This window comes from Artibeus jamaicensis, unplaced genomic scaffold, assembly GCF_021234435.1.
Source record: "Artibeus jamaicensis isolate MK-2021 breed Jamaican fruit bat unplaced genomic scaffold, CSHL_Jam_final contig_399, whole genome shotgun sequence".
Classification (NCBI taxonomy): Eukaryota; Metazoa; Chordata; class Mammalia; order Chiroptera; family Phyllostomidae; genus Artibeus; species Artibeus jamaicensis.
In genome coordinates, this window is record NW_026521816.1 from 823,760 (window position 1) to 1,112,117 (window position 288,358).

The window sequence follows — 288,358 nt, forward strand, 5'->3', positions numbered from 1 at the left end:
TCCCACAAGCAAATTGGGCCCTTCTGGTGCTTGTTCCCAGGTGGGTGAACTTGTGTACATTCTAGGACTCTGTGGGTCTCTCCAGCGAACTCTCCTGTGAGGCTGGGAGCCTCTTCCAGCACCTTGACCCCCAAAAGTTTTTCCAACCGGTGCTTTTAGGCATTATTTCCCTTCACTGGGGCCCTGGGTTGCGTGGTCTGTCTCACTGCTCGTTTTTTTTTTGCCTGGTTTATCTGCGCGTGAATGCGTGACCATGGTCAGCCAGCTGCCTTGTGCCCTCACTGGATCTGGCCGTTGCCACCCCATGCCTGGGATCTGCCAACAGTCACTTGCATGCCTGGGTTGGTCCCGCAGCCACAGCTTTTTCCTGCCAACCCCTCTCCTCCAGCTGCTGACTTTGCCCCTCTTACCGGTCTGGATGAATGGTTTGTTGTTGTTGAACTTTGGTACAGTTCAATTTTCTGTCTGTTTTGGTTGTTTTTGCTTCTAAATCTTTGTTGTCCTTAAATTTGGTTGTGCAAGGAGGTACAGTATTTCCACCTATGCCTCCATCTTGGCCGGCTGGATTATTCTTGATTTTAAGAACCTTTTAATACTGCTTGAGTTCCCTCTAAATCTTCCTTTTAAGGGGGTATTGTTTCTCCTGTGGGATCCACACCCCTTTTGTAGGTTAATTTTACAGGTTGGATGTTAACCACTCTACCTGGTGTTCCAACTTGATAAACCTGCTCATAGATCCTGGGTGGGAAAGGTCCACCTCCCAGTCATTCTAGGCAGGCTAGAAGTGCCTGGAGCTGGAGAGCATGTTCCATCATGACTTCTATATATAACTGCTGCTTCTAAGTAGAATAGGTTCTTTTTACATGTAACTTACAAAATAAATCTCAGCCTACCAATGGAATGGGGTAGTCTGTAGGGTAGAGAAAACTATGCATAATGACCCCCAAACTGGCATTCTAGAGGTTGAAGGAAGGCCTACTTTTGTAATTGCCTTGTAACTCCAGTAACCATTACTGCAGCTGAACTTTTCTTGTTTGGTTTTGAATTTAGCACTGAGTATGTAGCTCCCATATCTACGAAGAAATCAATTAGCTTGTTTGCCACTGTCAACTGTACCTGTGGCTCCTGTGGGAAAATAACAATAGGTGAGAGATGTCTAGGGCATCCCCTGGGCCTTCTTATTCATCATCAGACTTCATCTTTCCTTTATAGAATTACTCAGCAAGGGTTTTTATCATTTTTCTTTCTTTATCTTTTTTTTATGAGTTCTCAGCAGTCCTTTCTCCAATGGCCTTCCTGTTTGTAATAGGCATATTGATTGGCACTTAGTGGGTCTTTTCCTTTTCCTCTAGGGTCATGACTCTCCTTCTGATTTCCCTGCATTTTTCTAAGAATTACCCTTCTGCTTTCTGTCTCTATAAATTTGGTTACCCTAAATACCTCATATATTAGAATCATACAATATTTGTCATTTTTCAGTTATTTTACTTAGTAAAACATCTCTAAGCTTCATCCACGTTGTTGCATGTGTCAGAATTTACTTCATTTTTAAGGCTGAATAATGTTATATTGAATACTCTATACCACAATTCTACAGTTGATTATATATATATATTGTGAATTACCTAAGTTATATGTAAATGTTTTTCTGATTCTGGGTTCATTACTTTTGCCCATTATCAATTTGTCTATTGCCCATTATCAATTTGTCCATCCTTGCACCCATATGATATCCATGCAGTCTTTATTATGGTTTTGTATAATTATTTACATTTGATAAAGCAAATCCCTTCTCCTTGATGTTCTCCTTTAGAAGTGTCCTGTCTGTTGTTTCCTCTTCCATATAAATTTTGCAATTTTATTTGCAAAATAAAACCTTTTTTTTTTTGGTTGAAATGGCTGTGAATCTATAGTAATTTGGGAATCTATAAATTAATTCGATATTGAGGGTTTTTGCTCAGAAATATGGTATATTTCTTTACTTAAGCATTAACAAATATATTAAAGTTTTGTGACATTCTAAGTATGTTGCATATTTTTATTTATGTCTAATTACATGGAATTCTCTAGTTTAAAATATTTTCTTTTTAAATTTTCCAGTTGTTTGCTAACAGTATCAAAAAAACACAACTGAATTTTAAATGTTAATCTTATAACCAATAAGCTTGTCAAACCATCCTACTTTTATAATTTATCTGTAGATATTTTTGTTTTCGGCAAAGATCAAATCAGTTGAGAATAATAGGTACCACTTATTTTTTCTAGCCCTTATGTTTTTAATTTCTTTCTCTTAGTTTTTGCATTATCTGAGACTTTCAATGCTACATTAAACAGATGTACAGCAAGCACTATGGTATTATTCGTTATTTTAAAATGAATGATTATAACAGTACCCAGTTAAAATGGTGTTTGCTCTTAATTTTTTTAAAGATTTTATTTATTTATCTTTAGAGGGGAAGGGAAGGAGGAGGGAGAGAAATATCAATGTATGGTTGCCTCTCGTGTGTCCCCTGCTGGGAACTGGCCTGCAACCCAGGCATGTGCCCTGACTGGGAATTGAACCGCAATACTCTGGTTTGCAGGCCTGTGCTCAATCCACTGAGCTACACCAGCCAGGGCCTTGCTCTTCATTTTTAATATATACACTTTCCCCATATACATTTTTTTCTCCTGGCTCTGGCCAGGTAGCTCAGTTGGTTAGAGCATTGTCCAAATATACCAGGGTTGGAGGAAGAATCAACCAATGAATGTGTAACTAGGTGGAACAAAAAATTGATGTTTTTTTTCTGTCTCTCTATCCCTCCTTTCTAAGATAAATAAATATATTTTTCTCCCATTTTTAATTTACTGAGTTTATACTAATGTATGCTAAATTTTACCAAAAGCCTTTTTCTATTTGTTAATGTAATACATTTTTTATGGATACTCTAATATTAAACCGTCCTTGCATGCGTAGGACAGAACTGACTCAGGATGTATTATCTTCTTTTATATACATTTGGATTTGATTTGTTAATCAAACTTTATTTAAAATTTTTGCAGCTAAAAATATGATGAAATGGTTTGCAATGTTCCTATTACATTAAATCTTATCAGATGGTGGTATTAGAGGCCAGTTTTCTGCTGGCCTTACAGAATAAGTTGAAGAATATATTTTCTTTTTTTTTAAGATATTTATTGTTTTATAGATTTTATTTAAATAATACAATTAACTTCCTTAATATAAACTTTTTTTAATTTGAAAAACTGTGGAAATTAGTATCTAAATTTTAGAATGCTGAATGTTATCATTAAAGTTCTAGAAAGGAGAGTTTAACATGGAAGAATACATGGAGAATACTGAAGCTAATAAAGAGAACTACAATAAGTACTTTAAAGTATAGTGCTCTCCACACAGAAGGCACTCGATAGTTACAAAATCTCAAATGAACATTAGAAACCTTAAATTTTTCCTAACCACTTTTTACACATTAATTAGGCTTAAAGTATTCTGTTTGGCGTATTAGTCAACTTAGTTTAAGCAAATTATTTGTACAAGCAAATATTTTATCTTTTCTTAATTAAAGGTGAGCTCCCTGAGGGTATCCTTATCTTGTTCATCTCTGTATTCCTCAATTGACATAAAACAATGTTGTAGGTCAAACACTGTTCTCAAATATTTGTGCAAATCATCAAACTGCATGGATGGACCTGAAGGTAACTCAAGGGTCTTATAGTTTACTTTTTTCTTTCATTTATTTGTTCTGCCCTTCCCCATGATTAGTCCAAGCTAGTTGATGTTATATTGTATTTCCAAGAGCATACTGAATACTGCTTTATTATCATTTACCAGTTTAGTCATAGTAAAGAGAAGCTAAAGAATAAAACAAACAAGCAAACAGAATAAAAACAAAGACGCTGAAATAGAGAACAAGTGGGCAGCGACCAGAGGGGAGAGGGAAGGGAACTTAAGGGGAAAAAGGGGGAGGGATTTTGAGGAACAAGTATGAATGACACAGAGACGAGGACTGGGGGGGGGGGGGGAATGGGAGGGAGGGGGGAGACTGGGGGGGGGGGGGGGGGGGAGAGAAAAAAAAATGTACTTGAAAAGTAACAAAATAAAATTTAAAAAATAAATAAATAAACTATAAAAAAAAGATAAAGTTACAAATGTTTGCCATGCATAATTGGTCATCTGTGGTGATCAAGCCATTGCCCCTCTTCCTTGGGGCTGTGCATGCTGCTGAGCTCACTGCACACTGGGCAGCACCATTTGTGCTGTGCAGTGTGGAAGCTTGCTTATTTCCTTGTGCAACTCAAGACAGAGAAAACCTAATCCAAAAATTCTTTATTCTGTTACAGGCAGAGATTTACAGATCAGCATTATTTTTAAAATATTACAAAGACAGGCCATTCTACTTTGATAGAAAGGAATAAAGACATCTATTTTTTTGTTTATTTCTCCATTTTTTTGTTATGTTCCCTGTGCTTAGACTCATACTTTTCACTGAATCAAAATTCTGAAATGTTTATATATAAGGTTATAGTCATCTTTGAAATCAATCTGTTCATGAAGCAATAGTTTTTCCTATACACATTCACTTAATTACAATAGTACTATAAATAAGATATTCACAATTTCTCCAGTTTTAATCTGAATATCTCATTTGTAGTAACAAGATGTGGGTTCTAGTACATATTTTCTGATTCCATGTAAGGCCCTAGACAAGCCATTTTAGATCTCTGCCTTCACCCACATCTAACATGGATGATACCTTTTCAAACCTACTTTACAGGCAAGTAAGCATAGGATTTATGTGAAAATATTTTGCTAAAGTTGCTAAGCAAACATAAGGTAAAATAGGTAACATTTTATCACACAAACTATTTTCTGATTATTTGATTTCCTTTTTATAATTCAACCAAAATAAAGACTGCATACTTTTGAACTAGAAATTTTAGTAGTTATACAAGGTGAATTAAAGTAGTAAAGCTGGTCAAAATAGTAAACCCATTCATCCATGCTCTTATTTAATTACATTAAGTAATAATTATAAAAATAGGTAACATTTTGTAAAACATTCCTATTTGTTCTATCCTAGGAGTTCTTGCCCATGTCCATGGACTGTCGGGCATTGGCCATGGCATCAGGCACTTGAACAGTCATTTTGTCCAATGACTTTGTCAAACAAACTTGGCAGCCCAACTGGGACCTGTTAGCTCACATGTCAGATCAAGCATGTCATTCTTTTTTTTTTTTTTAATTTTATTTAGTTATTTTTCAAGTACAGTTTTTTGTCTATTTTTCCCATCCCAGCCTCCCCCGCCCCTTGCTCCCCACCTCCCTCCCATTTCTACCCCCCTTAGTTCTCGTCCCTGTGTCCTTCCTATTTGTTCCTCCAAATCCCTCCCCCATTTTCCCCTTAACTTCCCTTCCTTCTCCCCTCTGGTCACTATCCCCTTGTTCTCTATTTCAGTGTCTTTGTTTTTTGTTTGTTTTTTTTTCTGCTTGTTTGTTTATTTTGTTGTTTAGCTTCCTGTTAAAGGTGAGATCATATGGTATTTGTCTTTCAACCCCTGGCTTATTTCACTCAGCATAATGCTTTCCAGTTCCATCCATGTTGTTGCAAAGGGTAGTAGCTCCTTCTTTCTCTCTGCAGCATAGAATTCCATTGTGTATATGTACCACAATTTTTGGATCCATTCATTTACTGATGGGCACCTAGGTTGCTTCCAACTCTTGGCTATTGTAAATTGTGCTGCTATGAACATTGTGGTGCATAGGTTCTTTGATACTGATGTTTTAGGATTCTTAGGATATAATCCCAGCAGTGGAATTGCTGGGTCAAAAGGCAGGTCGATTTTTATTTTTTGAGAAAATTCCATACTGTTTTCCATAATGGTTGTACCAGTCTGCACTCCCACCAACAGTGAACTAAGGACCCCTTTTTCCCACAACCCCTCCAACATTTGTTGTTTGTTGCTTTGTTTATGATAGCCATCCTGACTGGTGTAAAGTGGTATCTCATTGTGGTTTTAATTTGCATCTCTCTGATAGCTAATGATATTGAGCATCTCTTCATGTGTCTCTGGATCTGCTGTATGTCCTCCTTGGAGAAGTGTCCGTTCAAGTCCTTTTCCCATTTTCTAATTGGGTTGGGTGTCTTCTTAGAGTGGAGTCGTGTAAGTTCTTTGTATATTTTAGAGATTAAACCTTTGTCTGAGGTATCATTGGCAAATATGTTTTCCCATACAGTTGGTTGTCTTGCTAATTTAATACTGTTTTCTTTAGCCATGCAGAAGCTTTTTATTTTGATGAGATCCAATTTGTTTTTCTTTCCTTTACATTCCCTACTCTAGGGGACATATCAGTAAAGAAGTTGCTGTGTGAAATATCTGAGATTTTCTTGCCAATGTTCTCCTCTAGGACTTTAATGGTGTTATGACTTACATTTAAGTCTTTTATCCACGTTGAATTTATTTTGGTGTATGGTGTAAGTCTGTGCTCAAGTTTCATTTTTTTGCATGTAGCTGTCCAGTTCTCCCAACACCATTTGTTGAAGAGGCTATCTTTACTCCATTTTATGTTACTGCCCCCTTTGTCGAATATTAATTGACTGTAGAGAGTTGGGTTGATTTCTGGGCTCTCTGTTCTGTTCCATTGGTCTATGTGCCTGTTTTTATGCCAGTACCAGGCTGTTTTGATTACAGTGGCCTTGTAATACAGTTTGATATCAGGTATTGTGATCCCCCTACTTTGTTCTTCTTTCTCAAAAGAGCAGCTGCTATTCGGGCTCGTTTATGGTTCCATATAAATTTTTGAAGTGTTTGTTCTATGTCTGTAGATTATGCCATTGGTACTTTAATAGGTATTGCATTGAATCTGTATATTGCTTTGGGTAGTATGGACATTTTGATGATGTTAATTCTTTCAATCCATGAACAAGGTATATGTTTCCATTTGTTTGTGTCTTCCTTGATTTCTTTCTTCAGGGCTGTGTAGTTTTCTGCATACAGGTTTTTTACCTCCTTAGTTAGGTTTATTCCCAGATATTTTATTTTTCTTTTTGCTTTATCAAATGGGATTTTTCTCTTTATTTCTGCTTCTGCTGATTCACTGTTGGTATACAAAAATGCCTTTGATTTCTGGATATTGACTTTGTAACCAGCTGTTTTGCCAAACTCATTAATTAGTTTGAGCAGTTTTGGGGTAGAGTTTATAGGATTTTCCATGTACACTATCATGTCATCTGCAAACAGTGACAGTTTTGCTTCCTCCTTTCCTATTTGGATGTCTTTTATTTCCTTTTCTTGCCTGATCGCTGTGGCTAAAACTTCCAATACTATATTGAATAGAAGTGGTGAAAGTGGACAACCTTGTCTTGTTCCTGATCTTAGTGGAAAAGCTTTTAGTTTTTTTCCCATTGAGTATGATATTGGCTGTAGGTCTCTCATATATGGCCTTTATTATTTTGAGAAATGCTCCCTGTATTCCCACTTTGCTGAGTGTTTTTATCATAAATGGGTGTTGTACCTTATCGAAAGCTTTTTCCGCATCTATTGATATGATCATGTGATTTTTGTCTTTGCTTTTGTTTATGTGCTGTATTACATTTACTGATTTGCGAATATTGAACCATCCTAGCATCCCTGGGATGAATCCTACTTGATCATGGTGTATGATCTTTTTGATATATTGTTGGATGCGATTTGCCAATATTTTGTTGAGGATTTTAGCATCTATGTTCATCAGCGATATTGGCCTGAAGTTTTCTTTCTTTGTTGTGTCTCTATCTGGTTTTGGAATTAAGATGATGCTGGCTTCATAAAAAGAATTTGGGAGTTTTCCATCCTTCTGGATTTTTTGCAATAGTCTGTGGAGAATAGGGGTTAGCTCTTCCTTAAATGCTTTATAGAATTCTCCTGTGAAACCATCTGGTCCGGGGCTTTTGTGTGATTACTGCTTCTTTTTCCGGGAGTTTTTTTATTACTGCTTCAATTTCTTTTGCTGTTATTGGTGTATTTAGATTTTCTGCTTCTTTTTCACTGAGTTTTGGAAGATTGTATTTTTCTAGAAATGTGTCCATTTCCCCTAGGTTTTCAAATTTCTTGGCATACAGTTCTTCATAGTAATTTCTTACAATCCCTTCTATTTCTGTGGTATCAGTTGTAATCTCTCCTTTTTCATTTCTGATTGTGTTTATTTGTGTCCTCTCTCTTCTTTTCTTGATGAGCCTACTTAAAGGCTTGTCTATTTTGTTTATCTTCTCAAAGAACCAACTCCTGGATTCATTGATCCTTAAAATTGTGCTTTTAGTTTCTATGTCATTTAATTCTGCTCTAATCTTGGTTATTTCCTTCCTTCTGCTTGCTCTGGGCTGTCTTTGTTGTTGTTCCTCGAGTTCTTGCAGGCGTAGGGTTAGGTTGTTTGTTTGAAATGTTTCTATTTTCTTTAGGTAGGCCTGTATTGCTATAAACTTCCCTCTCAGGACTGCCTTCGCTGTGTCCCATAAGTTTTGGGTTGTTGTGAGTTTATTTTCATTTGTTTCCAAAAACTTTTTGATTTCTTCCCTAACTTCATTCTTGACCCATTCGTTGTTTAATAGCATACCATTCAGTCTCCATGTTTTTGGGTGCTTTGGGTTTTTTTCTTTGGGGTCGGTTTCTAATTTCAGTCCCTTGTGGTCAGAGAAGATGCTTGGTATGATTTCAATTTTCTTGAATTTTTTGAGGCTCGTTTTGTGTCCTATCATGTGGTCTATCTTTGAAAATGTTCCATGTGCATTTGAAAAGAATGTGTATTTAGCTTCTTTGGGATGAAGGGCTCTCTATATATCAGTTAAGTCCATTTCATCTAGGGTGTTGTTTAATGTCACAATATCTTTGTTGATAATTTGTTTGGAAGATCTGTCCATTTTTGATAGTGGGGAGTTCAAATCCCCTACTATGATTGTGTTGCTGTCAATATCTTTCTTGAAGTCCTCTAAGATTTTCTTGATATATTTGGGTGCCCCTATGTTTGGTGCATATATGTTTACAATGTTAATGTCTTCTTGGTGGATTCTTCCCTTGAGTATAATGAAATGACCTTCTGGGTCTCTCTTTATAGCCTTTTTTTTTAAGCTATTTTGTCTGATATGAGAATTGCTACCCCAGCTTTTTTTTCTTGTCCATTTGCTTGGAAAACTTGTTTCCAGCCTTTCACTTTTAGTCTGTGATGGTCTTTTGTCCTGAGGTGAGTCTCTTGTAGGCAGCATATGTGTGGGTCATGCTTTCTTATCCATGACGCTATTCTGTGTCTTTTGATTGGAGCATTTAATCCATTTACATTTAAGGTTATTATTGATAGGTACTTATTCATTGCCATTTTTATACCTGTGTTCCTCTCTGTCTCCCTCTATCCTTCCTTCCCTTAAAGCAGTCCTTTTAGTATTTCTTGTAGAGCTGGTTTGGTGGAGGCATATTCTTTTAGACTTCTTTTGTCTTGGAAGCTCTTTATTTGGCCATCTATCTTGATTGAGAGCCTTGCTGGGTAAAGTAGCCTTGGTTGTAGGCCTCTGGTTCTCATTACTTGAAATATTTCTTGCCATTCTCTTCTTGCTTGAAGTGTTTCCATTGAGAAGTCGGTAGTTAACCTTATTGGGGCTCCCTTGTATGTTATTTCTTTTTTCTCCCTTGCTGCCTTTAAGATTCTCTCTTTGTCTTGGAATTTTGCCATTTTGATGATGATGTGTCTTGAAGTGGGCCTCCTTGGGTTCCTCTTGGTTGGGACTCTCTGTGATTCCTGGATTTGTGAGACTTTTTCTCCTATCAAATTAGGAAAATTTTCTCTCATTACTCGTTCAAATACGTTTTCTATCCCTTGTTCTTCTTCTTCTCCTTCTGGTATTCCCATTATTCGGATATTATTACGTTTCATATTGTCTTGCATTTCTCTTAATCCCTCTTCATTCTTTCTGAGCCTCTTTTCATTTTCTTGCTCTTTCTGTGAGATGCTTTCTACCTTGTCCTCCAACTCACTAATCCTATCCTCCGCTTCATCTATCCTACTTTGGAAACTTTCTACTGTGTACTTCAATTCGGAAATTGTATTCTTCATTTCCTCTTGTCTCTTGCTGATAGTTTCCATTTCCTTTTTGATGTTGCTGTAGTTTGCAGAGAGATGATTATAGTTCCCCTGTAGTTTCTGGTAGTTCACTGTGAGCTCTTTGAACTTCGTAATAACCAGTGCTTTGAATTCACTGTCTGATAGTTGATCAGCGTCTATTTCATCTAACATTCTTTCTGAAGTTTCTGCTTTTTCTTTCATTTGGGGATTGTTTCTTTGTCTTCCCATTGTTTGAGACTCTTCTTGTTAGTCTCTGCTTCCAAAATTGATCTGTTCTGAAACACTGGTTTTATGGTGTAAACTTCTGTGGTATGATCCTTGTGAAGTTCAGTGGTGCAGACTCCTTGAAGTTTCTTGATGTTCTTAGTCTCCACCTACACTCACGCTGGTCCTCGCGCTGGTCCCTGCGTTGGTCCCCTACCACTGCTGAATGTCCCGGCTCTAGTAGCCGCCTCCTCAAGCACCCAGGCCCGTTACTACGGCAGTGGCACAGAGGCTGGGAATGTCCCGGCTCCCGTATCTGGCTCTCTCTGCCGCCCAGGGCCGTCACAGGGGCTTGGAGTGTCCCGGTTTCCGTACCTGACTCCCCGGTGTCTAGTCCTGTCTCTATGGCAGTGGCACAGAGGCTCAGAAAGTCCCAACTCCCATACCTGATTCCCCAGTGTCCAGTCCCGTCGCTATGGCAGCAGAACAGGGGCTGAGACAGTCCCAGTTCCCGTAAAGGGATCCTCTGCCACCCAGGGCTGTTTCAGGGGTTTGGAGTGTCCCGGCTTCCGTACCTGACTCCCCGGCGTCCAGTCCCGTCGCTATGGCAGCGGCACAGGATTTGAGAGCTTCCGGGCTCCTGTAGCTGGCTCCTCTGCTGCGTCACAGGGGTTTGGAGAGTCCCGGCTTCCGTACCCGATTCCCCGGTGTCCAGTCCTGTGGCTATGGCAGCGGCACAGGATCTGAGAACTTCCTGGCTCCCGTAGCTGGCTCCTCAGGGTCCAGGCTTGTCTCTATGGCAGTGTCACAGGGGCCTTTGGTGTCCCAGCTCCTGCAACTGACCCTTCCGTTGCCCAGGTTGCCCAGGCCGGTAGCTATGGCATCGGCACAAGGGTGTCCCCGCTCCGGTTCCTGACTCCTCTGTCTCCCAGGACCGTCACAGGGGCTTGGAGTGTCCGGCTTCCGTACCTGACTCCCCGGCTCCCAGGCCTGTTGCTCTGGCGGCAGCACAGGGGCCGCGTGAGACCCAGCTCCAGTAGCTGACTCTGCCGCCGTCTGGTGTTTCAGCGTCGGTCACAATCTCTGGTCTTTTAATTTCATAAATGCTGGGTAACCGATGGTTTATTGTGCTGTTTCTCTATATATCTGCCAGGATTTTCACCCATGAGTACAGGAGCTAGTATCAGCTCCATCTTACTCCGTCGCCATCTTCCCAGCATCCTCCTAAGCATGTCATTCTCATCAGCAATTGCATCTAATTTCAAAGATGAGATGACAGGTAGTGTTGCAGGAAAATGAAGCGACCAGACACCAAGGGTTTCTGGAGTACGAGGTTTATTTAACGTGCATGGGCCCAGAGGAGTCAGTGTCCAAATTCTGAGCCCCAAACAAAGGATTCTTGGGGGTTTTATAGTTTACAGGGTCTTCTTGTCTACATAGCAAAGTGGGACACAGAAGCGGTTAGTTCTAGCTATGGGGCAGAAGCAGAGGACAAAGGCTAAATTTGAAGGTCAGTTTTTAACAGCAGGGGTGTTAATCTCAGTCCTAGCTAATGCACTGTTGTCTACTTATCCTAGACAGCCCCATCATTCTCCCTAGGGCACCTGGGGCCTGGGCAAATAAAGATTAAACAGAGGTTTTTCAAACTTTCCCATATCATTCCCCCCTTTTATGCTAAACGGCACTAGTTGCTTGTTTAAGCATAATATATTTTTGTAGGAATAAACAAGTCCCCCCTTTTCCTGGATTTAGAGCATTAATGAGGTTTCTTTCCTCATTATTTTTCTCCTCCTGTGATCTACTATCAGGGAGGGGTTCTGAGGCCTTTTTCTTCTTTTGGACTATTATATGCTTCTTTGTAGAACTACTTACATAGTTCTAACAAAGCAATCAAAGATTTAGAACAAAAAGAATACAGATGGTGTAAAGACCAGGTATTTCTCTCGCTATTATCTATAGTTCTAGTTCTATTATTGCAAAAGAGCAGTCAGAAACTAAGTTTTTTTTAACCTAAAATATTTTCATGTCTTTGCTCTCTACTTGCACTGTCCTAACTCTGAGTACTGTAAATTAGGAAAGAGTACCCATCCATGCTTCAGGTTGCTGGCACCATCAGCTGTATCAGGCAGGATCTCTAGCCAATCCAAAGCTATGCAGCATTCCCTCACGGTCCACTGGCAAGAGTTCTTTTGCACCAAGTTCCAGTCAAAGTCTTTCCCGCTTTCTGCTTTCTAGGCCACGCGGCCAAAGGGGGAATCTCAAAGCTGTGTGGGCCTCTTCTACCAAAGCTGCAGGGGTCCTCACTCTGCCCTAAACTGAGTGGCTCCCTCTTTTACCTGGGTACTTATCTCCTCATGTCTTGGAGCTGATTTTCTCTAAACTTTTATACAGGCCTCTCCCTTCAGGGGCTCTGCTCCTAGTTATATCCCGGGTAAGTGACTTTATTCTCTTAGTTTTAAGCCTGGCCATATTATTCAACACATTTATAAAACTAGCCAAAGGCCACAGATATGTCAAATTACTCCAGAGGTCAGCCGCAAAACTGTTGCTATTGAAAACAGCTCTCAATGGCCTCGCTCTACTCGTCCTTTCCCCCTAGGGGGTGAGGACATCTTAATATTTCTTGGACACCCTGAACTTCGGAATTTATCCCAAATCCTTTCTGGGCCCCCCACTTTGGATGCACCCTGTATTAATATTCCTCTTTTCAGATTTATACTCAAAGGAAAATGGACGAAGGTCTCATCTTGTTTTAACTGCTTCCGGCTGGAAATGGACGCTGTCCTACCTACCCCTGGGTCAGGGGTGCCCTGAAAGGGCGGGGGGGGGGTGCAGCACAGAGGGAGTCCCTTCCTGTAAGGGGAAAGACCTTACAGGGTCCTGGTCAGTTGGCTGTCACCAGGAAGTTGCAAGCTTGGCGTCCAAAGGCTGGCATTACTGGACTGTTGGCATACTGGTCAGGTTGTATTCTGGAGGTGACAGATTAAGCAAGAAATTGGAAGTTCAATTAAATTATAATTATTAATTGACAAAGGCAGGGACTTCAGTAAAGAATGGCTTATCTAGTGGAAGGTGCACAAGGGACGTTATATCTATCCAAGACTCTTGTGGCTTACTATACTTCACTCAGGCTGAGGGGAATACATTAAGATTTATTTCCTTTCAGATTTCTGAGCCCTTTCTGTCCAAGCTATCGAGACAGAAAAGGGAAAATCAGTTCTAAAGTAAAGCCCACAAACTGCCCCAACCTTTTATTAACTTAAGTACTTAGTTCAACCAAACCGTTGATTCTCAGGAGGGCGATGACAAAGATGGGCTCCTTAAGTGAGGCTTATATTGCTACTAATTACTCATAGGCATAGGCAGGTCATAGGCATATGCCCTATGAAAACAGAGGAACATAACACAACAGTCTCCAAACCAGTCTCTGCACCTCTGAGACTGTCTTGTGGGAAGACATTCTATTGCAAAGTCCTTTGCATCTGTAGTACATCTTCAGTAACATTACAAACCTGGTTTTAACTTTTAAATGAAAGCAAACTTTGAAGACAGTTAGCTGCGCCATTCTGATGGCCAATACTGAGCATTGTGATTTTCCTTGAACTACAATTTTTCTCCTCAAGATCACCCTCACTGTTATTACAGGGACTACTTTGGGTCCCGCTTTTGATTTTGACTGTTTGTTTGCATAAACACACCAAGAGCAGCCTGCATCACTTATGATCCTTAAGTCTGCTTTGCTGGAACTCACTCAGGGAACCCTTAGATTGACTTCTCAGTCCGCCCCTCAGGGCACAGAAGCAGAACCACACACCTGCCATCAGGCTTCGCCTGTACCAATTGTTTCACTCAAATCCTTGAGCCTCTATTGTGCCTTCAGGTTCTTTTTTTAACCATCTTTCAGGAAAGAAACCTCTGTTCCTTCCCTGGAAAGCCTGGCATGAACTGCACAACCAACCAAAGTACCAGGCTTTTCTTGTGGGCTTTTGCTAGCTTTAGAGGTCAATCCAAGTTCCTCTGAGCTTTCTGGTAATGACCAGAACCTATATATGCCTCCTTCAGGCGTGACGTTCCAGTCAAAGTCCTAGTTAACAAGTCACTATTAATGACTGGTCTTATCAGATTTATGCAAAGAAACCTTATATCATCACTCACTCTTTCAGAGTGCTAAATTCTGGAGGGTTCAGGTAGGGAGAAAAACACAAAGCTTGAAGGAAAATCCCTTTCCTTCTGATACCCACTAAGATTGCATCTCCATGCCTTATACCTTCTCTTACTAACCCTACATATTTTCTTTCCAAAACTTTCAAATCTCTATTTATTTTTATAATTTCTCACAGACTTTCTGCAATATTCACAAACTTTCTATAGCCTTTTTATTTATCTACATAATTTACTTTTACTCTCTGTTCTTTTTCTATACTGGAAAGGACTCTACTTAAACTCAGTACCTGGCAGCTAAAAGTCCCTAGATTTGCAGGGACATTTTTCACCTTTCTGAAGCTTAGACCTTGCAAACACTCTATAAATCAGATGGTCAGCCTTGGACCTCAGTTTATGACTTTCAAAACTAGAGCTATTCCTATCAGAACCAGTTACATAGAGAACCTGACTGCTGCAGTGTCCACACAGCAGCAGCATACAGCTCATAATCGGAAAAAAAGCCTTAGCCAGTTCTACGATGGTGTCGCCCATGAATGCTCTGTCCTCCAGGTGGTTCACTCACATGGCTCATCTACTTTACCTAAAATAGCAGTATCCTGACTCTGGTTCTGCCTACCTGCAAAGGTCCTAGGACTCTGGTTTAAGGAACCCCGGAAGCCCCCAAGGCCCCTTCTACCTGTGGGTATAGAGGCACCACAAAGCCACCCTCCACCCATTGGGGTGGTTTACTGAGGCTGCAATCACCAGTGGAGGTGGGGCAGAGGTCCCACCCACCTCTGAAGGTGGGGGCCCTGCAGCTCCGTTTTTGGGAGTCAAGGAAGACTGGGTTAGTCTCCCTCCCTGTGAACGACTCCAGATCTCTGGCCAGTACCCCCCACCCTCTGAGGGGAGTGGGAGAGTCTCTGAAGCCCTGTGGCAGTCTGGTCTGGGTCCAAGCCATCTAGGCTGAGGGCTGTAGGCGCCTGTAACCCTGGCTTTTGTCACCTGCCAGTGGGCTCCTTCTTTTTCCTTTCAGAGTAGACATACAGCAAAATCCGAAACACAGTTTCAAAACAACACATAGGTAGAGGCACTCTCTTGTACCAATGGGTTCACTGGTACACAGCACACCTAATTAATCCTTCCTGGGCAGCAAAGATTAAACAGTAGATAACATTTCAAAGAGGTCTGTGGGAGTGTCTGTCAGGAAGAGAGTTGCAGAAACCCTGGGAGACACACCCATCCTCCCCTTGGACCTTTATCATATCAATGAAAGCACTCCTAGCAGAGCAGATTTCACAGGTTTATCGGTAAGTCTTTGTGACGCCAGATTTTCCCTAACTCTTGCAAGGCAAGGGAGCTGCACTTCTCCCCAGCAGGCATTCAGGCCTAAGGTGATCGAAGTCAGAAAGTGCTTCTCCCAGAATACATAGGGACTCAGGGCTTTGTCAAAGCTGGCGGGGGGGGGGGCGGCGAGAGTCCATTGCTCTTTGTTGTAGCCCTCCCGAGTCCTTCCATGAAGGCCTTCCAGGTGATCAAGCCTGGCCCAGGCTGCCCCCCCTCCCCCACGGTGAGGGGGTCCCACCCACCACTGACTTCGGACCAAGCTCTGGGGGCAGGGAGAGGAACCTGAGGCAGCGCCTGCGACCAGGGACAAGCCCCGTCTCCTGCTGTCAGCATTCCAGAGGTGGTCTCTCGCCCTTAGCCCCAAGGGGTAGAGGTACAATTCCTAAAATCAGGCAGAGTGGTCAGCAACATTTCCTTATTCTTGTTTATAAAATTAAATTGAAATATGCCTGTGAAATCTGCTATTCGCTATTCTCGAATGCAATTACAAGAAACAACTTCTATATACATCATAAAGTACAAACAAGAATTAAAATAAGGCATTTTCTGGTTGTTATAACTCAAACTCCTAAATTCCGTCAGTTGAAAAATGATATAAACACATGGGATAGACAAAAGTAACAGGTCTGGTTACATTTCAATTTTGAGAAGAATTAGCACAGACTTACAAAGTTACTTTAAAGATATGCAGCAAGGGCTAGTATCTGAACTCAGGGTGAGACAGTTCAGCATGAAGAATCTGAAAACAAAAAACAAAACTCCTGCTTGGTTAAGTGTTAAATGTCCTGCAGCATTAATTTAGTCCCTTTAAGTTGGTAGGAAAAGTCTCTCTTAGGTGACCACTCCAGGGGTGTTGGTTGTAATTCCACACAGCTTGGAGAAATCTGGATCAGGAGTGTCTATGTGTGGAGATCTGTCACCCGTTGGGGAAGCCTTTTCTGTGATATGGCTTCACTCTCATTGCCTGCAGTTCTAAAGGTCATTCTGAAAAGCAAACAGCATACCCTCTTCTCCAAGTTAAGAGTTAAAGTGGCCAATAAAATTAAACTTGGGGGAAAGGCTCAAGACACTTTTAAAAGTATGTTGAGCCTGTTTTACAATTGCCAGACCAGTTGGATTGTAAGGTCTTTATTGGCAAATATCTTAGAACTCAAAATTCCTCACACCATAAGACGGGGCACTAGAAAACTGACTTCAATGCTACCAGCCCCACCCACTAGCTGAAATCTTACCTGTTGCTAGGAAACAGCTAGTGCAGCACTGCTGCTCTGGTCAGCGTTCTAACTCTCTTTGGTGGTAGCATAGCGGTGAAGTCTGCCCAGGTGTCCTGACACCGCTTCTTTACTCTCATCTCTGTGACTCTACTCCTCTTCTCCCCTCCGGGCCTATTGGAACCCGGAACCCTGGAACCCCTCGCGGCAGCGGGTCACCACCGGGGACACGCATTTGCCGGGGCCCGCCTGGGCACGACGCGGCACAGGGGGGTCCACAGTGCAGCGCGCGAAGTGGAGGGCACTCCCGAAGAAGACGGAGGCCTCGCGCCAGCCGGGAAACCTCCTCCCTTTCTAGGCCCGACAGCGCGACCAGCCGGTGCACCCTGAGGACAGTCAGCCCTGCCCCCAGCGGCACAGGGCCCCTGGCTCCGGCCCACCGACCCTGTCTCCGGGAAGGGGGAGCAGTTGCGCAAGGAGGGGTGGCCCGGCCCTTTGGCAATACCGATTGTCCAGGCTCTTGACCTGAGAAGATAGCTCCCCTCCCGGCCCGCTCCCCACCTGGGTGCCGATTGGGGGAAAGGGAAGGAGGTCGCGCAGCCCGCAGCCCCTGTTGGTGGGCGCGCTTTTCTAATCAAAGGAATTCTTTTCTGAGTTTTGGGTTTACTTATACAGCTGAGTGGGCTCCGAGCTCTGGTATGCGCTTACCCGCGGAGCCCCAAGATAGGGTGCAGACACACAAAGGACAGGGGCACATTCACTCACACTTTCACTCTCAGGCACTCTGAATTTAAACAATCCCTCTCACCTAATTCCCTGTGGCTGGGCTAGAAGCAGCCAAATTCTCCGGCTGTTTGGACTCAAACCAATCAGCCCCCAGTGGTCGGATTCAGTATGAATCTGACCCAGAGCCCTACCCGAGTGAGGGCCAGGCGGTTGGTCTCAGCATGAACCCAACCCAGATTTCTCATTCGAGGTGATTGTTACATCCCGTCCTTGCGAGCAAGAAGGTTGGAGACTGCTGGGTAGTCAGAGGTGTTTTATTGGCCAAAGTTTCAAAGTTTTACCTGCGCAGGGGTGAACTCTCGGGGTGCCTCCGGAGACACACGAGTGCCAAAATGGCTGCAAATGAGAGTCGCACCTGGTGCTTACAGCCTGGGGTTTTTATTGGGGTGAGCAAGCAAGCAAGCAAGCAAATACAGAAGCAGAGGTAGCTGTTAGCAATTGGCTATTTTGAGAGGACACACACACATCTCTGCTTATTACAATGGATACTTTTCTTCAAAGACAAGGCCATGTCTTGAGATAAAAATTTTCCCCTAACGGGTGTCCGTGAGATTACTTCAAGGCCTTGGCTAAACTCCCTGGAACATCTGCCCACGGCCAGGTGTGGTTTTCTACCTAAGTCTAAAAATAAACATCTAGTTTAAGCAAACATCTCGGCTCTTCTCCTCACCCCCTGTGATCAGCCTCTGTCCTGTCTCAGGTCAGGTCCCCGGGGCTCTTACCGATTTGGCGCCCCTGGTCTCAGGTCAGGTCGTAGTCCAAAACCTTCATTTCCTGTCTAGAGTGCAGGCTGGCAGTCATGGGTTCCAATGGGCCGGGGGCCTGAGAAATCTCAGGGCACGTGCAACCCCCGTTTCTCCGGTTGGAACTCCGGCCACTGCTCGCTTATCCAGTCAGAGGCAAGTTGCCCGAATTTGTGAAAGGTCGATTCCTGGCCAACGCACCAAATGTTGCAGGAAAATGAAGCAACCAGACACCAAGGGTTTCTGGAGTACGAGGTTTATTTAATGTGCACGGGCCCAGAGGAGTCAGTGTCCAAATTCTGAGCCCCAAACAAAGGATTCTTGGGGTTTTTATAGTTTACAGGGTCTTCTTGTCTACGTAGCAAAGTGGGATACAGAAGTGGAATGCGAAAGTTAGTTCTAGCTATGGGGCAGAAGCAGAGTACAAAGGCTAAATTCGAAGGTCAGTTTTTAATATCAGGGGTGTTAATCTCAGTCCTAGCTAATGCACTGTTGTTTACTTATCCTAGACAGCCCCATCATTCTCCCTAGGGCGCCTGGGGCCTGGGCAAATAAAGGTTAAACGGAGGTTTTTCAAAGTTTCCCATATCAGTAGAACAAGCCGACATTTTGCAGAAGTCACTGACTTTTCCTTTGGTTAATATTTGACCATCACGGTTTAGAAAGTGGACTGTTACTTTACCTTCCGAGCTACAATGCGCCTGTGCTGACATGCTCAGTTGGCCGGGTTGCCGGTATGCAGCTGCCCCACCAGGCTTGGTGCTCCCGCCCGGCCCCCAGGTTCCCGAAAGGTCGCTGGCTCCCATGCAGGTTCCAAGGAGGAACAGACACAAACAGACTGCACTGCCCAGGGCCACGGAGGAAGTGTGCAGAAGCAGAGCACCCACTACAGCGGCCATACCCCTAGGTCCTGTAATTGCTGGATGAGACGCAGGCCCGCCACACTTGAGTGCTATTTTTTCTTGTTTGAATAAATTTAAAAAAATATTTATTTATTTTCAGAGAGAGGGGAAGGGAAGGAGAGAGGGAGAGAAACATCAGTGTGTGGTTGCCTCTCATGTGTCCCCCACTGGGATCTGGCCTGCAACACCCCCACTGGGATGTACCCTGACTGGGAATCGAACCACGATCCTTTGCTTCACAGGCCCGCACTCAATCCACTGAGCTACACCAGCCAGGGCTGAATAAATTTGTATAATATTGGCATGATTGTTACTTGAAAGTTTGGTGGGACACAACTCTAAATCCATCTGGACTTTGTATTTTCTAGTTGGGAAGATTTTAACAACTGTTTTAACATTTTGTAGTTATAGACCTATTCAAGCTTTTAAATTCTACGAGATCATTGTTGATACATGATATCTACAGATTTAAATTTTAAATATAAAATTTAGTTTATTTCATCTCCAAAGCTCAAACTTAGTAGCATATATTTGTATTATTTTCATATCTTTTCAATAAGAAATGATTGGCATACACCACTGTAAAAGTTTGAGGCATACAGCATGATAGTTTGATTAACAATATATTGTGAAATGATGACCACAATAGGTTCAGCTTTGAAAGGCTGGAGGCGGGGAGCAATAGTAATAATGCAGAAGAGAAACAAATTGTACCAAGAAAGAAAATAGAAATTAAAACAAAAATATGAAGGGGGAGGAAGGAGGTAGTATGGAATAAGAGAAGGGAAGAGCAATATGAGGTTTGAAAAAACTATATTATAAAACCCGGTGCCATATTATGACCAAACTTGAAGGATATGAAATGAATGTTAAACAGTTTTCCAGGAGAGATGATACCATCTTATTGCACCTGTCTCTATTTGCTCTGCTCTGCTGGGCTTAGTAAATTGGGCAGAGGAGCTGTGTAGCATGTAATGTCTGGTGAAGAGCCCTATCAGCTTTTTTTCTTCTTTGTTCTGAGGAAATCTATGCAGCACAAAACTGCTGGGCCTGGTCTGGCCTTAAACCTGTAACCCCACAGCAGGGCACTTGGGTTTGCCTGTCTGGGAAAGGCAAATCTCAGGCATTCAGCTCCTGCTTTCCAGACATGAGGAGCCTGTTGCTGTCTCACAGGAGTTTCAACCTGAAATCTCCCCTGTGCTGCCCTCTCCTTGCAGGTCTGCCAGGTTGGGTCCCTTCAATGTATTTTCCGCTTCTGAGTTTTTGGTTAGCAAAACTGCTGTTCTATTTCCATTTTAGAAGTACGGTCCTTAAAGAAATGCAGATTCCCAGTTGCAGTCCATCTCCAGGCACCTCACAAGTCTGTGTGTACCTGCCTGAGTCTTTCTTGTGCTGCCAGTTTCTCTCTTCCAGAGGTGTTTTTCTCTGGCCATCCATTCACCAGCATCTGTGTCCTTGGCCAGGCAGAACCTTCTGCAATCCCTTCCCGTCTTGTGCACAGCACTGTCAGTTCTGCTGCCACCTTTTGTGCAAGAGGGGCCCCAGGGGGAACATTCCCAGATGGCACCGCCTCCTGAGGACCTGCTGGTCTCAGGAACTCAGGCTCTGTGTCTGACCAGGCTAGCTGAGAAGGGGAAAAAGCCTTTTGTCTCTTGACACCCTGCATTTTAAAGACTTGACCCAGCAATCCCTGTGCGAGGGAGTCAGGCTTTGTTCAAGGTGCATCAGTGTCTGCTATTCAGTTCTCCACTGTCTTTGACCCTTCTCCCTCCAACATTTTGAAAGGGGGTGAAGTTTCCAGGTCTGTACCAGCATAGTGTCTATTTACTTGGGAAGGGGTGTCCAGCCCCCAGAGCTCACACAGGCTGCTATATGAGTAGCTCAGCTGCCCGCACCTTTGCTCACTCCCAGGGCCTTTGTTTAGTTTGGCTCCAGGGTGTAAGAAGGCTGTCAAGCGGGTCCTGATTTCAACTCAGGGGGCCTCTGGCACTTGCAACCAGTGTTCTTCCAATTCCCTTCTTAGGGGTGAGAGGCTGGCTCTGTCAGATTGGGGTAGCCCTGGACTGAGGTCTTTCCAGCCTCCCAGTGATTTCTGGCCAGACCCTATTACAGTTGGGCCTACCTGTACTTGTATTGTGGTAGGGCAAAAGATCCTAGAGAGAGGCAGGGGTAGAGAGGATTGAAGCAATTATATTTCCTCACCACATTCAGTGTTCTAGTCACACAAAACTAATTTTAAGTAGTAATTTGAAGGTTACAACTTGATATATTTCCCATGAAGTCTACGTTTTGAATGCAGGTAGAAAAAATGTTCTTTACACATAAATAACCAAATGATTAACACTCGTGGGTGAAAATCTGCTCAAAGATACCTGCTCAAAGTATCAGGTTGGTTTCCTTGTTGTGTATTTATTTTAAAGCAATAGCAGATATTCAGATACCAAATCAATATAGAATAGCTTCCTTATACAGTATGAGTACCTTTTTGTGTGCTGTGCCAGTCACCCAATACCAAAATTGTGTCTTTATGGAAAACATCACACTACTCAATATTACTATATATTTCCAGCTATGTAATCGACTAATGATTGTGTTTAAAAGGACACAAGGCACTGTGGGCCTTTAGCAAGCCTTAGCTTTGCTAGTATGTAATTTGGTTACACTTCTGACAAAGCTTCTTTAAAAGAATGTAATTTTCAAAGTTACGCTGTTATCTTATACTTACACTGTTTGGAATGTAAAGCTCATTGTATACCAGAGATGCCTTGCATCACAGACAGGCTGAAACCTGAGGTGCCCAAAGAAAAGCTAAGCAATGCTTGCAGTAGAAGTTGTGGAAGCCACTTGTCAGATATGGCAGGCACCATGATCCTAAAGGTCCATCTCTGTTCTCTCAAACACCTGATACTCTAGGTCCCAAATGTCTAAAGATGTTAGTAAAGGACTTTATACTTCCAATTAATGAACTAATTTAAAACTTCAAAGACACAGTGTCTAAAAGAAAGAGTAAGCATAAAAATATAATATAAACATATTTAATGGAAGTATTAAAATAATTACATTTCCTTTCATTGCTGAAACCATGAAAGAATATTTCTTTTGTAATCAAAGTCATACAGAAAGGTATTTTTGTCACTACATTAATAAGTAGAAACTATTTCAAAACAAGTTTATAGACTTCGAAAAGGCCTAGATTTAAAGAGAAAGTAAAATTGATTTAAATGCTATTACAGTTTCATTGTATGTTCTGGCATACTTATATCAACAATTTAAACAGTAAAAAATTATACTTTTAAAGTCAGCTTTGAAACAGATATATTTTCTTTAATACATTCACTAGTTAGGTCTGTTCTAAAAGAGGGGGAAGGACAGATATATATTTTTTAAAGAATAAACTCAACCCATCAGCAGCAAATGTTAAATTAAATTGGAAGCTGATGTTCTGGGTAACCAAAGTATAGTTAATTCACCAGCTGAGACTGAAAATTAGAATATAAATGGGAAAGCCTAAGAGAGACCTTCATAGAACATATTATGTGGTACTTTAACAAATAAATATTAAAAATATAACTCTATGATTTAAGACACAATTTTGTTGTAGTCAATCATATATATTCAGAGACATTGAAGGCAAGTCATACCACTATCTAGAGTTATTCACAAGAACTGTTGAAATGTAGCATTGATCTCTAAGATGTCTCTAAAATCCCTTCTAGTGAAAAATTTACAGAATGACATTATCTGCTGAAACATGGGAACCACAATGTCACAGTTAGTAACAGGACTCTAACAATACAATGAGTTTTGAGATAACTTACTTTTAGAGAGGAAAAATCAGTTCATTTTAAAGTAACTACATAAATTGTATTTTAACTTGTTCTCATAATTAGTTGTATCTTATATTTTTCCTTATAGTCGCTTAATAAACATACCAACTTTACCAATAAAATTTTCCTTCATGTTCTAATTAACAATTTTTAAATAATTTACAACTAAGAACAATCTGCAAGTCTGACTTTGCTATAAATATTGTTACAACATTATTTTAAAAGCCTAAATTCCAGTTGATAACGGCACAAAAATTTAGTCTAATGTCAAAATTCACAGTACTGCCCAGAAACAAGCAGGTCCTGAGGTTCCGGAGAAGGAAGTGCTCATTCTTGGTTTATCACCTGGCAGCATGTGTGGGGATCAGTCAAGGTCTGTGGACTGGAATCAATAGTGCAGCTGTTGTATTTCTGCTTCAAGCTGAGACTTTTTAAATATAGGGGTGGACAAAAATAGGCTTACAGTTTTGAGTATGCAAAACACAGAATTTACTCTTATTTATTTGTATGACACAACTATAAATCTACTTATGTACAAATACATGTAGATGTGGGTTATTACACACTTTTTAATGAAAGAATAACAGCAATATATGTGAATCCTTTTTGCCAAATGGGTTCTATTTGATTAATAAATGATGTTCTTTCCATCAATTTACCGAAGTCCAGACCAACTATGTAGATAGGATGCCCATCCAGAAGAACGGGAACCATTTTCATCCTCACCTTTAGGGAGTAAAAAAAAAAGTATTAATCTTCTCATACCAAACTTTGATGCTATGAATCTTTCTGTTCTTTGATTTTCAGTATTTATTGTCTTTATTACATAATTCCAAAATAAAGTCTCCAGCACAATTAAGTCTTATCGAAAATAAAAGGAACTTTTTATATTCTTTTAGAACAGAAGCCTTTATATAACTTAGAATCTAAAGCCAAAAGGTTTATGGTAAGTCTCAAAACTAAACCAAAACAATCCAAAACAACTATGTTTTAACCATTTAAAAATCAGGTTTATTGAAGTAAATTTACTTGAAGTTCAACCTTTTCAGTTGTACCACCACCACCCCATGTCAAAGTTCTCTCATGACCTTTTTTAGCTAGCATCCTCACTGCTACTTCACAACCACTGATGTGTTTTCTAACCTTATAGTGTTTTCCCCAGAAATTCACATAAATAGCATTACATTGCATATAGTCTTTCTGAGTCTTATAGCCTTCTTTCACTTGCAAAATGCCTTCAAAAACCATCCTTGTAACTTCCGCCAAGATGGAGGCGTAGGTGGAAGCAATGCACCTTCTCGCACAACTCGGTTTAAAAACAACAAAATTTTAGCAACAAAAATGCAGCCAAACCACAGAAAAACTGAACTATACGGAAGCCTGACAACAACGAACCCTTCAGCCAAACCGGTAAGAGGGGCAGAGCTAGCAGCAGAACGGGGTCAGGTGGGAAAGATCCAATGGAACAACCTGGGCGTGTGACCCAGGCGTGCCAGAAGCTGTGGGCGGATCCCAGATGTGGAGAAGCAGGCGGACCCACTGAGGGCTGATAGAGGTCACACATTCCCACACAGATAAACCAGTGAAGGAGCTAGCAGTGCAACGGAACACGCAGGCCCCAGTGGCAGGAAGCAGCAGAGGGAACGGCCATTGTCCCTCTCTGACCACACCCCCACATTCAGCATCACAAACCAGTGACCTATGTGGCCCGCCCTGGTGAACAGCTAAGGCTCCGCTCCTCATACCTAACAGGCATGAACAGATCAAAACATGGCTCAAGAACAACTCAGAGCCCCAGAGCCGATAAATCTAAGCAATGAAGAAATAGCCAAACTTCCAGATGCACAGTTCAAAACACTGGTGATCAGAATGCTCACAGAACTGGTTGATTTTAGTCACAAATGAGAGGAACATATGAAGGCTAAACTAATTGAAATGAAGGGAAATACACAGGAAACCAATAATAAAGGAAAGGAAACTGGGACTCAAATCAAAGGAGTGGACCAGAAGGAGTAAAAAAATGACCAAACAGAAAAGATGAAGAAACAAGAATTCAAAAAAATGAGGAGAGGCTTAGGAACCTCCAGGACATCTTTAAACGTTCCAACATCTGAATTATAGGGGTACCAGAAGGGGAAGAGGACAGCCACAAGTGGAAACCTTATTTGAACAAAAAATAAAGGAGAAGAACTTCCCCAATCTGGCAAAGGAAATAGACTTCCAGGAAATCCAGGAAGCTCAGAGAGTCCCAAAGAAGTTGAACCCAAGAAGGAACACACCAAAGCACATCATCATTACATTAGCCAAGATTAAAATGAAGGAGAGAATCCTAGAAGCAGCAAGAGATAAAGGGACAGTCACCTTCAAAGGAGTTCCCATCAGACTGTCAGCAGATTTCTTAAAAGAAACCTTACAGGCAAGAAGGGGCTGGAAAGAAGTATTCCAAGTCATGAAATCCAAAGACCTACATCCAAGATTGATCTATCCAGCAAAGCTTTCATTTAGAATGGAAGGGCAGATAAAGTGCTTCTCAGATAAGATCAAATTCAAGAAGTTCATCATCATCAAGCCCTTATATGAAATGTTAAAGCAACTTACCTAAGAAAAAGAAGATAAAAAAGATGAACAGTGAAAGGACAGCAAACTAACATTTATTAAGAACCACACCTAAAACAAAAGCAAACTAAGAGGACAGCTAGATCAGGAGCAGAACCATAGAAATGAAGATCACATGGAGGGTTAGGACCAGGGGAGTGGGAGGAGGAGAAGGGGGGAGAAGGTACAGAAAATAAGATGGTAGGTAGAAAACAGATAGGGGGGAGGGCAAGAATAGTATGGGAAACATAGAATCTAAAGAACTTGAGACACTTGGTCATAAACTAAAGGGGGGATTGGTGGGGGGAGTGTTATGCACGGTGGAGGGGAATGAAGGGGGGGAATAGAACAACTGTAATGGCATAATTAATAAAATATATTAAAAAATAAGAACCATCCTTGTTGCATATATTTGTAGTTCACTCTTTTTTATGGCTGAGTAGTATTTAATTGTATGCCTATACCAGTTGTTTTGTCATTTACCATTTATGAGCTGATTCTAGTTTTTAGCCATTTAAAATAAAGCTTCTATAAATATCTGTGCACGTTTTAAAAAAATTTGAGAATTCACATACCATAAAATTCACCCCTATAAATATCTAATTCAGGTTTTTAGTATGTTCATGAGGTTTGTGTAAATGGTTTTTTTGTGTGTGTAGACATAGGTTTTCATTTCTTTTGGATAAAATACCTTAGAACAGGACTGTTGTACAGTAAATATATGTTTAACTTTATTCAAAAAAGATGACAGTTTTCCAACATGGTTGTATCATTTTTTTATTGAATGTTCCATTTTCTCTTGTAATCTTTCTTATGATCAACACAAATCCTATGTTAAAGTTTAGAAAAATTCTGAGCCTCCAAGAAAATTTCAGAAAAGGTCACCTTTATTGTTTTCTTCTTAATATGATTTGTATATTAATATGTAAAATTTGAAAGTTTCACAACCTTACAAAAAAGTGGGCATACTTTTCATTAAATTTCCCCACTAGTCCCCTCCCCTCCAAAAGCAACCATTATTATATTTAGTATGTAGCCCTCCATAAACCTGTGTTTTTAGACATATATGTACAGTTGGGTCTCATTTAGAGAAGCATTTTTAAAATTTTAAATGAAACTCTACAATTTACAAACCAATTTCCTTCTTTTTTTCTGTTCATTAACTGGTTTTATCCATGCATTAGTTATAAACTGCTATATGATAAATTGCTACAACCTTATCAGCTTAAAACAGCTTAAACACATTTATGATCTTAGTTTCTGTGAGGCATAAGACCAAGAATGGCTTAGGTGGGTCCTCTGTCTCAGGGTGTGTCAAAAATCTATAATCAGGATTGAGAAGAGGTTGGCGAGGTAGGTGGGAGCAGAGCCCAGTTCTTCCTGTGCTCAGCTAGAATACCTAGCTAATCATCTGAGGAACAGAGTGAATCCCAGCTTATATGAAATCTGGGGGCCAAAATTGCAGAGGACATTGAAAAACAGATGGTAAGGAGACTGTGCTGTAATGGTACGGTCCCTGGATTCTGCACGGGGACCAGGGCCACAGCAGCCCAGCCCAGCACCTACCGCAGGATACAGGGAGGAGGGTTAGATCACCAACTCCCTTCCCTACCAGAGCAGGAAGGGCAGCCTGGCACCAGAAGGGACCTAGATGCTGGAAGTTGCTATGGGGAGAATAGAGATGAAGTGGGAAACATACAAAGGTGGTACGTATCCGCTGGGACTGTGGATGCTGGCACCAGAAAAATTGAGGTGCTGGGTGACACCTGAAGAATGGGGGAGTTCAGCAGTGTTGGACAGTGACTTGAATAGTCTCTGGACTGGTTGGGAGGTTGGGCTGTGTGAAAAGCTGTGTGCTTGTTAAGCAGCTGCTTTATAAGGAACTCTCCAGCAGTGGCTGGCTCACCATCCCCAGGGTGATTTCAGTTGCCCATGCACAGAAACTGTGAGTGGCCTAGTATAGAACCTCACCGCCTGGCTTCTCTCATGCTGTGTGCAACTAAGTGGCTGATTCAAGCCTGGCAGCTCACAGAGGAACTGGGTTGGAGGCCAGGAAACTGTGAATATCGCAGACTACACTTGGTCCCCATCCTCTCAAAACCACAGGAAGGGAGAAAAGCGAAGCCCAGCTCCCCTCTTCCTGTGGCATCTAGGAAGACCAGCAGAACTCAATGAATAGGTTTAAAGTCAGCAGGAAGCTTATCATTATTTTTTTTCTTTTTGGTTCCTCTCTCTTTTTCTTCCCCCAAGTGAGACAGTAAGATATGGAGTTATGAAGGGTCCACAGACAGATTGAAAGGGGGAGCACAAGGGTAACCCCAACAACTGAGAAACTGAGACAAATGCTACCCTAAAGAGCTGGCATTTTGTTATATGTATTATTATTAGTTTCTCATTATTTTTACCACTTTTAGTTATTAGTATTTTTAAAATTTCTCTTCCTTATGTTTAGTTTTCTTCATTTCTCTGTTTAATGGCATTGCTTGACTAGTTTTCCTCATCCTCTCTTTATTGTATTTTAATTTTCCTTCATTCGTTTCACCTATTTTCCAGTAACACACAACTCTTGATCAGGTACTTTCCATTCCAGTGATCCAAATCATATATTTCATGTCATATTATTGTTGTTCTAGTACAACTGTAAATAATTGCTATTCCATACAATTGTACATACTACACAGCAACCCTCTATGATTTTAGCCCACTTCACTTTAATCCTGAGCATTATTATTGTTGTGGTTAACTCTATTCTCTCTCACACTACTCCTACTTTCTATCCTTTAATCTCACTATATCTCATCATCTAACCTTGCACAAGTGCTCTGTTTTCTGGATTCAGCTCACAATCATCCTGCCCTCTAACACGAGTCTTATCTCTTTCACCTTTCATAAAAAGTGGCTAATTGGATGAAATATCACAGTTAACACTACACTTACCCAGAGAATCTCCTATTTCTTCTCTACTTGTTAGTACTTTAAATCCCATAAAATACTCTGTCTTAATCCATTTTTCCTACCCCTTGCCACTGATGACATGCAAGAAGTGGGAGCTGGGAACATCAGTATACCTGCTGGAGGAGAAAAGCCTCCAACAAAGGAACCACCAAAAGGTAAAAACCCAAGTACAACAAGAAAGCCCACACGAACAAAAGAAGGGCAAATCTAGAGGATCTAGACAAGGAGATAAAAAAGATCACAGCACTGAACCCCACAGAATTCCTATCATAGAAGTTCATGCTATAAAGACAGATAGAAAAGTGAAACATCAGGAAGTGCAGAAACAAAAAAAAAAGTCACCTAAAATGGGGAGACAAAGAAAAAACATGGATTCAAAAAGAAGGGAAGACTCCCAACTAAAACAGAGAAATGAAATGGAGGTAACCAAACTATCAGATATAGAATTCAAAATAATGGTTATAAAGATGCTCAAGGAACTCTCAGACAACTAAAAGGAATTGAGTGAGAACTACATCAGCATGAAAAGACATAAAAACTATAAACAGAAACCAGGAAAAAATGAACAATAAAATCTTGGAAATAAAAAACACATAAGAAATTACAAGCAGGCTTAATGAAATTACAGTATCGAATTGGTGAGTTGGATGAGGTAGAAAAAAATACGCATATAGAACTAGAAAAGAAAAAGAAACTCAGAAAGAACAAATAGGTGGTAAGGGAGCTGCAAGACAACATGAAATGTAACAATATCCATATAATAAGGATATGAGAAGGAGAAGAAGAGCAAGAATTAGAAAATCTGTTTGTAAAAGGAATGATGGAAAACTTCCCTAATTTGATGAAAGAAAAAGTCACACAACTCCAGAAAACACAGAGAGTCCCAATCAACACAAACCCCAAGAGGCTCACTTCAAGACACATCATAATTAAAATGGCAAAATTCCAAGAAAAAGAGAATCTTGAAGGCAGCAAGGGAGAAATACCAAGTAACAGAGCCCCAATAAGGCTGGCAGCAGACTTCTCAATGGAAATGGTCCAAAACAGAAGAGAATACCAAGAAATATTCCAAGTAATGAAAACCAGAGGACTGCAACCGAGATTATTCTACTCAGCAAGGATCTCAATTAAAATGGAAGGCCAAATAAGGAGCTTCCCAGACAAATCTAAAGAATACACCATCACCAAACCAGGTCTGTAAGAGATGCTAAAGCAGCTGCTTTAAGAAAAGAAATTAAAAAAGTGAAAGAGAAAGGAACATGGGTAAGAAAAAATGGCAATGAATAACTACCTACCAATAATAAGCTTAAAGGTAAATGATTAAATGCTCCAACAGAAAGACACAGAATAGCTGACTGGATAAGAAAGCATGACTTGCACATATGCCGCCTATTAGAGACCCACCTCAAAACAAAAGACCTATACAGACTGTATGTGAAGAGCTAGAAACAAATTTTCCAGGCAAACGAACAGAAAAAAAAAAAAAATGTCGGGGTAGCAATACTCCTATCAGACAAAATAGGCTTCAAAAAAAGGGCCATATAATGAGACTCAGATGGTCACTTCATTATACCCAAGGGAAGAATCCATCAAGAAGACATAAACATTGTAAATATATATGCACCCAATACAGGAGCAACCACAAACATATGGAAAATCTTGGAGGACTTCAAGAAAGACATTGACAGCAACACAATTATACTAGGGGATTTTAATACCCCACTGTCAAAAATGGACATATCTTCCAAACAAAATATCAGCAAATATATTTGCAGCATTTGACGATCTCCTAGATCAAATAAACTTAACTGATAATACAGAGCCTTTCATCCCAAAGAAGCAAAACACACATTCTTTTCAAATGCACATGGAACATTTTCAAAGATAGACCACATGATAGGATGCAAAACAAGCCTCAACAAATTCAAGAAAACTGAAATCACATCAAGCATTCTCTCCAACCACAAGGGACTGAAACTAGAAACCAACTTCAAGGAAAAAAACCCAAAACACTCAAAATCATGGAGATTGAATAGTATGCTATTAAACAATGAATGGGTCAAGAATAAAATCAAGGAAGAAATCAAAGAGCTTCTGGAAACAAACAAAAATGAACTCACAATACACCAAAAGTTATGGGGCACAGCTACGGCAGTCCTGAGAAGGAAGTTTGTAGCAATACAGGCCTACCTAAAAATGATAGAAACATTTCAAACAACCTAACCCTAGGCTTACAAGAACTTGAGGAACAACAACAAAGATAGCCCACAGCAAGTAAAGGAAGAAAATAAACAAGATCAGAGTAGAATTAAATGACATAGAGACTTAAAGAACAATTCTAAGGATCAATGAATCCAGAAGCTGGTTCTTTAAAAGATAAACAAAATAGACAAGCCTTTAAGTAGGCTCATCAAGAAAATAAGAGAGAGGACCCAAATAAACACAATCAGAAATGAAAATGGAGAGATTATAATTGACGCCACAGAAATAGAAAAGATTGTAAGAAATTACTATGAAGAACTGTATGCAAAGAAATTTGAAAAGCTAGGTGAAATGGACAAATTTCTAAAAAAATATAATCTTCCAAAACTCAATGAAGAAGAAACAGAAAGCCTGAATATACCAATAACAGCAGATGAAACTGAAGCAGTAATCAAAAAACTCCTGACACACAAAAGCCCTGGACCAGATGGTTTTACAGGAGAATTCTACAAGGCATTTAAGGAAGAGCTATCCCTATCCTTCACAGACTATTCCAAAATATCCCAAAAGACTCCCAAACTCTTTTTATGAATCCAGCATCATCCTAATCCCAAAACCAGATAAAGACCTAACAAGGCCAATATTGCTGATGAACACAGATGCTAAAATACTGAACAAAATATCGGCAAACCACATCCAACAATACATTATGAAGATCATACACTATGACTAAGTGGGATTCATCCCAGGGATGCAAGGATGGTACAATAGTCCCAAATCAGTAAATGTAATACATCACATAAACAAAAACAAAGACAAAAATCACATGATCATATCAATGAAATGAAATGATATGATCAAAAGCTGAAGAAAAAGCTTTTGATAAGGAAAAAGCTTTTGATAAGGTACAACACCCATTTATGATAAAAACACTCAGCAAAGTAGGAATAGAAGGAGCATTTCTCAACATAATTAAGGCCATATATGAAAAACATACATCCAACATCATATTTAATGGGCAAAAACATCTTTTCCACTAAGATCAGGAATAAGACAATGCTGTCCACTTTCACCACTTCTATTCAACATAGTATTGGAAGTTTCAGCCACAGTGATCAGACAAAAAAAGGAAATAAAAGGCATTCAAATTGGAAAGGAGGAAACAAAATTGTCATTATTTCCAGATGACATGATAGTGTACACAGAAAATCCTACAGTCTCCACCCAAAAACTGCTCGACCTAACAAATGAATTTGGCAAAACGGCAGGATACAAAGTGAATGTCCAGAAATCAAATGCATTTTTGTATACCAACAATAAAATATCAGAAACAAATCAATTAAAAATCCCATTTGATACAGCAACAAGAAAAATAAAATACCTAGGAATAAATCTAACAAATTAGGTAAAACACCTGTACTTAGAAAACTACACAACACTGAAGAAATTAGGGAAGACACAAACAAATGGAAACATATACTTTACTCATGAATTGGAGGAACTAACATCATCAAAATGCCCATACTACCCAAAGCAATTTATAGATGCAATGCAATACCTATTAAGGTACCAATGGCATATTTCACAGATATAGAACAAACACTTCAAAAATTTATATGGAACCATAAACCACCCCAAATAGCTGCAGGAATATTGAGAAAGAAGAGCAAAGTAGGAGGGATCACAATACCTGATATCAAACTGTATTACAAGGCAATTGTAATCAAAACAACCTGGTACTGGCACAAGAACAAACACATGGACCAACGGAACGGAATAGAGAGCCCAGAAATTAGCCCAAGTCTCTATGTTCAATTAATATTGAATAAAGGGGGCAGCAGTATAAAAGGGAGCAAAAATAGCCTCTTCAACAAATGGTGTTGGAACAGCAGGACAGGTACATGCAAAAAAATGAAACTGGAGCACCAACTTACACCATAAACAAGAATAAATTCAAGGTGGAGAAAAGACTTAAATGTAAGCCGTGACACCATAAAAGTTCTAGTGGAGAACACAGACAGGAATATCTCAGATATTCCACACAGCAAAATTTTCACTGACATGTCCCCTACAGCAAGGGACATAAAGGAAAGAATAAACAAATGGGATCTCATCAAAACAAAAAGCTTCTGCACAGCTAAAGAAAACAGCATTAAAATGAAAAAGAACCAAGAGCATGGGAAAACATATTTGCCAATGATACCTCAAACAAGGAATTGATCTCCAAAATATATAAAAGACTCACAAGACTCCACCCTAAAACAAGTGACCCAATTAAAAATTGGGCAAAGGACTTGAATAGACACTTCTCCAAGGAGGACATACAGAGGGGCCAGCATATGAAAACATGCTCAGTATCACTATTCATCACAGAGATGCCAATTAAAACCACAATGAGATACCACTTCACACGGGTCAGCATGGACATGGTAAGCTAACAAGTTTTGGAGAGGATGTGGAAAAAAGGGAACCCTAATGCACTGTTGGTGGGAATGTAGAATGGTGCAGCCGCTGTGGAAAACAGTATGGAATTTTCTAAAAAAATTAAAAATGAAAATGCCTTTTTGACCTGGCAATTCCACCACTAGGATTATATCCTAAGAACCCTGAAACACCAATTGAAAAGAACCTATGCACCCCAACATTCATAGCAGCAAAATTTGTAAGAGCCAAGTGCTGGAAGTAACCAAGTGCTCATCAGTAAATGAATGGGTCAAAAAACTGTGGTACACTTACACAATGAAATTCTATGCAGCAGAAAAAAAGAAGGCGCTCCCACTCTTTGCAGCAACATGGATGGGACTGGAGAGCATTATGTTAAATGAAATAAGCCAGACAGTGAAAGACAAATATTGCATGATGTCACCTTTAACTGGAACCTTATCAACAAAATGAACAAGCAAAATATAACCAAAGATATTGAAATTGAGCAGTCTGACAGTGACCAGAGGGGAGAGGGGAGGGGATAATGGGGGAAAATGGTGAAGGGTTTACAGGAACAATTATAAACGACACGGGGTCAAAAACAAGGAAGTGGTAGAAACGGGAAGGAGGTGGGGACGGGTGAGATGGTGGGGAGGGGTGGGGGAAAAAGTCGGAAAACTGTACTTGAACAACAAAAAAAGCGTAGCCCACTACTTTCCATTTAACATTGTAGAAAAAAAAGTCTATAATCAACCTATCTGGCAAGGATAGGATCTCATCTGAAGGAACAATGGATAAGGATCTGCTTCAAATTCATGATGGATGGCAGAATTCAGTTCCTCAGTAGATGTTGGACTGATGTCTTGTTTTGTTGCTACATGGGCCTCTTCCATATGGCAGCTTGTGTCAATGAAGTATGTAAGTGGAGGAGGCAGAGGGTCTGCTACCAAGACAGAAGTCAAAATTTTTTTGCAACTTAATAATGGAAGTGACATCCTATCACCTTTGATGTAGTCTACTTTTAAGACTCAAGTCACAAGGTCAACCTACTTGCTATTCGAGAGGAGAGGATTACATAAAGGCATGGCACAGACATGTGCAAGAGGGAGTAAATGGGGCAGGAGGCCTTTTAGAAGTCTGCCTTCCAAAATCTGCAAGAAGAGCTTCTAGAAAGTTGAAGGGAGGGATATTCTTTATTTAGGAATAGACAACTGGGCACTAACTCTGCTTTCTTCCATAAGAGAAGGAGATGTCTCCCAGGAACAATGACAGCTAGGTGACTGTAAACACTCCCCTAACAAAATGCAGAGATTGTTGTATGTTCATCTGGAATGAATGGTATACTCTTGTGTATAAATCTTGTGAGACAGTAAAAATTCAGCTGTCTTCCAGATTCGGCAGGACCCTGCTGTGTGCAGTTAGTATTCCTGGCAGCTATTCACCTCCTTAGGTAAATGAGAACCAGGGAAAACCTGTGCTGAGAAACGATGCATTTGCTCTTGCCCTGAGTAATTGTTCTCTTCTAGTAAGATGCGACACCCTTTGCTAATCAAATCAGGCACCTATAGTGAGTATGTCAGTGTTCATTCTTTTCCTGCTGTTAGATAGGATAGATGGTGAACTAAGGCAGGGAGGAGGGGGGAGACATGTCTTACTCATTGATTCAACAGTCCTGAACCTGATTCAATAAGATTGCTGGGTGGTCCAAACACCACAAGCAGGGATAGAGCAGGAGGAGGAGAGACCTTGAGACTCTGCTGGGAAAGGGAGTCTCCGAAGCAATTTCACTGAGACAAAGAGCTTTTACTAACTGAGGAAGAAAGCCTTTGTAGCTGTACATTATTCCCAAGGATTTGAAGGGGAAGGAGGGGGAATCCAGGAGCTAATTAAATGATATAATCCTTGAACCCCAAGAGTCAACACACTCAGATCAGCTGGGTGCCAACATGTAGCCTCAGCTCAAATGTATAGAACACACATACTAACAAACTTACTAACAACTTTATTTCCTCTATATGTAGGACATTCAGACTAGCCAGGTGTCTGCTTGCTTGCAGCTTCATGCTCATACGTATTTCATAAATGAACTTGCTATCTCATATCGGCTATATACATTTGTCCCTTGCTTGAATAATTCTGTTGTGAATGAGGCAAGAACTGAGGAGCAACCTGGGGGTGCAGGGCCTGACTCAGCTTTCTCCCTGATCAAAAGAAGAGTGACTAGGAGTTGAAAAATGTTAAAGACGGATGACAGCTACAAGGGGCATTATTACAGTATTCTCGCAGTATGCTTGAAAATGTCAATAATTCAAATGTTTTAAAACTATAACACATTCCCTGGTACCACAGAGTTTCAGGAAGGTTTGGGTGTATTCAAGATTTGGCTCCACTCATAACCCATCACCATGGCTGAGAAAGGCACTGCTTCTAGAGGTGTAATAGATGTTACTACTGTTTTACAGAGGTGCTGAAGACTACTCATCCATGATGGCCTAGCATGCAGAATTCAGATAGCTGACAATGCCTTACAAGTACACGTATCAATCTCAATACTGTGGGTAAAACTGCAGCCTAGGGAAGAAACTGTGAAGTTCACGGTGTTCGCACAAAAGTTCTGAACAGCATTGTTCTAAGGAATCCTAGGAAAACATGCCAAGCTCATATTTGTGCACTTGCATCAAAGTGTGGTGAGCCTAGGTATGGCAAGTTGGTGGAGGCCCTTTGTGCTGAACACCAAATCAACCTAACTAAGAAGACAAGAAGAAACTAGAAGACTGGTTAGGCCTCCACAATCGACACAGAGCTGAAAACGCTGTAAAGCAGTTGGCTCCAGTTGTGTGGTGATTAAGGACTATTGCAGAGAATCAGGCCAATGATGTTATTGAGGAGTACTTCAAACACAAGAAATGAACAAATAAATTTGGCTTTTGTTTCTCAAAGAAAAAACAAACTAAAACAAAAATGAAACTATGATCCTTAAGATACAGGTTCAATTTAGGTAACTATAGCAGCTGTATGAGAATCATTTTAAAGGAGTTTATGAAATCACAGTGTTAAATCTATTTGACATGAAAGTGTTAAAATACAGGATAGCTTTAAAGTTATATAAACCTGGAAATGGATTGTTGCATATGACACAGACAAAGTGTTAAGCCATAAGACTGTTGTCTCTAGATTATTTTTGTGTCGAATAAGAGGAAGTAGGAGAGAACAAGCCAACACATGTTAAAAAATTACGATGTGAAATAAAACCACATTCTTTGAAGAGATTCTGGATTTCCGAAGATCCAGAAGCTCAAACAAACTATGAACTCTGACAAAGAAGACATCTACTAAGAAGAGCTGCTGGTGGCTAACTGACCTCAAGTTATAACATAACAAAACAAAACAAAAATCAAATCAAAACCCTAGGCCGTTTCTACATAGGCTCCTCTCACACAAACTGCACTTTAGGAAGAGGGCTACACTGAATTGCCCACCTTCTGCCTGCACTGTGTTTCTGCTATTTGAGCCAGTTCTTACAAAGAAGTTCCTGGAATCCTATTTCAACTAATAGCACTGAGGCTTTCCAATTGGAGCTGTGTGGCTCCAGCCAACCAAAGTGCCTCTACTCTGACCAGTCAGAATAGTGCCTTTTTCCTGGCTGGTGTGGCTCAGTGGATTGAGTGCTATCCTGCAAACCAAAGGGTTGCTGGTTTGATTTCCAGTCAGGGCATGTGCCTGGGTTGCAGGCGAGGTCCCCAGCAGGAGGCGCACAAGAGGCAATCACATGTTGATGTTTCTCTCCCTCTCCATTTCCCTCTCTAAAAAAAAATTAATAAAATCTTTAAAAAAACAAACAGTGCCTTGTAACCAATCAGACTGCAAGGATTTTGAGTCCTCATTTGCATGAAGACAGACCAATCAGAAACCAGGAGTGGGAACTTCTGTCAATATAAGCCAGCTCCCCTGTGGCTCTAAGAGTCCACTTTCCCTTTCCGCTGAAGAATAATAAAGACTGTTTCCTTGGCTGAGGAAACAGGAGCCTCCCAGGAGCACAGCAAAGCAGATCAGCAAGGAGCAGAGCCAAACTGTCTAACAGGAGAGGGGCCTGGCCCAGGGCTGCCTTACAGCTTTGCTGCATCACAATTGAACTGTTTCTCACTCAATAAAGTTTCCTTCATCATGTGCTAAAATGAGGATTTGTATTGGCACTGAATTGATTTAAACAAGCATAGGTTGACAAAACTAAACACTGTATTGTATTTTGCTGCAGGTTAAAAATTATATAAATGTCCTATAGTTGCTGAACATTGTTAAAAAGATAGCTTTTTTTCTAATCTAGTTGTGGGTTTACTAGATATGACAGAACACCCAAATAAACAAAATTAAGTTATAATTTTAAGTCACAGTGTTATAATAAAGACTGTAAGTACACACACAAAATTTCAACCACAAGACAATATTTAGTGTAAATTATAAGGCAGATGTTTTAAGACTTTGCTACACCTACCTTGAGCAATTGCAGCAAGTTTTCCCTTTTCTTCAGGACTGAGCTGCAACATTGTATCTATGACAGGAAGAAGCCTTTCTCGTTCACTACCTGGTTTTAGAAAAATGAACTGCAGCAACACATTCTTCAAGTACTCCAGGTTAGCTAAGGACTTCTCTCGCTGTTGATTTCTTTCCAATCTTCTAATTTCACTTTTGAGAAGCTGGTATTAGAGAAATGACTTTGAAAAGTAGGTTTTTAGGAGATTCTGGTTAAACATGGCAGAATGAACAAGTGCATTTTTTCTCTTCCCCCTAAAATACCCACAAAATGACAATAAAGGAAACCCTAGGAGAAAAATATAGATGAGAAATATCAAGAAATTCTAAGATGGGAGAGCTATAATGTAAGTGACTCAGTTTAGCTGCTGACCAAGCACCACAGACAAGAGGAGAGAAAGGATACCACAGAAAATCACCTGCCTCAGAAGTATAATGGAAACTGGGGATAAAATCTGAGGACTATGTAAAGTCTACATAGTGGTGCCATGATGTTTCCTTCCCCTTCTACTCTGTAGAAACTTACGTTTGTGGGCTCAGGGCTCTGGTTTACTGAGCATTGTAAGGAGTGCAAGCTAGAGTCTAAAGGCAGGGGCTGAGGTGAACATGTATCTCCACCACTAAACTCTTTCCCTGCCCTGCTCCCAGAACCCCAGGCAGTTAAGGTATACACAATGAAATAATATTTACATGATGAACAGCAATTAACCAAAAACAAAGTCAAATGTAGGAATGAGTGAAAATTCTGGAATGTAAGACAATCTAAATTACTATCAGAAAAAATGGAGCAAAGGATATGAAAAACATGGTAGGATGTTAGTCTTTGAAGAAGATTTCTGGATTGAAACCAAAAAATATACAGTGTTTTGTTTTGTCACTCTAGGTTAGTCCTGGAGAGTTACCCAGCTCTGTCCTAAAACCTAGGGTAATTTTTAAAACGTGACAATGAGGTCTAAGAAATCATGTGAGAATGTATATTTGTGGCAATAAAATATTAAAGTAATCATTGGTTCACTGGGCTAATAAATGATTTTAGACATGATAATGTTTTGACTATGTGGAAAAGTTATTTTATAGATATATATATATATACTAAAGTATTTAATGACAGGATATCATAATATATATAATGTACTGTTAATACCTGAATAGCTTAGAATTAAAAATTATTTTGACAAAAACAGCTGGTGGCCCTGTGTGGTATAGGGCAGAAAAATGTGCTTTCCAGAAAGACAGGAGTTTGAATTTCATTCCACTGTTTATCAGCTTCAGTTTTTCTTTCATCCATTGATTTTGTTAGAACTAGAGTCTCAAGGTCTGGGCCATTCTTATTAAATGATATTCTTGCTAAATGTTAAAATGTAACATAGTATTTTACAGACCAGACATAAACAGAATAAACTTGACCGAACCTAACTTGATAAGTGTAAAGAAGAAATCAACATGTAATTGACCAAATAGTGAATATAAGCAATTGAGGCAGGAGATGGTCAGGAGTGATGGTCAGGATGGTCACTTTACTTTCTGGTAAAGTGTCATGGTGAATCATGACAGCACCTGTGCAGAAGATGCTACATGACGCCTCCTCTTTCATTATAATAAATTAGCATTGTGGGACTCCCCTCCCCTGGTGGGTAATCAAAGAAAATCGTAGAAGACCGCATAGCTTAAAAGTAATATAACTACTTGTACATGCACAATAAAAGTCTGCCAAAACTAGCCAGGAAATATCTGCTCTCTAATAACAGAATCCCTCTGGCCACTGAGGGTGAATTTCTGCTTGGAGTTGACCTGCTTCCATGTTCTGTGGCGTGTACTATCACTTAAATATGCTCTCTTTCTTTCTGCTATAAACTTTCTGTGTGTTGGTTCAATTCATTGTTTGCAATCACCAAGAACCTGGTTACCTGTGCCCACCTGCGACACAATGGTTAAGCTTCCCTTGGGAAGACAACTTTGGATGCAAATCTCATCTCTTCACTCGCTGCAAGTAAATAAAACTACCTTGCAACAACCACTTCTCCTTTTTTGAATGGAGCACTCCAAGGTAAACCCCCTGAACCTGGTTAACAATTATGAGGATTAAATAATTGTAAAACCCAGGTCCTGGCTCCTGAGAACTACTCAGCAAGTAGTATGATTATATTTGGAGTGCTGATATATCATTGAGTCAGACTGAAAATATCTCATTTGTGTAATCCTCAACTGCTCCACAATCTACCTACATGTTTCTGGCATCTCTAAGAAGGAAAACTTCTTATGCCATTTTGCCACTTGTGCAAGTAGTTTAGTGCCATAAACATCAGCAGAATGATCTGAATAAGACATACTCCATGGTTTATCTTAAAAATTTAAGGACCTGATAAGGGAAATAGAGATGAAATCCTTTTTAGTGCTAGCTGCGTTTTCCTCCCCATTATAACATTAGATAATCACTAACAGAATCTATACCCAATTAATCAAGAGTATATTCAACCCTATATTCTGACTGAGATCTCATTACAGTAACAGTCAACCACATAAGAACAAAGAGACATTTAACCCGACCTCAACCCTGGAGTGTCTAGCCACTAGGAATGTGAAGGCTGACCATTATGTTCCAGAAACCAGTAATGAAAATATTTATCAAAGATATCCTTTGATACTTCTCCTTGAAGGTAACAGAGAGCTGGCACTGGCAAAAGCCATAAGCCACAGGTGTCAGGGGAAGAGATAAATGCTAATCTAAATGGAGAGATAACAGCTGAACAATGGGAGCTTGGGAAGAAGCCTCCCGACTCCCCTTTCAGCTTTTTCTCCCCTTAGTCCCAAGGGAAAGAGCACCTCCCTGCTCCCCCTAGGAATCTCCTCCTCGTACATTCCCACATTTCCCTTATATAAGCTTACTTCTGAAAACTCAAGGGGGAGGTGGATGTTAGGGTTTTTACCTGCTACCCTCTCAGATCAGTGGCCTCTGATATTAATAAAAATGCAATTATAATCTAATCCCTGTCTCTGGTTTTTGGCTAAGTGGTGACAGGTAGCATGAGCTCCGGACTCAGATGCCCTCTAGTTTCAGACCTATACCCATTTTTTAAAAAAAATCCTCACTCAAGTATATAAAAATATACTTGAGTATATATAAGTATATAAAAATATAAATATATTTAAGTATAATATACTTATACTTGAGTATACTTGAGTATACTTGAGTACATATAAGTATAATAAAAATACATAAGTATATATTTATATATATAAGCATATACATATTTATAGAAAAATACATTTTACTGATTTTAGAGAGAGAGAGAAAGGGAGAGAAACATCGATAGGCTGCCTTCTATATGCATCCTGACCAGGGACTGAGCCCACAACCTTTTGGTGTAAGGGATGACCTTTCAACCAACTGAACCACCCAGCCAGGGACCTATTTAAGTTCTATTTAAGCATATGTAGAATACTGACTTCTAAATCTATTACAGTTTCTTAGAAAAAGTAGGAATTAAAATAGTATTTATATAATAGATATAAAGACAATATTTCTTGATTTCAGGAATGTAATACCATTAAGAGTCAAGATGTTATGGATACATTTGATATGTGAGTTTTTAAACTTAGGTAAGTATGTGTGGAGGGTCAAAAAACTGGTATATTTTCTTATTAGCAGTTTCTGGACCTTACCTTAATTTGCTCCATAAGGACTGCATTGGTTGCTTCCGTTTCCCTGAGCAGTCCATTTAAGTGATCAGCACTTTTTGTGGTGGAACTGAGCTTTTGCATCAATTCTTCTTTGGTAAAGTCAGCACGCCACAAAGAAGTCTCTACAAAATGTTTCAATAATTAATTTTCAAAACCAGACTACTGATGAAAATTCTAAATAAGAAAATATCTTAGTAGGTCCACTCTCTTTGCCATCCCCTCTGGTCAACATAACACAATGAAAAAGTTACATGTTGAATGTAACACAAACAGGACAATTTCTTTTTCTTTTCCAAAGATTTTATTATTTATTTATCTTTAGAAGGGAAAAGAAGGACAGAACCATCAATGTGTGGTTGCCTCTCGTGAGTCCCCTGCAGGGAACTGGCCTGCAACCCAGGCATGTGCCCTGACTGGGAATTGAACCGCGATTGTGTGGTTCACAGGCCTGTGCTCAATCCACTGAGCTATGCCAGCCAGGGCCAAATAGGGCAATTTCTATTGTAAAGTATACAATCTAACTGAATATAACTATGAGCCCCAATTCTGCAATTTGTTAGGCTTTTGCTTATAAATTGTTTTATTCATTTAAGCACTCATCCTCCTCTATTAATGTTTCAAGAGCTTGTGTCATTTTACTTATAAATGAAGTATTAACATTTACTGATCACTTACATCATGGACTCATACGAATTTTATATGAGATGGAACAGGCATCATTATTCAAATTTTACAGAGTTAAAAACAAGCTCAGAGTCAACAATTAATTTTGGCAAAATCACAAAGCCAAGTCTAATTCTTGGTTCTATTGCCACTCTACAGTGATGACTCCATCTCACCAGTTTTAATGTCATTTGCAGGAATCATAATTGCAGTTTCCATCCACATCATAATCAATGACTGTGGATACAAAGAGTCTTTACTGCCCCAGATCCTGAAACTTCTACCTGAATTATGAACATTAGTATTCATTGTAAGTAAGAATAAAATATACCAAAATTTCATTATTATTTAGGAATGCAAATTTAGTACTACTACTTCATTGAGAGAAATAAAACTGCTTCTTAGCATGGTGAGAGAATATTTATCATACTTTCTAATACCACTGTAGAATTTCCAATCATCTGTTTCTGGTTCAAGCTTACAGCTGACCTAATTGTAATTGAAAAAAACTTCAGGGGTAGGGGATGCTCAGTTGGTTGGTTATCATCCTGCAAACTGAAAGGTTGAAAGTTTTTGATTCCTGGTCAAAACACATGCCTGGGTTGCAGGTTTGGTCCCCAGCTGGAGTGCATGCCAATCAGTATTTCTCCCTTACACTGATATTTCTCTCCTTCTCCCTCCTCCTCCTTTCCCTCTGTCTCTAACATCAAAAATAAAAATGAACTAAAACAAATATAATTTTTTAATTCTTTCATCCTGAAGTAAACTTTTCCATTTGAAAAGGGGTGGAATACTGAAAGAAATTTTACTGGAATAGATCAAAATGGTATTTATAACAGTAATATTAATAAGACAGAACAGAATTAAACAAGAAAAACATACTTAAACAGGGAAACATACCAAGTTTAGTTTCAGAAGAATTAAGAAGCTGCTCTAAAGATTGTATGTGAGTGCCAGCAGAAGATACAGACTCTGTATCAGTTGTCTCCATTCCTTCTCCCTCCTCCCGGGTTACACAATGCATGTTCAGAAGGGGTAGATCTGTGTTTCTCTTTTCTCGAAGGTTCTTCACAGGTTGGTGGGAAGAAGCTGGGCCTATTAGTTTTTTTCAAAAGGGGAAGTGAGTGCTCAAAATTGATAAATTTTGCATTAACAGAGATACACAATAAAATTAAAATGATCCTAATGAGGTCAAATGATATGATAAGGAATTTGAATAGAAAAAAAAAAGTAAATAGTGTACAAAAAAGAATTTCTAAAATGGTCCCAAAAATTTGGTGACTGAATTTTTAACCACTGAAATCATTTCAGCAGAAGCTACAAATTAATTGTCTAGCTGGATAAGCTAAACTATTAGATAACACAAAGTTCACAATATAAAGAGTTCATATTGGTAGAAATTCTAAAACTAGATTTTAGCTATTTTTGAGGATTAGGTATTTCAGATAGCTCTACTTTCTGATACAACACACTTGCTAAAGTCTGTTCCACAGATGTCTTTGTTGATCACTGCCTTCAAACATTCACCTTTACTGGTTCCTACCATTGTCTGCTCACATCTTCAGTGTTCAAGCAAGAAGAACCTAGAATCCAGGGCAGGGAATTAATCAGTCATAATTCATGGGCAAGGCTTTCCTGTTTGGTAATGAACACTTGCATAGAAATATATGGTTGGTAAGACACACTTTTAGACATTACTTTATTAACCCCAAGAAACCTGACATTGAGAGAAATTAAATGACCTTGTCCAGGGCCTCACATCTAGTTTAGAGACCAGAGTCCTAACCCAGGTCTTTAACTTCCATGAAGCTGCCTCCCATTTCCTTTCAAACATTAGCCCTCTGGCTACATTTGTTGAGGTATTTTTCTGGATTTTTGATCATTGCTAACTGTATATTCTACTGCTGATTCCTAGATTACAGTCTCTTTTGCAACCAGTGTTTCTCTGGCTGATTACTACCTATGTTGATTCATGGCAAATGTTAAATTTTCTTGAAGCTGATTTCTGACATTGACAAGTGATTTAAGACTGCCAGTGTCCTGGTGACATTTTCCCATGGGGAACAGTATTAAGTATATAGCTAATACTTAGGGATTTATTCTGGGGATGCAAGGTTGGTACAATATCTGCAAATCAATAAACATGATATACCACATAAACAACATGACGGTTAAAACCACAAGATCATATCAACAGGTCCAGAAAAATTTTTATCAGAAAAAATCTGATAAAATCTGACACCCATTTATGATAAAAACTCTTAGAAAAGTGGGAACAGAGGGAACATATCTCAACGTAATAAAGGTCATATATGTCAAACTCAGAGTCCACATCATACCCAATGGTCAAAAACTACAAGTCTTTCTCTTAAAATCAGGAACAAGACAGGGATATCTGCTTTCACCTATCTTATTCAACATAGTATTGGAAATCCTAACCATAGCAATCAGATAAGTAGAAGAAATAGAAGGCATCCCAATAGAAAAAGAAGAAGTAAAACTGTCATTATTTGCAGATAACGTGATACTGTGTGTATGTCAAAGAACCCTAAAAATCCCACCAAAAAACTACCAGACTGATAAATATTCAGTAGAGTAGACTTCTGCCAAGATGGAGGCATAGATGGAGACGGCATGCTTCCTCACACAACCAAGTTTAGAGACAACTAAATAATAGCAACAGAAAACACAGTCAGAACACAGAAAATTGAACTTTTTGGAAGTCTGATAACAACAAATTCTTCAGCCTGACCGGTAAGAGGGGCGAAACCAGCAGCTGGCAGAGCGGGGTAGCACAGGAAAACTCGGTCAGACAGACTCAGGCACGCAGAATCCAGGCGCAGGGTTGGACCTGGTGGGCAACTCAGCAAGCAATCGCAGGGAAACAGCGAGGGAGCAGGGCTGCGGGTTGACTGTGGTCGCGCATTCATGTGTGGATAGACAAGCGAGGGAGTGGGCGATTGGACGGGACCCAGCAGGCCCCAGTGGCAAGCGGAGGCGGAGGGCGCCGCCATTTACCCGCTTTAACCCCGCTTCCACATACAGCGTCATAATCCAGCGACCTAAGTGGCCCTGCCCCGGTGAACAACCTAAGGCTCTGCTCTTCACCCAGGTGCCAGAAACAGCAGAGGGGGTCGCCATTTCCACGCTCTGACCACGCCCTCACATACAGCGCCACAACCCAGCAACCTGGGAGTCCAAGGCTCTGCTCCTCATACTTAACAGGGGCAAACAGACCAAAAATGGCTCAAGAAGATCTCAAAGCCCCAGAGCCTATAAATCTAAGCGATGAAGAAATAGCAAAACTCTCAGACGCACAGTTTAAAACACTGGTGATCAGGATCCTCACAGAACTGGTTGATTATAGCCACAAATTAGACAAACATATGAAGGCGAAACTAATTCAAATGAATGGAATTGCACAGGATGATGAATAGCGATGAAAAGGAAACTGGGACTCAAATCAATGGAGTGGACCAGAAGAAAGCAAATAATGGCCAAACAGAAAAGAGTGAAGAAGCAAGAATTCAAAAAAAATGAGGAGAGTCTTAGGAACCTCCAGGACATCTTTAAACGCTCCAACATCTGAATTATAGGGGTACCAGAAGGGGGAGAGGAACAGCCACCAGTGGAAAACTTACTTGAACAAATAATAAAGGAGAATTTCCCCAATCTGGCAAAGGAAAAGACTTCCAGGAAATCCAGGAAGCTCAGAGAGTCCCAAAGAGGTTGGACCCAAGAAGAAACACACCAAGGCACATCATCATTACATTAGCCAAGATTCAAATGAAGGAGAGAATCCTAGAAGCAGCAAGAGCTAAGGGGATAGTCACCTACAAAGGAGTCCCCATCAGACTGTCAGCTGATTTCTCAAAAGAGACCTTACAGGCAAGAAGGGGCTGGAAAGAGGTATTCCAAGTCATGAAATCCAAAGACCTACATCCAAGATTGCTCTATCCAGCAAAACTTTCATTTAGAATGGAAGGACAGATAAAGTGCTTCTCAGATAAGATCAAATTCAAGGAGTTCATCATCACCAAGCCCTTATTATATGAAATGTTAAAGGGACTTATCTAAGAAAAAGAAGTAAAAGAAACATGAACAGTGAAAGGACAGCAAACTCACAGTTATTAACAACCATACCTAAAACAAAAGCAAACTAAAACAAAAGGACAGCTAGATCAGGAGTGGAAACACAGAAATGAAGATCTCAAGGAGGGTTAGCAACAGGGGAGTGGGAGGAGGAGAAGGGGGGAGAAGGTACAGAAAATAAGTAGCATAGACAGTAGATAGAAAATAGATGGGGGGGCAAAAACAGCATGGGAAATATAGAATCTAAAGAATTTGAGACACATGGTCATAAACTAAAGGGGGGGTAATGGTGGGGATGGGGAGGTAGGGTGGAGGGGAATGAAGGGGGGGAATAGAACAACTGTAACAGCATAATCAATAAAAAAATAAATTAAAAAAAGAAAAGAAAAAAAATATTCAGTAGAGTAGCAGGATACAAAATTAATATACAGAAATTAGTGTGTTTTTATATACCAATAATGAAATATCAGAAAGGGAAATTAAGAAAACAAACCCATTCACAAATGTTTCAAAAATAATTAAATAAGCAGAAATAAATTTAACCAAGGATGTAAAGACTCGTACTCAGAAAATTATAAGACGCTGAAGGAGATACAAGTAAGTGGAAGTATATACCCTATTTATGGATAGGAAGAATTAATGCCAGTAAAACATCCATACTATCTGAGGCAATCTATAGATTCAAAGCAATTACTATTTAGATACCAATGGCCTATTTCACAGAACTAGAATATTTCAAAAATTTATATGGAACCACAAAAGACCCTAAATAGCCACAGCAATCTTGAGAAAGAAGAACAATGTTGGAGGAATCATGCTACCTGATATTAAACTATACTACAAGCCACAGAAATTAAACAGAATGGCACTGGCATAAAAACAGCCATATAATCAATGGAGTAGAATAGAAAGCCCAGAAATAAACCCACAACTTTATAGTCAATTAACATTTGACAAAGGAGACAAAAACATACAATGGAGTAAAGACAGTCTATTCAATAAATAGTATTGAGAAAACTGGACAGACATGTGCAAAAAACTTAAGAATACACAAGAATAAACCTTCTTACAGCATACACAAGAATAAGCTCAAAATGCATAAAAGACTTAAATGTAAGACTCAAAACCACAAAAATCCTACAAGAAAACAAAGGCAGTAAAATCTCAAACATTTCTCACAGCAATATTTCTTTTTATCTCCTCAGGCAAAAGAAACAAAAGAAAAAAAATAAACAAATGGACTACATCAAATAAAATGTTTTTGCACAGCTAAAGAAACCATCAGCGCAATGAAAACAACCCACTGAATGGGGGAAAAATTTGCCAATGATACATGTGATAAGGGGTTAACATCCAAAATTTATAATGAACTTATACAATTCAACAGCAATAAAATAGTCCAATTAAAAATGGGCAAATGATATAGACAATTCTCCAAAGAAGACAGATGGTCACAGACTTATGAAAAGATGCTTAAAGTCACTAATCATCAGAGAAATACAAATTAAAACTACAGTCAGATATCACCTCACACCTGCTGGAATGGCTATCAACAATAAATCAACAAACAGTAATTGTTGGCAAGAATGTGGAGAAAAATAAACCCTCACTGCACTTTTGGTGGGAAAGCAGTATGGTGCAAACCACTGTGGAAAACAGTATGGTGTTGCCTCAAAAAATTAAAAACAGAACTGCCTTATGACCCAGCAATTCCACTACTGGGAACGTATCCGAAGAAACCTGAAACATGAATTCAAAAGATTATATACCCCTATGTCCACTGGAGTGTTTTTTACAATAGCGAAGATTTGGAAGTAGCCCAAGTGTCCATCAGTTGATGAGTGGATAAAACAGCTATGGAAAATTTATTTACACAATGGAATACTACTTGGCCATAAGAAAGAATGAAATCTTACCTTTTGCAACAACCTGCCTGGATCTGGAGAGTATTATGCTGACATAATACTCAAAGTGACATAAGCCAGTCAAAGAAAGACAAGTATCACTCATACGTGGAACCTAATGAACAAAATGAACTAACAAGCAAAACAGAAACCAACTCATATAAGAACAGGCTGGTAGATGTTTGGGGGAGGAGGTTGGAGACTGGGTTGAGGGGATATAGGGATTGAGAAAAATAAAATAAAAAAGAACAAACTCATGGACACAGACAACAGCATCGTGAGTGCCAGGGGGAGAGGGACAGTGAGTTTTAGGAAGGTGAAGAAAGGTATAGGGGAGGTAAGTGGTGATAGACAGAGACTTTACTTGCAGTAGTGAACAAACCATACAGTGTACAGTTCATATGTTGTAGAACTATACACCTAAAACCTGTGTAATTTTGTTAACCAGTGTCACCCCAATAAATTTAAAAAGGAAAAAAATAAACCTGATACTTAATAATAAAATGTAGCCTCATCTTGGCTGACATATTCCCATCTCTTCCAGAAAGCAGAATGGATGATCTGGGTGTGGTTGAACTAAAACTACAACTAATCAGAAATTTGAAAGGGAAGAAGCTGCACTGGACAAGCAATCCTACAAGTTCGGTGCTGCTTGAGTGTTTTCAGGCCTTTTGCTCTCTGATATTTCTAACTTAAAAATAGATACATTTTGATGAATAACAATGAAGAATCCCATACGGATCCAGTGAATACTGGATTTGGACACAAGTCATAAGACTGACGCATTACGTTTGAGTCAGAGAAAGGAAATACTCTAGTACATAGAGGATGACAAATATGCGAAATTCAGTTTTATCTGGTTACATAAGCTAGTGTAAGTACAATCTAGAAGGGTGCCAATGGTTCACATATCTTCTCAGTGAGCAAATCCAAAATGTATTAATCACAGAATTAACATTGGCTGTCACCTAGTAAATTTTCTATTTTCTTAGGAATTTTTGAAGAATATATTTGAGTGACATAAATACATGATAACATGAACAACTCTTGTTTCCATGTGTACATACGTACTTTTTGTGGTTGGTTCACTCTTAAGCTGTAAAAGCTGAGCCTCCACCTTGGAGAGCTGCTGCTGCAGCGTTTCCACTGTTTTTCTGTGCTCTTCCTGCAAATGTCTCATTTGATCTTGGAAGCTGTTGCGAAGCACCTCATTCTGGGATGTCAGGTGACCCACAGTCTGTACATGTTCAGACTTCATCATCATGTTCTCTGATTGCAATGAGCATAACCTGAAAGGTGAGAGGAACTTAATTCATATGAGATCTTTCAACTAAGATGGTGACTCAGCCTTTTCATCTGGGTCCTGCAAGAGAATTAGCCTTGAGATATCCATTGAACATATGAATTAACTTCTCTCCTATGCATCTATATGGGACTAGTTGTGTAACAACCTGGGGAGAAAGGATGTTGGCTGTCATCTAGTTCAAGTCCTATTCTGTATTCCATAGTTCAGGTGAGAAAACTTGGTTGAGAAACTATCTTGTATGGTTCAGATGAGAAACTTCATTCATAGGTTATCAGAAAATGGCATAGAAAACTATTTTTAATTAGTGCACATTTGGTTACTTACGTAATAGCTTATATAAATACAGGATTAATATATCTTTTCTCTATTACTCTGAAAACACACAAAAAAGGACACTAGCTTTTGATTCATAAAGGCAAGTATTTCCTTTTGAGCCAATTAACATGTCACCCTGAAACAAAAAGACTTACCTTTCTATACTTGTTTCTTAATTTCACTGTACTTCAGAACCATTGGGGACCCTATTAAAAATACAGACATCTAGTTCTCATCCTTGAGCCACTGAATCAGGATCTCCAAAGGTGGTGTTAGAAATTGCCTACTTCTAGCAGTTTTCCATGTGATTTTTATGTAGTCAGCTTGAAAACTACTATTTTTAATGGCTCAGTTGTACTGTTGATGTTCTATGTTTGGCTTTGGTAAAATAAAACAAAAAATTTTTTAAAACAAAGGATCCATAGGTACACTATCATAAAAAAATCAAACAATACAAAAGTAATTATAGAAAACCAATGAAACCCTCTTTTATCCATTCCTCCCTACCCTTCCAGTGTAAAACCCCAACTTCAGGTGTAAACATCATTAATGGTTTAATTAGCATATAGCTTTCCAAGATCTCTTTTGTATGGGCTACAGATATGCATACCACATAAGGTTTTAAAACAACATCTAGTGACTAAAGGGAGTTTTATGCAATAAAAATATCATGCTTTCAGAAAAGGTAATTGCCAAATTCATATCAATTAATGAGTTTAGTGAATGCAAGTATATATGCTGCCCCTCAAACCTGCATTTTTTTCCTTAAGCATTTTGTTCAATATCTACCAAGGAAGTAAAGGAAGAACCATTAGTTTTCACAACAATTTTCTAAGGAAGATAAAAGCTACATTTTAGAGCTAAGATAATGCTTCTAGCTTTCAGATGGTATCAACAACATTTCTGAATCTACCAATTTGAGAGAGCCAGAAGCTTAAACCCCACCTGGAACTAGAACAACTATGATGAAGAAAGTTCACTGTTCTGTCTCAGCTGTTACTGGGGTGTTTATATTAGCTGGGCCCTCTAGGCAATGAAGGTATTAGATAGTCACCTTATTTATTCCTCCGCAGCAATTAAAAACATCTCATACAGGGGAAGTATGATTATTAAAAAGTTTTAAAAAGAGAGTAATAGTTCCAGCCAAGATGGAGGTGTTGATAAACACACTGTGCCTCTTTGCACAACCAAAATGACAACAACAAATTTTAAAACAAAAAACATCCAGAACTGACAGAAAATCGAACTCTGTGGAAGTCTGACAACCAAGGAGTTAAAGAAGAAACATTCATCCAGACCAGGAGCAGGGGCAGAGATGGGCAGCCAGGCAGAGAAGACACACGGCAGGGTGGTGGATGGTGGATCTGGTGAGGGGGCATTTTGTGGACTGGGCAATCCCACATTTGCAGGCAGATAAACTGGGAACAACTGGGGGGAGAGACAGGGTTCCAGCACAGGGAAACAAAGCCTCAATGCTCTGATTGAAAACACCTGTGGGGGTTGAGGTGGTAGTGGCAGAAACTCCCAGCTTCACAGGAGAGTTCGTTGGGGAGACCCTCAGGGTCCTAGGTTGTACACATGCCCATCCACCTGGGAGTCAGCACCAGAAGGGCCCAATTTGATTACGGGTAGCAGGGGAAGTGTCTGAAAACCAGCAGAGAGTGGAACAAGCAGCACGGTCCCCTTTCAAACCCCTCCCCCACAAACAGTGTCACAATGCAGTCATAATGCAGCAATGTGGGTTGCCCCACCCTAGTGAACACCTAAGTCTCTGCCCCTTAATACGAAACAGATGTGCTCAGACAAAAAAAAAAAGTCCCAAATGAAAGAGCACATCAAAGCTCCAGAAGAAATACAACTAAGCTACAAAGAGAGCCAAACTATGAGATGCACAGCTCAAAACACTGGTAATCAGGATGCTCACAGAATTGGTTGAGTATGGTCCCAAATTAGATGAAAAAATGAAGGCTATGCCAAGTGAAATAAGAGAAATGTACAGGAAACCAACAGTGATGGGAAGGAAACCAGGACTCAAATCAATGGCTTGGACCAGAAGAAAGAAAGAAACATTCAACCAGAACAGAATGAAGAAACGAGAATTCCAAAAAATGAGGAGAGGCTGAGGAACTGTCAGGACATCTTTAAGTGTTCCAACATCTGAGTCATAGTGGTGCCAGAAGGAGAAGAGGAAGAACATATATCAATTTGCTTTATATTCAGAATTAATTAGATAAATGGTCAAATATTAAAACATACTTTTCATGGCACCATAAAAAATATATATATATAAAAAAAAAGAAGTTGAAAACTTATTTGAACAAATAATGAAGGAGACCTTCCTCAATCTGGCAAAGGAAACAGGCTTCCAGGACATCCAGGAAGCTCAGAGAGTCCTAAAGAAGTTGGACCCAAGGAGGAACACACCAAAGCACATCATAATTACACTGCCCAAGATTAAAGATAAGGAGATAATCTTAAAAGCAGCAAGAGAAAAGGAGATAGTTACCTACAAAGGAGTTCCCATAAGACTGTCATCTGATTTCTCAAAAGAAACCTTGCAGGCAAGAAGGGGCTGGAAAGTATTTGAAGTCATGAAAGGCAAGGACCTACATCCAACATTACTCTATCCAACAAAGCTATCATTTAGAGTAGAAGGGCAGATAAAGTGCTTCCCAGATAAGGTCAAGTTAAAGGAGCTCATCATCACCAAGCCTTTATTATATGAAATATTATAGGGACATAACTAAGAAAAAGAAGATAAATAATATGAACAGTAAAATGACAGCAAACTCAGAGCTATTAACAACTGAACCTAAACAAAACAAAAACATAAACATAAACAAACTAAATAAACAACTAGAACACAAGCAGAATCACAGAAATGGAGATCACATGGAGGGTTATCAGCGGGGGAGGGGGAAGGACAAAGAGGGGGAAAAGGTACAGAGAATAAGTAGCATAAATGGTATGTAGAAAATAGGGGGAGGTTAAGAATAGTATAAAATGTGGAAGGGAAAGAACTTATATGTACAATCCATGCACATGAACTAAAGCAGGGGGAATGTGGATGGAAGGGGGTGTGCAGGGCAGAGGGGAATAAAGAGGGGAAATTGGGACAACTGTAATAGTATAATCAATAAAATATATTTTAAAATTTTGAAAGCTAAAAAAAAGTAATAGGGCACAGAGGGCAACAATATCATTAGCGTTCAATATTTAGGGGGAAGACCCATATAAATATCTCAAAATGCTATGAACACTGACCAGCACTTAGAAGAGTGACTGGCAAAGAGTAGGTACTTAATAAATATTTACAGAATGACTAAACTACTTCAGAAGCATCACTTGCACTTTATTTGTATTAGCAGTATAGTTAGTAATAAATTTTCTAGAGTAAAGAATAAGTGTTGGAAATTTCTGATATAAACATCAAGTTTGTATCCTTAAATATATGCTTATCTCATGGTAAACCCTGGTGAAAGCTAGAAAATTGGTAGACCTTCACTGAAACTTTTGATTTATGAAATTAACATATATAAATCACACTGTTGAAAGATTTAAAAGGCAAAAAAAAATGAAGTGCTTTCACTTTTAAGATTAGCACAAGATTGGGCATGTATTATAAACACACCAGAGATATGTAAAGTATGCTAACATCCTCAATGAAAGATGTTCAATAAAGAATTCTTTTTCTTAATCTAAGATAGAACTAATATCATCACACAATTTATGACAGAAATTCAAAGTTCCTTGTTCACAATAATCTATTTATTGTGCCAATACCCCTAATGCCTATTTATAAGGTACTAATGAACCAAAGTGTAACAAGTTGAAGACAGAGCTTCAAAGGTAAGTTGTGTATTCTTTTCATTGTTTGCATCCTTTCCTTTAGAGAGAATGAAAAAATGCTTAAAATTTGACACCTTGTTAAGAAAGTAGTTTGTTTTTAAAGAAACACTTTGGCCATGAAGGCCATAGGAAAGACAAGAGTATTGGATGAGTACTCTGTCTAAAAAAAACTACGTGCCAAAATAATGGAAGGGGAGTTTTAAGGTAGAAAACACAGTTACCAAGCCTTCAGAAGTATCTATTTCTTATTTTCAATTTGTATTTATCCCAAGAAGCAACATTTTAGGAGTTCCAAACACTGGCACAAACACTGTTATAGCTATTAGCCACCGTACTTTTCCCGGAGTTCTGCCTCTTTGGACACGGTTTCTTGTAGCATCTTGTTGTGTCTTTCTAGCAGAGTATGATGTTCAGACTGTAATGTTTGAAGTTCAGACACACTGATCTGTAAATTATTTTGGGTATCTTGTAATTTGATTTTTAGTTGGTCAGCCAGTATTTCCAGGTGTTCTCTGAAAACAGAAATAAACAAAAAAAATTTCTGGAAGAGGTGAACATGATTTCATGTTTTCAAATAAATTTTATTTTTAATCTTTTGATGTCATACTCCTATTATTATGTACAATTCTAAAGGGAATATAATAATCAGAAGAATTAGAGACTAGGATTAAATACCAAAGTATAGATTTTTTAAAAAAACTAAGATAATACAGATTTACAAGAAGTCTTTTAACTTATAAATTTCATATTCAAATGGAGTAGACCATAAAAAGGCATCAAAATAACCTATTTTATATTGTAAGAGTATGCCATTAATTTAAAAAGAAAAATACACTTGTAAGCTAACCATTATGAGAATGGTAGGTTAGACTAAGTTATAGTAAAACAAGTCCCTGGAGAAAAACATACAAAAATAGACTTTTGGAGGCAGAAAGTTCCTGGAGATCGTGGACTTTGTAGGTAGGTTTTGAATTCCAACCAGTAATTCTGCAACAACTAGTACAATATACTAATAGCTTTATTTATTTTCAACAGATTTTATTTTTATTTACTTTTTTAGAGAGAAAAAGGGAGAGAAACATTGATGTCAGAGAGAAGCATCGAACAGCTGCTTCTTGTCTGCGCCTCAGCTGGGGACAGGACCCACAACCCAGGCATGGGCCCTGACCAGAAATTTAATTGGCAATACTTTGGTTCAGGGATGACGCCCAAGCAGCTGAGCCACGCTGGTCAGGGCATAATAAACTATAAGGTTTTTTTCTTTTTAGTAATGTATAAGAAAGTAGGAGGAACATAAAACATTTACATTAAAATAATTTGAACCCAAATTCTGGCATAATTAAAAAGTCTAAGTCTTCCAAATGGTGTTATTTTTATATTTTGTCAATATTCAGTTTCAGCTTTCGGATGAGCTATTGATGGAGAAAATATCTCATCAGTTTTGTCTTACAGTTCCTTATTTAATAGACAGCCAAACAAAAATTAATATAAGCATAAATATACAAATACTGACATTTAGTCTTACTTAGGACAGTAAGAGCCAGATTAACACTGAACTTTTACTTTTAAAAAACAAAATACACATGCTGTAGAATGCCTTACCTATCTTTTATTCTTAGTACATTTTAAAATTACAAGTGTAATTTGTATGATAGTTTTAAGAAACTTCAAACAACACCCTGTTAAAATAGTAATTGAGATGTTCATAAACTTTAACAAAATTAATTCCAGACCCAAATTTAGTACTTATTAAAAACTCTTATATATAAGAAAAATGTTAAGAAAATTCTATTCAGCATAATTAATGGTGATTAAGTACATCATGGAACCATTTTTATTCTTCTGCCTCTAAATTTAAAAAATTAGAAAACCTAGAGAGGCAAGATGGTGGAGGAGTGAATGGAAACAGTATCAACCTCCTCCCAGGACAAATCTGGAATTACAACTAAATTGTGGAGAAATCACTCAGAACAAACAACTGAACAATAGTGAGAGAAAAGCCTTACAACCTCAGAAAGGCAGAAGAATCAGCTTCAGCACAGCCTGTTTGATAAGGAGTGAGGTAGAGACTCGAGAGGGCTGGCTAGATGCCCACAGGCAGCAGCACCAGACGGATGATTAAGCGGCCAGTTGGATCCCCCTAAGAATAAGGTCTAGACCCTAAGCTGGGATCCCCAGTCTAGAACACCAGAGCCCAAAAAGTACACAGATAACAACTAGCAGTGAAAAGTGGCAGGGTTGTTCTCTGCCAGATATGGATGGCTGGAGATGCAAAGAGACACTTAAAGGGCTAACACACAAATTTTCATTTCGTAGCCACATACCTGAAGCTCCAACAAAGGTAGGGGCAGAGTAGGCTAGAGATGCCTGAGGAGACACTGGAGACAGAAGCTCTGGGGAGAGAGCTGAGAGAGTAGCCACAGGGAACCTGGTGCTGAATCATTCTCCAAAGGGCTGCAGCCCTTGTGCTGAGGCACAGCACTCCTTTTAGAGCAGCAGCAGCCTGAGGAGAAACAATAAACCTAACCCCCCACTGAAGAGACTCTGACCCAGCTCTGTGCTACTTAAGCCTGGCTGCTGAGTGCAGAGTGATTAGAGTAACAACTGAAGGAGACAGACACAGTCGGTAAATCCCTGGGGCAAAGGTGGGGCAATGCGGACTAGAGACGCTTGATGACAGACTGGGGATGGAGGCTTTGGGGAGAGAACTGAGAGAGTGGCCACCAGGATACTGGTGCTGAGTCACTACCACTATAGCAGCAGCCATCCAGTTCAGGCAGATCACTCCCCTTAGAGCAGCTGCAGCCTGAGGGGAAACAATAGCCCCAACCCCAGGAGGGATGCTGCCCTATCCTATGGGGCTTAAGCCTCACTTTTGAGTGTAAGTTATTAGATTAACAAACCAAATAAACAGCCACAGACAGTAGATCATCAGCAGTATTGGAGTAGGCTGCCTAAGGTCAGACAGGCTAAAATATGACATCACCAGAGGTGGATCCAGAAAGAAAAAAACAGTGGTAAATACTACAGGCTACCTAGATAAAATCCACTGTGGTCTTCTCCATGATCAGCAATATTTTCTATCCTGCATAGGATAGAAATATTTCTAATATTTATTTCTTATCCAGCAAGTTTGTGAACATTAAAATCACTAGAATTTATACTATACATTATTTCCCTCTTTCCATTAATAGTCTTAATCTCTTTACACCCTTATTAATACTGATTCATTTGCATTGATAATGCGATTGCAGGAGGGTGGGAAATATTTCTGAGGATGTAGGTTTGTTCCCTGGGCTTTGTGGTTTTGTTCTCGCAACACTTGCACAAAAGCATATAAGACATGGTAGGCAGAGCGACCCATCAGTCAACTAGCTGGAGTGAAGGACCTACCATCCAACAACCAAACAACAATCAAAATCCAATTACATCCAGAGAGCCAACATAAACAACATAAAGGGTATCCCAAGAGCATCAAGTTCAACAGGTCAAGGTGACTGCACCACTGAATCTCACAGGCCTCCTACCATAGAAGTGCACACCACAAACTCAAGAGTCAAAACAGAACAATATAAGAAGCAGAGGCAAACCAGAAGAGTCTCACAAACAATGGGAAGACAAAGAAACAAACTCCCAAAAATGGAAAGGAGGAAGCCTCAGAAAGAAGGCTGTCTGTGTCATTATGGATGAAATGAGTCATTCACATTGACTACCAAGTCCAGTGGAGGAAAAGGGACGGCATGGCTTTTTCTCTCAAGGGGAGCAAAACCACAGCCCTTGCCATGACCGGCCTTTATTGGGTTTCTCAGCACATTACAAGATGGTCCTCATTTACTATGCACAAGTTGCTCTAGGTGGTTACCTTTTACAGAAAACAAAGAAGCCAATGCCAAAACCACATCATAGAAGAGGGATATTTGCAAATGAAAAGGGAAAAGTGGCTGGACCAGTTACAATGGTCCTAGGAAGGTTTACCATGGAGTTTAGGAAGTTATTTTGCAGTAAACGTTTGCAACAAATCTGGGTGAAGGAGTTTTTTTACAAAAAGCAAGACTCAAAGAGGCCTAGGTATATTGTAGGCCTGATTCCCCATAGGAGAAACTATCCATGGGCATGGATCCTTTGCATCTCCGAGTGGAGGCTGGGCCCACACCACACAGAACAGTCTCCTACAGAAGGCTAAATAAAATAAAGGCAAGTCAACTATCAGATATTAAATTCAAAACAATGGGTATAAGGAACGTCAATGAGCACTCTGAGAATTACCAAAAACTACAGAGAAATATGAAGAAATGACTGCAAATAGTATTAACGAGAAAAAGGAAATAGAAACTATCAACAAGGGCCAAGAGGATATGAAGATTCATTCCTCCATGTCTGAATTGAAGAACACAGTAGAAGGAATCGAAAGCAGGCTAGAGAAAACAGAGGATTGAATCAGAAAGCTGGTGGACAGGGTAGAGAAAAACTCCCAGAAAGAGCAACAAAAGGAAAAAGGACCAAAAAAGAAAGAAGAGATGTTAAGGGAACTTCGGAATAACATTTAACATAATAATATCTGTATAATAGGGATACCAGAAAGAGAAGAAGAAAAGCAAAGGATAGAAAACCTATTTGAAAAAGTAATGATGGAAAACTTCCCTAATTTGATGAGAAAAAGTCACACAAATGCAGGAAGTAGAGGGTCACAATAAAGAGGAACCCAAAGAGGCCCATTCTAAGACTCATCATAATTAAAATGGCAAATATCCAAGACAAAGACATAGTCTTAAAGGCAGCAAGAGAGAAACAGGAAGTAACATACAAGGGAGCCCTGATATGGCTAGCAGCTGACTTCACCATGGAAACACTGCAAGACATAAGAGACTGGAAAGAAATATTCCCAGTAACAAAAAGCAACGGCATGCAACCAAAACTACTCTACCCAGCAAGGCTGTCATTAAAATGGAAAGTAAAATAAGGAGTTTCCCAGAAAAAAAAAGCCTCAAAGAATACATTTCCATCAAACCAGCACTGCAAGATATGCTAAAGGAACCGCTTTAAAAAAGAAAGAAAAAGAATGAGATAGAGAGGAACACAGGTATAAAGGGAGTAAAATAATAAGTACCTATCAATAATAACCTTAAATGTAAATGTATTAAATAGCCAATCAAAAGACAGAGTAGCTGAATAAGAAAACATGACCCACACATACCCTGCCTAAAAGAGGTACACCTCAGAACAAAAGACCTACAGAGACTGAAAGGAAAGGGTTAGAAGAAAAATTCTAAGCAAATGGACAGAAAAGAAACTCTGACGTAGCAGTAATTATATCAGACAAAATAGATTCTAAACAAAAGCCATAGAAAGAAAAAGAGAAGGACATTTGCTAATACTAAAGGAAAGAATCCATCAAGAAAACTTAAACATTGTAAACATATATGCACCCAACATAGAAGCACCCAAATATATAAGGAAAATCTTGGAGGACTTCAGAAAAGATATTGACAGTCCTTGCCTCCAGGAAGACAACTGTGTGAGGCTACTGGTATCTCAGAGCTCCAACCTATGGGATCAAAATTTTATGGGGGATGCAGGGAAGATGGCAACGGAGTAGGACAGAACGGATTCCAGCTCCCGTACTTGTGGGTGAAAATCCTGGCAGATCTATAGAGAAGCAGCACAAAAAACCATAGGTTACCCAGCATTTATGAAATTAAAAGACCAGAGACTGTGACCAACGCTGAAACACCAGACAGCAGCAGAGTCAGCTACGGGAGCTGGGACACTTAGCAGTGGTAGGCGACCAGCTCGGAGACCAGCGTGGGGACCAGCGTGGGAGTAGGTGGAGACAGAGAACATCAAGATACCTGAAGGAGTCTGTACCACTGAAATTCACAGGTATTATACCACAGAAGTTCACATCGTAAACCCAGGGAGTAAGAACTGATCAAATTTAGAAGCTGAGGCAAACAAGAAGAGTCTCAAAGAATGGGAAGACAAAGAAAAAATCCCCAAATGAAAGAAAAAGCAGAAACTTCACAAATGATGTTAGATGAAATAGAGGCTATTCAACTCAAAGCACTGGTTATTAAGAAGTTCAAAGAGCTCACAATGAGCTACCAGAAACTACAGGGGAGCTACAATGATCTCTCTGCAAACTACATTAACATGAAAAAGGAAATAGAAAATATCAGCAGGGACAAGAGGAAATGAAGAATAAAATTTCTGAATTGAAGAACACAGTAGAAAGTTTCAAAAGATGAATAGAAGAGGCGGGGGATCGGATTAGAGAGTTGGAGGACAAAGTAGAAAGCATCTCACAGAAAGAGCAAGAAAATGAAAAGAGGCTCAGAAAGAATGAAGAGGGATTAAGAGAATTTCAAGACAATATGAAATGTAATAATATCCGAATAACAGGAATACCAGAAGGAGAAAAACAAAAGATAGAAAACGTATTTGAAAAAGTAATAATGGAAAACTTCCCTAATTTCATGAAAGAAAAAGTCACACAAATCCAGGAATCACAGAGAGTCCCAATCAAGAGGAACCCAAAGAAGCCCACTTCTAGACACATCATCATTAAAATGGTAAAATTCCAAGACACAGAGAGAATCTTAAAGGCAGCAAGGGAGAAAAAAGAAGTAGCATACAAGGGAACCCCAATAAGGTTAGCTACTGACTTCTCAATGGAAACACTTCAAGCAAGAAGAGAATGGCAAGAAATATTCCAAGTAATGAGAGCCAGAGGCCTGCAACCAAGGCTACTTTACCCAGCAAGGCTATCAAGATAGAAGGCCAAATAAAGAGCTTCCAAGACAAAAGAAGTCTAAAAGAATATGCCTCCACCAAACCAGCTCTACAAGAAATACTAAAAGGACTGCTTTAAAAAAAAGAAAAAGAAAAAGAAGGGGACAGAGAGGAACACAGGTGCAAAAATGGCAATGAATAAGTATCTATCAATAATAACCTTAAATGTAAATGGATTAAATGCTCCAATCAAAAGACACAGAATAGCTAAATGGATAAGAAAGCAAGACCCACACATATGCTGCCTACAAGAGACCTACCTCAGGACAAAAGACCATCACAGAGTAAAAGTAAAAGCCTGGAAACAAATTTTCAAGGCAAATGGACAAGAAAAAAAAGCTGTAGTAGCAAATCTCATATCGGACAAAATAGACTTCAAGAAAAGGGACATAAAGAGAGACCAAGAAGGTCACTTCATAATACTCAAGAAAAGAATCCACCAAGAAGACATTAACATCATAAATATATATATGCACCAAACATAGGGACAACCAAATATATCAAGAAAATCTTAGAGGACTTCAAGAAAGATATTGACAGCAACACAATTATAGTAGGGGATTTTAACACCCCACTATCAAAAATGGACAGATCTTCCAAACAAAATAACAAAGACATTGCGGCATTAAACAACACCCTAGAAGAAATGGACTTAACTGATATATATAGAGAGCCCTTCATCCCAAAGAAGCTAAATACACATTCTTTTCAAATGCACATGGAACATTCTCAAAGATAGACCACATGATAGGGCATAAAACAAGCCTCAACAAATTCAAGAAAATTGAAACCATACCAAACATTTTCTTTGACCACAAGGGACTGAAAGTGAAAACAAACCCCAAAGGAAAAAACCCAAAGCACCCAAAATCATGGAGACTGAATGGTATGCTATTAAACAATGAATGGGTCAAGAATGAAATTAGGGAAGAAATCAAAACGTTTCTAGAAACAAATGAAAACGATCTCACAACAACCCAAAACTTATGGGACACAGCGAAGGCAGTCCTGAGAGGGAAGTTTATAGCAATATGGGCCTACCTAAAGAAGATAGAAATATTTCAAAAAAAAAAACAACCTAACGCCACGCCTGCAAGAACTCGAGAAACAACAACAAAGACAGCCCAGAGCAAGCAGAAGGAAGGAAATATCCAAGATCAGAGCAGAATTAAATGACATAGAGACTAAAAGCACAATTCTAAAAATCAATAAACCTAGGAGTTGGTTCTTTGAAAAGATAAACAACATAGACAAGCCTTTAAGTAGGCTCATCAAGAAAAGAAGAGAGAGGACACAAATAAACACAATCACAAATGAAAGAGGAGAGATTACAACTGATATCACAGAAATAGAAGGGATTATAAGAAATTACTATGAAGAACTGTATGCAAAGAAATTTGAAAACCTAGGGGAAATGGACAAATTTCTAGAAAAACACAATCTTCCAAAACTCAGTGAAAAATAAGCAGAAAACCTGAATAGACCAGTAACAGCAGAAGAAATTGAAGCAGTAATCGAAAAACTCCCATCACACAAAAGCCCTGGACCAGATGGTTTCACAGGAGAATTCTACAAAGCATTTAAGGAAGAGCTAACCCCTAGCCATCACAGGCTATTCCAAAAAATCCAAAATGATGGAAGACTCCCAAACTCTTTTTATGAAGCCAGCATCATACTAATCCCCAAACCAGATAAAGACATAAGGAAGAAAGAAAACTTCAGGCCAATATCACTGATGAACATAGACACTAAAATCCTAAACAAAATATTGGCAAATCGCATTAACAATATATCAAAAACATCACACACCATGACCAAGTGGGATTCATCCCAGGGACGCAAGCACAGTTCAATATTTGCAAATCACTAAGTGTAATACATCACATAAACAAAAGCAAAGACAAAGACCACATGATCATATCAATAGATGTGGAAAAAGCTTTTGATAAGGTACAACACCCATTTATGATAAAAACACTCAGCAAAGTGGGAATACAGGGAGCGTTCCTCAATATAACAAAGGCCATATATGAGAGACCTACAGCCAACATCATACTCAATGGGCAAAATCTAAAATCTTTTCCGATAAGATCAGTAACAAGACAAGAACGTCCACTTTCACCACTCCTATTCAATATAGTATTGGAAGTTTTAGCCACAGTGTTCAGGCAAGGGAAGGAAATAAAAGGCATCCAAGTAGGAAAGGAGGAAACAAAACTGTCATTGTTTGCAGATGACATGATAGTGTACATGGAAAATCCTATAGACTCTACCCCAAAACTGCTTGAACGAATTAATGAATTTGGCAAAACAGCAGGTTACAAAGTCAATATCTGAAAATCAAAGGCATTTTTGTATACCAACAATGAATCAGCAGAAGCAGAAATCAAGGAAAAAAATTCCATTCGATATAGCAAAAACAAAAATAAAATATCTGGGAATAAACCTAACTAAGGAGGTGAAAGACCTATAAGCAGAAAACTACACAGCCCTGAAGAAAAAAAATCAAAGAAGACACAAAGAAATGGAAACATATACCTTGTTCATGGATTGAAAGAATTAACATCATCAAAATGTCCATACTATCCAAAGCAACTTACAGATTCAATGCAATACCTATTAAATTACCAATGGCATATTTCACAGATATAGAGCAAACACTTCAAAAATTTATATGAAACCATAAACGACCCTGAGTAGCAGCTGCAATTTTGAGAAAGATTAACAAAGTAGGAGGGATCACAATACCTGATATCAAACTGTATTACAAGGCTACTGTAATCAAAACAGCCTGGTACTGGCATAAAAACAGGCACATAGACCAATGGATCAGAATGGAGAGCCCAGAAATAAACCCAAATCTCAACAGACAATTAATATTCGACAAAGGGGGCAATAACATAAAATGGAGTAAAGATAGCCTCTTCCACAAATGGTGTTGGGAGAACTGGACAGCTACGTGCAAAAAAATGAAACTTGAGCACCAACTTACACCATACACCAAAATAAATTCAAGGTGGATAAAAGACTTAAATATAAGTTGTGAAACCATTAAAGTCCTAGAGGAGAACATTGACAGGAAAATCTCAGATATTTCATGCAGCAACATTTTTACTGATGTGTCCCCTAGAGCAAGGAATATAAAGGAAAGAATAAACAAATGGTATATCATCAAAATAAAACGTTTCTGCGTGGCTAAAGAAAACAGTATTAAGTGAAAAAGACAACCAACTGTATGAGAAAACATATTTGCCAATGATACCTCAGACAAAGGTTTAATCTCGAAGATAAACAAAGAACTTACACAACTCCACTCTAAGAAGACAACCAACCCAATTAAAAAATGGGAAAAGGACTTGAACAGACACTTCCCCAAGGAGGACACACAGAAGATCCAGAGACACATGAAGAAATGCTCAATATCACTAGCTATCAGAGAGATGCAAATTAAAACCACATGAGATGCCACTTTACACCAGTCAGAATGGCTATCATAAACAAAGCAACCAACAACAAATGTTGGAGAGGGTGTGGGGAAAAGGGGTCCTTAGATCACTGTTGGTGGGATTGCAGACTGGTACAACCATTATGGAAAACAGTATGGAATTTTCTCAGAAAAATAAAAATCGACCTGCCTTTTGACCCAGCAATTCCACTGCTAGGATTATACCCCAAGAATCCTAAAACATCAATTTCAAAGAACCTGTGTAGCACAATGTTCATAGCAGCACAATTTACAATAGCCAAAAGTTGGAAGCAACCTAGGTGCCAATCAGTAAATGAATGGATCAAAAAATTGTGGTACATATACATAATGGAACTCTATGCAGCAGAGAGAAAGAAGGAGCTCCTACCCTTTGCAACAACATAGATGGAACTGGAAAGCATTATGCTGAGTGAAATAAGCCAGGTGTTGAAAGACGAATACCATATGATCTCACCTTTAACAGGAAGCTAAACAACAAAACAGACAAGCAAGCAAAATAAAGACAAATACACTGAAATAGAGAACAGGGGGACAGTGACCAGAGGGGAGAGGGGAGGGAATTTAAGGGGAAAAAATGGGAGGGATTTAGAAGAACAAGTAGAAAGGACACAGGGATAATAACTAAGGGGGGTGGAAATGGGAGGGAGGTGGGGTGCATGGGGGAGGGGTATGCTGGGATGGGAGAAATAAACAGAAAACTGTACTTGAAAAATAACTAAATAAAAATTTTTTAAAAAGATATTGACAGCAACACACTCACACTAGAGGATGTTAACACCCCAGTGTCAACAATGGCTAGATCTTCCAAACAAAACAATAAGAATATTGCCCCATTGAACAATGCCCTAGATCTAATGGACTTAATTGATATATATAGAGCATATGATCCCAAAGAAGCAAAATGTACATTCTTTTCAAATGAATAGGGAACATTTTCGAAGACAGGCCGCACGACAAGACACAAAACAAGCCTCAACAAAGTCAAAAAAACTGAAATCATATAAAGTATCTTCTTAGGCCATAAGAACTTGAAATCAGAAAACAACCTCAAGGAAAAAAGTCAAAAACACTCAAATTTGTAGATATTGAATAGCATGCTATTAAAGAATGAATGGATTAAGTGTGAAATCAAGGAAGAAATCAGAAAGTTTCTGGAAAGAAATTAAAATGAACTCATAACAACCTCAAACTTACGGGACACAGCGTAGGCAGTCCCGAGAGTATTAATAGCAATACAGGCCTACCTAAAAAATACAGAAACATTTCAAGTAAACAACCTAATCCAACATCTACAAAAACTGGAGGAACAACAACAAAGACAGCCCAGAGCAAGTATAAGGAAGGAAATGAACAAGATTAGAGCAGAATTAAAGGATACAAAGACTAAAGAACAATTCTGAGGATTATTGAATCTAGGAGTTCGTTCTTTGAAAAGATAAACAAAATTGACAAGCCTTTAAGGAGATTTAGCAAAAAAAAAAATAGGACAGAAGTAAACAAAATCAGAAATAAAAGAGAGTAGTTACAACAGATACCATAAAAATACAAAGAATTGTAAGAAATTACTACAAAGAAATATATGCCAAGAAATCTGACAACCTAGGTGAAATGGATAAATTTCTAGAAAAATATAATCTTACAAAATTGAATGAAGACACAGAGAGCCTGAACCGACCAATAATAGTTGATGAAATTGAAGCAGTAATCAAAAAACTTCCAGCACACAAAAGCTGTAGACTGGATTGTTTCATAGGAGAATTTCACAAAACATTTAAGGACAAGCTAACCCCTATCCTTCATAGATTATTCCAAAAAATTCAAGAAGAGGGAAGACTCCCAAACTCTTTTTATGATGCCACTGTCATCCTAATCCTAAAAGCAGATAAAGACACAGTAAAGAAAGAATACTACAGGACACTATTGCTGATGAACATAAGATGCTAAAATCTTCAACAAAATATGGACAAACTGCATCCAGCAATACAATAAAAAATTATACACCGTGATCAAGTGGGATTCATCCCAGGGATATAAGGATGATATAAAAACCACATGATCATATCAATAAATGTAGGAAAAGCATTTCATAAGGTACAGCAGCCATTTATGATAAAAACACTCAGGTGAGAACAGAAAGAGCATTCCTCAACATAATGAAGGCCACATACAAGAAATGTACAGCCAACATCATACTCAAAGGGCAAAAACTAAAAGCTTTCCCACTAACATCAGCAAGAAGACAAGGATGTCTGTACTTACTACTCCTATTCAACATAGTATTGAAAGTCCTAGCCACAGCAAGCAGACAAGGAAAAGAAATAAAACCCAACCAAATCAAAAAAGAGGAAGAAAAACTGTCATTGTTTGCAGATGACATGATAGTGTACATAGAAAATAATACAGATTCCACCAAAACACTACTAGACCTGGTAAGTGAATTTGGCAAAACAGCGGAATACAAAATCAATATTCGGAAATCAAAGGCATTCTTGTACAACAACAATAAAATACCAAAAACAGAAATCAGGGGGAAAATCCCATTTTGCTATAGCAACAACAAAAATAAAGTACTTAGGAAGAAAGTGTACAAAAAGGTAAAAAACCCATATTCAGAAAAGTATACAACACTGAAGAAAGAAATTAAGGAAGACACAAATAAATGGAAGAATATACCATATTCATGGACTGGAAGAATTAGCATCATCAAAATTTCCATACTACCAAAAGCAATTTATAGATTCAACGCAATCCCTATTAAAGTACCAATGACATAGTTTACAGATATATAATGACAATTTCAAAAATTTATATGGAACTATAAATGACCCCAAATAGCCTCAGCAATTTTAAGAAAGAAGAACAAAGTAGAAGGGAATCACAATACCTGATATCAAAATGTATCACAAGGCCGGACTTCCGCCAAGATGAAGGCATTGGTGGAAATACTTTGCTTCCTCGCACAACCAAATCTAAAAACAACAAAGTTTTAACAACAATAAACGCAACCAAACCACAGAAAACCGAACAATACAGAGTCTGAAAATAACGAACTGCTAAGCTAAACCGGTGAGAGCAGGGAAGCCAGCAGCACAGCAGGTTGGGCAAAAACGATCCCCCAACCAGGCAGTGCGCAAGCAGCCGAAGGCGCGGATCCTAGGTGCAGGGTAGCTACGGGCAGACCCAGGGAAGGTGCGATGTAGCTGATGCAGCTGGCTGTCTGGGATCGCACATGCAGATAAACCAGTGAAGAGACATGCATTGAGACAGATGGCGCAGGCCCCGGCACAGGGCGGCAGGCTCACACATTTGTGCTCAGATAAACAGGCGGAGGCGAGTAGTGAGGCGCGGGTGAGCGGAGAGGACCGCCATTGCTCCCTCCCTGACCCCGCCCCCACATAAAGCATCAGAAACCAGCAACCTGGGTGGCCCCACCCTGGTGAACACTTAAGGCACTTCTCTTCATACGTAACAGGCATGAACACACCAAAACATGGCTCAAGAACAACTCAGAGCCCCAGAGCCGATAAATCTAAGCGATGAAGAAATAGCCAAACTTTCAGATGCACAGTTCAAAACACTGGTGATCAGGATGCTCACAGAACTGGTTGATTTTAGTCACAAATTAGAGGAACATATGAAGGCTAAACTAATTGAAATGAAGGGAAATGCACAGGAAAACAATAGTGATGGAAAGGAAACTGGGACTCAAATCAAGGGAGTGGACCAGAAGGAAGGAAAAAATGACCAAACAGAAAAGGATGAAGAAACAACAATTCAAAAAAATGAGGAGAGGCTTAGGAACCTCCAGGACATCTTTAAATGCTCCCACATCTGAATTATAGGGGTACCAGAAGGGGAAGAGGAACAGCCACCAGTGGAAAACTTATTTGAACAAATAATAAAAGAGAACTTCCCCACCCTGGCAAAGGAAATAGACTTCCAGGAAATCCAGGAAGCTCAGAGAGTCCCAAAGAAGTTGGACCCAAGAAGAAACACACCAAGGCACATCATAAGTACATTAGCCAAGATTAAAATGAAGGAGAGAATCCTAGAAGCAGCAAGAGATAAGGGGACAGTCACCTACAAAGGAGTTCCTATCAGGCTGTCAGCTGATTTCTCAAAAGAGACCTTACAACCAAGAAGGGGCTGGAAAGAAGTATTCCAAATCATGAAATCCAAAGACCTACATCCAAGATTGCTCTACCCAGCAAAGCTTTCATTTAGAATGGAAGGACAGATAACGTGCTTCTCAGATAAGATCAAATTCAAGGAGTTCATCATCACCAAGCCCTTATTATATGAAATGTTAAAGGGACTTACCTAAGAAAATAAGATAAAAAATATGAACAGTGAAAGGACAGCAAACTCACAGTTACCAACAACCACACCTAAAACAAAAGCAAATTAAGAGGACAGCTGGATCAGGAGTGAACCATAGAAATGAAGATTGCACGGAGGGTTAGCAAAAGGGGAGTGGGAGGAGAAAAAGGGGGGAAGGGTACAGAGAATAAGTAGCATAGATGGTAGGTAGAAGATAGATAGGGGGAGGGTAAGAATAGTAGAAGAAATATAGAATCTAAAGAACTTAAGACACGCGTTCATGAACTAAAGGGGGGAATGGTGGGGGAGGGGTGTGCACGGTAGAGGGAAATGAAGGGAGGAAATAGAACAAATGTAATGGCATAATCAATAAAATAAAAAAATATTTTAAAAAATGTATTACAAGGCCTCTGTAATCAAAACAGTCTGGTACTGGCCAGGAACAGACACATAGATCAATGGAACAGAATAGAGAGGCCAGAAATAAACTCAAGTCTCTATGGTCAGTTAATTATTTGACAAAGGGGGCAGCAGGATAAAATGGAGTAAAAATAGCATCTTCAACAAATAGTGTTGAGAGATCTGGACAGCTACATGCAAAAAAATGAAATTCGACCATATACTTACAACATACAGAAAAATAAATGCAAGATGGATAAAAGACTTAAAGACATAACACCATGAAAGTCCTAGAGGAGAACAAGGACAGGAAAATCTCAGGTATTTCATGCAGCAATATTTTCACTGACTTGTCTCCTAGAGCAAGGGACATAAAGGAAACATTAAACAAATGGGACCTCATCAAAATGAAAAGCTTCTGCACAGCTAAAGAAAAACATCAGCAAAATTAAAAGGGAACCAACTGTATGGGAAAATAGTTTCCAATAATAGCTTGGACAAGGGTTTGATCTCTAAAATACAGAAAGAACTCACAAGACTCCACTCAAGGAAGACAAACAAATAACCCAATTAATAAATGGGCAAAGAACCTGAACAGACACTTTGCCGTGGAGAACATACAGTGGGCCCAGAGACATATAACAGGATGGTCAGCATCACTAGCCATTACAGAGATGCAAATTAAAACCACAATGAGATACCACTTCACAAAGGTCAGAATGGCCATCATAAACAAAGCAACAAACAACTAGTGTTGGAGAGGTTGTGGAGAAAAGGGAACCTTTTTCTGCTGGTGGGATTGCAGACTGGTGCAGCCACTGTAACAAACAGTGGAATGTCCTCAGAAAACTAAAAATTAAACTGCAATTCCATTGCTGGGATTATTCCCTTAGAATTCTGAAACACCAATTTCAAAGAACCTATGAACTCCAATGTTCATAACAGCACAATTTTTAATAGTCAAGTACTGGAAGCAACCTAAGTGCCCATCAGCAAACGAGTGGATCGGAAAACTGTGGGACATTTACACGATGGAATAACACACAGCAGAAAGAAAAAAGAAGCTCCTACTCTTTATGACAACTTGGATGGATCTGGAGAGCATCATGGTAAGTGAAATAAGCCAGGCATTAAAGACAAATACCATATGCTCTCACCTGTAAGTGGAACCTAATCAACAAAACAAACTAGCAAAATATATATAACTAGAGAGACTGAGATTAAGAACAAATTGACAGTGACCAGAGGGAAAGTGGGAGGGGATAATGGGTAGAAAAAGGGGAAGGGTTGTCAATTAACATGTGTAAAGGACACATGGACAAAACCAAAGGAGAATAGTAGGATCCAGAGTGAGACGTTGGGATGGCTGGGGTCAGGGGTAGTGATGAAGGGAAAATGGAGACAACTTACTTGGAAAATTAAAAAGAAAGAAAAACTAGAAAACCTAATTATAATATACCTTTGTATTTCCACTATGACCAGATCTTAGTACAAGATGCAAGTATTATGCTTACATCTCAAAATCTATATCCTGGTTGCAGTGTTTATTTTACACATATTTTTGAGTTTGTAACAATGCCCTTCATAGTTATGTTTCCTTGGTATTGTCTGAATTCACAGTGAAGCCAAAGTCTCTGTTCTTGTTGGTCATTACATGTAAAATTCCACAGTCCAAAAAAAAAAAAACCAAATTAGGATTTTCAACCTATGTTGAAGAACTTGGACTGGGGAGAAAAACTCTGCATGTTTCTTATAATTCAGACTTTACCTTTCTTGTTTAGCTTCCTCGATTTCAGTGTGAGACACAGATTTATTTTTCTTTTGTTTTAGAACATTATGAACCCGGACTTTGTAGCTCTCAAATTCAGAGGTTATAGCAGCGTGTTCCACCTATAACATTTAAAAGAGAAAAAACTTTCTATTGCAGTTTTCTATTGTAACATTATCCTCTATTGTCTTTCAGAGATTAATGAATTAAAATAAAAATCTGTTTTGGAAAATGAGGAAAATGACTGACGCTTTAGCTCCCTGATTAACTTTAGCTAAAAACTTTGCTTGGTCTTTCACTTTTTAAAAGCTCTGGAATGATATAATTTTGTCTTACAGGATATATGCTTCTACCATGTTTTATTCCCTGGGTGGGCCCTGACAAAGAAGATATCTACTAAAAAAGGCTTTTGGTGGCTAACTGGGCTCACATTTAAGGGATCATTTAAAAAACAAAACCTAGCAGCCATTTCTATATTGCTCACACAAACACAGGTTCAGGGAGAGGCCTGCACTGAACTGCCTGCCAGCAATGTGTTTCTGCCAGCTGAGCCAGCCTTTAGAAGGGAGTTCCTGGAATCCTATTTCAACCAGTAGGACTGAGGCTTTCCCCATCCAACTGGAGCTGCACAGCTTTATTCCCATCAGCTTCTTCACAGACCACTCAGTGGGGCTTAATCTGATCAATTGGAACGCTGCCTTTTGGGCTAATCAAACTGCAAAGTTTTGGAGTCCTCATTTGCATGAGAACGAACCAATCAGAGGCCAGAGGCTGAGACTCTTTCTATCTAAGTGAGCTCCCCCCTGGCCCCGTGAGCACACTTTTTTTCCTTTCCGCTGAAGACTGCATTTCCCTGTCTGAGCTGAAACACTGAGAATGCCTCATTGAAACAGAGCAGAGCAGAGCAGACCAGTACAGGCCAAAGCAGACCTGTGAGGAGCAGAGCAGAGATGTCTAGCAATGCAGTGGCATGGGCCAGTGTTGCTTGGCCCCAGGGCTGCCTCACAGTTATGCTGTTTTCACAGCTGTGCTGAATCACAATTGAGCTGTTTGGCACTGCATAAAGTTTCTTTCTTCACCTGCACCCCAAAGTGGGAATTCCTTTGGTGTTGAATTGCCACCAGGGACCATGGGTTGACACTCAGTAGATTACTTTACTACCCATAGCTTTTATTTACACACACACACTACCCACAGCCCACGGCATTTATTTGTTTGTTTGTTTGTTTATTTTAGAGAGAGGGAAGGGAAGGAGAAAGAAACTTGGATGTGCAAGAGACACATCAGTTCGCTGCCTTCTCACAGGCCCCCAACTGGGAGCCTGGCCCACTACCCAGGCATGTGCCCTGACAACGAATCAAACCAGCAACCTTTTGGTTTGTGGGACAACACTGACCCATCAAGCCAAACCATTCAGGGAAGTACCCTTAAATTTTATAATGGCACTATTTGTCTTTGGACGTTTAAGAAGCCTTTCATATATGATATGCCCTTTTTTTAAAAAAGTAAATACAAGAAAATATGATTCAAAGAAATTAAGCTACTTGAAGTTTTCAAAAGAGAGTGGGAAAATTAAACTCCAGTCCTCTCACTTTGCTGATGTGATCTGTAAACTCCCATGACTCTTTGCAAAGATTGCTTAGATAAGAGCTACACTTGTAACAAAGCTAATGTAATTTTTCTGTTTTGTAGGTAGGTAAGTAGGTTGCAATAGCCATTCTATTAGAATAGAATTTTATAATCATTTGGCTCTCACAAAGAACTATAACACTTCTCTAATAAAAACTTTAAAACAGTAATTTCCTTACACACTGAAATCATAAAGCAAGGTCGTAATAAAAACATGTTCTCGTGTCCTTCCTTTTAGAAAAAAAAGTTATCCAAGTGGCAGGATTGCGATCAAGTTGGTGTCCAGGTCAGATGAGCTGAACCTGGTATTCACCTAACAAGTATGCTTAAGTAACAGCAAACACTAAAATGCAAGACCATAGCCCTCAAGTAAGCTGCTATCTAGTGGATAATAACATCTGTGACACGCTGCTTCTGTGTGAAGAACAAACCTTGGCAGCATGGCACTCTTCCTGAAGGGCTGTCACTTTCTGCTGGTATGCACTCAATGTACGCTGGTGCTGGTCTGCAGAGGTCTTCAGGTGCTCATGAATATTGTGTTTCTCAGATGTTATCTCAGCCAGCCGAATCTAGAGGCAAAATCTTTCAATGAAGTTCTAGTAAATATGATCATCATTAGTGAAACAAATTTTCCGTAAACATAAACTTGACATTGGAGACCTGAGTCTTAAATAATTAAAGGATATAATTAAGTATCAAAATTATGTTACTACTGAAAGAGACAATAAAGAACATTTTTCTTTATAAATGAAGGTTTTTTTTAAAGATTTTATTTATTTTATTTTTTAGAGAGGGGAAGGGAAAGAGAAAGAGAGGGAGAGAAACATTAATGTGTGGTTGCCTCTAGTGTTCCCTACTGAGAACCTGGCCAGCAACACAGGCATGTGCCCTTGAGTGGGAATCGATCCAGTGACTGTTTGATTTGTAGGACGGCACTCAGCCATTGAGCCACACCAGCCAGGGCTATAAATTAGTTTCACTTATATCAATATCAATAAAAAAATCTATCATGAATAAGTTCCAAACTACATGTTATATACAGTTCAAAGTTTCATTAAACACCTGAAGAGGAAGAATATTTAGGGAAAAAACATACACTTGACCTTCAGTGTCTGTGGTGGAATGATTCCAAGAATGCTGTGGATACAATAATCTAAGGATGCTCAAGATCCTTATATAAAATGGTGTAGAACAATGCATATAGTTGCCTCTCTGCATACTTTTGATCCCAACTATGGATCAAAAATACTGTTTCGATCTGTGCTTGGTTGAATCCGAGGATGTGAAACCCAAATCTGCAAAGGGCTGACTGTGTGCATGATTGATACATATGTGTACATCTATACATATACTATATTTCATGTTACTTACATACAGTTACATGTATATATATATTTGTGTGTATACACATAGGTATGTACATACACACACACATATATATGAGGGCTGTCCAGAAAAAGTTCAACCATTGTTAATATACTGAGAATGGTTTGTGTGACACTGATGTAACCTGGCAACCACGGAGAGTGGACTGGAACAATGATGACTTCACTGTGCTAGTAAGTTGGGGTAGTAAATGCTGTTGAGTGAGGGTGTGTACTGTGTGGCTGTGGTATTCAAAATGACTGAGCAAGTAGAGCAACGAATCTGCATCAAAATTGGCATTAAGCTTAAACATTCCTCCATGGAAACTATTTGGATGATTCAAAAGGCCACAGCTATGGGCAATTGGTGATTGCAGCTTCATCACGACAATATACCCACTCATGCAGAGTTTTATGGCAAAACATCCAATCACTCAGATGACTCAGCCCCACTATAGCCCAGATTTGGCACCTTGTGACTTCTGGCTTTTCCCAAAACTAAAATCACCTTTGAAAGAGAAAAGAGTTCAGACAATCAATGAGATTCAGGAAAATATGACGGAGCAGCTGATGGCGATTGGGAGAACTGTGTGAGGTCCCAAAGTACCTACTTTGAAGGGGACTGAGGTGTCATTGTCCTATGTACAATGTTTCCTGTGTCTTGTAGCTTCTTCAATGAATGTCTCTACTTTTCATATTACATGGCTGGTACCTTGTGGACAGACCTCGTATATGATATAATATTTAGAAAAATCCCTAAATAGTACCTTACTTCTATATGGGAAAATTTCTCTAAGTGTTTAAAAGCAGAAAGAATCTTACTTTATAGAATTCTACTTGCTGTTGGCATGCCTCCAGCTCGCCCTTTAAAGATGCTTGAACCATTAATTGATTGGTTTCCTACAGAATAAGAATCTTGGTTAAGTCAAAAGAAATTATTCATAAATATACTATAAATAAGTATTAAATGTGAAACTGAAGAATTAACATACTGCTTGTTTTGAATCTGCCAGTTCTTTCTTGGTTTTCATAAGTAATTGCTTGATTTTGGTGTTTTTTTCCTCATATTGTTGTAGTGAAGTCTGTAGTGAAGCTAGTGTAAAAAATTATTTCAGATAAGATGAAACAGTATTTACGAATGAATTTAAACAAATGAGTCTGTTCTTTGTATTAACCTATCTTTTACAGAAACTTCTCTTAGCTTTTCATTATGGAATATTTCAAACATAAATGACATTAGTGACGATACTACAATAAATCTACTGTGCCCATCACCTGGCTTTAACAATTACCAACAAATGCCCAATCTTATTCCACCCAGACCAGGAGTCAGACCCACAGGTCAAATCTGGCTGCCTCCTGTTTTTGTGAATAGTTTTATTAATACACAGTCATTTATTTACATATTGCTTAAGACTGCTTTAGTGCAATAACAGTAGACTTGACTAATGGTGATAGAGACTATATGGCCTGCAAAGTGTAAAATATTTACCGCCTGGCCCTTTATAAAACAAGTTTGCTAACAACTCCTGACCCATATCCTTACCTACTTCTTGTGTCCCTCTGCCCCCCACCCTTTTTTTACAAGATATCTATTCATTTGTGAATTTTTAAAATCCTCACCTGAGAACATTTTCATTTCCTTTTTTAGAGAGAAAGGAAGGGATATTAAAGAGATAGACAGAAACATGGATGCAAAAGAACCATCAACTGTTAAGACCGGGGATCCACACTGGGACCAGGGATCATATGCATCCAGGGTTGACTGGACCCCAGGTCACATGCATGCACACTAACAGGGATGAACCTGCAACTTAGGTACGTGGTCTGACCAGGAATCAAACCTGCAACCTTTCAGTTACTGGGAATTCTCCAACTACTGAGCAACACCAGCCAGGGCATTTGTAAATATTTTAATATATACAGGATAGGGCAGAAGTAGGTTTACAGTTCTTCTTCTGGAAAATGATACAATGATTAATAAATAATACAAGAATAAACTGTGTTTAGCATACTTAAAACCATAAACTTACTTTTGTTTCATCCTGTATCTCTAAAATAAAAGTATATACTTATGGTATATCTAAAAGATAAAGACTTTAAGAAATACCTCAAAATAGGTGCTGTATATTTGCAATTGTATGATATCAGAGGCATATATGTGGTTGTCTATTTTTGTGATACTAATTGTTTTGAAAGTACTGGCAGTGAAAAATAGTTCACTAAGGAAAAAACTGAAATGTGAGAAAAACAAAAACTTTTATGCTAGCACAGGTAAAGAAGAAACAAATATCAAAGAATAATAAGTGGACTTATTGTCTAGATCACAGGTATGCATTTACAACCAGTAGGCTGTATCTGGCCACAGCCTATTGTAAAACAAGCAAAGAATATATGATAGATACCATTTGGAAGCCACAAAGATTTACTATCTGATCTTTTACAGAAAAAGTATGCTTGACCCCTGCTCTAAACCAGTTACAAAGATCCCTGGTCTAGACAAGTTATATGGCTACTGTGTAGCCATGCTGTTAAAAGCCCTTATAAGCAATGATTAAGTTTATGAAGTTAAATCCATACATATACATTGTATTACTTGGTAAATATGAACAGTTATACTACAAGAGTATATCTTAACTATAACTTTTTAAAATAATAAATCTATTCAATTATTTCCTGGTAACTATGTACCCAGTTCTAAAAACCAGTTTATAAAGCACAAAATATAGACAAAGCCCTTGTTAAGTACTCCAGGAATTATAAGCAAGATATAGTAAGTCCCTGAAAGCAAAGAATATATAGAATGAAATTAGGGGACATTTTACATGAAAATATAAAGCAAAATATAAATGTTAAGAAAGAAATACAATAGGCTATGGGGACCCATATGGACTAAAGGTTATATACAGTTTGCATGAAACAAGGAAGATTTCATAGCACAGGAAACATTTAAGATTAGGAAGGATTTTAAAAGGTGAGCATAAGGGTGGAAAGGCAAGGACATGAAAGAAAGAATAGTAGCAGATGAAATATACAGATAAATCATGTCTCAGGAAAAATTCATAGTCCTCTTTTCCTGTCATAGAGTAATGAGAATTTAGTTGGAAAGTTAGGCTGGGGTCAAATGTCTTAGAAGTTTGAGATTAAGATTGGTATTCTGATTCTTTGGGCAAAATGAGCCAATCTATTGTTTTTTATTTGCATGGAACATTGTATTCATGCTTCCTTATCTTTCCGCCCTACCAAAATTCTCTAGTGTAGATTCCCTCCCAAGGTCTTTGCTGCCTTGAGCTGGTCGCTTTTTCAAGATTCTACCCCATTCTAATTAATTTGATATACTACACAGGTAAATCTTCCCCACTGTATTTAGAAAGGGCCCAAATATTCAGGTACTTCATGAGATGGATGAAAAATATCTTCCTAATTATACTTCACTTCTCCCTAAAAGGTCAAGCCTTCATTCCAACTAGTTAAGTCTTCCTAAATTATTGTTTTAAATTTTTACTCATCCCATAGCTGCAGAAAGCAATATCCTTCTCAATTGGCTTTTCTGTCCAAACCTTAACTTCAAAGGCTCAACTGGAGCCCCAAACATAAGTGTCTTAGTTCGCAAAATCTTTCTCCTCTCCAAACTCTTAGCACTCACTGCCTGTACTACTCATTTCTTACTTATCAGTGAGAGGTGGGTGGCCTTGAATAAGCACTTTTTTCCTTCCCCAAGGTATCAGCCTCTCTTTCAGTTAACTGACTGTCAAAAGTATACAAATTCACAAAACCAAATGTTTGCATTGTGGAAATATAACCTAGAGTGCTGCTATATGCACCAAGAATGTAGCTGGAAGATATGGTATATATATGCATTGTTAATGGTATATGCATATAAATTATCTGGAAACTAAGTATTCAGACAACCTGTGCAATTATATGAATAGTCTAAATTTTATCCTTGGATATAGGTAGGTCATTAGAACTCTGTGCACTTGGACTTTATTATTTTATTTATTCATGGAATTACTTTTATTGAGTTGGGATTTGGCCACAGGCTGAATGAAGCATGCATTACAAAACAGTCACAGAAGGTTTGCTATTTCATTTATTGTGGGGATCCCACTGAAAGTATGAGTCAAAATTATCTGTGGTTCCTATTAAAATTATATAGAAAACAGAGACGAGACTTGAAAATTCCTTGATCAGATAAAACCATTTAAGCCACACAAGTTAAACATAAAATTTAGCTTATTCTGTGAATCAAATGAACTTATTAACTTGGGTGCTTCTTGTAATTGCCTCTGATAATCATTAAAAAAACTTAACTCATCTTCCTAAAATGATATATGATAATCATTATTAACTAATCCCTTATGAGCTGGAAACTCCCACTGTAATAACCAAACACTGTAAAGGTTAAACAACTTCCTCATTTTTGCTTTATAAGCCATCCTGTGATGTCATGCCCTGAGCTATCAGTCTTTGAATCTGAAAGCTCCCAGTTGTGAACTGCTCTTACATATACAATAAACTCTTGTATTTATTGAATTGGTAGTTTTAATTTTCCTATTTCTGGATGTTGGACACTCCTAACCTAGCATTAACTTTAAAATCACTTATGAGGCTTTAAAAAAAAGAGATTTCAGGGCACCAACCTTTAAAACTCTGTGCCTGGGTTTTCTAAAAAGCTCTCTGGATACTTACTATATAATATTTAAGTCAATTCTGGGACTGTTGGTCCCATATGACATAGTGTTCCTTTTATAAAAATATCTAAAAAATGTTCTCTCACACATCTTAATACCAGGTAAAGCTGTGTTTCTTGGAAGCATCACATTTGTTCTACTACTGGGCATGCTCTAAACCTTATAACTGGTAATATTTTAGTCTTTATTCTGGCTTCTGAGAATAACAAAGATACAAAGAACACACACTTTATGTCCTAATCCTATGTCTGACTTTACTGTATAGTCCTACACCTGACTATATCCTTTTATCCAATTTCCTCATTGTTCATACATTTAAAATCTTGTTGAACTATAGTATCTTTGAACCTACCTCAAATTATTTTTCTGGAACTTCTCCTTCTAGACATGAGTAACAGAATCTAGACTTACGTTCTTGTAAAAATCAGAATACTGAGAAGGTCAAAGATGGTGGTGACACAGGAAGATGCTGAACTCACCCCCTCCCATGGAAATACTCAAATATACATATACAGAGAGAGCATTACTCCTGCCAGACATTTTCTGAACAACATATAAGAAAACAGACCACAGAGAGAACAGAAAAGAAAACAGACCACAAAAAAAGAAAAGAAAACAGACCACAGGCTGGGAAACCACAGGAACTATCCCAGGCTAGAGGAACCAGTGAATACCATTGTTTATGGCTCTGGCCACCTCAATAAGGTAGGCTAGAGCTCTCTCTATTCCACCACTGGATGTTACAGCTACAATGTCTGGAGCCTTTTGCCTCTGCTTGTAGGGAGCAAGCAGGAACAACAAGGCATATTATCACATGCAAATTGCCTTCCTGCCTCACCTGTCCTCCACATCCTTGAAGCCACTCCAGCCCACCAAGGCAGTGCCACAGGCACTATAAATGCCTACCCAGATCCAGTCCAGCTTCCTCAAACAACCTAGCACATAAAGTCTACATAGACTCCAATGCTTTCTGCACAAGATAACTTTCTGTACAACTAACAACACAAAGACTGTATAGAGAAGGCTGGGGAACCACAGGAACTCTCTAAAGACTGAGGGAATTCTCCAGGGTTGAAGGTGCTAGTGAATGCCATTGTTTTCCCACAGGGTAGGTGGGGACTCTATCTAGGTACTCAGGTCTCCCTGCAAGATCCACTCTGCATGTTTCCAGAACAACTGCCAGAAACCATTTTGGCCCAAAACAAAGGGAGACACTCAGACCCACTCAGCTTTGTAGGCCAGTGCCCTTAGGTACCTGCTTGCCTCCTATCTGCCTCCCAAAGCCATCCAACACACACAGCCTCACAGTGTCTTCTACACATAAGGCCATATTTTCATGAGAGAGAGGTATTTTCACCTAGTTCATATAAACTAACACAAAAAGTCAAACAATTAACTCTCAAAAGGAACAAGGGGGTTCCAAGATGGCAACGGAGTAGGACGGAGCGGATTCCATTTCCTTGCACACATGGGAGAAAATCCGATCTACAGAGGAACAGCACAAAGAGCCAACAGTTCCCCAGAATATATGAAAATAAGGGACCAGAAATCGTGACGGTCACGGAAGACCCAGATGGTAGGGAGACAGCTGCAGTACTGTAGAGTCTCAGGGACCAGAGCAAAGACAGGAGCAGCAGGGGCTTCAGCCGGTGCACAGCCTGGAGCCCAATGCCTGGCGCGCAGCACCCGGTGTACCTTGGTTGGCGCCCAGCACTCAGGACTGGCTCCTGGTGTGTCTCCTGCGGACTCTTTGGGAGCCCCAGGCCTGCCAAAGGGTCCTTGGGAGAGAGCTGGGTTATCAGCTTCCTCCCTCCCTGGCCGAGCAAGGTTGGGCACCAGGAGAGACTTGTTTGCTAGAGTTTGCAGAGAGGGTACTAAGGACAAAGGGCCGAGATCAACTGGATTCTGTGGTCGCCAGCCTGGGAGAACTGAGAGGTGCAGTGTGGGGCTCTGACTCTGATAGTCACAGGTCTGGCTGGGAGAATAAGCTGTTCTGAGAGGCAGGTTTTCTAAAGGAGAGTTTTTTTAATGTAAACTGAAGGTTTCCTCTACTACGGCCGCCCAGTCTGCTCCCCACCCAGCCTGGCAGCAAACCCCACAGTTGGGCAGAAGGCCTGGAGTTTCCCCCACAGAACTGGGAGAAGTCTGAGCCTAAACCCAGGACAACCAGGCTAGCGGTGTGCACATGTGCGCCCCGCAACTCAGCTCACAGTGATAACACCCTGGGGAAAAGAGCGCTATGAGGAAGTCCTAGATCCCCTTCATGGGGTACTGGGGAGAGGCATCGGTTTGGGTCTTGGGAGAGCTCTGGCAGAAAGGCCATCCCAATCGCCCCTCAACCTGCTGCGGCCAGAAAAACTAGTTTGGCTACTTTGAAACCAACAAGACATTTTTTTTTAAGTAATCTTTTATCTTTTTAATTTTATTTTTGTTTTATCTTTCAATACTTTTTTCCTCTCTTTTCTTCTCTTCTGTTTTATTCTTCCTTCATTCCTTTCCAAACTTACTGTTTTTTCCTCCCTTCTCCTGCCTTTTTTCTTTTTACCCACAAGCGACACAAACAATTTGGAACTGGAAAAAGACCAGAGTTGGACCCAAAGAAGAGGCTTCCCCACAGTAGGGACAGACAGACAAATTTCACTTTGCTATAGCAGAGAAGCCACAAGTTGCTGCATATTTGTATTATTATTATTTTTCATTATTCTCACTTCTTTTATATTTTAATAGTATCTTTGTACTCCTCCTCTTTCTGTATAGGCTTCTTTGCCTCAGATGGTTATATTGTATCATTCAACAAGTTTCCCCTGTTCTCTCCTCTACAGTGTATTACCAATTTTCTAAAATTCATGCCACTTGTTTTCGTTTAGCACACTACCCAAAGTTCTATATCCCCTATTCATGTTATCCAGATCACGTAGAGTCTGTCATATGATTATTGCTCTAATATTATTGTAAATAATAGCTGTTCTATACGACTGTAAATACTTCACAACACATCTCCTGGACCTTAGTCCACTTCACAGTTTCCTGAATTCAATTACTGGAGTAAATAACTCTGTTTGCTCACACGCTAAACCTATTTACTATCTTTTACTCTCACCTTATCCCAGAATCTGACCAACCACAACCTCACTGCTTTCTAGATCCAACTTACTAGCCTTCCCTCCCCAACAAGAGACTTATCTTATGTCCATCCTCTCTTAAAAGTAGCAAGTTGGATTGAAGATTATGATGAACACTATATAAAGCTTAAAGATCTTCCTATCTCTTCTCTACCGGCTGTGACTGTAAATATAATAAAATACTCTCCTGCTGTCATAAACCATTTTGCCTTCACCTCCAACTGCTGACAACAAAACAACAACAAAAAAGAGTAGGTGGAAGCGGAGAACACCAGGATAACTGAAGGAGACTGCACCACTGAATTTCACAGGCATTCCCCCACAGAAGTTCACACCATAAACCCAGGGAGTCAGAACAGATTAATCTAAGAAGCTGAGGCTAACAAGAAGAGTCTCAAAAACAATGGGAACACAAAGAAACAATTCCCAAATGAAAGAAAAGGAGGAAGCCTCAGAAAGAATGTTAGATGAAATAGAGGCAAGTCAACTACCAGATACTGAATTCAAAGCACTGGTTATCAGGAAGTTCAAAAAGCTCACAATGAGATACCAGAAACTACAGGGGAGCTATAATGATCTCACTGTAAACTATATCAACATGAAAAAGGAAATAGAAACTATCAGCAAGGAACAAGAGAGAATGAGGAATACAATTTCTGAATTGAAGAACACAGTGGAAGGAATCAAAAGTAGAATCGATGAAGTCGAAGATTGGATCAGTGAGTTGGAGGATGAATTAAAAAACAACGCACAGGAAGACCAAGAAAAGAAAATAAGGCTCAGAAAGAATGAAGAGGGATTAAGAGAACTGCAAGACAATATGAAAAATAATAATATCTAAATAACAGAAATACCAGAAGGAGAAGAACAAAAGACAGAAAACGTATTTGAAAAAGTAATAATGGAAAACTTCCCTAATTTCATGAAAGAAAAAGTCACACAAATCCAGGAATCACAGAGAGTCCCAATCAAGAGGAACCCAAAGAGGCCCACTTCAAGACATATCACCATTAAAATGGCAAAATTCCAAGACAAAGAGAGAATCTTAAAGGCAGCAAGGGAGAAAAAGGAAGTAACATACAAGAGAGCCTCAATAAGGTTAACTACTGACTTCTCACTGGAAACACTCCACGCAAGAGAATGGCAAGAAATATTCCAAGTAATGAGAACCAGAGGCCTACAACCAAGGCTACTTTACCCAGCAAGGCTCTCAATCAAGATAGAAGACCAAATAAAGAGCTTCCAAGACAAAAGAAGTCTAAAAGAATACACCTCCACCACACCAGCTCTGCAAGAGATGCTAAAAGGTCTGCTTTAAGGAAAGGAAGGTAAAGAGAGAGACAGAGAGGAACACAGGTATAAAAATGTCAATGAATAAGGAACTATCAATAATAACCTTAAACGTAAACACATTAAATGCTCCAATCAAAAGACACAGAATAGCTGAATGGATAAGAAAGCATGACCCACACATATGCTGCCTACAGGAGACCCACCTCAAGACAAAAGACCTACACAGACTAAAAGTGAAGGGCTGAAAACAAATTTTCCAAGCAAATGGACAAGAAAAAGAAGCCACAGTAGTAATACTCATATCAGACAAAACAGACTTCAAAACAAGGGCTATAAAGAGAGACCCAGAAGGTCACTTCATAATACTCAAGGGAAGAATCCACCAAGAAGACATTAACATCATAAATATATATGCACCCAACATAGGAGCACCAAAATATACAAAGAAAATCTTAGAGGATTTCAAGAAAGATATTGACAGCAAAACAATTATACTAAGGGATTTTAATACCCCAATGTCAAAAATGGACAGATCTTCCAAACAAAATACAAAGATATTGTGGCATTGAACAATGCCTTAGATGAAATGGATTTAACTGATATATATAAAGAACCCTTCATGCCAAAGAAGCTAAATGCACATTCTTTTCAAATGCACATGGAACATTTTCAAAGATAGACCACATGAAAGGACACAAAACAAGCCTCAACAAATTCAAGAAAATTGAAATCATACCGAGCATTTTCTCTGATCACAAGGGCTGAAACTGAAAACCAACCAGAAAGGAAAAAATCTAAACCACTCAAAATCATGGAGATTAAACGACATACTATTAAACAACGAATGGGTCAAGAATGAAATTAAGGAAGAAATCAAAATGTTTCTGGAAACAAATGAAAATGAACTCACAACAACCCAAAACTTATAAGATACAGCCAAGGCAGACCTGAGAGGGAAGTTCATAGCAATATACGCTTACATAAATAAGATCGAAAAATCTCGTACAAACAAACTAACCCTACACCTGCAAGAACTCGAACAAAATCAAAGACAGCCCAGAGGAGGTAGAAGGAAGGAAATAACCAAGATCAGAGCAGAATTAAATGACATAGAGACCAAAAGCACAATTCTAAGAATCAACGAATCCAGGAGCTGGTTTTTTTTAAAAGATAAACAAAATAGTCAAGCCTTTAAGTAGGCTTATCAAGAAAAGGAGAGAGAGAACACAAATAAACACAATCAGTAATGAAAAAGGAGAGACTACACCTGATACCACAGAAATAGAAGGGATTCTGGGAAATTACTGTGAAAAAATGTATACCAGAAAATTTGAAAACCTAGGTGAAATGGACAAATTTCTGGACAAATACAATGTTCCAAAACTCAGTGAAGAAGCAGAAAACCTGAACAGACCAGTAACAGCAGATGAAATTGGAGCAGTAATCAAAAGCTCCCATCACACAAAAGCCCTGGACCAGATGGTTTCACAGGAGAATTCTACAAAACATTTAAAAAAGAGCTAACCCCTATTCTTCACAGACTATTCCAAAAAATCCAAAATGATGGAAGAATCCCAAACTTTTTTTATGAAGCCAGCACCATCCAAATTCCAAAACCAGATAGAGACACAACAAAGAAAGAAAAGTTCAGAACATAGACGCTAAAATCCTCAACAAAATATTGGCAAACTGCATCCAACGATACATTAAACAGATCACACACCACAACCAAGTGGGATTCATCCCAGGCATGCAAGAATGGTTCAATATTTGCAAATCAGTAAATGTAATATATTACATAAACAAAAGCAAGGACAGATATTGAGTTCCGCCAAGATGGAGGCATAGGTGGATATCTGTGCCTTCTCACACAACCAAGTTTAGAGACAACTAAATATTAGCAACAGAAAACACAGCCAGAACACAGAAAATTGAACTTTTCGGAAGTCTGTTAACAACAAATTCTTCAGTCTGACCGGTAAGGGGCAAAACCAGCAGCTGGTGGAGCAGGGTTGCACAGGAAAACTCGGTCAGACGGACTCAGGCGCGCAGAATCCAGGCACAGGGTTGGAGTTAGCGACCAAGCGAGCGACGGCGGGGAAACAGCAAGGGAACAGGGCTGCAGGTTGACTGTGGTGGCGCATTTGTGAGCGGATAGACAAGCGAGGGAGTGGGCGACTGGACCAGGACCCAGTGGGTCCCTGCAGCAGGCAGCAGGGAGTGTGCCGCCATTTCCCTGCTCTGACCCCACCTCCACATACAGCGTCATAACCCAGCGACTCTGAGTGGCCCAGCCCTGGCGAACCACCTAAGGTTCTGCTCCTCAACCAGTGGCACGAAACAGCAGAGGGTGCCGCCATTTTCCCGCTCTGACCACACCCCCACATACAGCCTCACAACCCAGCCACCTGGGAGTCCAAGGCTCCGTTCCTCACACTTAAAGGACACGAACAGACCAAAAATGGCTCAAGAAGATCTCAAAGCCCCAGAGCCTATAAATCTAAGCGATGAAGAAATAGCAAAACTCTCAGATGCACAGTTGAAAACACTGGTGAGCAGAATCCTCACAGAACTGGTTGATTATAGCCACAAATTAGACAAACATATGAAGGCAAAACTAATTGAAATGCATGGAATTGCACAGGAAACCAATAGCAATGAAAAGGAAACTGGGACTCAAATCAATGGAGTGGACCAGAAGAAAGCAAATAATGGCCAAACAGAAAAGAGTCAAGAAGCAAGAATTCAAAGAAATGAGGAGAGTCTTAGGAACCTCCAGGACATCTTTAAACGCTCCAACGTCGAATTATACGGGTACCAGAAGGGGGAAAGGAACAGCCACCAGTGGAAAACTTATTTGAACAAATAATAAAGGAGAATTTTCCCAATCTGGCAAAGGAAATAGACTTCCAGGAAATCCAGGAAACTCAGAGAGCCCCAAGGAGGTTGGACCCAAGAAGGAACACACCAAGGCACATCATCATTACATTAGCCAAGATTCAAATGAAGGAGAGAATCCTAGAAGCAGCAAGAGATAAGGGGACAGTCACCTACAAAGGAGTCCCCATCAGACTGTCAGCTGATTTCTCAAAAGAGACCTTACAGGCAAGAAGGGGCTGGAAAGAGGTATTCCAAGTCATGAAATCCAAAGACCTACAACCAAGATTGCTCTATCCAGCAAAACTTTCAATTAGAATGGAAGGACAGATAAAGTGCTTCTCAGATAAGATCAAATTCAAGGAGGTCATCATCGCCAAGCCCTTATTATATGAAATGTTAAAGGGACTTATCTAAGAAAAAGAAGATAAAAAAGATGAACAGTGAAAGGACAGCAAAGTCACAGTTATTAACAACCACACCTAAAACAAAAGCAAACTAAAACAAAAGGACAGCTAGATCAGGAGTGGAAACATAGAAATGAAGATCTCAAGGAGGGTTAGCAACAGGGGAGTGGGAGGATGAGAAGGGGGGAGAAGGTACAGAAAATAAGTAGCATAGACAGTAGATAGAAAATAGATGGGGGGGGCAAAAACAGCATGGGAAATATAGAATCTAAAGAATTTGAGACACATGGTCATAAACTAAAGGGGGGGTAATGGTGGGGACGGGGAGGTAGGGTGGAGGGGAATGAAGGGGGGAATAGAACAACTGTAACAGCATAATCAATAAAAAAATTTTAAAAATATAAAAAAAAGAAATATTCAAAGTCATGAAAAGCAGGGACCTACAGCCAAGATTGCTCTACCTAGCAAAGCTGTCATTTAGAATGGAAGAACAGATAAAGAGCTTCCCAGACAAGAAAAAATAAAGGAGTTCATCATCACCAAGCCATTATTATATGAAATGTTAAAGGGAATTATTCAAGAAAAAGATCAAAACTGTGAGCAATAAAATGGCGATAAATACAGATCAACAATTGAATTTAAAAAACACACTAAGCAAACAAGAAGAACAGAGATAGAATTATGGATATGGAGAGTGTTTTGATGGTTGCCAGATGGGAGTGGTTGAGGGGGAATGGGTGAAGAGGTAAGGGGATCAAGAAATATAAATCGGAATTTACAGAATAGCCATGGGGTTGCACAGTACAGTATAGGAAATGGGGTATGACCCATGGACATGAACAATGGGGTGGGGGCTGCCTGAGGGAGTGGGGAGCGCTGGGTGGAGGGGGGCAAAGAGGGAAAACTTTGGATAACTATAGTAACATAATCAATAAAATATAATTTAATACAAACAAAAAAACAAAAGCAAGGACAAAAATCACATGATATCAATAGAGGAGGAAAAAGCTTTTGATAAGGTACAACACCCATTTATGATAAAAATACTTAGCAAAGTGGGAATAGAGGGAGCATTCCTCAATATAATAAAGGCTATTTATGAGAGTCCTATATCCATCATCATACTCAATTGGCAAAACCTATCAGCTTTCCCACTAAGATCAGAAAGAAAACAAGATGTCCACTTTCACCACTTCTATTCAATATAGTATTAAACTTTTAGCCACAGCCATCAGATTAGAAAAGAAAATAAGAGGCATCCAAACAGGAAAAGAGGAAACAAAAATGTCACTATTTGCAGAGGACAGGATAGTGTACATGGAAAATCCTACAGACTCTACCCAAAAACTGCTCGACCTAATAAATGAATTTGGCAAAACAGTGGGATACAAAGTCAATATCCAGAAATCAAAGGCATTTTTGTATACTAACAATGAATCAGCAAAAGTAGAAATAAAAAAAATCCCATTCGATACAGCAAAAACAAACAAAAAAAATATCTGGGACTAAACCTAACCAAGGAGGGAAAAGACCTGTATACAGAAAACTACACAACACTGAAGAAAGAAATCAAGGAAGACAAAAACAAATGGAACCATATACCATGTTCATGGATTGGAAGAATTAACATCATCAAAATATCCATACTACGTAAAGCACTCTACACATTCAATGCAATACCTATTAAAAAACCAATGACATATCTCACAGACATAAAAGAAACACTTCAAAAATTTGTATGAAACCATAAACGACCCTGAAAACCAGCTACAATTCTGAGAAAGAAAAACAAAGTAGGAGGGAGCACAATACCTGATATCAAACTGTATTACAAGGTACTGTAATCAACACAAACAGCCTTGTACTGGCATAAAAACAGGCACATAGACCAATCGAATAAAACAGAGAGACCAGAAATAAACCCAAGTCTTTATGGCCAATTAATATTTGACAAAGGGGGCAGCAACATAAAATGAACTAATAATAGCCGCCTAAATAAATGGTGTTGTGATAACTGGACAGCTATGTGCAAAAAAATGAAACTCGACCACTGACTTACACCATACACCAAAATAAATTCAAGGTAGATAAAAGACTTAAATATACACCCTGGCTAGTGGAGCTCAGTGGACTGCGTGCGGGCCTGCAAACCACATGATCATGGTTAGATTCCCAGTCAGGGCACATGCCTGGGTTGCAGGCCAGTTCCTGGTAGGGGAGTTACTACAGGCAACCATACACTGATATTTCTCTCCTCTCCTTCCCTTCTTCTCTAAAGATAAATAAATAAAATCTTAAAAAAATAAAAACACAAATATAAAGACAAATTAAAACCTTTTGCATGGCTGAAGAAAACAGTATTAAAATATAAAGGGAATCAATTGTTTATGAAAACGTATTTGCCAATGATACCTCAGACAAGGGTTTAATCTCAAAAATATACAAATAACTTCCATGACTCCACTCTAAGAAGAAAAGCAACCCAATTAAAAAGTGAGCAAAGGTCTTGAACAGACATTACTCCAAGCTGGACATACAGAGGATCCAGGGAAACATGAAAAGATGATCAATATCGTTAGCTATCAGAGATGCAAATTAAAACCACAATGAGATACCACATTACACCACTCAGAATGGCCATCATAAACAAAGCAACAAACAACAAATGTTGGAGAGGTTGTGGGGAAAAGGGGACCTAGTTCACTGTTGGTGGGATTGCAGACTGGTACAACCATTATGGAAAACAGTATAGAATTTTCTCAGAAAACTAAAAATAGATATGCCTTTTGACCCAGCAATTCCACTGCTGGGATTATATCCTAAGAACCCTGAAACACCAATCCAAAAGAACCTATGCACCCCAATGTTCATAGCAGCACAATTTACAATACCCAAGAGCTGGAGGCAATCTAGGTGACTGTCAGTAAATGAATGGATCAAACAACTATGGTACATATAAATGATGGAATTCTGTGCAGAAGAAAGAAAGAAGGAACTCCTATCCTTTGCAACAGCAATGGATGGAACTGGAAAGAATTATGCTGAGTGAAACAAGCAAGGTGTTGAGAGATAAATACCATATGATTTCACCTTTAACAGGAAGCTAAACAACAAAACAAACAAGCAAGCAAAATAAAAATAAAGATACTGAAACAGAGAACAGGGGGACAATGACCAGAAGGAAGAGGAGAGGAAATTTCACGGGAAAAAGGGGAAGGATTTACAGGAACTAGTATAAAGGACACATGGATAACTAAAGGGGGTGGAAATGGTAGGAAGGTGGGGAGCACGGGGGGGGGTGGGCTGAGTGGGAGTAAAAGACATAAAACTGTACTTGAAGAATAATTAAATTAAAAAAAAAAACAGCACAGCTTTCGAATCAGGAAAAAAAGGAAGGAAGAAGAAAAATCCCCACAACAAAACTTAAAGAAACAAAGATAAATAATATACTTGATAATGAGTTCGAAGAAAGTTATAAGGATGCTCACTGAACTTGAGAGTGGAAGAAAGGACCTTAGTGAGAACTTCAACAAAGAAGTATATGAAGAAACAGGCATACCTGAATAATGCCATAGAAATGAAAAGTACATTAAGAAGAATCAACAGCCAACTTGTCAATACAGAAGAATAAGTTAGAAACCTGGAAGACAGAATACGGGGAATCAACTGATCAGAACAGAAAAAAAAAAAGAACTGAATTAAAAACAACAAGGATAAGGGACCTTTGGGATAACACCAAATGTTCAAACATTCACATTATAGGATCCCAGAAGGAAGAGAAACGGCACAAAAACCAGAGACTCATTTAAAGAAATAATGGCTGAAATGCTCCAAATCCGGGAAAGGAAACAGGCATCCAGGTCTAAGAAGCACAGAGTTCCAAATGAGATGAATGCAAAGAGACTTATATCAAGATATATCATAATTAAAATGATAAAAGTTAAAGAGACAATCTTGAAAGTAGCAATGAAAAAAAATGATTTACATAAAAGGAAATCCTATAAGAGGATCAGCTCATTTCTCAGGAGCAACTTTACAAGCCAGAAGAGAATAAGTGCTTATCTTTAAAGTGCTGAAGGAAAGGAACCTACAAGCTAGAATAATTTACCCAAAAGTTTATCTAGCATTCAGAATTAAAGGAGAAATAAAGTGTTTCCCAGGAGACTTCCAGCCGAGATGAAGGTATAGGTGGAAACACTGTGCCGCCTCGCAGAACCAAGTTTAAAGACAATAAAGTTTTAGTAAAAAAAAACAACAAAAAAACCCCCGCAACCAACACACAGAAAATTGAACTATACGGAAGTCCAACAACAAAGCACCATTCAGCCAAACCAGTAAGAGGGGCAGAGCCAGCAACTGGCAGAGCTCAGTTGCGCAGGAAAACTCCGTCAGACAGAACCAGGTGCTTGGCAGCAGTTGGTGGATCCCAGGTATGGGGTTGCAACAGGCAGACCTAGAGAGGGCGCAAGGCAGCAGGCTGACTGTGGTCACAAATTCGTGCACAGATAAACCACTGAAGGAGCGAGCATTGAGACAAAACGCCAGACCCCAGCAGTGGGAAGCAGCAGAGGGGAACGCCATTGCCTCTCTCTGACCCGCCCCTACAAACAGCATCACAAACCAGTAACCTGGGTGGCCCCACCCTTGTGAACATCTGAGGCTCCGCTCCTCCTATGTAACATGTACGAAAAGATCAAAACACGGCTCAAGAAGAACTCAAAACCCTAGAGCCCGTAACTCTAAGTGACCAAGAAATAGCCAAACTTTCAGATGCGCAGTTCGAAACACTGGTGATCAGGATGCTCACAGAACTGGCTGATTTCAGTCACAAATTAGAGGAACAAATGAAGACTAAACTAATTGAAATGAAGAGATATTCACAGGAAAACAATACTGATGGAAAGGAAACTGGGACTCAATCAAGGGAGTGGACCAGAAGTAGGAAAAAAATGACCAAACAGAAAAGGATGAAGAAACAATTCAAAAAAGTGAGGAGAGGCTTAGGAACCTCCAGGACATCTTTAAATGCTCCCACATCTGAATTATAGGGGTAACAGAAGGGGAAGAGGAAGAACAACAAATGAAAAACTTATTTGAACAAATAATAAAGGAGAACTTCCCCAATCTGGCAAAGGAAATAGACTTCTAGGAAATCCAGGAAGCTCAGAGAGTCCCAAAGAAGTTTGATCCAAGAAGGAACACACCAAGGCACATCATCATTACATTAGCCAAGATTCAAATGAAGGAGAGAATCCTAGAAGCAGCAAGAGATAAGGGGGCAGCCACCTACAAAGGACTGCCCATCAGATTGTCAGCTGATTTCTCAAAAGAGACCTTACAGGCAAGAAGGGGCTGGAAAGAGTATTCCAAGTCATGAAATCCAAAGACCTACATCCAAGATTGCTCTATCCAGCAAAGCTTTCATTTAATGGAAGGGCAGATAAAGTGCTTCTCAGATAAGATCAAATTCAAGGAGTTCATCATCACCAAGCCCTTATTATGTGAAATGTTAAAGGGACTTACCTAAGAGAAAGAAGATGAAAAAGATGAACAGTGAAAGGACAGCAAACTCACAGTTATTAACAACCACAGCTAAAACAAAAGCAAACTAAGAGGACAGCTAGATCAGGAGCAGAACCATAGAAATGAAGATCACATGGAGGCTTAGCAACAGGGGAGTGGGAGGAGAAAAAGGGGGGAAAAGGTACAGAGAATAAGTAGCATAGATGGTAGGTAGAAAATAGACGAGAGGGCAAGAATAGTATGAGAATTATAGCATCTAAAGAACTTGTGACACATGTACATAAACTAAAGGGGGGAATGGTGGGAGCAGGGTGTGCAGGGTAGAGGGGAATGAAGGGGGGAAATAGGACAACTGTAATGGCATAATCAATAAAATATATATTTAAAAAAAAAAGAGTTTCCCAACGAAATAAAAGCTAAAGAACTTCATCATCATTAAGGGGAAAAAGAGGGAGGGATTTTGAGGAACAAGTATGAAAGACACAGAGATGAGGACTGGGGGGGGAATGGGGGGGAGGGGGGAGACAGGGCGGGGGGGGTGGGATGGGAGAAATAGATGAAAAAAATGTACTTGAAAAGTAACTAAATAAAATTTAATATTAAAAAATAAATAAATAAACCTGTTTTAATGATGATGAACTCCTTTGGCTTTTATTTCGCAAAGAAATGGCAAAGGGTCTTCTTCTTTAAGCAGAAAAGGAAGGCTATAACCAGAAATAAGTAAATATGGAGAAGAGAAAATAGCTCACAAATAACACCAAATATTTAATAAATAGAGAAAATCAGACATTAAAAAAGCTACTAAGATGATCAGAAGAAAAAAATATCAAACTCAACTCAAAATACAGTAAGTAGTTAGGAGATACACAAAACAAAAGATCTTAAAAAATGACACCATAACATAAAGCATTGGAGATAGGAAGAAAAATGTAGTCCTTATAGAATACATTTGAACTTAAATGCCTATGAGCTTTAAATGGACTGACATAGATGTAGAGTAATATATATATATATATATAAACCCCATGGTAAACGCAAACTAAAAACCTACAAAAGATATAAAAAGAACATAGAAAAAGAAACCCAAATAGAACACTAAAGAAAACCAACAAAACACATGGGAAGAGATCGAGAAGAAGAAGGAAATAGAGGAGATATAAAAACAACCAGAAAATCCCTCAATTAATGAAATGGCAGTAAGTGCACACTTATCAAGAATTATTTTATGTAAATAGATGAAATGTTCCAATAAAAAGACACAGGGTGGCTTGAAAATAAATAAAATATGACCCATCTATATGCTGCTTAAAAGAGATTCACTTCAAATTGAAAGACATACAGACTGAAAGACTAAGAAGGGCATTACATTATTATAAAAGGGTCAATCCAAAAAGTTGATATAATAATAATAAATACTATGTACACAACAGAGGAGCACTTAAATATACAAAGCAATTATAAGTGGACTTAAAGGGAGAAATGCACAGTATTACTATAATAGTAGGGGATTTTAATTAATACCCTAGACACTTCAATGAATACATCATCAAGATAGAAACTTAATGGCATTAAATGTAAAACCAAAGGCATTAAATGTAAAATCAGCCAGAGTGACTGAAGAGATATTTACAGAAAATTTCAGCAAAATCTGCAGAAGACACACTTTTTTTTCCAACTGCACATGGTCCATTCTCCAGGATAGACTGGATCTATTCAGAATAGATTAGCCATAAAACAAGTCTAAATAAATTGAAGAAGATTAAAACTATATCAAGCATCTTTTCTGACAATGGCATGAAAGTACAAGTCAACAACAAAAAGAAAATTAGAAAAAAACCCCACAAACATGGAGACTCCACAACACAATATTAAACAGCCAATAGATCAAAATGGAAATCAAAGAAGAAATCAAAAGCTATCTTGACCCACTTCTGCCAAGATGGAGGCATAAGTGGAAGCACTGCACCTTCTCACACAACCAAGTTTAAAAACAACAAATTTTAGCAACAAAAACGCAGCCAAACCACAGAAAATTGAACTATACGGAAGTCTGACAAAAACGAACCCTTCAGCCAAATGGGTAAGAGGAGCAGAGCCAGCAGCAGAGCAGAGTCAGGCAGGAAAGATCCACCTGATCCACCCGGGCGTGCAACCCAGGCATGCTGGCAGCTGTAGGAGGATCCCAGGTGTGCAGTAGCAGCAGGCAGACCCACTGAGGGCACAAGGCAGTGGACTCACTGAGGGCTGACCAGGGTCACACATTCGCGCGCAGATAAACCTGTGAAGGAGCAAGCGGTGAGACAGACCATGCAGGCCCCAGTGTCAGAAAGTGGCAGACGGGACCGCCATTGTCCCTCTTTGACCCCGCCCCCACATACAGTGTCACAAACCAGCAAGCTGGGTGGCCTCTCTCTGACCTGCCCCCACATACAGTGTCACAAACCAGCGACCTGGGTGGCCCTGCCCTGGTGAACACCTCCTCGTACGTAACAAGCACAAACAGATCAAAACATGGCTCAAGAACAACTCAGAGCCCCAGAGCCAATAAATCTAAGCAATGAAGAAATAGGCAAACTTTCAGATGCACAGCTCAAAACACTGGTGATCAGGATGCTTACAGAACTGGTTGATTATAGTCACAAATTAGAGGAACATATAAAGGTAAACTAATTGAAATGAATGGAAATGCACAGGAAACCAAGAGTAATGGAAAGGAAACTGGGACTCAAATCAAAGGAGTGGACCAGAAGGAGGAAAAAAATGTCCAAACAGAAAAGGATGAAGAAACAACAATTCAAAAAAGTGAGGAGAGGCTTAGGAACCTCCAGGACATTTTTAAATGTTCCAACATCCGAATTATAGGGGTACCAGAAGGGGAAGAGGAACAGCCACCAGTGGAAAACTTATCTGAACAAATAATAAAGGAGAATTTCCCCAATCTGGCAAAAAAAAATGTACTTACAGTAAATCCAGGAAGCTCAGAGAGTCACAAAGAAGTTGGACCCAAGAAGGAACACACTGAGGCACATCATCATTACATTAGCCAAGATTCAAATGAAGGAGAGAATCCTAGAAGCAGCAAGAGATAAGGGGACAGTCACCTACAAAGGAGTCCCCATCAGACTGTCAGCTGATTTCTCAAAAGAGACCTTACAGGCAAGAAGGGGCTGGAAAGAAGTATTCCAAGTCATGAAATCCAAAGACCTACATCCAAGATTGCTCAATCCAGCAAAGCTTTCATTCAGAATGGAAGGACAGATAAAGTGCTTCTCAGATAAGATCAAATTCAAGGAGTTCATCATCAGCAAGCCCTTATTATATGCAATGTTAAAGGGACTTATCTAAGAAAAAGAAGATAAAAAAGATGAACAGTGAAAGGGCAGCAAAGTCACAGTTATTAACAACCACACCTAAAACAAAAGCAAACTAAAACAAAAGGACAGCTAGATCAGGAGTGGAAACATAGAAATGAAGATCTCAAGGAGGGTTAGCAACAGGGGAGTGGGAGGATGAGAAGGGGGGAGAAGGTACAGAAAATAAGTACTATAGACAGTAGGTAGAAAATAGATGTGGGGGAGGGCAAGAATAGTAGGGGAAATATAGAATCTAAAGAACTTGAGACATGTGGTCATAAACTAAAGGAGGGAATGGTGGGAGAGGGGTGTGCAGGGTGGAGGGGAATGAAGGGGGGAATAGAACTGTAATGGCATAATCAATAAAATATATTAAAAAATAAAATAAAGCTGTTTTGAAGTAAATTTAATAGAAAACATAACTTCAAAATTTATGGGATGCAGCAAAAACAATTCTGAGTAGAGTTCACAGCTATATAGATCTCCCTCCACAAACAAGAAAAATCCCAATAAACAATCTCATTAGGTGCACAGGTGGGAAACACAAGGTCTGTGGGCTGAATCCAGCCCCCAACTTAGTTTATGTGGCCTGGCAACTTGTTTCTACCTGGTGGTAGCACCAAGCTCTCACTTAACTGTTAAGGAATAGTTATAGTTATATAGCCCTAAAATTACATTCGTCCAGGTGTGGCCTGTGGTAAAAATGAGGTTGACACCCCTTACCTAAAGGAACTAGAAAAAGGGTAATAAGAGATTACTATGGGGCTTCTGGGCAAGATGGAGGAGTAGGGAGATACACTTCATTTCTTCGCATAACTGTAAGAAGGACAACAACAAATTGAAAAACAAAAACAACCAGAACTGCCAGAAAATCAAAACTACATGGAAGTCTGACAAGCAAGGAGTTAAAGAAGAAACATTCATCCTGACTGGTAGGAGGGGCAGAGATGAACAGCCAGGGTGGAAAGGAGAGCAGGAAGGATGGTGGTTGGGAGATCAGGTGGTCCCACATCTGTATGTGTATAAACCAGGAGGAACAACTGGGGAGTTAGATACTGCAAAAGCCAGGGCTCCAGCAGTGGCAAATAAAGCTTCAAAACTTCTGGCTGTAAAATCCCGTGGAGATTGTGGTGGTGAGAGAAATCCCAAGTATCACTGAAGAGCCTGTTGGAGGGGCAAAAATGTCCTAGAGAGTACACAAGACCACTCACCTGGAAATCAGCACAAGAGGGTACAATTCACTTGTGGGTAGCAAGGGAAGTGACTGAAAGCTGGGTGAGAGCCAAGAAAGCAGCACTGTTTCCTCTCTGACACCTCTCCCACATACAGCGATATAACAAAGTGAAGAGGGTTGGCCTACCCTTGCAAATACTTAAGGTTCTGCCCCTTACAGTGTAATAGGTATGCTGAAACAAAGAAATATGGCCAAGTGAAAGAACAGATCAAAACTCCAGAAAAGGAACTAAGCAATGGGGAGATAGCCAACTTATCAGATGCAGAGTTCAAATCACTGGCAATAAGGATGCTTACAGAAATAACTGAGTACAGATGCAAAATAATGGAAGAAGTGAAGGCTATACAAAGTGAAATAAAGGAAAATTTACAGGGAAAAAACAGTGAAGGGAAGGAAACCAGGACTCAAATCAACATTTTGAAACAGAAGGAAGAAATAAACATTGAAAGGGAACAGAAAGAAGAAATATGAATTCAAGAAAATGAAGAGAAGCTTATGAATCTCCAGGAGAATTTTAAACATTATAACATCTGAATCATCTGAAACACCTCTCCAAAAGAATCTATGCACCCCAGTGTTCATACCAGCACAATTCACAACAGCCAAGTGCTGGAAGCAACCTAGGTGCCCATCAGTAAATGAATAGATAAAAAAACTACAGTACATTTACATGATGGAATACTATGCAGCAGAAAGACAGAAGGAGCTCCTACCCTTTGAGACAGCATGGATGAAACTGGAGAGCATTGTTCTAAGTGAAATAAGCCAAGCAGGTGAAAGTCAAATACCATATGATCTCAGCTTTAACTGAAACCTAATCAACAAAACAAACAAGCAAGCAAAATATAACTAGAGACATTAAAATTAGGAACAATCTGACATTAACCAGAGGGGAGGTTGGAGGGAATAATGACAGGAAAGGGGGAAGGCTTTTCAGGAATAACTATAAAGTACACATGGAGCCATTTATGAGAGACCTACAGCCAATATCATACTCAATGGACAAAAACTAAAATCTTTTCCACTAAGATCAGGAACAAGACAAGGATGTCCACTTTCACCACTACTATTCAATATAGTATTAGAAGTTTTGGCCACAGCGATCAGGCAGGAAAAGGAAATAAAAGGCATCCAAATAGGAAAGGAGGAAACAAAATTGTCACTGTTTGCAGATGACATGATAGTGTACATGGAAAATCCTATAGACTCTACCCAAAAACTGCTCAAACTAATTAATGAATTTGGCAAAACAGCAGGATACAAAGTCAATATCCAGAAATCAAAGGCATTTTTGTATACAAACAATGAATCAGCAGAAGCAGAAATCAAGGAAAAAATCCCATTCAATATAGCAAAAAGAAAAATAAAATATCTGGGAATAAACCTAACCAAAGAGGTAAAAGACCTGTATGCAGAAAACTACACAGCACTGAAGAAAGAAATCAGGGAAGACACAAACAAATGGAAACATATACCGTGTTCATGGATTGGAAGAATTAACATCATCAAAATGTCCATACTACCCAAAGCAATATACAGATTCAATGCAATACCTATTAAAGTATCAATGGCATATTTCACAGACATAGAACAAACACTTCAAAAATTTATATGGAATCATAAACGAGCCCGAATAGCAGCTGCTCTTTTGAGAAAGAAGAACAAAATAGGAGGGATCACAATACCTGATATCAAACTGTATTACAAAGCCACTGTAATCAAAACAGCCTGGTACTGGCATAAAAACAGGCACATAGACCAATGGAACAGAACAGAGAGCCCAGAAATCAACCCAACCCTCTACAGTCAATTAATATTCGACAAAGGGGGCAGTAACATAAAATGGAGTAAAGATAGCCTCTTCAGCAAACGGTGTTGGGAGAACTGGACAGCTACGTGCAAAAAAATGAAACTTGAGCACAGACTTACACCATACACCAAAATAAATTCAAGGTGGATAAAAGACTTAAATATAAGCCATGACACCATTAAAGTCCTAGAGGAGAACATTGGCAAGAAAATCTCAGATATTCCACGCAGCAACATTTTTACGGATATGTGCCCTAGAGCAAGGAATATAAAGGAAAGAATAAACAAATGGGATCTCATCAAAATAAAAAGCTTCTGCATGGCTAAAGAAAACAGTATTAAATTCAAAAGACAACCAACTGTATGGGAAAACATATTTGCCAATGATACCTCAGACAAAGGTTTAATCTCCAAAATATACAAAGAACTTCCTTGGCTCCACTCTAGGAAGACATCGAACCCAATTAAAAAATGGGAAAAGGACTTGAACAGACACTTCTCTAAAGAGGACATACAGAATATCCAGAGACACATGAAGAGATGCTCAATATCGTTAGCTATCAGAGAGATGCAAATTAAAACCACAATGAGATACCACTTTACACCAGTCAGGATGGCTATAATAGACAAAGCAACAAACAACAAATGTTGGAGAGGTTGTGGGGAAAAGGGGACCTAGTTCACTGTTGGTGGGATTGCAGACTGGTACAACCATTATGGAAAACAGTATGGAATTTTCTCAGAAAAATAAAAATTGACCTGCCTTTTGACCCAGCAATTCCACTGCTAGGATTATACCCCAAGAATCCTAAGACATCAATTTCAAAGAACCTATGCACCACAATGTTCATAGCAGCACAATTTACAATAGCCAAGAGTTGGAAGCAACCTAGGTGCCCATCAGTAAATGAATGGATCAAAAAATTGTGGTACATATATACCATGGAATTCTATGCAGCAGAAAGAAAGAAGGAGCTACTACCTTTTGCAACAACATGGATGGAACTGGAAAGCATTATGCTGAGTGAAATAGGCCAGGCATTGAAGGACAAATACCATATGATCTCACCTTTGACAGGAAGCTAAAGAATAAAACAAACAAGCAAACAGAATAAAAACAAAGACGCTGAAATAGAGAACAAGTGGGCAGCGACCAGAGGGGAGAGGGAAGGGAACTTAAGGGGAAAAAGGGGGAGGAATTTTGAGGAACAAGTATGAAAGACACAGAGATGAGGACTGGGGGGGGGAATGGGAGGGAGGGGGGAGACCGGGCGGGGGGGTGGGGTGGGATGGGAGAAATAGATAAAAAAAAATGTACTTGAAAAGTAACTAAATAAAATTTAAAAAATAAAAAAATAAAAAAAAATAAAGTACACATGGAGAAAACCAAGGCGGGATGGATCAGTGGAGGGAGGTGGGGATGGCTCAGGTGGGGTTGGAGTGGAGGGGGGTAAATGCAGACAACCGTACTCGAACAACAAGATAAAAAAATAAAAGCAGGAAGAGAGAAATATCCAGTAACATTGGAGAGTTCCAATAAGATTATCAGCTTATATCTCAACAGACACACTACAAGCCAGATGAGATTTGCATGAAATATTCCAATTAATGAAAAACAAGGACCTGCAACCAAGTCTACTCTATCCAGCAAGGTTTTGAGATGAAGAGTGAAATAAAGAGCTTCCACAGAAAGAACGCTAAAAGAGTATTATCTACACCAATGCAGCACTGCAAGAGATGCCTTTAAGAGGAAGAAATGGGGGGCAGGGGCAGTACAGGTGCAAAAGGAACAGATGGCAATGATTAAGTACCATCTAAGCTTACCATCAATGACAAGCTTAGATGCAAATGTATTAAATGCTCCAATCAAAAGACACAGGGCATCTGAATGGATAAGAAAACATGACTGCATATATGCTATCTGTAAGAGACCCACCTCAGACAAAAAATACACAGTGGCTGAAAGAGAAAGGATGACTTCAAAACAAAGACCATAACAAGAGAGAAAGAAAGTCACTACATAATACTTAAGGGAGTAGTCTGACAAAAGAATGTAACTCTTGTAAATATACATGCACCTAATAGAGGTGCACCTAAATAAAGATAATAGTGGAAGACTTTAAGAAAGATATAGAAAGCAATACAGTCATTTGGGGGATATTAAAACCCCATTATCAACAATGGATAGATCTTCCAATTAAAAAAATCAACAAAAATATTGCAGAATTGAATGACACTCTAGATTAAATGGATTTAAATGATATTTACATAGCATTTTACCCCCAAGAAGTAAAATACACATTCTTTCGAATGGACATGGATCATTCTCAAAGATGAGTCACAGGGTAGAACACAAAACAAGCCTAAAAAAATTCAAAAACACTGAAATTATATCAAGCCTCTTCTCAGATAACAATGACTTGAAACAAAAACTAACCTTAAGAGAAAAACTCAAAAATATTCAAATACACAGAGGCCAGATAATATGTTATTAAATAATGAATGGATTAACAATAAAAACAGGAAAAATCAAAGTATGTGGAGACAAATGAAAATGAACACACACCTCAAAACCAATGGACACAGTGAAGGCAGTCCTCAGAGGGAAGTTCATAGCTATACAGGTCTACCTAAAGAAGATAGAAAAGTCTTAAATAAACAACCCAACTCTACATCTAAAAACTAAAGAACAACAATAAGCAAAGCCAAAGTGGGCAGAAGGAAGGAAATAACATCAGAGCAAAATTAAATGACCTAGAGACTAAAAAAAAATTTTTTTAAGGCTCAAAGAATCCATGAGTTGGTTCTTTGAAAAGATAAACCAAATTGACAAGCCTTTAACCAGACTTATCAAGAAAAAAACAGAAGACTCAAATAAATAAAATATGAAATGAAAGAGGACAAGCAACAACTGACCATAGAATACAAAGAATAGTGAGAAATAAAATTCTTACAGAATAGTAAAAAATTACTATGAACAAACATATGTGAAGAAATTTCACAATCTGAGTGAAATGGATACATTTTTAGAAACATACAATCTTCCAAAATTGAATCGAGAAGAAAAAGAAAATCTGAATAGATCAATAGCAACTAGCAAAATTGAAGCATAATAAAAAAACTACTGCCTCACAAAAGCCCTGTACTGTATGGATTAATAGGCAAATTTTACCAAACATTCAAAGAAAAACTAACACCTATCCTTCTCAAACTATTCTAAAATACTCAAGAACAGAAAAAACTCCCAAACTCTTTTTATGAGGCCAGCATCATCCTAATTCCAAAACCAAGCAAAGACAAAACAAAGAAAGACAAAGAAAAAAAATTGCATGTCAAAATCTCTTTTGAACATAGATGCTAAGATCATCAACAAAAACACTAGCAAACTGAATCCAACAATACATTAAAAACATCATACACCATGACCAAGTGAGATTCATCCCAGGGATGCAAGGATGGTTCAATATTCAAAAATCAGTAAATGTAATACATCACATAAACAAAAGCAAGGAGAAATATTACATGATTATATCAATAGACGTGGAAAAAGCATTTGATAAGGTACAGCACCCATTTATGATAAAAACACTCAGCAAAGAGGGAATAAAGGAAGCATTCCTCAACATAATAAAGGGCATATATAAGAGTCCTGCAGCCAACATCATACTCAATGGGCAAAAATTAAAAAATCTTCTTCCACTAAGATCAGGAACAAGACAAGGTTGTCCACTTTCACCACTTCTATTCAACATAGTATTGGAAGTTTTAATCACAGTAATAGCATAAGAAAAAATAAAGCATCCAAATTGGAAAGGATAAAACAAAATTGTCATTATTTGCAGATGACATGAGAGTGTACATAGAAAATCCTACAGATGCTGCCAAAAATTGCTTGACCTCATAAATGAATTTGGCAAAATAGCAGGATACAAAGTCGATATCCAGAAATTAAAGGCATTTTTTGTATACCAACAACAAAATATCAGAAAGAAAAATCAGGAAAAAAGTTCCATTTGACATAGCAACAACAAAAATAAAATACCTAGGAATAAACCTAACCAAGGAGGTAAAAGACCTGTACTCAGAAAACTAAACAACACTGAAGGAAGATATGAAGGAAGACACAAACAAATGGAAACATATACTGTGTTCATGAATTGGAAGAATTAACATAATCAAAATGTCCATACTACCCAAAGCAATTTATAGATTTAATTCAATACCTCTTAAAGTACCAATGGCATATTTCACAGACATAGAACAAACACTTCAAAAACTTATATGGAACCATAAACAACCCCACATAGCTGCTGCAATTTTGAGAAAGAACAGCAAAGTAGAAGGGATCAAAATACTGATACGAAACTGTATTACAAGGCCAGTATAATCAACACAGCCTGCTACTGGCATAAAAACAGACACATAGACCAATGGAACATAACAGAGAGCCCAGAAATGAACCCAAGTCTCTACAGTCGAATAATATTTGACAAAGGGGGCAGCAACATAAAATGGAATAAAAATAGCTGCTTCAACAAATGGTGTTGGAAGACCTGGACAGCTACACGTAAAAAAATGAAAAAACCTGAGCACCAACTCACACCATACCCAAAAGTAAATTCAAGGTGGATAAAATATTTAAATATAAGCCGTGACACCATTAAAGTCCTAGAGGAGAACATAGGCAGGAGAATCTCAGATATGTCACACAGCAATATTTTCATGATATGTTCCCTAGAGCAAGAGACATAAAGGAAAGAATAAACAAATGGGATCTCATCAAAATAAAAAGCTTCTGCATGGCTAAAGAAAACAGTATTAAAATGAAAAGAGAACCAACTTTATAGGAAAACATTTGCCAGTGATACCTCAGACAAGGGGTTAATCTCTAAAATATATAAGGAACTCATGTGACTCCACTCCAGGAAGACAAACAACCCAATTAAAAAATGGCAAAGGGCTTGAAAAAACACATCTCCAAGGTGGACATACAGAGGGTCCAGAGACACATGAAAAGATGTTCAGTATCACTAGCTATTAGAAACATACAAATTAAAACCACAATAAGATACCACTGGTGAGCATGGCCATCATAAACAAATCAACAAACAATAAGTATTGGAGAGGATGTGGAGAAAAGGGAACCCCAGTGCACTGTTGGTGGGAATGCAGACTGGGCAACCACTATGGAAAACAATATGGAATTTTCTCAGGAAATGAAAAATGGATCTGCCTTTTGACCCAGCAATTCCACTGCTAGGATTACATCCTAAGAACCATGAAACACCTCTCCAAAAGAACCTATGCACCCCAATGTTCACAGCAGCACAGTTTACAATAGCCAAGTGCTGGAAACAACCTAGGTGCCTATCAGTAAATTAATGGGTCAAAAAACTATGGTACATTTACACAATGGAATTCTGTGCAGCAGAAAAAATGAAGGAGCCCCTACCCTTTGCCCCAGCAGGGATGGAAAGCATTATGCTAAGTGAAATAAGGCAGGTGGTGAAAGACAAATACCATATATATGATCTTACCTTTAACAGGCATTTAATCAACAAAACAAAGAAGCAAGCAAAATATAACTAGAGACACTGAAATTGAGAACAGGCTGACAGTGAGCAGAGGGGAGATGGGAGGGAATTTTAGGGGAAAGGGTGAAGGGTTTGCAGGAACAAGTATCAAGGACACGTGGACAATAACAACAACCCAGGGAGGTGTGTAAATGGGAGGGAGGTGGGGAGGGCTTGGGGGGGGGGATGGGCTGAGATGGGGGAAAAGGCAGAAAACTGTATCTGGACAACAATTAAAATAGATAAATTAAAAACAAAAACCAAAACAAAACATCATACAGCATGAACAAGTGTGATTTATTCTAGGTTGCAAGGATGATAGAATATTCACAAATCAATAAATGTGATACATAGCATAAACAAAATTTAGGACAAAAATCACATGATCATAATAATAGATGCTGATAAAGCATGTGATAAAATCCAGCACCCATTTATGAAAAGCACTGACTAAAGTGGGAATAGAGGGAGCATAACTCAGTATAATAAAGGTCATATATGAAAAACCTACTGCCAACATCACACTGAAAGGGCAAAACTAAAAGCATTTCCCTTAAAATCAGTAACAATGACAAGGGTGTCTGCTTTCACCTCTCTTATTCAACATCGTACCAGAGGGCCTAAGCACTGTGATCAGACAAGAATAATAAAAGGCATCCAAATTGGAAAGGAGGAATTAAACTGTCATTAGTTGCAGACAACACCATAGTATACATAGAAAACCCTATAGGCTTCACGAAGAAACTACTTGACTTAATGAGTGAATTTGGCAAAGTGGTGGGATACCACATCAATATCCAGAAATTGTTGGCATATACCAACAATGAAGTATTAGAGAAACTAAGAAAAAATTCCATTAACTATAGCAACAACAACAAAAATGTACCTAGGAATAAATTTAACCAAGCAGGTAAAAGACCTGCACTTGGAAAAGTATAGAATACTGAAGAAAGAAATTGAGTAAGATATAAATAAATGGAAGTGTACACCATGTTCATGGACTGAAAGAATTAACATCATTAAAATATCCATACTACCCAAAGCAATCTATACATTCAATGCAATGTCTATTAAAATAGCAATGGTATATTTCACAGGTCTTGAACAAATACTTCAAAAATTTATATGGAATCAAAAAAGACCCAGAATAGCCACAGCAATCTTGAGAAAGAAGAACAATGTTTGAGGGATCACAATTCTTGATGTCAAACTACACCACAAGTCCACTGTAATCAAAACAGCATGGTACAATCATAAGAACAGACACATAGATCAATGGAACAGAATAGAGAGCACAGAAATAAATCCAGGATTCTATGGTCAATTAGTATTTGATAAAGGGTGTGCAAGCATACAATGGAGTAAAAATAGCCTCTTCAACAAATGGTGTTGGCAGAACTGTACTGGTACATACAAAAAAAATTAATCTAGACCACCAACTTACATCATATACCAGAATGAACTAAAAATGTATAAAAGACAAATATTAAGTTGTGATACCATAAAAGTCTGAGCAGAAACCATAGTCAGGAAAATTTCAGACTTCCCACATAGCAATATTTTTGCCAATATATTTCCTAGGGCAAGGGAATTAAAGGAAAAAATAAAATGCCACTATATCAAATTAAAAAGCTTCGGCATGCTAAAGAAACCACCATCAAAATAAAAGGGAAGCAACTGTATGGGAAAACATATTTGTCAATAATGCATTGGACAAGGGTTTATATTTGTATGTCCAAAATATACAAAGAACTCACATGACTCAACACCAGGAAAACAATCCAATTTAAAAAATGGGCAAAGGACCTGAATACATGATTGACATATGAAAAAATGCTCAACTTCACTAGCCATCAGAGAGATGCACATTAAAACCACAATGAGATATCATCCCACACCTGTCAGAATGGCTTTCATTAATAAATCAACAAATAAGTGCTGGTGAGGATGTAGAGAAAAGGGAACCCTAGTGCATTATTCATGGGAATGAAGATTAGTGGAGCCATTGTGGAAAACAGTATGGAATTTCCTCAAAAAACTAAAAGTGGAAGTGCTTTTTGATCAAATGATTCCACTGCCTGGAATATACTCCAAGAATCCTGAAACACAAATTCAAAAGAACTTATGCAGTCCTATGTTCACAGCAGTGCTACTTACAATAGCCAATTTTTGGAAACAGCCTAAGTTACCACCAGTATAAGAATGGTTTGACACCCTGGCTGGTGTAGCTCAGTGGATTGAGTGCAGGCCTGTGAACCAAACAACCACAGTTCGATTCTCAGTCAGGGCACATGATGCCTGGGTTGCAGCAACTATACATTGATATTTCTCTCCCTCACTCCTTCCCTTCCCCTCTAAAGATAAATAAATAAAATCTTAAAAAAAAAAAGAATAGTTTGAAAAACCGTGGTACATTTACACAATGGAATACTATGCAGTACAGAGAAACGAGGAATTCCTACCCTTTTGTGACAGCATGGATAGAATTGGAGACTATTTTAAGCTCAGTGAAATAAGACAGTTGGTGAATGACAAATATGATCTCACTTTATAAGAGGAATCTAATGACAGAATAAACTAACAAGCAAAATAGAACCAGAGACATGTAAACAGGGAACAGACTGACAGCTGCCAGAGGAAAGGGGGCAGGTGGTAATGATGCAAAGAAGAGGAAATGATTGGTCAAAGAACATATATGAAGGACCCATGGACACTGACAATGGTGAGGGGAATGACTGGAAATGTGGAGCAGGCAGGGTGACGGGGACTGAAGGGAAGGAAAACTGGACCAACTGTAACAGCATAAAGAATTAAAAAGTTAATAGAATGAAAGTTAAAATAAACAGAATAAAACGCATACTTGGTCTATTAAAAAAATGTTGGCTAGTGTGGCTCAGTGAGTTGGGCACTGGCCTGCAAACTGAAAGGTCACAGGTTCAACTCCTGGTCAGGGCACATGCCTGGGTTGCATGCCGGGTTGCCAACTGTGATGTGTGAGAGGCAACTGATTGATGTTTCTCTCCCACAATCTTGTTTCCCCCCCCCCCCCGCCTTTTCCCTGGAAGGAAAGAGAAGGGGGAGGGCCCTTCCCCTCTCTCTAAAAAATAATTAAGTAAAATCTTTAAAAAAAAAAAGGAAAAGCTAGGAAAAATAAACAAACAAACAAACAAACAAATAAATAAAAGAAGCACTTTACAAATTTACACAGGTTGAAAGCCAAAGAACGGGAAAGATATGCCATGTAAACAGAAAACTAAAGAAAGGTGGAATGGTTATATTAATATTAATATCAAAGTGGACTTTAGAAAAAGTACTATTGCTAGTGATAAAAAGAAAAACATTTCACAACAGAGAGATCAAATCACTAAAAATGACTAGCAATATTAAATGTATATGTAGCGAATTCCAGAGTTTCCAAATAACATGAAACAAATCTGATAAAACCAAAAAGAAAAATAAATTCAGAATTATGATCAGAGAATTCGACATACCTTTTTCAGTACTTGGTACAACAATGGTCAGAAAATCACTATGGACATAGAAAACTTAACCCTGTCAAATGACTTGCTCTAACTGACATAACACAGAACAATCTAAAAACTAACAGTTTAATTCATTGTTTTCAAGTGAGTGAGGAACATTTATGCAAAGAAATATTCTGGGCCATAAAACAAAGCTCAATAAATTTAAAAGGACTAAATCATACAGAGATGTTCTCTAATTACCACAGTATTACATTAGAAATCATTAACAGAAAAATATTAGAAAATTCCTTTAAACAAGTAGGAATTGAACAATAAGCTTTTAAATAAAACATAGGTCAAAGAAAAAATGCAAAGGAAATTAAAAAATGTCCTGGGCTGAATTACAATAAAAACACAACACATCAATCTGTGAGATGTAGCTGAAGAAGCTAGGTTTTAAGGGATATTTATAGCTTATATTAGATACTTACGTTAGAAATTATTTTATAGATAAAATGGAAGAGAAACACCTTAAAAAGAAAGATTTCACTGCTATTTCAATTATCCCACTCTGCTGACAATCAACAAATCATTAACAAAGGCCCTTTCTTATCTTTGTATTACTCACACAGCAGGTACTTAAGAAACATTTCAGTGAATACATTATGCACCATAATGGACTATAAATGTCTAAAACATAAATGGTTTTACAACCTGTCAGGTCCTTAATTAACAGTTAACACTGTGTGAAACATCTGGCTGGCAGTCAAAACTTGAAAAATAAAAAACTAATGCTGCTCTACTATATTCTGTTATGATGAAATTATTGTTAAGTTAAAATGAATTGTGTTTTGCTCACTCATTTCTTCTAGCAGGGCTTCTTGTTTCTGTTTTTGAAATTTTATATCTTGTTCCAAATCTTCTATCTTGCTGTTTTTATTAGTTAACTTTTGATTTAGTTCTTTCATCAAACGTTCATAATCAGCTATTTCCATATTCATCAATGTAGTTCGTTGGGCATCCTGCATGTATTATAAATAAAAGATCCATAAAACATGAGATCAGTTAATTTTGTTTGTAAAATTGCTAAAATAATGCCACAGAAATAAATAGATCCTACTATGCTTTTCTGAAATAAAGTTTATACAATAATGAAGACACAAAAAGTCAGATATTTTCTACTTTGTAATTTGAAAATGTTTCTAATAGTATAATCCAATTTCCACAGTTTCACCATATCTTATTATGACTGGTAATTGTTCTCTTCTTGGGCTCTTCTTTATAAACACTAATATTTTAAGCAGCTTATATAATACCTTTATTTTTAGCCTCATCTTTGAAAAAATTGAGAAAAGTAAGCCGAAGTTGAAATTATAATACAAATTTCAACTTTTGATATTAAATCTTCATGTGTCATACAACAATCATGTACAAAAATAAAATACCACAAAACTTGTGATATTTTAATATAACAATCTAATGATTTATGAGTTTAGATTCTTCTGGAAGGACAGGCACTCAGAAAGTAAGTTAAATTTTCGGGGACTTCCGCCAAGATGGAGGCGTAGGTGGAAACACTGTACCTTCTCACACAACCAAGTTTAAAGACAACAAAATTTTAGTAAAAAAAAAAAAAACACAGCCAAAACAAAGAAAATTGAACTCTACTGAAGTCTGACAAAAATGAACCCTTCAGCCAGACCAGTGAGAAGGGCGGAGCCAGCAACTGGCAGAGCGCAGCTGCACAGGAAAACTCCATCAAATGGACTCAGGCGTGCAGGCAGCGACTGGGGGATCCCAGGCATGGGGTTGCGAAGGGCAGACCCAGTGAGGGTGCAGGGCAGCAGGTTGACCACAGTCACACACCCCAGCGCAGATAAACCAGTGAAGGACCAAGCACTGAGACAGAACCCGCAGGCCCAGCAACAAGAAGCAGCAGAGGGGAATGCGATTGCCCCTCTCTGACCCCGCCCCCACAAACAGCATCACAAACCAGTGACCTGGGTGGCCCCACCCTTGTGAACATCTGAGGCTCCCCTCCTCATATGTAACAGGCATGAACAGATCAAAACATGGCTCAAGAACAACTCAGAGTCCCAGAGCTGATAAATCTAAGCAATGAAGAAATAGCCAAACTTTCAGATGCACAGCTCAAAACACTGGTGATCAGGATGCTCACAGAACTGGTTGATTTTAGTCACAAATTAGAGGAACATATGAAGGCTAAACTAATTGAAATGAAGGGAAATGCACAGGAAAACAATAGTGATGGAAAGGAAACTGGGACTCAAATCAAGGGAGTGGACCAGAAGTAGGAAAAAATGACCAAACTGAAAAGGATGAAGAAACAACAATTCAAAAAAAAAAATGAGGAGAGGCTAAGGAACCTCCAGGACATCTTTAAATGCTCCCACATCCGAATTATAGGGGTACCAGAAGGGGAAGAGGAGCAGCCACAAGTGGAAAACTTATTTGAACAAATAATAAAAGAGAACTTTCCCAATCTGGCAAAGGCAATAGACTTCCAGGAAATCCAGGAAGCTCAGAGTCCCAAAGAAGTTGGACCTAAGGAGGAACACACCAAGGCACATCATAATTACATTAGTCAAGATTAAAATGAAGGAGAATCCTAGAAGCAGCAAGAGATGAGGGGACAGTCACCTACAAAGGAGTGCCCATCAGACTGTCAGCTGATTTCTCAAAAGAGACCTTACAGGCAAGAAGGGGCTGGAAAGAAGTACCCCAACACATGAAATCCAAACACCTACATCCAAGATTGCTCTATCCAGCAAAGCTTTCATTTAGAATGGAAGGACAGAGAAAGTGCTTCTCAGATAGATAAAATTCAAGGAGTTCATCATCACCAAGTCTTTATTATATGAAATGTTAAAGGGCTTGTATGAAATCTAACAAAAAGAAGATAAAAAAGATGAACAGTGAAAGGACAGCAAACTCAGTTATTAACAACCACACCTAAAACAAAAGCAAACTAAGAGAACAGCTAGATCAGGAGCAGAACCATAGAAAAGAAGATCACATGGAGGGTTAGCAACAGGGGAGTGGGAGAAGAAGAAGGGGGGAGAAGGTACAGAAAATAAGTAGCGTAGAAAGGTAGGTAGAAAATAGATAAGGGGGAGGGCAGGAATAGTAGGGGAAATATAGAATCTAAAGAACTTGAGACACGTGATCATAAACTAAAGGGGGGAATGGTGGAGGAGGGGATGTGCAGGGTGGAAGGGAATGAAGGAGGGGAAATAGAAGTGTAATGGCATAATCAATAAAATTTTTTAAAAGTTAAATTTTCAATATTTTGAGGCAAGCAATTTATACATGACTATTTTAGTACCATAAGTAACACTGATTTTGGAACATTTATTTTTAATGTTTATAGAATAGTTTAACAAATGTAAATACTGACTTCAGGGTTGAGTCTGATGGTTTATTTTACCTTTTTAACCAGCTCTAATTCTTGCATGGTTTTCTGTAGCTGTTTCTTCTCCTTTTGAAGTTGTAGGCAAAGTTCTTCAAATTCCTTAACAGAACTGGCATGCTCCTAAAATTAGAGATAAAATGGCCACCCCACCGCAAGCCAACCAACATTAAAAAACAAGGTATTTAAAATGAATTACAAAAAAGAAATCTGACATAATAGAATATAAAATGTTTGAAATATTTTAATATTAAAACAATATATACTCGAAAATCATAGCTTGGATTCTCAAATTCATAGTTTGCATACATTAAGAAATTAAAGGACTTTGCTGAATTCACAAATGCTACTCATTAATCTTTCCATCTTTTAAACAACACCTTGATAAAAAACATCAATATATAATATAAATTTATCCCACAGGACTATTTTTACCTTTATCTTTTGCTCTTTCTTAAGTTTTTCAGCTTCCAACTCTTTGTCTGCCATTACTTTGGCTTTTTGGACTTCCAAAATCTGTTCTTCCAATAACTTGGCATTAGATTGCAATGTTTCAACATGAGCCATGAGATCATCTTTATCAGAATTTAATTTTTCACACTAAAATGACAAATGATTCATTGCTGTAAACACACACAAAATATAAAGGAGTGGAAGAGAAAAATGGTACACTAATGAGAATGTTGGTATAGTATTAAAAAAATTAAGATTTCAAAATCTATTCTAAAGAATGACAATGTTAAATTAAGGATAAGTTTTAAACACTATCATCATTGATATTAATTGGCAAACACTATAAGAGACCAGGAATACTAGTAGAGGAAAAGACAAAATTAATATAAAAACCCCAGGGGAACTGAGATTAGAGCAGTAAGAAAGACAGAATAGACTTCTGGCCAAGATGGAGGTATAGGTAGACACACTATGCCTCCTCCCATAACCAGAAGAAGGACAGCAACAAATTTAAAAACAAAAAACAACCAGAACTGATAGAAAACTGAATTGTATGGAAGTCTGACAACCAAGGAGTTAAAGAAGAAACATTCATTCACACGAGTAGGAGGGGCAGAGAGGGGCAGCCGGGTGGAAAGGATTTGCAGCGAGGCAGCTGGATGGAGGACCGGGTGAGGCAGTGGCTTGCAGACTGGGCAGTCCCACATTCATGTGCAGATAAGCTGGGAGAAATAAATGAGGGGGGGCAAGCCAGACCAAGCAACCCAGGGCTCCAACATGGGGAAATAAAGCCTCAAAACTTCTGACTGAAAATACCTGTAGGGGTTGAGGTGGCAGGGGGAGAAACTCCCAACCTCACAGGAGAGGTTGTTGGAGAGACCCACATGGTCCTAGAATACACACAAATCCACCCACCTGGGAATCAGCACCTGGAGGGCCCAATTTGATTGTGGGTAGCAAGGGCAGTGACTGAATACTGGCGGAGTGGAGCAAGCACAACTGTTCTCTTTCTGACTCCTCCCCCACATACAGTATCACAGCACATCAATGTGTGTTGCCCTGCCCTGGTGAACACCTAAGGCTCCATCCCTTACTACATAACAGGCACACCGAGACAAAAAAAATGGCCCAAATGAAAGAATAGATCAAAGCTCCAGGAAAAAATACAACTAAGCAATGAAGATATAACCAAACTATCAGATGCACAGTTCAAAACGCTGGTTCTCAGTATGCTCCAGGAACTCAATGGGTATTTCAATGGCATAAAAAAGACCCAGGCAGCAATGAAGGCTGCATTATGTGAAATAAAGAAAGATCTACATGAACCCAACAGTTTAGGGGGAGGAAACCAGGACTCAAAATAACAGTTTGGAGCAGAAGGAAGAAAGAAACAGTCAACAGAACAGAATAAAGAAACAACAATTCAAAAAATGAGGAGAGGCTTAAGAACCTCCAGGACATCTTTAAACGTTCCCACATCAGAATTATAGGGGTACCAGAAGGGGAAGAGAAAGAGCAAGAAGTTGAAAACTTATTTGAACAAATAACGAAGGAGAACTTTCCCAATCTGCCAAAGGAAATAGACTTTCAGGAAGTCCAGGAAGCTCAGAGAGTCCTAAAGAAGTTGGACCCAAGAAGAAACAAACCAAGGCACATCATCATTATATTAGCCAAGATTCAAATGAAGGAGAGAATCCTAGAAGCAGTAAGAGATAAGGGGACAGTCACCTATAAAGGAGTACCCATCAGACTGACAGCTGATTTCTCAAAAGAGACCTTACAGGCAAGATGGGGCTGGAAAGAAGTATTCCAAGTCATGAAATCCAAAGACCTACATCCAAGATTGCTCTATCCAGCAAAGTTTTCATTTAGAATGGAAAGGCAGATAAAGTGCTTCCAAGATAAGGTCCAGTTAAAGGAGCTCATCATCACCAAGCCCTTATTATATGAAATGTTAAAGGGACTTATCTAAGAAAAGGAAAATAAAAAACATGAACAGTAAAATGACAACAAACTCACAGCTATTAAGAACCGAACCTAAGCAAACAACTAGAACAGGAACAGAATCACAAAAATGAAGATCACATGGAGGGTTATCAGTAAGGCAGTGGGAGGGCGAGAGAGGGGGAAAAGGTACAGAGAATAAGTAGCATAGAGAATAGGTAGAAAATAGAAAGGGAGACGGCAAGAAAAGTGTAGGAAATGTAGAAGCCAAATAACTTATATGTACGACCCATGGACACAAACCAAAAGGAAGGAATACGGGTGGGAGGGTTGTGCAGGGCAGAGGGGAATAAAGGGGGAAAAATGGGACAACTGTAATAGCATAATCAATAAAATATATTTTTAAAAAAGACAAAACATTTGCTAGTTTTTCCCCCAACAGTGGGAAAAAGAGAATGAAATTAAGTTTCTATGAATTAATTTTATTTTATGTAAAAATATTGAAATTGAAATATTAAAATTTTCATGTCTAAATAAATTTTTCATCTTTGCACTTAAAGTTACCTGAGAAACTGAAGTCCTTAATTGTCTTGTAAGTTCTTCTATATGCTGCTCAAAATTATTAGTACGTTCTTTTTCTATGTCCAATTGCTCTGACTGCTTATCATATTCTAGTAAAAGATTCTTCAATAAAAGACAAAATAATTAACTTTAGGACATTATATATTCAACCAGTCAGACTAAGTCATCAAGCCATTTTGATGTAGGGTTTATGTGTCCATTCTTGAAGCTTCAATATTTTCTAAATTCAACATTTGTTATACTTAACTGGCATTATATAATAAAATAAGCATAATTCAGATGATTTTAAGTATGAGAAGATCTATTGAAGGGAAAGGGGATTTTAAATGTATACAATATATTTCCAAGTTAAATATGTGAGTCATCAACAAAAAATAAACTTCTGAAATGTAAACAAAATTTAAGGAGGAGGAGCCCCGGCTGGTGTGGCTCAGTGGATTGAGCCAAAGGCCTGCAGATTTGATACATGTATGGGCTGTGAGCCACATCCCCAGTTGGGGGCATGTGAGAGTAACCACACATTGAGGTTTCTCTCCCTCTCTTTTCCATTCCTTTCCCCTCTCTCTAAAATAAATAAATAAAACGAAAAAAAAATTTTAAATAAGAAAGATGAAATGTTTCAGGTCTACTCTAATATAAAGTAGAGGTGATAATGGTAAACCAGGAGAAGATGTTATATACAGACTCTCATATCTTATAGCAAAAAACTCGGTATTTTCTAAATATTATGAAACCAACTGAATTATTTGGATATTCCCAGTCGGCCCCTATTCAGGGACAGAATACCTCAACTGACCTCTTTGCTACATACCAGCCAATCAGGTTACCTTCAAAAATACATAAATGAGACTTGCTGTTTCCAGATTGTCTATAGTTTTTCCTGTGTCTCCTTTCTTCTAAATCCTGTTTTTGCCTTTGTTCCTGAACAACTGATTGTTCTCCTTCATATAAATGAATCTGTATCCAAAATATCTAAGGAAATGTTTCTGAGTTCTCTTTCTTATTTTGGGAACCCTGAAAAGTAACCTTTATCTAGCCCTGGATGTCTTGAACCCTTGGATCACCTTCCCAGGCTCCTCTGGTGATCTCATATATGGCAATTATATGCTCTACCTTGCCAAGTCAATTATTATTATTTTTAAATTGTTCTATTTATTGATTTTAGAGAGGTAAAGAGGGAGGGAGAGGTACAGGAGAGGGGGAGAGAGGGAAGAGAGGGGGGAAGACAGAAAAGGAGAGGGGGAGAGTGGAGAGAGAGGGAGAGAGATGGAGGGGAAAGGGGAAGGAAAGAGGAGAGGGAGAGGTTTGTTTTTCCAATTACTTATGAATTCATTGGTTGATTCTTTTATGTTCTCAACCCAGGATTGAACCAGCAACCTTGGCATATTGGCATGATACTCTAACAAACTGAGTTACCAGCCCAGGGCCTATGCATAGTTAATTATTGTTCATACTGGTTACTGTTAGAATCTGAATTTCTACTTTATGGTCTACCCATTTAATAATATGGCAAAAAAACAAGGATTGTGAACGTAGAATCTGGTTTATAAATTTGTTTGTCCGTATTTATTTTAGGATTCTGAGACTTCCTGGCATACATAAACATGGGGCTGAGAAATCATGTCTTCTTTTCCATAGATGCCACACTTGTTTTTGAGGTACGTGGATCTAACTTCAAAAATCAAGACCTTACCCTCTTAGACTATCTGGTTATTTTTTGCTTTTACTCATTATTGTTCTAATAGTTGTGAATAGCTGCAAATATTGAATTTGCATACCAAGGCTAACTCTACTAAATAATGCCCCCCCTACAGAAAATTCTAACTTATTATTCCTAGTGAGAGCCTTGGAACAAAAAAATGAATGCCATACCTGGAACAACCTCCTTTCTATGATGGGTATGCTGATGCTTCTAAGCAAATTAATAATGACCAATTATTGTAACTTCAGAACTGTTGCAGTTTTTTATTTAAAAAACTGGTAAAATTATTATTGTAAGTAATATATACACTGGGAAGAAACTATTCAGCTAAAATCATAAGTAATCTACAAATTTACTCAGCATTTTAACAGTGATGCTGAGGAATCTAATACAGCTTAGTTATATGTCTGTTTTTACTAAAAGCAATCATCATTCTTTTTCTAAATATATTTTATTGATTATGCCATTACAGTTGTTCTATTTCTCCCCTTCATTCCCCTCCACCCTGCATACCCCCTCCCCCATCATCCCCCCTTTAGTTTATGACCACTTGTCTCAAGTTCTTTAAATTCTATATTTCCCCTACTATTCTTGCCCTCCCCCTATCTATTTTCTACCTACCATCTATGCTTATTTTCTGTACCTTCTCCCCCCTTCTCCTTCTCCCACTCCCCTGTTGCTAACCCTCCATGTGATCTCCATTTCTATGGTTCTGCTCCTGATCTAGCTGTCCTTTTAGTTTGCTTTTGTTTTACGTGTGGTTGTTAATAACTTTGAGTGTGCTGACCTTTCACTGTTCATATTTTTTTATCTTCTTTTTCTTAGATAAGTCCCTTTAACATTTCATATAATAAGGGCTTGGTTAAGATGAACTCCTTGAATTTGATCTTATCTGAGAAGCACTTTATCTGTCCTTCCATTCTAAATGAAAGCTTTGCTGGATAGAGCAATCTTGAATGTAGGTCTTTGGATTTCATGACTTGGAATACTTCTTTCCAGCCCCTTCTTGCCTGTAAGATCTCTTTTGAGAAATCAGCTGACAGTCTGATGGGCAGTCCTTTGTAGGTGACTGTCCCCTCATCTCTTGCTGCTTCTAGGATTCTCTCCTTCATTTTAATCTTGGCTAATGTAATTATGATGTGCCTCAGTGTGTTCCTTCTTGGGTCCAACTTCTTTGGGACTCTCTGAGCTTCCTGGATTTCCTGGAAGTCTATTGCCTTTGCCAGATTGGGAAAATTCTCCTTTATTATTTGTTCAAATAAGTTTTCCACTTGTGGCTGCTCCTCTTCCCCTTCTGGTACCCCTATAATTCGGATGTGGGAGCATTTAAAGATGTCCTGGAGGTTCCTAAGCCTCTCATTTTTTTTTGAATTGTTGTTTCTTCATCCTTTTCTGTTTGGTCATTTTTTCCTACTTCTGGTCCACTCCATTGATTTGAGTCCCAGTTTCCTTTCCATCACTATTGTTTTCCTGTGCATTTCCCTTCATTTCAATTAGTTTAGCTTTCATATGTTCCTCTAATTTGTGACTAAAATCAACCAGTTCTGTGAGCATCCTGATCACCAGTGTTTTGAACTGAGCATCTGAGTTTGGCTATTTCTTCATTGCTTAGATTTATCGGCTCTGGGGCTCTGAGTTGTTCTTGAGCCATGTTTTGATCTGTTCGTGCCTGTTACATATGAGGAGGGGAGCCTCAGATGTTCACAAGGGTGGGGCCACCCAGGTCACTGGTTTGTGATGCTGTTTGTGGGGGCGGGTCAGAGAGGGACAATGGCGTTCCCCTCTGCTGCTTCCTAGTGCTGGGGCCTGCATGTTCTGTCTGACTGCTCACTCCTTCACTGGTTTATCTGTGTGCGAATGTGTGACCGTGGTCAGTCCTCAGTGGATCCACTGCCTTGGGCCCTCAGTGGGTCCGCCTGCCACTCCACACCTGGGATTCACCCACAACTGCTGGTGCACCTGGGTTGCACGCCCGTGTCGGTCTGGTGGATCTTTCCTGCCTGACCCAGCTCTGCTGCTGGCTCTGCCCCTCTTACCGGTTTGGCTGAATGGTTCGTTGTTGTCAGACTTTCATATAGTTTAATTTTCTGTGGTTTGGCTGCATTTTTGTTGCTAAAACTTTGTTGTTTTTAAACTTGGTTGTGCAAGAAGGCACAAGAGACTTCCACCGAGATGGACCCTCCATCTCGACCCTCCAGTCTCTTGATCATCATTCTTAAACATATCAGCACCTCTGTTTTGACCTTAAATCCTTTTGCTTCAACACAAATAGAATCTTTAACTTACTAAAAGATTAGGAAATTTTTATAACTATGAAATCTACCTTAAAAAATATTTTAACAGACTTTATTTTTAAAAGCAGTTTTAGGTTCATTCCAAAATTGAGGGTAAGGTACAGAGAATTTCTATTACCCGCCGCCTTCTCTCCAATGCACCACCTCTTTCATTATCAACATTCGCCACCAGAGTGATACATTTGTTACAAATGATAAACTTACATTGGTTCATCATTGATGCACATCATTGTTGCTCAAAGTCCATAGTTTACATTAGGGCTCATTCTTAGTGGTGTACATTCTACCGGTTTGGACAAATATATAATGACCTATATTCACTATTACAGAGCTCTTATGCTGCCCTAAAAATCCCATGATCCACCTATTCATCTGTTTTCTCCTACAAGCCCTTAGAACCACTGATTTTTTTTTTACTGTCTCCATAGTTTTACTGTTCCCACAATGTCATATAGTTGGAATCATACATTATATAGATTGGTCTTTTTGGCTTCTTTCACTTAGTAATGATATGCATTTAAGTTTCTCCCATGTCTTTCCATGGCTCAATAGCTTATATTAGTGCTGAATACAGTCATGTATCACTTAACAATAGGAATATGTTCTGAGAGAAATGAGAAATTAGGTGGTTTCATTGCAGGAACATCATAGAGGCACTTACGCAAACCTTGATGGTCTAACCTACGATACACCTAGGTTCCTGGGCTATGAGCCTGTACAGCATGTTATAGTACTTAATACTGTAGGCAATTGTAACGATGATAAATATTTGTGTATCTAACATAAAAAAAGGTATAATGAAAAATAAGGTATACAAGATTTTAAAATGGTGCACCTGTACAGGGTACTTACCATGACCATTCATGGAACTTGGGGGACTGGAAGTTGCTTTGGCTGAGCCAGTCAGTGAGTGAGTAGTAAGTGAATGTGAAAGCCTAGGACATTACTGTACACTATGAGAGACTTTATAAACACTGTCCTAAAAGCCCTTTATCTGCTTCCACTGGAGAGTCAAAAATAGAATATGAAGTTTTCAGTGCTGCTCCATGAACAGGGATATGTGCTGGACTCATTGGAAATATAGAGGAGACACCAGCTAGTTAAGACATAGACCATAATAATGTAAGGAAGGAAAGATGGCCTGAGGATCAGTAGGAATAGGAAATCAAGATGGTTTTGGCTATTGCATGTTGGAGCAGTGGTCAGGTCAAGTAACTTTGTGGTACTCATAAAAAAAAAAGAGTATTTAACATGGAGAGGGCGTATAACTGGGGATTCAGTATTTGAACTATGGAAATTTGTTTTTAGTTCCATCAACCCTGTCTAGCACAAAGGGCTCTCTCTGCAATTGAACTGATGGAATAAAATTTATCTATACTTTACATCATTACAAGCTGAAAATATTTCCAAAGAACAGCAACAGGCTGGCTCCACAATACCACCAAAAGTTTTTCCTAAAGTGGCAGTGGTACTCAAGCCTTGTTAAAGTAGCTCCTCTGGATGTCTGTCATTGTACAGGATCTTAGGTCCTCAACAAAAAATTTACAGCAGCATACCCTGAAGACCATCAGGCTAGATCTAAGAGAACTATGATGCCTTCTGAATATATAGCTTTGGGAGGATAGGTTCCTGTGATCTGAAACAGGTTAGTCATTGACTGGGATGTAATCTGTGCACTCAAAATTGAGGCGCTGTGAGTGAGAAGAAATCTATTGCCAAGTTCCACAATATTGCTTCCACCAGAGGAAAAAAAACTCCGTTCTGAACCACATATCCTATTTCTTACAGGAAATTCACCTCCATTATAATCTTATGGGACCACCATCATATGTCATTATGTGGTGCATGACTTTAATATTAAATTATCTAAATGTATCATGATTTATTTATCCATTGATCTAGACGGCCATCTGATTAGCTCAAAGTTTTGGTAATTATGAATAAAGCTGCTATAAACATCTACCTGTAGGTTTTTGTTTGGATATATGTTTTTAAATCCTTTGGGTAAATACCAGGGAACATGGCTGCTGAACATTATGGTAAGCGTATGTTTAGTTTTATAAGCAACTGCCAAATTTCTTCCAAAATGGCTGCATCATCACTATACATTCCTACCAGCAATAAACAAGAGTTCCTGTTGCTCCATGTCCTTGCCTACATTTGGTAGTGTTGTCGTTTTGGTTTGGACCACTCTAATTGGTATCTCATTTTAATTTGCACTTCCCTGATGACGTATGTTGTGCAGTACCTTTTCATATGCTTATTTCCAACCTGTATAGTTTCTTCAGTGAGGTGTCTGTTAAGGACTTCATCCCATTTTTAAAATCAGGGTTTTGGTTTTTGTTTTCTTATTGTTGAGTTTTAATAGTTCTTTGTATATTTTGGATAACAGTCCTTTGTTAGATACATGTCCTCTGCAAGTATGTTCTTCTGCTCTGTGGCTTATCTTCTTATACTTTTGACATTATCTTTAACAAAGTAAATTTTTAATTAAGTTTAGCTTATTAATTCTTTCATGGGTCATGCCTTCAGTAATCTTATCTTAAAAGCCATTGCCATACCCAAGGTCATCTAGGTTTTTCCCTGTTATCTTTTAGGAGTTTAATAGCATTGTTTCATATTTAGCTCTCTGATCCATTTTGAGTTAAATTTTGTTGGGTTAAATGTCTAGATTTTAATAAATTTATTTATTGACTTTCTAAAAATTTATTCATTTAGAAAGAGGGAGAGGGAGAGTAAGAAGGAGAGGAGAGGGGGAGGAGGGAGGAGGAATGAGAGAGGGCAGGGAAGGGCAGGGCAGAGCAAGGAAACATTGATTTGTTTCACTTATTAATGCATTCACGGTTGCTTTTTGTATGTGCCCTGACCAGAGATGGAACCTGAAACCTTGGTATATCAGGGCAATGTTCTAACCAAATGAGCTACTCAACCAGGGCAACATTCATTTTCTTTCTTTCTTTTTTTTTCTTGCATGTAGATGTCTACTTGTTCCAGCACCATTTGTTGAAGATTATCTTTGGTCCACTGCCAAAGAACTGTTGACTATACGCATATAGGTCTGTTTCTAGGCTTTCTGTTCTGTTTCATAGATCTGTCTATTCTTTCAACAATGCCACAATTGATTGTTGTGGCTTTCTTTATAGTAAGTCTTGAAATCATATAGTGTTAATTCTCCCATTTTGTTCTTCTTCAATATGCCTATTGGGGTCTGCCATACACCATTTTCCTTCTTTCTAAAGAACTTTTAATAATTTTTGAAAGGCATGTCAACTAACTCCCTCAATTTTTATCTGATAAAATCTTTATTTCCACCTCACTTTTTGGAGGATAGTTTTACAGGGCACAGAAGTCTAGTTAATGAGTATTTTCCTCTCAACCATGTAAGTATTTCATTCCACACTCATTTCTGGTATGGTTTCTGAGAAGCTATACGTAATTCTTTATTTAAATTTCTTTTTAATCATTTAAAATTATTTTCAATTATAGTTGACATACATTATTAGTATCAGGTATAAACTCCAATGATTAGACATTACATAAATTACTAAGTGATCAACCTGATAAATCATACACCCATTTGACACCATGCATAGTTATCAGAATAGTATTGATTATATAACCTATGGTTGTACTGTACATCTGTACAACTATTCTGTAACAACAAATATGTACTTCTTAATCCATTCACCTTTTTCATTCATCCTCCCAACTCCCTCCAATCGAGTAACTGCCAGATGTTCTCTGTTGCTGAGTCTGTTTCTGTCCTGCTTCTTTATTTTGGTTTATAGATTCAATGGCTGATTGGTGTTTTTTATTGATATTTTAATCTTTTTTCTTCTCAAAGAAGAGATATATCTATATCTATCTATCTATCTATCTATCTATCATCTATACTGGTTTGGTGGCCATGAACTTTCACTTTTTCTTGTCTGGGAAGCTCTTTATTTGTTATTTGATTCTGAATGATAGCTCTGCTGGGTAGATAATCTTGGTTCTAGGTCCTTGCTTTTCATTACTTTAATAATTCTTGCCAATCCCTTCGAGCATGCAAAGTTTTTGTTGAGAAATCAGCTGACAGTCTCATGGAAGCTCCCTTGTAGATAACTGTTTTTCGCTTGCTGCTTTTAAAACTGTCTTTAACCTTTGGCATTTTAATTATAGTGTGTCCTTTTTTTTTTAAATTTTATCTATTTATCTTTAGAGAGGAAGGGAAGGAGAGAAATATCAATGTATAGTTGCCTCTTGTGAGTCTTCTGCTGGGAACTGGCCTGCAACCCAGGCATGTGCCCTGACTGGAAATCAAACCGCAATCCTCTGGTTCACAGGCCTGTGCTCAATCCACTGAGCTACACCAGCCAGGCTAATTATGGTGTGTCTTAGCATGGGCCTATTATGTTCACTTTGTTTGGGACTCTCTGTGCTTACTTTATATGTCTATTATCTTCTCCAAGTTAAGAATGCCTTCTGTCATTTTTCCAAATAGATTTTCAATTTCTTGCTCTTTCTCTTCTCTTTCTGGCACCCTCATGATGTGAATGCTGGTGTGCTTGACGTTGTCTCAGGTGGACCACCACGTGGGATCCCCTGTTCAGGGGCCCATCTCAAACAGCAGTACTTATTTCAGCATGGCTCTGCTGCCCGCTGAATCTAGCCCTTGAATGTATCACTAGGGGAAGGTGTTTGGCTGCTGGTGCTTCAGTATGATCTGAAGCTGTCAACTTGGTGCAATGGTTCTGGGGAATCTCAAAAGGTACAGGCCAAAGTCAGCCGCCACCTGTGCTCTGTCCAGAGCCACCCAATATAAGCTACAAAGTGGTCTGCAGATGACTATTACTTGTGTTAGGCTTGGAGGTGCCCAGGTGAGGGCAAGCTATGAACCAAGGCTGGCTGCTGCTAGTGCCAGGGTTGGGCATGCTACAGCCAGATGCTGTGTGTTTTAAGAGATTTTAGGAAAATCTGAAGCATGAGCCAAGACAAGCCATTCTTATGGAAAAGCAACTGGAAACCATTTGGATGGATCCAAAAGCTGGGTGGGGCAGGGCTTCAGGGAACCACCAGGACAGGGCAGTGTGAGCCAGGTTGATGGAATCTTGATATGGAGCCTACCTATCTGCTCTGTAGTGGAGGGGGTCTCATCAAAGGAATAATGGCCTCTGTCAGCACTTCTGTCTGGGAGAAAGCTGGCCCCCTGCTCTCACTTTAATACTAGACTACTCAATTCCTCCCTTATGTCTCTGATGCCTCTAGACCTACTGCCCTAGCATTGGAGTTCAGAACAAGTGAGTCTGATAGATAGATAAAGGCCTGCATGCAGGCCCTTTAAAAGAAACTGCCTTGGACTCCAGAAGTCTCTGTCTCACCCAACCTCAATCCATGATGGTTTTAATAGTCAGAAATGATGGGGACTTCTCTAAATTATGGGGAATTCTCTTCTAGCACTGGAACTCTGGGTTTCGGGAACAGATTTGGCACTGGCACCCTTTGCTCCTTGGGTGGACCTCTACAGCTGAGATATCCCTCCCAATTTTTATCTACCACCTGTGGGTAAGAGACCAGCTGATTCCATATCTCCACCCCTCCTACCAGTATTGATGTGGCTGCTTCTTTAATTTCCCAGTTGCAGGACTTCCATTTGGCCAGATTTCAAGTGGTTCTGAACAATGGCTGCTCTGTAATTTAGTTATAATTTTAATGTGGTTATGGAAGGATTTGAGTACCACATTTACCTACGCTGCCATCCTGACCAGAAGTTGGATGCAAGTCTTACAAGTAAGGTGTTTTCCCTCTTATGACCTTTTTCAGGATTTTTAAAATCTTTGATGTTCTGAAGTTTATAAATTATATGCCTAGGTGTAAATTTTTTGGTGTTTATCATGCTTGGTGCTCCCTAGCTTCCTGGATCTGTGGTTTAGTCATTACTGTATAAAATATTTCTTTTGTTCCTTTCTTTTCTCTCCTTATGGCATTATGCATGTTATACCTTTTATACTTGTCTCACGGTTACTAAATATTCATTCTTCTTGTTTTCAGTCTTTTGAAATCTACATTTTAATATATTGGCATACCTGGTCTACCTCTAGAGAAAATTAATAATTTAGTATGTATAGAATCAAGCTCCTAACAGCTCATAAGTCCATATATAAATTTTAAACAAGTATGTTTAAAAAGTAGATTTATGAGATATATGTATATATTAGGGATACTAATCCCTTATGATATTTTCAGGTTAATTTTTTATTTTGTATAGTCCAGTATCTTTTCCTCTGTAACTTCTTTAATTGTTTTTAAGTTTAGAAAAGTATTTCATATTCAGAAGTCTAGTGATCCAGTATTTTATTCTAGATTTCTAAAAATCGCTTTTATTTTGACAATACTCTTTAACCTGTCCAGAATTTATTTTGGTATATGAAATTAAGTAAAAATCTAAGTAGATATTTCCAAATAGTTTTCTAATTCCTTTTTCACTGGTTTGTGTTTTTAAATTTCAGTGGAGTAGTATAGCTTATACAGTGAAAGGACAGATCTAAAATTGGATTGTCTGAATCCAACTCCAGCTCTGCTATGTTACTTGCTCTGTGACCTTGAGTCCCCTAATCTCACTGTACCTCAGATTCATCACTTGTAAATTGGCAATGTTAATAACATAATACTTTTGGGGGTTGTTTAGATAATTAAGTGCTATAAGATATGTAAAGTGTGTAGAAAAGTCTGTCCTATAGATTCAATGGCTGATCGGTGTTTTTATTGATCATATTTTAATCTTTTTTCTTCATACACTTGTCCTACAAGTGTTTGTTGTTATGCATAAGTTTCTATGTTTTCTGTTAAATTGTTTTATTTTTGTATTAAGAACTATATCACATTATTGGAGTTTTGTAATAAATTTTGTCTGCTAGAGCAAGATGTCATTTTTCACTTCTTGCTAGCTTGTCACAATCACCCTACCAAAAAGTCCCTAGAATTTTTAGTGAAATTGTTTTAGAATTTATAAACCAAACTGAGAACTCATATTACAAATAATACTCATTTATCCTATATACAGAATCTGGCAGAAGTAAGGCCTGATTGAGTGTGGTTGGTAGGGCAGTAACATGGGTATAATAATTTATAGTTTTAATTTGAACATTTCACCTAAACTATCATATAGTGTGCTTGAATGCAATATTGTTATGTTACAGAATTACATGCTTATGATTTTATAATAAAAAAGGGACATTTGTGCTGGACCCTGTATGTTCTGCAGTTTTCTTCATTTAGTACCAAATTTTTTCATTAAAGCTCTTCCCAAAATCTTATTTTAGGGTATTATGGGGTTTTTCTTCTTTTAATCAAATCCCACTTGATTATGGCTTTCTCTCCTCTCCCTATCTACCTTTACTTTTCTATATAGTTTGTATCTTGTATTTTTGTCCACTTGTCTGTTATCACCTTTGGAATGAAGGTCCTAAGAGGGCAGTAACTTAGTCTATTTGGTTGACCACCATCTCCCCAGTACTCAGAACACAGCCCAGCTGTAAAGATATTTGCTGAATAAATAAGTAAAGAAATACAACGGTATTTATCTTGCATTCAGTAATTTTGTGGTACTTTCATTTTTAATTCTTATATTATTTATAATAGATTCTCAGGTTATTTAGGTAGACAGACATATTACCTCCATGTAATAATGCTTTCATCTTCCTATATAGCCTGTTGTTTAAGTTTCAGGCTTATTCATTTGGCTGGAACACTATTAAATAATAATAGTAATAGTAGACATGTTTTACTTTTACTAATTTTATTATGAATCCCCAAACAATTTTATTTTTATAATTTTATTTATTTTTTAGATTTTATTCATCTTTAGAAGGGAAGGAAAAAAGAGAGGGAGAGAAATATCAATGTATGATTGCTTCTCATGTGTCCCCTGCTGGGAACTGGCCTGCAACCCAGGCATGTGCCCTGACTGGGAATCGAACTGCAATCCTTTGGTTTGCAGGCCTGTGCTCAATCCACTGAGCTATACCAGCCAGGGCCCAAACAATTTTATTTTTAAAAAACAAGGCACTATTTAAAGCTTAGCTATTTAAAATATTGACACTAAAATGATACGTCATACAAAAACATAGTAAAAACTACTAAAAAACAAAAGGTAACTGTGCTATGGACAAAAGTTTCACATTTCTTGTATATTTCCCAACTTAGAGGTCATAAACGTAATTTGTTATTAAAATAACTTTTACCTTATAGCTTTCTGCATCTTGAATGAGATCTCTCATGGAAGCAGACAACTGATCCTTTTCTGATTGAACAGATTTGAGTTCTTCCTTTAGAGTCTGGGCCTATTTTAAATATATAAGAGAGAGTTATTATGAACTGAAATACTTGATTTTCTAAAATGTAACATTCTTTAATCTTGCATTTTTAAGTCACTTTACCTCTCTTCTGCTGGAATCTAGTTCTTTCTTTGCTTTCACAGCAACTAGTTTTATCTTATTTATTTTCTCCTCTTTCTCTTTGGATTCTTTTTCTAGATATTCTAAAAACATAAAATGAATAGGTTGTATTATAAACTCGAAAGGGAAAATATTCAAATTATTTATTTTAACCTTAGAAGCTGGTCTTTAATCTGGAACACAATATCTGCAATTTGAAATTAAAAGTAATAAAATAAGTACCAAAAACATTAATATCTATTTAAAAATTTTATGTGTTAATTTTAGAGAGAGATAAGGGAGAAAGAAAAACATTGATTTGTTCTTCCACTTATTTACACACTTGTTGATTGACTCCTCAAAGTGCCCCAAATGGATTGAACTCACAACCTTGGTGTATCTGGATAAATGCTCTAGCCAATGGAGTTACTGGGACAGGGCAATACGTATTTTTGCTAAGTGAAAGCCTAATTATTCATTATCTAAGTGAGGCAAACAATATAAAAAATCTCCACTTTATTCAATCCTCTGAAATAGCCCATTGTTTTGGGGTTTTTTTTAGCAATTTTGTAAATGTCTAGGAATTGGAGAGGCTTTTGGGACATTTTTAACCTAAGACTCCTTGAAACACAAGTATGCCAGGATTTCAGGAGGTAATTTGAAAAGAAGGATCAAGTAGAAGAGATACCAGATGATGTATTTATGCTACCTAGGCACACTCCTCTTGGTTGGTGGCTCTTATTTTTATGATTAAACCAATAATGTGTTCTATGGGTCCAATCTTGACCTCTCTCCTTAACAGCTTTAGCCATCTTCCCCATTTAATCTCCATTGTTTCAGATTACTTCTTGATGGTGTCACTGCTTAACTTCAGTTAAAAGGTCCTTACTTATTAACCTAGCTGCACCTGTCCCCATATACACTTTCTCTGGCTGCTACAGATGAACCATCTATGTGCATGTATAGCACAGGACAACTATTTCAATTCTGCATTTCATTTTCTCACCTACTCAGGCATCAGTGTAGCAATTCCTCCCACCCCCTTTTATTGTGCAGCAGTTCTCCTTCTCTATTAGTTTTTTACAACTTATAAACATACAACAAGAAAAATATCAAGAGACCAAGGTCAGGAATAAATAATAGAAGCAGCCTAAGTTGCAGAGAGGTCACAATAGGATAGGTGAAACACCATATACAAACAAAAAAAGGAAAACCATCACATTTCCCTTCTTGATATTGTCCTATCTCTTCTTTCTTTTATAGCAAAACTCCTTTAAGAGTTGTTTAAACATGCTTTCAAATTTCTCTTCCTCCATTTGCTTCTTGAACTCACTTTAATCAGGCTCTGGCTTTCGCATATCATATGTACTGTTATCATCAAGTTATCAATAACATCTACATTGCTTAATCCAATAGTCGGTTCTTTGTAGCAATGTTACTTGACCTATCACAGCATTCACCATGGTTAAATATTTTACGCTCTTGAAACACTTCCTTCACTTGCACTTTATTTGCCTTAGCTTTCAAGACTTTTTGTGCTGTGGGTCTATCTACCTCACTGCCTGATCCTTCTCAAATTCTTTTGCTGTTTCTATCTTTCTGATTTTAAATAATGGAGAACTGTGCCTGCCCCCCCCCCACCTTTTATTTCTACACTCATTTCCTTGGTGATCTCAATCTCACGGCTTTTAATGCTAACTATTATGTTGATTACAAGTTTCTATCTCTGAGCTAGCTCTCTCAATTGCAGATTTGCATATTTAGCAGTCTGCTTGACATCTCCACTTATGTTGGTACTTACACTTAATTTATCTAAAACTGAGTGTATAATCTCCCTAACCTGACCTGCCCCAATCATCCATTACAGAAAATTGGGAGTCATTCTAAACTTTCAACTACCCTCTCCCCTTTTCTCTGCCAATCTAAGTGGGCACTAAAATGAGGAATTATGAGCACATTACATAATGCTAAGTATTTGTTTCTTCATCCTCAAAGGAGTGCCCCATAATGCTACTATGAAAAATAAATGGATAAAATAAAGTCCCAACTCCTCTGCATGTGACTGGTGCTTCTATGCTCAGACTCCTGTCTCTCCAGGTTCTTGCTAGTATGGACTTGATGTTATATATGTCAACATACAAGTACCTGCTGTTTTCTCTTGCTAAAATACCTTTCTTCTTATGACAAATTTTTCATTCTTCAAGAAACAAGAAAAGTACAGCCTATTCTGTGGTGTTTCACTAAATTAAAACAGGCAGTTACTTTTCGTATTGACCCTATACCATGTGCACACATCAAACCACTGTAATAACAGCCCCTTCTGTCACTGAGCTCTTTTAGGACAAGGTCTGTATCTTATTCAGCATTCTTTTTCTTTTTGATTTTTTTAAAAGATTTTATTTATTTATTTTTAGAGAGAGGGCAAGGAAAGAAGAAAGGAGAAAAACATCAATGTGTGGTTGCCTCTTCATGCCCCCCACTGGGGACAGGACCTGCAACCCAGGCATGTGCCCTAAGACTGAAAATCAAACCAGCAGCCCCCTGGTTCGAAGGCCCTCGCTCAAGCCACTGAGCTACCCCAGCCAGGGCCTAACACCTTTCTATTACTAGTGCCTAGATAGCCAGGCATTCAAATAGTGTGCTAAGTAAAATATACAAAACAATCATGGAACTATTTATACATAAAACCACATCAATCCTTTGCTTGAATTAAAAAGAAAGTGACAGTTTTGAAAGGGAAGCAAACAGATGGCAGAGAGGCAAGAATGGGGAAATTAGGAAGAGAAAGCTATTATTACTATTTAAAGACTCATTAACTGGCTATTATATTACAGAATCTATTTTAATACTAACAATCTGTGTAATTGTGACAACATATGCAAAACTACTTACCTATTTTTTCTGCTAGTTCTTTCACCAAAGGTGGTTGATCATTTTCTATCACAGGTGATTTCTCTAAGCAATCCTAGATTTTACAGGGGAGAAAAAACCAGAATCATTTCATTTCTGGTGGTGAACTGATTATAACATTAAGCATGAAAAAATAATTAAAGAATTCATACAAAAAGCAATTTTATGAACTGTCTTTTTCTTCTCAAGACCAGATGATCCTGACTTATACATATAGCATTCACCATAAACAGTAGCGTCCAAAGCCAAGCCAAACCCGACACACATCAAATATATTACGTAAAGATTAACTGATTAATCATACTGTCATAAATTTTGAGAAATATCTAAAATTTTTTAGCTGGTTAATTACCACTATCGCTCCTATTTTGTTCAATAGTGTTCTTTAAGGTAATTATGTATACCAAGTAGGAAATTCAAATTTTTCATATTTATTTGTAGTTTTGCTGTTGACTAAGTTATACAATATTAAGAAATTTAACCCCTTATCATTTAATCTTATGCAAGATCCTAATTCTAAAATTACCTCGAACCAAAAAGCCATCCTTGTGATAACAGAATATGTAACATGGGAATGTTTAACACACTTTTTCAGAAATTTCCCATTTGAGTTAAAATGTTAAAAATTTGACTTCAAAATTTAAGTTTATGTATTTTCTGGAGTTTATAACTAGAACTAAGAATTTATTTAAATCAATAAATTCAAATTAACAGTACCTTTAAAAATATCAACTCTGCTTTCACATCTTGCAATTCGGATTCTTTTTGTTCTAGTGCTACCCTTAGGTTATCAAGTTCCTTTATAAAAGATTTTTCTTTTTCATTATGGATTTCAATTTTGCTACATAAATTTTTTGATATTTCTTCAACTTGAATTGAAAGATTCTGATTTTCAAGTATTGTTTTTTCATTAGCCTTCTTCATTTCTAGAAAATCAGACTGCAGGGCCTCTTTTGCTGATCGGGATTCTTTTAACTCTTGTTCGCAGTCTCTTAGTAAAGACCTAAGTTCCTCACATTGAACTATATTCACCTCTTGAAGGCATTTAATATTTTTTTCTAACTCTACTACCTTATCACATTGAAAAAGAAAGTTGTGTTTTTCCTCATTTATTTTAGCTAAGGATTTACCTATGGCTTGTAGGATATTTGCAACATCTTGCTCTTCATTTTCTTCTGAAACTTCCGGCTCCATTTGTTTAAGAAAGCCATACAACTGAGTTATGACAAATAACTTCTGAACTTGCTCACTTTCAAACTGTTTACTTAAATTATCTCGCTCCTCAAGTGTTAACTGAAGTTTCTTTTCTAATTCAGAAATGTGTTCCTTAAGCATAAAATGTCCTTTTTGAGACAGGAAAGCTTCTAAATCCCTACTCAACTGATTCTTTTCTGAACTTAGTCTATTGTTTTCCTCATAAAGAGACTTTACTTCAGATGACAGTGCTTCCTGGTCTTCAGAAAGAGTTTTCAATTGAACCAGAAGTTTTTCTAGGTTTTGGCTATTTTGATTATTTTCTTTTAAAGTTTCTTCTAGTCTTCCTGTCAATTCATTTACCTTATGCTCTAGCTCACTGTTGTACTGGGTAATTTGCTGTACTTTCTCTTTAAGTTCTATAATTAATCTTCTTTCCTTCTCACATTTTATGTGATCATCCATCTCTTTATGAGAATTTTTTATTTTACTTATGAAATCATCTTTTTCTTCAGTAAGAGAACTTCTCTCTGCTTCAAATTCTTGTAACATGGACTCTCTCTGACTAAGTCTAACTAAATACACTTCGTTCTTGTCTTGAAGGTTTTTTATGGCATTTTCAAGTTCTGGTACAAGTTCTTTTTGTGATAATAACTTCTCATTTTCTCTTTGGAGATGATTCACAGTTTCAAGAAGAGCATCTTTTTCATTAAAAGCAGTTCTGAGCTTCTGCTGAAGTTCATTAACATCAGATGCTTGTTGTTGCTTCATGGATTCAAATTCTTGACTTATTTTTCCAGCAGATTCCCCTAGTTCTGTTTGTAAAATTTCCATAATCTCTCGCAAACTCTCATAATTTAATACTGCTTCTTGCTTTTCTTGCTGTAGGTTTTTACACTGCTCCTTAAGACACTGTATTTCAAATATTAATGTTAATTTTTCTTTTTCTGAATCTGACAAAAATGTCTCATGTAGTTCTGATATTTCTTTTTGATGTTGTTCCTGAAGACTCTGTATTTCTTTGTTATGCTGTTCTACAGTATAGCAAAAGTGTTTATTTGAATCTTCTAGCTCAGATTTTAATTTTTCAATTTCACAGCTCTGTTCTTCTTTAGCTAGTAATAATTCATTAATTTTAAATTCTAAGTCTTCCCGTTCATGAAAAAACTCATCCTTTATACGTTGGGCTTCAGTTTCAAGTTTTAATTTAAGATTATTCATATAAATTACCTCATCTTTTAAGATATTATGTTGAGACTCTAGTTCTTTTAAGGTCTCTTCTAAGTATTTGACTTTTTCATTCACTATTTGTTCTACAAAAGTGTCTTCCTGTAAGAGCAAAGAACATATCTGATTCTCTTGGTTTGCATTTGAGGCTTTCCCCAAGTTTTCTAATTCACATTCATATTTCTCCTGCATGTTCCTCTCACTTGCCTCACATTGTTTAACTAAGTTCTCCTCTAGACAGTGTAAATTATTTATTTCTGCTTCATGTTGTTCAGCAGAGGCTGAAATCTGGCACATTAATTTTTTCACCTCTTCTTGGTGTGCAGCTTTCAAATGCAGAAGTTGTTCTTGCAAACTATTAATATCTTTTTGGTAATGCTGAGAATTAGCCTCAATGACATTTTGGAGATGAGTAATTTCTTGCTCCTTTTCATTTGTGGCAGCTTCTAATTGTTTTTGCAGATATAAAATTTGCTCCTCATAGGCTGGCCTAATTTTCTGAACCTCTTGTCTTTTTTTAACATTATCTTCATAGTTACTCTGATATTTAAACTGTTCTGAAAACTCTAATTGTTTTTTTGCTTCTTCTAATTCCTGTTGCAGTCTAGTTTTATCTTCATTGTGTTTGAAATGTACTGCCATTAATTCATTTTTCAAATTTTCTATTTGCTTCATACAGTTTCTTTGTGATTGCTCAAACTCCTTGTGCATATCTTCCATCTTAGTTACTGAATCCTATTATAAAAATAAGCACAAAAATTACTTAATGAAGACTAAAGAAACCACAACCCTCATGAAAAGTATTAGCCACAAGCTAGCAGGAGAGAAAGGGAAATGAGCAGAAAGGTACTCAGAGAAATAGGATATTTATATTCAGAGAATTCTATTTAGGCTCTGACTACATTAAGTATGCCAGTATATATCAGCAGTACTAATGTTGTACTAGGAAATTTTTTATTTTTTTTGAAACTTATTTGAGAGAGAGAGGAAGGGAGATGGTGGGAAGAAAGGGAAGGGAAGAAATAATGAGAGAAAAGGAAGGAAGGAAGGAGGAAGAGAAAGAGAGAGACATCAATTTGTTATTCCATTCATTTATGCCCTCACTGGCTGACTCTTCTGTGCCTGAGGAGGAATTGAGCTCACAACCTTGGTGTATCAGAACAATACTCAAAACAACTGAGCCACCAGACAAGGACAAAATTTTTTTAAATTGCCTTTTAAAAGGACAAATTAGGTACAAATTAGGACAAGTTGTTTTAAGCCACAAGGCTTTAAGACTATCTCCTGAGTAGATTAATAGAAGACTTTTTGGAGAAATTTGCACAGACCTATGAGGCAATTGAATATTCTAGAACTGAGTGGATAATAGTATTTAGAGTGTTTATAAGAATCAACCTACTTAAATACTTTAAAAAAAAAGATTTTATTTATTTATTTTTAGATAGAACAGAAGGGAAGGAGTAAGAGAGGGAGAAAAACAACAATGTGTGGTTGCCTCTCACGTGGCCCCTACTGGGGACCTAGCCCACAACCCAGGCATGTGCCCTGACTGGGCATTGAACCAGCAAACCTTTGGTTCATAGCCCACACTCAACCCACTAAGCTACATCAACCAGGCCTAAATAAATACTTTTTCATATAAGAAATGCTTTTTTCACCTTTATTTTAAAGAAGGACATTAACAAGGAAGATTAAACAATGCAATAAAGAAATGTTAGCCCTGCCTCTGTTGCTGAGTGATTTCAGTTATTTTTCTTTTTAAATATAAATTTGTTTCCTTGCTTGTAAATTGTTAAAATCAGATCGGATGCCTTTTAAGGTCTTAATTCTAAAACTCATGACCATGCTATATAAGTTAATTTAAAAAATTAAAATATTGCCTTACCTCAAACTGTTGCTTCATTTTAATATTTTCCTTCTTCAGAGAAAGACAATGTTGTTCAGTCTCTGCTTTTTCCAGAAGAATAGTATTTAGACGTTCAGTAAGTGCCTATTTTGAAACAAGATGATTTGATTGTCTGAGGTTAAAAATGGTGCATTTACCATATACATAATTATCTCATCTTTTCCAAACACTAAAGTAAGAATAACAGATTTAAGAAGTTATATTGATAGGAACAAAGAGAAGGGAAAAAAGATATGAGGATATGAGAAATTTCAACCTATTTTTTGAAAACTAAAAGTGAAAGAGGAGAAAAGGAATGAGAGAGGAAGAAAGCTACAACCTAAGGGCCTTCACAGAGAAACTAGAAATACTCTTTAGAGAATTACATGCTCAGGAACTGGAAGCACCAGATATTGTTGAGGAAGGTATGATGTACATGGTGTTCAAAGAGTGGGGAATGGGTGATGATATGAAGAAGGAGTAGTTAAAATAACAGGTAAGAAATTTACCAATGTCCTGTCTCCCTCAGAGACAGGTTTATTCTCTGCAGAAATTAAATAGGAAAGGAAATTAATAAAATGAAGATTAACAATTCAAGGGTCATTTCTCTTTTAAAAAGCTGAAGCAAACAACCTCTAGCAAGACTGATCAAGGGAATACTAAAGTAACAAAAATATTATGAATAAAATGAGAAAAATATCTACATATAAATCAGAACTTAAAGGGAATTATGAACAATTATTTGGCAATAATATTGAAAACTGGAATAAAAATGTCTAGAAAAATATAGCTTTACTAACTCAAGAAAAATAACGAATGCATAATTAACACTATATCTACTTAAAAATCAAACCATTTATTTAAAATTGTCCACCAAAGAAAATAGAAATAGATCATTTTCCTGGTGAGTTGTGTCAAATTTTAAAAGAACAGATTATCCCAATTACATGTGAACTTGTCAGACAAAATTAAAAGCAAGAAGAATTTCCAAGTTACTGTACAAAATAGGATAATTTGATTCCTATACACAAGGATTTCACAGATAGGAAAATCAGATCCATTTCATCACAAATATAAATTTAATCCTTAATGTTAAAATCTGGATGAATGTTAAAATCCTAAGTAAACATTAGTCTACCATCCCCTTGAACTGCCTACCAATGAACTTACGTGAATAAAGAAAAATTTTGTTGTTTTAAATAGTTATACATGATTTTTCTAGAATAGAAACTAACTTATAATTGAATAACTGATGCACACCTTCCCCAATCACCCCCTAAAGTAATTTTCTCATTAGAACTGGAAATCGAAGATAAAATTCTCATTTAAATTTACCAAACCATTACTTTCTGAGACTTAAGTGGCTAGGATAATAGGCACTAGTATTAAACTAATAACCTGAAAGGTCAAGTTGGCTAATTTAAGAGAAATTTTCTAATCTCATATTTAGTAGTTTTGACAGAGTGGGAGAATATACTAGTTGATGGTAAGGGCACATATTTATATATTCTGAAATGGATTTGTATGAAAAGTATTTTAAGGGCTAAGAGTTAACTGATATAAAATTAGAAAAGAATCTTTGTGGTTTTCTTTTCAAAAACAAAAGCCTCCTTCTGGTGTGTGCGTATGTGTTCGTGTGCACCTGCATGCAAGTGTGTATATAGGTATGTGTATAAAATATCCCCACAAATATATGGTAATAAGAGTGATAATGAACACTTACTGAGCACCTATGTGACAGACTCTAAGTGCTATATATGTATTTACTCATAATACTCAAAACAACCCTATGAAGAATTGTGTTCACTGCCGCCGTCGCTCTCTAACGCCAGCACCTCCTCCAGCTCGCTGAGCTCCAGCCGAAGGAGAAAGGGGGTAAGTAAAGAGGTCCCTATACCATGGCTCGTACAAAGCAGACTGCCCGCAAATCGACCGGTGCTTTACCACCGAGGAAGCAACTGGCTAACAAAGCCACCTCGCAAGAGTGGCGCACCTCTACTGGAGGGGTGAAGAAACCTCATCGTTATAGGCCTCGTACTGTGGCACTTCGTGAAATTAGACGTTATCAGAAGTCCACTGAACTTCTGATTCGCAAACTTCCCTTCCAGCGTCTGGTGCGAGAAATTGCTCAGGACTTCAAATCAGATATGTGCTTCCAGAGTGCAGCTATTGGTGCTTTGCAGGAGGCAAGTGAAGCCTACCTGGTTGGCCTTTTTGAAGACACCAACCTGTGCGCTATCCACACCAAACGTGTAATGATTATGCCAAAAGACATCCAGCTAGCACGCTGCATACGTGGGGAACGTGCTTAAGAACCCATGCTGATGGGAAACGTTTCGTTCTTTAAAAAAAAAAAAATTCTCTTCTTCCTGTTATTGGTAGTTCTGAACGTTAGATATTTTTTTTCCATGGGGTCAAAAAGATATCTAAGTATATGATTGCAAGTGGAAAACAGGGGACAGAAATCAGGTATTGGCTGTTTTCCCATTTTCATTTGTGTGTGAATTTTTTTTTAAAATGCTTTCTCTGCTGCGAAGAACTTTTAGATTTCTTTTTTTTTTTAAATATTAAGCACTGCTGTTTTTAATATTTTATTTATTTATCTTTAGAGGGAAAGGGAAGGAGAGAGGGAGAGAAACATCAATGTATGGTTGCCTTTCGTGCATCCCCTGCTGGGAACTGGCCTACAGGGAACCGGCCTGCAACCCAGGAATGTGCCCTGACTGGGAATCAAACCGCGATTGTCTGGTTCGCAGGCCCGTGCTCAATCCACTGAGCTACACCAGCCAGGGCCTGTGTGTGAATTTATTTAATATAAATGCGGGGACATAAAGCATTAATGCAAGTCAAGGTATTTCACTGAACAAGTTTCAAGCAGTTCAACTTTATAACAATATAAATAAACCTGTTAAATTTTTCTGGACAATGCCAGCATTTGGATTTTTTTAAAACAAGTAAATTTCTTATTGATGGCAACTAAATGGTGTTTGTAGCATTTTTATCATATAGTAGATTCCATCTGTTCACTATACTTTTTTGAGTTGTCCTACATGCAAGTATGTTTTTAATGTTGTCTGTCTTCTGTGCTGTTCCTGTAAGTTTGCTATTAAAATACATTAAACTAAAAAAAAAACAACAAAAAACCCCTACAAAGAGTAGTAATTATGAACATTGTTATTTTTCATTTAATTTTTTATCCTCACCTAAGGGCACTTTTTTATTGTTTTTAGAGAGAAACATTGCTTGGTTACCCCTTCCAATGTGCCCTGACTGGGGATTGAATCCACAACCTGGGCATGGGCCCTGACCAGGAATCTAACCTGTGACATTTCAATCTACAGGACGACACTCCAACCAATGAAGCCACATCAGCTAGGACAAAAGTAGGAACTGTTCTTTCTACTATACAGATGAAAAAACTGAGTCACAGAGAATGAGGAAACTTAGCCTTAGTCACATAACTGGTAGGTAGCAGAGCAGGGATCTGAAGATCTGACATGAAATCTGGCTCCAGAGTCAGTATTTAGTTAAATCTCATGTAGTTGTACTTTGGCTACAGCTGATCAAGAAAATACAAAATGACCCAATAAACAAAGAAAACTACTGTGAATTCAGTAATGCTTAAATAAACCAATTCATTATGAATCCAAATAGTATCTGTGCATACCATTCATGCTTCATGTACTATTTTAGCTTAAAAAAAAACAAAACAACAAAATAATAATAAATGATATGCACAGGGATTTGAGATCCCCTGTAGTAACTTCCTGAGTCCTTCAATTGTAAGTTTAGAGGCACCTGATAAGAGTGTAAGATAATATATAATAAAAGAACAGATCAAAAAACTAAAATTATAAATATGAACAAGCAAGAAAAAAATTATTGCAGAGCTCTGAGAAGCAAAAAACTTTCAATAAGGTTAGGCCAAGGGGAGGAAGGAAAAAGCATTCAGTTAGAATTAAGGGCATGTAAAAATAAGCAACTCAGGTTCTTAAACAGAAAAATGAGACAAAATAATATTCTGTGATCTGGTAATTGGATATAAGAGAAAAAAAGAGAAAGAAAGCCTAGCTGAGGTTTAATGTTAAAATAAGTCATACATGATGTGAGGTGTTTCACATAGAGCCAGGGAATAGAGATGAGGATAAAATGCAGCATTATCTTGAGAAAACAGTAGATCTCTGGTGAATGAATAACACATGCAGATGATAAAGGAGACAGGAAGGCTGAAGTCTCTCATGTTACAGGCCTGAAAAATAGTGCTGTGTCTGATGTCTAGGGAAGGGGATTTGGTCATGTCGAGGAGAAGACAAATATAATGGGTAAATATTTTTTCCCCAAATAGCTAGAAATTCAACTGTGAGATTTGGGTCAGTATTCATGTCCAGAGATAACTATCCATCTATAGATTAAATGTATGTATTAGTGAGCCCCTAAATCATCATGTCCTGAGCATCACTGAGTTTTCTGAGAGGGAGAGGGAGGAGCAGGGCTGACACCGAGGCAACAGCCATAATTACTGAGTGTGTTGGATCAAAAGGAGAGAGAATAAATCTCACTGCAGAACAGAAGGCCTTGAGGGAATTTAACCCTCTCTTTTTACAGTTAAACAGAGTGATTAAAAACTTACTGAAGAGCAGAGAGAAAGTAAAAAAAAAACAGGGACAAAAAGCTAGATAGCACTCTAGGAGGCTGACAGCCCTCTAGGAAATTTATCATTAGACATTTCCTCTAAGTAAATAAATAAAAATTACAGCAATGTTCACAACTGTTTCATTACCTTAATAATTTCATCAGTTCCTCCAGCAACAGAATTTGATTTGAGTTCTTCAATTTCTTTCTCTAATTCTAGACAATTATTTAAAAGAAAATATTCCATTTCAGAAATGAAAAAAACTGGCTAAAACATTAAGTACATTCTTTTAAAAAATCACTATAAATTATAATACATTTAAGAAGTAAATACCTGCAAAAGCAGGTATTTTATGAAAATATTAACTTTCCTCAGTACTGCCTTTCATTTTCCTTTTTATTATGGAAAATTCCAAACAAATAAAAGATAATAGTATGATTAGTCTTCATGAACACATCACCCTGATTTAGCAATTATTACAAGGCTGGTCTTATTTCATCCTGACCTGTACTCACTTTCTCCTTTCCATTAAATTTTGAAGTAAATCCCAGACATTATATTATTTCAGTTGTAAGCAACATTAAAATTTTTTTTTAATTATTACTCAAGGACACTTTTTTTTTCCAGTGCTTTTAGAGAGAGGGGATTGGCGGGGGAGAGAGAAGCAATAAATTAGTTACCTTCTTGCATGTGCCCTGACTGGGAACTGAAACCACAATCTTGGTTTATGGGACTACTCTGAAATCAACTAAGCCACACTAGCCAGGGCCATTTTTTTTTTTATTTAATCCTCACCTAAGGATATGTTCATTAATTTTAGAGAGAGGAAGGGAGAGTGAAAGAGAGAAACATTGTTGTGAAAGAGAAACATCTACTGGTTGCTTCCCATATGTGCCCCAAACAGGGATCAAGCCCACAACCTTTGGGGGTATGGGACAGTACTCCAATCAACTGAGCCACCCAGCCAGGGCTGTAAGCAATTTCTTATTGTAAAATCTTAATGCAACAACTCACCTCACTTATTTCATCAACTCATGTCTAAGTTTGGGGCCTAGAACGCCTTTCCAAATAAATTACTCCATTACAAACTGATCCAACCTTCCAAAACATAATTTGACCTTTCAAGGACAAAATAAGTCCTGGCTTTTAGGATGGGCAGTTAACATCTATTAAGTCACTGGAAATTCAAACACTAAGCCACACATACTAAAAAGGATACTAATTATCTTCATCCTTTTGGAATATAAACAAAGGGAAACTAAATAGGTAATCAGTCAACTTCAGCAAATAAATATAACTAAAAATCCTAGAAATGGAAATCTTTTATTACTTTACTTAGGCCTCTTTTTAGTTCTGTGGCTCACAACCTTATGTCTCCTAATATCTCAGTTGACTAGTCTAGAAAAAATGCTTGATTCAGAAGAATATACAATCTAAATGAAGTAAAAAATGTGTTTCATTTTAACAAATTGTTTTTAAAAATCCTCCTCCCTGACTTTAATAATTCAGAAGCAAATAGTTAGAATGCTAAATAATAACAGATTCTACTACACTAAGATTTTAGTGGATTCACTGGTAAACAAGTCAATGTATTATTTAAAAACTAACTTTTAATCATGATTAAATAACATTGTGGTCAAGATAAATATTTTCAACCCAATACCTGTACATCGTGAATTAGCTTTCTGTATTAGTATCACCTGCTTCTTGGCAAACTTGATAAGCTCTTCCTTGGGCAATGTTTCCAGCTGAAAGATGTAGTGATGTTACCAATTTGTTGTAACTCATATTCCTACTATATTACAAAAAATAAACATCACATCTGCCAAAAAATAAAAATCCTATTGAATAAATCTTTATGTCAACCAAACACATTTTTAAAAATGAGCAAATGCAACTTCAATTATTAAGCAACTACTAGAAAATGTAAAAAATAGTACATATCCTCTTACAGATATTTTTGTTAGAGGTTAAGACACTATCTAGGTTTTGATTTCGTTAACTGAAAAAGTGGGGTACTGAGACTACTTCTACTTAAAGTTCTTTAGAGCTGTATGATTATTTCATTCTATCCAAGGCAAGTCTTTGGCTTCATGTAAACAAGCAAGCATAATTCTTACAGCAACAAGATGAATCACATTGCTTTTAGGCTTTAGCCTAAATAAAATAAATCAGGTAAAATACTTAACTTGTTGGTTGTTTTCTCACCTATAAAATTGGGATAACAATAGTAGTTATCTCATGGTTACCTTGAAGCTGAAATGAAGTAACTGAGTGTTTAGGCAAGTACCTGAAACTTGATATGCAAGCAATACACCACGATCTTTGAGAATTATTGAATGGTAAACTGCTGTGCAGGGCCATAAAATCTACCCGATTCAATTTTCTCTTTCTTCACCGCATGAGAGCGAAGCCTTCAGGATAGAGTCCCTTGACTCCTACCTACCATGTCTATGCACTTTCCACTACACTATATAAATCCTCATAAATAAAACTGGTTTAATGCCTGAAAAATTGCAGAATCAGCTGTGCTAACTAGCAACAGGAGGTAAACAAAACGACAAGCTTTTCTTCATAGCAGAAAACTTAAAAAGGAAATAAATGGATGACTATAAATTAAAAGTAAGATTCCTTGGAGAAAGGCTATTTTTTAAATAGGTCACAACTCTCCCTATGCCAAAGTTTTCCAATTCATCGCCCTTCCACTCTTCGGGAGCCTGCTAGTCACGTATTTGCTTCACCTTAGACTTCCCGGTTCCAGAGGTTGCTGTAGAAGACACCCCATCTTGAACACGATCCTGCAAAACAAAATCCAATCCAGGTCGTCAGAAGAACTCTTTTCCTAATCCTGAGCAGAACGCAGAACCTTCAGAGATTAAAAAAAAACAAAAAAACCTTCCGTGTGATCAAGTGGAGGAAACCTTTAACGTTCGAAAGAGAAATGGGGGTAGGAACCGTCTGTCACTGAGGCAAAGCGTATATAAGTGGCTCTGAGGGGCCGGTAATGGTGAAGGACAGAATTTGGGGAAGGTGGGAGAGACCGGGCAGCGAGAGGCTGCGGGGACGTTGCTGAGCCATGAACAAGGCCTGCACCCACGTCTAACCAGGGTGCTGGAAGACTCGCCGGAAAGATGGTGGGCCTCAACCCCAATCCACCGCTGCTACCAGCTGCGTTACCTCCATGGCGTCTAGCCCACTGTAGTCTCGTGGTCCACCGCCGGGCAGCTCGGTGGCCCGCAGAGAGGACGCCACCTACTAATTTGTGTCTGTGGCAGATTCTGACGTGGCCCCAATTGGAGGTCAAAGGTGATCGTTCCTCGGTGGCACCGTCTCCCGCATCTCCATGGCTACCGCCAGCGGGCTTCCGCTTCCGCCTGCAGCGGCAAGTTATTCGCCGTCCAGTCAGGCTCCGCCCCCAGAAGGGCGTGGCCCTGGTGTGGAAGGGAGGAGTGCAAGGCAGAGCCCAGCCGGGGAGGAAAGAAGCTTGGGACCTGCTCTACAGTACGAGTGAGCCAGTTAGCCAATTGCACACAGGGGTGTGCAATTGTTGTAACGGTATTGAAACCAGAAAAGGCGGCCTGTCACCTACCAAACCCAAAAAGCAGAGACAGGTATTGAATGTTTATGGGTCCTTTATTCAGATGGCTGGCCCCATCTGAGAAGATGACGGGTTGTGTACCCTAGCAGATCATCTTAAATTCTATTTTAATCCGACCCTTTTTATAAGGAGAAGGAAAGTTTAGGTAAAGGGTTTGGAATACAGGGAAAAAGTTAATCACATAAAAATCTGTAGCATTCTTGCATCTGAGTCCTGGACGGTGGGTATCTCACCATGAATACAACGGCTCGGATATCATCCTGATTGCAGTTCTACTGAGGCACAAAGGTGGAACTGCTTATGGTCTCCTGAAGTCAAGGTGGGTCACACCCTCAGTGCCTAAAACCATAGCTTTTTACATACTAAGTTTATTAACTATTACCTGAAACTAAGATTTTACCAACATTTGAGTCCCCCATTAGTATTACACATTACTAGTCAATTATTTGAGGTTTGGAGTTAGCAGGGATATTTGGTTGTATCTATTAATATAAAGGACTGTACAGCATTTTTTTCCCAATATGGTATCCAGTGTAAGATCAGATATTGCATTAATTTTCACATGTCTTTAGGCATGTTTTTATTCCATTTCTTATTCAATATGAAACATTTTCGCAGCCTTTTTTTGCCTTTTATAAAATCAACATTTTTGATATTTTGTCCAAACAAAGCCAAACAATTGAGCTCATTGATACAGAGAGCAGCAGATTGATGGTTGCCAGAAGAGTTAGGAGTGGGGAGCAAAACTGGTGAAGGGGGTCAAACTTCCAGTTATAAAATAATGAATCATAGAGATGTAATGCACAGCATGGTGACTATAGTTAATAATGAATTGAATATTTGAAAATTGCTGAGTAGATTTTAAAAGTTCTTATCACAAGAAAAAGATTTTTGTGTCACAAGTGATACTGACTAGACTTATTGTGGTGTTTGTTAAGGTGGTCAGTGAAGCAGTCTGTGAAAGAATTCACAAAGAGAAGAAAGTGTAGAGAATAAAGTTTTTATTCACTCTGAGAAAAGAGAGGGACATGGTATGGAGAGCTACACCAGCCTTGACGAGTGAGGGCTTTGAGGTTTTATTGGACTATAATTGGATTAAAAAAGGGTGAGAGGCTTGCTGTTGGGTGGCCCTGGGGCTGTTAGGGTGTTGTAGGACAAGGCTGTAGTTTGTTCCATTGTTATCCTCTGCCTGTGAGCTGTAGGGAGCAGTAAGTTCTATTCTTGCTTCCAATAATTTCCAGTCCTAGGGACATAAACTCAGAAGAGTAAAATAACAGTCAAGTTTAACAAGGTCATAGTGTAACAGGGTGCAACCAAGAGGGGGGCCCCAGAAAAGGATTTGGGGTCCAGAGCTCAGGGTATCCAGGAAATATTAAGATGTGTCCCCCCATCCCCTGCCCCAGGCACAAATGGAGCCAGGGCCACTGAGAGCTGTTTTGCATAGCAACAGTTTTGCAGCTAACCTCTGGAATGATCAATAACCTTTAACTGGTTTCATAGATATGTTAAATAGCTGTGGCCATGCTTTGAGGCAGGAAGAAGGGAGGCTTCTACCCAAGATTTAACTAGGGGCTGGGCCCCTGAGTCACAGCGCATGCGAGAAAGCTTGGAATTGATTGGCTCCACGCCATGGGGGGGGGGGGCATATCTGCCCAGACTAATGATGGCATCCTAGTAAAGCTGGGAGGGTATGAGAGTCCTGGCAGATGTAACTGATTGTAGGAGGAGTTGGAAATGGGGCTGCAAAGGAGGATGGGCGCAGAAATTTAAACCCAGACTCCGCAGCCATTGGAGAGTCAGGCGGTTTTGGGCAGAGTGAGGCCCCCCTCTTGCCCAGGTGAAGGGGGAGAGCCACGTGGTTTTGGAAGAATGCAGATCCCCTCTTGGCGAGGTGAAGAGAGAGCCATGTGGTTTTGGCAGAGTGCAGACTCCCTCTTTCCCAGGTGAAAGGAAAAACCATGCAGCTTTGCCAGAATGGAACTCCATGCAACCGGGTGAAGAAGAAAGTCACATGCTTTTGGTGGAGTGAGGACACCTGCAGCTTTGGTAGAAGAGGCCCAGGCGGCTTTGGGGTGCCCCCTTTGGCCATGTGGCCTGGAAAGCAGGAGAGACTTTGACTGGAATTTGGTACAAAGAACTCTTGCCAGTGGACCATGAGAGGGTACCACAATACTTTGGATTAACTAGAGAGAGATCCTGCCTGCACGGTGACACAGCTGACCGTGCCAGCAGCCTGAAACACAGACGTGTGCTCGTTTCCTGATTTACGGTACCCAGAGTTGGGACATGGGAGAACGGAAAGCTGTGTGTGTGTGTGTGTGTGTAGGTGTATACCCTAATTTAGTGGAGACATTAGGCCTACATAGCATTATATAAACATTTTGTTTCCTTTTCACAAATCTCTGGCATTGAGACATGTCTTTCCAATTGGCGGCAGACAGAAGAGCCCAGTAGATATTAGTATTCCATCCTTGGGAGGGGCCTCTGTTGTTCTGTAACAGTTTTTGGCGTCCCTAGGTGGGCCAAATATTACCCCCTGCCTCGGACCTCTGTTCAGTAACAATAGGTCTGCTAGGTAAGTGGTGTTACAATAATAAGTGGGGCTGGCTTTTTCCTTTCAGTGATCATTTCCCAATATATACAAATATTGAATCATTATGTTTCACAGCTATAACTAATGTTATATGTCAATTAGATACCAATTTTTTAAAGAACTAAAAATTGACTTTTTTCCTGGCATAGAGTTCTTTGAATTTTAATACATATACAAATTCATGTAACCACTGCCATAATCAGGCTTCAGAACAGTTTTATTAACTGCAGAACACTCCTTCATACCCCTCCATTGCAGCCAGACACTCCTCTTATCCCTAGTCAGTGACAACCACTATCTTTTATTTGTCACTGTAGTTTTATCATTTCATGAATTCATATAAATGGAAATATATAGTATGTTGCCTCTTGAAACTAACTTATTTTGTTTTAAGATTTATTTATATATTTTTAGAGAAAGGGGAAGGGAGGGAGAAAAAGAGACATATATCAGTGTGTGGTTTGCCTTTTGCACATGCCCCCAACTGGGGACCTGGCCTGCAACCCAGGCATGTGCCCTGACTGGGACTCAAACTGTTGGCCCTTTGATGTGCAGGATCAAAGGCACTCAATCCACTGAGTCACACCAGCCAGGGCTGAAACTAACTTCTTTTCCTCAGCAAAATGCCTTTAAGATTCACCCAAGTTACAGGTGTGGATGGGGCAGGAGAGGGCAACAGGGAGAAATGTGGGACAACTGTAATTGAACAATAATAAATAAATTAAATAAATTTATTCCTTTGTATTGCTAAGTACCATTCCTTGTATGGAGGTACTGTACCATCATTTGTTATTTGTTTACCGATTGCAGCACATTCAGGTTTGTGTCCAGTTTGGGGTTATTATGAATAGAGCTGTTACAGAAAACAACTCAGCCGCTTTTGGGTGTACGGAGTGGAACTTTATTTATGCATATGGACCCAGAGGACTCAGTATCCAAATTCTGGGACCCAATCAGTGGGGAACAATTGCTTATATAGGGTGAGGGGGCAGTCTGTCACTTGGACCTTACTTCTGGCATGAAAGCAGGAAGCAGCTTATAGAAGCAAGAAAGCGGAACTGCTGATAGGAGTTAATATGAAATTCTTTGTTCTTACTTCCTAGTTAGTTACTTGCTCTCCCTGATCCTGTTGACTCAGCTGCAAGCTCCCTCCTGGGCAGGCTATTAGCCATTACATTCATCCTATTGATTCAGCAGCTAGCTTTCCTCCTGGGCAGGCCATTACAGAGCCATTATAAACATTCATGCACAGGTTTTTGTGTGAACATAAGTCTTTAGAAGAGCTGATTTCTTCCTGGGGATAGTCACATTTAGTGACCAACTGCCTTTGTGAGGTATGCAGACCTTGTGGTCATAAGCAGTTTTGAGTTGATCTTTATGGAGGTTATTTCAATGCTTAACATACCAAATGCAGATGGCAGGGAGTATAGAAGGACCATTGAATACCTTATCACTCCAGTGCTAAATAGCTGGTTTGATAAAAGGTGTACTGTGGTCTCATTGCAAATTTTCCAGAAAACGAAACACATGACACATTAGTTGTAGGGGCCTCAAGAGTGTAACTGCTGTTGGCTGACTGGACTGACTGAAACAATAGCACTGTAACCTGAATAAGTGATGAGGCACCAACAATAAATAGCTTTGTGGGGAGGGGGGTCAATGGTCAGTTGCCAGAAGAGACCAAACTGACTTTCGACAGGAGTCACAAGTCTGCAGTGCAACAGCAACCTCTACAGTAACAGAGCCCTTCGCTTTTTTTTTTTCTGTGATGATGGAAGTGTTGTTCTGTAGGATGTGACAATAGATCCAGACAAGACTTGAGCAACTAGGACAGTGCAGCCTAGTAGCAGCTTGATTCCAGTCAGTCTCATGGGTCTTTCCTTTGGGCACCTTCATGAAGGCCCAGAAAGTTTAGTCAATAGCTGTAATTTGTTTCCACAGTTCACACCCTGAGACAATTGTCTTTAATCAGCTAGTCTAATTTTTTTAAGCAGCAGATCAAATAGTGAGGTCACTAGCAAAAGCCCAAGAGTCAGTAAACACATAGCAAGGTTCATCGAGGCAGATATTAACCAAATCTCTGAGAAGACCCTTGAGTTCTTTACTCTGAGTAGAGGTGCCATGTCTGTTTTCAGTATTGCAAAGCTGACACTGAGGTTGAACAGCTGCTGCAGTCCAATGAAACCAAGTTTTAGCTTAGCCCAACCAGGCTCAGGATTTAGGGGAATCTGTGAATGAGGCCCCCAATGAGCTATTAGAATGCTTGAAATGGCTGAGTGAGAGGCAAAAGTTTCCCCAGAGAGATAGCTGCCACTTTTTCATGTAAAGCCTAGATGCCTATTTTCATTTGACAAGCAAGGTTTTGTGAGCCCTTACATATCGTCAGTCACAGAGTCTGAGTTGAACCACCCAAAAACGGGAATATCAGGCCAGAGATTCAAAAGATCTACATAGATAAGTTATCATTTTTTATAAAAGTTCTGTAGCAAGCTGATCACTGCTTTTCAAAAGTGGTACTGTTCCCGAACAAGAGGTCAGTGGGGGGGCAATATTTGGCCCACCTAGGGATTCCAAAAACTGCTACAGAACAGGGGTCCCTCCCAAGGACAGAATACTAATATCTACTGGGCCCTTCTGTCCGCTGCCAATTGGAAAGACATCTCTCAATGCCAGAGATTTGTGAAAAGGAAGTGAAATGTTTATTTAATGCTGTTTAGGCTTAATGCCTCTACTAAAATATCAAAGTCTTTTAGGGTATACACCTACACCCACACAGCACTCCCTTCTCCCACTGTCCCAACTCTGGGTACCGTAAATCAGGAAAAGAGCACACGTATGTGTTTCAGGCTACTGGCACGGTCAGCTGTGTCACTGTGCAGGCAGGATCTCTCTCTAGTTAATCCAAAGTCATGTAGTAAGTACCCTCTCACAGTCTACTGGCAAGAGTTCTGTGTACCCAGTTCTAGGCAAAGTCTCTCCTGCTTTCCAGGCCACACGGCCAAAGGGGGTACTCCAAAGCTGCATGGGCCTCTTCTACCAAAGCTGCAGGGGCCAGCACTCTGACCAAAACTGCGTAGCTTTCTTCTTCACCTGCCTGGAGGGGTCCCCATTCTGGCAAAGCTGAGTGGTACTCTTTCACTCTGCTGAAACACATGGCTCTCTTCACCTGGCCAAGAGGGGATCCTTACTCTGCCGAAACCGCGTGGCTCTCCCATTCATCTGGCTTCAGAGGTCTGCACTCTAGCCAAAGCCACATGGTTCCCCCCCTCTTCACCTCGGGAAGAGGGGGTCTTAACTCAGCTGAGACCGGGTGGCTCTCTCTCCTCTTCACCTCAGCAAGAGGAGCTCTTAACCCTGTTGAAACCTCATGGCTCTGCTTCTGTGCCCCAAGGGGTGGACTGAGAAGTCAATCTAAGGGTTCCCTGTGTGAGTTCCAGCAAAGTAGACTTAAGGATCATAAGTGATCCAGGCCGATCTTGATGTGTTTATGCAAATGAAGTCAAAATCAAAAGCAGGACCCAAAGTAGTCCCTGTAATAACAGTGAGGGTGATCTTAAGGAGAAAGACTAGTTCAAGGAAAAATCACAATGCTCAGTATTGGACATCAGAATGGCCCAGCTAACTATCTTGAAAGTTTGTTTTCATTAAAGAATTGAAACCAGGTTTGTGATGTCACCGAAGATAAACAATTTACAGGTGCAGAGGACCTTGCAATGGAATGTCTTCCCAAAAGACAGTCTCACAGGTGCAGAGACTGGTTTGGGGATTGTGTGAATTAATCTGTGTTCTTCTGTTTTCGTAGGGTGTATGCCTATAACCTGCCTATGCCTATGTGCTGCAATATAGACCTCACTTAAGGAGCCCATCTTCGTCATCGCCCCCCTGAGATTCAATGGTTTGGCTGAACTAAGTAGTTGGGTTGGTGAAGAGCTGGGGCAGTCTGTGGGCTTCACTTTAGAACTGATTTTCCCTTTTCTGCCTTGATAGCTTGGACAGAAAGGGCTCAGAAATCTAGAAGGAGGGAAATCCTAATGTATTCCCCTCAGCCTGAGTGAAGTACAGTGAAGCACAAAGTTTTTAGATAGGTGTAGCATGCCTTGTACACCTTCCTCCAGATAAGCCATTCTTTACTGAATTCCCTGCCTTTGTCATTTAATGGTTATGATTTAATTGTGCTTCCAATTTCTTGCCTAATCTGTCACCTCCAGAATATGACCTGACCAGAATGCCAACGGCCCAGTAATGCCAGCCTTTGGACACCAAGACTGTGACGTCCAGGTGACAGCCAACGGACCAGGACCCTGTAAGGTCTTTCCCCTTATAGGAAGGGCTCTCTCCATGCTGCACCCCCGCTTTCAGGGCACCCCTGACCCAGGGGTAGGTAGGACAATGTCCATGTCCAGCCGGAAATAGTTACAAGATGAGACCTTCGTCCATTTTCCTTTATATGATTATAAAGTGGGTGTAAATCTGAAAGGAGGAATATTGATACAGGGTGCAGTGAGGGGGGGGTCCAAAAACAGATTTTGGAATTTTACCAAAATTCTAAGTGTATAAGAATATTGGAGAGACATATAAGATGTCCTCACCCCTTCCCCCACAGGTATGAGTTGGGGGAAGGAACAAATAGAGCCAGGGCCATTGAGAGCTGTTTTGCATAGCAACAGTTTTGCAGCTAACCTCTGGAATGATTATTTAACATATCTATAACCTTTAACTGGTTTCATAGATAATGTTAAATAACTGTGGCCAAGTTTTGAGTCAGGGAGAAGGGAGTGGCTTCCACCCAGGATGTAACTAGGGGCTGTGCCCCTGAGGGACAGCACCTGTGTGAGAGCTTAGAAAAGATGGGCTCCAGAAGATGAGGGGATAACTGCCCAGGTGAGGGGAGAGCCATGTGGTTTGGGGCAGAGTGAGGACCCCGTCTTGGCCAGGTGAAAGAGGGAGCCATGTGGTTTTGGCAGAGTGTGGACCTCCTCTTTCCCAAGGTGAAAGGGAAAACCATGCAGCTTTGCCAGAATGAAGATCCCTGCAGCCAGGTGAAGAAGAAAGCCACGTGCTTTTGGTGGAGTGTGGACCCCTGCAGCTTTGGTAGAAGAGGCCCACGCGGCTTTGGGGTGCCCCCCCTTGGGCCCGTGGTCTGGAAAGCAGGAGAGACTTTGACTGGAACTTGGTACACAGAACTCTTGCCAGTGGACTGTGAGAGGGTGCCACATGACTGGATTAACGAGAGATCCTGCCCGTGATATGGGAAACTTTGAAGCATCTCTGTTTAACCTTTATTTGCCCAGGCACCCTAGGGAGAATGATGGGGCTGTCTAGGTTAAGTAAACAACAGTGCATTAGCTAGGACTGAGATTAAAACACCCCTGCTGTTAAAAACGGACCTTCGAATTTAGCCTTTGTTCTCTGCTTCTGCCCCATAGCTAGAACTAACTTCCACATTCTGCTTCTGTATCCCACTTTGCTACGTAGACAAGAAGACCCTGGAAACTATAAAAAACCCCAAGAATCCTTTGTTCAGGGCTCAGAATTTGGACACTGACTCCTCTGGGCCCGTTCATGTTAATAAAACCTCTTACTCCAGAAACCCTCAGTGTCTGGTTGCTTCATTTTCCTGCAACATTTGGTGCAAGCGACCTTTCACAAATTCGGGTTGACTTGCCTCCAGCTGGATAAGTGAGCGATGGCTGGAGTTCCAACTGGAGAAACGGGGGTTGCATGTGCCCTGAGATTTCTCAGACCCCGTCTGATTGGGATTCACGACCACCAGCCTGCACTCCAGACGGGAAGCGAGGGTTTTGGACTACGACCTGACCTGAGACCAGGGACGCCAAATTGGTAAAGGCGCCAAATTGGTAAGAGCCTCGGGGACCTGACCCGAGACTGGACAGAGGCTTGATCACCCAAATCAGAAATCTTGGTTGGGTTCATGCTGAGCCCAACCACCTGGCCCTCACTCGGGTAGGGCTCTGGGTCGAATTCATACTGAGTTCAGCCACCAGCGGCTGATTTGGTCCGAGTTCAACAGCCAGAGAATTTGGCTGGTTCTAGTCCAGCCACCAGGAATTAGGTGAGAGGGATTGTTTAAATTCAGAGTGCTTGAGAGTGAAAGTGTGAGTGAATGTGCCCCTGCCCTTTGTGTGTCCCCACCCAATCTTGGAGTTTGGCGGGTAAGCGCATATCCAACACTCCGAGCCCTCTCAGCTGTATAAGTAAACCTGAAACTCAGAAAAGAATTTTTTTGATTAGAAAAGCGCGTGCACCCGGGGCATGGGCTGCTCCACCCCTGTCTCTTTCCCCCTGATCAGCATCAAGAGGTGGGGGCTGGGCACTGCCGGGAGCAGGGCTATCTCCTCAGATCAAGTGCCCAGACAATTGGGATTGCCCAAGTGCCGGGCCTCCCCGCCCCACCGTTCTCCCACTCCCCCTCCCCAGCCCCGGAGACAGGCCCCAGAGGCCCAGCTGCTGGGGCCAGGACGGACTGTCCCCAGTGCGCACCGGCTGGTCGCGCTGTCGGGCCTAGAGCGGGAGGTTGCCCTGCAGGGCGAGGCTGCGGTCTTCTCTGGGAGTGCCCTCCTCTACGCCCGCTGCACTGCAGACCCACCCACCCTGCCGCATTGCGCCCTGGTGAATGCGTGTCCCCGCTGGTGACCCACTGCCGCGAGGGGTTACAATATGCCCGAGAGGGAGGGAGAAGAGGAGTAGAGTCACAGAGGTGAGAGTAAAGAAGCCGCGTCAGGACCCCCTGGCCTTCACGGCCGCAGGGCTACCACCAAAGAGCAGCAGTGCTGCACTAGCTGTTTCCTAGCAACAGGTAAGATTTCAGCTAGTGGGTGGGGTTGGTAGCATTGAAGTCAGTTTTCTAGTGCCCCATCTTATGGTGTGAGGAATTTTGAGTTCTAAGATATTTGCCAATAAAGACCTTACAATCCAACTGGTCTGGCAATTGTAAAATGGGCTCATCATACTTTTAAAAGAATCTTGAGCCTTTCCCCCAGGTTTAATTTTATTGGCCATTTTAACTCTTAACTTGGAGAAGAGGGTATGCTGTTTGCTTTTCAGAATGACCTTTAGAACTGCAGGCGATGAGAGTCAAGCCATGTCACAGAAAAGGCTTTCCCAACGGGTGACGGATCTCCACACATAGACACTCCTGATCCAGATTTCTCCAAGCTGTGTGGAATTACAACCAACACCCCTGGAGTGGTCACCTAAGAGAGACTTTTCCTACCAACTTAAAGGGACTAAATTAATGCTGCAGGACATTTAACACTTAACCAAGCAGGAGGTTTTTTTTTTGTTTTTTTGTTTGTTTTTTTTTTTTCAGATTCTTCATGCTGAACTGTCTCACCCTGAGTTCAGATACTAGCCCTTGCTGCATATCTTTAAAGTAACTTTGTAAAGTCTGTGCTAATTCTTCCCAAAATTGAAATGTAACCAGACCTGTTACTTTTGTCTATCCCATGTGTTTATATCATTTTTCAACTGACTGAATTTAAGAGTTTGAGTTATAACAACCCCGGAATGCCTAGTTTTAATTCTTGTTTGTACTCTATGATGTATATAGAAGTTGTTTCTTGTAATTGCATTCGAGAATAGCAAATAGCAGATTTCACAGGCCTATTTCAATTTAAATTTTTTTCATTTTTTATCTTTTTTAAACTTTTTTATTGATTATGCCATTACATTTTCTATTCCCTCCCACCTGCATACCCCTCCCCCACCATTTCCCACTTTAGTTCACGAACACGTGTCTCAAATTCTTTAGATTCTGTATTTCCCCTACTATTCTTACCCTCCCCCTATTTTCTATCTACCATCTATGCTACTTATTTTCTGTACCTTCTCCCCCGTTCTCCTCCTCCCACTCCCCTGTTGTTAAGCCTCCATGTGATCTCCATTTCTATGGTTCTGCTCCTGATCTAGCTGTCCTCTTAGTTTGCTTTTGTTTTAGGTGTGGTTGTTAATAACTGTGACTTTGCTGTCCTTTCACTGTTCATCTTTTTCATCTTCTTTTTCTTAGGTAAGTCCCTTTAACATTTCATATAATAAGGGCTTGGTGATGATGAACTCCTTGAAATTGATCTTATCTGAGAAGCACTTTATCTGCCCTTCCATTCTAAATGAAAGCTTTGCTGGATAGAGCAATCTTGGTTGTAGGTCTTTGGTTTTCATGACTTGGAATACTTCTTTCCAGCCCCTTCTTGCCTGTAAGGTCTCTTTTGAGAAATCTGCTGACAGTCTGATGGGAACTCCTTTGTAGGTGACTGTCCCCTTATCTCTTGCTGCTTCTGGGATTCCCTCCTTCATTTGAATCTTGGCTAATGTAATGATGATGTGCCTTGGTGTGTTTCTTCTTGGGTCCAACTTCTTTGGGACTCTGAGCTTCCTGGATTTCCTGGAAGTCTATTTCCTCTGCCAGAATGGGGAAGTTCTCTTTTATTATTTGTTCAAATAAGGTTTCCCCTCATGACTCTTCCCCTTCTGGCACCCCTATAATTCTGATGTTTGAATGTTTAAAGATGTCCTGGAGGTTCCTAAGCCTCTCCTCATTTTTTTGAATTCTTGTTTCTTCATTGTTTTCTGTTTGATCATCTTTTTCTTCCTTCTGGTCCACTCCACTGATTTGAGTCCCAATCTCTTTTCCATTACTATTGGTTTCCTTTGCACTACCATTCATTTCAATTAGTTTAGCTTCCATATGTTTCTCTAATTTGTGACTGACTGAAATCAACCAGTTCTGTGAGGATCCTGATAACCAGTGTTTTGAACTGTGCATCTGAAAGTTTGGCTATTTCTTCATCGCTTAGATTGATCGGCTCTGGGGCCCTGAGTTGTTCTTTAGCCATTTTTGGTCTGTTCATGCTGTTAAGTAAGCAGAGCGAAGCCTTAGTTGTTTACCAGGGCGGGGCCACCCAGGTCGCTGGTTTGTGACGCTGTGTGTGTAGGCGTGGTCAGAGAGGGAGCAATGGTGGTCCTCTCCGCTAGCCCAGTCCGTCCTGTCCCACCACTCACCCTGGCCTGTTTATCCAATTGGAATTGTGCGAGCCTGCAGTCCCGTGCCGTGCAGTCTCAATGCTCGCCTCTTCACTTGTTTATCTGCAAGCAGATGCGCGACTTACCGCAGACAGCCACCTGGGCCTCTTCCCTGTGTGAGCCCACAGCTAGCCCGCGATCCGAGCCTTGGGCTGCTTGCGCACCACCCGGTTGGGGATTTTTTTGGCCACCCTGCTCCCCTGCTGGCTTCGCCCTCTTACCGGTTTAGCTGAGCATTTTGTTGTTTTTGGACTCCGTATTGTTGATATTCTGTGTGGTTTGGTTGTGTTTATTATTGTTAAAAATAGTTGTTCTTAGATTTGGTTGTGCACAGAAGCAAGGTGGTTCCACCTACGTCTCCATCTTGGCGGAAGTCCTCGATTTAATTTTATAAACAAGAATAGGGAGATATTGCTGACTGCTCTGCCTGATTTCAGGAATTGTACCTCTACCTGTTGGGGCTAAGGGCAAGAGACAACCTCTAGAATGCCGGCAGCAGGAGACGGGGCTTGTCCCTGGTGGCAGGTGCTGCCTCGGGTTCCTCTCCCTGCCCCCAGACCTTGGTCGGAAGTCAGTGGTGGGTGGGACCCCCTCACCTCGAGGGGGACCCTAGGCCAGACTCGGATCACCTGGGAGGCCTTCATGGAGGGACTCTGGAGGACTGCAATGGGGAGCAATGGACTCTCACCCCCTGGCTTTGACAAAGCCCTGGGTCCCCAGGTATTCTGGGGGGGGGGGGGGCGTTTCCTGGCTCCCGTCCCCTTGGGCCTGAATGCCTGCTGGGGAGAGGTGCAGCCCCATGCCTTGCTCGAGTGTGTCCTGGGGGAAAATCTGGCATCACAAAGACTTGCTGATAAACCTGTGAAATCTGCTCTGCTAGAAGTGCTTTCATTGATATGATAAGGGTCCGAGGGGGAATGGGTGTGTCTCCCACGGTTTCTGCAGCTCTCTTTCTGACAGACTCTCCCACAGACCTCTTTGAAACATTATCTACTGTTTAGTCTTTGCTGCCCAGGAAGGATTAATTGGGTCTGCTGTGTGCTTCAGCCAGAGACAAAGCAGCATGCCTCTGCAAGGCACCAGTGAACCCATTGGTGCAAGAGAGTGCCTCTACCTATGTGTTGTTTTGAAACTGTGTTTCAGATTTTGCTCTATGTCTACTCTGAAAGGAAAAAGAAGGAGCCCACTGGCAGGTGACAAAAGCTAGGGTTACAGGTGCCTATAGCCCTCAGCCTAGCTGGCTTGGACCCAGACCAGACTGCCACAGGGCTTCAGAGACTCTCCCACTCCCCTCAGAGGGTGGGGGGTACTGGCCAGAGATCTGGAGTCATTCACAGGGAGGGAGACTAACCCAGTTTTCCTTGACTCCCGAAAACGGAGCTGCAGGGCCCCCACCTTCAGAGTCCATCGGTACCTCTGCCCTGCCTCTACTGGTGACTGCAGCCTCAGTAAAGCACCCCAATGGTTGGAGGGTGGCTTTGTGGTGCCTCTACACCCACAGGTAGAAGGGGCCTTGGGGGCTTCCAGGATTCCTTAAACCGGAGTCCTAGGACCTTTGCAGGTAGGCAGAACCAGAGTCGGGGTACTGCTATTTTAGGTAAAATAGATGAGCCATGTGAGTGAGCCACCTGGAGGACAGAGCATTAACGGGCGTCACCATCGTAGAACTGGCTGAGGCTTCTTTTCCGATTATGAGTTGTATGCTGCTGCTGTGTGAACACTGCATCAGTCAGGTTCTCTGTGCAACTGGTTCTGATAGGAATAGCTCTAGTTTTGAAGGTCATGAACTGAGGTCCAAGGCTGACCATCTGATTTACAAGATGTTTGCAAGGTTTAAGCTTCAGAAAGGTGAAAAATGTCCCTGCAAATCTAGGGACTTTTAGTAGAAGATACCTATAGGATATGCCTATAGCACTAGGGACTTTTAGCTGCCAAATACTGAGTTTAAGTAGAGTCCTTCCCAGTGTAGGAAAGGAACAGAGATTAAAAGTAAATTATGGGTAAATCTAGATAGATAAAAAGGCTATAGAAGGTTTGTGAATATTGCAGAAAGTCTGTAGGAAGTTATAAAAATAAATAGAGATGTGAAAGTTTTGGAAAGAAATTATGTGGGGTTAGTAATAGAAGGTATAAGGCATGGAGATGCAATCTTAGTGGGTATCAGAAGGAAAAAGATTTTCCTTCAAGCTTTGTGGTTTTCTCCCTACCTGAACCCTCCAGAATTTACCACTCTGAAGGAGTAATCACATAATGTTTCTTTGCATAAATCCAATAAGACCAGTCATTAATAGTGACTTGTTAACTAGGACTTTGACTGGAATGTCACGCCTGAAGGAGGCATGTATGGGTTCTGGTCATTACCAGAAAGCTCAGAGGAACTGGGATTGACCTGTGAAGCTAGCGAAAGCCCACGAGAAAAGCCTGGTACTTTAGTTAGTTGTGTGGTTCTGGCCAGCCTTTCCAGGGAAGGAACAAAGGTTGGTTTCCTGAAAGATCGCTAAAAAGGAACCTGTAAGTACAATAGAGGCTCAAAGATTTGAGTGAAATGACTAGTACAGGTGAAGCCAGATGCAGATATGTGGCTCTGCTTCTGTGCCCTGAGGGGCCGACTGGGAAGTCAGTCTGAATGTTCCCTGTGTAAGTTCCAGCAAAACCTACTTAAGGATCAGAAGTGATCCAGGCTGCTCTTGGTGTGTTTATGCAAATGAACAGTCAAAATCAAAAGCAGGACCCAAAGTAGTCCCTGTAATAACAGTGAGGGTGATCTTAAAGAGAAAAATTATAGTTCAAGGAAAATCACAATGCTCAGTATTGGACATCGGAATGGTGCAGCTATCTTAAAAGTTTATTTTCATTTAATAGTTGAAACCAGGTTTGTGATGTCACTGAAGATATACAATTTACAGGTACAAAGGACCTGTCAAATTGCCACTACAAGAAAGACTTTGCAATGGAATGTTTTCCCAAAAGACAGTCTCACAGGCACAGAGACTGGTTTGAGGATTGTTGTGTGAATTAACCTGTGTTCTTCTGTTTTCATAGGGCGTATGCCTATGACCTGCCTATACCTAGGGATGATTAGTTACAATATAGGCCTCACTTAAGGAGCCCATCTTTATCGTCACCCCCCCCCAGAGACTCAACAGTTTGATTGAACTAAGTAACTAAGTTAATAAAGAGTTAGGGCAGTCTGTAGGCTTCACTTTAGAACTGATTTTCCCTTTTCTGCCTTGATAGCTTGGACAGAAAGGGCTCAGAAATTTGAAAGGAGGGAAATCCTAATATATTCCCCTCAGCCTGAGTAAAGTATAGTAGGCCACAAGAGTCTTGGATAGGTGTAGCATGGCTTGTACACCTTCCTCCAGATAAACCATTCTTTGCTGAATTCCCTGCCTTTGTCATTTAATAGTTATAATTTAATTGTACTTTCAATTTCTTGCCTAATCTGCCACCTCCAGAATACAACCTGACCAGGATGCCAACAGTCTAGTAATGCCAGCCTTTGGACACCAAGCCCGCGACATCCAGGTGACCAGGACCAACTGACCAGGACCCTGTAAGGTCTTTCCTCTTATGGGAAGGGCTCTCTCCGTGCTGCACCCCTACCTTTTCAGGGCACCCCTGACCCAGGGGTAGGTAGGACAGCGTTCATTTCCAGCCTGAAGCAGTTACAAGAAGATAAGACCTTCAACCATTTTCCTTTATATAATTATAAAGTAGATATAAATCTGAAAAGAAGAATATTAATACAGGGTACAGCCAAGGGGGTGCCCCCAGAAAAAATTTAGGATAAAGTCCGAAGTTCAGAGTGTCCAAGAAATATTAAGATATCCTCACCTCCCCAGGAGGAAAAGACGAGTAGAGCGAGGCCATTGAGAGCTGTTTTTCATGGCAACAGTTTTGCAGCTGACCTCTGGAATGACTGTTTGACATATCTATGGCCTTTAACTGGTTTCGTAAATATATTAGGTAGTATGGCCAGGCTTGGAACTAGGGAATAAAGTCACTTACCCAAGATATAACTAAGGACTGAGCCCCTGAGAGGGGGGCTATATAAGAGCTAAGAAAGGAAACCTCATCAATGCTCTGAATCCAGGAAAAGGGGGGACTTATTTATTCCTACAAAAAATATATTATTATGCTTAAACAAGCACTAGTGCTGTTTAGCATAAAAGAGGGGAACGATATGGGAAACTTTGAAGAACCTCTGTTTAACCTTTATTTGCCCAGGCCCCAGGCGCCCTAGGGAGAATGATGGGGCCGTCTAGGATAAGTAAACAACAGTGCATTAGCTAGGACTGAGATTAACACTTCGGCTGTTAAAAACTGACCTTCGAATTTAGCCTTTGTAACCTGCTTCTGCCCCATAGCTAGAACTAATTTCCACATTCTGCTTCTGTATCCCACTTTGCTACGTAGACAAGAAGACCCTGGAAACTATTAAAAAACCCAAGAATCCTTTGTTCAGGGCTCAGAATTTGAACACTGACTTCTCTGAGCCCGTGCATGTTAATAAAACCTCTTACTCCAGAAACCCTCAGTGTCTGGTTGCTTCATTTTCCTGCAACACCTGCACAGTGACACAGGTGATAGTGCCAGTGGCCTGAAACACAGACGTGTGCTCTTTTCCTGATTTACAGTACCTGAAGTTGGGACAGTGGGAGAAGGGAGAGCTCTGTGTGTGTGTGTAGGTGTATACCCTAAAGGACTTTGATATTTTAGTGGAGGCATTAAGCCTAAATAGCATTAAATAAACATTTTGTTTCTTTTTCACAAATCTCTGGCATTGAGAGATGTCTTTCCATTTGGCGGCAGACAGAAGAGCCCAGTAGATATTAGTATTCTGTCCTTGGGAGGGACCCCTGTTCTGTAGCAGTTTTTGGCATCCCTAGGTGGGCCAAATATTGCCCCTCCCCCGGACCTCTTGTTCGTTAACAGTATACCTGGTAACTATGCCAGGGAGGCACCATGTCCAAACCCTCAAGGGCACCTGCAAGTGAAGGCTGCTTCCTTCCCTAGAGGCTCCTGATGCAGACCCTGTGGGGTCTGCCACATTATGGATGAGATACAAGACATTCACAGGGACTACCGTGTCCTGTGGAGGAAAAGGGGACAGCATGGCTTCTCTCTCGAAGGGAGGAAAAGCCCCAGTCTCCACCATGACAGGCCTTTATTTCTTTTTCTGGGCTCATTACATGATGGTCCTCATTTAATATGCGCAGGTTGCTTAGGTGGTTACCTTTTACAGAAAACAAAGGAACTAATGCCACTAATCACATCATAGAAGAGGGATATTTGCAAATGAAAAGGGAAAAGTAGTTGAGCCAGTGACACTCATCCTTGGAAGGTTTAGCATGGATTTTAGGAAGTTACTTTGCAGTAAATGTTTGCTGCAAATCAGGGTGAGAGAGTTTTTAGCAAAAGCAAGACTCAAAGTAGCCTAGGCACATTACAGACCTGATTACCAACGGGAGAACCTATCCCTGGGCGTGGGTCCTGTGCATCTCTGAGTGGGAGCTAGGCCCACACCACACAGAATGGTCTCCCACAGCTCTCATCAACAAAGTCATTCGTCAAAAACTAAAATTATTTTATTTCTTATGTCACTAATTACAGTGAGCATTGAAATCCCCTAAACTTATTTGCCATCTTTCTTACTTTCATAAATAAATGAATATATAGGACTTGATTGTGAGCACTCTGAGGTCTGCTGATAAACTTATAGTTTAGATTTTGGAAGATTATCTTTTTTATTTATTTTTTTTTAAAGATTTTATTTATTTATCTTTAGAGGGGAAGAGGGGAAGGAGAGAGGGAGAGAAGCATCAATGTATGGTTGCCTTCGTGCATCCCCTGCTGGGAACTGGCCTGCAGGGAACTGGCCTGCAACCCAGGCATATGCCCTGACTGGGAATCGAACCGCGATTGTATGGTTCGCAGGCCCGCACTCAATCCACTGAGCTACACCAGCCAGGGCCAGATTATCTTTTTTATATTTCACATCATTTGAACTGCTGATTAGTTCATGTTTAAGTTTATATTAGTGTAAGAAGCCCAACTATGACCAGTTGTTTTTTTTTTAATGAAATTTTTTCATCCAATTGTAAAAGGTTTGTTGTAGAACATCTGGAAAATAGAGGAAAATCTAACAAAGAAAATAAAAATCACTTTGAACACATTATAGAAATAGAAAATAGGGACACTTCTCAGTGTACTATGTTGCTGGACACATTGTGTGTCAGTTGGAGACTGTTTTGTGTTAAGCAGCACGAGTCACATAATATAGTTTGAGGATGTTACAAAGCCCTGCTTAAGTGAAAATATCTTCCTTGCCAGCTTGGCATGGTGCCACCATTCCTTCCTTATGTGACTAAAGTGGGACATTATTCCCAAAAGAGCCTCATATAATGCATCTGTTACTTAGAGTCCTAAGAGATGCCTGATCTTTTTGTGTTAATGTATAACTTTTAGTTTAGGAAACTCAATTATTGGCTCTTTAGAGCTTCAGTTATAGATCTTTAAGTATGGACCTTCCCCCCTTATAATACAACATAAGAATCTAGACCAGAGTATAAGGTACCCATTAAAGGCCATAAAGTGGTTAGTGGCAGAGCAAGGACCAGAAATGAGGATTCTTGGCATTTAGTCCAATACTTTTCCCTCTATCACAGAAAAATATTGCCTACATGTTATTACATTATAGAACCACATGGATATACTGTAGCCAGCCAGCATTAAATTTTAATTTATTAAGTTTTTATAAAAATTTTAAAAACAAATTACCATATTTGGATATTCTTGTTGGTAAATCTTGAGAGCTTCAATACATTTAGTGTATCAGATCATATAATTTATTGGCTTCTGTAACAAAGTATCATAGACAAGATGACTTCAACAGGAGAAATGTGTTGCCTCATGGTTCTGGAGGCTAGAAGTCCAAAATCAAGGTGTTGGCAGGGTTGGTTCCTTCTGAGGGTGGTGAGAAAAGGATGTTTTCCAGGCCCCTATCCTTGGCTTTTAGACGTCCATCTTCTCCCTGTATCTCTTTATAATATGTTCCCTCTATGTCTGTCTCAGTGACCAAATTTTCCCTTGTTTATGATGATTCCAGTCATATTGTATCAGGGCCTACCATAAGAAGCCTCATTTTAATTCAGTTGCCTCTGTAAACACCCTTTCTCCAAATATGGTCACATTCTGAGATTCTGGGAGTTAGGGCTTTAACATGTGAATTTGGGAGTGGGGGTACAATCAGCCTCTAACAATTATCATCTTAAAAAGTAACATATACCAAACTCCAAACTTATGTGATTCAGAAAAATTATGTCTCTAAGCAAATGGGAGGAAACAAAGGTGATGATGGCACTTTTTGTCTTTGTGACCTTGACATTTTTCAAGATTATAGCCTAGTCATTTTGTAGGATCTCCTTGAATTTGAGTTTGTAGATTGTGCAGGTTTGCGAGGAATATCAATAAAGCCATGTGTGTCATATTGTGAGTCATATGATGTTGATCAGCATCATTGATGTTAACTTTGACCATTTGGAAAGTTACTATTTTTTCCCTTTGCAATTGATGAGTATTTGAGGGAGATGCTTTGAAACTATGTAAATATCCTGCATTTCATTAAACTTTCACTCACCAGTTTTAGCACCCAATGACATTGGAACACTGATTACTTCTATGGGAGTTTCTAATTCCATCATTCTTCCTACATTTACTGGGCATTATACTATAAGAAAAAAACCTTACCTTTCCCCTATTTATTTATTCTAAAATTATGGATTCATGGATTCTTATTATAAGGGTTATGCTTGCTGCTTATTAATGTTATTTATTTTGATGTTTGAATTGTACTAGATTTGATCAATGGAAGATCTTTCAAGCTGATTCCTGTATTATTTTTTAATTTTTAACCATTTTTATTTTCAATTACAGTTGACTTACATTATTATATTAGTTTCGGTTGTAAACCCCAGTGATTAGACATTACATAAGTTAAATGATCATCCCAATAAATCTCACATCCATCTGATACCATACATAGTTACTAGACTATTATTTTTTAAGTATGTTTTATTGATTATCTTATTACAGTTTTCCCAATTTTCCCTTCTCTATCCCCCCTCCACTCTGCCACCCTAACCCTCCAGCATTCCCCCCACCTTAGTTCATGTCCATGGGTTGTTGTACGAATAAGTTCTTTGAGTCCTCTGTTTCGTATACAATTTTTAATCTCTCCCTATCTATTTTATGCCTCCTAATTATTCTTCTTCTTCCATGTACCTTTTCCTCCCTATTCCTCCCTTCCCCCTCCCCACTGAAATCCCTCCATGTGATGTCCATTTCTCTGATTCTGTTCCTGTTCTGGTTGTTTGCTTAGTTTTTGTTTTCATTGTTTCTCTTTTCTTTTAGGTTCATTTGTTGATAGTTGTGAGTTTGTTGTCATTTTACTGTTCATATTTTTTATCTTCTTTTTCTTAGATAAATCTCTTAATATTTCACATAATGATGGCTTGGTGATGATGAACTCCTTTAACTTGACCTTATCTGGGAAGTACTTTATCTGTCCTTCCATTCTAAATGATAGTTTTGCTGGATAGAATAATGTCGCATGTAAGTCCTTCCAGCTGCTTCTTGCCTGCAAGGTTTCTTTTGAGAAATCAGCTGATAGTCTTATGGGCACTCCTTTGTAAGTAATCTCCTTTCCCCTTGCTTCTTCTAGGATTTTCTCTTTGCCTTTAATCTTGGGTAATTTAATGATGTGCCTTGGTGTGTTCTTCTTTGGGTCCAACTTCTTTGGGACTCTCTGGGCTTCCTAGACTTTCCAGAAGTCTATTTCCTTCACCAGATTGGGGAAGTTCTCCTTCATTATTTGTTCAAATAAGTTTTCAATTTCTTGCTGTTGTTGTTCTTCTTCTGGCACCCTTAAAATTTGGATATTGGAATGTTTCAGTTTATTTCAGAGGTTTGTAAGACTCTCTTTACTTTTTTGAATTCTTGTTTCTTCATTCTGTTCTGGTTGAATGTTAATTCCTTCCTTTTGTTCCAAATTGTTGCCTTGACTCCAGGTTTCCTTGCTGTCACTGTTGGTTCCCTGAATATTTTGCTTTATTTCACTTTGGGTATCCTTAATTTGTTTTTTAAAATTTTCTACCAAGCTCAGTCAGTTCTGTGAGCATTTTGATTACTGGGGCTTTAAATTCTTCATCAGATAGGTTGGCGATCTTGCTTAGGTCTCTTTCTGAGGCTTTGCTCTGTTCTTTTATTTGGGCTATATTTCTTTGTCTTAGTGAAGCTGATAAGTTGTAAGGGGGCGGGGCCTTAGGTATTCACCACGGCAGGGCAAACCTTCTTGCTGCACTTTGGTACTGCCTGTGGAGGACAGGCCAGAGAGGGAATAGTGTGGCTCACCTGCTCATCTCTAGTGCACTTTTCAACAAACTCTCATGTGAGACTGGAGTTTTCAGTCTTGCTGCCTTTCCACTCTAAATTATAGTTCATTTAAAATCAAACTCTCATGTGACACTGGGAGCAACCCCAGCTGTAGTCCACAGTCAGCTCTGAGTCTCAGTTTTCCCCTTAAGTCAGCCCCTCCCTCCATGAGCTCAGCAGCCAGCCCCACCCCCCAAAGTCTGTCACCTTAATGGTCTGACTGTTCTGGTTGATTTTTCCTTTAATTCCTTGGTTGTCGGAGTTTCATGTAGTCTGAGTTCCTGGCGCTTTTGGTTGTCTATTGATTTGAGATTGGTTGTTATATCCTCCTTCTTGGTTGTGTGAGGAAGTGAAGGGTTTCTACCTATGCCTCCATCTTGCCCGGAACTCCAGTTATCAAACTATTATTGACTGTATTCTCTATGATGCATTATAGGTTACCATGACTATTCTGTAAGAACAAATTGGTACTTTTTAACCCCTTCACCTTGGTCACTCATTTCCCCATTGAACCATTCTCTGTATCTATGATTGTTTCTGTTCTGTTTGTTTATTTTGTTTTTTTAGATTCAGTTGTTGATAGATATGTATTTATTGCCATTTTATCTTAAAGACCCTTTAACATTTTATATAATACTGGTGTGGTGGTGATGAACTCTTTTAGCTTTTCTTGTCTGGGAAGTTCTTTATCTGCCCTTTTGAGAAGGGTAGGGCTACAGGGAAGCACCAGAGTTAGCAAACAGTGTGAGCCTGGTTAATGGACTCTCAGATATTGCTCTGGCCTGCTGGCTCTGTGGCTCTGTCAGGGGAGGGCTCACCAAAGGAATAATGGCCTATGGAAGCACTTCTCTATGGGAGAAAGCTGCCCCTCCTGCTCTTGCCTTGATGCCAGACAATTCAGTTTCTCCCTGAATGTCTCTGGTGCCTTTCAAGCTGCTGCCCCCAAGATGGAGCTTGGAGTTGGGAGCATGGGAAGTAAGTTCAAATAAGTTCATGTGTGAGTCCTTTAAGAGGAATTGCCTGGGACTCAAGAAGTCTTTGTCTCACTCACCCTCAATCTCATCTGGTTTTTATAGCCAGAAGTTATGGGGACTTCTCTTTTTAGCATTGGAATTCTGTCTGGGCTGAGGGGGGAGTCTGGTGTGGGGCTGGGACCCTATGCTTCTCTGGGGGTATTACAGAAGGAATACCCCTCACCCACATTTTTTTTTTTTACTATGGTTCACCTTTGCCCACCACCACTGTGCTAGGAACTGTAGCCCTCAATGCCAGAATTTGATAAAAAGGAAAGGAACTATTTATTCAAAAGTGACACAAGTTTAGAGTAATGGTGGAATGTCACTGTTAAATCCCACTCCACTTAGAAATGAAGATACATCCACAGACACACACAGTCCTGCCTCCCCTTGACAAACCAGGCCAGTGAGGGGTACTATGTTTCAGGAAAAGACATAGAAGCCCGTAGCTCAGCTACAGTCCAGTTCTTAATCCAAAACCTCATCCCCCATTTCTGGCCAAGGTGGAGGTGTAGGTAGGTACACTTTGCCTCCTCGCACAACCAAAAGAAGGACAACAACAAATTTAAAAACAAAAATCTACCTGAACTGCCAGAAAATTGAACTGTGTGGAAGTCTGACAACCAAGGAGTTAAAGAAGGAACATTCATCCAGACTAGTAGAAGAGGCTGAGACAGGCAACCAGGCAGAGAGGACACATGGCAAGGTGGAAGCTGGAGGACTGCGTGGGCAACATGATGGCTGATGGTCCCACATTTGTGTATGGATAAACTAGAAGGAACAACAGCGGAGCAAGACAGACTGAGCAAACCAGGGTTTCAGCACAGGAAAAAGTCTCAGAACCTCTGACTGAAAAAATCTGTGGGGATTGCAGTGGTGGGAGAAACTCCCAGCCTCACAGGAGTGTTCATTGGAGAGTCCCACAGGGTCCTAAAATGTATGCAAACCGACCCACCCAGGAATCAGCACCAGAAAGGTCCAGTTGCTTGTGGGTAGCTGGGAAAGTGACTGAAAGCTGCCCCAGAGCTGAGCAAGCAGCATTGTTTCCTCTCTGACCCCTCCCCCACATATAGGGCCACGATGCAGCAACACGGTTTGCTCCACCCTGGTGAAAACCTAAGGCTCTACCCCCTACAATGTAACAGGTACCACAAGAAAAGGAAGTATGTCCCAAGTAAAAGAACACATTAAAACTCCAAAAAATAGAATCAAGAGACAAAGAGATAGACAACCTATCAAATCTAAAGGTCAAAACACTGGTAGCCAGGATGCTCACAGAAATGGTTGACTACGGTCGCAAAATAGAGAAAAAAGTGAAGAGTATAAAAAATGAAATAAAGCAAAATATACAGGGAACCAACAGTGAAGGGAAGGAAACTGAGACTCAAATCAACAATTTGGAGCAGAAGGGAGAAATAAACATTTAACCAGAACAGAACGAAGAAACAAGAATTCACAAAAATGGGGAGAGGCTTGGGAATCTCTGGGACAACTTTAAATGTTCCAACATTCGAATCATAGGGGTGCTAGAAAGAGAAGAGGAAGAGCAAAAAATTGAAAATTTATTTGAAAAAATAAGAAAGGAGAATTTCCCCAGTCCGGCAAAGGAAATACACTTCCAGGAAGTCCAGGAAGCTCAGAGAAGTCCCAAAGAAGTTGGACCCAAGGAAGTACACACTAAAGCACAAGGTAATTACATTACCCAAGGTTAAAGATAAGGAGAGAATCTTAAAAGCAATAAGAGGAAAGGAGAGAGTTGCCTACAAAGGAGTTTCCCAAAGACTATCAGCTGATTTCTCAAAAGAAACATTACAGGTAAGAAGGGGCTAGAAAGAAGTATTCAAAGTCATGATAGGCAAGGACTTACATGCAACATTACTCTACCCAGCAAAACTATCATTTAGAATGGAAGAGCAGATAAAGTGCTTCTCAGATAAGGTTAAGTTGAAGGAGCACATCATCACTGAGTCCTTATTATATGAAATGTTAAAGGGACTTATCTAAGGAAAAGAAGAAAATCAAAACTATGAACAGTAAAATGACAACAAACTCACAACTATCAACAACTGAACCTAAAAAGAAAACAAAAACAAAATAAATTCAGCAAACTGAAACCAGAACACAATCCCAGAAATTGAGATCATATGGAGGGTTATCAGCAGGGACGGGGAAGAATAGGAAAAAAGGTACAGTGCATACAAAGCATAAATGGTAGGTACAAAATAGACAGGGGGAGGTTAAGAATAGTATAGGAAATGGAGAAGCCAAACAACGTATATGTACGACCCATGTACATGAAACTAAGGGCAGGAGGTGTGCTGGTGGGAGGCAGGTGAAGGATGGAGGAGAGTAAAGGGGACCAAAAAATGGGACAACTGTAATAGCATAATCAATAAAATATACTTCAAAACAAAACAAAAATCTCATCCTCATGGTGGGCTGGTGAGAGTCCTGCATTCTTTCAAACCATTAAGAGAGAGAGCTCCACATGGCTGCTACATCTTGCTCTTCCACTTCCTATGCCATGTGGTTAAGGGAGCCCCCTCTCTGCTCTCAAAACCACATGGTTAAGTCCCAGCATTGCTGCCCCACCTGAGTTTAAATCCCTGTGTGGATCTTCCTCCATAACCCCATTTCTGATTCCTCCCATAGTTGGCAACACCTCCTAACACTCCCTATTCTCTGCCTTTCTTGGCCAGTTAGTTTGGGCAGGCATGGCCCCATGTCATGGAGCCAACCATCTTCAATCTTTTGCACAGGTGCTATAATGTGGGAGCTGCCTCCCAGCTACATCATGGGTCAAAGTCATGCATATCTTCTTGGCTTTACCCAGGCTATGAAGCTAGCCTGCTGTTATTAATATGCAAGATAATTCTAAATCCCTGTGCTGCTGCTTTTCCCAGTCCCCAAGTGAGGCTTATGGGGGGCCCTGGGACCTCTCAGCCTACACCTTTTAAGTCTACACCCCATTAAGCCTACACCCCATTACAGGGGGACCTCTGAAGCCAACATATCATTCCTCCTGATTTTTATCTATCACATGTAGGTGTGGGACTAGCCTGTTCTTCATCTCTGCTCCTTCTGCCAGTCTTGATGTGGTTTCTTCTTTACTTCTGTAGTTGTAGGACTTCTGTTCAGCTTAATTTTCAGGCAGTTCTGAATAATGGTTGTTCTGTAGCTTAGTTCCAAGAATAAAAAGACAAACCAGAAATTGGAAAAAAATCTGAATTATCTAAAATATGAGGTAAAAACAGATTGAAAGTGATTGAAGGGGGAAAAAAATACACGTTGGGGCAAAAGTAGGTTTACAGTTGTATGAGTGTGTTAATGCAAGAGGTAGAGCCCAGGGATCTTGGCAACTTGTTCAGATAAGCCAAAAAAAAACAACCAAAAAACCTACAAGTAGGACTTGATGGAGCAGACATAGCCTTTATTACTCATATCACTGGTAGCACCAGTGGTGGCAGCCGGTTGATGATGCAGGACTGCATCCCTGAGTCTGTAACTTGCTTTAAGGAGTGCCAGACATAGAAGGCATGTTTCCCATTTGTGACTCAACTACATTACCACAGTGTGTGCATACAAAAAGAAGAGGTCAGGAAGCAGTCACAGGAGAAGGACAAGAAGCCTCTCCCAAAAGGAGGGAATTACAATCCATTCCCAAAACAGTACACACTCCTTCTGGCCAGCAGCCATCTGACCAGCACTCTGTCATGGAAGGAGGATGGGCTATGTCCAGTATGACCCCACAAGGAGAAACAGTTTATTTTTATATTATTATTTATTAATTATTGTGTTATTTTTTATATGAACAACTCTGAACCTACTTTTGCCCCACCCTGTATTATGCAAACATAAACCAAATGAAAATACGATATACAACAATATAAAGTAGACTTGAAGGCAAAGACATTATTAGAAATAAACAGTATATCATATCAATAAACTCAGTTTACCAAGAATTTCCAAATTCACATCGACTGAATAACATAAATTATGTAAAAAAGAGCTACAAAGAAAAAGACAAATTTATACTCATGATAGATTTAACACGCCTCATTCAGGGGTAGAGCACACCTCTTTTATACTCAATAGACACCCCCACAAAAATCATGATATAAAAACTTCAATAATATTAGCAGCAAATTGGATTCTACATTCACAGATGATCCACTATACTCAAGAACTTTTTCTGCTGAATTCCAAGATGCACATGAGATGGCAACAGAGAAGCACATGACACATTTTTAAAACTGACCATACTGTACTATAAATCAACTTTCAACAAACTTCAAAATAATTATATAAAGTATGTTTCTTGCTCTCATTGCAATTTACCTAGAAATCACTAACAGGGTAACTAGAAAGTTCTTATATTTAGAAGTTACAAGATACACTTCTAAATAACCCTAGAAATCTCAATTGAAATTAGAAAATAATTTGACCTTAATAATAATGAAAGTACTGCATAAAAACACCTATGGGGAAAAGTAGTAATAAATGTGCATATTAGAAAAATTCTGAAAATTCTCATATTCTGCATTCATATTAAAAACCCATCATAGTGGGGAGAAGATGGTGGCCAAATAGGTAGAAGTTGAGTCCATTTGCTCTTGCCCCCAACTTGGGTTTTGGCTGATTTTCTGACAACCCGAACAATCAACAGAATCTTAGCTCATAATGAAGTTTTGAAGCCAAGGAGTACAGAAGATGCTTTGTACCATCTGGTAAGTGGATTTTATAAGTTGAAGGGGAAATACCCTGTGCGTGGCATCTGCAGCGGTGGAGGGAACAGACAGAAATTGCAGCTTTAAATTTCCCCCCTCTCTCAAAGTAGGGGGGGGGTCCCAGTCTCACACAGGGATTCTCAATCCTAATTAGGAGTGACTTGGGAGTGTATATGGAGTCTGGGAGATCCAGGTTACACACACAGCAAGCAGAACACCCATAGTGGTAGCAGCAACATGGAGAGTTCCAGACAGGTGCTCAGACTGCTAAAATAAGCAGGTTGCCAAACCTGGCTTTTGTCAGAGACACTTGCAGGCTGCAGCCATCTGTGATCTTGAGAAACATTTTGCTTTTTGGGGAGGTGGTATACATGGAGAACCAGGCAACGAATGATTCAGTACTGTGGTGTGGGTACCAGGTAAAGACTTAAAAAAAAAAAACTGAAATGTGGCTGGCAAGGGACCTCACATACAGCTGCTCTGCCAGCAAAGAGAGCAAACTGAAAGTACAGTTACAGAAAGAAATCTAGCAGAATGGGAAAAGTACTTCTCTTGGACCCATTCTGAACCTCTCTCAACTGCACCAAGCCACACTGGATCTATGGGTTGTTTCCCACTGAGACCAGCTGGTCAGACAGATCAGAGTTTGGCACGACACAGGGGAGGAGGCCAGGACAGAGATCTTGCTGAGCAAATGGGTGGAGAAAATTGGTTTCCCCAGTCTCAAATCTGTGAGAGGTGCCCCACTCTCCAGCAAGGGCCAATCAGCTGCTGCAGATGCGATCATAGAAAGGAACCTTGCAGAATGGGAAAATTGGTTTTGACCTGTTCTGAACTTTTCTCATCATCACCAAGCCATGCTAGATCTCCAAGTAAGATCCCACTGAATCCAGTTGGGCAGGGAGATGAGAAAATTGCATAATGAGGGTTTTGCTATTCTCCTGCCCCTGCCCAGCTTGGCTAGCAAGCAAGCCAGGGGGTGCAACAGAGAGGTCCGGACAGTGAGCAAGTGAGCACCTGAGATTCTTTGCATCCAAGCAGACATTGCCCAACCTCATCAGAATACAAACCTATGGAAAGGGAAAGGTGTGCCCATCCCCTCCTGTAGGATCGCAGACACCATATCTAAAGCGGAAACTGCAGAACAGTACTACTAGGCTCAAGGTTTCCCTGCTGGGTACATTCCTCAAGGAAAAGAGAGAAATTCCAAAGACTTGTCTGAACTTTCCTCAGTCCACCAAGCCATTCTGGTTCCCCAGGACCTATTCCACTGAAACCAGCTTGGCAGAGAGATCAGAAATTGGCACAACAAAGAAAATTCAGGGCCCCACCCAGCCTTGGCTCTTATACAGAGCTGCCATCAGAGCCAAGCAAGAAAGAGTTGACCCTTTTACACAGAATGACCCCTCACATGAAATGGAGAGCTAACTCATCAGAAGTATACATTACTAGGAATAATCTGGGACATTGAGATGTGTGGCTTAGGGGCAGGGGAACACACACAACATCTTCCCTGAAGTCTGAACTTCCCAGAGGTTCCGTTCTCCCAAGCGCACCAGAAGCCCTCTCAGAAACATGTCAGCATCAAGGCTAAGACTAACAGCAGAACTGCAGGTAGAGAAGAGGCAAGTGGTGATGATAACTACAGTGGTTTGGGACATTAGATGACCTATCACTGGACTTTGTGCTGATAAAAAGCCAGCAATGCAGAACAGCAAGGTCTACCCAGGATGCAGCCAAGCCTGAAGCAGACAGTCACAGACTGAGGATGACTTGTAACCTCGAACAGGCTGCCCAGAGCTAGATGGGGACATCTGATGTTACTAGAGACATATTCAGCAGGAGAAGCTATCAGGCAAGCACTGAAGTGGGCTGATTCTCTCCTCATTCCACCTCATTCTTTTTCATTATTTGAGTTATTTTTCTTTTGAATATCTTTTAACATTTTTTCTTTTTCATAAATTTTGTTCCTATGTTCATAATTTTTTATTTCAAATCTCATATTTTACTCTTTCCTTTTACTCTATTTTTATTTCATTCACCTTATTTTCATTTAAAAATTTTTCTCTCTTTGCCTTGTTTCTCTTTCTCCTATCTCCTTCCTCTAACATTGCAAATATTTTTTTCTTTCCTTTAACCATCTTATAATCTTTTCTTATAATATTCTTTTTATTTAAATATTTTATTTATTTATTTTTAGAGAGGGGAAGGGAAGAAGAAAGGGGTAGAGAAACATCAATGTGTGGCTGCCTCTCACATGCCCCCTACTGGGGACCTGGCCCACAACCCAAGCCTGTGCCCTGACTGGGAATGGATTCAGCAACCCTTTGGTTCATAGGCCCACACTCAATGCACTGTGCTACACCAGCCAGGGCTCTTATAATATTTTTAAACTTTTCCACCTTCATTAATCTTTACTTATTTGTTGTTGATATCACTATTATTGTTTTTCATCAATTTTCTTCCTATTTGTTTATTTTTTAAGTTTTGGACCCCACATTTCACTCTCCTCTTTTCTTACTCCGTTTTCCCTCTCATTTATGTTTTAAATTTTATTTTTTTCTCTTGACTCTATTTCCTACTCACTTTTAGAGTATATTTTATTGGTTATGCTATTACAGTTGTCCCACTTTTTCATTCTCTGGCCCCTCCACCTAGTAACCTCCTTTCCCTGCAGCAGTCTCCCCCTTAGTTTGTGTCTATGGGCCATGCATATAAGTTCTTTCGCTTCTCCATTTCCTATACTATTCTTAACATCCCCCTGTCTATTTTGTACCTGCTAATTATGCTTCTTAATCCCAGCACCTTTTATCCTATCCTCCCACTTTCTGCTTCCAGCTGATAATTTTCCAAATGATCTCCATATCTATGACTCTGTTTCTGTTCTGGTTGTTTGCTTAGTTTGATTTTGTTTTTGTTTTTTAGATTCAGTTGATAGTTGTGAGTTTGTTGTCATTTTACTGTTCATAGTTTTCATCTTTTTTTTTCCTAGATAAGTCCCTTTAACATTTCCTGTAATAAGGGCTTGGTGATGATGAGCTTCTTTAATTTGACCTTATCTGGGAAGTACTTTATCTACCCTTGTTGGGAACCACCCTCCCTGGTTTCAGGAGCTGTAACCTCCCCAGGCTAAGGCTGAGTGAGTGATCTTCGGACCATAAACCACTAAGGAGACAAAGCTTATCTCCCTGACAGGAGTGTTGTTTCTGCTTCTTTTACTTCATCCATAACTGGCCACCAATGCTTGATTGGTTAGCCAATGACAGGTAAGATTCCCCAGGGGAATGAGCTAAGACAGGCATGATCATGGGGAGGCCCCAGAGAAGGACTTGGGGAGCTATAGCAAAAGGGGGTGATGGACCCTCACCCCTAGGTTTTGATGTAACCTGAGTCTTCATTCTGTCTGAGAGAAGTCTCCTAATCGCTTAGCTGCCTTACTTCCCCTGCCTAACTTAAGCCTGAAACAATGACAGAGGGCAGTGCAGCCCTGTGCTGGAAAGGGCGGGCTCACTGGGCAATCAGGCCTAAGAAAGAACATGTAAAATCCTGTGAACATGCTCTGCTATGAATGCTCTAAATTAAATAGGGGTCCAAGCAGGAAATGAGTTTGTTTCCCAAAGTTTTGTAGACCCTGATTCAGAATAAGCCCTCATAGTTCTTTGTATGCTATCTATTGTTTGATCGTTACTGCCTGACAATGATAATGAACTTTTCCTGTATTCCTGTGCTAACTGAACCCAATAAAAGCCTGTCCAGGCAAGGGTCTGTGTGCTCTCCTCTTGAGAGAGTGGCTAGGCCACTCCGAGACACTCTCCCCTTGAGAAAGGAGCCGTGCCATCCTTTTTCCTCTACAGGACTCAGTAGTCCATATGAATTTGTCTCATATCTTATCCATAATGCCAAGGACACCACGGGCTGATGTCCGTGTCATGTAGGACTGCCCATACCACTGCCAACACAGCCTCTACTTCACACTACACTGTGTCTTCTCTGCCCATACTCTAAAGCTCTGCCCCTCCTACCCCTCTGGATGAATATGGCTTCTTTAAATCCTTGATTGTTGGGTTTCCATACAGTTCGATTTTCTGGCAGCTCTTGGTGTTTTTTGTTTTGAGGTTCATTGTAATTTTTCTTGTGGTTGCACTAGGAGGTGAAGTGTGTCTATCTGTGCCTCTATCTTGACTGGAAGGCTATTCCCTACTCTTATTTCTCCTCCCTCTACTGTCTCAAAATCATTTTTATTTCCTTTAGTCATTACATATACTCTTTTTTTTTTTTGCTTTTTATAATACTCTCTTTCCACCTTTATCAATCTTTGCTCATTCGTTGTTGATATTGCTGTTATTGTTGGTGTGTATTCTTGCCTGTGTGGGTTTTGTTTTCTGTGTTGTTTTGTTTTGTTTTCTCTCAGCACCTGTACAACACCATATAAGATATGGTGTGGGTTGAAACTCTCAGTCAGCCAGCCAGAGAAGATGACCACCAATAAATGAGCCAACAATAAAAACTTTATGCAGTGTTTGTGGGGAAGAGCCCACAAACACTGCATAAAGGCGTGCCTAGAGCATCCAGCTCATGAGATCAAGGAGACTGCACTAATGAGTTGCAAGGATTCCTACCACAGAAGGCCGCCACGTGGAGACAGGGAGTCAAAGAAGGATCAATCTAATACACAGAAACAAACAAAAAAAGTCACCTATAATGGGGAAACAAAGAAAAAAACAATAAAAACAAGAAGAGGAATCCTCAGGAAAAGAGCTAAATGAAATTTAGCAGACACAGAGTTCAAAGTAATGGTTATAGGGGTGTTCAGGAAACTTAATGAGAACTATATGGAATTTTATGGGAGCTATGAGGAACTTAGTGGGAACTACATCACTATGAAAATGGACATAGAAATTATGAGTAAGGAGAAAATGCACAGTGTAGTACCTGAAATGAAGAATATAGTAGAAGGAATTAAAAACAGGCTAGATGGAGCAGGGGATGTAGTCAGCAAGTTGGAAGACAAGGTAGCAAAAACACCCAGAGAGAAGCAACAAAATGAAAAAAAAAAAGGATAGTTTAAGGGAGATTTGGGACAACATGAAATATAATAATATTCTCATCATAGAGATACCAGAAGGAGAAGAAAAGGAGCAAGGGATAGAAAATCTGTTTGAAAAAACGATGACAGAAAACCTTCCTAACTTGGTGAAAGTCATGCAAGTTGAGGAATCACAGAGGGTCCCAATCAAGATGAACCTAAAGAGGTCTGTTCCATGACACACCATGATAAAAGTGGCAAAATTTAAAGACAGAGAATCTTAAAGAAAGCAAGAGAGAAAGAGCTAGTAACATACAAGGGATCTCCAGTAGGTCTGTCAGCTGATTTCTCAACTGAAACACTACAAGCCAGAAGGGATTGACATGAATATTCCAAGTAAACAATGACTTGCAACCAAGACTACTCCACCCAGCAAAGCTCTAATTTAAAATGGTTGGTGAAAAAAGGAGCTTCCCAGACCAAAAAACAAAACAAAAGAAAACAAAGGCTAAAAGAGTACATTTCCATCAAACCAGCATTGCAAGAGGTGTGAAACAGATTGCTTTAAGGTCAAGAAACAAAGAGAAAGAGAAGAAAAACAGGTACAAAGGGAAGAAATGACAATGAAAAATACCTATCCATAATAACCTTAAGTGTAAATGGATTAAATGATTTAATCCAAATATATAGGGTAACTGGCCTGGCTGGCGTAGCTCAGTGGATTGAGCACAGGCCTGTGAACCAAAAGATCATGGTTCAATTCCCAGTTGGAGCACATGCCTGGGTTGCAGGCCAGTACACAGCAGGAGACGCACAAGAGGCAACCATACATTGTTATTTCTCCCCTTACCCTCTAAAAATAAATAAATAAAATATTAAAAAAAATATATACAGAGAGTAACTGAATGGTTAAAAAAAACATGCCCCACAGATATGCTGTCTAAAAGAGACCCACCTCAGAAACAAAGATCTACACAGACTGAAAATGAAGGGATGGAAAAAAATATTCCATACAAGTGGACATGAAAAAAAATAGTGGGAGTAGCAATATTTATATCAGACAAAATAGATTTTGAAACAGAGGCTATAACAAGAGACAAAGAAGACCACTGCATAATACTAAAAGGAGGAGTCCAACAAGAGGATACAACCCTTGTAAACTTATATGCACCCAGTATAGAAATGCCTAAATATACAAGGTGAACATTGGAGGACTTAAGAAAGATCAAGAGCAATACAGTCTTTGTAGGGACTTTAACACCCCACTGTCAACAATCAATACATCACCCAAACAAAAGATCAACAAAGATATTGTAGCATTGAACTATACTCTTGATGAAGTGGACTTAATTGACATTTACATAGCATTTCACCCCAAAGAAGCAAAATATACATTATTTTCAAATGCCTAGACCATATTATAGGAGACAAATCAAGCCTCAACAAATTCAAGAAAATTGAAATCATATCATATATCTTTTTGGATCACAAAGGCTTGAAACTAGAAAGCAATCACAAGGGAAAAATTCAAAAACATTCAAACACATGGAGGCTAGATAACATGCCATTAAATAATGAATGGGTTAACAATGACATCTGGGGAAAAAATCAAGAAGTATCTGAAAAAAAATGAAAAGGACATGCAAAAATCCAAAGCCAACGGGACACAGTGAAGGCAGTCCTGAGGGAAGTTCATAGCAATACAGGCCTACCTAAAAAAGATAGAAACATTTCAAATAAACAACCTAACCCTACATGTAAAGGACTAGAGGAAAAACAGCAACGCCCAGCCTGAGCAGAAAGATGGAAATAATCAAGATCAGAGCAAAAGTAAGTGACATAGATACTAAAGTAACAATACAAAGGATTAATAAATCCAAAAGGTGGTTCTTTGAAAAGAAAAAAACAAAACAAAACATTTAATCAAGGCTCATCAAGAAAAAAAGGAGAGGACCCAAAATAAATAAAATCAGAAATGAAGAGGAGAAGTAATAACAGATACCATAGAAATACAAAGGATTGTAAAAAATTACTATGAACAACTATATTCTAGAAATTGACAACCTGGAAGAAATATATAGATAAATTTCTAGAAACATACAATATACCAAAACTGAATCACGAAGAAGCAAAAAACATGAATAGACTAATAACAACTAGCAAATTAAAGCAGTAATTAAAAACCTGCTGGCAAACAAAAGCCCTGGAACAGATGGCTTCACGGGTCAATTTTACCAAACCAAGAAGAACTAACACTATCCTAAAACTATTCAAAAAAATTTGAGAAGATGGAAGACTCTCAAATTCTTTTTACAAGGCCAGTATTATCCTAATTCCAAACCAGGTAAAGACACAACAAAGAAAGAAAATTGCAGGTCCATATCTGTGATGAATATAGATGCTAAAATTCTCAACAAAATAGTAGCAAACTGGATCCAGCAATACATTGAAAAGATTATGCAGCATGATCAAGGGGAATTTATTCCAGGATTCAATGATGGTATAATATTCACAAATCAATAAATGTAACACATCACACAAACAACAAGAGGGACAATAGTCACATGATCATATCAATAGATGCTGGAAAAGCATTTAATAAAATTCAACACCCATTTCTAATAAAAAACAGCAAAATGGGAATAGAGGAAGCATACCACAACTTAATAAAAGCCACATACATAAAACCTACTGCCAACATACTCAATGGGCAAAAACCTAAAGTTCTTCCCTTAAGATCAGGAACAAGATAAGGTGTTCCCTTTCTTCACTCTTATCCAACAGAGTACTTGAAGTTTTAACCATAGCAATCTGACAAGAATAAAAAATAAAGGGCACCAATATTGGAAAAGAGGAAGTTAAACTGTCATTATTTGCAGACAGTATGATAGTGAATATAGAAAACCCTATAAAGTCCACCAAAAAACCACTTGACCTAATAAGTGGATTCAGCTAAATAGCAGGATACAAAGTCAATATTCAGAAATCAGTGGCATTTTTGCACACCAAGCATGAACTATGAGAAAGAGAAACTGGGGGAAAATCTCATTTGCTATAGTGACAAGAAAGATAAAGTACCTAAGAATAAATTTAACCACGGAGGAAAAAGACCTGTGCTCAGAAAACTATTGAACACTGAAGACAGACATTAAGGAAGATAAAGCTGTATGGAAGCATATCCCATATTCATGGATTGGAAGAACTGGCATCATTAAAATGTCCATAGTACACAAAGCAATCTATAGATTCAATGTAATCCCTATTAAAATACCAATGGCATATTTCACAGATCTAGAACAAATACCCCAATAATTGCTATGGTATCAAAAAAGACACAGAATAGCCTCAGCAATCTTGAGAATGAAGAACAAAGTTGGAGGGATCACAACACCTGATATCAAAATATACTAGGAAGCTACTGTAATCAAATAGTCTGGTAGTGGCATAAGAACAGACACATAGATCAATGGAACAGAATAGAGACTTGGGAATGAATCCATGTTTTTATGGTCAATTAATATTTGACAAAGGGGGCATGAGTATAAAATGAAATAAGGATAGTCTCTTCAACAAATGGTGTAGGGAGAACTGGATTGGTACATGCAAAAAAAATGAATCTAGATCTGAATCTAGACCACCAACTTACACCATACACCAGAGTAAATTAAAAATGGATAAAAGACTTAAGTATAAGGTGTGCTATCATAAAAATACTAGCAGAGAATATAGGCAGTAAAATTTCAGATATCTCATACAGTAATATTTTTGCCAATTTACATAGGGCAATGGAAATAAAGGAAAAAAGTAAATGGGACTACATTAGATCAAAAACCTTCTACATGACTGAAGAAACCATCAACAAAATGAAAAGGGAACCAACTGTATGGGAGAGTATATTTGCCAAGGATACATCAGGCAAGGGTTCAATCTTCGAAATACATAAAGAAGCCATATGACTCAACACCAGGAAGACAGACAATCCAATTAAAAATGGGCAAAAAACCTGAACATACACTTCTCCAAGGAAGATATACTGATGGTTCGTAGATGTATGAAAAAGTTCCCAACATCACTAGCCATCAGAGAGATGCAAATTAAAACCATAATGAGATATTTATACATGCAAAAATGGCTATCATTAATCAACAAACACGTGCTTGTGAGGATGTGGAGAAAGGGGAACCCTAGTGCACTGTTCATGGGAATGCAGACTGGTACAGCCAGTGTGGAAAACAGTATGGAATTTCCTAAAAAAAAAAATTAGAAATGGAACTACCTTTTGACCCAGAGATTCCACGACTGAGAATATACCCTAAGAATCCCAAACACCAATTCAGAATAGTTTATGTCCTGTGTTCATAGCTATCCTTTTTGCAATAGCCAAGAGTTGGAAACAGCCTAAGTGCTCATCATTAGATGATAGGAAAAAAAAACCCCAGTGGTACATTTACACAATCGAATACTGTGCAGTGGGAACATGGAAGAAAACCTACCTTTTGTGACAGCATGGATGAAACCAGAGATTATTGGGCTAAGTGAAATAAGCCAGTCAATGAAAGACAAATACCATATGATCTCACTTATAAGAGGAATGAAATGAACAAAATAAACCAATGAACAAAATAGAATCAGAGACATAGAACCATGGAATAGACTGACAACAGTAAGAGGGGAGGTGGGGACTGTTTGAAAGAGGATGAAGGGATTAGTCAAAGAACATATATGAAGGATCCATGGGCATAGACAATGTTGTAGAGATTGACTATGGAACCAGGGGTAAGGCTGGATGGAGGGGGGATGAATGGAAAAAAATTGGGTAACTGTAACAGCTTAAACAATAATAATAATAATAATAATAATAATAATAACTCAGCACAGTAAATTAAATCCAGAGAAAGTAGAAGGAAGGAGATGTCCAAGTAGAGGTGTCTATAAGGGTATATAATTAAAACAATAGCAGTTATTACCTCTTAGGGTAGAATTTTTAATTAATTTTATTTTTTGTATTGTTTAAGTAAAATGCAACAAGAAAAGCTATTTTCATTTTGGACAAAAATGTACTAGAGGAAAACACTATAATAATTTTAAAATAATAATATCTAGACTGTTGTGACAACACCAGAAATCTATTCTTTGCTCCTCACAGTTTGCTCTCCTGTCAGTCAGAAGAGGAAAATATTCTTTCTAGTTGCTTACCCAAAATGGCTCCTTTCCTAATTTGCAATTCTTCATGTGCAATTGGAACAGTTTTGACAGAATGACCTCCTAAACTTTAGGCATCTAGAATTTATCTGGTGCCTATTTACAACTATGCTCTTCTGGATTGAAACAAACCTCTCAGGGTTTTTGTTTTCTCATTTGTAAAATTGTCTTTTTAAAAAATATATAGTTTATTGATTATGCTATTACAGTTATCCCATTTCCCCTCTTACTCCTCTCCACCCTGCACACCCTCTCCTACCCACATTCCCCTGCTTTAGTTCATGTCCACGGGTCATACTTATAAGTTCTTTAGCTTCTACATCCCATAATATTCTTACCCTCCCCCTGTCTATTTTCTACCTACCATCTATGCTACTTATTCTTTGTACCCTTTCCCTCCCTCTCCTCCTCCCACTTCCCTGTTGATAACCCTCCATGTGATCTCCATTTCTGTGGTTCTGTTCCTGTTCTAGATGTTTGCTTAGTTTGTTTTTGTTTTTGTTTCAGGTGTAGTTGTTGATAATTGTGAGTTGGCTGTCATTTTACTGTACATGTTTTTCATCTTCTTTTTCTTAGATAAGTCCCTTTAACATTTCATATAATAAAGGCTTGGTAATGATGAACTCCTTGAATTTGACCTTACCTGAGAAGCACTTTATCTGCCCTTCCATTCTAAATGAAAGCTTTGCTGGATAGAGCAATCTTGGATGTAGGTCTTTGGATTTCATGACTTGGAATACTTTTTTCCAGCCCCTTCTTGCCTGTAAGGTCTCTTTTGAGAAATCTGCTGACAATCTGATGGGCACCCCTTTGTAGGTGACTGTCCCCTTATCTCTTGCTGCTCCTAGGATTCTCTCCTTCATTTGAATCTTGACTAATGTAATTATGATGTGCTTTGGTGTGTTCCTCTTTGGGTCCACCTTCTTTGGGACTCTGAGATTCCTGAACTTCCTGGAAGTCTATTTCCTTTATCAGATTGGGGAAGTTCTCCTTCATGATTTGTTCAAATAAGTTTTTCACTTGTTGCTCTTCCTCTTCTCCTTCTGGTACCCCTATAATTCAGATATTGGAACATTTAAAGATGTCCTGGAGATTCCTAAGCCCTAAGCCTCTCATTTTTTTTTTGAATTCTTGTTTCTTCATTCTTTTCTGTTTAGTTGTTTCTTTTTTCCTTCTCCACTCCATTGATTTGAGTCCCAGTTTCCTTGCCATCACTATTGGTTCCCTGTACATTTTCCTTTATTTCACCTAGCATAGCCTTCAATTTTTTAAATCTAATTTATGACCAAATTCAACCAATTCTGTGAGCATCCTGATCACCAGTACTTTGAACTATGCATCTGATAGGTTGGTTATCTCTTTGTCCCTTAGTTGTATTATTTCTGGGTCTTTGATCTGTTCTTTCATTTGAGCCTTTTTTTTTTTGTCTCGGCATACCTGCTGTGTATAAGGGGCAGAGCCTTAGGTGTTCACCAGGGTGGGGCAATCCATTTGCTGAGTTGTGACGCATATGTGGGGGAGGGGTCCAAGAGGTAACAGTGGGGCTTGCTCTGCTCTCTGCCAGATTTCACTTTTTTCCTCCACTTCCCCCAAGCAAACTGGGCCCTTCTGGTGCTGATTCCTGTGTGTGTGGGCTTATATACATTCTAGGACCCTATGGGTTTCTCCAACAAACTCTCCTGTGAGGCTGGGAGTCTCTCCCAGCACGTCAACCCCCACAGGTGTTTTTAATCAGTGTTTTGAGGCTTTATTTCCCCTCTCTGGAACCCTAAGTTGTGTGCTCTGTCTCATTCCCCAGTTTCACCTGGTTTATCTGCAGGTGAATGTGGGACCACTCAATCTGCCAGCACCTTGTGCACTGCACCCCTCCACAATCTGCCACCTTACTAGGTCTGCCTGCTGCTACTGTTGAAACCAGAAACATAGAGAATAAAATAGGGACTGCCTTAAAGAGATTTGGCCTGGAGGCAGAAACCACAAGGAAACTAAGAAAGAACATAGGGAGTGGAGAAGGTGGAACTACAAAACCAATGGGGCTGAACAAGTAGGGGACCACCTGTTCAAGTGTCTAGATTAAAATTTTTCCATTACTCAAAACCCAGAAAGCTTAGGTCATGCTCGTGCCACCCGAGTAGCCAGTAGCTAACAGCCACATTTGCTTCTATACAATGCTTGCTTGATCGTGTCTATAAAAAGACTTAGCTGTAAGTGCTTAGGGCAGCTCGTTTGCAGTTCTCATGAGCACCGTGTCTCTGGACACTCTGAGGGTCCGCCACTGTGCAGGTTAAAACTTTGGCCAAGATTCCTTTGGCCAGGAATCTCTGAATCCTGAAAGTTTCTGACAATTTGTCTCTTGCATTGGTGGATGCAACACTACCTTGTGAGCCCAGGGTCTGCCAGCCACTGCTTTGCCTTGAGTCCTCTCTGCCTAGCTGCCTGTCTCTGCCCCTCCTACTGGTCTGGATGAATGTTTGTTCTTTAACTCCTGGGTTGTCGGACTTCTATACAGTTCTATTTTCTGTCAGTACTGGTTGGTTTTTTTGTTTCTAAATTGTTGCTGTCCTTATTTTGGTTGTGCAAGGAGGCACAATGTGTCTACCTACACCTCTATCTTGGCCAGAAGTCTAAAATCATCTTTTTTAATAGCTTAGAACGTTCATTGCTGAAAGACCTTGGGTTAGGCCTGGCTCCACCTGCTGAGAGGCTGAGGTTGGCCCTTACAATGGTCACAAAAAATGGCACTGGAAGTAGTTTATTCCCAAATCTGGTGTTCAGTCTGGAAGATGTGCTCATGAAAAGTGATTCCACAGGAAGTGCTCGCTTTTTGCCCCAGCCACTTATTCTGACCTCTGCCCCATACCTCACATCCAGCCTGTCCCTTACTATAGGGGACTGTTGCACATGTCACAGAGAATGTAGCCCAGCCCCTGATTTGGAAAACCAGCAGGGAGCAAGGTCAGCATGCAGAACCCAAGCCCACGGATAGGTTCTCCTATGGGTAATCAGGCCTGCATTGTACCTAGGCTGCTTTGAGGCTTGCTTTTGCTAAAACTCCCTCACCCTGAATTGAGGCAGAAAATGTTTACTGCATATTTTTAAACTAACTTTCTAAAATCTATGCTAAACCTCCCAAGGATGAGTGTAACCCATTCAACCACTTTTCCCTCTACATTTACAAATATCCTTCTTCTTTGATGTAATTAGCAACATCATCTTTTTTGTTTTCTGTAAAAGGTAACCACCTAAAGTGAACCTGTGCATAGTAAATGAGGACCTTCCTCAATGTAATGTGCTCAGAAAAGCAATAAAATCCTGTCCAGGCAGGGGTTGGGCCTCTCTCACTCATTGAGTGGCCATGCCATCCCTTCTTCTCCATAGGACTTCCGTAGTCCATGTGAACTTGTTTATCACATCCACAACACATGGACCCTGAGGGCTGGGGTCTGCATCACCTTACCTCTCACCTCAAGTTCTCCCCACTGCTCACCTCACATGCAGGACCCAGGCCCAGTGCTCTCAGGCCACCACTCACCTCATATGGGTTGGTCACTGGTCTTATATCTAAGCAACTTGTCACTCATTAGTTGACCCCCAACCCTCTTCTCATGTCCATACCACCTCTTGTCTCAAATGTGACCCAGCCACTTACCTCATGGTGAGTCCCACTGTTTCTGGCTTATCTCAATCCTTGTTTGCCAGGCCAATTACCTCATTTCCAGCCCTAGCCCTAGTCTCATGTGGGGCCCTACCCTTAGTCTTTTTCTACACCTTGTTTCCTCAAGTACTGACCCTGCACTTCATCTCTATCCCAGCCTTGCCTCTTGCCTCAGGAAAGGGCCAGGCTTTTATCTGTGACCTGCTGCCTGCCTCATGTCTGAAACACCATTCGTTATATAATGCACATTTTTTTAACTGATCTAGGGAGACATATTTATCATACAAAATATGTCTATGGACTTGGATCTTCAATAAACCTTCTATTCTGTTCCATCAATTTGTCTATTCAGAAATAATGCATTCTTGAATCCTGTCCAGAGAAGGTGCTCACAAAAAGATCCACTGGAACATGGAGGACTGTCCCTGGGAAACCAGTCCTGAGAAACTGCTCCCTTGAAAATAGCCTGGGGGAAGTCTTCACAGAACGACTTTTGCTTTATTCCAGGCATCTCCTCTAATTTTCAAATACTTGCGTGAACTGGACCCTTATCCTTGGCACCCCCTCTACCTCTCACAGGCTGTCTAAATCAGGATGGCAAAACTGCATCTAAGTCTCTCCTTTCCCTCCTCAGGTTACCCTCTGCCTATCACACACTTGGTGGAGCAAGAAAAAGTCAGATCCAGATCTCTTCTCTTCTCTCTCAATGTTTCTCCTGACCCATTAACCCCAATACAATCTTTGTTCTTCATACTCTGGCTAGAGGCAAAAGGAAGAATTTTCCCCTGTGTTTCTCCTTGCCTGTTTACCCATGACACCTTCAGCCCCTTACAACCTCTATGGAGAGAGGATAAATAATTCATCTCCTGGTCTCTTTTCTCCTCTTACCCAAAGAACCCATCTGTCCCTCACACACAGGCTGAAGCCCCAATGAAGAATTCATCCCTATTTCTCTCTTAACCCCTACTTTGCCTCTCACACAATTGGCCAGAGACAGGATGGTAATTTTGTCCCCAGGTCTCTACTACCTCCTTACCCAGAGACCCTCTCAGCTTCTTTTTTTAAATTTATTTTTATTTTTTTTAATTTTTTTTATTGATTATGCTGTTACAGTTGTTCTATTCCCCCCTTCATTCCCTTCCACCCTACACCCCCGTCTCCACCATTACCCCCCTTTAGTTTATGACCATGTGTCTCAAGTCCTTTAGATTCTATATTTCCCATGCTATTCTTGCCCCCCCATCTATTTTCTATCTACTGTCTATGCTACTTATTTTCTCTACCTTCTCCCCCCTTCTCTTCCTCCCACTCCCCTGTTGCTAACCCTCCTTGAGATCTTCATTTCTATGTTTACACTCCTGATCTAGCTGTTCTTTTAGTTTGCTTTTGTTTTAGGTGTGGTTGTTAATAACTGTGAGTTTCTTATCCTTTCACTGTTCATGTTTCTTTAACTTCTTTTTCTTCGATAAGTCCCTTTAACATTTCATATAATAAGGGCTTGGTGATGATGAACTCCTTGAATTTGATCTTATCTGAGAAGCACTTTATCTGTCCTTCCATTCTAAATGAAAGTTTTGCTGGATAGAGCAATCTTGGTTGTAGGTCTTTGGATTTCATGACTTGGAATACTTCTTTCCAGCCCCTTCTTGCCTGTAAGGTCTCTTTTGAGAAATCTGCTGACAGTCTATAAATCTAAGCACAGAGGGGGTCGCCATTTCCCTGCTCTGACCACGCCCCCACATACAGCGTCACAACCCAGTGACCTGGGAGTCCAAGACGCCGCTCCTCACACTTAAAGGGCACGAACAGACCAAAAATGGCTCAAGAATATCTCAAAGCCCCTCTCAGCTTCTAATGGAGCTGACTGGAGCTGGATGGAAGTATCACCTGAGGTCTGTCCTAGCCCTATTCCCTGGACATCCACTTTGCCTCTCACACACTGAACCTGAGCCAGAATGGAGATTTTTCCCTGAGGTCTCTACTACCTCCTTCCCCAGGCATCTCCTGTACTCCTCAGCTGCTGGTTGAATCTAGGATATAAAATTTACTGTCACATATTTGCTAACCACTGATCACAGTACCCCCTGTGCAACTCACCAAATGACAGACATGTGGATGCTAAGGAAAAAGGTACCCATTAAGAAAAGCTGTTGATAGATAACTAGATAATGGCTAAAATTTTAAACAGCCACCTAATAGCTATTACTATGCAGGAGCTTCTTGTGCAAACTACACTTTAGGGAGAAATTTGCACCAGCTGGCAAACTTTCCCCCACATTTAACTGACTGATGAAGAGGTCTAGACAAAGCAGAGCAAAGAATAAATAACAGGACCAAACTGGAACTAATGTAGCTGAGCAGAGCAGAGCTGAGTAGTATAGCCTAGGAAGTATAAGCCCAACACAGGGTTGTCTCACACCAGGGCCTCCTCACAGCCATGATGCTTAATGATTAAGAGGTATGACTATTGAGCTGTTCTGCAGCAGTGCTGCTTCATAATTCACCTGCAACAACACTTAGCTTCTCAATAGATGTGATATTCTCACAGCCATTCTGTATAAAAATTGAGCTATTAGTAATGAATAGTTTCCTTTGTTATTGCACCCCAACTTTAAGACTCCTGTTGGCATTAAATTAGAGCCCAAAACAATCAGTTGACATACACTAGATGACAGAGACAGAGTCAAGACCCTGGACACAGACCCTGGACTGTAAAACCTGGATCCTGGTGCAAACTCAGAACCAAAAGCTGAAACTCCAGAACCAGCCCCACACCAAAAACTATTTCCCAGACCCATGCCAGAACATGGAACCTAAATGCCAGACACCAGATACCAGATTCCATACATCAAACCCTAGAGCCAGAGCTACACATGGACCCCACACATAAACCCAGGGCAGGGAGTCACACCCAAAGACACCTGACACCAGACACACAGCAGAATAGATTCAACCCCTGAGTGCAGACCCTGAAGATAGAACCTAGCTCTGTAACCAAGACCCCATAGCCAGACTCTGGAGTTGTGGTCGGACAACAAACCCTAGTTGCCAGATGTCAGGTGTTGAAGCTGAACCAGATCCCCACAACGTAAATAGAACCATGATTCAATAAAGAACATTTATGACTCTCTAAGGCCAAGCAGCTAGTTTCACAAATACTTTTCATGCCAATATAAATGTGCAAAAGGAAAATATCTTACAGCACTATCAAATTCTATGAGACCCTGCAGAAATAGACCCAAAAAACTGACAAGAATGAACAAAAATATTACTTATCATTACCAGCAGATATCCATGATCTCTAGCTGTAGAACTTTCCAGAAGTTAGTCTCCCAATCATTAATTTCACACGGATGGCTCACCAAACCTGTAGGGGATAAAGAAATTAATTACTTTCCTTGTACCTTGTAAGTAATAACAGCTGGGCTGATAATCAAATTAACAGAAGATATTCAAAGTTTTTTACATGCATAAAGAGGATTAATATGCAAATGAATACCACAAACAAATTAATATTAGGTACATAAGACATTTTGGAAAATGGAAGAACTGAGTCTTAGCTTTTAGAGACAAAATAGGTGACACACCTGTGATTTAGAAGTGCAGCATACCTAGAAAGTTAATTTTTGTCAGACAACCCAAAAGCAATAGGACAACAAGAAGATAAGGGGGCCAATAAGCTTCCACTTGGAGTCTTAATGTCTAAAGTTAAGGTGTTTATACTAAGGTTCTCTTCTTAAACCAGGTTTTGGAACTAAATTTCTTAGGAAGTAATGAAATTAGAATCATAGGTAATTTCTCAGTCTTTCTTTTCTTAACAGCCAGTTATTTTAATTTTAATTAACATGCCAAGTACAAAATTTTGGCCCTCTTCATTCCCACCTTTGAAACTTCAAATGAAAGTTTTACATCCATACTTAAATTATTAGGCTGTTCTATATTTCATTGACATAATTATTCAGTTTTAAGAATAAGTTACTTTGGGTGGGGGCTGGAACATGGCAGCCGGGTAGGTGGAAGCTGAGTCCACTTGCTCTTGCCCCTAACTCAGACACCGGCTGAACTTCTGAAAAATAAATTTGACATTCATAGAATCTTAGCTGATATGAAGTTTGAAAGCTAAGGAATACAGAAGATGCTTCACAATGGACAGCAAGGATGATAGGGGACTTAAGAGTTGGAAAATTTTAGTTTAAGGTATATAATTATAAGCCTAGTAAGTAATGCATATGCTAAAGCTATTGTTTCAGAAATTACAGATAAGGCCCATCCTGGCTCCTGGGAGAGAGAGCCAACTTCCTGGGGCACTGCTAAAGATCACCACCTGGGGACAAGTGGAGGCATCTGGGCCATTGTGTTCCAGGGAGAGACAGACAATCACCCATCCCTGGGAACAGCTAATTACCCAGCACAAAAATGCTGCAGTTTCCTTCACCTAATTTTCCCTGAATTCCAAAACCCCTCAATGTACCTCGTTTATTCCCTGTTATAAAAATGTTGTCCTGGAAAGAAAATGTAAGATGGTTTTTTGTTTGTTTTTTTGTTTGTTTTTATTTTTTTTTAATTTTTTAATTTTTTAAATTTATTGAGTTATTTTTCAAGTACAGTTTTCTTTTGTCAATTTCTCCCATCCCAACCCCCCCTCCGCCCCGTCTCCCCACCTCCCTCCCATCCCCCCCCCTCCCCACAGACCTCATCCCTGTGTCTTTCATACTTGTTCTTCAAAATCCCTCCTCGTTTTTCCCCTTAAATTCCCTTCTCTCTCCCCTCTGGTCGCTGCCCACTTGTTCTCTATTTTAGTGTCTTTGTTTTTATTCTATTTGCTTGTTTATTTTGTTATTTAGCTTCCTGTTAAAGGTGAGATCATATGGTATTTGTCCTTCAATGCCTGGCCTATTTCACTCAGCATAATGCTTTCCAGTTCCATCCATGTTGTTGCAAAGGGTAAGATGGTTTTTTTTAGGGTGTGAACCCACCATATTCTCAGATCGCTGGCCATCTGAATGAAACCCCCATAAATATTCAATTCCTGTCTCTGCTTATTGGGTTTAGTACATGACTGGTGACACAAGCTTTGGTGTCTTTTTCAGTTTCCAGGAGATTTTATAGGTGGAAGGGGAAATGCACCATGAGTGGTTCCTGTGGCTGTAGAGAGCCTGGTCAGGAATTGCAGCTTTGTGGCTCCCCTCATCCCTCAGGGCAGGGAACACCCAGACTGGGCTGGGAGTGACTTGGATCCACAAAGTTGGAAAGATGCAGGCTACACACACACAAACAGCTGCAGTGGCAAATGCCAACTGGGAGAATGCCAGAGAGAGAGAGAGAGGGATCCTATCTGTACCTGGGTAAGGTGGAGGAGGTTGGCTATGGCCAGCAATGACTGTAAAAGACTTGACTTTTCAGAGAGGTGGTGTGTATGGAAAGCCAGACAGTGCTGCAGTGAGAGTGCCCAGAGAGACCTTTTATAAGGGGAGCTCAGGCATGCTGGGAAGGGATACCATGTGCAACTGCCCTGCCAGCAAGGGCAAATGATTGAAGGTGCAGTTTGCTCCCACTCAGTGAAGCTAGGCAGATTGATCAGAGAGGTGCAAAGTGAGTGGATTTCTCAGACCCAGCCTGGCACAGGTATCAGGGCAGAGACTGTGCAGAGTAAAAAGTGCAGGACTGTCTGCTTTGAGAACAATGGGTTGGGAACTGGAATGGTGGGAGAGGAGCACCTGAGATTATTTAAAGCCAGACAGAGGTTTATTTAAACCTCTTCCCTGACAGAGCTCAATCTCCCTGAATGGAAGGTCACACCCAGCCCCCATCTCTTGTAGGATTGTAAACACCTCCATTAGGGAAAATCTGCAAAACTGGCAGATCAGGCTCAAGAACTCCCTGTGGGGTACATTTCCTCAAGAGAAAGGCAGCATCGGGAACACCTAAAGGGCCCATTTAGAAATTTGTCAGGGAGACAAAATACACTGGTTCCTAGGGCCCTATTTCACTGAAGCCAGCAAAGCAGGTAGATCAGAAATCAGTGCAGCAAGGGGGAATCAGGGCTGTACCCAGCCTTGGGTCACACACAGAGATGCCATCAACACCAAGCAGGAGAGAGCAGACCCTCTTACACATATTGGCTCCTCCCTTGAAACAGACAGCTAATTCATCAGAATCTATACATTGTGGAAATAAGTGGGAACAGACAAAGATGGGGGTGTGTAGGGGTATGGGCAACAACACACTCACAATTTTCCCAGAAAACTAAACTGTGCTTCTCAGGGGAGACCTGGAGGACCCACCTTTCCCATTACAATAAAGCTCCCTCTAGATGCAGGTGATGGTGATACAAACAGTGCTGACACAATTTTGACAGCCCACCCAGGGACAATGAGCTGCTAAAAAACTAGAGGCAGATCCAAAAAGAGAAGTCTGAAAGTGAACACCAGGAGATGGAAGATGGTGGTGAGGCAGGTGGGAGCAGAGCCCAGTTCTCCCTGTGCCCAGCTGGAACACCTATCTGATCTGAGGAACAGAGCGAACAGCCAGTGGAATCCCAGCTTATATGAAGTTTGGAGGCCAAAAATTGTAGAGGACACTGGAAACCAGGTGGTGAGGAGATTGCGATGGTGTGTTAATTTTCCTGGGACCTGCGCAGGGACCTAGGCTGCTGTGCAACCCCCCCCCACCCCCCCACCCCCGCCCCCGCCACCAGCAACCCTGCCGCAGGCCCTGGAGGCCTTTTCAGGATACTTGGAAGAGAGAGAGATCACCAGCTCCCTCCCCTACCAGAGCAGGGAGGGGAGCCCTGCATCAGGAGGGACCTGGATGCTGGAAGTTTCTGAGGGGAATAGAGATGAAGTAGAAGACACACAGAGGCAGTGTACACCCGCTAGGACTATGGACACCAGCTGGGTCATTACCAGAGAAATTGGGGAGCCCGTTGACACCTGGAAAAGGCAGAAAAGTTGTGCCATGTCAGACTTTATTCAGATAGTCTCGAGGCTGGTTAGAAAGTTGGGCTGTGTGAAAAGCTGGTCACTTGTTAAGAATGGTGGGCTTAAACAAGAAAGGACCTCTTGCACAGTGGCTTACTCACCCCAAGGGTGATTTGAACGGTGTGCCCTTGCACCACTCACTGGACAATGGATTGGAGCTGAGTGCCCTCGCTTGACTCAGGCAAATGGCAGGGCAGCTGATTTGCCCCACTTGCCCTGTGACCGATTTGAACCAATAGCCTGTGCTTGATTGAGCAGTAAGCCTGGCAGCTGAGTCACACCACTCTCATGGAGGCTGGCGGGCACTGCTTGCCCTGCAGCTGATTCTGGTTGTTGGAGGCACCACTCCCTCAGAGGCTGACCGGAGCCGTGCACCTGAGCTTGACTCATGCTGCTGGCCCAGAGTCTGAGTGGCACCGCTTGCCTGGTGGTGGTGGGCTCTCGCCGTGGTGGGCTTGCAAAGAACAAGGCTGAGATGCACATCACAGACTTCAGCACAACTGGTGAATTAAAGGAGCAGGCCTGGCACAGATGGACAGTGGAGGCCTGCTAGCTCATGGAGGACCTGGGCAGGAGGCTGAGCAAATTGTGAATACTGAGGCCCAGACTTGGCCCCCATCCTCTCAATAACATAGGGAGAAAAGCGAAGCCCAGCCCCCCTCTTCCTGTGGCATCAAGGAAGAGCAGCAGAACTCACTCAATGGGTTTAAAGTCAGCAGGAAGCTTATTTTTTCTTTCCTCTCCCCCCACTCCCAGTCAGACAATAAGAACTGGAGTTGTGAAAGGTCCAGAGACAGGTTCAAAGAGGGAGCACAAGGCTAAACCCCAAAATTGAGAAACAGACAAATTTTACCTTGCTATCCCATACAACTGGCATTTTATTGTTTATTTGTATTGTTATTATTTTTTCATTATTTTTATTTCTTTTATTTTATTAGTATTTTTTATTTCTCTTCTTTCTGTTTCGTTTTCTTTCTCTGTTTAATTGCATTGTTTGACTGGTTTTCCTTATTCTCTCTTCCATATTGTATTTTAATTTTCCTTTTTTTGCTTCACTCATTGTAGGGTAAGTGGAGGCAGTCTGGCTTCCTTGCCCAGGTGTCTGGGCAACTAAGAGGTGCAGTGTTCCCATAGCCTTGGAGGGGCCTGATAACTAGTATTCTCATAGCCTTGAAACTGGGTCTGATAAACTGTTCCTGTAACATAAATTGGGCTCACATGTGTAGAACTATGTTATGTTATGTAAGGTTTTGGCAGTTTTCTGGCTTTGTTCCCCTCTAGTACTTAAACAGGTAGGGGCTTCCCACTAGTGAGGTATGCTGCTTGTGGCATGCATGGCTCACCCACCCTTGAATAAAGGCATGCCAAACATCCCCACAGCTCCCCATATTTTCTTCTGTCTACTGGAGGCAAGAGTGGATGTGCCCAGCCTTGATTAGTTGCAACACACTTGTGTTCCAATAACACACTACTCTTGATCAGGTACTTTCTATTCTTATTATTCAAATCATATATTTCTTGTCATATTATTGTTGTTCCAGTACTATTAAAAATAATAGTTGTTCTGTACAATTGTAAATACTATAGCACCCCTCCCTGATCTTAGCTCATTTAACTTTATTCCTGAGCTTTATTATTGTTGTGGTTAACTCCATTCTCTTGCACACTATGCCTCCTTTCTGTCCTTTACACTCACTAAATCTCATCACCTAGCCTTGCACAAGTTCTGTTTTCTGGATTTATCTCACAAATCTCCTCCCCTCTAACAAGGGTCTTATCTCTCTTTCGCCTTTTATTAAAAGTGGTAATTGGGACTTCCGCCAAGATGGAGGCATAGGTGGAGATACCGTGCTTCCTCACACAACCAAGTTTAGAGACAACTAAATAACAGCAACAGAAAACACAGCCAGAACACAGAAAATTAAACTTTTCGGAAGTCTGATAACAACAAATTCTTCAGCCTGACCGGTAAGAGGGATGAAACCAGCAGCTAGCAGAGCAGGGTAGCACAGGAAAACTCTGTCATATGGACTCAGATGTGCGGAATCCAGGCGCAGGGTTGGACCTGGTGGGCAACTCAGCAAGCAATCACGGGGAAACAGCGAGGGAGCAAGGCTGCGGGTTGACTGTGGTCGTCCATTCATGTGTGGATAGACAAGCGAGGGACGAGAGCCAGCAGCCCCAGCGGCAAGCAGCGCTGGAGGACGCAGCCATTTCCCCGCTCTGACCCCACCTCCACATACAGCGTCATAATCCAGCGACCTAAGTGGCCCTGCCCCAGTGAACAACCTAAGGCTCTGCTCTTCACCTAGCTGTGAGAAACAGCTGAGGGGACCACCATTTCCCTTCTCTGACCTCGCCTCCAGATACAACGTTACAACCCAGTGACCCGGGAGTCCAAGGCTCTGCTCCTCATACTTAACGGGCACAAACAGACCAAAAATGGCTCAAGATCTCAAAGCCCCAGAGCCTATAAATCTAAGCGATGAAGAAATAGCAAAACTCTCAGACGCACAGTTGAAAACACTGGTGATCAGGATTCTCATAGACCTTGTTGATTATAGCCACAAATTAGACAAACATATGAAGGCAAAACTAATTGAAATGAATGGAATTACACAGGAAACCAATAGTGATGAAAAGGAAACTGGGACTCAAATCAATGGAGTGGACCAGAAGAAAGCAAATAATGGCCAAACAGAAAAGAGTGAAGAAGGAAGAATTCAAAAAAAATGAGGAGAGTCTTGGGAACCTCCAGGACATCTTTAAACACTCCAACATCCGAATTATAGGGGTACCAGAAGGGGGAAAGGAACAGCCACCAGTGGAAAACTTATTTGAACAAATAATAAAGGAGAATTCCCCCAATCTGGCAAAGGAAATAGACTTCCAGGAAATCCAGGAAACTCAGAGAGCCCCAAGGAGGTTGGACCCAAGAAGAAACACACCAAGGCACATCATCATTACATTAGCCAAGATTCAAATGAAGGAGAGAATCCTAGAAGCAGCAAGAGATAAGGGAACAGTCACCTACAAAGGAGTCCCCATCAGACTGTCAGCTGATTTCTCAAAAGAGACCTTACAGGCAAGAAGGGGCTGGAAAGAAGTATTCCAAGTCATGAAATCCAAAGACCTACAACCAAGATCGCTCTATCCAGCAAAGTTTTCATTTAAAATGGAAGGACAGATAAAGTGCTTCTCAGATAAGATCAAATTCAAGGAGTTCATCATCACCAAGCCCTTATTATATGAAATGTTACAGGGACTTATCGAAGAAAAAGAAGTTAAAAAAACATGAACAGTGAAAGGACAACAAACTCACAGTTATTAACAACCACACCTAAAACAAAAGCAAACTAAAAAGACAGCTAGATCAGGAGTGTAAACATAGAAATGAAGATCTCAAGGAGGGTTAGCAACAGGGGAGTGGGAGGAAGAGAAGGGGGGAGAAGGTAGAGAAAATAAGTAGCATAGTAGATAGAAAATAGATGGGGGGGCAAGAATAGCATGGGAAATATAGAATCTAGAGAACTTGAGACACATGGTCATAAACTAAAGGGGGGTAATGGTGGAGATGAGGGTGTAGCGTGGAGGGGAATGAAGGGGGGGAATAGAACAACTGTAACAGCATAATCAATAAAAATAAATTAAAATTAAAAAAAAGTGGTAATTGGGTGAAATATCAGTTAACACTATACTTATCCAAAGAATCTCCTATCTCTTCTCTACTTCCTGGTACTTTAAATCCTGTAAAATACTCTTAGGATGTCTCAATCCATTTTGCTTACTGCCTGCCACTGATCACAGACAAGAATAGGTGGGAGCTGCTATCAGTATACCTAAAGGAGGAGGAAAACTGCCAACAAAAGACCCAACGGAAGGTAAAAATGAGCCCTACAAGATTTACTAAAGGGACTACTATAAGGAGAGAAAGGAAAGGAGTGAAAGAGAGAGGAACACAGGTACAAAGGAAAAAAATGAACAAATACCTATCAACAATAATCTTAAAAGTTAATGGATTAAACCCTCCAATCAAAATACATAGAGTAGCTGAATGGATAAGAAAGCATGACCCACACATATGCTGCCTACAGGAAACTGCCCTCAGAACAAAACCTACACAGACTGAAAGTGAAGGGTTGGAAAAATATATTCTAAGCAAATAAACAGGAAAGAAAATACAGGGTAACAATACTCATATCAGACAAAACAGATTTCAGAACAAGGGCCATATAAAGAGACACAGAAAAACACCTCATAATATTAAAGGGAAGAAACTATCAAGAAGACATAAACATTATAAACATATATGCACCCAACATAGGAGGACTCAAATACATAAGGAAATTCTTGGAGGACTTCACGAAAGATATAGATAGTAAAACTATTATATTAGGAGATTTTAACACCCCACTGTCACAAATGAATAGATCTTCCAAACAAAATATCAACAAAAATACTGTGCCTTGAACAATGCCCTAGATCTAATGAACTTAACTGATATACATAGAGCCGTCCATCCCAAAGAAGCAAAATACATATTCTTTTCAAATGCACATGGAACATTTTCAAAGATATACCATGTGATAGGATACAAAAGAAGCCTCAACAAATTTTAAAAAATTGAAAACATATCATCAATTAAGCATTTTATCTGACCACAAGGGACTGAAACTAGAAACCAACCTCAAGGAAAAAGCTCAAAAATACTCATATTCATAGAGATTAAATACCATGCTATTAAACAATAAATGGTCAAGAACGAGATCAAGTAAGAAATAAAAAAGTTTCTGGAAACAAATGAAAATGAACTCACAGCCATCCAAAACTTCTGGGACACAGTGAAAACAGTCCTGAAAGGGAAGTTCATAGCAATACAGGCTTACCTACTAAAAAAAGACAGAAACATTTAAAATAGACAACCTAACCCTACACCTACAATAACTGGGGGAAAAACAACAAAAACAGCCCAGAGCAAGTAGAAGGAATGAAATAACAAAGATCAGAGTAAAACTAAATGGCATAGAGACAAAAAGCACAATTCTAAGGATCAATAAATCTAGGAGCTGGTTCTTTGAAAAGATAAAGAAAATCAACAAGGCTTTAAGCAGATTCATAAAAAAAAAAAAGACAGAAGACCCAAATAAACACAATCAGAAATGAAAGAGGAGAGAGTACAACTGATACCACAGAAATACGAGGGATTGTAAGAAATTACTGTGAAGAACTACATGCCAAGAAATTTGAAAAGCTAGGTGAAATGGACAAATTTCTAGAAAAATATAATCTTCCAAAACTCAATGAAGAAGAAGCAGAAAACCTGAACAGACCAATAATAGCAGACAAAATCATAGCCTGAACAAAGCAATAACAGCAGATGAAATTGAAGCAGTAATAAAAAAACCCCGACACAGAAAAGCCCTGAGCCAGATGGTTTCACAAGAAAATCCCACAAAGCAGTTAAAGAAGAGTTAACTCCTAACCTTCACAGACTATTCCAAATACTCCAAGAACATGGAAGACTCCCAAATTCTTTTTATGAAGCCAGCATCATCCTAATCCCAAAACCAGATAAAGACATAACAAAAAAAAGAAAACTATAGGCCAACATTGCTGATAAACAGAGATGCTAAAATCCTGAACAAAATATTGGCAAACCACATCCAGTAGTACATTAAATAGGTACACCATGATCGAGTGGGATTCATCCCAAGGATGTAAGGATAGTACTATATTTGTACATCAAGAAACTTAACATCACATAAACAAAAGGAAAGACAAAAATTACATGATCATATCAATACATGTGGAAAAAGCATTTCATAAGGTATAGCACCCATTTACAATAAAAACACTCAGCAAAGTGGGAATAGAGGGAGGGTTCCTCAACATAATAAAGGCCATATATGAGAAACATACGGCCAACATCATACTCAATGGGCAAAAACTAAAAGCTTTTTTACTAAGATCAGGAACAAGACAAGGTTGTCCACTTTTACCACTTCTATTCAATATAGTATTGGAAGTCCTAGCCACAGCAATCGGACAAGAAAAGAAAACAAAAGGCATCCAAATTGGAAAGGAAAAAGAAAAACTGTCATTTTTTTTGCATATGATATGACACTGTACAAAGACAATCCTATAGACTCCACCAAAAAATTCCTCAACCTAATAAATGCATTTGGCAAAATAGCAGATACAAAGTCAATATTAAGAAATCAAAGACATTTTTGTATACCAACAATGAAATATCAGAAACAGAAACTGTAAAAAATCCCTCTTGATATAGCAACAAGAAAAATAAAATACTTAGAAATAAACCTAACCAAGGAGGTAAAAGACCTATACTCAGAAACTACACAACATTGAAAAAAGAAATTAATGAAGACAAACAAATTGAAGCATATACTGTGTTCATGGATTAGAAGAATTAACATCATCAAAATGCCCATACTACCCAAAGCAATTTATAGATTCAATGCAATACCTATCAAAGTACCAATGGCATATTTCACAGATATAGAACAAACACTTCAAAAATTTATATAGAATCATAAACAATTTGAATAGCTGCAGCAATTTTGAGAAAAGAGAAGAAAGGAGGAATCACAATACCTGATATCAAATTGTATCACAAGGCCACTGTAATCAAAACAACCTGGTATTGGCATAAGAACATACCCATGGACAAATGGAAGAGACTAGAGAGTCCAGAAATAAACCCAAGTCTCTATGGTCAATTAATATTTGACAAAGGTGGCAGCAGCATAACGTAGAGTAAAAATAGCTTCTTTAATAAATGTTGCTGGAAGAGCTGGATGTCTACATGGAAAAAAATGAAACGATCACCCACTTACACTATACACAAAAATAAATTCAAAGTGAAGAAAAGACTTCAATATAAGTAGTGACACCATAAAAGTCTTTTTGGAGAACATAGGCAGGAGAAACTCAGATATTCCACACAGCAATATTTTCACTGTTATGTCCCTAGAGCAAGGGACATAAAGGAAAGAATAAACAAATGGAATCTCATCAAAATAAAAAGCTTCTGCACAGCTAAAGAAAACAGTATTAAATTAAAAAGACAACCAACTGTTTGGGAAAACATATTTGCCAATGATACCTCAGTCAAAGGTTTAATCTTCAAAATATACAAAACTTACACAACTCCACTCTAAGAAGACAAGCAATCCAATTAAAAAGTGGGCAAAGGACTTGAACAGACAATTCTCCAAGGAGGACATACAGAGGATCCGGAGACACATGAAAAGATGCTCAATATCACTAGCTATCAGAGATATGCAAATTAAAACCACAATGAGATACCACTTTACACTGGTCAGAATGGCCATCCTTAACAAAGCAACAAATAACAAATGTTGGAGAGGTTGTGGGGAAAAGGGGGCCCTAGTTCACTGTTGATGGGATTGCAGACTGGTACAACCACTATAGAAAACAGTACGGAATTTTCTAAGAAAACTAAAAATGAACATGCCTTTTGACCCAGCAATTTCACTGTTAGGAGTATATCCTGAGAACCCTGAAACACCAATCCAAAAGAACCTATGCACACCAATGTTTATAGCAGCACGACTTACAATAGCTAAGAGTTGGAAGCAACCTAGATGCCCATCAGTAAATGAATGGATCCAAAAACTATGGTACATTTACACAGTGGAATTCTATGCAGCAGAAAGAAAGAAGGAGCTCCTACCCTTTGCAACAGCATGGATGGAACTGGAAAGCATTATGCTGAGTGAAATAAGCCAGGCAGTGAAAGACAAATACCATATGATCTCACCTTTAACAGGAACCTAAATAATAAAACAAACAAGCAAGCAAAATATAACCAAAGACACTGAAATACAGAACAGGCTGACAGGAACCAGAGGGGAGGGGGGAGAGAATTTCAGGGGAAAAGGGGAAGGATTCATGGGAAGAAGTATAAAGGACACATGGGCAAAAAATAAGGCAGGGGGAAGTGGGAGGCAGGTGGGGAGCATTGAGGGGGGGCTGGGATGGGAATATAAGACATAAAACTGTACTCGAACAATAATTAAATAAATTAAAAAAATAAAAAGCGCCCTGGCTGGAGTAGCTCAGTGGATTGAGCACGGGCCTGTGAACCACACGATCGTGGTTTGATTCCCAATCAGGGCACATGCTTGGGTTGCAGGCCAGTTCCCTGCAGGCCAGTTCCCAGCAGGGGACATACGAAAGGCAACCATACATTGATGTTTCTCTCCCTCTCTCCTTCCCCCCTTCCCCTCTAAAGATAAATAAATAAAATCTTAAAAAAAATAAAAATATAAAGCTTCTGCACAGCTAAAGAAAACAGCATTATAATGAAAAGAGAACCAACTCTATGGGAAAACATTTGCCAAAGATACCTCAAACCAGGTATCATTGAGCTCCAAAATATATAATGAACTCAAGTGACTCCATACTAGGAAGACAAAAATCCCAATTAAAAAATGGGCAAAGCACTTGAACAGACACTTCTCCACGGAGGACATATAGAGGGTCCAGAGACATGAAAAGATGCTCAGTATCACTATTCATCAGAGAGATGCAAATTAAAATCACAGTGAGATGCTAGTTCAAACCAGTGAGAATGACCATCATAAGCAAAGCAACAAAGAACAAGTGTCAGAGAGGATATGGAGAAAAGAAAACTGTTGGTGGGATTGCAGACTGGTGCAGCCACAGTGGGAAACAGTATAGAATTTCCTCAGAAAACTAAAAATGGATCTGCCTTTTTACCCAGCAATTCCACTGCTGGGATTACAACCTAAGAACACTGAAACACCAGTTCTAAAGAACCTATGCACCCCAAAGTTCATAGCAGCACAATTTGCAATAGCCAAGTGCTGGAAGCAACCCAAGTGCCCATCAGTAAATGAATGGATCAATAAATTCTGGTACATTTACATGATGGAATACTATGCAGCAGAAAGAAAGAAGGAGCTCCTTACCTTTGTGACTGCATGGATGGAACTGGAGAGCACTATGCTAAGTGAAATAAGGCAGGCAGTGAAATGCAAATACCAGGTTATCTCACCTTTAAGTGGATCCTAATCAACAAAGTAAACAAGCAAATAAAATATAACCAGAGACATTGAAATTAAGAACAAATGGACAAGAACCAGAGGGGAGATAGGAGAGGATAATGGGGGGAAATGGGTGAAGGATTTTCAGGAACAACTATAAAGGACACATAGACAAAACCAAGGTGGGGTGGAAGGGCGGGAAGGAGGTGGGGATGGTTGGGGTGGCAGGGGAGATGTTGGGGGAGAAGGCATACAACTGTACTTGAATGACATTAAAATAAAAAAAGAAGGTGAACACCAAAGCGTGGAGTTGAATTTCACCTCATTCTTCTTCAGAATTTGCAATTTTTTCTTCCTTTCACATAGCCTTTTATATTTCTTCCTTTGCTTCAATTGTATTCCAACTATTCCAGTATACTTTTTAATCTTTTATTTAGATTTTATATAGTATTTTTATTTTATTATTTCACATCTCATATTGCACCCTTCTCTTGTCTTACTCCATTTTACTTTCTTCCTGACATTTCTTGTTTTCATTGTAAGTATATTTCCCCATGCTCTGCCATGTACCTATTCCTTACTCTTACTATTTTTCTTTCATCTATCCTCTCAAAACCACTCTTCCTTCTTTTAGTCAGCTCACATTCTTCCCCCCCACTTATAATATTCTTATTTCCTTTCTACTTTTATAAATTGTTGCATGTTTCACATGCATATTATGGTTATTGCTGTTCTTCTATGGTATTCCTATTTTTCACTATATTTTTATTTCAAATCTCATAGACAAATCTCCTGTCTTACATCATTTTGCCTTCTTCCTGCCCTTGCTTATTTGAGTTAGGAATTTTATTTTATTTTTCCCTTTCTTAGCCTGAATTCTATTATCTACTCTTATTATTTTTTCTCCCCCATCCTCTCAAAATTACTTTACTTTGTAGACATCTCATATTTTCTTTCCTCTTTTGTATAATATTCTTATTCTCTTTCCGCTTTTATTAATCTTTGTTTGGCTCTGATTGTTATTGACACTGCTGCGGTATTTCTGCAAACTTATTCCCTTAGGTTCACTACCTTTTTAATTTTATTTGAAACCTCATAGTATACTCTTCACATTCAAAATAATTTTTTCTACTTTAGTCATCTCATATTTCCTTCTTCCTATCTTATAATATTCTTACTCTCTTTTCACCTTTATTAATCTTTGCTCAATTGCTTTTGATATTACTGATGTTGAAGGTTTTTTTTTCTTGGAATGGGCTTGGTGTTTTAGTAATATTGCACTGTTAAACAGTACCTGTACAACAATGTACAAGATTTGGTGGGAGTTGTGACTCACAGTTAGCTGGCTGGAGGGGAGAACCCACCAACAAATGAGCTACTAATTATCAAAGGACAAGTACAACAAGACAGCCCACATGAACTGAATAAAGAGCAACACTAGAACATCCAGATCTGGAGATTAAAGAGACTTCACCACTGAGTCTAACAGAACTCCTACTACCTAAGTCCACCCCACAAAGACAGGCAGGCAAAGCAGAACAACTTGAAATGCAGAAGCAAACAGAAAGAGTCACATAAATGTGGAGACAAAGAAGGAGCCTCCAAATGAAAGCTATAGAAGAATCTCCCCAAAAAGAGCTAAGTGAGATTGAGGCAAACAACCTATCAGACATGGAATTCAAAAAAGTGGTTATGAGAATGCTCAAGGAACTCACTCAGTGACAACTACAAGGAACTGAGTGGGAACTACAGCAGCATGAGAAAAGAAATAGAAACTATGAACAAGAACCAGGAAGAAATGAAGAACACGGTAACTGAAGTGAAAGGTACATTACAAGGAATTAAAAGAAGGCTAGATGAAGCTGTGGACTAAATTAGCAAGCTGAAAATGATTTAGCAAGAAAGACCCCGGCAGAGTAAGTAACAAAACAAAAAACAGACTGAAAAAAAAAGAGGGTAGTTAAAAGGAGTTTTGGGACAACATGAAATGTAACAACACTTGCATCATAGGAACAACAGAAGGAGCAGAAAAGAAGCAAGTGATAGAAAACCTGTTTGAAAAAATAATGACAGAAAAGTTCCCTAACTTAGTGAGGGAAAAAGTCATACAAGTTCAGGAAGCCAAAAGGGTCTCAATCAAGATGAACTCATAGGGGCTTACTCTAAAACCCATTATAATTAAAATGACAAAATTTAAAGACAAAGAAAGAATCTTAAAGGCAGCAAGGGAGAGACAACTGGTAACATATAAGGACACTCCAACAAGGCTATCAGGCTATCAGCTGATTTCTAAACAGAAAACTACAAGCCAGATGGAATTGGCATAAAATTTTTCAGGTAATTAAAAGCAAGGATCTACAACCAAGACTACTTTACCCATCAAGGCTCTCACTAAAAATAGAAGGCAAAAATAAAGAGCTTCCCAGACAAAAGAATGCTAAAAGTACATTTTCAACAAGCCAGCACTAGAAGGAATACCAAAAGGATTACTATAAATAAAAGCAAAAAGAGAGCTAGAGAGGGAAAGAGAGAGGGAGACAGAGGCAGACAGAGAGAAAAACAGTTCAGAAAAAATGGCAATGGATAAGTACTGTATTCTAATAACCTTAAACCAAAATTGATTAAATACTCCAATGAAAACACACAGGGTACGTAAATGGTTAAGAAATAATGACCAGCATACACTTCCTGCAAGAGACCCACCTCAGAACAAAAGATGTACACATGTTGAAAGTGAAGAGATGCAAAATAATATCCCAAGCAAACAGACATTAAAGCTGGGGTAGCAATACTTATATCAGACAATATAGACTTTAAAAGTCTATAAAAGCCATGAAAAGGGACAAAGAAAGTCACTACATACTACTGAAAGGAATACTGGATATAAGTTTTGTAAACTTATAGTCACCCAACACAGGGCACCTAAATATATAAAGAAAATCTTGGAAGACTTCAAGAAAGATATCATCAACAAAACAGTCACCATAGGAAATTTTAACACCCCACTGTTAACAATGGATAGATCTTCCAAATAAAGACTAAATGAAGATATTGTGACATTGAACAACACCCTAGATCAAGTGCACTTAATAGATATATATAGAAAATTTCACCCTAAAGAAGCAAAATATACATTCTTTTCAAACACACATAGAACACTTTTAAAGGTAGACCACATGAAGAACACAACACAAGCCTCAACAAATTCAAGAAAATTGAATCACATCAAACATGTGCTCAGACCACAGTGGATTGAAACTAGAAACCAACCTTAAGGAAAATACTACAAAGACTCAAATATCTGGAGACTGAGTAACAATCATTAAATAATGAATGGATTAACAAAGTGATCAAGGAAGAATTCAAAAAGCATCTTCAAACAAACAAAAATGAATGCACAACAATCCAAAACATATGGGACACCAGGAAGACAGGATTGAGAGGGAAGTTCATAGCAATACAGCCCTACCTAAAGAAGATAGAAAATCTCAAATAAATAACCTAACCCTACATCTAAAGAAACTAGAAGAACCACAAAAAATAATGCTCAGCACGAGTAGAAGGAAGGAAACAATCAAGATTAGTGCACAATTAAATGACACAGAGAGTAAAAGAACAATTCAAAGGATCAGTAAGTCCAGGAGCAGGTTCTTTGCAAAGGTAAACAAAACTGACAAACCTTTAAAAGGACTAATTGATAAACAGAGAGAGAGGACTGAAAAAAATCAGAAATGAAAGAGGAGAAATTACAACTGGTACAACAGAAATATAAAAGATTGCAATAAATTACTGTAAATAATTATCTCTGGCTAGTGTGGCTCAGCAGATTGTGCACCAGCCTGCGCAGTAGAGAGTTGCTGATTTGATTCCCAGTCAAGGCACATGCTTGGGTTTGGGGCAAGGTCCCCAATAGGGGGCACGTGAGAGGCAACCACACATTGATGTTTCTCTCCCTCACTTTCTCTCTCCCTTCCCCTCGGTCTAAAAATAAATAAATAAAATCTTTATATAAAAAAAGAAATTACTATGTAACAACTATATGCCAAGAAATTTAACACCCTGGGAAAAATGAAAAACTTTCTAGAAATATACAGTCTGATAAAACTGAATCAAGATGAAGTGGAAAGCCTGAACAAACTGAAATCAATGAGTGAAATTGAAGCAGCAATAAAAAAACTCCTGGTACATAAAATCCCTGGACCGGATGGCTTCACAGGTAAATTTTACCATTTAAGAAAAATCTAACTCCTCTCCTTCTCAAACTATTCCAAAAAATCAAGAAAAGGGAGGACTCCCAAACTCTGTTTATGAGGCCAGTATCATTTTAATTCCAAAAACAGGTAAAAAACTGGTGAAAATAGATGGGTCCCAATCAAGATGAACTCATAGGGGCTTACTCTATGAGTTTGGCTTTCACCAAAAACTGGTGAAAACAGATGCTAAAATCATCAACAAAATGCTGGCAATTCAGATCAGAAATAGAATAAAAAGATCATACACCATGAAAAATGGGGTTCATCCCAGGGATGCAAAGATGGTATAATATTCACAAACCAATAAACATAATATATCACATAAAAAAAGGAAAGACAAAAATCACATGATTATATCAATAGATGCAGAAAAAGCACTTGATAAGAAAGAGCACACATTTATGATAAAGATACTCAATAAAGTGGGAGTAGAGGGAGCATACCTCAACATAATAAAGGCCATATGTGAGAAACCTACAACCAACATCATACTCCACGGGCAAAAACTAAAGTCTTTCCCACTAAGATCACGAACAAGACAAGAATGTCTGCTTTCACCACTTGTATTCAACATAGAATTGGAAGTCCTAGCTACAGTGATCAGACAAGAAAAAGAAATAAAGCCATTTAAATTGGAAAGAAGGAGGTAAAACTGTCACTTTTTGTAGATAAAAATGATAGTGTACATAGAAAAACCCTATAGACTCCCCCAAAATAACTACTTGACTTAATACGTGAATTTGGCAAAGTAGCGGGATATGATGTCAATATTCAGAAATTGATGGCATTTTTGTACACCAACAACAAAATAGCAGAAACAGAAATCAGAAAAGACATCTTATTTCCTATAGCAGCAGGAAAAATAAAGTAGGAATAAACTTAACAAAGGTTGTAAAAGACCTGTACTCGAAAAACTACACAACATTGAAGAAAGAAATTAAGGAAGACAAATAATGGAAGCATACACTGTGTTCATGGATTGAAAGGATTAACATCATCAAAATGTCCATATTATTCAAAGCAATTTATAAACTTAATGCAAGACCTATTAAAGTACCAATGACATATTTCACACACATAGAACAAATATTTCAATAGTTTATATAGAACCATAAATGATCTTAAATAGATGCAGCAATTTTGAGAAAGCAGAAAGTAGGAAGGATCACCATACCTGATATCAAACTGTATTACAAGGCCACAGTAATCAAAACAGTCTGCACTGGTATAAGAATTGACACATAGATCAATGGAACAGAATAGAGAGCCTGGAAATAAACAATTAATTAATATTAGACAAAGAGGGAAGAAACACAAAATAGAGTAAAAGCAACCTTTTCAATGAATGGTTTTGGGAGATCTGGACAGCTACAGGAAAAAAAAAAAAAACCAAACAAAAAACAAAAACAAAAAAACCTTGACCACCATCTAACACCATACAGAAAAATAAACTAGGATGGATAAGGGACTTATATATAAGTCATAACACAGTAAAAATCCTAGAGGAGAACATAGGCAGGAAAATCTCAGATATTTCACTCAGCAATATTTTCACAAATATGTTCCTTAGAGGATGAGACATAAAAGAGAGAATTAAAAAAACCGGTACTTCATCAAAATAAAAAAGTTATGTATGGCTAAAAGAAGCATCAGCAAAATGAACAAGGAACCAACCATATGGAAAATATATTTGCAAATGATACCTTGCACAAGGGTTTGATGTCTAAAATATATAAAGAACTCACACAACTCCACTGTAGGAAAACAAGCAATCCAATACCAAAATGGACAAAGGACTTTAACAAAAGGACCTGTCCAAAGAGGACATACAGAGAGCCCAGAAACATATGAAATTATGCTCAGCATCACTAGCCGTCATAGAGATGCAAATTAAAACCACAACAAGGCCCTGAGTGGTGCGGTTCAGTGGACTGAGTACTGGCCTGTGAAACAAAGGGTCTCTGGTTCTAATCCCAGTCAGGGCACATGCCTGGGTTGTGCTCCAGGTCCCCAGTAGGGGTCATGAGAGAGGCAATCACACATTGACATTTCTCTCTTCTTTTTCCGTCCCTATCCCTTTCTCTAAAAATCAAACAATTTTTAAAAAATACCCACAATGAGATACCACTTCACACTGGTCAGAATGGCCATCCTAAACAAGTCAACGAACAAGTGCTGGCAAGGTTTTGGAGAAAAGGGAACCCTAGTACACTATTAATGAGAATGCAGACTGGCGTGTGTAATCACTGTGGAAGTCAGTATAGAGTTTCCTAATAAAGTTAAAAACTGAACTGCTTTTTGACCCAGCAATTCCACTGCTGGATTTATACCCTAAGAATCCTGAAACACCATTCAAAAGAACCTGTGCACCCCAATGTTCATAGCAGCACAATTTACATTAGCCATGTGTTGGAAACAACCTTGGTGCCTATCAGTAAATAAATGGGTAAAAAAACTATGGTAAATGTACACACAAAATACTATGCAGCAGAAAGAAAGAAGGAGCTCCTACCCTTCATAACATCATGGATGGCTCTGGAGAGCATTATGTTGAGTGAAATAAGCCAGGCAGTGAAAGACAAATACCATATAATCTCACCTATAAGTGGGACCTAATCAACAAAAACAAATAAGCAAACAAAATATAAGCAGATACATTGAAATTAAGAACAAACTGGCAGTAACCAGAGGAGAGTGGGGTGGTGATAAAAGAGGGAAAAAGGGGAAGGGTCATTATGGATCATATATAAAGGACACATGGACAAAGCCAAAAGGGGGTAGGATAGAGGGTAGAAGGTAGGGGTGAGTGGGCCATGGGGAGGGGTTGGGGGGAGGAAACACACAATTGTACTTTAAGAATTAAAAAAAGCCTCCTTAGAACATGAAGAATTTTCACTGAAGAGGGTGTTCTGCTTCAGTGATGTTTGTAACAACATGGTTTGGGTTAAAACAAGAAGCAGCTGTTTGACTTCTAGTTCTCAGGGAACCAGGTCATGTTGATGAGAGCAATCTCTGTGATCAAAGGAAGAAAAACAGAGATAATGTTCGTGCAACTGTGTGAAGCCTGGCCAAGTTACTTTTCCAATCTTTGATAGGTTGAACCCATGTGGTCAAAAAGAGGAAACAGCAACCATTAGCCCATGTCTTAAGTGTTAGGATGGTTGGTGAAGCAGGCTGTGAAAGAATTCACAAAGAGAAGTACTGAGAGCAAAGTTTTTATTTTATTTCCTAAAGAGAAGAAAAGGTCTCAGTGCAGAGATATGCACCAGCACTGAGGGGTGGGGACTTTTGTACGGCTTCTAGGCTGTTAGGGGCATTGCAACATCGAAGATTTTTGGTGGTTTTGTATAAGCTACAATTTGCTCCAATGTTATGTTCCCCCTGTGACTGGACCTGGGGCAGTTGGTTATATTCTGTGCTTGCTTTCCAGTAATTTCCAGTCCTGGGGACAAGCTGAGAAGAGTACAATGGCAGTCATGTTTAACAAGGTCATAGGCCTACTCAGCAAATGGTGCCATAATAGCAAATGGCACCAGCTTTACTCTTTCACGAAATAAAATCCAAATAACCTTTACTTGATTATGCTTTAAGATGGTGAATGGGGGTGTGAAGAGGTTCACCAGCCTTTCTCTTCCCCTAAGAGTGTGCTCTCCCATGTAGGAACCATCATATTTGAATGTGGCTCATCTATGACTTGATATCACATATAGGCTAGTGTTTATTGGAATCATCCTTTTTAAGTAGTTGCATTTACTAGTGTGTGTGTGTATAAATGTATTGATTATGTTTCTTTTCTTGCTGAAGAAAGAATAAAGATAGAGAATAAGTAAATGGGAGTCATTTTAACCAAACAGTGAAAATTATTTATATCATGACAGTTGAGGCAAGAAGAAACACTCAATTCTTGACCTGAGTAGCCTGGGAACTTAAACTTTTTGAAGTTTCCAGTTCTGGTCACTGCCTGGATATATATCTAGACCTTCAGGTAAACTTGTAATTATCTTCTAAAGGACACATGTGAACATACACATGACATCCATTATCCAGGCTACTGGGGGTGACCAGACCTCCTGTGTAACCATGCATAGACTTTATTTCTTTAATATGACTTTTCTCCTTTTTTTCCTTTTGATTAAAACTGGCCTCATCCAGCACCCTGACTCACCTGTCTCCTTCTCCCTTGCAGGACCACTCCCTTAATCATTAAGCCCTTGGGACAATGAGGTTCTGAGCAGCATCAAATAATCTTTGGAAGAAAGCCCTGGGTCTGTTTACCACAGAGAAACTAGTTTTGGTAAAACTAGAGATAACATCTAGACTTCAGTTATGTTTTAGTTCCAGACCCAGAAAAGCAGGTAAACCAGATGAAGTGATACCCTGGCTGACATCAGGACCAGATATAATGACCCCCTGTTCTGGCATTGGCCAATCAGAGACCAATAACCCTAACTCCCTTAGTCACCGTGGTTATGATTTTTCCCCTGTATAACCCATTCCCTGTGTCCAGGTGTGGGCCACTTCCTAAGAATGAACACTTTCTTTCTTTGCTGCAAGCTCCTGTTCATGTCTTATTGGGCTCTGATGGACATAGGAAAGTAGATCTTTGTAATCTGTTAACACTAGCACCCATCTTCTGGACCACCTGGCATCCATCATCTAGACTGACTGACATCTGACTGATAATCGTTCTGGACCTATCCTAAGAATGCAGGACTGATAATTCTTATGAATATGCTTTTTAAACTTTTCTTCTTTAGAATACTTCTGGGTTTTTGCCTCACTGTATTCTCAGTTTGCAAACTCCAAGACCCTTGAATAAACCCTTATCATTTACTTCTAGCCAAAACCTCCAGACTGTTTTTTAGTTCATTCAACACTTTTATTTGTCATTAAATTAGCACCACATGAGTTGTTGCTGGAATTAAGGAAATGCTTAACACACAGTCAATTCCCCTGGATACCATCTCTCCATAATTGGGGCTGATGGCTGTTGGCAGTGGTGAGAACAGCACTAGGTATTAGACTGGTAGAGTAAGACTGGACCTTGGTTCAGCAACCTCAGTACTTCAGTTCTGGCTAGGAAAGAATTCAGAGCCAACTATAAGAGAAAGTTTATTTAGAAAGTCACAGAGGGCCCTGGATGGTGTGGCTCCGTGGATTGAATGCTGGCCTGCGAACCGAAGGGTCACTGGTTAGATTCCCAGTGTAGGGCACATGCCTGGGTTGAGGGCCAGGTCAGCTAGGTTGGAGTTGCTCAAGAAACCAGATGGATGCAGTGAGCCAAGGAGCAAGGTTTATTAGCAGGGAATAAGAGGGAAAGTGGAGCCAACCAAGGGAGGTTAAGACTTGCTTGGTTGTTCTTAGGGCAGGGTTTTTAAGTACCCCCTGAAGGGTAACTGGTTGGGGTGTCAGAGTCTGATTGGCTAGATTTGGTTGCTGGGTGCTGTTTCTGCTAACCATTGTTTTTAATACATCTTGTCAGACCTCAGGTTAAAGCTGCATCCTGTTATGCCAGATAGGCTGACTCCAGACCCCAATCTTAGCCAGGCATCTGTTTGTCCTGGGTAGGGTCAGTAGGCAGTTTCCCAGGCAGACATTTTCCCAGGCTATAGTTTCCCATGGTGTAGTCTCCCACCTGGTGATTTTCCATTCCTTCTAGGCCTACCTAGGTCTGTCAAGGTCCTCAGTGGGCGGGGGGGGGGGGGGAGGTGCATGAGAGGCAATCACAGGTTACTGTTTTTCCTTCCCTCTCTTTCTCCTCTTTAAAAAAAAGAGAAAGTCACAGAGGTAAAAGGAGTGGTAGAAAATATGGACTTAGGAAACAAGTTACAGAGGCAAAAGAAGAGCCCTTGGAGCTTTAGGGGAGAGAGAGAGAAGCAAAACGTGCCTGGGGTTGGGGTGGGGTATGGGAAGGGCATGGGTGTGCTCCTGGGAGGAAGAGTCCCTGGGCCTCCACCCCAAGGGCTTTTAAGGATGGGGATTTTAGGGGAGGTTCCTTGGAAGAGGATCTCAGTGTAATATTTATCAGCTGTCCTTTCAGGGTTTTGGCCTCTACCGACTGACTGGTCAGTGCTAGGGCTAGGGTCATTAGTCATTGTATCTGGTCCTGAGGTGGCCATGATGTCACTCTTCTGGTTTTGCTGCTTTTCTGGATCTGGAGCTGAAACACAACTGAGTCCTAGATACATTGGATGCAGATCAGAACCTCATTGTCCTGAGGACTTAATGCTTAAGGGCTATTCTCTTAGAAGGATTAGATCTCCTTCTAAGGAGGTCTGATCACATGACTAGCAACATCCCAGGGAGGAAACGTCAGTGGATGGTCCAAACCACATAATCAGCAATATGAAAGGTCAGGGGGTCTAAACTGAATGCCCAGTGATATATTAGGGAAGAAAAGATTACTATGTGAGTCAGGTCTTTGTTTTCCCAGTTTTTCCTATTGCTAGGAAGCTAGGGCTTTTTGCCCTGGTGACCTTCTGTGCCTGGACTATTATCCTTGCTCTGCTCATGTCTGCCTAACTGCCTACCACAATGCCACACAGAACTTCTGAGGGGTTACATTTTATTTATGTATTAATAAATATTACAATTGTTTCTTTTTTTAAAAGATTTTATTTATTTTTCTTTAGAGGGGAAGGAGAGAGGGAGAGAAACATCAATGTATGGTTGCCTTTTGTGCGCCCCCTGCTGGGAACTGGCCTGCAGGGAACCAGCCTGCAACCCAGGCATGTGCCCTGACTGGGAATCAAACTGCGATCCTGTGGTTCACAGGCCCATGCTCAATCCACTGAGCCACACCAGCCAGGGCTGAGGGGTTACATTTTAAAAGCCCCTGCTGGGATGGGTGAAAAAAGTGAAAGGATTTAAAAGTACAAATTAGCAGTTACAAAATACTCATGAGGATGTAAAGTACAGCATAGGAAATATAGTCGATAATATTATAACTTTGTATGGTGTCATCTGGGTACTAGACTTGTCAGAAGGATCACTTTATAAGTTATATAAATATCTAACCACTATGCAGTACACCAGAAACTAATATGGTATGTCAAGTGTTACTGAAAAATTAAAAAACTATTTTTAAAAACTCCCTGCTAACATCAAGAGAGGATTTTGGTAATTTTCTTATAGCAGTCCTGAAGTTTTTACTGAGTAAAGGTCTACAGGTATCTTTAACTTGAACTCTAGAAGATTGTCCTGCAGCTGTTCAAGGCCTGGCAGGTTCACATGGGATTCAGGCAGAGGAAAGAAAATTCATGCAGCTGTTAAAATGTCTGACATGCCTTTATTCCAGAGCGAGGTGATCCACATGTGTTGCAAGCCGTAAGTCACACTACAGGAAGACCCGACTCCCTTGTATACTAAGTGCACACAAAGCCGGCAAACTGCCAATATTGACCTTCAGTTATATAAGAGCTTCATTCTACACATGCAGGCCCCACTCAAGGTTATGTGAGCCCTGCTAAGTTATGTTTGCTAGGATAGCTGGGTGAGGGAGACTGACTGACTCCATTATTCCTACAAAAATGTAACAGAATCTTTGTTTTTATGATGTGCAGTGGCTTGTTTTTTAAAAAATATATTTCATTGATTATGCCATTAAAGTTGTTCTATTTCCCCCTCTTCATTCCTCTCCACTGTGCACACCCCTCCCCCTCCATTCCCCCCTTTAGTTTATGACCATGTGTCTCAAATTCTTTAGATTCTATACTATTTAGATTCTATTCCCATACTATTCTTGCCCTCCCCCTATCTATTTTCTACCTACCATCTATGCTACTTATTTTCTGTACCTTCTCCCCCCTTCTCCTCCTCCCACTCCCCTGTTGCTAACCCTCCATGTGATCTCCATTTCTATGGTTCTGCTCCTGATCTAGCTGTCCTCTTAGTTTGCTTTTGTTTTACGTGTGGTTGTTAATAACTGTGAGTTTGCTGTCCTTTCACTGTTCATCTTTTTCATCTTCTTTCTCTTAGGTAAGTCCCTTTAACATTTCATATAATAAGGGCTTGGTGATGATGAACTCCTTGAATTTGATCTTATCCGAGAAGCACTTTATCTGTCCTTCCATTCTAAATGAAAGCTTTGCTGGATAGAGCAATCTTGGATGTAGGTCTTTGGATTTCATGACTTGGAATACTTCTTTCCAGCCCCTTCTTGCCTGTAAGGTCTCTTCTGAGAAGTCAGCTGACAGTCTGATTGGGCAGTCCTTTGTAGGTGGCTATCCCCTTATCCCTTGCTGCTCCTAGGATTCTCTCCTTCATTTGAATCTTGGCTAATGTACTTATGATGTGCCTTGGTGTGTTCCTTCTTGGGTCCAGCTTCTTTGGGACTCTGAGCTTCCTGGATTTCCTGGAAGTCTATTGCCTTTGCCAGATTGGGGAAGTTCTCCTTTATTATTTGTTCAAATAAGTTTTCCACTAATGGCTGTTCCTCTTCCCCTTCTGGTACCCCTATAATTTGGACGTTGGGGAATTTAAAGATGTCCTGGAGGTTCCTAAGCCTCTCCTCATTTTTTTGAATTCTTGTTTCTTCATATTTTTTGTTTGGTCATTTTTTTCTTCCTTCTAGTCCACTCCCTTGATTTGAGTCCCAGTTTCCTTTTCATCACCATTTCTTTCCTGTGCATTTTTCTTCATTTCAATTAGTTTAGCCTTCATATGTTCCTCTAATTTGTGACTAAAATCAACCAGTTCTGTGAGCATCCTGATCACCAGTGTTTTGAACTGTGCATCTGAAAGTTTGGCTATTTCTTGGTCACTTAGAGTTATGGGCTCTGGGACTTTGAGTTCTTCTTGAACCTGTTACATATGAGTAGCAGAGCCTTAGATGTTCACCAGGGCAGGGCCACCCAGGTAGCTGGTTTGTGACACTGTATGTGGGGGTGGGGTCAGAGAGGGAGCAATAGCGGTACCCTCTGCTGCTTCCCACTGCTGGGGCCTGTGCAGTCTGTCTCACTGCTTGCTCCTTTGCTGGTTTATCTGTGCACGAAAATGTGACCGAGGTCAGCCTGCCACCTTGCGCCTTCACTGGGTCTGCCCATTGCTACCCCACACCTGGGATCTGCCCTCAGCTTTGCACCTGGGTCAGGGGATCTTTCCTGCCCCACCCTGCTCTACTACTGGCTCCGCCCCTCTCACCAGCGTGGCTGAACAGCTCGTTGTTGTCGGAGGTCCATATAGTTCAATTTTCTTTGATTTGGCTGCATTTTTGGTGCTAAAACTTTGTTGTTTTTAAACTTGGTTGTGCAAGAAGGCACAATGTTTCCACCTATGCCTCCATCTTGGTGGAAGTCCTGATGTGCTGTGGTTTTTGAAGTACTCTTTTATTCTCTGTATTACATGCCAAACTTTGAATTGGAGATAAGTGGAAAGATGTTTGCTTTGTTCTTAGATATGAACATAATTTAATACCAGTTGTGATATTTCGGTGGATGGCTTTAAAGACCAATACAGTGTCTGAGGCCCCTTTAACATTTCTTCCCACAGGGTGCCTTTCGTCCCGGATCTTAAGGCACAGGGTTCTTCCTGTGCCTCTGCCAGGGTTCTTCCACAGGTTTAAAGTTGCTGGTTTCCTCCCTGGGAATTCTGTGGCTTCTTTTCCAGCATCCCACCAGGGACAGTAGCAAGCTACATGCCATCATTTTCTTCAGCTGGACTGACCCTCTTTCTTCTATCCTACACTGATATTTCTCTTGGGAGTAATAATTATAAACCTTATAATCATCTTTCCCACCTGAATTTCATTCAGAAAATTTTTTGCAGTTAATTTATTAGCTTCTATACCCGTCAAGATTAGATAATAATTATGTAATAGTAGCTAACATTTATAGAAACTTTAGATGTGTCAATGAAGTACTTTATTACTTAATTTAATTCTCACAATTCTAAAAGCTATATAATACCGTTATTCTTATTAATAGATGAGAAAACTGAAGCATAGAAAAATAACTTGAAACTCTCTTAAGTCCCAAGAGGCAATTATGAATGTATAGAAAAATTTCCCTGTGTAAATTTTGCCAGCCAGAATTATGAAAATGAGATGAAAAAGAACATGAATAACCTTGTTTAATTAGACTCAATAGTGACTTCCATCAAGATGGAGGTGTAGGTGGAAACATTTTGCCTTTTCGCACAGCCAAGTTTAAAGACAAAAAAGTTTTAGTAAAACAAATATGCAGCCATAACACAGAAAATTAAACTACTGAAGTCCGACAACAAGGAACCCTTCAGCTAGTCCAGTAAGAGGGGTGGAGCCAGCAGCTGGCAGAGCGGGGTTGCCCAGGAAAACCCCTGACCCAGGTGCGAAGCGGTTGGCAGATCCCAGGTGTGGGGTAGCAATGGGCAGACCCAGTGAGGGTGCAAGGTGGCAGGCTGACCCACGGTCACACATTTTCGTGCACAGATAAACCAGCAAAGGAGCAAGCAGTGAGACAGACTGCACAGGCCCCAGCAGTGGGAAGCAGCAGAGGGTACCGCTATTGCTCCCTCTCTGACCCCACCCCCACATACAGTGTCACAAACCAGCTACCTGGGTGGCCCTGCCCTGGTGAACATCTAAGGCTCTGCTCCTCATATGTAACAGGTTCAAGAAGAACTCAAAGTCCCAGAGCCCATAACTCTAAGTGACCAAGAAATAGCCAAACTTTCAGATGCACAGTTCAAAACACTGGTGATCAGGATGCTCACAGAACTGGTTGATTTTAGTCACAAATTAGAGGAACATATGAAGGCTAAACTAATTGAAATGAAGAAAAATGCACAGGAAAGAAATGGTGATGAAAAGGAAACTGGGACTCAAATCAAGGGAGTGGACTAGAAGGAAGAAAAAAATGACCAAACAAAAAAATATGAAGAAACAAGAATTCAAAAAAATGAGGAGAGGCTTAGGAACCTCCAGGACATCTTTAAATTCCCCAACATCCAAATTATAGGGGTACCAGAAGGGGAAGAGGAACAGCCATTAGTGGAAAACTTATTTGAACAAATAATAAAGGAGAACTTCCCCAATCTGGCAAAGGCAATAGACTTCCAGGAAATCCAGGAAGCTCAGAGTCCCAAAGAAGCTGGACCCAAGAAGGAACACACCAAGGCACATCATAAGTACATTAGCCAAGATTCAAATGAAGGAGAGAATCCTAGGAGCAGCAAGGGATAAGGGGATAGCCACCTACAAAGGACTGCCCAATCAGACTGTCAGCTGACTTCTCAGAAGAGACCTTACAGGCAAGAAGGGGCTGGAAAGAAGTATTCCAAGTCATGAAATCCAAAGACCTACATCCAAGATTGCTCTATCCAGCAAAGCTTTCATTTAGAATGGAAGGACAGATAAAGTGCTTCTCAGATAAGATCAAATTCAAGGAGTTCATCATCACCAAGCCCTTATTATATGAAATGTTAAAGGGACTTACCTAAGAGAAAGAAGATGAAAAAGATGAACAGTGAAAGGACAGCAAACTCACAGTTATTAACAACCACACGTAAAACAAAAGCAAACTAAGAGGACAGCTAGATCAGGAGCAGAACCATAGAAATGGAGATCACATGGAGGGTTAGCAACAGGGGAGTGGGAGGAGGAGAAGGGGGGAGAAGGTACAGAAAATAAGTAGCATAGATGGTAGGTAGAAAATAGATAGGGGGAGGGCAAGAATAGTATGGGAATAGAATCTAAATAGTATAGAATCTAAAGAATTTGAGACACATGGTCATAAACTAAAGGGGGGAATGGAGGGGGAGGGGTGTGCACAGTGGAGGGGAATGAAGGGAGAGGATAGAACAACTTTAATGGCATAATCAATAAAATTTAAAAAATTAGAGTCAAAAGCTAACTTATTTTGAGAAATAGACCAAACTCACAGTAACTCCCAGGAAACTGGTTTTTAAATTAATTAATTAATTAAAAATTATTTTATTGTTGTTCAGTTACAGTTGTCTGCAATTACTCCACACCACTCCCCTCAACCTCAGCCAAACCCTCCTTCCTCCCTTGCTTCCACCCATTCCCTTGGTTTTGTCCATGTGTCCAAGGGTTGACAACCCATTTGTCCAAGGGTTGTCACATGTGTCCATGTGAAAACCCTTCCTCCTGCCCCCATTAATCCCATTCTACCTCCTCTCTGGTTAGTGTCAGATTGTTCTTAATTTTAGTGTCTCTAGTTATATTTTGCTTGCTTTTTTCTTTTGTTGATTGTTTTCCAGTTAAAGGTGAGATCATATGATATTTGTCCCTCACCACCTGGCTTATTTCATTTTACAGAATACTTTCCTGTTTTATCCATTATGTCACAAAGGGTAGGAGCTCCTTCTATGTAGTATTCCATCGTGTAAATGTACCACATTTTCCTGATCCACTCATTTACTGATGGGCACTTAGGTTGATTCCAGTATTTGACTATTATAAATTGTGCTATTATGAACATTGGGGTTCATAGGATCTTTTGAACTGGTGTTTCAGGATTCTGAGGGAAGAGTCTCAGCAATGGATTTACAGTTCAATTTTTAGTTTTCTGAGAAAATTCCATACTGTTTCTACAGTGGCTGCACCAGTCTTCATTCCCACCAACAGTACACTATGGTACCCTTTTCTCCACATCTTCTCCAACACTTATTGTTTGTTGATTTGTTTATGATGGTCATTATGACTAGTGTGAAGTGGTATCTTGTTGTGGTTTTAATTTGTATCTCACTGGTGGCTAGTGATGCTGAGCATCTTTTCATATGTCTCTGGATCCTCCGTATGTCCTCTGTGGACAACTGTCCAAGTTTTTTGCCCATTTTTTAATTGGATTTTTAATCTTCCTGAAGTGGAGTCATTTGAGTTTTCTATATATTTTGGTGATCAAACCCTTGCCCGAGGTCCTTATTGGAGGAATATTAAAGCTTAATGCAAAAGTTGATGCAGATTCATTCCTCTTCTTGCTCAGTCATTTTGAATGCACCAGCCACGTAGTACCCATGATCACTTAATGGCATCTACCATCCCAAGACTACTACAGTGAAGTCATCATTGTTCACACATGTTCATTCCAGTCCATTGTTCTTGGCTGCCAGGTTACATCAATGTCGCACAAACCATTCTTGTTATATTAACAGACTTTTCCCAGACAGACCAGTCACATTGAAAATGACTGAGTGAATGGAACAATGAATCTACAACAAACTTTGCATTAACCTTGAACAATCCTCTGTGGAAACTATTCAGATGATTTACAAGGCTGCAGCTGTGGACAACTGGTGATTGGCAGCTTCATCATGACAACGCATCTACTTGTGCATCATGTCTCATGTAGAGTTTTTTGGTGAAACATCAAATCACCCAGGTGACTCAGACCCCCTACATCCCAGGTTTGGTGCTCTATGACTTCTGGATTTTCCAAAACTAACATCACCTTTGAAAGGGAAGAGATTTTGTACTGTCGATGAGATTCAGGAAAATATAATGGGGCAGCTGTTGGCTACTGGGAGAACTGTGTGAGGTCCCAGCATGCCTACTTTGAAGGGGACTGAGGTGTCATTGTCCTGGGTAAAATGTTCTTGTATGTTTAATAAATATCTCTATTTTTCATATTACATGGATGGATACCTTCTGGACAGACCTCATACACCTTAGCCATTCATTCTACACAAAGTCAATAGCTCATCTAGGCTTCTGAAACCATCAGTTACCAAAGTGAATGATTTACCAGAAAAATTTTTTAAAGTCTGAGCAAGTTCCTGAATAAAGGGATATCCTCCTTTTCAAACTGGGGATTCATGTGACTCTGCCACATTCTGTCTGGACCACTAAGGATAGAAGTGGAGGAAGGCAGAGCTCACTGATTCAGAGAAGGATAAAGCTCTTGTTACTGAGCAACTATAGACCAGTCCATTTCTTTGTCCTCTGCAGGAAGGCAGCCACTACTCAGTTTATAGTTTAGCCCCACAAGAAAATAGACCCAGTTAGGAAGTTTGCTTTGTTAGTGCTTTCTCTGCTGTGTTACCCTGTCATATTCCACAACCACTTACATATTACTGTAGTAGGCAGAACAATGACCCCTCCAAGAGGTCCACCTCCTAATACCTAGAGGCTGTGAATATGTGATTTTATAGGGCAAAGGAACTTTGCAGTTGTGATTAAATTAATGATTTTGAAGTGGTAAGATTAACCTGGATTATAATCCTCATAATGGAAAGATGAAAGCAGAAGGGTGAGAATCAGAGAAGAAAGTGAAGTGACGGAAGCAGAGGTTGAAGCAATGTGCTTGCTGGCTTGGAAGATAGAAGGGAGCCATGATCCAAGGAATATGGATGGACTCTGTAAGTTAGAAAAGGCAAGGAAACAGATTCCTTTCTCAAGTTTCCACAAGGAACAAATCCTGCCGAAAACTTGTTGTTAGGACTTTTGACCTCCAGAACAATAAGATCATAAATCTGTGTTTCTTAAATGTAGGTTTGCAGTAATTTCATACAGCAGCTGTTGGTAATGAATGAATATACCTGTGAACTTTGCATTATCTATTCATTCCAACTTATTACCTTTCACTCCTTGACTTTGTAGCTGAGGAGCTGCTAAAGCTGTGTGAGGCGCAGATAGGGTGGAGTCATTCCCTACCCTGAACTCTGAGTTAGGCATAAGGGTTGTTTTGGCCAATAGAATGAGCTAGAAGTGACAGTGTGCCAATTCTGAGGCTAGGCCTGAAGAAACTTTGTCAGTTTTGTGCTTCTGTCATTGCCATGATAAAGGCCTGGGCTAGATGATTGATTTGAGGAGTGACAATGGAGCAAAGTTATCCCAGTTAAGGTATTCCAGCAGACAGAAGCCCCAACCAAGCTACAACCAATTTACCCTGACCTAGATCAGCTAGGACCCTAACTCACCCCTGAGTTGTAATAATCAAATGATTGTTAGCTTAAGCCACTGAATGATGGTAGGGCAGTATGTTACATAGCAGTAGCTAAGTGAATTAATGCCTTACAAACTAATGATGGCAACTTGGAAAGTAATGTTCCAAATATTTTTTTACATAATCTTGTTGTAGTCCTTAATCTGTTGAGTGAATGGCTCAGGCCATAACAGTTTAGGTGTTTCATATCTGACTGGTCTCATCATACACAGTACAATAAATAACCAGGGACAGAGCAATCAGAACTTTTTCCACTACCCCGCCTTCCCCTTCCAAAGAGCTCATGTTGTAGCAGTCTGTAAATACTTTTTATTAGTTTGTTTATTGAAATTTAACATATAAGTTATATATATAGATAGACAAAAATATGGACAATTAAGACTTCATTGGCTACAGGCCACAGCTCTAGCCTGGGCTATTTTCTAAATGTTTTTAAGTATAACAAAATAATATTTGTCTCAATACACAAGTCAGGGTGGAGTATAGCTTTGGTCAGTAATAATCATTATGGCCTCATTGATTTGAATTTCATGTGTAGGCTAATGCTTATTAGAGTAAACCTTTTTTTGGATTTGTCTCCAAATTAGTAAATGACAAAGAAATGTATAATTACCTCCCTAACAATGGTAGGTTGAGAGTCAATAAAACATGATCTGTTGCTGGCTGACCTCTGGCTCCAGAATTCAACAGCAGGAACTGAGGGCACTCCCCTCATTTCCCAGTCAGGGTGGGCAGAGAAACAGCTACCCCTGCTCCTTTACTGAAAATAAATGTTGTTCCAAGGAGGCTGCAAACTATTATCCTAGAAATGAATGCTCCTCATGTGTGACATTTTCACTCTAATTAAGAGGGAGACTCTCATCATCATTATCACAAGCAGGGGAAAGGGGCACCCAGGATTTCAGGGGGAATTAAAAAGGGTAATTAAATTTTGCCATGACGTATTTAGCTTGCAGGTTATATCAAATAGATTCTGACAGACCATAGTATATGATGATATTAAATATTCATTCTGATTCTATCACAGTATGTTCTACATTCGTTGCTGGGAAATTGTTTACTGGCTTTAAACTTGACTGATTTCCTCCCCCAAAGTATTTTCTCAGTCGTGCAACTTGTAATAAAAAAAAACATTGCTTCGTAAGTGAGAGGCTGATTTTAATATATTAATAACTACAGTGAGACCTGTTGTTATGAAGCTCAGCAGTGAGCACCACACTAACCCCCAGTATGATCATTACCCTGGCTTAAAAGTTCTGGCAATGGCAGGTGTAGTAAGAGAGTCTTCCAAGAAGAATGCCAGCTTATTAACTTCATTTTTGAATGTGTGCCAAACAATTGTAGTTATTGTGAAAACTCTGAATTTGAGGTTTCTTTTAAATTCCTATTTTACCTGATGGCTCACACTGTATTCACTTCCATGGAACACCTCAAAGGGCTGGCATTTTCTATAGCTCCACTTTTTTTTTTTTTGCTTATTGAACCTTACTTTCTGTGATTATAGAGTAACAGACAAAACTATCATTTGCTGATGACAAACTGAATCCTAGGGAGAGTAAAGAAAATGGCCCAAGTTGGCACAACTAGAACCAAGTCCCTGAACTCCAAGCCCAGGCTCACCCTGCACAGGGGGCTCCACTTTCCCTGACTGACTTACAAGGCCAGAGCCTAAGACTCTCACACCATTTTCTTCTTGAGGATGACTCCTTCATCACTTGAGTGGGATGCCATCTCCCTCCCTCAGGACTTTCATTGCATATTCTTAGAATCCCCTCACTCAGATTGTTTGATAACTTCTAGCAAAGTGGTTTGTGGGCATGACTTCTATCTTTCACTGGGTTGTAAACTCCTTAAACAGAGACCAGATCCTTCACCTTTGTTATCCCCATGTATTTGGCTCATTTGAGTGCCCCCAAATATGCCTTGAAGGATTTAATGTCAAGAGGACTGGTTGGCTGAAAAAAAATTTTTCTATCTGCAGATGGGTATCTAGAAGAATCCTAGCTTTAATCTTTTATCTTTAGTTAGATTGGGAAAGACATCTTATTTCCTCTTTTTCCTTGGAACAGCCTAAGGCAGAGGTCCCCAGCCACTCTAAGACATGAACTGGTACTGGTCTGGCCTGTTAGGAACTGGGCCGTACAACAGGAGGTGAGCTTGAATGTGATGAGCTTGAATCATCCCACAACCAACCCCCTAACCCTGGTCCATGGAAAAGTTGTCTCCCATGAAACCAGTCCCTGGTGCCAAAAATGTTGGGGACTGCTGGCCTAAGGCATACCCTGGTGATATAGCACAAAATGCCTTGATTCTTGGCAGTCTGTTGGCACTACCCACAGCTCCAGAGCCCTGATTAGATCCTTGGTGTATGCTAAGAACAGGTCACAAGCATGTACTTCAGGATGTAGTGGGTAGCTGGGAGACAGGTGGCATGACCCCAGCCCACTCCAGTATGTCTGCACACAAAGACTCCACAGCATCCAGCCGTTCAATTTGTACCAGTTTTGTGAGCAGCTCTGGGATGCTGTAGCCTGCCGTGCTGATACGATCAAAGAGCTGCATGCCATCTGTCATGCCTCCAATCTCATCTCTTTTTAGTCCAAAGCTCTCAGCAAGGTGGCGCCATGTTTTCACAACAGCCTTCTCAGAGTTGTATGTGGAGCTGAGCATTCGACTTGTCTTCTCAAGGCAATCAAAGGGCAGCTCCGTGGGGCTGAGACCTGCGGAGATGAAGGGCCAGTCAGACATTGCAGATGGCCGTTAACAGAAGTCCAATACCATTAGCACTGTTTTTGAAACCTTAAAAAAATCGTAAAATAAAACACAGATGCAGAAAACCACTCAAAATAAATACATAGCTTCAGATGAACAACACCCAGGACTTTGGCAGCTACATGAGAAGTCTTTCCATAAACCCAAATTCCATTACTGACTTTTCTCCTCCTAGGAAAATAGTTACCATAACCATATTGGCTTTTATATTAATAGTAATCCCCTAAAGACCATTTTCAGAAGTCACTAAAGCCTTCACTATAGGCTACCAAGAAGGGAATAGTCCTACTATGGGAATAGGACTCACTTTTGTGAAAGGTGCTCTCAAAGACAGCCCAAACTTTGTGCTCTCTGAGCCAAGTCACTGCCAAGTCAGTAGTTCTCAGACTTTGCTATACATTAGACTCACCTAGAAGCACTTAAAAAATGATACACTTCTACTTTTGGAAGATAGACTAGGCATGTTTTCCCCTATTTTTCCAGGTAAGTAGAGCTAAAACCACTGGCACTATGTATAAGGTAAACACAAGAGGACACTGGAAAATGGAGAAAAAAGACTGCTCAGGACCTCAGGACTGATATAATGATGAGTTCCCTGGGTTTTCTTTTGCCTCATCATCCAAAACACGGAGCTGAAGAGTTCAGGAATCCAAATTCCCACAATAACAAAAGTAGCTCCAACAAAAGCTTGTTCTCTCTAATTAAAGCACTATGAAAAGAGAAGCTTAGTAAGAAGAAAACATTTAGACAATAATTCTTTATTATAGCCAAACACCACAGAAAAACTGTGGTACTACCGTCACCACGGCCAACAAAGGCTGAATGAGAAGGCTGGGTATTTACCTTCAGTAGGCTGTAACATTGTACCAGGGGGTGTCAGGGAAGGGCAAATAGGGAGCCTGGACTTTCTTATTATCAGCTGAAAATAAGCCTCCCATAGTGTCAGTGGAAATCACTTGGAGAAACAGATTCCCACCCTCCAATCAGCAATAAAAGAAAACCAATGGTTGAATGTCAACGAAGGCTGAATTGGAACTTGAATATCTACCTGCATCTGCCTGCAACAAGGTGGCATCACCCACTCCCCCTGCCACAGAGGCATCACAGGAAGCCTGCTACATAAAGGCTTTACAAAGATTGAGAGTTTCATAACATGACACAAAACTGTCCAGGTTTCAATAGAAACTCACTCTTTATACCCAGAACCAGGAAGATCACAAAATTATGAAAAAAGACAATCAATAGATGCCAACACTAACACACATTAAAATAATCTGACAAAGATTTTAAAGAAGCCATAATAAAAATGCTTCAGCAGTAATTTCAAATATGCTTGAAACAAATAAAGAAATTGAAAGCCTGCCCTGGGCAATGAGGCTCAGTTGGTTGGGCATAAGCCCACAAAGTGAAAGGTCACCAGTTCGATTCCCAGCAGGGCAAATGACTGGCTTGTGGGTTTGATCCCTGGTCAGGGTGTATACTAGAGGCAACTGATTGATGTTTCTCTCTCATGTCAATGTTTCTCTCCCTGTCCTTCTTTCTCCCTTTCCTTCTCTGTAAAAAAAGAAAACAAGAATGAAAGCCTTAGAAAATGATAGGGAATATGAAGAAGAACCAAATAGAAATGTTAGAACTGAACAATATAATAACCAATATTAAAAACGCATCAGATGTGATAAATGGAAGAATAAAGACAGAGGAAATAATTAGTGAGCAGAATAATCGAATAGAAATCACTGAATCTGAACAATAAAGATAAAATAAACTAACAAACAGAGAGTCCCAGGGACCTTTTAGTCTACAACAAAAGATCTCACATTTGTTTCGTGGAGTCCTAGAAGGAGAGGAAAAAGAAAGCGACGCTGAAAAAAATGGCTGAAAACTTCCCAAACTTGGAAGGAAACAAAAGTATGCAGATTCAAAAAGCTGAGAAAACTCCAAACAGGAGGAACCCAAGGCAAGTCATATCAAGACACATCACATATGAAGCTCTGAAACTAAAGACAAGAAGGTCTTAAATACAGCCAGGGAAAAACAACACCTTACATATAGGGAAAAAGCAATTGGAATAACAGTGGATTTCTGATCAGAAACCAGTCAGAGAAAAGTGGCATAGTGCTTTCCAGTACTGAAAAAAAAAAAAAAAAAAAAGAACTGTCAACCCAGTATCCCATACCCAGTGAAAATATATTTCAGAAATGAAGGGGAACTGAAGACATTCTCAAGAAAGAAAAACTAAGAATTTGTCACTGGCAAATCTACCCTAAAAGAGTGATTAAAGGAAGTCTCCAAACAAAAAAGAAATGATAAAAGAATAAATCTTGGATCATGAGAAAATAACACAGTAAACAAAATTTGGGTGAATATAATAGGCTTTCTTTTCTTTTTAAATTTATGAATTATTATTGTCAGCTGATGAAACTGATATAGTTCTAAGTATATATAAGACAACTATAAGCAGGAAGGACATAGGGAGGTAAAGTTTATGTACTTTATTCAAACTAGTAAAATAATGACACCAGTACACTGTGATGTTATATATATGATACCTAGAGAAACTACTACAATAGATATGGAAAAAGATTCACTCAAAACACATCAAGTTCATCACTCAAAAAAAAATCAAAATGGACTTCTAAAGTATATTTAAGTGACCCAAAGAAAAGCAGGAAAAGGACAAATACCATATGATCTCACCTTTGACAGGAAGCTAAACAATAAAACAAACAAGCAAACAGAATAAAAACAAAGACACTGAAATAGAGAACAAGTGGACAGTGACCAGAGGGGAGAGGGAAGAGAATTTAAGGGGAAAAATGGGGAGGGATTTTGAGGAACAAGTATGAAAGACACAGGGATGAGGACTGGGGGTGGGGGGAATGGGAGGGAGGTGGGGAGACGGGGCGGGGGGGGGCTGGGGTGGGAGAAATAGACAAAAAAATGTACTTGAAAAATAATTAAATAAAAAAAGAAAAGCAGGAAAAAGAAAGCAGATAAATAAAAAATAGATTAAACACACAGTAAACATAAAATAGTAGGCTTAAACACTAGCATATCAATAGCTACATTAAATGTAAAAAGTTTACATTCCAATTAGAAGGCAGAGCTTGGCAGAGTGAATTTTAAAAGTGATGCAGTTACATGCTGTGTACAAGAAACTCATGTAAAATATAACATGATTGGTTGAAAGTAAAATAATGTGAAAAGATACATTATGTGAATATTAATAAGAAGAATGCAGAATTGGTTATCACATCAGATAAAGCAGACTTCAGAACAAAGAAATAACCAGAGATAGAGATGGATATTATATAACAATAAAAGGCTCTATTCACCAAGAAGGCATAGCAATTCTAAATGTGTATGCATCAAACAACAGAGCTCCAAAATATATGAAAAAAAAACCTGACAGAACTGAAAGAATAAATAGACAAACTCACAATTATTGTTGGAGACTTCAAACTCTCTCCCTTTGTAGTTGATATAGCAATTAGAAGGAAGTAAGCAAGAATATAGAATACGACAACACCATTAACCAAAAGAATGCAATCAATAATTATAGAACACTTCATCCAACAATAACAGTATACATCCTTTTCAAGTGCATGCCTTATACTTCAACAAAATAATTTAAAAGAATTCAAATTGTATGCAGAGTGTATTCTCCTACCACAATGGAATCAAACAACAAAATAACAGAAAGATACTATAATAGGAACATCTTCACGTACTTGTAAACTAAACAACACACTTTTTTGGGGGGTTGGGGGGACAGAGGTTGAATTTGGTTCATTACATGTGTTTCCCATGGAGTTAATGCATTTAAAGACATGGTTTATTTCAAATGGAGAAACAGTTTTCAGAGGACTTCATTGGGTTTCTGCCAGCTTCCTTGACTTTCTCTTCTAAGAAAATTGGCTTGTGTGGGGGGATGAAAGGAAGAAAGTTGTGGGATCCTCATCTTTCTGGGAGGATCTTGGACCAAAGGCAACTGGTACTCCCCATGTTAGACAGAGTAACTGGTAGTCAATTTGGATCCTGCCTCCCTTGATGAGGAGAGCTACTGGCACTAGGAGTAACTCCACAGAGGTGACCTCCCATTGTACTCTGTCTGGGAGCTACACTGTTCTGTTGGTTTCTGTTCTGAATCACTGTTAATACATTAGGTGTGGTATGAGGACTAAATAACATGCTTTAAAATAATCCATGAATCAAAGAAGAAATATCAAAGGAAATGTTTTAAGTAATTGAAAATGACAATACAACATATCAAAAATTGTAGGACATTACCTAAACCAATAAAGAGCATATTTCTATCATAAATACATATGTTACAAAAGGGGGAAAATATCAAATTAGTCATCTAAGTTCCTATCTCAATCACCTAGAAAAAGATTAGTAAAATGTACCCAAAGTAAACAGAAGGAAAAATATAATAAAGATAAGAGCACTAAACAATGAAATTGAGAAAAACAAAAACAGAGGTAAACATGAAAAGAGCCAGCCAGTTCTTTGAAAAGATCAACAATATGGACAAATCTCTAGTACAATTGACAAAGAAAAAATAAATGAGCACTATCAAGCATTTAAGAAGGGAATACCACTACATACCCTGCATACATTAAAAAGATAATAAAGGAATACTATGAGCAACAACTACCACAATTCAACCAATATGAAGTAGATCATTTGAATAGCCTTATCACTGTTAAAAAATGGAGCCTGTCTGTAGTTTTAAATATCAACAACATCCCCCCCACTCCAAGAAAAATCTATAAGCTCACATAGGAGAATGCCACCAAAGTTCAAAGAATTAACAAAAATTCCACATAAAATCTGGAAAATATTAAAGGAGTAAACATTCCCCAGCTTATTCTGCAAAGCTAATATTAACTTGACACCAAAACTGTGTAAACACAGTACAAAAAGAAAACCACTACAGGTCAATATTCCTCATGAATATAGCTACAAAATTCTCAACAAAATATTAACCAATAAAATTCAACAACATATTAAAAGAATTATGCCGATAACAAGTGAGCTTTATTCCAGGGAAGCAAGGCTGGTTCAGTATTTTAAAAATAATGTAGCCCTATCTGGTGCGTTTCAGTGGATTGAGCACTGGCTTGTAAACTGAGGGGTCGCTGGTTCTATTCCCAGTTGGGCACTCAGCTAGGTTGGGTTGTCAGCTAGGTCCCTGGTTGGGGGTGTGCAAGAGGCAACTCATCAATGTTTCTGTTGCTCATCAATGTTTCTCTCTCTTTCTATCTCCCTTTCACCTCTTTGAAAATAAATAAATAAATCTTTTTAAAAATAATGTAATCTATTCACAAACGTTATGTAAACCACTTACAGAAAAGCCCTAGGCTAACATTATATTTAATGGTAAAAAACTGAATGCTTTCCCTTCAAGATCAGGAACAAGGCAAGGATGTCTGCTCTCATCACCCTTATTCATCATAGTGCTGTTATAACCAGTCCAGTGAGGTAAGATGGCAGCATAGGTAAACATGGCTTACCTCCTTGCAAAACCACAGGAAAATACAATGAAAATATAGATTCCTACAATCCCTCCATCATTCAGAATTTTCAGAAAATCAAGCTGTATGGAAGTCTGATGACTAAGAAATTATAAGGTAAACACATTCATCCAGATGGGTAGGAGGCATGGAGGGGTGGAGACATGGAGATGCAGAACTGGTTGATCCCAAACCCATATGTGGAGGATGTAAAGTGGAGAGATATCTCAGGAGTGAGGGATCCCAGCCCCACTTCAGACTACCCATCTCACATTTCCAGTTCCAGAAAGATAAGTCTCCATAACTTCTGATTATAAAAACCAGTGGGTGTTGGGTCAGCAGAAGAAGCTACAAGATTCTCAGGCCTCTCCTCTAAAAGGGCCTGGCAGGACACATGGGCTTACTCAGAGTCCTCCCTCGGGGCTCCAGCAACAGGGCAGAAGTTTGAAGGGAATCAGTGGCATACGGGGAGGAACTGAAGTATCTGCCATCAGGGCAAGATCTGGGGGACAACGTCCTCCCAGACAGAACTGTAGACAGTGGCAATTGTACCTATGCTGAGCCCTCCCCCACACAGAGTGGAGGCACCATATCTAAGTCTCCATTGACCAGGCTTACATGGTAAGCCCTGCCCTGATTATTACCAAAGGATCCTCCCCATTCAACTTAGGGGCCCACACAAGCAAACCTCCCACCTTGGTACAGTGGCCTTTTCATATGAAAGACTGGGGTAGGCACAGACTTCATTCAGATCTTCCTAATCTGTTCAAACAAGCAATAGCTGAGCCCAGCATCTGTACCACTTGCTGAGTGGCACCAGGTCTGGCACTGGTAATAGCCATTTGCAGATCACTTCATAGCTTTTTCCAAGGAGCCCCAACAGAACACAGGTTGAAGCTGAACTTGGCCTATAACACCCAGAAAACCCCAGAGCCTGAACACCCACCAGCCAATTATAGACCATATCAGAGCAGCATCCAACCACCTCCACAAGCCACAGAGGGTGGTGGTTGCTGGCCAGGGGTCACAGCCAGTCCTACCAGCTGTATAGACAGGATAGACAGGGTAAATCCCTCCCATTGACCTGATGACAGCAATCAAGACTCATCTAGAAGAGGAGGGAGTACTCAACCTACAAGGAGGGAGCACCTCAAGTACATAGCTTGGGAGATAGGGGAGGCCATTCCATTGGATCCTACAGGACACCTACTACATTAGGCCACACTACCAAGACATGGAGTCAAAGCAACTCTATCTAATACATAGAGACAAACACAGGGAGGCTGTCAAAATGAGGAGACAAAGAAATATGGCCCAAAGGAAAGAACAGAACAAAGGTCCAGGAAACGAATTAAACAAAATGGAAATAAGCAATCTATTAGATGCAAACTTCAAAACACTGGTTATAAGGATGCTCAAGGAACTCAGTGGGTACTTCAACAGCATAAGAAAGACCCAGGCAGAAATGAAGAATATTCCAGGTTTTTGCCATATATAATGTGCATCCACATTTTTTTTTAATTTTACTTAGTTATTTTTCAAGTACAGTTTTTTGTCTATTTTTCCCATTGCATCCACATTTTTTGGCCCAAAATTTCAGGATAGAAATTTTTCATTTTAATTTTTAATCCAATTATTTATTTATTTATTTATTTATTTATTTATTTATTTATATTCATATACTTGGTTTTTGGTTTTTGCATTATAAAGGAATTTTAGCATTTAGTTTTCAACATATTGTAGAAGAAATTTTATGTAACAAATAATTACAAAACACGGGAACAGACACAAGGTGTTTCAGGTTCTACCCATGTATAATGAACATCTTTATTTTTCCGTCAAAAATTTGGGCAAAAAGTGCACATTATATGTGACAAAATATGGCATGGACTGAAATAAAAAACATTTTAAAGAGAATCAACAGTGCAGTGGGTGAAGCCAGGAATCAAATTAATTGTGCATAAGGAAAAAAGACATCCAATCAGTACAATAAGAAGAAAAAAGAATGCAAAATATCAAAGATAGTGTAAGGAGCCTCAGGGACAATGTCAAACGTTCCAACATTTGCATGATAGGGGTGCCAGAAGAAGAAAAAGAGCAAGAAATTGGAAACCTATTTGAAAAGATAATAAAAGAAAACTTCTCTAATTTGGTGAAGGAAATACACATGCAAGTCCAGGAAGCACAGACAATCCCAAAGATGATAGATGTAAAGAGGAACACACCCACACAAATAATAATTAAAATGCCAAAGGTTAAATACAAAGAGAGAATCTTAAAAGCAGCCAAAGAAAAGCAGATAAATTACCTACAAAGAAGTTACCATAAGAGAGTTACCTGATTTCTCAAAAGAAAATTTGCAGGCAAGAAGGGTTTGGCAAGAAGTATTCAAAGTGATGGAAAGCAACAACCTGCAACCTAGATTACCCTATCCAGCAAAAGAATCATGTAGAATTGAAGGGCAGATGAAGTGTTTCCCAGCCAAGGTAAAGCTGAAGGAGTTCATCATCACCAAACTATTATTATATGAAATGTTAAAGGGACTAATTTAATGGAAAGATCAAAAGTGTGAACATTAAAGTGGCAATAAATACATAACTATTAACAATTGAATCTAAAAACATGCTAAGCAAACAAGCAGAACAGAAACTGAATCATGGATATGAGAACATTGGGATGGTGGCCAATTGGGAGGGAGGTCTGGGGGAATGGGGAAGATGGAAGGATGAAGTATAAATTGGTAGTTACAGAATAGGCAGGGAGATATTAAGAACAAGTATAGGAAATAGAGTTTTCAAAGAACTTATATGCATGACCCATGGACATGAACAAAGGAGGGAGAATTGCTGGAGGGAATGGGGAGGTGCTAGGTGGAAGGGGCAAAGGGGAAAAATGGTACAATTGTAATAGCATTATCAATTAAAAAAATTAATTCAACTGATAATGGACTCTAATGGAAAATATAAAACTACAAAACTTTCAGAAAAACATCAGAAAACTATCACTGGGATCTAGAGCTAGGCAAAGAGATCTTAGCTTTGATATAAAAAAAGTCTACCATCATGAACTTGGAAGATGGTGACGGAGTAGGAGGGAGCAGATTCCACTTCTCTCTACACATGGAAGACAATCCTAGCCAATCTACAGAGGAACAGAGCAAACAGCCAACAGTACCCCAGCATATATGAGAATAAGAGACCAAAAATTGTAGTGGACACTGAAAAACCAGAAGATAAGGAGACTGCTGCAAGACAATATGGTCTCAGGGACCAGCAGAGGGACTGTGGCTGTAGCCCCAGGCCTGGTTCCCAGTGCCTGGCACTGGCCCTGGGTCTACCACAGACTCTTTGGCAGCTGAGGGCCTGCCACAGAGTCCTTGGGAGAGAGCCTGGTCAACTGCTCCCTCCCTCCTTGGCAAAGCAGGGTTTGAGCAGCACCGGGAGAGACCTGGTTGCTTGAAGCTGCAGAGAGGGGAATAAGGATAAAGAGGCAAACACACAAGGGCCGTGATCACCCACAGAGTCAGAGGTCGCAGGCTTGGGAGAGTTAAGAGGCCCACATTGGGCTGTCCTGAGCAGCAGGCTTCAATAGGAGGAATTTCTAAAAAAGTAAAACTGTTTGGGGGATTCTCCTGTGACAGGCACTTGGCTTACTCCCCACCCAGTCAGGCAGCAATCTGGAGATTGCTCAAAAGGCCCTGTGTTCCCCCTTAGTACCAGGAAGGGTTCCCATCCAAACCCACAAGACTCAGGCAGCCTGACTGGCATGTGAGTGCATCCACACCCAAGTCCACAGTGATAACCCTGTAGGAAACAGCGCTTTGGAGACCTGGGTATCCCATGTAAGGTGCCCAGGGGAGGCGCAAGACTAGCTCGTGGGAGAGTGCTTGCAAGACTGGCTGAGCACACATCAGGAAGAGAGAAAGGCCACACCAATCTCACCTCAGCCTGCTGCAGACACCAAAACCAGAAAAACCAGTTTGACCAGTTTGAAACCAACAAGAGGTATTTTTTTAAAGTAATCTTTTATTTTTTAATTTTTATCATTGTTTTATTTTTCAATACCTTTTCCTCTTTTTCCTTCTTTATTGTTTTATTCCTTCTTCCTTTCTTTCTAATGTTATCTCTTCTTCCTCCCTTCTCCTGCCTTTTTCTTTTTATACCCACAAGTGAGACAAAAAACTTAGAACTGTGAAAGGACCAGAACTGGACCCAAAGAGGGGGCATCCCAACAGTTTTGACAGTGAGACAAATTTCACTTTGCTATTGCAGAGAAACTACAAATTACTGAACATTTGTATTATTATCTTTTTCATTATTTTTACATCTTTTATTTTAACAGTATTTTTGTATTTCTCTTCTTTCTGTATAGTCTTCTGTGCTTGGCTGGTTATACTGTACCATTTGACAGGTTTCCTCTACTCTCTCTTCCACAGTGTATTGCTAATTTACTATCCTTCACATCACTTGTGTTCCTTTAGCACACTACTCAAAGTTCTATACCCCCATTCATGTTATCCAGATCACATAGATTCTGTCATAAGATTGTTGCTCTAATGTTATTGTAAATAATAGCTGTTCTATACAATTGTAAATACTTCACATCACCCCTCCCGGATCTTAGCCCACTTCACAGTTTCCTGAATTCTATTACTGTAGTGGTTAACTCTATTCTTTCACACACTACACCTATTTACTATCCTTTACTCTCACCTTACCTCAGAATCTGACCTCCCACACCCTCACTGCTTTCTAGATCCAACTCACACAAATGTTTCTTCCCCAACAAGAGTCTTATCTTCTTTCCATCCTTTCCTAAAAGTGGCTAGTTGGGTCAAAGATCACGGTAAACACTATACATAGCCAAAGGAGCTCCTATTTCTTCTCTACTGGCTGCTACTGTAAATATCATAGAATACTCTCCTGCTGTCATAAAGCATTTTGCCTTCTTCTGCAACTGATCACAAAAAAAGAGTAGATGGAAGTGGTGAACACCAGGATACCCACTGGAAGAGGAAACCCAGCAACAAAGGCACCACCAACAGACAACAACAGAAGAAGGTGAAGGAGGGAGTGGAAACCACACACACCTCAATCCAGGACCTATCTGGAAATAAAACTAAAGAGTGGAGAAACTACCCAGTACAAACAACTGAAAAAGAGCAAAAGAGAATCCTCAAAACCTTGTACACAAGAAAGAACTAGCTTTGGCACAACCTGCCCTTATCAGCACAACAAACTACAAAAGGTGGTGGACAGAGTGACCATCAGTTAACCAGATGGTGGGAAGGACCCACAGAGGAAAGACCTCAAAACAACCAAAACCCAAAGACAAACACAGAACCAACTTAAAGAACAGCCCAAGACCAGCGAGCTTGGAAGATCAAGGAGACTACACCACTGAATCTCATAGGTATTCTACCACAGAAATTCACACCATAAACCCAGGAAGCCAGAAAAGTCAATTTAAGAAGCTGTAGCTAACAAGAAGAGTCTCACAAACAATGGGAAGACAAAGAACTAATCTCCAAATAAAAGAAAAGGAGGAAGCCTCAGAAAGAATGCTAGACAAAATAGAGGCAAGTCCACTATCAGATACTGAATTCAAAGCACTGGTTATCAGGAAGTTCAAAGAGCTCACAATAAGCTACCAGAAATTACAGGGGAACTGCGGTGAACTCACTGCAAACTATATCAACATGAAAAAGTAAGTAGAAAGTACCAATAAGAGCCAAGAAAAAATGAATACAATTGCTGGACTGAAGAACACAGTGGAAGGAATCAAAAGCAGTATAGATGAAGCAGAAGATCAGATCAGCAAGCTGGAGGACAAAGTAGAAAAAAACACCCAGAAAGAGCAAGTAAAGGAAAAGAGGCTCAGAAAGAATGAAGAGGGATTAAGAGAAATGCAGGAAAATATGAAACATAATAATATCCATATAATAGAGATACCAGAAAGAGAAGAAGAAGAACAAGAAATAGAAAACCTATTTGAAAAAGTAATGATGGAAAATTTGCTTAAATTGATGAGAGAAAAAGTCACACAAATCCAGGAAAAACAGAGAGTCCCAATTCAGAGGAACCCAAAGAGGCCCACGTCAAGACACATCATAATTAAAATGGCAAAAATCCAAGACAAAGAGAGAATCCTAAAGGCAGCAAGAAAGAAACAGGAAGTAACATACAAGGCAGCCCCAATAAGCTTAGCAGCTGACTTCTCAACAGAAACAATATAAGCCACAAGGAACTGGCAACATATTCTAAGTAATGAGAACCAGAGGCCTAAAACCAAGGCTACTTTACCCAGCAAGGCTCTCAATCAAGACAGAAGGCCAAATAAAGAGCTTCCAAGACAAAAAGAAGTCTAAAAAAATACACCTTCACCAATCCAGCTCTGCAAGAATTGCTAAAGGGACTGCTTTAATGAAAGGGAGTAAAAGAGAGAGAAAGAGAGGAACAGATATACAAAAATGACAATGAATAAGTATCTACCAATAATAACCGTAAATGTAAATGATTTAAATGCTCCAATTAAAAGACATAGAATAGCTGAATGAACAAGAAAGTATGACCAACACATATGTTGCCTACAAGAGACCCACCTCAGGACAAAAGATTCAAACAGACTAAAAGTGAATGGCTGGAAACAAATTTTTGAAGCAAATAAACAGGAAAAAAAAAAAAGCTGGGGTAGCACTGCTCATATCAAACAAAATAGACTTCAAGAAAAGGGCCATAAAGAGAGACCCAGAAGGTCACTTCATAATACTCAAGGGAAGAATCCACCAAGAAGACAAAAAAATTGTAAATATATATGCACCCAACATAGGAGCACCCAAATATATCAAGAAAATCTTAGAGGACTTCAAGAAAGATATTGACAGCAACACAATTATAGTAGGGGATTTTAACACCCTACTGTCAAAAACAGACAGATCTTCCAAACAAAATATCAACAAAGATACTGTGGCATTGAATAACATCCTAAATGAAATGGACTTAACTGATATATATAGAGAGTCGTTCATCCCAAAGAAGCTAAATACACACTCTTTTCAAATACACATGGAAAATTTTCAAAGATAGACCACATGATAGGACACAAAACAAGCCTCAACAAATTCAAGAAAATTGAAATTATACTAAGCATTTTCTCCAACCATAAGGGACTGAAACTAGAAACCAACCCCAAGGGGAAAAACCCAAAACACTCAAAATCATGGAGACTGAGTGCCATGCTATTAAACAATAAATGGGTCAAGAATGAAATTAGGGAAGAAATTTAAAAATTCCTGAAAAAAAATGAAAATGAACTCACGACAACCCAAAACTTATGGGACACAGCTACGGCAGTCCTGAGAAGGAAGTTCGTAGTGATACAGGCCTACCTAAAGAAGATAGAAATATTTCAAACAAATAACCTAACCCTACCCCTACAAAAACTTGAGGAACAACAATGAAGACAGCCCAGAGGTAGTAGAAGAAAGGAAATAACCAAGATCAGAGTAGAATTAAATGACATAGAGACTAAAAGCACAATTCTTAGAATCAATGAATCCAGGAGCTGTTTTTTTGAAAAGATAAACAGAACTGACAAGCCTTTAAGCAGGCTCATCAAGAAAAAAAGAGAGAGGACCCAATAAACACAATCAGAAATGAAAGAGGAGAGATTATAACTGATATCTCAGAAATACAAAGGATTATAAGAAATTACTATGAAGAACAGTATGCAAAGAAATTTGAAAACCTAGGTGAAATGGACAAATTTGTAGAAAAATATTATCTAGCAAAATTCAATAAGAAGAAGTAGAAAGCCTAAACAGACCAATAACAGCAGATGAAATTGAAGCAGTAATCAAAAAACTCCCAGCACACAAAAGCCCTGGCCCAGGTGGTTTCACAGGAGAATTCTACAAAGTATTTAAGGAAGAGCTAACTCCTATTCTTCACAGGCTATTCCAAAAAATCCAAAATGACAGAAGACTCCCAAACTCTTTTTATGAAGCCCAAAGCATTCTAATCCCCAAACCAGATAAAGACACAAGAAAGAAAGAAAACTTCAGGCCTATATCATTGTTGAACATAGACCCTAAAATCCTCAACAAAATATTGGCAAATCGCACCCAACAATACATTAAAAAGATCATACACCATGACCAAGTGAAATTCATTGCAGGGATGCAAGGATAATTCAATATTCACAAGTCAATAAATGTAATACATCACATAAACAAAAGCAAAGACAAAAATCACATGATCGGACTTCCGCCAAGATGGAGAAGTAGGTGGAGGGTCCACCTCGCCTCTGTGCACAACCAAATCTAAGAACAACTATTTTTAACAGCAGTCACAACCAAGCCACACGGAAAATCGACAATACGGAGTCCAAAGGACAACTAGATACTCGGCTGGACCGGTACGAGGAGCCAGGCCAGCAGCGGAGCAGGTTAGCAAGAAAAAAATTCCCGGGGCGGTGCGCGGTTCGCGCAGGGAACCGAGGGCGCGATTGCGAGCGAGCTGGCTGCCGGAGCGCACAAAGAAGGGGCGCGGTGGGTCGCTCAGTCGCGCGCATTTACGTGCGGAGAAGCCAGTGAGAAGGGAAGCCAGCGCAATACTGATCGGATAAACCCCATGCGTGCGGAGTGACTGGAAACGCTGGGCTAGCGGAGAGGAACGCCATCGCTCCCTCTCTGACCCCGCCCCCACACACAGCGTCACAAACCAGCGACCTGGGTCGCCCCGTCCTGGTAAACAACTAAGGCTTCGCTCCGCTCACTTAACAGCGCGAACAGACCAAAAATGGCTCTAGGACAACTTAGAGCCCCAGAACCGATAGATCTAAGCGATGAAGAAATAGCCAGTCTTTCAGATGCACAGTTCAAAACACTGGTTATAAAGATCCTTACAGAACTGGTTGACTTTAGCCACAAATTAGAGAAACATATGGAAGCTAAATTAATTGAAATGAATGGGGATACAAAAGATTCCAATAGTAATGGAAAGAAAATTGGGACTCAAATCAAGGGAGAGAACCAGAAGGAAGAAAAAAAATGGTCAAATAGAAAGGAATGAAGAAATAAGAATTCAGAAAAATGAGGAGAAGATTAGGAACCTCCAGGACATCTTTAAACGTTCCAACATCCGAATTATAGGGGTACCAGAAGGGGGGAAAGGCACAACCACCAGTTGAAAAATTATTTGAACAAATAATAAAGGAGAATTTCCCCAAGATGGCAAAGGGAAATAGACTTCCAGGAAATCCAGGAAGCTCAGAGAGTCCCAAAGAAGTTGGACTCAAGAAGGAACACACCAAGGCACATCATAATTACATTAGCCAAGATTAAAATGAAGGAGAGAATCTTAGAAGCAGCAAGAGCTAAGGGGACAGTCACCTACAAAGGAGTTCCCATCAGACTGTCAGCTGATTTCTCAAAAGAGACCTTACAGGCAAGAAGGGGCTGGAAAGAGGTATTCCAAGTTATGAAATCCAAAGACCTACATCCAAGATTGCTCTATCCAGCAAAACTTTCATTTAGAATGGAAGGACAGATAAAGTGCTTCTCAGATAAGACCAAATTCAAGGAGTTCATCATCACCAAACCCTTATTATATGAAATGTTAAAGGGACTTACCTAAGAAAAAGAAGATAAAAAAGACGAACAGTGAAAGGACAGCAAACTCACAGTTATTAAGAACCACACCTAAAACAAAAGCAAACTAAGAGGATAGCTAGATCAGGAGCAGAACCAGAGAAATGAAGATCTCAGGGAGGGTTAGCAATAGGGGAGTGGGAGGAGGGGAAGGGGGGGAGAAGGTACAGAAAATAAGTAGCATAGATAGTAGATAGAAAATACATAGGGGGAGGGTAAGAATAGTAGGGGAAATACAGAATCTAAAGAAATTGAGACACATGTTCATGAACTAAAGGGGGAAATGGTGGGGGAGGGGTATGCAGGGTGGAGGGGAAGGGAGGGGGGAATAGAGCAAATGTAATGGCATAATCAATAAAAAAATTATATTAAAAAAAATCACATGATCATATCAATAGATGTGGAAAAAGCATTTAATAAGGTACAGCACCCATTTATGATAAAAACACTCAGCAAAGTGAGAATAGAGGGAGCATTCCTCAACATAATAAAGGCCATATATGAGAGACCTACAGCCAACATCATACTCAATGGGCAAAAACTAAAAGCTTTTCCACTAAGATCAGGAACAAGACAAAGTTGTCCACTTTAACTACTTCTATTCAGTATAATATTGGAGGTTTCAGCCACAGGGATCAGACAAGAAATGAAATAAACGGCATCCAAAATTGAAAGGGAGGAAACAAAACTGTCACTGTCTGCAGATGACATGATAGTGTACATTGAAAATCCTATAGACTCCACCCCCAAACTACTCAGCCTATTAAATAAATGTGGCAAAACAGTGGGATACAAAGTCAATATCCAGAAATCAAAGGCATTTTTTATGCAACAATAAAACAGCAGAAGCAGAAATCAAGAAAAAAAAATCCCATTTGATATAGCAAAAATAAAAATAAAATGCCTAGAAAGAAACCTAACCAAGGAGGTAAAAGACCTATATGCAGAAAACTACTCAACACTGAAGAAAGAAATCAAGGAACACACAAACAAATGGAAACATATACTGTGTTCATGGATTGGAAGGATTAACACAATCAAAATGTCCATACTACCCAAAGCAATTTACAGATTCAATGCAATACCTATTAAAGTACCAATGGCATATTTCACATACATAGAACAAACACTTCAAAAATTTATATGGAATTATAAACAACCCCAAATAGCAGCTGCAATTTTGAGAAAGAAGAGCAAAGTAGAAGGAATCACAATACCTGATACCAAACTGTATTACAAGTCCACTGTAATCAAAACAGCCTGGTACTGGCATAAAAACAGGTACATAGACCAATTAAACAGAACAGAGAGCCCAGAAATAAACCCACATCTTTATGGTCAATTAATATTTGACAAAGTGGGCAGTAACATAAAATGGAGCAAAAATAGCCTCTTCAACACAGGGCTTTGCAAGAACTGGACAGCTATGTGCAAAAAAAGAAAGAAAGGAAGAAAGAAAGGAAGAAAGAAAGAAAGAAAGAAAGGAAGGAAGGAAGGAAGGAAGGAAGGAAGGAAGGAAGGAAGAAAGAAAGAAAGAAAGAAAGAAAGAAAGAAAGAAAGAAAGAAAGAAAGAAATTTGAGCACAAGTTACACCATACACCAAAATAAATTCAAGGTGGATAAAAGACTTAAATATAAGCTGTGACACTGATAAAGACCTAGAGGAGAACATAGGCAGGAAAAATCTCATGTATTTCATGCAGCAACATTTTTAGTGACATGTCCCTAGAGCAAGGGACATAAAGGAAAGAATAAACACATGGGAGCTCATCAAAATATAAAGCTTCTGCATGGCTAAAGAAAACAGTATTAAAATAAAAGGAGAACCAACTGTATGGGAAAATATATTTGCCCATGATACCTCAGACAAGGGTTTAATCTCCAAAATATACAAAGAACTTACATGACTCTACTCTAAGAAGAGAAGCAACCCAATTGAAAAGTGGGCAAGGGACTTGAACAGATACTCTTCCAAGGAGGATATACAGAGGATTCAAAGACACATGAAAAGAAATTCAATATCGCTAGCTATCAGAGAGATGCAAATGAAAACCACAATGAGATACCACTTCACACCAGTCAGAATGGCCATCACAAACAAAGCAACAAACAACCAGTGTTGGAGAGGTTGTGGAGAAGGGGACTTTAGTTCACTGTTGGTGGGATTGCAGACTGGTACAACCACTATGGAAAAAAGTATGGAATTTTCTCAGGAAATTAAAAATGGATCTGCCTTTTTACCCAACCATTCTACTGCTAGGATTATATCCTTAGAACCCTGAAACACCAATCCAAAAGAAACTATGTACCTCAATAGTCAAAGCAGCACAATCTACAATAGCCAAGTATTGGAAGCAACCTAAGTGCTCATCAGTAAATGAATGGATCAGAAAATTATGGTACATTTTCACAATGGAATTCTATGCAGCAGGAAAGAAAGAAGGAGCTTCTACCCTTTGCAACAGCATGGATAGAACTGGAAAGCATTATGCTGAGTGAAATAAGCCATGAAGTGGAAGACAAATACCATATGATCTCACCTTTAACAGGAAGCTAAAGAACAAAACAAACAATCAAGCAAAATATAACCAAAGACACTTAAACAGAGAACAGGCTGACAGTGTCCAGAGGGGAGGGAATTTCACAGGAAAGGGGGAAGGGTTTACAGGAACAAGTTTAAAGGACACATGGACAAAAACTAAAGTGGGTGGAAATGGGAGGGAGGTAGGGAGCACTGTTGGGGAGTGGGCTGGGATGGGAGTAAAAGACAGAAAACTGTGCTTGAACAAAAATTAAAATAAATAAATTTTTAAAAATTTATCAAAGGAAAATGATAAATATGACTTATCAAAATTAAAAGTTTTTTCTGTGAAAGTACCTATTAAAAGAATGAAAAGACAAGCAACAATGTGGAGAAAATATTTGCAAATCACCCATCAAAGAGCTCGTATTTAGAATAAATTAAAAACTCCCAAACCTCGACAGCAAGAAAATGAAAACAAAACAAAAAAACAAAACACAATGCAATTGGAAAATGGGCAAAAGACACGAAGAAACATTTCACTGAATGGATATAGAAATGGCAAAAAAGCCCATGAAAAGGTGTTCGAAAATTAAGAAAATGCATATTAAAACCATGATGAGATAGCAAATACACCAATCAGAATGACTAAAAAACAAAACAAAACAAATCAAATCAAAACAGTAACACTACCAAATGCTGGCCAGGACATGGAAAAAACTGGGTGACTCATCCATTGCTGGTGAGAATGCAAATGGTACCGCCATTTTGGAAAATTATTTGGCAGTTTTTTTAAAACACTAATCTACCTTATGACCAAACAGTTGCACTCCTGGGTATTTATCCCAGAGAAATGAATATTTATGTTCACATAAAGACCTCTGCATGAATATTTACAGCGCCTTTAGTTGTAAGGGCCCTAAACTGGAAATAACCAAAATGTTTTTAAATGGATAAATGCATAATTAAACAAATTGTGGTACATCCTTAATGCTGACTACTATTTAGGAATAAAAAGAAACAAAATATGATACATGCACCACCCTGGATGAATCTCCCATGAATTATGCTGAATGAAAAAAAGCCATTTATAAGAGGTTATAATAGTGCATGATTTTTTCTCATATAACATTTATGAAATGATAAAGTTACAGAAATGAAGATCAAATAGTGGTTGCCAGGGGCTAAGAAAGGGTTGGGGTGGGTAGGAAGTGGATGTGGCCATACAAGGGCAACCAGAGGAATCCTGATGGTGATGGAGTGGGCTGTCTTCACTGTATCCATGTAAATATCCAGGTTGTACCTTATAGAAATGGTTTGACAAGATGTTACCACTGGGAGAAAATGGGTGAAGAGTATTACAGGATTTCTCTGTATCACTTCTCAACACTACAATGATCTCAAAATAAAAAGTTTAATTAAAAACACAACAAAACATAAGACATTGATGATTGGGACCCTACAGGAGACCATTCTGCATGGCGTGGGCCCAGCTACCACTCAGAGATGCACAGGACCCACGCCTATGGATAGGTTCTCCCTTGGGGAATCGGGCCTGCATTGTACCTAGGCTGCTTCGAGACTTGCTTTTGCTAAAATTCCCTCACCCTGAATTGAGACAAAAGTGCTTACTGTAACTTCCTAAAATCCATGCTAAAACTCCCCAATATGGAGTGCAACCAGTTCAACCACTTTTCCCTTTTCATTTGCAAATATCCTTCTTCTGTGATGTGATTAGCGGCCATGACTCCTTTGTTTTCTGTAACAGGTAACCATTTAAAGCCAACCAGGGCATAGTAAATGAGGACCATCATATAATGTGCCAGAAAACCCAATAAAGGCTGGTCACAGCAAGGGCTTTGGCTTTTTCTCCCCTTGAGAGAAAAACCATGCTGTCCCTTTTCCTACACAGGACTCGGTAGTCCATATGAATTGATCTCATTCACAATGTGGTGGACCCCATGAGCTGGGGTCCACATAAGGACCCATCTCACACCAATTACATCAGGATCCTGGGGCAGATGCATAGAGGGATCTAGTGTTAAGACTCTCCAAGTAACTAATATTCACCCAGGGCTGGGTGCTGCTGGTCTAAGGTTCTCAGTGGCACCGTGGGGTTGCCCATGAGAAGGTGGCTGAGTACCCAGGGCTTCAGGCTCTTTACCTTCCCAGTCTCACTGGAGGGGCTCCTTTTTCCTAAAATTAATTTGAAAAATCTGTCCCTTGGAGCCTGTAGTCTGTAGGCTCCAAGGGAGTCTGTAGGCTCTTAAAATGCAGACATCTTTGGAATAGAGAAGAGCTTTCTAGGGTGATAAAGTACAAATCTCAAACTCTCTTCCACTTGGCAGCTGATGGTGACCAAACATGTAAGCTTGATAAGACTGACCCTAGGGCATACCACATTTTAGCAGATAGCTGAGTAGAGTTCTTGACCTCTTGAGCTTACCCTCGGTAGTTATTTCTGACCAAGACAGCATACAAACCAGCAAGCCTACTCTTAGCTGAGTGTGCTGAGCTTGGCTCAAGTGGAGAAATGAGTAGGAGCCAGGCTCTACTCCAGCTGCCTGGGGCAGATGAGGCAGTCAGTGAAGGCAGCCAGTGAGACAATACCAAGTGGCCAGAGGAAGCTGGGGAGAATTCCCTAGCCTCAGTGAGGAAGGTTTTATATCTGGGTGAATAAGAAGGTATCTCTATGAGGGGATACCTCCTGTCATACAGGATGAGCTTCTAGAGGGGAGGGGAAGGGAAGCTATCACTGGATAATGATGATTATCAAAGATTTCAAAGATGATATTGCCAATAGAGAGATATCATCTGGAGGGCACGAGGGGACAACAAGCCCCTTCTCTAGAGCACTTGGGTGTTCTGACTCCATGTGTCCTTTCAGAGAGGCCCTGGGGTGAATGTTAGCTCCTTATCTTGTGAGGGAAAGGTGATGGGAAATACTGGGCAGATGTGTTAACACAGCTTGGACTCAAATTATATGTCCTTCCACCCTGAAATCAGTTCAGCCTGATGAGGAGCATGACAAGTTGGATGGGTGACTTTTTTCAGACCCCTTCGAGGAGCATCAGGACTCTGGGCAGAGCCTCCTTCTCCTTGTCAGTGGTCAGAAGAAAGTCCTGGGGAAAGACCTGGGGTGAGTGTCTTGCCAAACACTACTCTTATTCTTACCTTCGACAACTCCACATATGTTGGCATACATATCCAATATCTTTTTCCTTCGACTTTGAATCTATGAAAAAAGTAAAGAGAATGTTAATTTTCAGAAAGGGGGAAATGGTAGCAGACAACAAACTAAGCACTCCATCTCAGTGTTGGCAGATAGCTGATCTCCCCTGATTTCCAATCAGAAATGTTGAATCAAGTCCCCACATGAACATCTTATCCTTAATTCAGAGAGAAAGCCTTTCTTTGGGGTTATCGAAGTCAAGCACCTCCAATGCCCGTTGGTGGGGCTGCTTAGGTTCCACTGGACATTTAGACTCACAAGACAACCAGAGACCACATCTGGCATTTGTCTATTTGGAAGGATAAATGTTGAGGACCCCAGCCGGTTGGCAGCCAAGAAATGAATCCCATGATGGACAGGTGCAGAAGTGGCCCTGCTTGAAAGGTCCCAGGCTCTGGAACCGATACCTCTCATAAGCACTCCATAGGCCTTCAGGCTTCTGCAGGTGACAAGCCCCACTTCAGAGATCACTGAACTAGGCAGCACAGAGCATGATGTCCCCATGAGAACCCAGGCCAGATCCAGCCTCTCAATCAGGAACACTTTTGCCAAGAACATCATTTCCTAGCAACTTAGTTGACCTGATGCTTGGATCTAGCTGCCAGTGAACCACATGCTAGACATTCAGACACCCTGGGAAGGGCTTGGCTCACCTTTGCCCACACCCCTACCATGGTATGTTCCAAAGTGGGCTGCTTCAGCTGACAAACCTAGTGGAGCATTTTTACATGAAAAATGTGCATACTATGTCTATATATAGTTATGTATACATATACTATATACATAAGTATATAGTTATATTTAACTATTATATGTTGGCTTGGATATAGGCCAGTAAATTTAAGAAGGTTTTTTTTTTCTGTCCTATGGCATTGCAAATAATTTAAACTTTTTGTCTTATTATTTTTCATTTTCTTCTATAAAGCTATATATGAGAAGTAAGTTTTCTATTTTTTAAATATCTTGCTTTAAACATGTCACTCCATCTAGGTTTCCTGGCTGGGGCTGTGGGAGGAATACCACACTATCCAACAGCACAGTAAATCAGAAGGTGGATGGCCGGGCTGCCAGAACCTCACCCCAGCTGTTTTTGTGGTGGTGGCAGACTTCTCCCTGGCTAGGTGGACCAGTGACAGCAAGCACAGCTCAGCGGAGCCCTGCTTCTCAGTGGCAGTCTCCTCATCACTGTCCATGCTTCGACTCAGCAGCTGCTCATTCTCAGATGAGGCATCATTCTCGCTGTGGAAACAAGAAGGGGGCTCATTCATGGTGTCTGGGAAGTTGCAGCCTGGACATATCCTTCCATTGAGGGGCACGGTTGGGATACAGAGACTTGTTTCTTAAGCTTTCACTAAGCAGACTGTGGGGCAGGGGGCATGGGACACAAAATGAAAGGGACATAGACTGTTCTCTATTCCTTTTCAGACATGGAAGTTGAATACAGGGTGGCCCACAGATGCTGTGCTCATTCTTACATTCCACCCAGTTCAAGAAAGTGTTCTTGAATGTGTTATAGCTTTATGTATGCCATTCAGAGAAATGCAAAGTTTAACCTTGTAGCAAACAAGTTTATGTGGCTGGCATGCCAACTCTCCAGAATAACTAAAACCAAAACTGACCAGAGCCTGAGCCTCACCTTGACTAGGGAGTACCCTAGCTGGGATGTGTGTGCCATGGGGTGAGGGTGCCGCCAGCACAGAGAGGGGCATTGGGAGATCACACAGGAGGGCAGGTGGGCCTAGTCACACTGTTGCTCATGGCCCATGCCCATGGCCCAAGGCACATGTGGGTTGAAGCTTGAACTCTCAAAATCTTTCTAAATATATGAAAATGTTCTTTTTTGATAAGCATCCTTCTTGTTTCTTGTGGTTTGGCTAAAGAAGTATCTTTGCTGGTAACTGGATTATAGTAATGAAGCCCACACTGAACGTAACTCTAGAGACAGAAGAATATAAAGAAAACAAAAATATAGATCTGGCTGGTATAGCTCAGTAGATTGAGCACGGGCCTGTGAACCAAAGGATCATGGTTCTATTCCCAGTCAGGGCACATGCCTGGGTTGCAGGCCAGCTCCCAGTGGGGGATGAATGAGAGGCAACCATACATTGATATTTCTTTCCCTCTCTCCTTCCCTTCCCTAAGAGCTTAAAAAAAGAAAAAAATAAAAATGGTGGGTAGGACTCAGGAGATTTCAGGCCTCTTGGGAGGTGATAGCCTACTGTTATCCCCACCAGAGAGCAAGCCAGGTGGAAAAGCACCACTGTCCCCAGACCACTGAGTGGCCTAAAGGTCCTTTCCCTAAGACCTGAGAGAAGGCAGACAGGATGAAATCTCAGCGCCTTGTCTTTTAAAAAACAATGGTTGAGTGTTAATTTTTATTTAACATTCATGTATGAAATAAGCATGATTTTTCCAAGTAGAGTCCCCAATTATTTTCTCAGTCATTAGAGGAAACTTAAGTCATAGGATGCATCCCTGTGATTTGAGTGTTCTTTTATATCCTCCTTTTGGGAATGAGAAAAGGCTGGAAGGACAGGTGGAGAGAGGCTGACATAACATGGGATTAGACAGATGAAGTCTGGAGGGGCAATTCATTTCCAAGAGGCACATTGAAGAACCAAGCTCCCACCACAAAGCTGCAAGCCTGGGTTCTATCCTGGTAACAGCAGCTTGGACCTGGCACATACTTCCCAGATGTGCATGAAGTTGCTCAGACCACAAATTCATGAGGTTTTGAAAAATGTTCATGGGTAACAGAGGCACTTAACAGGAATACCATTTTCTAAGGGACTGCCAAGTTCCACACAATTGCTTTTCTTTCCCAGTATGTAAAGATTTCATGATTTAAATTTATTTCTGGCCCTTGTATCAGGAATGTGGAGTTTTCCAAATGAAATAACATGTTTGGTGGTGCTTTATATATGCCAAAGCTCTATGTAAACATTTGGATTCATTATCATTCCTAAGAAGCACAGCTTTACAAGAGTTCACATACCCTAGAAACATCACAGGCTGGGAGTGAGGAGAGGAGGGATTTACCCTCTGCTCTTTCTGTAGCCAGTTTGGTGACTTCTCATGGCCTCTGTGTCCCCTTCTGCAACAGGGATATTTGAGTGGATGGGGTCCTGGAACAACCATGGGGTGGACCATTAACATGGGATGGGTTTTTGGAACCTAAATAGGAATAAGTCCAAATGACCACATAAGGGGGCAAATAAAAAGTTACTTCTTTTAACCCTAGATGTTAAAGCTGGGGCTGATTCCATATCTCAACTTGTATGTGTGCATGTGGTAAATATGCTAAAGACTTCATGTGTCAAATCTCTTCCTGAAGAGGCCCTATTTCACTAAGTGTTGGTGGTTGGCCAGAGCCTATGGAACACACACTGGAGTCAGGGCCTGAACTCAGCCCCAAGCCCTGCCACTCACTGGCCATTCAACCATAGGCACATGACAACTTCTAAACCTCAACTTCCTACAAAAGTATATAATGTTAAAACCTTGTTCATAGGGCTTATAAAAACCCTTTGAGTAACACATTCATGAGTAGTGAGTAATCAGCACCAAATGTTGGGTAGCCATCTTTATCACCACTGTCAGTGTATTATAGGGACATCAGCTCAAGCTTTGGCACTGTGCTGTCAGTATTTGCATGGGGAGCAGCAGCAGGAATATTACCAAGGCTGCTGGAGAGGAAGTGCCCATACAGAAGCCTTGGAGTCTGCACGAGAAAGGTTGTTGCATCAAAGGATGTTGAAGAGAAAGGATGTTGGAACATCTGACCCTGGAGAAAGGGAGGGGGCTGCCAACCCGGAAAGGCTGGCAGGTGTTGAGTACCTGTCCCTAATACTACCTGGTCCCAGCTTCAGGTCAACAGTGAGGCTGTGACCCCATGCTGACTGGGACTGCCTTGCTGGTCCCTGGGGCCTTGTTCCCTCTGGAGTCGTCCCCAGCACAACCTCCAGGCCAGTAGACAGGTTTCTCAGTACACTTCTCACCTGGCATGGCTAGCTCCCCTTCTTATTCAGGATCCCCGAGGACCTCCTCACTTTATTTCCAGCCTGGAACTGGGGGCTGTTGCGATCTGCTTTGGTTTGACCTACCTCTTGACATTCTTTGCTGGAACTGCTGCTAGCTTCTCAAATTCATCCTTCTCTGAGAAAATCACCACACTGTCTATAGGCAAATAGGAAGATTGGGAGAGAGAGGAGTTAAGAGTTGGCTCCAGCTTTGAGCTTGTCCTTCCACCACTCACTTCCTCTCTAGCAGACCTACTTGGTGCTAAACCACAATACCTAAAGGGTTAAATACAACATGGCTTCACTGACACCCCTTCCTCTGACTCCTGTGCTGAGTGGCAGAGAGCATAGCCAGTTAGAAGGCCAGGCTGCTGGGATAGTGGCAAAGGGGCAAAAAGTCTCCACCCTGGAGATGGACAACCACACTTGTGGGGACTCTGCAGACCTGGAACCTCCTTTTTGTCCTCTTCCTTGCTCACTTGAGCTTCCACACTCTTCACTGGGTGGCTGGTGCAGCAGGCTAATTGGAGAAAGAGAAGTGTGTGAGCAGCCAGGCTCACTGACTGGGTAGGTTGCTGGAGCTGTTCAAGGGGGAGGGGATATGGGGCAGACATTGAGGAGCAGTCACCTGGGGCAGAAGGCTTTGTCTTCATGATGTAGAACATGATGATGAGGACAATGGCAATGGCCATGATGAAGATGGTGGACATGGCAATGATCAGAGCTGTGGCCAGGTGTCCTTGGCCTGAGAGCTCTGCTGAAGTTGGGAAGAGAAGGTAATGACTTAGGGTAAAAGAGTACCTACAGGAACCCATCTATCAGGCAGGGCCCTTTCTCCTTTAAGACTGCAGCCCCTGTAAGTAATGTTCCTACCTTTGGGACAGTTTCTGGGGGACCCTCAGAAACCAAAATGCTTGCTTAGTCTCAGAACCCAGCTCTACAAGTTTATTTTGGCCACCTCATCAGGACTGCCCATGAACTCCCCTTGTTTGTCTCAACTGAGGTAGAACCAGACTTCTCTTGAGTGCCATAATTTGGATATGTTCAATTGTTTCCTGGGCTTGCCCTTGGTTCTACTATTTTGGAAACCTGAAATGCATGCTTAGTGCACCATGAGTATCTGAAGGAAGTCCAGGCCTTAAATATGCTTAAACAGATGCCACTGAGACAGTGCAAGAGGGAGGGAGGAGCCATTATGAGGTCTTGCTCTTAAAAAACTGTGGACCTTGCAGGTCCTTCTCCATCCTTCCATCCCAAAGGAATTGGGGAGTGGAGTGAAATATAGTTAATTGAAAATAGATAGTAAAGTGTTGAGAGCAGCAGGTTTATATGAAAGCCAGCAATGGAATTGCTGCTGACACCAGGGCTGGCCAAAGCCCAGGAAGCTACAGAAGCCGCTCCTCTCCTGCCTTCACCACTCTTGTCCTGAGCACACAGTCCTGGCACCCTGGGAATGTGCCTTTATTACCAACATACTCTAATGGGCCCAGGACACCCATGGAGTGATTGGCTCTGCTCCTTTAAGAGACAGTACTAACTTCCAGCAACTGGGGTATTGAGTGTGATTCAATCACATTGGGGTAGTGATCTGAAGTGGAGAAGAGCTTCATGGTCACTTCTAATAATTCCTTCCTCTTCAGTCCTCCCCCTTAGATCTAGGTGGTAACTCCAGAATATCAAACCTAGGCAGCCTGCCTACCTTTATGGGCATGCTGGAGAGGAGGGAGGGTGCTGCTGCCAGCAGTGCTGGGGAAGTTGGCAGAGACCCTCAAGGTGGCTCCCGCACCTGCAAGGAGAACAGTGCATTTCTCAGGATGGCCTGCAGAGGATCCACCATTAACACTGGAACACCTGGTGTGACAATGTAGCTGCTAATCTAAAATTCCACATTAGGAATGGGCTGAAGAGGGGCCTGAATAATATATGCTATATGAGTTATACAAGTAACATATGCTTATTATTTAAAAAACCAGAACACAAGAAAGAAGTTAAAAAAAATCACCCACAACCTCTGTCTAAATTTAACATTTTGGTGGCCCTTTCTCTACGATTTTTGCTATGATACATTTTAAAAATAGTTGTGAACAAACTGTCTAAGAGTGGGCATGAGCTTGGTCTTCTTTCAAAACTGTGACTCATAAAAACTCCTGTTCTATGTAAAAAGTCTTACTTAGCAGGAATAAAATGAGAGCTGGTTTTGTGATCAGACAATTTTTTAAACTATTCAGTTAAAATAAACAAACAAAAATATTCTACCATGGAAAAGACATTCTGATGGTGAACTTTCCTTTAGCCAAACTTGAGTTTTGCAGTTAATAAAAATGATCATGTTTCAAATGAGTTTCCTCCTGTCTTGCTTTTACCTCCTCCAGTTCTGGAGTAACTGGAAAAATGGTTTTGCCCTCAGTGATAGGTGAGTGTCCTTTGTAAACTCCACATATTTCAGGCTTTTCAGTAGCCCAGCCAGGAGATACAGCCCTGACACTGGACCCGGGACAGCAAGGCTTTTGTGAGAAACAGGGCTGTTTTCTGTAACAGAAGGTTCTCAGGAGAAACACAGCCACTTGCCCTGTGAGTGGTATTTCTAAAGCCCCCTGTACACATAGCTTGGAGAAACCAATGAGACAATGACCACAGCCAACTTGGCAAGAAAAGTTCTCCGAAATATCCACACTTCTGTGGCCAGTAGGTAGAGAAAGTCAAAGGAGAGACCAGGATCAGAAACTTTTGATCTTCATACCTTTGAAAACAAATAGAAATTCTACAAATAAAATTGGCAGAAATCTATAAAGAACTCACATGACTCCACTCTAAAAGATCAAGCAACCCAATTGAAAAATGGGCAAGGGGCTTGAACAAACACTTCTTCAAGGACATACAGAGGATCCAGAGACACATGAAAAGATGCTCAGTATCGCTAGCTATCAGAGAGATGCAAACGAAAACCACAATGAGATACCACTTCACACCAGTCAGAATGGCCCTTATAAACAAAGCAACAAACAACCAGTGTTAGAGAGGTTGTGGAGAAAAGGGGACTTTAGTTCACTGTTGGTGGGATTGCAGACTGGTACAACCACTATGGAAAAAAGTATGAAATTTTCTCAGAAAATTAAAAATAGATCTGCCTTTTGACCCAGCAATTCTACTGCTGGGATTATATCCTAAGAATCCCAAAACACCAATCCAAAGGAACCTATGCACCTCAATATTCACAGCAGCACAATTTGCAGTGTCCAAGTGTTGGAAGCAACCTAGGTGCCCATCAGCAAATGAATGGATTAAAAATTTATGGTACATTTACACTATGGAATTCTATGCAGCAAAAAGAAAGAAGGAGCTCCTACCCTTCCTGACAGCATGGATGGAACTGGAAAGCATTATGCTGAGTGAAATAAGCCAGGCAGTGAAAGACAAATACCGTATGATCTCACCTTTAACAGGAACCTAATCAACAAAACAAACAAACAAGCAAGCAAAATATAACCAAAGACGCTGAAGTTGGGAACAGGCTGACAGTGACCAGAGGGGAGAGGGGAAGGAATTTCAGGAGAATCAGGGAAGGGTTTGAAGGAACTAGTATGGAGGACACATGGACAATAACAAGGGAGGGGTGGGGATGGGAGGGAGGTGGGAAGGGATGGTGGGGTGAACTGGGATGGAAATAGAGGGCAGAAAACTATACTTGAACAATAAAAAAAACTGGATGGCAGCCCTGGCTGGTGTGGCTCAGTGGCTGAATGCCAGCCTGTGAACCAAAAGATCACCAGTTCAATTCTCAGTCAAGGCACATGCCTGGGTTGTGGGCCAGGTCCCCAGTAGGGCACACATGGGAGGCAAATATTCATTGGTGTTTCTCTCCCTCTCTAAAATATAAATAAAATCTTAAAAAAAATTGGATGTCAGTCTGGGAAAAATAAGCTGAAGCCTGACTCCTGGTGTAATTTCATTTCTATTAGGTGTCACAGTGCCAGGGTCAGCCAGTTGCTCAGGTAAGACAGGAAATTAAACTATCACAGGTACATAAGAAATGCAATTTGCTGCCTGAGGGGCCAACAGGCAGGTTTTTTAGGAAGCACTGCAAGGTGTGATGGTTCATACCCTCCTCAACACTGGACAGGGGCTTGCCCTGGGGAGGGTGGGCAAGGCAAGTGTGCTTGTTCCTGGTGCCATCCTACTGCCCTTCTAGCTCATACTCAGAGAAGTTTTCCATGTTGTTTCCTCAGGGTGGGTGCTGCTTGAAACATGGGTGTGGGCGTCACACAGACCACCACAGAATTGGGTGGGTCAGTCTTTTCCTTCTGCAGGGCATGATGAGTTCTGTAGTTTCCACTTCTTTCCTTCTTTTTTCTCAACTGCTATCATTGGGATGATTTCTTAGCTCTCCTACCAAGAGAGGGAGGGGTGCTAAGAGGTATAAGGGACACTAAGGTAACAAGTCAGCATGGGCTACCCTCTGAATCAACAGAGATCCTAGAAGTGATCTGCTCAGAACAGAGTGGGGCTCATTGGACGCCCCCACCTTGTGTCCCCAGGGCCTCCCCGATTTTTCTGTAATTGCTGGTGGGTGTGAGGGCAGGAAGCTGGGAAATGGGACATCAGAACTGGTGGGTGTTTGGAGGAGGGTAATAGCTGAAAAGTGTAGCTCTTTTTTCTTTCTCTCCTATGCCTTCTAGAACCTGCCTTGCTCTGAGAATGCACCTCCCCACCCTGCTTGTGTCTGGAGCTTAGAGAGATGTTTCTTTGTCTTTCTGGAGAATACCTAGCTTCTCCCACCCACCAAATTTAGATGAGATTAAATTAATTTAGTCTTCTCACCTGGCCTTAGAATCAGTAGCCTACCAGGGTGGTGTTGGTGAAGGTGTGTGCTCCCTGAAGAGGGGTTAATGTCTCTCAATAGCTGCTCCCAGTGACAAGACCAATCTGGAGGTTTGCCTTTCATTCCTCACACACCACAGAGATTCCCTTTGAAAGTTCCAGAATGATAACATGGACTTCAGATTTTTAGCCCTGATTGCATTGAGCTGGGAAGCAGCCTATCAAATTTTATCTAGTGAAGTGAGAAAAAAGAATATGGGGCATAGCTTCAAGAAAATTGGACATTGAAACCATAGCTATTCTACATGTTTGTTATGGGACTCAAAGGAGCTTAAGCTATGTAGTCAGGAAAAGACTACCTGTGGGCTCTATTTGTGCATGTTTGTCACCTGTCTCTCTTGTCCATTTCTGCCAGGGCTTGCTGGCTGGGGCTGCGTGACAGAAGTTGGGGTAAGGGACAAAAATACAGCCTGGCCTGTGGTCTAGAGTGGGTCAGTAAGAATAGCCCAGCAGCATGCTAACTTAAAAAAAGTTTTTGCACCTGACTGGTAGGGCTGGTTACACATGGACATCACCAGACAGTGGGTGCAGGCTATTGCATCAGTAAAGCTTACCTCACTACACCTGGCAGGCACTGGCCTATCCTTGGTCAGGTGGCAAGCCAGACTGTGCCTCCACCCTGATTTTCTGGACATTTCCCTCCACAGTGAACTCCATCTGATATTAACTGAACAGCCTGGCACATCTGAAGATACACAGGAAAAATGGGCAGGGAGGCTGTATCACTAGAGGTCTACCTTTGGGGTAGGTACCCTCAGGACAGCATGCTATTGCTACCATGACTCTGCACAGCATGGTGTCCTGCTCCAGATTCTGTTGTGGTTTGATGAGGATTAACTTAGCACTAACAAAACTATTTGGTGTCTGTGAGGTTTCCCTTTGCTCAAACATAGGCTGTGTCTTTCCAGTTCACTTGGCCTCCTTGGAATGGATCATTGAAGACAATGTTTCTCAGTGTTGTTTCTATTAGGTGGTCAACTACTAACTCATCTTGCCTTCCATAATGCTTGGGGCCAAGATTTGAATAAGCAAAGAGGAGATATTTTATAAAAAGGTAAGGGAAGGTTGTTCAAAAGAGTAGTCCCAGAAAATAAGCAGAAATTTCCACACAAGATCTCTATTAAAACAAAAGAAAATGGAGACTGAGTATGAGGCAGCACTGACTCTAGATAGAAGGTATAGGCAGGTGGAGACCCTGTGGGAAGTACGCTCACCTTTCTCAGGAGGATTCTGAGAACTATGAGCATATGGCTTCATGCAGTTAGACCTCTATTCAATGTAATAAGGGAGTTTACTCAGAGACTTTGAGGCTTGTTAATCCACATGGTTTATAAATGTGCTGGTGTGTATTAAAGGTGGCTGGCATATAACAAACGGCTTGGGTTTCCAGGAATGATTTGTTTGTTGCCTCTTACAGCAGTCAGTGAGGGTGTCTGAGTCTGTTGCATTGGCTCAGCGCCCCATACTGGCGGACGCTGGAACAATGGGCAGAGCTACTGGAACTTGGCTGCTTAAAGTGAGGTCCTGGGGAGCTTGCTGGTAAGGGAGTTTTTGAACCCACCCAGACCTGCTGCAGCAGGACATGTTTCTTAACAGGACTCCTGGTGATGTTGTGACAGATTGAAATGCTTGCTTTATTATACTTTAGTCTAACCTGCATTTCTCCTGTGGCCCTCAGGCTAAGAGCCCCTGCTACACATATGGGCCTTATTAGAGGAATTCTAGTTGAGTTTTTAGAGGAACAGCCTCTTACCAGGGGGTGCCTCTCCTTGGGAGGTGAGAAAATGTGTACAAGGATGGTGACTGCTTATAGATTTGCAGGAGCCTCAAGGATGACTCAGATTAGCAGAAATACTAAGTAAGAGATTTAGAGATTTCATACTTTTCCTTGTTAGTAGCCAGATGCCTTCAGTGCTCAATTATCTCTTGTTCCTGCCATTCTCCCTTCCATTCCCATAAAAGACTCCTAAATTCTGGGCTGTCAGAAGATGGATTTGAGGAACCATCTTCTTGAGTGAGAGCCTTCTCAATCAATACCATTTTCCTTACTCCAAAACCTGATGTTTTGAAGGTTGGCCTTCTGCAGTGTCTTTGAATTGGTGACAGTGAGTGCACACATTCAAATTTGAGAAACATTGCTTTGGAAACAGCTGGAAACTGGCATTTGGGGAGGTCAACATTTCACACTGGAGTTTCATCACTGTTGGGCACCACACCATAGCATCTAGAGGGAAACACATCACTCCTGGTGATAGAGTGGAATTCTCTAGAAGGTGAGTCCATCTTGGACTTGACTCAGGGGTCATAGTCACTGATGAATGATTACAAAAATATTGACAATGACAAGGGCACAACTTCTGGGTGCCAGGCATATCCTTATCTCATGTATTACTCCAGTATTCTGTGAGGGAGGGATTCATGCTATCTGCATCCCAGGTGAACTGACAAGGCACAAGAGGCCACTGAGCAAGGGGGAGCTGCACAGGCCCCAGGAGGCCTGGTTGCTGCTCACTCATGAGGCTGAAGCTTTATCATATACTAAGTGCCATGTGCATACACTACAGCTAGGGCTGCATACACACTTGACAAGTCATCTCCTTCTAACAATCTTATTGAGATGAAATCCCCATTTTATAGATAGGGAGGGAAACTGATACAAAGTTAGGCAACTGTTCCAAGAGAGGAAACTCTAATGAATCTGAAATCTGATGCCACTCCCATTCTTCCTCTCCCAACATGCCACCTTTGCCATTTTAACATAGATTCCTTTCCAAGGCTGCTCTCAGGCATGTGTAGGGAAAATAAAAACCAGAAAGCTTTGGTTGTACCAAGTGGATCTTGCTCTTTGATATAAGTGAAAATAACCAAAGGTTTTCTTCTTTCTCTTCCAGGACACAAATAGCAATAGCACTGGAAGTATGAAGGCTGTGCTTGTTCACTGTGGCTGAAGCATTGGAAGAAAGCCTAAAAGGTTTCCTGATGGGCAAGTGACAAGCAGGAGAGAAGGCCTGGTTTCAAAACTCCTAAATATCCCAGCATCCCTGCCACACTTCTGTAGTTTATGGAAGAGTTGTCAGTTACACACTTTGTGCATGTATGTGACAACACTATCAGTACTCTGAGAGGATATTATTTTCTAAAGTATTCAGGAGAGAATACAGAAACTGAGGGAGGTTTCATGGCTTACATGGCATTTTACATTCTCTGAGTACCATCCAGGCTCTGTCCTAAGCTCCACCCAAGTCTCTTTGCATGAAGATGACAAGGCCCAAAGGCAGGACAAATGGTGACCAGAGCAGCCCATCCTTTGGCTCCCCTCCCCTAATTGATGGTGCTGGAAATGCAATAACTGTGCAGTGCTTTGCTACTCCTGATAATTGGATGGCCTGCAGCCTGGAAACCAGCTATGATTGTGCCTGTGGGTGCAGCTCAATCCAGCCATACAACAGCTGATGAGGTGGGTGTCTTTGGCAGGTGAGGAAACTGAAGAATTTAAACTCAAGCCCATAACCCACATCAGGGTTCTCAGTGTGGTCCTGGCAGTCCCTGGGGCTCTTATGAGAATCTCAGTCCTATACCTCATAGAAGCCATTATATCCTTAAGGATGGAGAAGCACGGAGAGAAGGAGCACGTAGCCCCAGGAACTCGCTCAGGCTATGAAGCCCAGGCTCACTCCTACATAGCCACACCTGGCCCATACAGCCATCATATGTGTGCATCTGCCACACATTTTCCCTGGGGTCTGTGCACCAGGTTCTCTTTGACTGTGGGTTGTGTAATTCATCATGCATTGACTTGGGCAATCAAGAGCATTAGCTTCTCGTGACAAAGGCCCAGGTAAGTCACATCAAAACCAAACCAAAGAGGCTTCTCAGGTGGAGGCAAAGACTTCTTGACCACTGACTATAGGCTCAAGAAGGGGAGATCCCGGTGGGGCCTGGGCAACCAGCCAGAAAATTGCAATCCTAACCAGTGAGATTTCACCTAGTTCCTGGGTTTGCTGGGACAGGGCTGTTGGTGGCAGTCCTATGAGTTTGGGTCTCAGTGTCTTCATGGAGGCTGTGTGCTGATTCTTGAGCAAGAGCCTTGTGCAAGTGGAAGTGGAGACCCAAGTGGTGGAGAAAGTAACTTTCATGTCCACACTCGAGACCATGACCCAGGCAGGGTTTCATTTACCATGTTACCCTACACAGCCTATCTGGTTATCTCTCCCATTTCCCAGATGGGCAAACAGAGGCTCCATTTTCTTTGCTGGCTTTTTTCAGGGCTGGGTTCTGAGAACCACTAGGAGGATTTACTGGGTGCTGGTTTCCAGTTAAGCAATTAAGGACTAGGGCTTGGGAGGGGGAAGCACTTATTTTCAAAGTCTTCAGGACTAAGATGCTTTGCAAGCTTCAGGTATTGAGAAGGACACACTGTGTGTGAGCTTTCAAACAAGAGTCCCATGGGTAAGAAATGCTTGTTTTTTGGTTCCATAGGCAAAGAACCTTTTATAAATAGGTGGTGACTGTCTGACATCTTCTCAGTTGAGGATTCATCCCAGAAATATTTGGTATGGAGTCGATTTACATTTCCCAGCAGAAGACTTATCAGCAATGGCAGCTGACTTTACTACAGTCCTATTAGCAGCCAGGAGCCCTTGGACTTACTCTAATCAGTGAATTAATCATTGTGCCAGGCAGGAATGCTCAGCTTTAAAGACATGCAAGTTCATCATTGCCAGGTTCCTCTACTTAAGCAGTTTGGAAGGGAGGGTATAGCCTCTGCCCCACCGCCCAGAGCACCTCTTCTAGCTGAACCTAAGGTGAGGGGAGGTAGTACTTCCCTCTTCTTGCTCTCTTTCCCTTCCTTCTAGATATTCTCAAGAGGGAGGCCCTTATTCTACTCTCTTAGATAGGATTATGTTGAGAAAATAGGGTGGTCAGGGACTCATAGAGACCCAAGAGAGGCAGGGCTCCAGTATGGGCACCTCTTCTGGCCTGGAGTGGGAGTAGAGCAGTCCAGAGACCAGACTCCCTGTTTCGTCCCAGATGCCCATCCATCCCTCCTTCAATTGTGTCCCTTAAAACCACAGATGCAAGACACAACATAACACATTCTTGGAGCAGAGGTTCCTGGCACTTCCTCATAAACATGCCCATGAAAGTCAAACCGAATTAATAGAAAAGCAATAGCCCAAGGTGAGATTCTAAACTTGTTAGACTCATTGTTGACATATGCTTCCTGTATCTATTTAATTAAGTGGGATCACTTCTCATATTTCTTCTGGCCTCATTTGGGAGGGCATCTGTTAGTTTTAAAAAATGTATGAGAACTAACAGTTGTCTAGAGCTTTGTAGTACTTTGCAAAATATCTTGGTGTCTGTGATCTCATTGTCTTATCCAAGAATTGTATGCTACGGTTAATTCAGATTTTAATACTCCCAAATTACAAATGAGAAAACTGAGGCTCATAGACTTTATGAAACTTGTTCAGGGTCACCTGTCCAAGGTGAGTGACCAAAATCTCCGACTCATGGTTCAGATACAGCAGACCTCCTTCACAGACTTGAAATCTGATTGCTTTATGCTTTTGCTGTAGTTACTTGTCTATTTGCCAGGATTGGTTTCTGTCTACCACATGATGTAATGCAAGACATCAATATTGAACAAGTACTGTTCTGATAGAAGAATAAAGTGCACTCACATTCCTTGGTGTTGGGAGGTGCAAGGAGACAGGAATAGCAGACCATACCATATATGTTCCTGGGTCTGTTTTCCAATATGTAGTACCTATAGGAGGGAAAAACAAGATAAAGCAGGCAGGTGAGTCAGGTGTTACCACAAGCAAGTGCTGAGCACTTGCCATACCCATGACCACAGCCTGACCCAAGTTGGGCCGAAACAAACACCTGGGAATCAGGAGCCCTGCTGAGTTAGCGGCCCATTTTGATTACTATGGGGTTCTCAGCTTGTCTTAAGATAGAATTTTTTCCTCCAATATTGAGCCATTTTGAGTATTAAAAAAATCTCCTCCCCTTTTTGATTCTTTTCACTGATGAATTTGTTTAGCATATATATGTAATCACCATTTTCATCAACACCATCCACTTGAAATATCTGCATACCCAACCTCTGTATGCCCTGTTTAACACTTTGGGTGTCTTGCCAACCAGAGACCCAGGCATCTTTGGAGGAGGAACACCCCCTCTGCAAATGCCCATCTCAGAGTCTGTAGCTTGGTGGGTTTACAGGTAGATGTGTCTACGCCTATGACACTGGGACCTCCCAGTGAGTACCTGCTGACGAATAGTGAATGGTGATAGCCATCAAAACATGGGTTATATCTAGAGAAGTCACTGCAGAGAGGTTTAGAGATAGCCTAAGGTACAACAAGGTGATAACTGAAATTTATTTGCTTTCTCCTCAGGAAGCACTGAACAAAAGACACTTATATATGTTCATGCTGGGCTTGTATACACTTAAAGAAATGGACAAACCCTTCACAGTAAGACTCTAAAGTCTTTTACCCCCCACTGATGTTCTCTTATGTCTTTCAAGCTTCCTCATGTCAGTATGCCAGGCCCATGACCATGCTGACTCTCAGAACACCCTGCCCACAGAGCTCTGCCACCATGGGTCAAAATTCTATGCAGGCCACACCACCTCTTGGACCTCCACCTCCTGGACCTCCCCTCCAGGCTTTGCAGCTTAGACCCCTTGCCACCTGCATGCTTTGGCACTTTTCTTGGTGTATACTTGTTTTCCATAAACATATATTCAATAATCATGAAGCCATCTATTTCATTGTTAGAAATCAAATTTTTAATTTTTCTTTTTATTTTTTATTGTTGTTCAATACAGTTGTCTCCCTTTTCTCTGTACCACTGCCCCCAACCCCAGCAATCCCCACTTCCCACCCTTGATTTTACCCCCTTTGGTTTTGTCCATGTGTCCTTTATACATGTTCCTGAAAAAAAAATGAGCTGAATGTTCTCCCTTACCACAATTTCAAAAAATGAAAAATCCCTCTCTGCTGTTGAATTTTCCCACGGTTGTTTTAAATTTTTTTTTGTATTAGCTGTGCACAACCCTGGCTGGTGGCAGCAGTAAGTGGTAGCATGGTGGAGTGCTGGGGAGTCTTCAGACTCCATCCTCCATGAACTGGACGATTACCAGTAACATTATAATCATAATTACCTGCTCTTCCTCAGAGCCTTTTATCCTCAGATTCCTGTGTGTCTTATAAACATTAATTAACCAATCTCAAAACATCTCTCAGAAGCCCCAACAGCCAGTTTCACAATTAAGCCTTCTGTAAAAAGCCTCTTTCAAGCACATATTCTGTCACCCTCCAGAAGCCATCTGTGTTCAGGAAGCAGGAAGCCATGCTGAGGCCCCAGTGCTTCTGTTCCCAGGAGAGGGCGCATGTCTGCATGTGGCCTCATGAGGGTGACAGGCTCCAGGTCAGTCCTCTTGCATGTTTTTGACATCCAGACCCAGTGTGAACCCCAAGAAGGAATATATCTGCCAAGAAGGACTCCTCGTAGTTAACTTGGCAAAAATTCATAACCAGAGTTTAGAAGCCATTGTTGACAGAGGCTTTTCATTCTGCATTTCAGGGAAAAGCTGAAAATTGAACCTTTGGCTTCTTGCACTGTGCTCCTGCGGGTTGAATCAACCTTTTCCATTCCAACCAGGAATGGAGTCCTGATATTGTATTTTGACTACTGGGCTGAAACCTGCCCCATCCAATTGAAACTACCCAGCTATAACTTCATTTGCATCTTTACTAACCAATCAGAGCTGCTCCATAACAACCAATCAGAACACATGAACCTGGCTGATCAGCACAGTGTTATTTGGACTTCTCATTTGCATAAAAATAGACCAACCAGGGACTATGATGGGGACTTTTGTGTGTGTGTGTTTTTAATTTTTAAAATTTTTTATTTTATTGATTATGCCATTATAGTTGTTCTATTCTCCCTATTCCTCCCCACCCCCACCATTCTCCCTTTAGTTTATGACCATGTGTCTCAAGTTCTTTAGATTCTATATTTCCCATACTATTCTTGTTCTCCCCCTATCTATTTTCTACCTACCGTCTATGCTACTTATTTTTTGTACCTTCTCCCCCCTTCTCCTCCTCCCACTCCCCTGTTGCTAACCCTCCATGTGATCTCCATTTCTATGGTTCTGCTCCTGATCTAGCTTAGCTTAGTTCTGCTCCTCTTAGTTTGCTTTTGTTTTACGTGTGGTTGTTAATAACTGTGAGTTTGCTGTCCTTTCACTGTTCATCTTTTTCATCTTCTTTTTCTTAGGTAAGTCCCTTTAACATTTCATATAATAAAGGCTTGGTGATGATGAACTCCTTGAATTTGATCTTATCCGAGAAGCACTTTATCTGTCCTTCCATTCTAAATGAAAGCTTTGCTGGATAGAGCAATCTTGGATGTAGGTCTTTGGATTTCATGACTTGGAATACTTCTTTCCAGCCCCTTCTTGCCTGTAAGGTCTCTTTTGAGAAATCAGCTGACAGTCTGATGGGAACTCCTTTGTAGGTGACTGTCCTCTTAGCTCTTGCTGCTTCTAGGATTCTCTCCTTCATTTGAATCTTGGCTAATATAATGATGATGTTCCTTGGTGTGTTCCTCCTTGGGTCCAACTTCTTTGGGACTCTCTGAGCTTCCTGGATTTCCTGGAAGTCTATTTCCTTTGCCAGATTGGGGAAGTTCTCCTTTATTATTTGTTCAAATAAGTTTTCCACTGGTGGCTGCTCCTTTCCCCCTTCTGGTACCCCTATAATTCGTATGTTGGAGTGTTTAAAGATGTCCTGGAGGTTCCTAAGTCTCTCCTCATTTTTTTGAATTTTTGTTTCTTCATATTTTCCTGTTTGGTCATTTTCTTCTTCTTTCTGGTCCTCTCCATTGATTTGAGACCCAGTTTCCTTTTCATCACTACTGGTTTCCTGTGCAATTCCCTTCATTTCAATTTGTTTAGCCTTCATATGTTCCTCTAATTTGTGACTAAAATCAACCAGTTCTGTGAGCATCCTGATCACCAGTGTTTTGAACTGTGCATCTGAAAGTTTGCCTATTTCTTGGTCACTTAGAGTTATGGGCTCTGGGGCTTTGAGATCTTCTTGAGCCATTTTTGGTCTGTTCGCACCCATTAAGTATGAGGAGCGGAGCTTTAGGAGCGGGGCTGGTCGACCAGGGCTAGGTCGCTGGGTTGTGACGCTGTAGTGGGGGCGGGGTCAGAGTTGGGAAATGGCGGCCCTCTCTGCTGCCTCCTGCTGCTGGGGCCCGCTGGGTCCCGTCTCACTGCCCACTCCCTCGCCAGTCTATCGGTCAGGCTGAAGCATTCATTGTTATCAGACTTCTGAAAAGTTCAATTTTCTGTGTTCTGGTTGTGTTTTCTGTTGCTAATATTTTGTTGTCTCTAAACTTGGTTGTGTGAGAAAGCACGATGTCTCCACCTATGCCTCCATCTTGGCGGAAGTCTAGGACTTTTTCTATAAAAACTGGCCTTCCCTTTATCTTGGTGGAGCATACCTTGAGTTTCCACTAGAGGCTGCTTCTCCTGTTTTTGCAAACTCTTTACCTGAGTAGAGTTTCTCATTTTACCATACCCCAAGCTGAGGACCACTGTTGGCATTAGACTTGAGAGCAGAGACCTTTTGCTGACACTACTATTATTTGCTCCTCTTCTTATATCCACCTCCAACTGCATTTTTCTCACTCAGATTGTGACTGTTCCTGACCTAGGAGTCTCTCAGGGCCAGCCTTGTTCATACTTGCATTCCTAGTAGTACCTTGTGCTAGGCACTGAGGAGAGAAGGTTTTAGGCAAATATTGACTGGAAAAGAAGTGAATGAGACCAAATTTTTCTCTATGGAAGTTTAAAGTACTGAGACTGACAGAAGATCTAATGCATTTTGTACATCTTTGCCCTTTTCAAAAAGAAGAACGACAGCTAAGTTCATCCTGGTTAATCCCCTGGTGCTGAACTCCATTTTGGATGAAGACCCATAGCTACCTGGGTGGGTGTAGAACTCGGCACCCAGTGGGTCCCTGGGGACACCAGTGGGGACTGTACCCTGGGATCAGTCAGCTCCTTTTTCTGGGCATGGAGGCACCTTCTTGGCAGGCTGAGTGGGCATCTCTTTCTGATTCCCACAAGGCTCTAATGGCTGAAGCTGCATCTCTTGTCCTGACTATGTGTCTGCACCAAGCTATGAAACATTAAATAACTTAGTTGAAAGACCAATTATAGCCAAAAGATGGCTATAATTTTTTAAAATGTTGTCTCTTGGAGGCTGTTATGAAATCATGAGTGTTAAATATGTCATACATTTCCTAGCATGTATTGCACAGAACATTTTTAAATGTTAGGTTTTTTTGTTTAGGACTAACCTCAACTCCTCATGGTTTAGTTCACCCCCATAACTCTCATTCCCTGCTAGGCAGGAGTGGAAAGCAATTGTTTAGCTTCTTCTAGCAACTTGAAGCTGGGTGTTCATTTAGGAAGCTGTGCCCTACTAAAGAGTATCAGGTCCCTTTGTCTTGCTGTAAATGTCAAGTTTTCTACTCTTTGATCTCCATTTTGTCTTTTCCTTAGATTTTTTTCTTTCTGCTTTTCTTCCAGGGTTGATTAAGGTGAGTAACACAAGACAAGACTCAGTTTAAATGTGACCTTTGGAATCTTCTATGTATGTAGATTTTCTTCAAAGATTCCTTTTTCTCAGGGCTCCTAACTTTGTGCTGGATGCTACTGAGCTCTTTGATGTTCCGTCTGCCTGCTACAGTATCCGGATGTAGAAGCTACTTCTGCATTCTCTGCCTGTGTCCTCCAACCATCCTCAAATGCCTTGTCTTCAGGGAATGGACAGAGTGTAGCAACAAGCCAGAGGGAGCTTCTCCAATGGGTCACATAATGCCCTGAGGAAGGTTATGAAATTTCACCTCTTCTTTTATCCTCTTCTCATATTTTGTTCCCTGGTCCTCCCACATAAGCCCTTCTCTACAGGAAAGCCCCATATACTGCTCATTGTTTAGCCAGTGTCTCGCCCATGTACTGATACACAGCAGATGACAAAGAATAAGTAGAGAGTGCTTGCCAAACCACAAGGGTGGAGTGGGCCAAGGCAACCTGTGGTGTCAGGAAGACAAATGGGAGGCAGTCTGCGTCTGCAACCTGGGGACCACAGGGATTTGGGAATAGAAACAACCTTTCATGGAGCTGATAGCACTAACTTGCAAAAACTCCTTGTAATCCTTCTTTGTGACATACCATGAGAGCTTTATATTGTTTTCAAAACCTAGGGTATGTAATAGGAAGTGGGAGGCCATTGGGACCCTACCCTGATAAAGCATTGTGCTTATTTAGAGCCAGTATAAGGAGGTTGGGGACTGGAGATAAAGTACAGTTGCCGGCCTCCCGACTAATTCTACTGATGATTGCCCTTATGTTTTGAAGCCTTGTAGAGACAGAGAGCTCATGACCATTCCATTGTCAAACTTCTTTCTGGTAAAAGTGTCAGGACCAAGCAAATTGTTTTCATTGCTATTGCCTTTCTAGTAGCCAAGCTAGCACCTGTCTATGGGACAGGTCATTTATTGTGTTCACCCCATGGCTTGTTCTTTCTGGCTAGAATGTCTCTGTGAGTCCAGGTAAAAAGGAAACAGGCTGCTCCAAGTGCATATTCACTACCCCTTTGAAATAATCTGGAATAAAACATGGCTGAGTCTCACAGACAATTGTGTATGCACGCATGGGTCTGAAATGCAGTTGGGTTAGAGCTAGCAATGCTGATGGGCCAGGGTCCATCTTGCACCCTTTCTCTTCCTCCTCCATGGAGCTGCTTTACTGGGAGATCTTATCTGGACCAGTCTCTCCCACACCATTAATGGGTAGGTGACTTCCATATCTGACCTGAGCTTTGTACCTTTTTATCCACCTACATGTTCAATACATTGGTCTGGATGTCACAACAACCTCAAAGTCCACACATATCTCCACCTCCCCACCAAAATTCTTCCTTTTGTATTCTAGTAAATTGCATCACTATTCACAATGCTGGCCAAGGCAGACATCTGAGAATCCTTTTTATAATCTCTTTCTTCAAATCCCACATGCACTCAGTCTGCAACTTCAGTCTTTGCTGTCTTCCAACAAGCAGTTGAATTTCTCCTCTCCCTCCAATGTCCAATGCTTCCACCTTGCCCTGGTCTTTACAACTTCCCATCTTATCCCTGTTACCCAGGCTCCTGTCTCTTCCTTAATCAACACTTTATCTTCATTGCTGCCAAGAGGGTCATTCTAAGGTACAGCCTGATTAATGACCTGCATTAGCACCAAGCAGAAGACTTGAGTCCTCAGCATCATTTTCTAGAGTCCTCTCCCTCACTAGTTTCTCCACATCCAGCTGCATGTACCTTCCACTTGGCCACAGGGATTCATAGCTCCACATCCTCAGACTCCTCCCACCTTGGAGCTTTGGCTGGAGCATTTGCACTTGGAGAGCTCTGTTCCACTTCTTAGCCATCCCTGTGTCACTCTGAGAAGTCTTCTAAGACCTCTCCTGATCCCAGCTACAGAATAATGGCCCTTTCTTGACTTCTAGAATATTGTGGGTACCTACCACACTGTGGTCACTGATATTTTTGTATTTCTCCTCCACTGAAAAAAGAGGAACCAGGTCTTTCCTCTTTGTCTCACTAGTACCTACATGATACACTCTTAATTCAAAGGTTTACTAAAATAAATGCTGGAGCCGTTATGGTAGGTTGTGAATGTCAGGTCAGATTCTCACACTGACAGGCTCCTAAAATAAGTTGAGATTTTATGAAAAGAATTATTTTCTTTCCAAGCTAAGCATGGCAAGGGGGACATGCTTTTTCTCTGCATATCTATAGTCAATCTACGCAACTGCATTTTTCATGAATTATGTACCTGCACCAATAAAAATGATCAAGATAAAGTTCCACGAATTGTATAAGGTATCAGAGACTGATTCTAGCCATCTAAATTCAAGATCCTACTAAACTTCTCTCATTCAAGTTCAGTGTGCTTAGAGCAGTCGCTTGTACCAGACAGATGTTTATACCATTGGGTAGGGATGCACTGATTCTGCTTCTTCTTCTTGTGGAGCCCCCACAACACAATAACCTCAACAACTAAATTGAAGAGCACCAAGCTAGGGAACTTTTATCTACTCATGTTTTCTAAGGGAATAGTTCAATATCTTCTCTGGTTATGGCTACCTGTTTTTTTAAATATTGAAAAATAAGATTCTGCAATAGGTTCCCCTACTTTCTTTTTTCATTTGAAAAATATGCTTGAATCATACATTGTGTCAAAGAAATTGACATGGGGCTGTCCCTCAGATATTTAGATATGTAGGTCTGTAGCTCAGGAGGTGCTCTGAACTGAAGACAGAAAGCTAGGAAGTCTGAAGATAGGGGGCAAATCACCAGCAGAGAAATGGTGCTGGAAACCATGGGAATGGATGCTTTACAGTAACAAATTTGCACTAAGGTTAATTTCCATGAGTTTAAAATATCTTCTTATTTTAGCCCTAGCTGGTGTAGCTCAGAGAACTGAGCACAGGCTTGTGAACCAAAGCATCACCGGTTTGATTGCCAACCAGGGAATGTGCCTGGGTTGCAGGCCATGTCCCTAGTACAGGGTGTGCTAGAGGCAACCATACATTGATGTTTCACTCCTCCCTTCCCATTTATCTCTCTAAAATAAATAAATAAATAAATAACATCTTTAAAATTTTTTTCTTATTTTAGCCCTGGCTGGTATGGCTCAGTAGATTGAGAGCTGGCCTGTGAACCAAAGGGTAGCAGGTTCAATTCCCAGTCAGGGCACATGCCTGGGTTGAGGGCCATGTTGGGCCCTCAGTAGGGGGACGCATGAGAGGCAACCAGACACATTGATGTTTCTCTTCCTTTCTCCTTCCATTCTCCTCTCTCTAAAAATAAATAAATAAAATATTAAAATAAAATAAAATATCTTCTTATATTAAAGTTATTTACTTTCAACCTGTTCTTAAATTGGTGGGACCTTCTGCCTCTTTTGTCCTTCCTGTTTTTTACAGATTAATGCCCAGTGTTCTTATTTGCATATATTCTTATTTTCTTCTTCCTCTCAATTCAATATGGCGAGATGACAGGTACACAAGCTGGTTGTAAAGTACAGTGCCCTATGTGAAATGCTGCTGCCACCATGACCAACACCATCACCTCCACCACAACCATCTCCAATATCACTGCCTCCATCATTATCACCACCAGCACTACCCTCTACCACTTCTATCACACCTTGATCACTCTTTCACCTTCACCATGGCTTCTGGTTTCTGTGTAGCCCTTGCAGGCATTATGTTGTATGGCCACTAGAGGGAGGCAGCAGCAACGGCAGAAGCTTGGTTAGGTCCTATTTTCCTTATCTCAAGCAGAACTTGCTAATGTGTCCTGCTTGTATAAGGGAAGATTTTATCTTCATGTCTTTCAGGCTGATTACATTTGCATTTTTCTCTCTTGAGAAGATTTTTATACATAACAGTATTGTGATGTAATTATAGGTACCATATGACAAATATTACTATCAGTGGCTTTTACTCTCAGTTTTTCCCAGTACTAAAAATTCTAAAAATAATACATTTGTACATAATTTTCATTTTTTCTCCAGAGCATTCCCCATGTATTACCTCATTGTGTAGCCAACAAATTTGTTTGATTTAGGTAGTCAGGAGATATTACTATGACTGATGTTCACTTAAAGGACACAGAAGCTGATGTTGGGTCAGCTGCCTGCTTGTGAAAGGTAGCAGAACTTACCATCTATGATGCCAAGTTTCCTTATTCCAGGGATATGCCCCATCTCTACCAAGCTTCTCCTTGTAGAATGGTACAGCAGGCATGACACTACACTGCAGGCCTGAGGTGCTCATGTTCCCAGGGGTCCTCACCAATTAGATATTAAGGGCTTTCTAAAGAATGTGTCCAAAGGTGTGGTTTGAAGCACCATGTGCTTACCCAGGGAGACAAGGCCCACACTCAGCATCATTCTCCATGTCTCCTGGCATCAACACAGTGGCCCGGAAGAAGCCTTCGCAGTCTTTGTGGCGCCTGCATATCTGGTAGCCTCCTTTGGAAAACTTCTCTGCTGGGCAAGGGATGCAGCCATAGTCCTCATCTTTGGTGCCATAGCCACAGGACTGGCCAAGGAAGAGGACAGAGGACACAGGTGAGTACAGTGGTTGTGCTTGCCATGACCAAACCTGCAGTCTTTGGGCACATCAGACACATTGGGCACACCGGATGCACTGTGCACTGATTTAGCTTAGGGACCAGTTGTAGAGGAGCCCAAAGTAGGGTGACAACACTCTATGAAGGAGGGAGAGCTCACCAGGCCTGGACAGGGGAGGGGGACTGTAGTCTGTCTGCCAGGAGCGGGGCCTTACCAGGTATGGTTCCTCCCCAGGCCCACACTGGGGACACTCATGGCACAACCCCGTGGTCTGGTTGTAGTACTCATTCTCACCGCAGTTGGAGTATTCTGCTCTGGCAGAGCACATCAGAGATACCTGCCACAAGATAGGAATGGTTTGTTTGACTTCCATACCTTCTTGAAGACACACATAGTTACTTGGGGGTTAATGCCCAGACAGCCCCAAGGCTGGGTGAGGAGGGAGCCTGATGGTGGGAGACCCACTCAGTCAGCACTTATCTGATGCCTCATCTCCAGGAACTTTAGCTAACAAACTGGGCAGACAACCTTGCCTGCACAGTCTGACCTCACTCCTGCCTCCCTTTCCCCCATCCATCCAATCTTCAAGACATTATCCAAACTATCTTCACGTAAGTAATCTTTGTTTCATTCTTTACAAAGTCATTAATGAGGCAGCTCCTTTCTCTAGCCTCTGGAACAGCAGGTCTCTCAGTCACATGGTATCTCTCTCTACCTGAGGAAGAGTCCTGTGGTAAAGGCCTGGGTCTTTCTCATTTGTTTGGTCCACAGATGTGGCTCATCACACAGGCTTGGTTGTGTATATCACAATGCAAATAAGCATTTTGGGATATTTGTATCCATGTAATCCTATAAAAGGAGCCACCAACTAGGGAAGTTTAATTTGAACACAGGAACTGTTCAGGCCATTGTAGGCATTATCTTTTTGCATCATCAGCACTCAGTGAAGAAGGTGCTATTATTGTTCTCATTTTATAGCCAGGTAAACTGAGGCTTAAGAAGCCAAGGAGCCTGACCCAGGTGGTATGGCTGGTGATAGACACAGATTGGATGGGAGCTCCCTCTGGAATCTATACCAGGGCCACTATGGGTACTCTCTGGGTCAAGAGTACAGTGTGGGCAGCCCAGGTGCTGTGACCTACTTACCACTAGGACAGGGAGCCAGGGCATCTGCTTGTAGTCTCCCAAATGGGCCATCCTCTCCCACACGTTCACCTAAAGACACACTTCATCAGTAGCAGTAGCCTACAGGACCTGAGGCAGCTCCAGGGCTGACTGGCTGAGGCCCTGCCCCTACCCTGGGTCTGGCTGCCTTCCTTGTATCCTCCTGGGTCTGAGGGACCCCCAAGCAAGAAGAGTGAGGAACAGATATGCTCTAAAAGAAAAGGCAGATTTAAACTGAGCCCCAGGCCCCTTGGACTGACTGGCCCCTTTCCCAGCGTTACCCCATCCCTGGGGAAGAGCTCCAGAGAGGAGGGACCAGAGCACACTCAATTTACGGTACCCGGAGTTGGGACAGTGGAAGAAGGGAGCGCTTTGTGGGTGTGTTACCGAACAAGAGGTCCGAGGGAGGGGCAATACAATATTTGGCCCACCTAGGGATGCCCAAAACTGCTATACAACAGGAGCCCCTCCCCCCCCCAAAATACTAAAATCTACTGGGCTCTTCTGTCCGCCGCCAATTGGAAAGACATCTCTCAATGCCAGAGATTTGTGAAAAGGAAACAAAATGTTTATTTAATGCTATTCAAGCCTAATGCCTCCACTAAAATATCAAAGTCCTTTAGGTTGTACACCTACACCCACACAGCACTCCCTTCTCCCACTGTCCCAACTCCGGGTACCGTAAATCAGGAAAAGAGCACACGTCTGTGTTGCAGGTCGCTGGCACTGTCAGCTGTGTCACCATGCAGGCAGGATCTCTCTAGTTAATCCAAAGTACTGTGGTACCCTCTCATGGTCCACTGGCAAGGGTTCTTTGTACCCAGTTCCAGTCAAAGTCTCTCTTGCTTTCCAGGCCACACGGCCAAAGGGAGCACCCCAAAGCTGCGTGGGCCTCTTCTACCAAAGCTGCAGGGGTTCGAGTTCCACCAAAAATGCATTGTCTGTCTTCTTCACCTGGCTGCACGGATCTCCATTCAGGCAAAGCTGCATGGTTTTTCCCTTTCATTTGGGCAGTTATTGCCTCATGTTCTGGAGCCAGTCTTTTCCAAGCTCTCACACAGGCCTCCTCACTCTGGGGCGCAGCCCCTAGTTTCCTTCTGAGTCCAAGCCCTTCTCACTCAGGAGCGCAGCCCCCTTGTTACATCCTGAGTCCCAGCTACTCCCTTCTCCCTGGCTCCAAACTTGGCCACTGCTATTTAACATATCTATGAAACCAGTTAAAGGTTATACATATGTTAAATAACCATTCCAGAGGTTAGCTCCAAAACTGTTGCTATGCAAAACAGCTCTCAATGGCCTGGCTCCATTCGTTTCTTCCCCCTGGGGGGAGGTGTGAGGACCTCTTATATGTCTCTCCAATATTCCTATACACTTTGAATTCTGGACACTATTCCAAATCTTTTTTGGGGGGCCCCCTGGCTGCACCCTGTATCAGGTATAGGTGTATACCCTACAGGACTTTGATATTTTAGTGGAGGCGTTAGGCCTGAATAGCATTAAATAAACATTTTGTTTCCTTTTCACAAATCTCTGGCATTGAGAGATCTTTCCAATTGGCAGCAGACAGAAGAGCCCAGCAGATATTAGTATTCTGTCCTTGGGAGGGGCCCCTGTTATGTAGCAATATTTGGCATCCCTAGGTGGGCCAAATATTGTATTGCCCCCCCCCCACCCCAGACCTCTTGTTTGGTAACAGAAGGAGGAAAGAATACACATTTAGCAGAAGCACCTTACATAAATGTATAGCAAGAAGCCAAGGAGGGACAAATTTGAAGAGCTTCAAGTCCACCTGCCTCATCTTCAGCCTCCCTTCCAGGGAGCATGTGGCTCTTGCTCCCCTCAACTCCAGGATGCCCGTCCAACCCCTCACTTCCATCTCCTCACCCCTGCTGCCTGCATAAGCAACAAGCACCCATACTTCCCTAAGAAGAGACCTGGTAAAATCAAACTTTAGCTATCCTGCTTACTTAGCATTACAACTAACAAAAAACCTGGAACACTGTGCAGGGTCAAGACAGGAAGAAATCACACAGACTGTCCACATTTGTATTTGTAAAAGTTTCTGTATACACAGGAGCAGGTCTGGAGTGACATCAACTGCATTTTCAACAAAATTTTTTTGGCAGCAATGAGATTGTGGTGGTGAATAAGGATTGAGGGAAGTTTGTGGGGAAAATTCCTTTTTCGTATAGTTCCTAACATCTAAAAGATTTAGAAGAGTACGTATGAACTTTATGATCAGGAAAAAAGGACAATAAAGACATTTTGTGGGGGAAGAAGTGCATCTGTGTTCAGAGGATGGGCAGGGGAAGGATGTCCCATGGGGTCTGGATCTTTTCCAGGATCTTTGCCCTATGGGTGCTGTTACCTTGGACTATAGTCTCTCACCTAATGAGTAACATCAGGCGGACGTTGAGAAGAGGTGAGGTTTCAGGAATGTCTTGAAGAGATACAAAATTTCCCCTTTAGCGCTTTCCAGCATACTGTCTTGCAGTTCAGCACTGCATTTAGGTTTTATCTACTTATTTATTTTTAGACAGAGGGGAAGGGAGGGAGAGAGAGAAGGAGAGAAACATCAATGTGTGGTTGCCTCTCGCATGCCCCATACTGGGGACCTGGACCGCACGCAACCCAGGAATGTGTCCTGATTGGGAATCAACCCAGCAACCCTTTGATTCACAGGCCAGAACTTGATCCCCTGAGCCACACCAGCTAGGTGCCACATTTACTTTAGAAAGACACTAAATAGATGAAGGTGAGATTTGAGCACCCAGCCCCCACCATGGTGAAATCCTGCATGCTTTCCTTCTAGCAGTGAGCAAGCTGGGGTAGGTAGAGTGGGAAGCTGAGGGAGGCCTGACCTGCAGTTTTGCTAGGTGGGTAGTGTAGGGTGCAAACAAAGGCCAACAGGGAACTTAGAGTTCATGTTCCCTTGCACTCTGAGGGAACTCACTGACAACCTGGCCTTTCCTTTAGGACAGTGTGTAGCAGAGACAGGTTTCCACTGAGTCAGGCCAGAGGCTCTCCCAAGGTAAGCTGATGCTTGAAGGACTTCCAAGAACACCACACGGGATTCTAACTTAACTGACTTCTAATTATAGCTGACCTTGGGAGGGATTCCTTATAAACATGGAGAAGGGTTGGCTGCAGTGTCAACTAGGAGCACTCAATGAAAGGTTTTTTAAAAGATGTTCCCAGGCTAATGGAAGGAGACAGGAAAGGAAAACAAATAAATATGCAAAGCTAAACAAAAATTTGTAGCTTGGATGCATTGTTATTATTATCACCAATTCTCCAAGAAGGCAAGTCGGTCAGGGAAGGAAGCTGAGGGCAGCCCTCTCTTTAGGATTTCATTTCTGAGGTCTGATGGGCCTTCAAAGAATACAGCTATTCCTCTGGAAGGAGTCCAATAAGCTTATGGGTCATCCCCTTCTGGTTGGCTTTGGAAATCCCCAAACCCCTATGCAGGGCAGGGCAGGGCAGGGCAGTGCAGTGAAAGGTTGATGCCCACCAGCTGCAGAGATCAGAGTGGGAGGAGCTGAGCAGGTGCTCTGCATCCTGACATGAGTTCTGTGCCCTCCCTAACTGTAAGGGTAAAGGGGAAATGGGTGTGGGGGGGCCAAAAACCATCTTCCCATAATCTAGTACACAAGGCTACTGATAACTTTGTAGAATTGGCTGATTGGTTAATGGTCTAGTTCAGGGATCTGCAGCCAGCAGTAAGGCCTGGATATGAATCCAGCCACCACCTGTAAACACAGTGCCATAGCATCTCTTATGATCTCGTGACTGTGGCTGCTTTCGTGTCAACACAGAGAGCCTGTCATTAAGCTCTGACCACCCTGTCCTAGTTGACTGCTTCTCCTTCCTCCCACTGACTCTTTACTTCTCTGTCTTGTGGCTATTCCTTTCTCAACACTATTTCCACCTAAAATAATGACACAACAATACAAAACAACAGGTTATGACTATTGAAACACTGAGCTCTGCCCAGGCATTGCCCCGACTTGATTCTCACTACCTTATGTGAGCTCTACATCAGGCTTAGTGGGGAGAATGGGCTTGAACTATAGGCCCATTTAGAGAGATATATGTCACTGAAATGACTGGTGTGTTTTGTTTCTGTGCTATCCTTTGATCTCAGCCAGGGAATCCTGGACCTGCTGTTAACCAAATAGGGAACAAAATTATATTGATTCAGCAAGAGCTGAATGAATGACATTTTGCTTGGGCAAGTTATGTCCCCTTTTGGTGGCTCAGTAAAATGAAGATAACAAGAATGCTCACCTCACCTGAGAAAGGGAGACAGGAGGATTCCCCAACTAAAACCTGGCCTCTCCTCTGTTACCACCTTTTCAGTACCAGTCTAGGCATTTCTGGCATGAAGTTTTCCTGTAACAACATCCTGTAATGGCAAGCCTTTGGCCAATACCAGGCAGTCTGATCTCTGGATATTGGGCTGGGGATGGTGCTCTGGGAACAGCCATTGGTGTTGGGTTCCAAGTCTTCTGGTGCTGTCAGTGGTACTGTAGGCACCATGCAGATTTGCCTGAGCTAAGCACTGCTAAGGCCCTGTCCTTCCACCACCCCTTTTCCTCCACCCTCTGCAGTTCTTTCTAACTCTAGAACTGGGAAAGAAAAGAAAAACAAAGTTTTCTTCCAAATGTGTAAGGCTTCTGCATTTCCTAACATGTAAAGTTTCTCTCACAAGCCATGGGAAGCAAGAATCAATCAGGAACAACTTGGAAAAATACTTGGGCCTAAAATATGAAGTTGGGCATCCATCAAGAAATCTTGATTGGTATCATGTCAACAGCACAGATAAGTATCTGACGAAACTTGCTCTGAGGTAAGATGGCTGCTGGGCACAAAAAAGACTTGTGGTAATTCATGGGGGTGGCCGTCAGCCATCTTGTGGTTTGTTAACCTTAGAGACCTGGAATTGGGATATAGTAACTGCAGTGTTTTGCTTACATTTATTCAAAAATATGAAGCATCTCCAGTCTAGTCCACTTCTGGGCTGGCATGGGGCTCGCAAGAAGGAGGCCTAGCTCCAAGTGATTAGATACTGAGGGGAGCCAGATGGTCACCTACAGTTTGGGGGCTGGATGTACAAGGTGCTCAGGTGTGTGGGACAGCAGGGTGTGGGCCATACTGGAGGGCTAAGCATAAGGCCAGACTGAGAGATTGCAATAGGTCTTGTGCAAAAGCTGAGTGTTGGAGCAAAGAGGGGCAGGGACAAGCTTCTACTGCAGTGAAAGAAGGGGAGACGTACAGAAAAAATAAATATCACAATGTGACTTAACATACATGTATTACCAAGGTAATGAAAATAAAACCTAAATGAAACAACATTTATACTTACTGCATGAAATGTACTATGACCTATTTTGTCCTTTTATTTTTATTCCATTTAAAATGGTGGTAGTTGCAGCACATGAAATTGATTTCATGACCCATTATTAGGACATGATTTGTAATCTGAAAACCACTGCACAGGGAAGAAAGCACGTGGAAGCCTGTTAGGAGGTGATAGTGTCAGTGATGACAGAGCACAGAAGTTGGCCCAAGTCTCCATGAGGCTGTTGGGTACATCTGAGGCTGCTATTGAGCAGAAAACAGAGACAGGTAGGCAGTGTTGGAGACAGTGGACATACTCAGGGGCATGGATAATCTCCAAGAGAAGGCAGCCTGTATGAGTTGAGCTCAGGAGAAAGATGTGTGTAAGGGAGAGACCTGGCTGTCATAGTACCCAGGTGATTTAGTTTCTAATGAGTTGCCTGTGAAGCCACAGGACCTATCCCTTCCTCTCATTCTGGATAAAGACCCATTCATTCATGAGACAGAGGCCCTTGTCTAGGCCTAGGGAGGGGAAGAGAGAAACAGAGGTGTCCCTGCCCTCATGCACTTTCTTTTCTCCTGACAAGAACACTCCTGACAGTGTCTTTTGTCTGACACTGGATCACAGGCTCTGAGCAGAGCCTTTCCATAACTCACGAGAGAAGCAGGATTTGAGCAGATGGAAGCACATCCTTCTAGGCCCATGAGATGGGAATTGATGGCCAAAAGATACCACATTTGGCAAAATAATAACAACTACTTAAAATTTCTCTGTAAGTTTAACATTATTTCAAGGTAAAAAGTTAAAAATGGTACTATACTTTAATATGCAGCTAAATTGTATCTGAAACAACTAGCCAAGGGGTAAAGAAAAGACTTGCTTATTTGGAAATAAGCTGTTCCTCCACAGCTCATCTAGAGAAGACAGAAAGTGAGGCTGCTGCTTTCAATTCTATGTGAAGTATGGTGTGAGCAGAGGGGCCATGGGAACTTGCAGGGCTACAGCACCCCTAATACCACCCCAGAAGCTCTCAGAGGCACATGTATTCCAGACCCATACCCCAGGCCCCATCACTGCACCTCTGGCATTGGGTCCCAAATATGGAAGGAAGGCCCATGAACTCCACAGATACGCTGTGCTGAACTGTTTCCTAGGGTCTTGCCAAAAGCACACCAGTGGTCCATTTCTCCCTGAAGCCCATAGCCTCATTCCCTAATCTCCTCAGCTTCATTTGTCAGCTGTGCCAGCGCCCATCCTTCTCACATTTCTTGTTGGATCAGTACTTCCTAGGCACTTTAGCCTGTTAATTCATTGAATCCTCACCACTGCACTGCAGGTAGTCACTCCTAAAACTCATGTAAATGAATGAGCCCCAGGTCACCTGGGATGTAGACACAGTTTTTTATTCAAAGGGTAGGAAAAGGTAGGCAGGGACTGTGGAGTCCCTTGGGGTGGATTTCAGGAAGTTTTCTTAATTGGTGGTCCCACAACTCTCTCCAGGGGCAGTGTGCATTCTTTTCTATAAAAACAGTATAATGCAGCCCCTCCCCAATTGAGTAATTGCTGTGACTCCAGTGTGACAGGGCTTGGCAGTCTTGAAAGCAGTCTAATAGTAACAGGTGAATATTCCTAGCAAACAAGTCACAATGGCTATCATATAGCAACAACTTGGATTGTGGGAGAGGGGTGACTTTCTTAGCTAAGATAACTGGGAGTCACTGCTATCTTCATGAGCAGCTTAAAAAGAACAATAATGCTCTTCTTGAAGAGCAAGGGGCAGTTTTCAACATACTTTGTTTTGCATGGGTTCCTAGGAAGGTCAGTTAGATAGTGAGACTGCCACATTCCAAGAATCGGCTCAGGACAGTCACGTGGCTTCTTTCCCAATCAGAGCATGGCAGCTTCAGGCATGAATCCTGTTGCTGGTACTCAGACTTAACCACAGCCCATAGCAGCCTCCAGGAGATGACCTCCTGTCTTGCTGAATGCCTTCTCAGAAGCTCTGTGTGATATTTCTAACCCATAGAGAAGACCCAAGAAAGAGTAGAGGGATCTTGAGTGTAGGTGTGTGAGAATTATGGGCAGTAACCTTGCGGTGGGGACTAGATACAACACATGTGATGTGAGAGGAACCACTGTCAAGTGGAAGTAAGAGGCTATTGCTTGCTTTGTCCTTTGTAGCTACTGCTGAGCCTGTGACTCCAGAAGGGGTGAGAGTAGAAAGGGGGTCAAAATGCTTTCCTTTCACACCAGCCAAGCAGAGACTTGGCCTTTTCTTCCCAAGTCTAGAGTTGGGCTGGATATTTAGACAAGACTGAAATAAAGGTAAAATCAAAGAACAATATCTATGCAGTGTTGCTGCCCAGAGTGGGGTCCGGGGTCCAGCAGCCTCAGTATCACGTGGAAGCTTGTGAGAAATGCTAACTCTCAGTCCCTTCTGACCTGTTGCATCAGATTCTGCATTTTAATCAGGTCCCTTGGTGCTCTGTGCACACAAAGTTTGTAAATTTTGAGCTAGACAATCTTCTTATAGCATCTCACTCGCAGACCTGGTTAATCCCCCCCTTGCAGACCCATGCAGGGATTTTTTTCCCTGGGTCTCTCCCTGCTTACATTCTGACCTCACCCCAGGAACCAATGATGGCTTTAGCATCACCCCATAGAGAACTGTGCACTAGACACTGCGATCCCTTTGCTGTTGTCTGTTGGTTCATTCATTAAGCAGTTTGCAGAGATGCTACTGTCCTATAAGCAGTCCTATAGGCTCTGGGCATAGTGACAGACAGACAAGGTACCTGTCCTATTAGACCTTTAGATGACACTGAACACATAATTATACAAAGTTTAGGCCACTTCCTGCATTTTTAAGGCCCAGTCCTTTGGGTCTAGTTTTCTTGTGGGCAGCTTGCCTCCTGGGATGGCTTTCACTCTCTGAGGAGTGGCTGTGCCTCAGTAGACATTTGTAATCATGGCTGCCTCTAGACCTCAGACACAGACAACAGCAGAAATGAGGTCATGCTCTGTGCTCATTATCACCTTGGGAATTTGGAGGGTCACTACATGGGGTTCAGGTGGCTTCATGTTCTTTGGTCCAGCTGGGCCATCCATGGGCTCCATCTGATCACTCTTGAATGAGGAAATGCTGCCTTTCCCCTAAAGGCGGCTTCTCTCTGGGAAGGCAACTTTAAACTACAGAGCCATCCATACCTTAGGTACTGGACATCCGCAATCTGCAAGAAGGGGTTGAGGCAAGGAGACTGTGGGAAGCCTTTGTAGGAATGAGGCCTTCAGAGTTACCATTTTAAGTGTATAGGTAGAGGTCTCTCTGACTTCGGCTACTTCCCTCTTCCAGTGTGCTCTGCTGCCAGAGGGTGCTCAGTGGTGCTGCTAGTAGACTGTGCTCCCTCCTTCTTATCTGGCTGCAGTGACTAGGGACAGAGGCCCCACCAGCCGCCTGGGAAGCATAGTGCTAGCTTTGGGGCAGCCCATATCACATAACAGTAAACAAGAGAGGTCTGTGGTGGACCCTCCATGGATTTCAGCACAAGCTCTTTGTGCAAAGAGGTGAGGCTTTGGCAGCTGTCTGTGTTCTAGAGAGGCAGCTATATAGCTGGCTCCCAGCTCCCTGCTGTGGGGTGGCTCAGGGTATGGCCCCTCCACCACAGAACAGGTGGCTGCTTGGCCAGAAGCCATGGTTGAGGAAAATAGCCTGTATGTGGAGTCCCAACCTCCTCAAGGATGCTGTGTTAATCAACCCTGTAGCACTTTCACATGCTACCGGGTCTACCTCCCTGTTGCCACTGTTCCCTCATTTACCCTATAAGTAAAGTAGCACCAAAGCCGAGGGTACACTGCAGTCACTTTCACACTAATCTGAAGCCAAGGGTAGTTCACTGTACTGTAATGTGAGTAATAAACAGCATGTCAACATCTGCTAGTCCTCTGGGTGGTTTTATTGGAATGTCATGAACACATAAGCAGCTCCTTGGCTTGGTGCTTCTGTGTTACAATTAATGTCATGAACAAGACATTCAAGAAAATACCCCTGCTGAGTGTACTGTGCATGACAACATGCTGGGTAGGGGAGCCCCAGGGGGAATCCCAGGAATAGTGGGGGTAATCCTGAGAATAGCAGAGGTAATCCCAGGGTGGTGCACCAGTATTGAAAGGATGCCTTCAATGCTTCTGCTGGCCTTGTAGAACTTTCAAAGGGGTCAGAGGACCTATGCAGGGAAAAGGAATATGCTGCCAAAATGAAAGTAAGGCAGTTAGAAGGTGAGTTCAAATTAGAGAGAAAAATGAGGAGATAATATTCTAAGGCTAGTCCCACTCACTTCTTGAAATGTTGCCATTGTTTTAAATTTTTTCTTGTTTCTATTTTGGAAGGAGTGGCTTAGGCTGCATTTTAGATTAATTAGAATTGTGTTGCTAATGGTCTAGTTAAGTGGGGTAAGATCTTTAATGCACAAGCTCTTATGTTGTTAAATCATAAGGATTCTACTCAAAAAAGATTAAAAATGATGGTTTGAAGAGTGGAAAAGATCTCACTCCTCTCTCAGACAGTAAAACTCTGGAAGAAAAGAAAAAAATGTCTTTTAAACTCTGAATTCTCTTCCTGGAGGCCCAGGAGCTGCAGTCTGGGAATAAGGCCAGGGCTAATGTCTCCCCCAACTCTTCTTCAGCCTCTGCAAAAGTTGTCAAGGTCACTGGATAATGAAACAGCTCACTTTTGAGCACACTAAAGGAATGTAGTATCACCAAGTATAAAAATGTGAGTATATTTGCAAATGGGAAAAAAGTTTCTGAAAATTATGAAATACATTCATGAATTATCTAAAAAAATGCTAATTACTTTTAATTATCATTAAAAACTATAAATTTTAGTTAAGTTAGGAAAGAATATGGCTTTGGTAATAAAATATATAAATTATGACAATATATTATGAAGGAAATAGAATTAAAAGTTAATTGTTCTAGTTTCTGGTTGCATTAGAAGGGCAGACTAAGGCCTTGGCTGGCATAGCTCAGTGGATTGAGCATGGGCTTGTGAACCAGAGTATCACAGTTCAATTCCCAGTCAGGGCACATGCTTGTTGCAGGCCAGTTCCCAGCAGGGGACGCATAAGAGGCAACCATACATTGATATTTCTCTCCCACTCTTTCTCCTTCCCTGCCCCTCTCTAGAGAAATAAGTAAATAAAATATTAAAAAAAAAGAAGGGCAGACAAAAAGATACTAGGAAAATTGCAGAGAGTCTGTGCAAGTTGAAGAAGGATTGTATAGAGGGAAGAAGCAAAAAAAACATGCAAGTGAGAAAATCTCGTGCTTTCTCTGCCAAAAATTAGTAATCGAAATTATGTAGTCCTTATGTGCTCAGTGTTCATCTATATGGCTTTTATGTGACATGCGTTTGACTGTGTATTATGTGTGATGGCATAACTAGGGTGTAATATTTTATCGACTTAAAGAAAGTAAACGCTAATATAAATTAAGCAGGATCTTGTGCTCTGGACAAATTATTTGATGTCCAAATCAGTTCGAAGTTTAATTAGTATCTTTTGAAGTTGCTACTATAAAAAAATGTGTTATTAGACAAAAAGTTTATGTTATACTCATTTGATTAAGATTTTTTGACACCCTTCCCAAAATTCAAAGTTTAAGAGACTTTTTAACTGAGAAATGACTGAATCATTCCAATGGGTTTCTGGAATACCTTAATGATTTGTTCTTGTTGAAAAAGAGAAGTTTTTGAACTAATAGGCCTACTTAATATGCTTAAAGTCCACGTGAAGTTTTGTCAAATAAAGAAATAATAAGTATGCTCTATTTGTATACACATATTTTTATTATTGAAGTTCTAGAGATTATATAAGTATCAATATACTTATATTTATAATTTTATTTATCTTTTTGAAATTTATGCATTTATATTTTTTAAAGATTACATTTTTGTCTTTTCTTTTGATTTGATCTTTATTGTATTTTTTCCATTACAATTTAGCTCCCTTATATATCCTTCCACCCAGCAATCACCACACTGTTGCCCATGTCCATGAGTCCTTTTTCTTTTTGCTCAATCCTTCCACCTTCTAGTTTCACCTGCAACAACCTAGCTGTCATCCGGCTCTCCATCTATGAGTTTGTGCCTATTTTCCTTGTTGGTTCAGTTTGTTCATTAAATTCCACGTATGAGTGAAATTAAATGGTATTTCTTTCTCTGACTGACTAATTTCACTTAGGATAATGTTCTCTAGGTCAATCCATACTGTTGCAAAGGCTAAAATTTTCTTCTTTTATATAGCCAAGTAGCATTCCATTGTGTAAATGTCCCATAGTTATTTTATTCATTCATCTACTGATGGACACTTGGGCTGCTTCAATTTCTTGGCAATTGTAAATAACCCTGCAATGAACACAGGGGTGCTTATGTTCTTTCAAATTAATGTCTTGTGTTCCTTCAGATATATTCCCAGAAGTGGGATAGCTGGGTTGAAAGGCAGATCAATTTTTTATTTTTTGAGGTATCTCCATACCACTTTCTACACTGGCTTGCAATAATCTGCATTCCAACCAACAGTGCAAAGAGGTTCCCCTTTCTCCACATCCTCACCAGCATTTGTTGTTTGTTGATTTATTGATGATAACCATTCTTATAGGTGTGAGATATCTCATTGTGGTTTTAATTTGCATTTTTCTGATGATTAGTGATGCTTAGCATATTTTCATGTCTATTGGCTATCTGTCTGTCCTCTTTGGAGAAGTGTCTATTTAGGTCCTTTGCCCATTTTTTAAATTGAGTTTTTTGTTTTTTTTGGTGTTGAGTTTTGTAAGTTCTTTATAAATTTTAGATAGTAACCCATTATCTGATGTATTGCCAAGTATTCTGCCATTCTGCGTGTTGTACTTTTATTTTCTTTTTTAAAAAATATATTTCATTGATTATGCCATTACAGTTGTTCTATTCCCCCCTTCATTCCCCTCCACCCTGCACACCCCTCCCCCACCATTCCCCCCTTTAGTTATGACCACGTGTCTCAAGTTCTTTAGATTCTATATTTCCCATACTATTCTTGCTCCCTCCTATCTACTTTTTACCTACTGTCTATGCTACTTATTCTCTGTACCTTCTCCCCCCCTTCTCCTCCTCCCACTCCCCTGTTGCTAACCCTCCATGTGATCTTCATTTCTATGGTTCTGCTCCTGATCTAGCTGTCCTCTTAGTTTGCTTTTGTTTTAGGTGTGGTTGTTAATAACTGTGAGTTTGCTGTCCTTTCACTGTTCATGTTTTTTTACCTTCTTTTTCTTGGATAAGTCCCTTTAACATTTCATATAATAAGGGCTTGGTGATGATGAACTCCTTGAATTTGATCTTATCTGAGAAGCACTTTATCTGCCCTTCCATTTTAAATGAAAGCTTTGCTGGGTAGAGCAATCTTGGATGTAGGTCTTTGGATTTCATGACTTGGAATACCTCTTTCCAGCCCCTTCTTGCCTGTAAGGTCTCTTTTGAGAAATCAGCTGACAGTCTGATAGGAACTCCTTTGTAGGTGACTGTCCTCTTAGCTCTTGCTGCTTCTAGGATTCTCTCCTTCATTTGAATCTTGGCTAATGTAATTATGATGTGCCTTGGTGTGTTTCTTCTTGGGTCCAACTTCTTTGGGACTCTCTGAGTTTCCTGGATTTCCTGGAAGTCTATTTCCTTTGCAAGATTGGGGAAGTTCTCCTTTATTATTTGTTCAGATAAGTTTTCCACTGGTGGCTGTTCCTCTTCCCCTTCTGGTACCCCTATAATTCGGATGTTGGGGTGTGTAAAGATGTCCTGGAGGTTCCTAAGTCTGTCCTCATTTTTTTTCAGTTCTTGTTTCTTCATCTTTTTCTGTTTGGTAATTTTTTTCCTCCTTCTGGTCCACTCCTTTGATTTGAGTCCCAGTTTCCTTTCCATTACTATTGTTTTCCTGTGCATTTCTCTTCATTTCAATTAGTTTAGCCTTCATATGTTCCTCAAATTTGTGACTAAAATCAACCAGTTCTGTGAGCATCCTGATCACCAGTGTTTTGAACTGTGCATCTGAAAGTTTGGCTACTTTTTCATTGCTTAGATTTATCAGCTCTGGGGCTCTGAGTTGTTATTGAGCCATGTTTTGATCTGTTCATGCCTGTTATGTATGAGGACTGGAGCCTTAGGTGTTCACCAGGGCGGGGCCACGCAGGTCGCTGATTTGTGATGCTGTATGTGGGGGCGGGGTCAGAGAGGAACAATAGTGGTCCCCTCTGCCGCTTCCCACCACTGGTGCCTGCACAGTCTGTCTCACCGCTCGCTCCTTCACTGGTTTATCTGTGTGCGAATGTGTGACTGTGGTCAGCCTTCAGTGAGTCCACTGCCTTGCACCCTCACAGCTTCAGGTCCGCCCACTACTCCACACCTGGGATCCGCCCATGGCTGCCAGCATGCCTGGGTTGCTCGCCCAGGTCGGTCCGGTGGATCTTTCCTGCCTGACCCAGCTCTGCTGCTGGCTCTGCCCCTCTTACCGGTTTGGCTGAATGGTTCATTGTTGTCTGACTTCTGTATAGTTCATTTTTCTGTGGTTTGGCTGTATTTTTGTTGCTAAAACTTAGTTGTTTTTAAACTTGGTTGTATGAGAAGGCACAGTGCTTCCACCTACGCCTCCATCTTGGTGGAAGTCCTTGTATTTTTATTTTCCTTGCTGCACAAAAACTGTTTAGTTTGATGAAGTATCATTTATTTTTTCTTTGTTTCCTTTACCTGGGGAGATATATACAATAAAATGTTGCTAGGAACAATGTCCAAGATTTTGCTGCCCATGTTTTCTTCTAGGATTTTTATGGTTTGAGGTCTAACATTTAAGTCCTTAATCTATTTTGAATTTATTCTTTTGAATAGTGTAAGAAGGTGCTCTAGTTTTATTTGTCTGTATGAATTTGTTCAGTTTTCCCAACAGTGCTTATTGAACAAACTATCTTTAGTCCATTGTATGGGCTTGCTTCTGTCAAATATTAATTCATTATAAAGGTGTGGATTTATTTCTGGGCTCTCTATTCTGTTCCATTAACCTATGTGACTGCTTTTATGCCCATACTAGGGTATTTTGATTATTATAGCCTTATAGTATAGCTTCATATTAGGTAGTGCAATTGCTCCAACTTTGTTCTTCATTTTCAGAATCACTGTTGCTATGCAGGGCCTTTTGTGGTTCAAAGTTTTGAAATACTTGTGGTAGTTCTGTGGGGTGTGTCATTGGAATCTTGATAAAAACTGTGCTGAATCTATAGATTGCTTTGAGTAATATGGACATTTTAATGATGTCAATTCATCCTATCCATGAACATGGTATGTGCTTCCACTTACTTGTATCTTCTTTAATTTCTGTCTTCAGTGTCTTGTAATTTTCTGAGTATAGGTCTTTTATATCCTTGGTTAGGTTTGTTCCTAGGTATTTTATTCTTTTGGTGAAAATTGTGAATGGAATTGTTTTCTTAATTTCCCTTTCTGTTAACTTATTAATAGAAAGGCATGTAAAAATGCAACTGATTTCTGTATTTTAATTTTCTATCCTGCTACTTTGCTGAATTTATCAGTTCTAGTAGTTTCTTGGTGGAAACTTTGGGGTTCTGTATGTACAGGATTATGTCATCTGAAAATAATGATAGTTCAACCTCTCCTTTCCAACTTGGATGACTTTTATTTCTGATTGCTGTGGCTAGGATTTCCAGTACTCTGTTAAATAAGAGAGGTAAAAGTGGACATCCTTGATCTTAAGGGGAATGCTTGTAGTTTTCGACCAGGGAGTATAATGCTGACAGTGGCTTTGTCATATATGGCCTTTATGAAGTTTACGTATATTGCCTCTAATCTCACTTTACTGAGTGCTTTTTTTAAAAATCATAAATGGGTGCTAGAGTCGTTCAAATGCTTTTTCTGCATCTATTAATACAATCATGTGGTTTTATCATTCATTTCATTTATGTGGAGGACCACATTTATTGATTTGTGAATGTTGTACCAAACTTGCATTCACAGAATAAATCCTACTTCATCATGGTGTATGATCTTTCTGGTGCATTGCTGAATTCAGTTTGCTAATATTTTGTTCTGGATTTTAGTGTCTAGGTTTATCAGGGATATTGGCATATAATTTTTTGTAGTCTTTCTCTGGTTTTGGAATTAGAATAATGCTGGACTTATAAAAACAAGCATTGGAGCCTCACTCCTCTTTAATTTTTTGAAAAAGTTTGAGGAGAGGAGTTAGGTTTTTGGAATGTTTGGTAAAATTCAACTGTGAAGCCATCCAGTTCAGGGGTTTTGATTTTGAGGAGTTTATTGATTACTGCTTCAATTTCACTAGGTATAATCTGTCTATTCACATTCTCTTGATTCTTCCTGATTTAGTTTTGGAAGACTGTATATTTCTAGGAATTTATCCATTTTGCCCAGGTTGTCTGGTTAGTTGGCATATAGTTTTTAATATTATTTTCTTACAATACTTTGTATTTTTTTGGTGTCAGTTGTTAGAGTTTTTCATTTCTAATTTTATTTATTTGGGTCATCTTTTTCTTGATGAGCCTGGTTAAAGGTTTGTCAATTTTGTTTATTTTTTCAAAGAACCAGCTCTTGGATACATTGATTTTTTTGAAATGTTTTATTTATTTATTTTTAGACAGAGGGGAAGGAAGGGAGGAAGAGAGGGACAGAAACATCAACATGTGGTTGCCTCTTGCACACCCCCTACTGGGGACCTGGTCCACAACCCAGGCATGTGTCCTGACTGGGTATTGAACTGGTGACCCTTTGGTTCATAGGCCATCACTTAATTCATTGAGCTACACAAGCCTTTGCTGATCTTTTATATTTATTTGTTTATACTTCATTTATTTCTGCTTCAATCTTTATTATTTCCACCCTACTACTCACTTTGCTTTGTTCAGTTTCTTTAAATGTAAAGTTAGATTGCTTATTTGAGCTTTTTCTTGTTTTTTGAGATACCTGTAAGGCTATAAATTTCTCTTTTAGTATTGCTTTCCAAGTGTCTCACAGGTTTTCGACTGTTGTGTCATTATTTTCATTTGTTTCAAGGTATCTTTTGATTTCTTCCTTGATCTCATTGTTGATCCATTCATTGTTGAATGACATGTTATTTAGCTTCCATGCGTTTGCGTGTTTTTCAGTGTGCTTGTGATTGATTTCTGATTTCATAGCATTGTGGTCAGAGATGATGCTTGATATGACTTCCACCTTCTTAACTTTATTGAGGGTTGTTTTGTGTCCTAACATATGGTCTACCCTAGCAAACATTACATGTGAACTTGTAAAGTATGTATATTCTGCTTCATTGGGGTGAAATGCTTGAAGATATCAATTAAGTCCATTTTGTCTAGTGTGTTGTTTAAGGTTGTTGTCTCCTCTTTGATTTTATGCCTGGAAGAGCTATTCATTGAAGTCAATGGGGTGTTAAAATCCCCAACTATGACTGTATTTCTGTTGATTTCTCCATTTGTCCATTAAGATTTTCTTCACATATTAAGGTGCTCCTATGTTACAGGCATAAATATTTACTAGGATTATATCCTCTTATTGGACTATTCCCTTTATCATTATGTACTGTTCATCTTTGTCTCTTACTATAACCTTGGTTTTAAAGTCTATTTTGTCAGATATAAGTACTGCTACCCCAGCCTATTTTCCCTTTCTCTTTTTATGAAATATCTTTTTCTATTCCTTTACTTTTAGTCTATGTGTATCTTTTGATCTGAGAGGGGTATCTTGGAGGCAGCATATATATGGTTTTTTTTTCCTTACCCTTTCAGCTATGCTATGTCTTTTGGTTGGAGTATTTAAGCCCTTTACATTTAAGGTGATTTTTGATAATATATATTAGTGCCATTTTGTTGTTAGACTATTTTCCTCTGTTTTCTTCTCTTCCTCCTCCTCCTCCTCATCCTTCTCCTTCTTTCTTCAAGCAAGTACTTAACATTTGCTGCAGTGCTGGTAAGGTGTTAATAAACTCCTTTAGCCTTTTCTTCTCTGAGAAGCTTCTTATTTCTTCTTTGATTTTAAATGATAGTCTTGCTAGGTATGATAGCCTTGGTTGTAAGTTCTTGCTTTTCATCACCTTGGATATTTCACACTACTCCCTTATGGCCTGAAATGTTTCTGTTAAGTAGTTTGATGACAGTCTACTTGGTGCTCCCATATATGTTAACTACCTGCCTTTCTTTTGCACCTTTTAGGATTCTCTCCCTGTCTTTAAGCCTTGACATTTTAACTATGATGTGTCTTGGTATAGGCCTCTTTGGATCCAACTTGTTTGGGACTCTCTGAGCTTCCTGGAAGTGTGTCTTTTTCCTTCACCAGATTAGGGAAGTTTTGGTCATAATTTTTTCAAATAGTTCTCAACCCCTTGCTGCTCTCTTCTCCTTCTGGTATTCTCGTGATGTGGATTTTGTGATGTTTTATGTTGTCCAAAATGTTTCTTAAGCTCTCCTCATTATATACTTTTTTACTTCTTTTTTCTTTTTGCTGCTCTGTTGGGTGTTTTTTTTTTTCCTACCTTGTCTTTCAAAGTCGATCATCTGATTCATGGAACCTACTGTGTATTCCTTCCAGTGTATTATTTATTTCAGATATTGCATTCTTTATTTCTGACTAGTCCTTTTGTGGTTTCTATGTCTTTTTAAAGAAGATTTTGTTTATTTTTAGATAGAGGGGAAGGGAGAGAAACATCAATGTGTGGTTGCCTCTTGTGTGACCACCAATGGGGACTTGGGCTGTGACCCAGGCATTTGCCCTGACTGAGAATTGAATCAACAACCCTTTAGTTCACAGGCCAGCACTCAATCCACTAAGTCACAACAGCCAGGGCTGGTTTCTATGGCTTTCTTCATACTGCCGAGTATTCGCATATTCATTACTCTAAACTCCCTGTGTCATAAGTTGCTTGCCTCAATTTCATTTAGCTCTTCTGAAGAATTCTCTTCTTTCATTTGGGATCTGTTTCTTTGTCTTTCCATTTTGGCTGCTTCTTTGTAATTTGTTTCTATGTATTAGGTAGATCTGCAAAGACTTTGGTGTAGTAGGCCTTTGCCAGACACTGCTTGTGATGGCCCTGGTTAACCTGTTTGGAGCTATCAGTAATCTACAGCATGTGGCTTCCTCTGCTAGACTTGTTTTGTGCAGAAAAAAACAGGCTATGGACCAAGGCTGTATTTCATCAGTACTGGGCCCTGGTAAGCATCAGCTGAAGTCTCATAGACCTACCAGAGATCCACCTTAGTAGTTAAAGTAGCCAATTATATAGCCTCAAGCTATGATCAACAGCCTGCCTTAAGCTCCACAGGTGGGGCTGAGTAATTCTTGCGGGCAAGGGTATCGCTTCCCTTCAGGCTGCTGCTATTATGGTAGAATGAGTGGCCAGATGGGAAATAAAGGCAGGGAGGAGGAGAGATACATGCCCCACCCACTGGCTTAGCACTCCTTGAAATCCTGTGTATCTTTTCCATCATCTAGGAAAGAAAACCTTTGAAACTTTATATTCATCCCAAGACCTGAAAGGCCCATAGGGCCCATAGTGCCTAAAGGAAGAAGCTCATTAATACCTTGGAGTATTCATGCCTCATCCTAGAAAGCTAGCACCCCCTTTACCTGTCAATCAATATATGACTTCTTCACCCTCTCCCATCCTGCCAACTATATAATTCCTCAGAACAAAGGCTCTTGTACTCTTGCTCTTGTACCCTTATACTTGCCACCCCAGCATTTGGCTATCCTTGCTTTTGTTGCTTTGCCCTGAACCCATGTCTTTCACCCCCACCTTAGCTAGACCTGTTCTCTTCCATGAGAATGGATCACCAATAAACCGGGCTTGCACACTAATAGACTTGCTGGTGTGTAATTCTTTACTGCATTGGTGAAAAGAACTGAGTTTCTGGGAATTTCTCCTGTAACAGTGCCATGGAGAGGAAAGCTCTGCCTGAGGAAGATGGCTCTTTGCAGTATGGGGAATAATAATTCAGCACAGGGATTCTGGTGGCTGTTCCTTCAGTTCTCTCTGAAGAACCACCAGCCTCAGACTTTCCTCATGTGTCTCTAGTTCACTCTGTCCTCCCTCTGCTGGAGCCCAGAGTAAGCAGCTACAAATGAAATTTTGTGTGTTGGCCTTTTAAGAGGCTCACTGAGAGTCCAGGCATCTCTCCCTGGTAGACAGAAACCTGGTGCTTTTCACTGCTGAATGTTATCTGGGTGCTTTCCCAACTCTGGTGCTGTAGGCTGGGGAGCCCACCTTGGGTTTTAGACCCCACACTTCTCAGGGAAAATGCCCTACCTGCTGAAATATCCCTCTTGAACTTCAGCTGCCTCCCATGGGAGCCCAGCTAGCCCTCTTGCACCTCCTCTGCACTCCCTACCAGTCTCATTGTGGTGATTTCTTCTGTTCGTCCATGGTTATAAGGCTTCTTTCCAGCTAGCATTCAGTTGGTTATTCAGGATGATTTCTCTATAATTTAATTGTAATTTCAGATTGGTCTTGAAAGGAGGTTAGCATAGTTGCCACTTACTCCTCTATCATCTTGGATCTACTTATTATTCCTAGTTGTTATCTTAAAATGTTACAGGAAAGCAAATTTGTTTGTCAATTGCAATATTATCCAATCTGTAACCTTGTCACTTTAAGTTTTGTCATTTATAAACAGTCATTGTTTTACTCTTATGCATTTGCAAAATTATATTATATCTTTGATGGATTTCACAGAGAGGACTCTAACTTGTTTTGAATTACATATTTCTGAGAATGAATTTTGGAACTGAGCTAGGACTATGGGAGCTCTGTGAAATGACTGGGTTTATAGAGCTACCTGAAGATGATCAGGATGGACAATAGTTGATTATGGGACATAATAAACTGAAAGTAATTGTAACTTTTGTATTTTTTTGTTGAAAAATATTGCTAATTTTTAATCAATTGTTTTTCAGATATAAGAGAACTTTCTGTTTCTTAAAGCAATTGGGAAAAGTTTACTTTCATAAGCAATATTAAGGCATTTGATTTTATCTCACTACTTAACCCTTCTGTAATTTGGAAACTTTTAATGAGTGCATATTATTCCTTCCATGGCAATATTTTTGTTTTCAAAAACCCAATAAAAATGTGATTGCTTCATAGCAGATAACATAGAGCCAATTTGCAGTTGTGGTTTGTTAACTAAGTCTTTGTCTGGAATATCATGATTGAGTCATGCATGAACTCTGTATGTCATCAGAAAACCTAAAGGATTGTGATTAAATTTCAAAGATATAAAAGCCCATTTCAGAAATGGCCTGGAATCTTGCTTGGTCATGTAGTTCATGGCAGTCTTTCCAGGTAAGGAATGAAGGTTGCTTTCCTGAAAGATGGCAAGAAAAGAACCTCAAGACATTCTCAAGAATTTGAGAAACTCATTCAAATCCGTAGGTACTGCAGACAAAGCCTTATGGCAGCTGTGTGGTTTGGCTTCCCAGCCCTGAGTAGCTAATTAAAGCTCAACCTAGGAGTTCCTTGTAATGTTCCAGAAAAGTAGATTTAAGAAAGCCTACATGATCAACCGTCATTCCTGTTGTGTTTATGCAAATAATTAGGCCAAAGTAAACCTGGACTTAATGCAGTAGATGAATTGGTCTTGACTTGTTTCTTTGATAGAAGAGGGTGATTTGAGGGGAAAATTTGTATTTCAATAGACTCCATAATGCAGTTATTCACTGAATTCACTAATTCAGTGAATCATCTGTAAAATTTTATTTCTCAACTGTGAATGAGACTGATGCAGTGTGAACCATACAGAATTTACCTGAGCACCCAATGATATCACCAGAGATGTTTAAACTACAAATAAAAATGATCTATATGATTGTCACTGCTTAATTTCATCCCAGCAAAAGTCTTGCATTTGGAAGTCTTCTCATCTGACATTCTTGTAGACTGAGAAACTACTTTGCTGTGTTCTTTAACATTTGTGTTCTTTCTGTTTTCATAGAATGTATACTATGGCCTTATTTAGGTGGCTTCTCTGTCAAATTCTTGTTTTCTTTCTGGTCAGGTTCTGTGGAAGGAACACCTTCCTTCAATGGGTGGGAATGCTGGCTGCCATGAACAAAGTGACTTACCTAGTGGTTCACCTCACCAACCAGACCAAATGGAATTGACTGCAAACTGAAACAATTCCGATCCCCTCAACAATCACACCTGTGCCTCAGTATTTGTGTTTGTACAAGAACAGATAAACTAGACCAAACAGTGGGTTAGCAACACAGTTTGGGATGGCTTGGGGTGGTTGGCAGCCCTGCAGTTCGATCTGTAGCAACTGGTGACACTGTGAATTATACGTCACAGTGGAACCACCAATGAAACTGCCTGGGTCATGGGATGGACCCTCAGAGACCTCTGCTAACATATCACCATCATGACAGGAGAAGACACCTAGGGGAAAGAGAATGTTTCAGTACAAATGGGGGCTTACCTTGTTCTGTGGGGAATCTTCTCAGTTTTCAGACCCTTCGGGTGGTTCTACCTGCCCTAAACTGAAATGGATTCTATACCTGGGGGAATCCCTAAATCCTGAGTTGAGTGATAGATACTTTCCCAGGTACCTCCCAGAACTTGGACTACTTTTGGACTCACCAAGTCAGATAAGTGGACTGGTGGTTCTACTCTTTTGCCAAATTTTTTCCCTCAACTGGAACAATTCTCATGCATACTGCCATAACCACTTTAGCAAATCATACTGTGTTAGCTTTTAACCATACTAGAAATACTATATTCCTACTCTCTGAGGAAGTTTTACAAATGAGAAAAGTTGTTTTTGTAGAACCACATGACCTTAGACCTCTTAATGGTGGCCCAGGGAGGAATCTGTGCCATCCTACTTGATGAACATTGTGTGTACATCCCTGATAACTCCCATAAAATGTCTCAGGCCCTGGCTGCATTAGGTAATGAGATCACACACAGACCTTGGCTTTGGCCTTGGACCCCTTC

General features: G+C 40.1%; 3 protein-coding genes and 2 long non-coding RNA genes across 7 annotated transcripts; 2 read left to right on the forward strand and 3 right to left on the reverse strand.

The window, feature by feature from the left end:
* Nucleotides 1-11,757: 11,757 nt before the first annotated feature.
* LOC128627434 (uncharacterized) lies at nt 11,758-17,363 on the reverse strand. Its single transcript, XR_008391620.1, has 3 exons — nt 17,014-17,363; nt 16,450-16,520; nt 11,758-13,260 (listed from the first exon to the last, which is right to left on the reverse strand). It is a non-coding gene; the product is annotated as an uncharacterized LOC128627434 (long non-coding RNA).
* Nucleotides 17,364-22,486: 5,123 nt separating this feature from the next.
* On the reverse strand, nt 22,487-140,885 carry GCC2 (GRIP and coiled-coil domain containing 2). 3 transcript variants are annotated; one of them, XM_037138348.2, is made up of 23 exons: nt 140,717-140,885; nt 140,281-140,337; nt 139,203-139,287; nt 137,687-137,754; nt 132,907-133,011; nt 129,318-131,756; nt 128,583-128,655; nt 125,694-125,794; nt 125,499-125,597; nt 113,263-113,382; nt 110,737-110,901; nt 110,320-110,424; nt 107,731-107,893; nt 74,515-74,615; nt 74,345-74,422; nt 72,590-72,727; nt 70,530-70,651; nt 54,102-54,278; nt 49,368-49,585; nt 43,201-43,395; nt 41,620-41,759; nt 37,919-38,120; nt 22,487-23,976 (listed from the first exon to the last, which is right to left on the reverse strand). In XM_037138348.2, the coding sequence occupies exons 1-23, from the start codon at nt 140,720-140,722 to the stop codon at nt 23,906-23,908; spliced, it is 5,028 nt and encodes a 1,675-aa protein (XP_036994243.2). In that variant the 5' UTR covers nt 140,723-140,885; the 3' UTR covers nt 22,487-23,905. The 3 variants fall into 3 exon arrangements, with proteins under 3 accessions (XP_036994243.2, XP_053521230.1, XP_053521231.1); XM_053665255.1 differs by lacking the exon at nt 113,263-113,382; XM_053665256.1 differs by lacking the exons at nt 22,487-23,976; nt 37,919-38,120; nt 41,620-41,759; nt 43,201-43,395; nt 49,368-49,585 and adding an exon at nt 66,927-67,011 and having other exon boundaries at nt 54,203-54,278.
* Nucleotides 134,708-135,218, forward strand: LOC119044130 (histone H3.3A-like). The gene has a single exon (XM_053665257.1). The coding sequence runs from the start codon at nt 134,805-134,807 to the stop codon at nt 135,216-135,218; it is 414 nt and encodes a 137-aa protein (XP_053521232.1). The 5' UTR covers nt 134,708-134,804.
* An 88-nt stretch (nt 140,886-140,973) lies between the features above and the next one.
* LOC128627442 (uncharacterized) lies at nt 140,974-149,314 on the forward strand. The gene is made up of 3 exons (XR_008391623.1): nt 140,974-141,456; nt 147,533-148,033; nt 148,695-149,314. It is a non-coding gene; the product is annotated as an uncharacterized LOC128627442 (long non-coding RNA).
* Nucleotides 149,315-219,395: 70,081 nt separating this feature from the next.
* On the reverse strand, nt 219,396-266,041 carry EDAR (ectodysplasin A receptor). Its single transcript, XM_037138346.2, has 11 exons — nt 265,979-266,041; nt 265,047-265,169; nt 264,619-264,800; nt 255,276-255,361; nt 246,410-246,496; nt 245,339-245,467; nt 245,156-245,230; nt 244,795-244,867; nt 241,771-241,930; nt 240,634-240,694; nt 219,396-219,718 (listed from the first exon to the last, which is right to left on the reverse strand). Exons 1-11 carry the CDS (start codon nt 266,027-266,029, stop codon nt 219,396-219,398), a joined length of 1,350 nt encoding a protein of 449 aa, XP_036994241.2. The 5' UTR covers nt 266,030-266,041.
* Nucleotides 266,042-288,358: the final 22,317 nt, after the last annotated feature.

Excerpts from the sequence above, each read along its gene's own strand:
- LOC119044130 (XM_053665257.1), top strand. The coding sequence starts at position 134,805 with ATGGCTCGTACAAAGCAGACTGCCCGCAAATCGACCGGTGCTTTACCA.
- GCC2 (XM_037138348.2), bottom strand. Across the intron at positions 74,423-74,514 it reads TGGCAGATTCAAAACAAGCA|GAAACCAATCAATTAATGGT; the intron begins GTATGTTAATTC and ends CTTATTCTGTAG. Across the intron at positions 43,396-49,367 it reads GAGTGAACCAACCACAAAAA|GCCCAGCTTCTTCCCACCAA; the intron begins GTACGTATGTAC and ends AAAAACTAATAG.
- EDAR (XM_037138346.2), bottom strand. The coding sequence starts at position 266,029 with ATGGCCCATTTGGGAGACTACAAGCAGATGCCCTGGCTCCCTGTCCTA. Across the intron at positions 246,497-255,275 it reads ACCTCCCAACACCAAGGAAT|GTGCGGGAGCCACCTTGAGG; the intron begins GTGAGTGCACTT and ends TTCTCCTTGCAG. Across the intron at positions 244,868-245,155 it reads GGACAAAAAGGAGGTTCCAG|ACAGTGTGGTGATTTTCTCA; the intron begins GTCTGCAGAGTC and ends ATTTGCCTATAG.